This window comes from Aquarana catesbeiana, linkage group LG01, assembly GCF_042186555.1.
Source record: "Aquarana catesbeiana isolate 2022-GZ linkage group LG01, ASM4218655v1, whole genome shotgun sequence".
Classification (NCBI taxonomy): Eukaryota; Metazoa; Chordata; class Amphibia; order Anura; family Ranidae; genus Aquarana; species Aquarana catesbeiana.
The window spans coordinates 88,970,767-89,247,384 of NC_133324.1; the positions used below are offsets into that span (position 1 = coordinate 88,970,767).

At 43.9% G+C, this 276,618-nt stretch overlaps 1 protein-coding gene across 2 annotated transcripts; it reads right to left on the reverse strand.

Annotated features, from left to right (window-relative positions):
• Window positions 1-7,758: 7,758 nt before the first annotated feature.
• RICTOR (RPTOR independent companion of MTOR complex 2) lies at window positions 7,759-222,003 on the reverse strand. Of its 2 annotated transcripts, XM_073621535.1 has the most exons (38): window positions 221,879-222,003; window positions 191,263-191,310; window positions 166,417-166,514; window positions 133,463-133,527; window positions 122,737-122,868; window positions 120,581-120,644; window positions 117,522-117,648; window positions 115,383-115,552; window positions 114,069-114,136; window positions 96,121-96,188; window positions 93,188-93,270; window positions 84,171-84,258; window positions 82,892-82,982; window positions 74,679-74,745; window positions 74,521-74,601; window positions 74,316-74,416; window positions 70,636-70,801; window positions 64,031-64,132; window positions 60,083-60,129; window positions 59,808-59,943; window positions 56,953-57,152; window positions 50,876-51,002; window positions 48,431-48,595; window positions 46,098-46,174; window positions 45,941-46,019; window positions 43,594-43,703; window positions 43,301-43,388; window positions 43,098-43,190; window positions 41,808-41,914; window positions 38,675-38,904; window positions 36,410-37,403; window positions 32,076-32,253; window positions 30,885-30,966; window positions 29,571-29,792; window positions 26,763-26,921; window positions 23,606-23,729; window positions 11,698-11,836; window positions 7,759-9,415 (listed from the first exon to the last, which is right to left on the reverse strand). In XM_073621535.1, exons 1-38 carry the CDS (start codon window positions 221,925-221,927, stop codon window positions 9,341-9,343), a joined length of 5,100 nt encoding a protein of 1,699 aa, XP_073477636.1. In that variant the 5' UTR covers window positions 221,928-222,003; the 3' UTR covers window positions 7,759-9,340. The 2 variants fall into 2 exon arrangements, with proteins under 2 accessions (XP_073477636.1, XP_073477647.1); XM_073621546.1 differs by lacking the exon at window positions 26,763-26,921.
• Window positions 222,004-276,618: the final 54,615 nt, after the last annotated feature.

The following is a 276,618-nucleotide window of genomic DNA, read 5'->3' on the forward strand; positions in this document are numbered from 1 at the left end:
TGTTGGCTTTTGCATAATTTAACAAAAAATATCAATTGATGCCATGGTGTACTGTGGAAAAAATAAGCACATTTTTAGCCTCAGAAGCTAGCATTGCTCCCTTTAGCTTTAATGACTTATTACAGATGTTTTTCATAAATGTCCACCAGTCACTTATATTGACTCCATGCAAAATTCTCAGTTACAAGATTTTTGTTGGGTTCCTTGCATAAACTGTCAGTTTCAAATCCCCCTACAACATATCAATAGGATTCAAATCAGGGCTTTGGCTAGGCGAGTCAATAACCCTCCATTTTTTTTTTTGCCATTCCTTAGTAGATTTGCTATAATGTTTCAAAACATACATTTTCAGACAGATGATCTCAAATTCTAATCAAGCACAGTTTGGTATGATGCAGAATTCATAATGGACTATGACTTCAAGCAAGCCCAGGCCTTAAAGCAGTAAAGCAACCTCAAACTACATTTCAACCACCATGCTTCACAGTTGGTATGAGGTTCTTCCTGAAATACAGTTTTTGGTTTCAGTACCAAACATGTCTACTGGTACTGTGGTCAAACAACCCTCTGTTTCATCAATCCACAGCACAATGTCCCAGAAGGTTTTGCTCCAATATTGTTTTTGGACAGCAAAAGCTTTTTCCTGGAATAGCTCCCTCCCATGCAGGTTAAATGGTGCAATCAAGAATCCCCCGTAGGTAACAAAAAACTAAGTAGCCTTTAACCTCTTTCTAATGTATCTGCTATACCTTTAGGCCATTTGTGCCCCCACCATAGTCTGCCTAAAAAACTCCCAATATTCAGCATAACTCTGTCTTGTCTGATGCTAGGATGAGCCAGCCATTGTAAGCTGTCATTGTTCAGAGTCCCGTTCTCACTTTTGTGATGCTGGGTGTGAGCGTCCAATGGCTGGGCTCATTCTGGCAACAGGATAAGATGAGCGATGTGGCATATTGGGAGTTTTTCAGGAAGACTACAGTGGGGGCATATGTGGCCTTCAGCTATGACAGATACAATAACTGCTTGCTACCCGGCCACATTACATTTACTGTGGCATGGGCAGGTTGGATCATGTACGTCATCCAGCCTGCTAACCCAATCACAACACAGTGTCCTGTGTTTACAAACGCACAAGGCTCTGTCCACAGATCAGCAATCTGGCTTTTTCTTCTCCTTGTAAAGCAGGGAGAAAAATAAGCCAAATCTGTAAGCAGAAGATATTACACTTGTTAACCACAATGTTAACCCCTTCCCAGCCAGTGTCATTGGTACAGTGTTAGTGTACAGTATTAATGTCACTATTGATGTCCGTATCAGTTAATGTATCTCCCTGCAACAGTCTGTTAGTGCCAGATTGCCTGCCACACTGATCCCCACTATTACCAGTATAGCATCATAGCTGCGTAAATTCCAGTACATAGACCATCATTTTGTAGACGCTATAACTTTCACACAAACCAATTAATATACACTTATTGGAAAAATGTTTTCTTTTTTTTTGTAACCAAAAGGCATGTAGCAGAATACATTTTGGCCTAAAATAATTTTTTTTATTGAATATATTTTATAACAAAGTAGAAAAGAGTAGGTTTTGTCAAAATGTTCTGCCTTTTTTCGTTTATATAAAAAAAAAATTAGAAAACCCAGTGGTGATAAAATACCACCAAAAGAAACCTCTATTTGTGTGAAAAAAAATATATAAATTTCATTTGTGTACAGTGTTGAGCAATTAGCAGTAAAATGCTCTGGTCATGAAGGGGGTAAAACCTTCCACAGGTGAAGTGGTTAATGAAGTGTTTTTAAAAGATGCTTAGTTTATTGTTAGTGGAGCTTCTTGAATGCATAGGCTTTTTTTTTTTTTTTTTAAATAAAGATGAACTAACCCTTTAAATAAGGTGAAATCTCTAATTGTAATTGCATGCACTTCAATTTCAACAGCTGCAAGAGCTACCTACAGATCCCACAGTGAAATTTTGAGGTTCTTAAAGACTTCTTTTAGCATCAGAATGTGGAAGGGAATCGGGGGGCTTCATTAACCAAAACTGCGGTGTTTATCCTCATGACACCTCACAGGAAACACCCTCATGGCTAACAGAGGACAGAATTAGAAATAAACTTGAAAAACTTAACATTAATAATTCACCGGAACCAGATGGCTTGCATCCGAGGGTACTTAGGGAACTCAGTCAAGTAATTGCCAGACCATTGTTCCTAATTTTGCAAGCTCTTGGAGGGAATGATAATGGACTATAAACAAGATTTTAGTAATGAAAATGGTATCATTAGCAGTAATCAGCCTGGATTCATGAAGAATGCCAATCCAATCATTAACCTTCTATGAGGAGGTGAGCTGCCATCTAGATAAAGGGAGGCCCGTAGACTTGGTCTATCTGGATTTTGCAAAAGCATTTGATACAGTTCCCCATAAACGTTTACTGTACAAAGAAAGGTCCATTGGCATGGACCATTGGGTGAGTAGATGGATTTAAAATCGGCTACAAAGGCGAGTTCAGAGGGTGATGATAAATGGGCAGTACTCGGAATGGTCAGGGGTGGAAAGTGGGGTCCCCCAGGGTTCTGTCCTGGGACCAATCCTTTTTAATTTGTTCATAAACGACCTGGAGGATGGGGGAAACAGTTCAATCTCTGTATTTGCAGACGATAAGCAGGGCAATAACTTCTCCGCAGGATGTGAAAACCTTGCAAGAAGATCTGAACAAATTAACCACTTAAATACCCAGCCATAGTCAAATGACGCCCACAGATGGGATCTCCCATCCTGGTATTGGAGCGGCGGAGCTTCCAGAGCAGTGTGACCGGCTGTCATTGGTCACTAGGCAGAGTTGCATGTGTAGCAGTGTGCACAGCGCCCGCACGCGCCCCCGGGGGGCTGCAGAGTGGCGATCGGGAACCAGTGTGTCCCTTGGGACACAGCCGCTCCCCGATGGGGGGGTATTGGAGCGGCGGAGCTTCCGTAGCAGCGTGACCGGCTGTCATTTGTCACTAGTCAGAGGTGCTTGTGTAGCGGCGTGCACGGCGCCCCCGGGGCCAGGCAGAGTGGCGATCGGGGCTGGGTCTTTTTCCTTGGATACAGCCCAGCCCCGATCAGTGTAAAGGGCCAATGAAATTGGCTCTTTAGTGACTGGCTGTGTCCAATGACTCAGTCTGACTGATGAGAGCAACGGGGAGCTCTCACCGCTCAGTTCTGATTCCGATTCTGGTTCGGAATATGAACCCCCCCGAAGGCAGCACATCAGGATCCAAATCAGAGGAGGATGCAGTCCGTCCAAAAAGAAGACGTCTGAACACCAGGCAGCTACCAGCAGTGCCAACGGCGATAGACCCCAGGAGAGGCCCAGTACAAGCGCTGCCAAAAAATTAGGGCCCAAACCCAGCTTCCAGATGCCTTGGCAAACCCATTGTGGCTGCCTTCTACCACAGGGTCAGCCACTATCCCCCCTTTTACAGCACAGGTCAACACTGCAGGTTTTTCCCAAATGGATTTTTTAAATTTATTTTTCCCTGACGAATTAATTCAAGGCATCGTGGACCAAACCAACCTTTTTGCCCAACAATTCATTGCAACCAACCCCAGCTATGCCCGCTGTTTTGAATGGAGACCCCTAACAGTGGTGGAGCTTAAATTGTTTTTAGGCCTAACGCTCAACATGGGGCTTACAAAAAAAATGAAATGCATAAGTATTGGTCGACCAAACCCATCCACCATATGCCAATTTTTTTCATCGGCCATGTTCAGGTCCCAATACGAAATTATAATGCTCTTCCTGCATTTCAGTGACAACTCACAGTGCCCCCCCGAAATCACCCAAACTTTGACAAACTATATAAAATCCCACCCCCCAATTCATTTTTTTCCCAAGAAGTTTGCCGAACTTTATGTCCCTGACAAAAACATATCTGTGGACGAATCCCTGGGTGCATTTCACAGGCCGGCTGGGAATCAAGCATTATATGCCCAGTACGAGGTACGGCTTGAAGCTCAACAAGCTCTGTGAAAGCGTCACCACTCATTCCGCATGTACGAAGGCAAAGATTCCCAGCTCCAGCCCCCCGAGTGTCCATCGTACATGGGAATAAGTGGAAAAATAGTTTGGGAGTTGGCATTCCCACTCCTCTAAAAGGGGTATCATATTTACATGGACAATGATTACACCAGTTTGCCCCTTCGCCACCGGTACCTAAAAAAAACCTTTGGCCTGTGGTACAACAAGGAGAAACTGAAAGGGCTTCCCATAGCGTCTTGTCACCACAACCATTCAAAGGTGGGAATCGGCAAGCTTGAGGAACGAGGAAGTGTTGGCTGTGAAGTGGAGGGATAGAAAAGACGTATACATGATGTCCACCATCCACGATGACACCTCGGTGGCACTTCGCAGAACAGGCGGTCCCATTCGCAAGCCTTCCTGTATCAACGAGTACAATAAATTCATGGGGGGGGGTGGATTTAAACAAACAAATGTTGCAGCCCTATCTTTCAACACGAAAAACCCTCTTCTGGTACAAAAAAAATCCGCAATTTACTTTTTTCATTTGGCCCTTTTAAATTCTTTCATCATCTACCAAACACCCACCACCTTCATAAAGTTTATTGAAGACATTGTCACTGCTCTGATCTACCAACAAGGATCCCCCCAGAAAGCATTCACTCAGATTGTGTCAGCAGACTACATGAGCGCCATTTTCCGGACCATATTCCACCATCAGGATCCGGAAGATGACACCAAAAAAAATGTTGGGTGTGCACCAAAAGAGGAATTAGGAAAGACACCAGCTTCCATTGTCCCGACTGTCCCTCTCAACCTGGCCTTTGCATCGGAGAATGCTTCAAGCGATATCACAATCTGGAAAACTATTCCTATTTCTAATACTGCCATTTCCCCGTTTACAATTTCTGTCCTGAATATTTCCCTGCCTCAACCAACCATATCATTGTCTTCCATGTGAACTGACCCTGGCCTGTTTCTCGACTATGCCTCTGCCTACTGTCCGCATTGTTTATCCGCCATGTTTCTGCCTTTCACATGAACTGACTCTGGACTGTATCGGCTCCATTGTCCTGGTGCTCCAGGGCCTTCAAAAGTGTAATAGGTGGTTGAGAAATGAGATGTGTAATTTATGCTCCTAGAATGCCTGAAGGTGCTATTTCAATGTTGGGCCTTTATGTGGCCAGGCTGTGTAAAAGTCTCACACATTTGGTATCACCATACTCAGGATGAGTAGCAGAATGTATTTTTGGGTGTCATTTTTGCTATGTACATGTTATGTGTTGGAAATATCTTATAAATTCTTTGTGTAAAAAAAAAATGCGTTTTCATTTTTTTTCCAGTTTCCAAAAACTTCTGGAAAAAAATGAACCAATCAAAAGACTCATTATGCCTCATAGATTATACGTTGGGGTGTTAGCTTTCCAAAATGGGGTCATTTTGTGGGCGTTTCCATTGACCTGGTGCTCCAGGGCCTTCAAAAGTGCGATAGGTTGTCAAACGAGATGTGCAATTTATGCTCGTAGAACGCCTGACGTGGCTACTTGGATGTTAGACCTCTGTATGTGGCCAGGCTGTTTAAAAGTCTCACACATGTGGTATCACTATACTCAGGAGTAGCAGAATGTATTTTGGGGTGTCATTGCAAGTATGCATATGCTGTGTGAGAGAAATAACTTGTTATGACAATTTTGTGCAAAAAAAAAAAATAATTTTCCCAAGAATTGTGGGAAAAAATTACAACTTCAAAAAAACTCACCATGCCTCTTACTAAAAACCTCAGAATGTCTGCTTTCCAAAAGGGGGTAATTTGGGGGGTATTTGTACTTTTCTGGCTTGTTAGGGTCTCAAGAAATGAGGCCTTCAGTACATAAGGTGTGATCAGATGTGATAATTTTTCAATGATTTGCACCATAGCTTGAAGACTAACTTTCACAGAGACCAAATAATATACACTAATTTGGGTTATTTTACTAAAGATATGTAGAAGTATACATTTTGGCCCAAATTTATGAAGAAAAATTACTTATTTGCAAAATTTTACAATAGAAACTAAAAAAATTGTGTTTTTTTTTTCAAAAATTTCTCTTTTTTTGCTTATAGTGAAAAAAATAAAAAACCCAACGGTGATTAAATACCACCAAAAGAAAGCTCTGTTTGTGAGAAAAAAAAAATTAAAAAAAATTTGGTTTGGGTACAGTGTAGCATGACAGAGTAATTGTCATTCAAAGTGTGAGAGCGCTGAAAGCTAAAAATTGGTCTGGGAAGAAAGGGTGTATAAAAGCCCTGTATTGAAGTGGTTAATGGGGTGGGCAACTACATGGAAAAAGAGGTTTAATGTGGAAAAATGTAAAATAATGCATTTGGGTGGCAAAAACATGAATGGAATCTATACACTGGGGGGAGAACCTCTGGGGGAATCCAGGATGGAAAAGGACCTGGGGGTCCTAGCAGATGATAGGCTCAGCAATGGCATGCGATGCCAAGCTGCAGCTAACAAAGCAAACAGAATATTGGCATGCATTAAGGGGATCAACTCCAGAGATAAAACGATAATTCTCCCACTCTACAAGACTGTGGTCGAGCCTCACCTATAGTATGCTGTCCAGTTCTGGGCACCAGTCCTCAGGAAAGATGTGCTGGAAATGGAGCGAGTACAAAGAAGGGAAATAAAACTAATAAAGGGAATGGAGGATATTATGTTATGAGGAAAGGTTACGAGCACTGAACTTATTCTCTCTGGGGAAGAGACGCTTGAGGGGGGATATGATTTCAATTTACAAGTACCGTACTGGTGACCCCACAATAGGGATAAAACTTTTCCGTAAAAAGGAGTTTAATAAGACACGTTGCCACTCATTAAAATTAGAAAAAACGAGGTTTAACCTTAAACTGCGTAGAGGGTTCTTTACTGTAAGAGAGGCAAGGACATGGAGTTCCCTTCCACATGCGGTGGTCTCAGCAGGGGGCATCGATAGTTTAAAAAACTATTAGATAAGCACCTGAATGACCGCAACATACAGGGATATACAATGTAATACTGACACAAAATCACACACATAGGCTGGACTTGATGGACTTGTGCCTTTTTTCAACTTCACCTACTATGTAACAATGTATCAATCAGCTCTTGGGCTGAATAACAGGTATTTTTTGCACATATTGAACAGATATAACAAAATGCTTTAAATAGTATATTTAAAGTGATTCTAAAGGCAAATGTTTCATTTAAAAAAAAAAAAGAAACATGCTATACTCTTACCTGCTCTGCGCAATAGTTTTGCACAAAGCAGCCCCAATCCTTCTATTCTCGGGTTCCTCACTGACGCTTCTGGTCCCTCCTTCCTTCCGAATGTCCCCATAGCAAGCCACCTACTACGGGGGCACTTGTGCATGCTCACTCCTGAGTTCTGCTCTGTGTATCCACACAGAGTGTGGCTTGGCCCCTGCTTTAGTTGACAGCAGCAAGAGCCAATGGCTCCTGCAGCTGTATTTGAGCCGAGAAAGTCTCTGCTATCGTGCACATCACTTGATCAAGATTAGGCTCAGGTAAATATTTAGGTGGGCTGGGGGAGGCGCTGCTTGCAGAAGGTTTTTTTTTACCTTAACACATAGAATGCATTAAGGTAAAAAAGCTTCTGCCTTTAGAACCACTTTAAAAGACCAAAAAGGAAACAAAACAGGAGAAGTTCCTTGTTAAGGTTGTATACTTTAACCTGCATAAAAAAAAAAACCTGCACTATAACACAAAAGGTTTCATTTTAAATTATCATACAATTTAATTGCATTTTATACATTGTTTCACACATGGAAACAGAGTTTCAATATCACGGTGTGCGACAACCTTTTTTTCTTCTTCTTTGTTTTCCGGTAAGCAAATCGGACATACTTGGTGATGAAAGATTTACACCATTTAGCACACACGTAATTCCTCATTTGCACAGATTCTAACAGTCCAGCTGGATGATATATACATACACTCAAGCCATTCAACATCATAAAATGTGAGCTTACATACGCGCAATGTAGTGACTTTGTCCATGCTAGTTATATACATATTTGCATATCTTCACCTTTTGGCTGGCAGAAGGGATCCAACACTTTGCTCTGCAAATGGTCAGATGAATTCCGTCAGCGAGAAAAAAGTTGAAATTCAGAACATTTCCATTCGATTTAAGATAGATATGTATAAACCCAAAAAACAGAAAAAAAAAAAAAAAATACAGAAAAGGTGCATGTGTCAAAGCCATCAGCCTCTTCCGACCAATTACATTGTATGAATATGTCTTGTGCAAAATTTATTAAAACGAAAGAAAAAAAAAAAAGAAACACTGGCATTAAATAAAGAGACAAATAGACAGACATTGTTTTGTGCTAGATCTTCCTCTGGCCTATCCAGAATACGTCTAGCAGTCACGTAAGGTCATACTGTGATAAATAAAAAATATCCAACTGTTAAACAGATTGTCTTTTGTTTTCTTTGTCTTCTGGCGGAATGTGCAAAATGCCTGACGTCACGTCTTGCTTGCTTCCCGTGAGACCTTTGACATAGAGGTGAAATGCATCAAGGTGGCGGTGTCCTCCTAATACAACAGACTGGATTCTGAGCAATGGTTATGGCCATAAGACACTTGCTAGCCTCATAAAATGGAGAAGGGATCAATTATCAGTCAGGTTCAAGGGTACATAACGTATATCTTATCCATAAATGTGTTTCTATAGTTTGCTGGGAGCAGGGGGGGTGTTATAGAATTGCAGTGGCAATTAAAAGATTATGCGTACTACTGTGACCGCAGCAGGTAATCTTAGGTTGCTTCTTTCTTGGGTTATAAAACAAGAGGCCGCATACATCTCCATCGAAGTAGTGTTTTGAAAAAAAAAAAAAAAAAAAAGCATTGCAGGGTCTTCGTCCCTGAGGTGTCCCTAAAATCTTGGCAGGTGGATTGGAAGGGCCATGCAGGAAAATACCGATTTGTAACAAAGGGTCTTTATACAAGGCATCATACTGCTCGAGGACAGACAATGAGTCTCTGCAAAATGTCCAGCTATTTACATAGATATTTATAGGATTCGTGGTTGTATCAGTGCTTGGCTCTTGCATACAAAAGGTATTTATGGTTGGAATCGCCACGTTTGCGTTGACAGGAAACTCCTCTGGTTGGAGGGTGAGCAAAAAATTATCACTGTTCAGGTTTAAGAAAAAAAAAAAAATTATACATATATTCTTCATTCACGGTGCACATAGCATTCTGAATGAGAGAAGGTGCTCCTGTGTCTGTGGGGCCAGTCAGCCAGGCAAATGTCCATTACTTCCTGCTGATCACAGAAATCAAGGGTCATGATTCGGCATCAGCAGCAATTATAGGTTGTTTTGGTGGAACCGCTAAGAGAGCCTCTGCTTCTTCATGCATCTGTTAATAAGAGAAAAAATAATGGACTAGATTAGCTATTGTAGAGAACAAAAACATTAGAGGGACTGTGTAGGCAAAAAGCACCCGGGGTTAGTGGCAATTCTAATTCCTGCATTCCAATGCAAAGCACAGCAAAATGCTGCGTTTTGTCTGCCAACTCAAAACGGGTCTAATAGGACATGCTGCGTCTAGAAAAACAGAACACAAAGGTAGCCTCATAACTGTCATTTACACACTGCACCTATTAAGTGAAGGGGAATAGGTTTTAAACGCACCTCAAGTGAAGGAAACAACACAAAACTCTAACAAAGTGTAGTTGGCAGTAAATTGTGTGAGCTAGAGGAGTCTCCTATGCACAGTTCCCATTCTACACCAGCTAATCCACAGCTCCCCCCATTTACTTGGTATTAAAGGCCTACTATAGCAGTACATATTGTATTCTGGTTACCATATGGAAACAGAATACTTGGTACAGGGCTGCTGTTAGAAATTATGGGGCCCCATACAGCCTATACGACGGGGACCCCCTTCCCCAGGCCAAAAGTGACAGGACATCAGAATTTATCAGTCCCTTTCTCTGTAGCCTTAGCTGCACAGATGAATGAATAGGAAAAGCTCAGAGGCTCCCTGCTCATTCACGCACTGAAACATAGCAAACACAGTTTACTATGCTTAAGTCACAAATGGACACAGTAGTGACTGGTACCAATCACTCACTATGTTCATTCAGGAATGGAAGGGACCAGTAAAAGGCATATTTACTGTCCCCTCCATTCTGAAACACCCCTCTGTTTGCTCACAGCAGCTGTCGGCAGGAGAGGAGGGAAGCCGGCAGCGCTGTGGGGTTAAGGGGCACACAGGTGGGCCCCGGAGAGCAGATGGAAAGGGTGCATGTACTAGAACTAATCCCCCTGCAGTGCAGCTGGGGGGGAGTAAGGAGAGGAGACCTGGCAGAGCTGCAAGGGGAGGCAGAAGAGGATCGGTGTCTGCAATAAGACAATACAGCCAGACCTCTCGTTCAGCAGGTGCTCGGGCCTCCCTTTTGAACTGATAGGGTCCAGGCCCAGTACAGGAAGGCTGGCTGTATTGCCTTATCAGCAACCCTGACTTAGTACATAGTATTTAGTAATATCTGGAAAGACAGCACTTGGTATATAATTGTTTTATCACGCCTTTTTTTCTTCATATTTATTCAGGTAGCCACAATCATGATACCTCGGGATAGTGAGGAGGCCATCACTACAGCCAGCACTTAAGTGAACGGCCGAGGTGCAGAGAAGAGGCCAAATGGAAGGGCCATTAACTGGTAATCCAGAAGCCCCACCTCAAAATGTAGAAAGAAGAGATGCTGGAAAGATGGGTACATACAAGTAGGCATTCTTTGTGAGCTGAGGCCAGAAAGTTCAACTGATGTGGAGAAACAATAACAGATTTTGTTGATTCCATACATAATTTTTGGAGGCAAATGAAAGCATTTAAAATGATATTAAAGGCAGGTTTAAAAAAATAAAAACAAAAAAAAGAGCAGCCCCGATCCTCCTCTTCTCGAGTCCCCTGTCGGCATTCCTGGACCCTCCCTGCTGCAGAGTGCCCCCAAAGGGAAGCTCATCACTGGTTGTGATTGACAGCCAATGAGGAGGAAGAGAGCTGCTGCTCTCATGCACATTGTTGGATCAAGAAGGGGCACAGGTAAGTATAAGGGGGGGGAGCTGCTGAAGACAGAAGGTTTTTTAACCTTCATGCAAAGAAAGCATGAAGGTAAAAAACCTTGAATCTTTACACCCACTTTAAAGCCTTTGGAAACAGTGAAGCTTACCAATTCTTAGATGTGATGGCTGTATTAGTTTCCTGGTAATTTGGTCAGTAAGTCGGTTGTTTAACAGAAGAAGCTCTTCTGCAGATGTACTAGTTACAGGGTTGAGACAAGCAAAAAACTACTGATGGATGTGTACAATGATCAGTATTTATGTAAAACCTTTATCCTAAAAGAAAGAAACTGCTGTAATTGTTAATGTATCCAAATCTGCTAATATATCTTAACAATGCTGCTGTCCAAAGGTGTCCCTGTGCTCCTTCATCCAGAGGCACTCTAATACAGGAGGTGTGTTACTGGCCAGATCACCAGGTGAAAACAGAGGGAGAAAAAGCCTTAAAAAGAGAAAATGAATTCAGCCACCACATCTAAAGGATCGGTAAGCTGCAATATATTTACATTTTTGGTTTTGGGTTTAATAAAGCTTTAATTTCACGCTTTAATAAAAATCTGTTGTCTGGTCACTTACAATTTGAAACTGCACATCTTGAAAAAGCTCCTGGATGAACCTCCGAGATGGGAGTCGAAACGTGCAATGAGCTAATAAGTAGGAAACTTCAGAATAGAGGCAAATGTCATCAAACGCTTGGGGAAACTTCTCTTTAATCCTAAATGGAGAAAGCAAAACAGAATTAGTGCATCGAACTCTGTAGTTATTTGCTGCACACCACCAATAGTAGAAAACGCTGACGGACAACTGCTGACTGTCATTTCTGCATGCCACACTGCCTGAGGTTGGCGGGTTTTATCTCCACACACTATCCCAACATCTATTTGCAGCACATACATTTACAACTAGCAAGGGTACCAATGTTTTCAGTTTAATGTCAGACTGTAGTTTAACCACTTGCCGACCAGCCGTCATTATACTTCTATAAGGCAGATAGGCACTCATCCCCCATAAAAGGATAAAAAGGCCTTGGAGACGTCCCGTCACGACATCACGTCCAGTCCTGTCCCGTCCCTTGCGCAGCGCTGAGGGAGGTCAGAGTGAGCGGAGCTTGACTGGCGGTTGAGTTGCGAGAGCGAAGAACATGAGCGAGAGCAGTGAAGACACATGGGACACATGACCTCCAAGGCCTTTTTATCCTTTTATGTGGGATGAGTGCCTATCTGCCTTATAGAAGATATCTTGTGGGGAGAACCTAAGGAGCCATCCAGGTTGAGAGACCTGAGGCTGTGGTAGAAAGCCACAGGCGTGTATGATCTCCTTTAAAAAGAGATCTTAGGAGCTGGTAAGTAAGTGGCAGCATTTTTATTGGTGGAGGCACCCTTCTGTCATCACATTCTTCTTGGTGTTGCAGTTGCACGATTTACATCGTCTGGATCCAAGCCATCACTGGGAATATCGTTCTGCTAGTGAACCTTTTTTCCTATAACCCACTGGAGTGGACTTGAATTTGCATACTTCATTTATTTACCCATGTTTTTTATTATTTAATTTTTCACACTTGTCACTGGTGGTCATGGTTCAGTGTGTGTATAATATTTATTTTCTTTATTTAGACGTGTTTTGTATTCACATATATTTTTCAATTTATATAGCGCAGCTTTTTTTTTGCTTGTACCGGGTTTAAGCCATACCAACTAAAAACTAGAATGAGGAAAAACACCAGTGACAAAACACCATGAATGACAAAGGTTTGCTGACTTGAAATGAGATATTCACCGAAAATCACAGAACTATTTCCATTGGAGGTGCACAAGAAAAGTCCAACATTTCAGAGGCATACCTCATATCTCAGTGCATACCTCATATCTCATTGTTACAGTAATGCACTACTGTAAACATCCCCAAGTCTAAACACTTATAGGTTCTGCCATGGTTCAGCTTCTTTTCCTAGGATTTAGTGCTATTTCACACTGATGTAGTGTGGGGAAACTGCATGTGAGTCGGACAGGAATCACACTGCATTACAATTCAAATCGCATGCAATTCTTTTCAGTGCACTTCAAGCCCATTTGTTTTGTATGGCTGAAATCGCACCACACCCACATGACTAGAACCGGATTGCATGAGTCTGATTCAGCCAATCGCTCTGTGTTTTGGGGTGTTGTTAACTTAACATTGACATCCGCAGTGAATCGCATGAATGGAGTCAAATTGTGATGTGGCTTGGGGAAATGCACAGGAATCGCTGCAAATCCTGCACCGCATTAGTGTGAACCGAGACTTCGGGATTTCCAAATTATTACTTAGTGGGCCTGGTGGAAATAGACATAACCATGAAGCGTTCAAGGCTTTTATAACTATGTATTGTGACCCAAAGAACCCCTTTAAAAACAGCTTGGCAGATTTTGAGTTAAATGGTGTTCATAAAATAGTGCATGAAATTCCACTAATCTAGTAGAGCGTTTGGATTAACCACTTCAGCCCCGGAAGAATTTACCCCCATCCTGACCAGAGCACTTTTTGCGATTCAGCACTGCGTCGCTTTAACTGACAATTGCGCGGTTGTGTGACGTGGCTCCCAAACAAAATTGATGTCCTTTTTTTCCCACAAATAGAGCTTTCTTTTGATGGTATTTGATCACCCCTGCGGTTTTTATTTTTTGCGCTATAAACAAAAAAAGAGCAACCGCAGGCCGCCTCTTAACCACTTGACGACCGCCTCACGCCGATGTACGTCGGCAAAGTGGCACGGACAGGCAAAATCACGTATAGGGTACGTGATTTGCCTTCCGCGGGTGGGGGGTCCGATCGGACCCCCCCCCCGGTGCCCGAGGCGGTCGTCTTTTGTCCAGCGGCGATCGGTGATGAGGGGGAGACCATCCGTTCGTGGCCCCCCCCTCGCGATCGCCGCCGGCCAATGAGAATCTTCCTTTGCTGCTGTATGCTAAACAGCAGCAAAGGAAATGATGTCATCTCTCCTCGGCTCGGTAATTTCCGTTCCGGCCCGAGGAGAGAAGACATCAATGTGAGTGCACAACACACACACACAGTAGAACATGCCAGGCACACAAAACACCCCGATCCCCCCCCCGATCGCCCCCCGATCCCCCCCCAATCACCCCCCCCCCCTCCCTGTCACAAACTGACACCAGCAGTTTTTTTTTTTTTTTTTCTGATTACTGCATAGTGTCAGTTTGTGACAGTTACAGTGTTGGGACAGTTAGTATTACCCCCCTTTAGGTCTAGGGTACCCCCCTAACCCCCCCTAATAAAGTTTTAACCCCTTGATCACCCCCTGTCACCAGTGTCACTAAGCGATCATTTTTCTGATCGCTGTATTAGTGTCGCTGGTGACGCTAGTTAGTGAGGTAAATATTTAGGTTCGCCGTCAGCGTTTTATAGCGTCAGGGACCCCCCTATACTATCTGATAAATGTTTTAACCCCTTGATTGCCCCCTAGTTAACCCTTTCACCACTGATCACCGTATAACCGTTACGGTTGACGCTGGTTAGTTTGTTTATTTTTTATAGTGTCAGGGCACCCGCCGTTTATTACCGAATAAAGGTTTAGCCCCCCGATCGCCCGGCGGTGATATGCGTCGCCCCAGGCAGCGTCAGATTAGCGCCAGTACCGCTAACACCCACGCACGCACCGTACACCTCCCTTAGTGGTATAGTATCTGAACGCATCAATATCTGATCCGATCAGATCTATACTAGCGTCCCCAGCAGTTTAGGGTTCCCAAAAACGCAGTGTTAGCGGGATCAGCCCAGATACCTGCTAGCACCTGCGTTTTGTGCCTCCGCCCAGCCCACCCAAGTGCAGTATCGATCGATCACTGTCACTTACAAAACACTAAACGCATAACTGCAGCGTTCGCAGAGTCAGGCCTGATCCCTGCGATCGCCAACAGTTTTTTTGGTAGCATTTTGGTGAACTGGCAAGCACCAGCCCCAGGCGTCAGGTTAGCGCCAGTACCGCTAACACCCACGCACGCAGCATACGCCTCCCTTAGTGGTATAGTATCTGAACGGATCAATATCTGATCCGATCAGATCTATACTAGCGTCCCCAGCAGTTTAGGGTTCCCAAAAACGCAGTGTTAGCGGAATCAGCCCAGATACCTGCTAGCACCTGCGTTTTGCGCCTCCGCCCGGCCCAGCCCACCCAAGTGCAGTATCGATCGATCACTGACACTTACAAAACACTAAACGCATAACTGCAGCGTTCGCAGAGTCAGGCCTGATCCCTGCGATCGCTAACAGTTTTTTTGGTAGTATTTTGGTGAACTGGCAAGCACCAGCCCCAGGCAGCGTCAGATTAGCGCCAGTACCGCTAACACCCACGCACGCACCGTACACCTCCCTTAGTGGTATAGTATCTGATCGCATCAATATCTGATCCGATCAGATCTATACTAGCGTCACCAGCAGTTTAGGGTTCCCAAAAACGCAGTGTTAGCGGGATCAGCCCAGATACCTGCTAGCACCTGCGTTTTGCCCCTCCGCCCGGCCCGGCCCAGCCCACCCAAGTGCAGTATCGATCGATCACTGTCACTTACAAAACACTAAACGCATAACTGCAGCGTTCGCAGAGTCAGGCCTGATCCCTGCGATCGCTAACAGTTTTTTGGTAGCGTTTTGGTGAACTGGCAAGCGCCAGCGGCCTAGTACACCCCGGTCGTAGTCAAACCAGCACTGCAGTAACACGTGGTGACGTGGCGAGTCCCATAAGTGCAGTTGAAGCTGGTGAGGTGGCAAGCACAAGTAGTGTCCCGCTGCCACCAAGAAGACAAACACAGGCCCGTCGTGCCCATAGTGCCCTTCCTGCTGCATTCGCCAATCCTAATTGGGAACCCACCGCTTCTGCAGCGCCCGTACTTCCCCCATTCACATCCCCAACCAAATGCAGTCGGCTGCATGAGAGGCATTTTTATGTCCTCCCGAGTACCCCTACCCAACGAACCCCCCAAAAAAGATGTCGTGTCTGCAGCAAGCGCGGATATAGGCGTGACGCCCACTATTATTGTCCCTCCTGTCCTGACAATCCTGGTCTTTGCATTGGTGAATGTTTTGAACGCTACCATTCACTAGTTGAGTATTAGCGTAGGGTACAGCATTGCACAGACTAGGCACACTTTCACAGGGTCTCCCAAGATGCCATCGCATTTTGAGAGACCCGAACCTGGAACCGGTTACCGTTATAAAAGTTAGTTACAAAAAAAGTGTAAAAAAAAAAAAAAAAAAATATGAAATAAAAAAAAATAGTTGTTGTTTTATTGTTCTCTCTCTCTCTATTCTCTCTCTATTGTTCTGCTCTTTTTTACTGTATTCTATTCTGCAATGTTTTATTGTTATTATGTTTTATCATGTTTGTTTTTCAGGTATGTAATTATTTATACTTTACTGTTTACTGTGCTTTATTGTTAACCATTGTTAACCATTTTTTTGTCTTCAGGTACGCCATTCACGACTTTGAGTGGTTATACCAGAATGATGCCTGCAGGTTTAGGTATCATCTTGGTATCATTCTTTTCAGCCAGCGGTCGGCTTTCATGTAAAAGCAATCCTAGCGGCTAATTAGCCTCTAGACTGCTTTTACAAGCCGTGGGAGGGAATGCCCCCCCCCCCCCCACCGTCTTCCGTGTTTTTCTCTGGCTCTCCTGTCTCAACAGGGAACCTGAGAATGCAGCCGGTGATTCAGCCAGCTGACCATAGAGCTGATCAGAGACCAGAGTGGCTCCAAACATCTCTATGGCCTAAGAAACCGGAAGCTACGAGTATTTCATGACTTAGATTTCGCCGGATGTAAATAGCGCCATTGGGAAATTGGGGAAGCATTTTATCACACCGATCTTGGTGTGGTCAGATGCTTTGAGGGCAGAGGAGAGATCTAGGGTCTAATAGACCACAATTTTTTCAAAAAAGAGTACCTGTCACTACCTATTGCTATCATAGGGGATATTTACATTCCCCGAGATAACAATAAAAATGATTAAAAAAAAAAATATGAAAGGAACAGTTTAAAAGTAAGATTAAAAAAGCAAAAAAATAATAAAGAAAAAAAAAAAAAAAAAAAAAAAACACCCCTGTCGCCCCCTGCTCTCGCGCTAAGGCGAACGCAAGCGGCGGTCTGTCGTCAAACGTAAACAGCAATTGCACCATGCATGTGAGGTATCACCGCGAAGGCCAGATCGAGTGCAGTAATTTTTCCAGTAGACCTCCTCTGTAAATCTAAAGTGGTAACCTGTAAAGGCTTTTGAAGGCTTTTAAACATGTATTTATTTTGTTGCCACTGCACGTTTGTGCGCAATTTTAAAGCATGTCATGTTTGGTATCCATGTACTCGGCCTAAGATCATCTTTTTTATTTCATCAAACATTTGGGCAATATAGCGTGTTTTAGTGCATTAAAATTAAAAAAAGTGTGTTTTTTCCCCAAAAAATGCGTTTGAAAAATCGCTGCGCAATTACTGTGTGAAAAAAAAAAATGAAACACCCACCATTTTAATCTGTAGGGCATTTGCTTTAAAAAAATATATAATGTTTGGGGGTTCAAAGTAATTTTTTTGCAAAAAAAAAAAACTTTTTCATGTAAACAATAATGCCGCGTACACACGGTCGGACTTTCCGGCATACTTGGTCCGGCGGACCAGAGTGTGCCGGACAATCCGCCCGTGTGTAGGCACCGGCGGACTTTTCCGGCGGACTTTTTCCCAAAAGCCCGCCGGACCTAGATTTGAAGAAAGTTCTAAATCTTTCCGCCGGACTCAGTTTCGGGCGGAAAGTCCGCTCGTGTGTGTGCTGGTCCGACGGAAAGCCCGCTCGTGTGTAGGCTGGTCCGACGGACCAGATACAACACGGGGGCAGGGTATTGCATCTCACGCTCGCTGCAATAGGAAAAACACATTTTCCTATTGCGGCGAGCGCGGGGCATACCAGGCCCTTAGGTCTGGTATGGATTATAAAGGGAAGCCCCTACGCCGAAAAAAACGGCGTGGGGTCCCCCCTAAAATCCATACCAGACCCCGATCCGAGCACGCAGCCTGGCCGGTCAGGAAAGGGGGTGGGGACGAGCGAGCGCCCCCCCCCCTCCTGAACCGTACCAGGCCGCATGCCCTCAACATGGGGGTGGGTGCTTTGGGGGAGGGGGGCGCCCTGCGCCCCCCCCCCCCCAAAGCACCTTGTCCCCATGTTGATGAGGACAAGGGCCTCTTCCCGACAACCCTGGCCGTTGGTTGTCGGGGTCTGCGGGCGGGGGCTTATCGGAATCTGGGAGCCCCCTTTAATAAGCCCAGAAGCCCAGAAGTCCGGACCTCTGCTGGCAAGAGAGCTAATTGAAGACAGCAGAGGAGCCGGCCGAAGAACAGGAACACCGGGAGAAGAGAGCGGAGAAGAACCAACCGGACGCCGGGAGAAGATGAAGCGGAGGGACCCCCGAAGCCGGAAGAAGACCCCCGAAGCCGGAGGAAGATTCCCCCCCGGAGCTGTTTAATAAAATATTTTAAAAACCTGTGTAGTGTGTTTTATTACTTACACTTTTTTCCTAGGTAAATGGGTAGGGGTACCATGTACCCCATACTCATTTACATAGGGTGGGGGGCCGGGATCTGGGGGCCCCCTTATTAAAGGGGGCTCCCAGATTCCGATAAGCCCCCGCCCGCAGACCCCGACAACCAACGGCCAGGGTTGTCGGGAAGAGGCCCTTGTCCTCATCAACATGGGGACAAGGTGCTTTGGGGGGGGGGGCGCAGGGCCCCCTCCCCCAAAGCACCCACCCCCATGTTGAGGGCATGCGGCCTGGTACGGTTCAGGAGGGGGGGGGGCGCTCGCTCGTCCCCACCCCCTTTCCTGACCGGCCAGGCTGCGTGCTCGGATCGGGGTCTGGTATGGATTTTAGGGGGACCCCACGCCGTTTTTTCGGCGTAGCGGGGTTCCCCTTTATAATCCATACCAGACCTAAGGGCCTGGTATGCCCCGCGACGGGGCTAGTAAGGTGTCAATCTCGCCGATAAAAGCGGCAAGATTGACATCCTTTTCTAGTCCCGTCGCACCTGAGTCACGTTCAAAATGAACGGACTTGTCCGTGTGTGGGCAAGTCCGTTCATTCTGAAAGTCCGCCGGAACTCCGGCGAAAGTCCGTCGGAAAGACGGGCGGACTTAGCCCGCCGGAAAGTCCCGGCGTGTGTGGGCAAGTCCGTCCGTTTTAAAGTCCGGCGCACCTGGCGGACAAAGTCCGTCGGAAAGTGTGCCGGACCAAGTAGGATAGAAAGTCCGCTCGTGTGTACGCGGCATAAGTGTCAGAAAGGGCTTTGTCTTCAAGCGGTTAGAAGAGTTGGTGATGTGTGACATAAGCTTCTAAATGTTGTGCATAAAATGCCAGGACAGTTCAAAACCCCCCCAAATGACCCCATTTTGGAAAGTAGACACCCCAAGCTATTTGCTGAGAGGCATGTCGAGTCCGTGGAATATTTTATATTGTGACACAAGTTGCGGGAAAGAGACAAATTTTTTTTTTTTTTTTTTGCACAAAGTTGTCACTAAATGATATATTGCTCAAACATGCCATGGGAATATGTGAAATTACACCCCAAAATACATTCTGCTGCTTCTCCTGAGTACGGGGATACCACATGCGTGAGACTTTTTGGGAGCCTAGCCGCGTACGGGACCCCGAAAACCAAGCACCGCCTTCAGGCTTTCTAAGGGCGTGAATTTTTGATTTCACTCTTCACTGCCTATCACAGTTTCGGAGGCCATGGAATGCCCAGGTGGCACAAAACCCCCCCAAATGACCCCATTTTGGAAAGTAGACACCCCAAGCTATTTGCTGAGAGGTATAGTGAGTATTTTGCAGACCTCACTTTTTGTCACAAAGTTTTGAAAATTGAAAAAAGAAAAAAAAAAATGTTTTTTCTTGTCTTTCTTCATTTTCAAAAACAAATGAGAGCTGCAAAATACTCACCATGCCTTTCAGCAAATAGCTTGGGGTGTCTACTTTCCAAAATGGGGTCATTTGGGGGGGTTTTGTGCCACCTGGGCATTCCATGGCCTCCGAAACTGTGATAGGCAGTAAAGAGTGAAATCAAAAATTTTCACCCTTAGAAATCCTGAAGGCAGTGATTGGTTTTCGGGGTCCAGTACGCGGCTAGGCTCCCAAAAAGTCCCACACATGTGGTATCCCCATACTCAGGAGAAGCAGCTAAATGTATTTTGGGGTGCAATTCCACATATGCCCATGGCCTGTGTGAGCAATATATCATTTAGTGACAACTTTATGAAAAAAAAAAAAAAAAAAAAAAAAAAGTGTCACTTTCCCGCAACTTGTGTCAAAATATAAAATATTCCATGGACTCAATATGCCTCTCAGCAAATAGCTTGGGGTGTCTACTTTCCAAAATGGGGTCATTTTGGGGGGTTTTGTGCCATCTTGGCATTCCATGGCCTCCGAAACTGTGATAGGCAGTGAAGAGTGAAAGCAAAAATTTACACACTTAGAAATCCTGAAGGCGGTGATTGGTTTTCGGGGCCCCGTACGCGGCTAGGCTTCCAAAAAGTCCCACACATGTGGTATCCCCATACTCAGGAGAAGCAGCTAAATGTATTTTGGGGTGCAATTCCACATATGCCCATGGCCTGTGTGAGCAATATATCATTTAGTGACAACTTTATGAAAAAAAAAAAAAAAAAAAAAAAAAAGTGTCACTTTCCCGCAACTTGTGTCAAAATATAAAATATTCCATGGACTCAATATGCCTCTCAGCAAATAGCTTGGGGTGTCTACTTTCCAAAATAGGGTCATTTTGGGGGGTTTTGTGCCATCTTGGCATTCCATGGCCTCCGAAACTGTGATAGGCAGTGAAGAGTGAAAGCAAAAATTTACACCGTTAGAAATCCTGAAGGCGGTGATTGGTTTTCGGGGCCCCGTACGCGGCTAGGCTCCCAAAAAGTCCCACACATGTGGTATCCCCATACTCAGGAGAAGCAGCTAAATGTATTTTGGGGTGCAATTCCACATAGGCCCATGGCCTGTGTGAGCAATATATCATTTAGTGACCACTTTTTGTAAATATTTTTTTTTTTTTTTTTTTTTGTCATTTTTCAATCACTTGGGACAAAAAAAATAAATATTCAATGGGTTCAACATGCCTCTCAGCAATTTCCTTGTGGTGTCTACTTTCCAAAATGGGGTCATTTGGGGGGGTTTTGTACTGCCCTGCCATTTTAGCACCTCAAGAAATGACATAGGCAGTCATAAACTAAAAGCTGTGTAAATTCCAGAAAATGTACCCTAGTTTGTAGACGCTATAACTTTTGCGCAAACCAATAAATATACGCTTATTGACATTTTTTTTACCAAAGACATGTGGCCGAATACATTTTGGCCTAAATGTATGACTAAAATTTAGTTTATTGGATTTTTTTTATAACAAAAAGTAGAAAATATCATTTTTTTTCAAAATTTTCGGTCTTTTTCCGTTTATAGCGCAAAAAATAAAAACCGCAGAGGTGATCAAATACCATCAAAAGAAAGCTCTATTTGTGGGAAGAAAAGGACGCAAATTTCGTTTGGGTACAGCATTGCATGACCGCGCAATTAGCAGTTAAAGCGACGCAGTGCCAAATTGGAAAAAGACATCTGGTCCTTAGGCAGCATAATGGTCCGGGGCTCAAGTGGTTAAAGGGCAACATACAGGTACATGATTCTGCCTGTACGAGCCCTTCTGCCGCAGTATATCTGCGTGAGGCGGTCGGCAAGCGGTTAATGGTACAAAATTCTCAGGCTGGGTTCACACTATGTGCGGCCGCGGGTCGCAGCAGGAGGTCCGGTGCATCCCTGTTCTCCATTTCAGGGGTGAATCCAGTCTAAATTTTTGCCTGAATTCGGATCTGAAAACGGAGCCAAAGACACACAGGACTCTTTTCCTGTGCGGATCGCGGCTGCCCCGGAGCTGTGTGGACTGGCTCCATTGAGAGTCGGCCACAATCTACTGTTATGCAGAATGGATGAGGGGAAACCCGCATTCATTTCGCATAAGTGAGAACCCAGCGTCAAGTGACACAGCCACTATAAACAATTATTATTATTATACAGCTTTTATATAGCGCCAACAGTTTGCGCAGCGCTTTACAATATGAGGGCAGATAGTACATACAATACAATTCAATACAGGAGGAGTTGGAGGGCCCTGCTCATTAACCACTATAGTCGCGAAAGATTTTACCCCCTTCCTGACCAGAGCATTGTTTGTGATTTGGCACTGCGTCGCTTTAGCTGACAATTGTGCGATCGTGCGACGTTGTACTTAAACAAAATTGATGTCTTTTTTCCCACAAATAGAGCTTTATTTTGATGGTATTTGATCACCTCTTCGCTTTTTATTTTTTGCGCTATAAACAAAAAAAGAGCGACAATTTTGAAAAAAAAAAAAAAAGCAATATTTTTTACTTTTTGCTATAATAAATATCCTCAAAAAACATAAAAAAACAAATTTCTTTCTCAGTTTAGGCCGATATGTATTCTACATATTTTTGGTAAAAAAAATAAATAAATAAAAAATCGCAATAAGCGTATATTGATTGGTTTGTTATAGCGTCTACAAAATAGGGGATAGATTTATGGCATTTTTATTATAAATTTTTTAAAATTAGTAATGGCGGCGATCTGCGATTTTTATCGTGACTGCGACATTATGGCGGACACATTTGACACTATTTTGGGGTTTTTGTCATTTATACAGCGATCAGTGCTATAAAAATGCTGGCAGCGAAGGGGTTAAACGCTAGGGGGCGATCAAGGGGCTAAGTGTGTCCTAGGGAGGAGTTCTAACTGTGGGGGAGGGGGGGGGGGATGGGGGGCTTCCACTGACATGACAGCGATCACAGGGAGCAGTGGATCTCTGTCATGTCACAAGGCAGAACAGGGAAATGCCTTGTTTACATAGGCATCTCCCCGTTCTACCTCTCCACACCACAATCGCGGGCTGCCGGCGAACATTGAGTCGCCGGCGAGACCCGCAGGGCAAGCTCCCGAGGCATGTGCTGCCGGCGGCGCCTGCCTGATAGGCGGGAAATTTAAAGGGACGTACAGGTACGCCCATTTGCCTGCCTGTGCCATTCTGCTGACGTACATCTGTGTGCGGCGGTCGGCAAGCGGTTAAAGCTTACAACCTAAAAAGGGAGAGTTAAGTGATACAAAAAGGTAATAGCTGTGAGGGATGAGCTGATGAAGAAAATAAAAGTACAGTTGTTAGATGAGGGCAGGATGGGCTTCTCTGAAGAGAAAAGTTTTCAGGGATCACCTAATTATTCCTAAACAACAAAATTACTTATGGAAACAAGACTAAAAGGGGAAAAAAAAAAAAAAAGAAAAAAAAAAAAAAAAGAAGAGAGAATTAGCCGTTTCCAAAACAAGAATTTCTTTTGGAAGAAAGGTGAATTATTACATACATAATTGAGATTTTTTTTTTTTTTTTAAAACTTACGTTAAAAGTCCTGTTTCATGACCCTTTGTTCCTACAGAACTACTCAGATTAATGACCAGCCTTAAGACTTCTTTCCGTAACAATATTCGGCACACAGGTGTATCTTCAGGAATTGATTTTCCTCCTAAGAGCAGAAATAAAAGTGGTCACTTATTTTTAAAGAAATTCTTAAACAAATCAAGTTAAAGCACAGCTTGAACCTAAAGGATAAAGTGCACCTTAAATTCACCCTTCTTCTTTAAAAACCCAGTGAAACACTGGTGGGTGTATGGAAGTGACACTTTTAGGTCCCTTTCACACTTGTACGACCTGAAGGTGGCGCGACTTGAATCATTGCCGGTGTAATCTTGAAGTCTATGGACCTCAAGTCGCATCAAAGTAGTAGTAGTAGTGCAGGGACTACTTTGAAGTCGCACAGATATGAACGGTATTCATTGGAAATCATGGTGTATGACTTGTCATGAGACACTGCAGTCCCAAGTCGCAGGACAAGTCACACAAGTGTGGCAGGGGGCTTACAGTGTGTGGCCTGCCCAGGAATTTTCTTCCATGCTAAGACCACTCTGAAATCAAACACATTTCAGGACATGCGGCGATTCTTCACCGTTCTCACCAAGAGTGAAAGTGGAAGAAAAACCCCAATTTTGGGTTGTCCCCAAACAAGGAACACACAGGAAATAATGGGGACACTAGCTATGGTGCCCCTGGTGAAGACCAGGGATTCTCACTTTGAAGGGATTTGATCTCACTGTTTTGGGACAGGAAACAAAAAGGAAATCTCCCCAACGCAACACAAATGGCATGCAAAAGCTCACAGGGGTTCTAACCCTTCGTTACTTTATCCAGAAAAAAAAACCACTTCTTTTAATTCTATTTTAAGGCACTAAAGTAATTCATAAATTAAAGGTGGATGTGAAATGTAAAAAAAAGAAAATATACAAAAGTTTAATATCATAATCTTGGTTAAAGCGGTTGTAAACCACAAATTGTTTTTTAGTGACAGGCCGGAGCCGCGATGACGTTTCTCCAGCGCAGGGGAGCAGTCATTCATGGCACACGTATATGAGGCACATATGGCCTTTCCTTCACAGCGCATGTGCCGATGACGTCATCGGCTGCATGTAATGTAAATATCTCCTAAACGGTGTACGTTTGGGAGATATTTACAGTACCTTTAGGTAAGCCTTATCATAGGCTCACCTATAGGTACAAATTATGCACAGGAGTTTATTTCCTCTTTAAGTCCATCAGGGTATAACGACCCTAACCTATTGATCCACCATACGTCTTGTCAAGTCTAAAAACCTACCTCCTCCCCTCCTGTGTGTAAGTATATCCTCCTGGGCAATAAAACGAAGATCAAATTCTGTCTTGCTTCTGCAAAGTGCCTTGACACTGGCAGAGATTGTGATTTCTTTCTAATACAAATGTCTGTGTTAGGGGATACAGTACACAATTTTTGTGTCATTTCCCCAACATAAGACAGATTGCACAGACATATTAGTGTATAAATTACATTTGAGGAAAGACAAGTACGATGTTGGCTAACATGCTATGTTAAACCTTTCTCCTTTTGTCCTCCTGTACCTCTTGTATGCTTGCCTCTTTAAGGGCGGGCATATTAGGATGCAACAATAAGGAAGATGGCTGGATTAGGGGAGAAACCTAGCAGATTTTTTACTACCGATAGAACTGGTTGTATTAAAGCCATTAGCTGTCCAAGAATTGTGCCATAGATGCAGAAAATGTCACTTTTGTCACATAGGTAGATTGTGTTGTGTTGGAGGTGGAGAGTCACCTATGCCTAATATAAGGTACTGAAGTTCACCGAAATTTTGCAAGCGTGTGCAAACGTAAAGCTTGACATGTTAGGAATCTATTTACTTGGCACAAGCTCATCCTTTTATAGTTGGGTATTATATTGCAATTGTATGCTCTTTAGTGTTGGACCACGATCCTGAACCTATATAGCATCCTGGGGGCTGAGAACACGTTGCACCGAGTGACAAAGTGAGCGCCCGTGCAGGTTCCAGTGCCGAAAGCAATATTACAGGCCATCCAAACAGCACGGAGGTACAGTTCCCAAGGTTGCACTGATCCAGATGTACTGTTTCTATTGTAATATATAGAAAAGATTGAGAATTGACTCCAGATTTTACTGCTGTCTTGGATGCCACCTAATGGTGACATGATAAATACAAAATCTCTTCATAAACTACCGTAGAATACATTCCAAACAACTGGACTGATTATAGCGGTTTTCCATTATTTTTCAATCCTCTAAGTGACTAGAAGATACACTATATTACCAAAAGTATTGGGACACCTGCCTTTACACACACATGAACTTTAATGGCATCCCAGTCTTAGTCCGTAGGCTTCAATGATGCGTTGGCCCACCCTTTGCAGCTATAACAGCTTCAATTCTTCTGGGAAGGCTGTCCACAAGGTTTAGGAGTGTGTCTATGGGAATGTTTGACCATTCTTCCAGAAGCACATTTGTGAGGTCTGGCACTGATGTGGATGAGAAGGCCTGGCTCAAAGTTTCCGCTCTAATTCATCCCAAAGGTGTTCTATCGGGTTGACGTCAGGACAGTGCAGGCCAGTCAAGTTCCTTCACCCCAAACTCGCTCATCCATGTCTTGATGGACCTTGCTTTGTGCACTGGTGCTCAGTCATGCTGGAACAGGAAGGGGCCATCCCCAAACTGTTCCCACAAAGTTAGGAGCATGAAATTGTCCAAAATGTCTTGGTATGCTGTCGCCTTAAGAGTTCCCTTCACTGGAACTAATGGGCCAACCCCTGAAAAACAACCCCACACCGTAATCCCCCCTCCACCAAATGATTTGGACCAGTGCACAAAGCATGGTCCATAAAGACATGGATGAGGGAGTTTGGGGTGGAGGAACTTGACTGGCCTGCACAGTCCTGACCTCAACCCGACAGAACACCTTTGGGATAAATTAGAGCGGAGACTGCAAAGGCAGGCGTCCCAATACTTTTGGTAATATAGTGTACATTTGCATGTTGCTCAACCACATAAAACGTTAAGAAGTTCAGTTCTTCCATAAAACTACAAAAGCACGACAGTAAGGCTGTACCTCAATAAAAGTAACATTTGTTCTGTCACAAAGGCAACATTTAGGTGGCCACTTACCTAGAACTAACTCTGTACTTTTGGTACTGCTCGCAGAGCCCTGGGATGCACCATCACTACACCCTGAAATCCCAGAAAACTTGGAAGAATGGGACACCACCTCTAAATGATTGGGTATGGTATGTGCACACCAGTCAGAATATGGAATGTCAGGAAACTCTGGAGATAAACATGGCAGCAAAGGCGAAATGTAAGAAAAATGGGCAATGAATCAAACACAATCATGGAAAACAGAACATGCAAAATTATAAAAATTAAGTTCCTGGCTCTGTTTGGGTTAGGGATTTTCAGCACACATTGCCAATACATCACATTAAGTCTATGTTCACGTCAGTATGCCTCCAGTGCATGATCCCCGGTACAAGCTTCTGGAGATGCGTGCACTAGCTTTTACCAAAGCCTATGAGGGTCTGATCAAGCCTTGAGGACATTGATAAGGCTTTACAGTATAATGACCTACCATTATTCAGGAAGAGAAGTCTAAGAACTTGCTTAACAGGAAGTCTGCTGTATCTGCACACATTGTATGTATCTGCATAGTTTATAAGTTTCAATATTTTTAACTTAAAGTAAATCATGTTATTCATCTTCCTATCCTCTCTACAAAGAAACAAATAAAAAAGCGACGGCAGGAAAAAGACCAAGTGGTCCATAGAGTCTGCCATTTTTTGTGGTTCTAAAGGCAGACAAATTCTATGCATTAAGGTAAAGAAAAAAAAAAAAAAAAAAACTTCTGGGTGCAGCTCCCTCCAGCCCCCCCCCAATACTTACCTAAGCCCCACCTCATTCCAGCGATGTTCATAAGAGCATCGGCTAACCCGGGTCTCTCTCCTCATTGGCTCACACAGCAGCGGAGCCATTGGCTCCTGCTGCTGTCAATCACAGCCAGTGAGGGAATGATGCACAATGGAAAAGAATAAAAAGGTTTACTTTAAAACTGGTTCCTAAAATCAACTAAAAGGGCAGCCAACTGGTCCATTTGTATGCAGCTAAACCACAAAGTTTAGAAACCTCTGAAAAAAGCAGCAAAGTAACTGCTGCTATCTGGCTGTGTGAATGTGGCCAACGTTCCTCAGCGGCAGGGAGACATAGAGGCTCAAGGTTCTCTGTAAGGGGCCAATAAGAATGAGTAAAACAAAAAACAATGTGTTTGGTGGTAGCAAGACTAGAGTAGGGGTTTTGTCTATGTATGTAGACCTGTTGTCTACTTCATGTTATCACTGCTTAGCTTTAGTAAAACCTTCCCACCACAGTAACCTACCAAATATGAGATGTGAAAGTCAAACAGGCGGGGAACCTTAACTTAAAACAGACAACAGCTCTGCGTACCGTTTTTTTTTTTTTTTTTTTAATTTAGCAGCTCAATGTACTATATTAAAAAAACTGCCAATGTGGATAAGCCCTAATTTAGATGGTCAGAAAAAAAAATGTTACAGGTGTGATGAAAAGTTGATGAAAATCCCGTAACCATAAATCCAAAATATCCATGCCAATAAAACATTCCTGATGTAAAAAAGAGGGATAATCATGGAAAGTAATAAAAGAAACTACTGGTGTTCTCATTTTACAGGTGGTGTAGGCATAGAACTAATACTATGGATTTTGCATTTCCAAACCAGCACCAGACATTTGGGCAAAAACTTCACGTGTAACTGCTATAATCCCAGAATCCCCCTCTTACCATAAAACATGGTCACCGTCATAATTAACTCTATCACTCTCCCTAACCGAACACTGATCTAACTTTATAAAAATAACACTCAATCTCCCCCTAACAATTAAACCCATAAAAACCCTAACTCCAGGTTTTTCAAAGCGGTAGTAAAGTGCGTTTTGTGATTTTTTTTTACTTACAGATAAGCTTATAATAAATGTGCACCGATTAGAAGATATTCACTCTTTTGGCAGCCGGTGACCTCACCTTGTGTTTCTTCAGAGCACTGTGCCGTCAGCACAGCTTGACCATTCAAGCTGCCGGAGCCTGTGAACCAGGAAGGAAGACCGAGTGAAGATATAAGCCCTGTCAGCGGTGACAGCGCACCACTGGAGGGCTTTGTTCTAAGATAAGTATTTCATAATGTGTTAGTATGCAATGCATACAAGCACATTATGCAATTGCCTTGCAGGGGAGTTTTTTTCCATGCTGTGGTTTACTACCGCTTTAAAGAATTTTAAATAGTTTATTTGGACCAACCTAGGCTTAAACAAACTATTTACTTCACTGATGCATCGGCTGTATAAACTGTACGAAGCCTCATCTACATATAGTATACACAGAGCTGTGTTCTGGCAGCAGGAGGGAGACTTCCTGTCCTGCTCCTAGAATAAAATTGAGTTGCGCTGAGTGCTGCTCAGCCATTCACAGGAAGCTTTGTATTCTATAAATGAATACAAAACTTCTTCTGGTTGGCTGAGGTAGAGGTTGGGATATCATTCACCTGCCTCAGCTTCTACTTGATGTCTGTGCTGGCCCAGCATCTCTGTCCCTCCCCTCAACTCCCTATACGCAGCTGCCAGGGGAGGTCAAAAGGTTATACTATAGATACAGAGTGTAACCTTAGTGACAGCTCCTGTCTGCTGATACCATATCCAAAATGGCAGCACACAGAAGCAATTGCAGTGTTAAAAATACACCTGTACAGTAAGGTACAATGAAACCAACTCTGTAAGATGTATAAATCATAAAAAGAACACTTTTACAAAGTGCTGTCATGAGATTTTTCCTTAAAGAATATTCCCAGTTACTATAGTGCTACATAAATTCAAAGCCCCAGCATAACCGCATTCTTGACGTAAATATAACAGTACCTAAACGACTCAATTCATTCAGCTGGTTACCATGGTTGTAACCCATTATCTGGAACCCCACACAGTATAGACAGTTGTCATCTGTGTGTTCCTGCAGCCCAGTGTCCTCCGTGTTCTCCAGGAACTGGGAAGCGTCCGACCGGCTTGAGTTCATAATTTCCGTTATGCTGAACTGCTGCCGGAGTGCCTGGTAAGGGCTCCTAACCCCGGACCCAGTAATACCTGAAATACAGTAAATAAAACATCAGGAGGCACATATCAGAACTTATGGTTTTAAGATAATGCCGTCAATTACATGAAAAATTCTAACAATATAGCCAAATGGTCAAACAACTCTAACAATATGGTAAATGTGCATGAACATTCATTTTTATATTCCAAGGTATAAAGTCAGGCCCAGCCCAATCTAGATTGCCAACTTCAACTCTGCATCCAAGAGAATGTTGAAGCAGTAAAACAGTAATATCGCTCCTATTTACCAGCGAGGGATATATGAAACCATAGAGCGTAACCTCACACAATTTACACTCAAGAGAAAAACGGACCATAGGCTCAATTTAAATGCTTTAACACAAGTATAAGCATCTTTATTCTCGGAAATGTGACCAGTTTAAACGTCAGTGGGAAAAAAACGGTGGCTTTTTTTTTTTTTTTAATATGTATCCTTACCCTTGTTTGTTAGCTTTGTATATTGGGCTTCATGTGTGGACCACGGGCAGCACTAGCTCTTCTTGTATGAGGTTATATTTAAAAACAGTCAGAACAGGAATATAGAAGTGATCCATCGCTGACATTATAAAGGTCCAAGCAATGAGGCTCTCCTGCAAATCTTCTGTGCACTACCTAGTAAAGCCCCATACACACAACATTAGATTTTTGTCTTCAGATTTACCAAAACCATGTAGTGCAAGGGCCTGCCCCATTGCATACAAATTGAAACTCTTAAGGTTTGACCTCATATTATATGGTTTTGGTAAAGCTGAAGACAAAAATCTGCAGAAAATCTAATAGTGTGTATGGGGTCTAAGTCACCAAACTAGAACAAGAATTTGCATATCAAATGTCGGTATGCTCATCCACCATAGACTGAAGGATGGAGATGACAAGCATGGAACTTGAACCTTCACTGGCGGCTCCCATATCCCTATTCTGACAGGTAAACAAAATATTATTCATCCTGTACACATCTGTATAGCTCTATAGGCTGTGGTTATGTATAAGGACAAAACAACTACTGTATACAGTTTTCACGTAAACTGATCTTTGAAGCATCAAGCAAAAACGTTAATTAGTAATCAGAGTGTAAAGTTTTACCTCCTACTTCAGGTGCAAAAATTTTAGCAGCGCGCTCTTCCGTCGGAGGCATCGTCTTTTGAAAATATGGAGTTTCCTTGACCTAGAAAATGACACATAAAAGGGCAAAACTTACAGCTGAAGCTGAACTTTGGTTTCTTCAGGCTGGATTTAAAGATTCTATCCCATGGTGACTGACTACTTTCCAAGCTTTGGTTAGTATAATGTAGTGTGCAGAAACAAATACAAAATCTTCAAGTGAATCACATTGATGAACAATTTGAATAATCTTCAATTCAACAAAAAAAAAAAGACAAGCTGTGGTTTGTATTTACTAATTGCCTATGTTCCCTTCTTTTAAAAAAAAAAACATCCTGCTTTTTAATTCAAGAAGTCAGTCTGGGTCCAAATCTAATCTTAGTCCAAAAAACAGTTAATCCCCAATGCAAATAATGAATAATATAATACAGCATGGATTAAAACTGGGGTGAAAACTAGTACCCTGTGTCATTTTTACCGTGAACACTAAGATGCCAACCAAGTAGCTTGGAATACCCCAAAGTGTAGAAACTGCACCAGCGATTCTACATGTAGTGACACCTGAGTGGTACAAGATGTGGGTCTGTAAAAACAAGCCCAAGGTGAAACAGAGCTGCAGCTGTTCAGATAGGGGAAACTAGGATCTGCAGAGAGGCCGCTACTACCAAGAAATTAAAGTGGTATGGCCAATGCTTTTTTGGCTCTACTTCTCCTATGGATCACAGGAGTGCAGCTAAAGCCCTCTGTCTGCTTACTTCACTTAGCCGGTCCAGGCTGGGGAAAGCTCTCAATTCTTGGACTGGCAGCTGGCTCAGCCGCTCAGCTGCGCCACTGGGAGACTGAACCAGTTGCCCAATCCCCCCCTCCTCAGCTCAGGGCTCCACTGAGTACTGGAGGGGCAAAGCAGAGAGCTTGTGACTGACAAACACCTATATCTGCTCAGAGCGCAGGAGAGAACTGAGTGATCAGCAGTGACTCAGCTCTCAGTGCACAGGCGTCAGGGGAATCGATGCTGCATCCACCTGAGTATATAATTTTTTTTTTAATATATATACTCTATACTTCTTTTTTAATGCACAAGCAATACTGAAATGGCAACGGTTGTGATAGCGATGCACAACCAATTACGATCTGGGAAACCCTAGGATAAAATAATACGAGGCATAAATTTACCTGAAACATATCATTAATATCCAAAGGCAAAGCTAAGCCAATGTAATCATCTGAGCTGCCGTAGGTTGCATTCGACACCATGGAGCGAACAGAAGATGATCGCTGGAGAGTGTTTTGGTTTATTGGACTTAACAAGTCTTCTTTATCCAGTGAAGCGTAGCTTAATGCCTTCATGAACCTGCCAAGATTAAGGAGGACAAATCCAAGAATTATGTTACCCCAACGACACTGAAGGTCCTCGTCAAAGAATACACAGATTAACACACATGAACACACAGAAACTGAGGGGTCTACCAAAAGATTTGTAAAGTAAAATATGATCTTGGTTATCCCTGACTCCTACATAGCATAAGGAGGGTAACAACAATACTGCAGACTATAAATCACTGTATAGTGGGGAAAATAATTTTTTAATCCATTGCAGATTTTGTAAGCTTGCCCAATTACAAAGAAATTAATGGTCTATATTTTTTATCATAGATGTATTTTAGATGATATCAACCAAAAATCCAGAAAAAACACATGATACAAATGTTATAAATTGAGTTGCAGTTCAGTGAGTAAAATAAGTATTTGATCCCCAAGTTAAACATGACTTAGTACTTGGTGGAGAAACCCTTGTTGTCAATCACAGAGGTAACAGATGTTTGTGAACATTTGGGATGACAAGGAATCGTGTCCACTTCATAAATTTAACATTTTTATTTTTTTTGTGGGGATTTTGTTATGACCCACAAGATGGCACTGTGCATTTAATCCTTTTTTAGATGATTAGGAACAACGGTTTACCTTGAGTGATGGGCATCTTTTACTTAACCTGTAGTGGGAAATGTTTTGTTTACCAATGAGGATAGGTTCGGTACGCTATTTTGAGTGTTTCCATTATGAAAGCGGCCCATACAACCGAACCGAACCATTCTAGGTCCTGCTTCAGATGTGGGGCCATAGAAAATGGTACGGTTCGGTTAGGGTGGAGCTACGATACATTCCACTGATTGGCGGACGTGTGACACCATGCTAAGCATTTTTTCTAAACCCAGGTATGGCCCCTGGTGGTCCCACTTGCGGTGGAAACGCTCACCTGAATAGGCCGGACCATTCTAGGCCTTCCAAACTGTACCGACTCAAACCGATCCGCTCAGTGGAAACGAGGCATTAGTGTACTGCTTAATAAACCGGATGTTGAGACAGTATCACACTATGTGGAGTCCTTTTGTTTCCTAAACATTCTGATATCGAGGCTTCCTACACTGCATCTTGCATCCTGAGTTGCTGTGAACCTCCCGGTGTATACCATCCATGGCCATAGGAGAGGAACGTCTGGATTTTTTTCTCAATGGATCAGAGATCCAACCAAGCTCTGTGTGACCTCTCTGAGTAAGAGGGGTCGCTGGTTTTTCAGTAAGGCTCCATTTTTGTTATGGTGATGGGTGTCATGCCGTCAGGTGTATGATCGTCATTTCCAAACACACTCTTCTTCCATGAGACTTTCTTTGATGGAATCCAGCTTTATATAAACTTTTTGTTTGCACAATTGCACTTTATTCACATGTGATGTATTTAGCATATGTGTCTACAAACTTTATTCACAGTTAATATTGTTTATATAATGTTGATTATCTGCATACTTTGTCTGTATTCGCACAAATGCACTTTATTAAGCGCTACACTCTTTTCACATATATTATCTGTGCCTGGTGTCTGGGTTATAGTGAACAGCTGCTTATTAACTTTAGTTCCTAGCGGGGATATACCTTTTACATTTAAGCACATAGGTAAGACGTTTCTTTTAGTTGGTTATCAGGTTTGCACACATCTCAGGAGGAATTTTGGTCCACTCTTCTTTACAGATCTTTTCTAAATCCTTAAGGTATCTTGGTTGTCGCTTGGCAACTCAAAGTTTCAGCTCCCTCCATAAATGTTCTATAGGATTAAGGTCTGGAGACTGGCTAGGTCACTCCATGACTTTAATGTGCTTCTTCTTGAGTCATTTCTTTGTTGCCTTGGTGGTATGTTTTGGGTTATTTTTCTTGCTAAAAGACCCATCCATGACCCATCTTCAGTGTTCTGGCTGAGGGAAGAAGGTTCTCATCCAAGATTTTACAATAAATGGCCTCATCCATTGGCCCCTCAATGCGCCAAAGTCAGCCTGTACCTTTAGCAGAGAAACAGCCCCAAAGCATCATGTTTCCACCTCCATGCTTGACTGTAGGGATGATGCTCTTAGGGTCATAGTCAGCATTTTTCTTGCTCCAAACACGGTGGGTCCCGCTCCTCAAGAAGGCACATGTACAGTCATGCCAATGAACATCTAAATGATTCAGAGAAGGATTGGGAAAAAGTGCTGTGGTCAGATGAGACCAAAATTGAGGTCTTTGGCATTAGCTCGTCGTGTTTGGAGGAAGAAAAATGCTGACTATGACCCTAAGAACACCATCCCTACAGTCAAGCCTCGGAGGTGGAAACATGATGCTTTGGGGATGTTTCTCTGCTAAAGGCACAGGCCGACTTTACCGCATTGAGGGGCCAATGGACGGGGCCATGTATTGTAAAATCTTGGATGAGAACCTTCTTCCGTCAGCCAGAACACGGAAGATAGGTCATGGATGGGTCTTCCAGCATGACAATGACCCAAAACATACCACCAAGGCAACAAAGGAATGGCTCAAGAAGAAGCAAATGAAGGTCATGGAGCAGCCTAGTCAGTCTCCAGACCCTAATCCTATAGAAAATTTATGGAAAGAAACAATCTGAGTTGCCAAGAGACAGCCAAGAAACCTTAAGGATTTAGAGAATATCTGTACAGAAGAGTGAACCAAAATCCCTCCTGAGATGTGTGCAAACCTGGTAACCAACTACAAAAGAAACATCTTATCTCTGTGCTTACCAACAAGGATTTTTCCACCAAGTACTAAGTTATGTTTTGCTTGGGGATTAAATACTTATTTTACTCACTGAAGTGCAACTCAATTTATAGCATTTGTTTTAGATGTATTTGCTGGATTTTTGGTTGATATTCTGTCTCTATCATTTAAAATACACCTATGATAAAAATTGTAGACCCTTCATTTCTTTGTAAGAGGGCAAAGGTACAAAATCTGCAGGGGATCAAAAAATTATTTTCCCCACTGTATTCCTTTTGAACACCACTTCGAAGGTGTAGTGGTTTACTTGGCATGTCCTGCAGACACAGCAACATATCCTTTCCTCCAACAGCACAGTTGAAGTAGGCAAAAAGTACAACCACACAATGGGGACTTCCACACCAATGCAGGCCACAGGGGTATATTCAAAATCCAATCTTCACCCATCATGGTGGGCATGCTCCAAAGGGGCTTCCGGGACACGATTCCCCACAGGGGAACACCATCCTGGACCTGTAAAACATCCTGTCAGCAACATTATCAGATACTAGGTATCCTGGGGAGTGCAGCCCTCAGGATCCAGTGATGACTGGCAACATTAAAAACTTTCCACAGTTGGGACTGGGTACCGTCTCTGAGGGTCCCAAGGCCATAGACAACTGATCTGGATAAGCCCTTTCCTTTTCCCCAGCAGGATCGTATGGAGTTACGCAGTAAAAACACAGGAAAAAAACAAAATAGAGTTTTCCTGATAGATCCCACAGTTCCATTCATCACCAAACCTAGGCTGTACTGTCGTGGGAAGGGTTATATGTCTGGGTGGGAAAGTCTGCCTTTTTTGGCCAGTGTCTATTCACCAGTATGTGGCAGCATAACCCAGGTAGTGAATATGAAGAAACCCTGTGTCTTAGGATGTACAATTAAGAAAAATAAGGTTAACAAAAAGGTTAGACTTTTCTCAGAGCAAAAAAAAGTGGTCAATCCCCCTGAAAACTAGTAATAAACAAAGGCATGTTTGGAATAGGAAGAGTTGTCACTATTTTTTGCTTGCCGGTGTCCATGTCATTCCTGTATGTGGCAGCATAAACTACCAGTCTCTGAATTCTTATGTCACTCAATGAAAGCTAAATAGATGTATTTGATGTACCAGCACCTGATATGGATATGTCTGTTCCACATCTGTGACTTACCAACTAGATTTATGTCTAATCAGAGTCAAACCTACTGGCATTTGTGACAAACCTGCTTGTTCTTCATGCATTAGGTATTCTAGGGGAGAGAGATCACAGGAAATCTCCAGTAGGTGTGTCTCTCCTTCATTACAAATAGGGTCTCCATATCACTAACAGGACAGTGTAGATGGTGCACTACAGCTACGTATGGATGAAGAGCTAGAAACCTGAGCAGATAAGCTGTTTTTCTTGCATGCATTTCAAGACTTTCATTTTAGTTTTAGCTGGATTGCATTACCTGCTTGATGTTAGCCTGGAGTCTAAGCTTCCAGTCTTCATGGTTATGGTGTCGGTGAAGAGAACGTCTTTGGCTGGAGAGGCCAAAGCTTCAGAATGTGACAGTGAAGGATGCATTCGTTGTTGCTGTAGCCGTTTCAAAGTTGCATATCCGAATGCATCTCGAGAACTCGTGTAGCTAAAGTGATAATCCGCTAGGCTTTTTATGGCAGCTATGGAGGGCGCTTTAAGTGACTGCGCTCTCCGAGGAAGAGTATGGGAAGACCCTGGGGGGACCAAGGAGACAGAGTTCGACTTTGAAAGGGGCAAGTGATTGGGATGCAGCATGGCTGGTTTGACAGTTTTGGTGCTAATGACCGTACTCAAACTTCCACAGTCTGTATCAAGGTTTGTAGTGTCTATTCCCACAGTCTCTCTAGAAGGGCTTGAGCTCATGGAGCTGATCCCACTAGTCGTCGTGTCTGTATTGAAACTCAAGCTGCGGCTCTTAAAATGTGTGTTCATTGTGCCGTCACCTATAAGTCTCTCACGGCTTGCATGGTCTCTGTGATTTTCGTGCCCCAGACTTTTTGGAAGTTTAAGATCATTTTCAGTAATACTAGGTGTGCTGCCATTGTCATCTATATGTTTAATGATAGAACTTTCTGGGCGAAGGGTGTTTATTTTGGGAACTTTAAAAACAGAGCCCAAACTGTCCATGGAGTTGAACTCCGAGTGCGAACATGGCTCGGTGACCGTTCGGTTCCGCCTTAGTCCTGGCTGCTTGTCCGCCAGGAGTTTATTGGTTTTAGGATCACTGGTGCTGCTGGCCCGAAACTTTTTGCTTGGCAGAGTCAGTGAATTTAGAAAACGATTTTTCACAAATTTGCTTTGGGCAAGAATAGTGAATGGACTGCGATCCTTGTCCTTCAACGGTGTTTCAAAAAATGTCTGCTCAGATTCGTCTGCGAAGAAGAAAGGACTTGTCGAACAATTACCGTCTTCAATGTACATACCTGTTTAAAGGGAAACACATATATTAGACTGCATATTACACATGCTTAAAGAGCATATACACTTCTTAAAGCACAAGTTCACCTTTTTACAAAAAATAATAAATGCACATTTTTTTGTTAAAGGAGCCTGTAAAGCATCGCACCAGTGATCAACAAATCGCTAATGCCATGCAGGACTCCTGCAAACCTGTCAGTGTATCTGCTTGCTCGTAGCTTGTACGGGCAAGCCAATATGCTCTAATAGGGAAAATCAATGAACTACCACAACGCTCACAGCACTGCACCCGCAGCGCTCGTGTTCAGCAGATCGTGGGTGCAATGCAGGACTCCTGCAGACTGTCTACCTCGTACAAGCAGGCAGTAATACAATGACAGAAAGAGACAATGAACTACCACAGTACTCAACAGCGCCCTGGTAGCTAACTGAGAACAACAAGCTGACAGCCGCAAAGTCTGACAGAAGTTCTCCCATTCACAGACCTCTGTGAATAAATGACGCAAGTTCGGGATCCCTGGCTTGCTGTCACTATAGGCAGTGGATCGGGGAGCAGCTGCAGGAGTGGGAACATGTCATACCCTAAAAACGGGTGGAATATGTAACACCTTCCCAAAAATGAAAGTATCTTTTAAAATGCAACATGTGTGACAAAAGCAAACTTAATTAATTTCGAAAGCTAATCATGCAAAAAAAAAAAAAAAAAAAAAAAAAAAAAAAAAAAAAAAGACGTTACAGAATGTGCATTTTTTTTTTTTTTTTTTGCACCCTGCACCCTTTAAAAGTATAAAATCATTTAACGTGTAAGTTCTTCTCTTCAGGGGTATTTGTTCTGTTACAGGTTATTTTTTGTCTTCTTCTGTCTTCAGTGGTGGTTAAGAATGCTGCAGAGATCGACCCCATGTGGAGTCATTCTCTGTAGAATTATCCTGTGAGTTCAGCGTGGCTTGATGATGGACCTCTAAGGGCCAGTCCTGGGAGTCACTCAACACATAGGGAGGTGGGCACTCAATTGCAGAGTCTGCAGGTGACAGGGAAAGTTTTGAAGCCTGAGCTGATTTATTTATTCTTCCTATTTGGGGCTTTGGAATTAATTTTTTTTTTAGTCTTGCAGCTGAAGTTGGGATCAGACAAGATTTAGCCTATCACTTTCAGATGAATTATTGGAATATTACTAACTGATACGCTGCATTCCTTGAAGAAAATATTTGCTGCCTTTTTTGTAGATAGGAGACAGGTTTCCCTAATGCACTATAAAAAGCAGAGCAGTTCTTACTAGGAAGTGCGGATTCACTTTCACTGTTGTGTCTTGAGCTGGTTGACTCAGAGTTGAGGCTGAGTGTGCTAGGTATAGATGACAACTCATTACAGAGCTGCTCCATGTCATCTGGAACCACAGGCCAGAGCTGTCGTCTACTATGTCTCACCGCATCCCAGTTATGTTGCTTCAATATGTCGCATCCTTGCTTCGTCTTGGAAAGCAGCCCGAGAACATATGCGCAGGTCCTGGAAAAAATTGCAATACAAATTTGTTTTGTAGTGAGTAAAATTGAATATATACCATCAACAATCAATTTCTTGACTTGTCAGTTTTTCCCTTCGGTGAGTTCTGACCCTGTTAACTCAATACTTGGATTCCCATACCTGAAACAAGTATACAAATGTAGTCTTCTGCCATTTTTACCCAACTTTCCTGATCTGCATACTTGGACAGGGTCAGTGACTCAAAATACTAATGCTAGGGAGCCAGCATCCTGCCAAAACTAGCATTTTTAAAAGAATATTCGCTGCAGTAGCCCCAGATACATAGAAAAACTAGAAACATAGACAGCAGAGTAAAAAAATGACCAGCGGAGAAAGAATAGTCAGCAAAGAAAAAATAGTCAGCTGGTCATTTTTTCTCTGCTGTCTATGTTTCTAGTTTTTCTGTGTATCTGGCATCTCATTCCTTTTGTATTAGGGAACATTCACTTTTTGACTAGTGTGTAACCTTTTGAGAATCGGGGGGAAGGATTGTTTTTCCTCCGCTCTTAAAGGTTGCTATATGTACTTGTATGAAAAAGTATACTGTTGTCTTTTTACTTTTTTTTTTTTTTTTGTGAGAAATACCTGGTGATTCTGCCAGTCCTTCAACTTTCCCATTTCAAAAGGACTACGCTAGGCATAGAAGCACATCCATCCCAGTGTGGTCAGTTTTGTGGCTTTGCTGGGAGAACACTCTGCTTGCCCTCCAATTGCCAAGATTTTTTCCTGACAGCTCCCACACAGCCATTCACTGAGAAGATCAGTGTACTAGCTCTGGAGCATATAACATGTTACACCTGAATTATAACGTGTAATATGGTCTGGAAGATGTTTCTTTAAAATTACAAAAGGGATCATTTAAGTATTACTGTTCCAACATTCTACTAGTAAAACAGTTTTCACTTGGTGTACATGAACACTTTGACAGTACAATTTTAATAGGACAGCTTTCTGCACAGGCTGCAATACATTGGTACTTGGGACTTTACTGCAAGGTGTGGGACTCGGGTGCCACAACAAATGTGTGAAATAAGGTCTGTTTTGGACTGCATAGCATTTGCAAGAGTGAGATTATTCCACAAAGAGTTCCAGGGGTGTACAAGACCATTCCGATCCTCCGACATAAAGTAAAGTGGATTTTCATTATTTGCAGATTAGGCTGTTAAAAATGCATACCAAAAAAATAAACTTCTTGTTGAAACCCGTAAGCTCAACTTTCTTCTTTCACAGTTTATGTGGTCAAATGCCAAAGCACGGATCTCTAAAAAAGGGGTGTGAAGAGCTGATGCTCAAAAAGAAATGGTCAATCGGTGATTGCCTAAACAGTCTCCTCTACAAAGGTAAGAATTTTAGTCCTTTTATTACTTTTATTACTTTTTTTTTAATCTGTTTCAGGAAGAAAATAAACATACAATGCACCCAGAAAGTATTCACAGCGCTTCACTTTTTCCACATTTTATGTTATGTTACAATCTTATTCCAAAATGGATTCAATTCATTATTTTCCTCAGAATTCTACAAACAATACTCCATAATGACACTGTGAAAGAAATTTGTTTGAAATCTTTGCAAATTCATTAAAAATAAAAACCGAAATAATCCCATGTACATACCGTATTTATCGGTGTATAACACGCACTTTTTTTCCCCTTAAAATCAGGGGAAAATTGTGGGTGTGTGTTATACGCCGATCCCCGCTGATTGTGAGCGGAGCGAGCGCCAGCGTTATACACATAGCCGAGTGTACTCGGCTATTCTCGGCTCTACTCACAGTCAGGGGCGGGACTGCGAGAGGAGCCGAAACTAGCCGAGTACACTCGGCTATGTGTTTGTCGGCGCCGCTCGTTCCTCTCGCAATCAGTGGAGGTGGGCGGGACTGCGAGAGGAGCCGAAACTAGCCAAGTACACTCGGCTTTGTGTATCTCGCCGGCGTTCGCTTCTCTCCGCTCACAGTCAGCAGAGATCGGACACTGATAAGGCTACATTGATGGGCATTTAAATGTAAGTTTTTTTCCTTAAAATTCCCTCCTAAACTTGGGGTGCGTGTTATACGTCGATAAATACCGTAAGTATTCACATCCTTTGCCATGACACATCATCCTTGAGATGTTTCTACAACTTGATCGGAGTCCACCTGTTAACAGTGCATGTCAGAACACAAACCAAGCCAAGAAGTCCAAGGAATTGACGGCAGACCTCCGAGACAGAATTGTATGGAGGCACAGATCTGTGGAAGGGTACAGAAAAATTTCTGCAGCATTGAAGGTCCCAATGAGCACAGTGACCTCCATCATCCGTAAATGGAAAACGTTTGGAACCACCAGGACTCTTCCTAGAGTGGGCCGCCCGACCAAACTGAGCAATCTTTGCAGCACTCCACCAATCATGCCTGTATGGTAGAGTGGCCAGACAGAAGCCGCTCCTCAGTAAAAGGGGCATTACACGCAGTCTGGAGTTTGCCAAAAGGCACCTGAAGGACTCTCAGACCATGAGACACAAAATTGTCTGGTCTGATGAAACAAAGATTGAACTCTTTGGTCTGAATGGCAAGCATTATGTCTGGAGGAAACCAGGCACCGCTCACTCATTTTGGAAAAAGGCTGTAACATAACAAAATGTGGAAAAAGTGAAGCGCTGAGAATACTTTCGGGATGCACTGTAGCTGTATGATAGGTGCAATTTAAGAGCACATCCACATGTAAGCTTGTGGGCATTAAGAGTTTGAATACCAATGTGCTCCAATTTACACAAAGGCAACCTAGAATTGCCAAACAAGGAGAATCTTAGTTGACTTACGTATATGGTATTCAGATTAATCTTTATAATGGCAAAGCAGAATATAATGTTTTATTGAGAAAACACTTAGAGAGAGGGTGGACACTTACCCCCTAATAGAAAGCACTTCACAGTGCTGAGCAAGTGCAATGATATCTGGGATCACATTCTCCTCCTGAAGTAAGTTCAGTCCCCAGTTGGAAGACCCTATGTTACCCTAGAAAGAGAAATTAAAAGCAACTGATTTTAAGAGCTTTACATAAAATGGATTAAACATGGTGTAAGCCAATAAGAGGAGTAGAATTTTCACATAAAAGGGATCATTTCAAATGTATTGCTCGGCAGCAGTCAATACATTAGTAGAAAAACTGACCCCTTTCACTTTCTCAAGGAACCTAGTTACATAGTTGGTTGAATATAGACATCAGACTATCCAATTCAGTGTGTGTGTGTGTGTGTGTGTGTGGCCAAACCAGAGTTTTGTAAAGTGACAGAATTATACTTTTATCCCTTGTGTAAATACCCTTTTTAATGCATGCTAGTAGTCTGCTGGCCTTGCTGCAGCTTGGCATTACACACTATTTCCGAGTCTGTTGTCTTCTAGGAACCTCAGATCCTTTTCCATTCTCAATTCTCCCAAAGGATCTCCCCTTAGTGTGCAACTTGCATTGCTATTTTTAGTTCCTACACTGAACCTTATCCGTCATTTAGCTGGCCACCCTTCTATGTTATCAAAGGTCTTCTTATAAAGTTGCTATCCTGTTGTGAAAGTTATTGCCCTGCTGACAGAGGCCTGGGGCACCCAGCTCATCACAACTCTAGACTGTTCCAGAGTATACAAGACTAAAGAAACCGGGGGGGTTGCACTTTAATCAATCAACTTAAGGCTAACTAACCACATTTTGTTATACCCCCATTTAAGGTGTAACATTAAGCATGGTCAGTCTGCCATTCCCCTCCAGACCCCCACCCACCCCAAAACTGCCCCCCCCCCCCCTTAGAGAAACCATGGGTATTGATACTGTCAAATTTGAAACTAGTATGGTTGTGCAGGCGAATGCAAAAAGAGTCCTGTCTGCCACCACTGACACTTCCTGCAGCCCAGTAACCAAAGGCTTGTACCTCAGCATGGACCAGTGGCTGCAGAAAGAGTCAGCAGGAGCCTGTAAATTACACCAGCGACCCACTGATCACTGTTGCACGGCTTTCCAGTCTCTTATGCAAAAAAATATCTACACTTCTTTCTTTTAAACTAAATTTTGTTATGAGCAGAACCTTCTTGAAAGGGTGCACTCCTGAACCTACAACACCTGGTCAAAGGTAGTCAAACAGTTGATGCAAAACATCAATATGTGGTGACAATTAAGCAATAATTACATTTAAAAGATCTTTCAACTTACCAATGACCAGAGAGCTGCTTTGAGCTGTTTGATTCCTTCCCACGTGTCTAGTGATGGTGAATGTACAGTGTAGCTTAGATCTGGAACAATGTTCTAATAAAAAAAAAGCAAAACAAAAGACTTTCCAATAGGAGCTTCAGGCAATATATACACATAATTTAGGCTTTTACTCCTTTGGGCTCTAGAAAATAGTTTTTTCTCACCTGGACCTCTAGAAGCTGACAACCAGTTTTATGATGCACTAGCTGCCCATACAAGTGAACAGGTAAATACACATAGGGTCGCTGAACTCTAAATGAAAACAGAACATAAAAAAATATTTATTCATAAATGTCAATTGTACAGTTAGCTCAGCCAGTAGCTTTTAGTCGCATGGAACTTCCCTCCATTTACTTACAAGTAAACTGTTTTGTTACTCACTTTATGCCATAGTGAACATTATCATGGCACATGTGTTCATACTTTATTTATATAGTCAGTTTGCATAATCATTTACCTCTGATTACTGCGTCGCACATAGTTATCGCCATCAACAGGCTTTCGGTAGGTGGTGAGAGCCTCGTTCAGCTGCTCCTCTACCAATTCAACATATTTTAGATTATATTCCTAGGGCAGGGAAAAAACAGAAGTGCATTCAAGCTAGTAAACAGGAATTGAATTACAAACAATATGGTCAGGTAATATGCTGTTAGCAACAACTGGCAGCTCAGCAGGTTCTAAGAAGCCAACCTGTGCATAGCTGAGCATCCCCATTTAGTCTCTCATCACAGATCCAAAACTGCACAATGTTTATGGCAAAGTTGCCAATGAAAAGATTACTTTGCTCTAAACATCTGCGATCTGTGAGGATAGAATAAATTAGCTAATCCCAGAACGGTTGTGATTTTGCTTTGAAGGAGACAGGATTGTCATGACATCACTCAGTTGGGATTTACTAAAACTGGAGAGTGGAAAATCTGGTGCAGCCATTACGTTTTTTTTTTCTGCATCAAAAACACATGGATAGTAGGCTATATGGTTTTCAATGGCATCGTTTACACCAGTGCTTGCAGTTCCAGGGCGTTCCAGTTCCAGAAAAAAAAGTGGAACATGCTGCATTTTTCCTGTACTGAACTGTACTAGAACGCACCAAAAAAGCACTGGAACACACGTCCTGATTTAAGGTTAACCACTTCCGGACCGTCCACCGTGGATATACGTTATTTTCACATTAAATACCGTTTTTATGGCAGCAGATAGCTGCCATAACCCCAGAACTTTTATTCACAACCCCCCCCCCCCCCCCACCGCGTCCCGGTGGTTTCCGACGCTTACCAGAGCCATTGGAAGCGGTGGAGACGATCTGGTCCTGTGAGTGCATGATGGCCCCCACTCAACTCTATGCCGTTGGAGGACCAGAGCAACGTCAAACATCACTTCCGCCTTAAAAGGGACAATTTTTTTTAAAGAAAAAAAAAAAAAGAAAAAAAAACACAAAACTTTTTCTTTTCTTTTGCTTTTAAGTGTAAATGTGAGATCTGAGGTTTTTTTGACCCGAGATCTAACATTAAAGAGGTCCTGTCATGCTTTTTTCTATTACAAGGGATGTTTACATTCCTTGTAATTGGAATAAAAGTGATCCAAAATTTATTTTTAAAGGAACAGTGTAAAAATAAAAAATAAAAATAAATAAGAAAAAAATGTAATATTTTTTAAAGCACCCCGTCCCTCCATGTTTGTGCGCAGAAACGAATGCATACGCAAGTCGCGAACACATACTTAAGTCCCGCCCACATATGTAAACGGTGTTCAAACCACACGTGTGGTATTGCCGCGATCATTCGAGCGAGATCAATAATTCTAACCCAAGGCCTCCTATGTAACTCGAAACTGGTAACCTGTAGAAATTTTTAAACGTCGCCTATGGAGATTTTTAAATGCCAAAGTTTGTCGCAATTTTGAAGCGTGACATGTTGGGTATCAATTTACTCGGCGTAACATTATCTTTCACATTATGGGAAAAAATGGGGCTAAGTTTACTTTTAATTCAAAAAAGTGTACAAAAAAAATTGTGTTTGTAAGACCTCTGCGTAAATATGGTGCGACAAAGTATTGCAACAATCTCCATTTTATTTTACGGTGTCTGAAAAAACAAAACAAAAAATATATATAATTTTTGGGGGTCTTAATTTTATAACAAAAAAAAAATATTTTAACAAAACAAGAGCGAAAAATAGGCTTGGTCATTAAGTGGTTAAGAACAAAGAGGGGGAAAAATACACTGGACTGCATCAAAAACGCACTTGAAAGCATCAAAAACGTGCATGGAAAAAAGCATCTGGAACGCGTTTCTATGGTGTGAACTGGCCATCTAAGGCACAAATGAATGCTGCTTTGTATTTATGAATACATCATTCAATTATTTTTTTTTTTTTTGTGTAAGTGTACCTGAATGTGCCCCCGTATCAGCCTCTTGCAATTCCCTGATTGGGAGAGGAAGAAGCAGCACAAGGTGTGCTGCAGTGCACATGCACTGGCAAGGAGAATATTGATCGAACAGAAAGCAGAGTCACAAGTTAACCAGTATTTTGCTCCTCATTCACTGTCCAATGATATGCTGGGGGAGGGACAACTTAGATGTCACACCTAACTGCAATCGAGCTTCCTGCTCTTCCAGACAGGCTGTGCTGTGTGGCAGAGCTGTATAACTCTCAGGACTGGATGGGCAGGAATACAAAACCTTTAGCAGGTAAAACGGCTTTCTTATTTGTATTTTGCCTGTAGTTCAGCTTTAGGGATGACTTCTCAGGAATAAACTCGTTGGTCTAAGAACCTTAAGTCCATAAATTATATAGGTCTGTTACCTTCTGCCATTTTTCCAGCTGCTTTGTGACATAACCCCTTTCATTTAAGTAGGAAAACCCCTTTGGAATTGACAGGAACCTGCAAAGAAAACAGATTAGTAGATAAGAAGGAGTCAGATTTTCAGTAAAATATTAACAGGTGAGAAATTAGGTTTACCTTATGAGGAGGAGCAGGCCCTTATCTCCAAGATGAGAGAGTGCAGGTTTCATCTGGATGAGTGCGTGTAGATTAGCCTGCGGGGAGAGCACACAATGTGAACACCACACAATGTGAACACCACACAATGTGAACACCACACAATGTGAACACCACACAATGTGAACACCACACTGTCCACATACATTACACAAAACTAGTACAAATCAGAGAGGAGTTGGCCCAGGCAGCTAATCAGTTTCCGAGTTTCATTTTCCCGCTGAGTCTGTATTTATCCCTTAGATGTGTGCAAATGGATATTGTTCTGGTCGCTCTCTTTTCCCTATCGGTTAAAAAAAAAAAACCCTGTGCAAAGGGACCCTTTTACTCTAACAGTCTTTAGGTCAGTCGCTATTGTACCCATAAATTAGGGCCCGTTCACACTCATGTGCTTTAAAAACACAGCATCCATTTTTCAAAATTCCATATCACATTTTTAAAGTGCTTCACTCAAATTTAACACAACATATATGTGTTTTAGATGCATATTACATGTGTTTTAATCCCTGGACACAAAAATTTGATATAAGACTCTAAAAACACAACAAAAAGTAAATTTTTGGTGGGTTTCCATTGACTACAATGGAAGGGGCGTTTTTCAAACTGAGCGCCAAAGTCCAGCAGAAAGGACTTTTTAAAACCGCAGTGCAGACATGTGAACAGATAGAATTTAAAAGTAACTAATTTTCATGCACTTATGTCATGCTGGAAAGGAGCCTTTTATAGTGCGGCAAAATGCACCAGTGTGAACAGGGCCTTAGACAGCGCCCTCCCTTCTTTGACAGTTGGCACCACCGGAAGATTTCTCCCTCCTCTATTGTTCCTGTGAGAGCTTAAAAAAACACAACAAAAAAAAAAAAAAAAAAAAAAAAAAAAAACTTTGGATTTTCAATCGCTTTCAGTACCAGAGACAATGGCACCAGCACCAAAAAAATTGGGTGAAAATCCACAGTGGAGACAGAAAATAATAAAAACATCTTTCCTAGTCCATCTAAAACGGAAAGAAAACGATTTGGCCTTATAGATAAAAGGCTGACCAGAGGTTGCTTTCAAGATGGCATTAGGGGACAGGAAGTTACATTGCAAAATGCCTCTACCCACCAACAAAACATTTTTTTCTGGTAACCATCTAAATCTTTTATATGGCCTTCAGTTAAAATGATTGCAAGGCAATAACTTTCACAACAGGATAGCAACTTTATAAGAAGACCTTCGATAACATAGAAGGGTAGCCAGCTAATCCTGTTGTAATTAGGGTTTCGCCGTGATTTCATATAACTAAGGAGACGATGAGCACATTGTTTTGTGTATGGTCAGTAGCAATACACATACAGAGGATGGAACCCACTAATTTGAGATACCTAATCACACGCAAGGAAAAAAAACAGCATTTTTTTTCCTGCACCTGATTGGAGGATAGAAGTCAGCAGAACTTCCTCTCATTTACTAAGCTCTGGAGCAACTGCACTTGCAAAATGTACGTTCCATTTGCCCTTAGTAAACCAACCTCTATGTTTTACAAAAATGAACTGTAAGGCCCGTCACACACGGGGCAGGCTCCGTTGGATTCCGCCTGCTCAGCTGGGAATCTGTGCGCTGATCCCCGCTGAACAGGCGGGTGGGCTGGTCTGTGTCCGCTCCGCTAATGCAGAGTGGACACATACACAGTCCATTCTCCTCTATAGGCAGTCCGTTTACACACAACTGCCACCTGATCTGATCTGATCTGCCAGACGGATGCAGCACCATCCATCTGTTTTTATCAGACAAGATCGGATCAGATGTAGGCGAGTGTCAATGAACACATGTCCGTTGACACCCGTCACTCCATAGAGGAGACTGGAGGGTCTGATCGGTCCGCCCGTGTGAAAGGGCCCTAAGACTTCGCAGAACTTTGATTTTGATGCACAACGAGTTTATTTAGTTGATTTAAAACACAACTCACATTGGCCTTTAACTTCAGTATCAAGGAGAGGACAGCAAGGTCTACACAAGATGATCACTCGGCACTTATAGGAGAAGAGAATGACCGAACATTTGGTTGGTAAGCTTGATCACCAATTGAAAAATCTGTGACTGTAGTCCACGGTTGCTCTGGTGTTTCTGCTGAACAGTCACACTGCCTGTGACAGACACTATGGTACTGGTATAACAGCCCAAATTATCAACAGAGCAGGAAAAGGCCACCAGCACCAAAACTCTACATTTGGCCACAGCGGTTAAAGAACAGTAGCACCAACACCCACCTATGCTAGGAAAAATAAATGAAATTTCTGAAAATACGCTATAATTACCTTGTCTTCACAGGCCTCATCCAAAATATCTAAGGCTTCCGTGGAGATATTTTTGCTTTTGTCATGTAGCTGCGTCACCAGTAACTCAATCCCCCAGTTGCTGAAAAACTCCACATTGGCTCTCAGAAGAACCCGCAAATGTTTTGTTGCGTATAGACGACAGCTCTGCGCACAATAAAAAAAGTCAACGTTTCCATCAAACATTTTATTTATTTTTTATTGTTATTTATTTTGAATGGTACATAACAAACCAAAACTGATGTGGTTTTGAGGTCTGTAATTTGTTACGTAAATCCACAAACCCCAAATGTTACCATGGAACTATAGCATTATACTGCATAACAGAAGACACAATGACTACTGATGGCTTCAACAACCTTTTGGGGCTGGTTTTCAAGATATGGCTTCCTCCACTATGGGGTCCATTTAAAGGATAAATTAAGATTTAGGAGAAAGTTACACCCATATTTAGGTGTAACATGCCCCTGTTCTTAAGCTGTGGTTACTGTTTAATGTATTCCTTCTTTAAGATCACAACAAAGATTCTAAAATTGGTTTCAGTGAGTTTTTAAAGCCCACACTTGGGGCAGACATTGCTGTCTTTCTGAAAAGTGACCTGTAGTGAACCGCTTTTCAAAGACGTTTGACAGGCAGCAAGGAGGTTATGCGTTGCTTCCTCACCTACTGTTTAACCCTGTAATACCTGCACCACCACCACTTGCATTGCATGTTGTTGCAACGCAGGAACATTGACTTGGAGTATTAACCGCCAAACCCGCGGGTGTAATTTTGTCCCGACATGTTTATCCCCCGTCTGGCTGCCTTTACTGCTTAAGGCGAGTGGTCAGAAGGCAGAAAAAATGCAGCCGCCAGGATGCCGTCACCTGAACATTGTTGGTTTCTAGGGTGCTGTCTGCTACACAGCCTAGCAACAAAGGACAAATCCCCAGCCGCAGTCAGCTCCTGGCCAGAAATTTCCCGTCACTGACCAAGTATGCCATATTTGTGTAATGTCAGCCAACATTCCTGGACCCTTTGTTTACCTTCAACTGGCAGCCAGGAATCTCCTGGCTGGCAGATGCATGAGGCTGAGGATGTGCCACTGGTTGCTAGGACCAGAGTCCTAGCAACCACTAGGACATGAGTGGAAGGTTGTCAAGCTGTAACATTAATGAGCATACAAATGGCTAAGGACTTTCTCGCTAACCCCCACTGGCAATTTTAGGTCCATGAGCTGCCAGTCCCCAAGCACCAGCACTGTCACATGAGAGAAGAGGGAGTGACAAATATATTCCTCATATCCGGAAGTATCAGGTATTGCTTTTCTTTGCTCCCAGCAACCACGCAAAGGATAAGCAAGCATGTAAAGCTGGGGAGGATGGCAGTTAATTGAACTCTTAAATGCTCACCTTTCCTTGGCATGTGAAGAAGAAAGTGCAAGGGGCTAGCCTAAACTGGAAGGAGGTATTCTTTTTTTTCCTTTTCACACCAATTAAAGTAAAACTTATAGCTTACTTTTAACTGGTATCTGGTGATGTGAGGGATCTGGAAGGAGTGATGTCAGGAGTCCCTCAGATACATTGGCAGGCAGAATGTGAATAGGGCGGAGTCTGCTGTGACGCCATTGCGTTACCGGAAGGTTTGCGGGACTCCGTTTTGTATATCGGCCAGAGATTGTTTACAAAGCGCTTTGATACTTTCTAAATGCATGAAAACACATGGATGTATGATCAAGGAATTTCTCTGGAGGCACCCTTCAAGACGAGTGGAGTATACCGAACGTTCTAAGGACTCTGTTTAGAAAGACTCCTATGAGCCCTTTGGGGTTGATGTGCGTTCCGACCTTTCTGTAACCAGAAGGTCATGACCGTCTGGTAAGCCTATAGGGTGTTACCTGGTGGAGGACCTTTTAACTAACCGTTTATGTGGGTGGATGTTGTCACTTTCATCACACTTTTGTTGGATATTTATGTTTATTTCACATTTGGACTTTGCACATAATTACATATTTTTATTTGTATATTACACTTATTTCTGTGGAAATATTTGAATTTTGATCAAAATGTTTTTGTACAGTGTTGAAGATAGCACAACATGTTCTCTTTATAGAATGTGAGCAATGCCCTGGCGCTAGTCGCGTGGCTGTTCTCTATATAGATGAAAAATGACCCTTACTACAGGAAAAGCATACACTTCTCGACTCCTTCATGACCCTCTTCCATCATACTATATCATATCACGAAGGATACATTTTGCAATAAATGTGTGCCAATTACAATTCCCTGTAAGTATACACTTAGAATATTAAAAGAAAGGATACGCTTAATAAAAGTAAAAAAGCACTGAAGGAGGAGACATTAAGAATGCATTACGGCAACTCATTAACTTCCTGCAGCACTTCAGGCAACACAGAAATAAAAAGAAATGGGAATAAATAGGACTTACATCAGGAGATGCGGTTAAGGTTTTGGAGAGGATGACTCTGGCAAGCCCGTCTCGGCTGTAATCTAAGCTGGTGACTGCCAGCTTCAATAAGTGGTCTTGATTTTTAAGTGAGCAAAGATTTAGTAGACTGCAATAAAGAAATAAAATTACGGTAAGTGCACAGAAGGATGGCTGTAAAAATTTATAGTTGAGATAAGAATGGGCGCTTATGTCAGATAAAATGCTTGTCTACAGTGAGCAGAAAATCCATAAATCCAGCATTATTCACTGAAGTCTTCTAGCACAATCATATCATTTATGACTGAAAAAGCAATTGTTAGCTGGTCTAACAAGCACGGTATCAAAAGAGAAGAATGTTGTCTCATTTAGTGCTGAATTACTATAAAAGATGAACCATGTAAACCGCTTAACTGAGCTGCGGGAATGAAGCCGTGCGCACTCAGATGAACTCGCACAATTTCACTCCTGCATGTCAGTCCTGATTTCGGCCACGATTTTAGGGACATTTGTGCAGGTTTCTGCACAGATGTCAATGTAAATCTCAGCCCAAAATCGCAAAAAGTAATACAGAAACGAATTTTTGAAATCGGTGCAGCGCCGCAAATGTGGCGTCGCACCGATTAGGAAGGTGCCATTGACGGCAATTGCCGCCGATTTGACATGTCAAATCGCTCCAGTGTGAACCAGGGCTAATGCACAATTCAAATTTAAAACAAGCACAGAGCAATTTATTAGGAACACCTGTATATCTGCATATTCATCAAATCTAAATCAGCCACCGGGTGCATGCTCAGTGGCACGACGCTTCAAGTGCCAATGGTGTGGCTCAGATAATCCCACATCAATCAGGGTGCAGGCGTGTATGCTAATCCAATGCAGTATGACAGATTCCAAGTGAACACAAAGAAAGAAATGGGAATCATTGGGAGAACCACTCACTAGCCAAGGACAAGTAGGACTTTAAAGGGTGTGAGATTGTCACCGAGGTGAGCATGAATAGCAGAAATATGTTTAAAGTTATTTTATTGTACAAAGCATAAAAATATATATCATACAAACATAGAAATGTGCATACATTGCATGGCTAACATGAGTCGATACTCATTGTTTGCAGCACAGGCATAGATGAGTTCTGTGCATAGAGTAGACTGACTCGTTTCACAGAGCTGTATCTCCACTTTTTCAGGGAAACTCAATATGCGTCTATATTATCATCATATTTAAGAAAGATATCATTATAGTCACATCGGAATGGCTGATTGGGCATTGTTCCAGCAGCCTTTGGAAGTTTTTTACGATTACAGCAATTTAGACTTGGTAAGTCTGTTTGTACACTGACCATCTGCTAGTGTGAATGGCGGGATGCTGGTTGTGGACGGTCCTTTCTATGTGTCAGTGTGGTGCACGCGGCCAATGGCAGTATATATGACCAGGGGAGGGGGCGGTGTGGTTATACGTATGTTGTGTGGTCTGTTTTGGCTGTGGATGATGAGCTGCTCCAATCATGGGATGGATCACTCACCTGGATGATAGTTCTAGGTGTTAGTTACTTACTTTGGGTACAATTCTGGATCAACATACTGGGGGGTACCCTACAGTATCTCACAAAAGTGAGTACACCCCTCATATTTTTGTAAATATTTTATTATATCTTTTCATGTGACAACACTTTGCTACAATGTAAAGTAGTGAGTGTACAGCTTGTATAACAGTGTATATTTGCTGCCCCCTCAAAATAACTCAACACACAGCCATTAATGTCTAAACCGCTGGCAATAAAAGTGAGAACACATCTAAGTAAAATGTCCAAATTTGGTCCAAAGTGTCAATATTTTGTGTGGCCACCATTATTTTCCAGCACTGCCTTAACCCTCTTGGGCATGGAGTTCACCAGAGCTTCACAGGTTGCTACTGGAGTCCTCTTCCACGACGAGATCACGGAACTGGTGAATATTAGAGACCTTGCGCTCCTCCACCTTCCGTTTGAGGATGCCACACAGATGCTCAATAGGGTTTAGGTATGAAGACATGCTTGGCCAGTCCATCACCTTTACCCTCAGCTTCTTTAGCAAGGCAGTGGTCATCTTGGAGGTGTGTTTGGGGTCGTTATGTTGGAATTCTGCCCTACGGCCCACTCTCTAAAGGGAGAGGATCATGCTCTGCTTCAGTATGTCACAGTACATGTTGGCATTCATGGTTCCCTCAATGAACTGTAGCTCACCAGTGCCGGCAGCACTTATGCAGCCCCAGACCATGACAGTCCCACCATGCTTTTCTGTAGGCAAAACACACTTTTCTTTGTACTCCTCACCTGGTTGCCGCCACACACGCTTGACACCATCTGAACTAGATAAGTTTATCTTGGTCTGATCAGACCACAGGACATGGTTCCAGTAATCCATGTCTTTAGTCTGCTTGTCTTCAGCAAACTGTTTGCGGGCTTTCTTGCGCATCATCTTCAGAAGAGGCTTCCTTCTGGGACGACAACCATGCAGACCAATCTGATGCAGTGTGCGGCGTATGGTCTGAGCACTGACAGGCTGACCTCCCCACCCCTTCAACCTCTGCAGCAATGCTGACAGCACTCATACGTCTATTTCCCAAAGACAACCTCTGGATATGACGCTGAGCACGTGCACTCAACTTCTTTGGTCGACCATGGTGAGGCCTGTTCTTAGTGGAACCTGTCCTGTTAAACCGCTGTATGATCTTGGCCACCCTGCTGCAGCTCAGTTTCAGGGTCTTGCCAATCTTCTTATAGCCTAGGCCATCTTTATGTAGAGCAACAATTCTTTTTTCAGAGCCTCAGAGAGTTCTTTGCCATGAGGTGCCATGTTGAACTTCCAGTGACCAGAGAGAGTGATAATACCAAATTTAACACACCCACTCCCCATTCACAACCGAGATCTTGTAACACCAACGAGTCACGTGACACAGGAGAGGGAAAATGGCTAATTGGGCCCAATTTGGACATTTTCACTTAGGGGTGTACTCACTTTTGTTGCCAGCGGTTTAGACATTAATCACTTGCCGACTGGCTCACGCCGATACGTCAGCAGATTGGCTCTCCCGTGCAAACTGACGTACCTGTACGTCAGTCCATAAAAGCAGGCTAGCGGGCGCACCATGGGAGCGTGCCTGCAAACTTGATGTCTGCCGGCGGCCCGCGATCACGGCGAGGAGAGGCAGAACTGGGAACTGCCTATGTAAACAAATTGTCGCTCTTTTTTTGTTTATGGAGCAAAAAATAAAAACTGCAGAGGTGATCAAATACCACCAAAAGAAAGCTCTATTTGTGGGGAAAAAAAGGACGTCAATTTTTTTTGGGTACAGCGTCGCAGTGCCGTATCGCAAAAAATGGCCTGGTCATTAAGGTGGTAAAACCTTCCGGGGCTGAAGTGGTTAATGGCTGAGTGTTGAGTTATTTGGAGGGGACAGCAAATTTACACTGTTATACAAGCTGTACACTCACTACTTTACATTGTAGGAAAGTGTAATTTCACATGAAAAGATATAATAAAACATTTACAAACATGTGAGGGGTGTACTCACTTTCGTGAGATACTGTATGTGTGTTGGGCTAGTGTGTGTTTACATGTTCACATAATGAATCCGCTGGGGCTGGGGGTGGCCGTTTGGGTTGGTTGCTGGATGTTAGTGATGTTTTGGCTTATGTGTGCGTACTTGTGTGTATTTGCGTATGTGGTTGTGTGTGCACGTGTGCATGGGTGTGTATATGCTGTTGTATATGACTGAGTGTTTGAGTGTGTGTGTTTGTATGTGTGTACATTAAGGATGAGCTCCGGCGTGTTCGCACAGCCCACGTGCAGAGCCTGCTAGAAGTCGGCACTGCGCTGATCACAGGCAGCAAGACATTTGCCGACCTCTGCAGCCACGCATCGGGAAATGTCTCATTGCCTGTGATAGCGCAGCGCCGTGCCGACTTCCTGGCGGGTTCTGCACGTGGGCTGTGCAAACACGCCGGAGCTCATCCTTAGTGTACATTGGTGTGTATGTGTGGGATTATGTGTGTGCTCATGTATGTGCGTGTGTGTATGTATATGTGCGTGTGTGTATATGCGTGTCTGTGCATGCATATACATAGGTTAACTCTTACCTATGTGTTATACGATTGTTAATGGCAGCAACTAAATAGAGCCAATAAATAGCCAATTTATGATGAATTGGGTGACCACACTTTACTGTAATTTTGTTGTTATATGATGAATTGATTTATATTGGGATGGGATAATATCTTTCTTAAATATGATAATATAGACGCATATTGAGTATCCCTGAAGAAGCGGAGATACAGCTCTGCGAAACGCGTCGGACTACTCTATGCACATGAACTTATTTATGCCTTTGCTGCAAACAATGACTAATGGCTTATGTTAGCCATGCAATTAATGCATATTGCTATGTATGTACGATATATATTTTTATGCTATGTACAATAAAATTACTTTTAAACATATTTCTGCTATTCATGCTCACACCCTTTAAAGTCCTACTTGTCCATGGGTGGGAGTGATTTTCCCAATGATTCCTATTTCTATCTTTGTATTTAAACACAGGATGTGGATGTGAGTTTTGTCCCTGGAACTGGTTAAATATTATTTAATATAGATCCTAAGTGAACATCACACATCAAAACAGCTCCAAGCCCTTGGGAGACAGAAAGCGGCCTCAGCCCTGGGGTCTTCCTGATAGGACACGCCCTCTGACGCATTATCCCCTCTATGAAAATGCATCAGGGACATGGCCTATTGGAGGGGGGGGGGAGCAGGAAAGAAATTCACATGATTCCCCCATCAACACGGATATTGTTGACAGGGGAGTCAGCAATTGTTATCTCCCGGGTGGGGGATGCGGTCTCTGCCAGAAGACAGTGATTACTGCTAGCGGCTATAGCAGCTGCTAGCAATAATCGCATAAGAATCCAGCAGGCTGCTGGTTGTACCCAAGTTGATCGATCAACTTGGTGCATTCAGCCTGCCCATTAACGGTTCGAATCTCAGCCGATTCCTGCTGAACCAGTTGAGATTCGAACCGTGTATTGCCGGCCTAAGATACTTTTATTTTAACCACGTCAATATCAGGCACTTGTACCCTCCTTCCTACGCAGGCCAATGTTCAACTTTCAGCGCTTTCACATTTTAAATGACAATTGCGTGGTCATGCAACACTGTACCCATATAAAATTGTTATAATTTCTTTTGAGACAGATACAGCTTTCTTTTAGTGGTATTTAATCATCACTGGGGTTTTTTCTTTTTTGCTAAACAAAAAAGACTGAAAATTATGAAAAAAACCCAAAACTTCTTCATCATTTCTGTTTTACAATATTGCAAATAAGTAATTTTCTTCTTCACTGATGTGTGCTGATAAGGCTGCACTGATCAGTGCCCTGAATATTAGTTTAAATGTCCCCTGTAACTGGAAAGCCAGTTATTGGTTTTCCTTTCCTCAGACACTGACCGCACTGTGGAAAGGAAATGCCTATAACCGGTATTTGTTTACATGTGATCAGCTGTTATTGGACACAGCTGATCACATGGTAAAGAGCCATCATCGGCTCTTTATCCTGATCTGTCTGAGGGACACCGTTCACCATTGCACACCCTAGGGGTCAGAACAGTAAAGCACCCACCCCCCCAAAAGCTTTTTATGGATTTGGTCTTTGAAAACAGACACTGTTCTAGAAATTAGAGCAGAGTTAATTCATCCCCACATCATGGAATGTCAAGAGAGAAGGGAAGACGGCATGCAAAAAAGTAGAAAAGGTAACTGCCAACAAATATTCGCAAATGCACTAAAGTTTTGCTTATTTCAGAAAAAGCTGATGATCAAACAAACCCATTTTAAGAACAATGTGTAACTTCAATTTTCACTGCTCAAGAAACAAGGTGCACAAGGGAGAAGCAGCTTACAAGTACATAAAACCGACTCCCTGTGCATACATGATGGAAAGAGCTCTGGGGGACCACACGAAAGGAAAGTTACTGCTAGTGACAGACTGCATCATATATTTCATTTTCTTATTTTGCACATAGTTGTACTGTACGATGTCTTACCACTGAAACACATTGCACTTCTCCAGCATCTTGACTCCATGCGGGTGGCAGGAGAGGGTACCAATAAAGAGGAAATAGTACTGGCAGAGTGTGTTCAGTAAGCCGTTGTTTTGCAGACTGCGCTCTTGTTTTATGCCTGATGTGGCTGACAACCACAGAACAATGTCCTTCACCAGCTCCTCCAGGTAGCCCTGTCCATCCTGCAAGGAACAAATAGTAACTTTAAAGTGCAACCCAACCTTATAGTAAGGTATTCATAAAATACAGTTTTCATTTTTTCGCCCCCATATTTTTCAATTCCTGATGGATGCCTCTATTTTTTTACAAAAATCTTCAGTTTCAGTTTGTTTTAAAAACTGCAAGTAGGTCTTCTACCAATGGTCAGTTATGCATGCAAGTATACATTTTGCTTTCTCTGCCATAGCAGGAATTGTATAGCAACTGAGCATTTGCTCTTGACAGTTACATTATGGAACCTGTACTGAACATTTTAAAACATTTAAAAGTGAAAGTTCTGCCTGGTAAGCACCCATTTACACCTAGGAGGTCTATTACGGCAGGTTAATGCATGCATGTTATATTGTTACTAAACCCACAACAGTAAAATCAGTCTGTATATGCAGCATAGCATGCTTGTTATACTCACCGTGGAACTTAAGGGGTTAATCCTCTGCATTGTGTAAAAAGGCTGTTTTATCCTGCAAGCACAGATCCTCCCCTTCCTGTACTGTCTATCTGGGGAAAGACAGCTAACACAGGCAGGGTAGCCAACATGCACATGTTCAGTTGTGTCTTTTTTGCTGGAGAGAACACTTACTTGTTCTCAGTGATAGCCAGGTCACATGATATTGGCATCACACATGTGGGTGTGTATACAAGCTATAGAGGAAATCTCCTCCTACTTGAACTCTCAGCACTGGAGAAACTGTGCAGTTTATCACTGACCGCGGTATACAGATCAGCCAAAAAGGTATATAGTGGCAACATTTTAATGTAAAAAGAAAATTCATTACCTGTGGGCACTGTGGGAAGGGGGGTGGATGAACTATTTTCATATTACGGGGGTTTAGTAACACTTTAACATTAGTTGCATTAAGACAGCTCAGTTATTTGAATGTGCTGGCAACGCACCAAAACTTGGACCAGCACTATTTGTTTTTAAACACAGCAGACTGCAATGCATGGCAGTGTGTTACCATACTTTGTTGAGCGCTGCAACACGTCAGTCAGGGGTGTGTTGCCCAAGTACGTATGGCTGTCATTTCAAATAACAGCACCACAAAACTATCATGGGAATGACTAATTTTTGATTTAAGTTATGTCGTCTCTAGAATTGTACAAGCTACAATTACAAATTTCTTTGTGACTGAGCTAATGCCTCTACTTTATCTTCTGCCAATACATAATGATTACCAAGTATTTGTAAGCTTCACTTTAAATATTACTGTATGATGTTACAAATCTGTGAAATGTCACTTATTCCCCTGCTTTATTATTTGTTACTGTACTTTGAACAAAATACAATAAAATGTTACTAAATGCTATTAAAAAAATTAAAAATGCACTGCAACATGCCACTGGATGTTTGGCACGTTACCCTTCTGCATTGCAGTGTATAGTTATGGATAGTCTAAAACATGCCTGCTGTCATTGGGATCCACCCAAAACCCAGGATCGGTACTTGGCTCAGCCTCTCAGCCCCCCCCCCCACAGCCAAGAGCTCCAGTGAGATCTGGAGGGGAGCGCAAAGAGCTTCTGACCGACAGTCACGAGACTCTGCTGAGCGCGGAGAGGGAGAACAGCGACGTTTGATCGATCAGTTCTCACTGCAGAGCCGGTGGGGGACAGATGCAGCATCGGTTCAACACTGTATCCACCTAGGTGAAAATCCTGAACTTCTCTTTTACACAAGAGTTCTCACTAGGTGTGCCTTTATCAATTAGTGTAAGGTTAAGCCCCAAACAACCACCGTCTCATCGACAAAGTGAACACTTCAGTGGCTCTTAATTATAGTTTTTTTTTTTTTTTCTAATCAAAGTAGACATTGATTGTGTAGGATTTATATGAAAAAGGAGCTCAGAGCTCCACTCCTGGATGAAAATAATTCATATGCATTTTTTCCCAGCCCTTAAAGTGACCCTTTCCTTTTTTAAAGCAGGGTAAAATAAGAGGTTCACTTAATTCTTTCCATCCAGCATTATATACTCATCTTTTATTGCTCTTCTACTGCGCTGTTCAGCCACCTGAAGCGAACTACCCTTCCCCTTTAGGCGAATGGGTGGGCACGTGATTCACTCCTCTTCTCCCATCTGACAGCATTGCTGCTTCATGATAGGCCCAGCACCACATTTGGCAACGGGAATGAACTGAAAGTCTTGTGTAAGCATTAATCTCTGAACACATTTGCTCCTGATGGCATAGTGCCCTAAACATGACGACTCGGTTCAGCCTTTAGTCCCATCCAGCCACTGTCTGCCAAGACTGACAGGTAGGGGGTCTGAATGCTGCACCTGTTCCTTTCAGGCTCACAAAAATGTGGGGAGGGGCCTCACAAACCAGTTCAGGGCTTTCTTTCTCCAGTCCAAGTGAACAAACAGAATGGTGCTGGAGGCAAGCAGAGTTTATGCTGCTAAAGGGAGGGGGCAGGCATGCAGAGTTTAGGTGACCCTTTTACTTTTCCCCTAAATAAGCAAAGAAAGGGTCACTTTAAGGAAGTTCATTAGACAGGTAACATCTTACTGAAGTAGTTACGTTCACATACCCAGCAGCAAACCAAAGCATTGAATAATGTAGTTATTAATGCTTCCCTTAGTGCTAAAGTGAGAATCTAACATTTGGATCTAAATGTGACTCACCTCCTCTGACTCCAGCATGAACTCTGTGAACTGGCAACCTACTACAGTCAGCTTCTTGGCTTTATTGTAGTCTAGATCCAGACTGGCATAGAGCTTGCTGCTGGGCTTGTAAAAATACAGTAGTCGCCGTACAAACCTTTAGGAATGAGAACAAAGGGAAACAAGTTACAGAAGCGGAATAAAAAGCTGAAGCTGTGAAGGCGTTACTAGTGGTTCACCTAATCAAAACAGAATGCAAACGTATATAGACAGTAAAAGAGGCATGGTGTTTATACCTGTGCAGCTGCTCATCCTTACAGTTTTTCAGATTCACATTTGGCCACTGAAACGAAAAAGAAAAAATTGTGGTTTAGAAATGTTTGACATTTTTAAATGCTACCCTTTTTACTTTTTATGGGTAAAAATCTTTCTTGCTGTACAGACGATAATGTTTATAGTAAACCAGTAGACTGAAAACTACTGGCAGCAGGAGTGAAGAGCAGCAGCTGCTGGCATCTGAACATACATTTAGGCATGGCTCCTGTGCAGAGATTGCCAGCTCTGTCTCAGTCATGCAGTGTGTGGTGTAGCGGGTTGTCAACACTCCACTCTCGGGGTGATTGGGCCGGAGGATGGCGCATCACCGTCAAGGGCAACATTGTGAAATCGGCAGTTCCACACACTCCGTGTGCCCCCGGCTATGTCCTGGACTCCAGGGCTCGCGGGCTCGGGACCAGCATAGCGTGTGCTGCGGGATAGAAGGGAGGGAGAAGTGCGGACACATATCTGCCCTCCTCCCCTTCTTGTTGATGACCCAGAAGCGATGTCCGTTGACAGTCTTCTCGGCCATCAAGACCGGGAAAGAATGTAATGCAGTGGGATGTACATTGCATTCCATTCAGTGGAGCACGGGGGAGACATCCAGCGTTTTTTAGACCCTGGATGTCTCATTAAAGAGAACCTGTCACCAAAAAAAAAAAAAAAAATCACCACATAGGAGACTCCTATGTGATAAAAAAAAAAAAGAAAAAAAAAAAAGAAAACTTTTTTTGTTGTAAAAATGTAAGGTTACATCCAAGCACATAAAATCCCCCCCCCCCCCCCAAAAAATAAATCAAGGCCTCCTCAACCCCACATATATGCAGGTACAAACGTAAATGCACACTTTAGGGCGCCTACACCTGCAAATGTAGATTGTGATACACGTTACATTTGGCTGCACACCCCGGAAAGAGAGCAATAATTCTAGCACTAGCACGCCTTCGTAAGGCTAAATAAAGCTTTAAAAAAAAAAAATGGTTTCTAACTTTTATAGCTGGCTCCTAGATTCAAAGCAAATTTGTCAAGCCCTGCATTTAGGTATCCATTTGAGTAGCCCAGGAGCCCTCAAAATCCAGGACACACTATATATTTCAGGCTGCCCCTCCCATATCTCACAACGGATCCCTTAGATCAGGGGTCTCCAAAACTTTCCATACAAAGGGCCAGTTTACGGTTCTTCAGACTTTAGGGGGGCTAGACTGTGGCCACTGGGAGTTGATCATTGTTGATGTCATTGGTAGGAATCGTGCCCTTCATTGGTATCAGTGAATAAAATAGTGCCCCAAGGGCCAGATAAAAGCAAGCAAAGTGCCAAGTCCGACTTTCGGGCCGCAGTTTGGAGACCATTACTTCAGAGGAACGAGCAGCCCAAATATCAAAGAGTAAGGTGGGTGAAGTCCGAGCTCGACATTCTGTAAATGCGGTGATGTGCATAAACCAGTATTTCCTAATTGAGCAGGCACCCATTACGCTCCTAATGGCAGCTTAAAAACTAATCTCTAGCTTTTAGTGAAGTTTAAATTGTTTGTTTGGATCAAACTGGTCCAAACAAACTATTTACCTCACTAAAATATGCTGTGGCTCTCAAAGCTGTATGGCCTTTATGTAGTGCTGTGTCATGGCAGTGGGAAGGGATGTGATCAGCTTTAATTCGCTTAAAAAGTGCACTGATTTATTTTATAAACGTATATACCGTATATACTCGAGTATAAGTCGTTCCAAGTATAAGTCGAGGCCCTAATTTACCACAAAAAAATGGGAAAAACTTATTGACCCGAGTATAAGACAAGGGTGAGAAATGCACAGCTACTGTAAGTGGAAAAGAGGGTCAACAATGCCCATTTGCAGCCTCACTGTGCCCATTTGCATGCCTCACTGTGCCCATTTGCAGCCATAGGTCCCCCAAACTTCAAACTCAGTAGTTAAGGGCTCCTAGATGCCCCCTAGCTGCAGCCAAAATTTGGGGTCTCTGAACCCAAAGGGTCCCAAAATGACATTGCTGCAGATGGACACAGCTGACCGAATTTGGGGCCCCGTATCTTGGGGCCACTTAGTGCTAAGAACCCCAAATTATGGTGTGGAATTAGCGCCATAAAATATCCAAAGCTGGGGTTTCTAGCACCAAGTGGCCCCAAGATACAGGGCCCCAAAAATCGGTTCCGAAAATGTCAAGCACTTTTCTGTAGCAGAGAATGACATTTTTCGAACCGGCTTTGGGGCACCGTATCTCGGGGCCACTTGGTGCTAGGAACTCCATCTTTGGATATGTTATGGTACCAGTTCCACTGGGTTTGCACATCAAATTTGGGGTTCCTAGCACCAAGTGGCCCTAAGATACTGAGCCCCAAAGTCGGTTCGGAAAATGAATTTTTTTGCTGCAGAAAAGTGCTTGACTTGAGTATAAGTCGAGGGGGGCACTTTCAGCACAAAAAAATGTGCTGAAAAACTCGACTTATACTCGAGTATATACGATAAGTCTTTACATGGCTTTTATGCGCTTACTCTCTGTTCACCTATTTCATATACACAAATCTGTAGCTATTAGAGGGCACATTTCCTGCATTTCCAAAAATTGACTATCTGTGACTGCAAATCACTCCTGGAGCCACTGACCCACCAATGCAAATAAAAACCTCATGAAATTCCAAGCATAGAAAAGTTCCGCACCATGACGCTCCCCGTATTCTGACTAATAGTGTTTCTGTATTCACACAGGCACTTCACGTGGGCCCGGTGTAGAGATGGGTAATGAAACTAAAGTTATGTGTTGTCACCCTATGGTGCCTTTTCTTCAGTGAAAGTGGTTTATTGCATATCGTGTACCTGCTGGAATACTTAAAAATATGAAGAACACTTTTAGTAGTGTGCATTAATTCATACTGTGACACCCCTACAGCGACCAATTCCAAGAAATTGGGTTTAGCAATGTAATGCACTGTGATTGTGTTAACCACATCTACTGCCCTGTGCACAGCAATCATAGCAGGCATATATAATCAGGAAAGTAACAAAATAATGGCAAACATATAATCAGGATACAGGGCAACATTCACGTACATATGTAATACAGAAACCTTATAAGTATTAAAAAGGTTATGAAGTGTCGATAATTTAAAAAAACTTTTAGATAAGCACCTAAACGACCACAACATACAGGGATATACAATGTAATACTGACATAAATCACACACATAGGTTGGACTTGGTGTCTTTTTTTCAACCTCGCTTACTATGTAACTGTGTAACTAAGTAAACAGTCTTCTAATTAATGTTACAGTTTTATAAATTCAAAATACTAACAATAAGTTACAAAGCCATCCACAAACTCTGTCACCAGCTACATCACTAACCTAGCCTCAAAATACTAACCTGATCGTCCTCTTCGTTCCTCCCAAGACCTCCTGCTCTCTAGCTCCCTTCATCACCTCCTCTCATATTCACCTCCAGGACTTCTCCCGAGCCTCTCCCATCCTCTAGAATACCCTACCCTAATCTGTCACACTATCTCCAAATCTATCTACTTTTAGGCAATCCCTGAAAACTTTTCTCTTCGGAGAAGCCTACCCTGACTCCACATAACAACTGTTCTTTTATTTTCTTCATCAGCTCATCCCTCACAGTTACTACCCTTTTGTATCACTTGACCCTTCCTCCTAGATTGTAAGCTCTAATGAAAAGGGCCCTTTGTTTCCTCCTGTATTGTATTGTAATTGTACTGTCTGTCCTACTGTTGTAAAGCGCTGCGCAAACTGTCGGGGCTATATAAATCCTGTATAATACTTAAATTGTCAGTCTGTTTCACTTCTGCTTGAGATGTGTAGAAGTCCCCCCTTCCTCAGAAATGATCAGAATACAATATCATATAAACACACATTACTTTTATAAAAAAAATATAAGGTATAAAACAAAAGATCAAGTCGTACCTTGAGTATGGTCCCTATAAGATTCCAGTTCCATTCAAGGTTCTCTTTGTGAATGAGGACTTGGCTGTCTCTCAGATTCATTGCTAAAGCTTCTTCTGTATCCTATACATAAAGTAATAGAAAATATATATTAGAGCCTAAAATTAGTTTTCCAAAATGAAAGAATAAATAAAAATAAAAAATAAGCATTCTGTAAATACAGATCAGGACTCCAGGTTCTTGCAACTCACCGGGAATAAACGTACCAAAAATTGGCCGGTTCATCAGGAACTGACTTTTCAGTACATGTGAACTGCTAAGATCTTCACTTCGAAGGAATGCCAGATACCGAAGGCTGAAAATTGCCTTATACCAGGGTAACTTTTTGACAAGATAATATATAGAGTATCTCACAAAAGCCTCAAATTTTTGTAAATATTTTATTATATCTTTTCATGTGACAACACTGAAGAAATGACACTTTGCTACAATGTAAAGTAGTGAGTGTACAGCTTGTATAACAGTGTAAATTTGCTGTCCCCTCAAAATAACTCAACACACAGCCATTAATGTCTAAACCGCTGGCAACAAAAGTGAGTACACCCCTTAGAGAAAATGTCCAAACTGGGCTCAATTAGCCATTTTCCCTCCCCAGTGTCATGTGATTTGTTAGTGTTACAAGGTCTCAGGTGTGAATGAGGAGCAGGTGTGTTAAATTTGGTGTGATCACTCTCACTCTCTCATACTGGTCACTGGAAGTTCAACATGGCACCCTCATGGCAAAGAACTCTCTGAGGATCTGATAAAAAGAATTGTTACTCTTCACAAAGATGGCCTAGGCTATAAGAAGATTGCCAAGACCCTGAAACTGAGCAGCAGCACAATGGCCAAGACATACAGTGGTTTAACAGGACAGGTTCCACTCAGAACAGGCCTCGCCATGGTCGACCAAAGAAGTTGAGTGCATGTGCTCAGTGTCATATCCAGAGGTTGTCTTTGGTAAATAGATGTATGAGTGCAGCTAGCATTGCTGCAGAGGCTGAAGGGGTGGGGTGGGTCAGCCTGTCAGTGCTCAGACCATATGCCGCACACTGCATCACATTGGTCTGCATGGTTGTCGTCCCACAAGGAAGCCTCTTCTAAAGATGATGCACAAGAAAGCCTACAGTTTGCTGAAGACAAGCAGACTAAGGACATGGATTACTGGAACCATGTCCTGTGGTCTGATGAGACCAAGATAAACTTATTCGGTTTAGATGGTGTCAAGCGTGTGTGGTGGCAACCAGGTGAGGAGTACAAAGACAAGTGTGTCTTGCCTACAGTCAAGCATGGTGGTGGGAGTGTCATGGTCTGGGGCTGCATGAGTGCTGCCGGCACTGGGGAGCTACAGTTCATTGAGGTAACCATGAATGCCAACATGTACTGTGACATACTGAAGCAGAGCATGATCCCCTCCCTTTGGAGATTGGGCCGCAGGGCAGTATTCCAACATGATAACAACCTCAAACACACCTCCAAGATGACCACTACCTTGCTAAAGAAGCTGAGGGTAAAGGTGATGGACTGACCAAGCATGTCTCCAGACCTAAACATCCGTGATGTCGTCAGAGGAGTGCAAGAGGACTCCAGTGGCAACCTGTGAAGCTCTGGTGAACTCCATGTCCAAGAGGGTTAACGCAGTGCTGGAAAATAATGGTGGCCACACAAAATATTGACACTTTGGGGCCAATTTGGACATTTTCACTTAGGGATGTACTCACTTTTGTTGCTAGCAGTTTAGACATTAATGGCTGTGTGTTGCGTTATTTTGAGGGGACAGCAAATTTACACTGTTATACAAGCTGTACACTCACTACTTTACATTGAAGAAAAGTGTCATTTCTTCAGTGTTGTCACATGAAAAGATATAACAAAATATTTTAAAAAATGTGAGGGGTGTACTCACTTTTGTGAGATACTGTACACAGAGGACAATGTATGATTCTTTCTTTCCAGAATGATGTGGGGTAGAGCTGCACAATTCTGGCCAAAATGAGAATTACTATGTTTTTCCTTGGGTTAAAGACCATGATTCTCTCTCACGATTCTCATGGCGTAACATCTTTCACATTCTACAAAAAAATATGATCTAACTTTACTGTTTCATTTATTAATTCATTAAAGTGTATTTTTTCCAAAAAAATTGTGTTTGAAAAACTGTTGTGCAAATACAGTGTGACATAAAATACCGCAACGGCCGCCATTTTATTCTCTAGGGTCTTTGTTAAAATATATAAAGTTGGGGGGTTCCAAGTAATTTTCTAGCAAAAAATACTGATTTTAACTTGTGTCAGTCGTTAAGTGGTTAAACTGACCTCATTTACAGACTGAAGTTCATTCATATGATCTAAAAGAACAGAAGATACAATGTTTCTCTTTATCTCCCTAAGCCATGTTGTGATAAACTTGGCAGGCTGCCTGTTTTCTTTTTTTTGACAGTTCTCAGTAGTGAGCAGAGAACACTCTGCACTGAATGGGGAAAATGCTGTTCCTGTGTTAAGATTGGGAGGAGGGTAGAATTGCAAATTTTGATTCTTGAATGATTAATCGTGCAGCTCTAAGACACCTTTCACACTGGGGTGGTTTTTAGGCGCTTTAGTGCTGGAAATAGCCTCTGCTAAGCGCCTGAAAACCACCTCCCATTCATTCAAGTGTGACTTTTCAGTCGTGCAAGAAGCATCTTTGGGAGCGCTGTATTTAGCGCTCCCAAAACGCCCTGCCAATTGGAATGAATGGGCAGCACTTCCGAAGCGACACAACACGTGAGTTTTAACCTCTTTTTTGGGGTTAAAAGTGCCCTCCTAGCGGCCGAAAAGCGTCGCTTAAACAGCAGTAAAGCACTGCTAAAACAAGCTGTGGTTTATCGCTAATGCGGCCCCAGTGTGAAAGGGGTCTAATGTGGGGCAAACAGCATGAAATGTCAATACATGTAATTTCTCCTCTGAACGCCTTTAACTCCTGGCAGGAAAAAGCAGCTTAAAAAAAAATGTGCCTAAAGCCACAAATTGCACACGCGTTTAAGCACGTTGAGTGTTTATGGATTCAATTGACCAGAACATTAAGTTATTCTAGTCACTGGAATGAATGTTCAATCACTAATTGTGCCTAGCCTTTATGCGGGTCAAGCAGATTTTCTGCCCAGAACCTCCTCTCCTGAATGTGTCGAAGATGGGGGTATTTCAGCCTGTAAACGCTCCCCTTTCAGTACAGGTGTAAACGGCTATGTGCGCATGAACGCATAGGCTAAAACAGAAGTGTTTTTACAGGCTGAAAAAGAGATCAAACACCTGTAAAAGAGGTGTTTAAAGAGGACCTCCAGCGCAGACCCCCCCCCCCCCCAAAAAAAATTAAAAGTCAGCAGCTACCAATACTGTAGCTGCTGACTTTTAATATTAGGACTATTACCTGTCCAGGGATCCCGCTATGTTGGCACCCAAGCCGATTTTACAATGCCGGGTGCCGCTGCCATTCCTCATAAGGGGAACTGTCACTGAAGCCTTGCGTCTGCACAGCTGGTTCCCTGAATTTCCACAGGACACGGGTCCTTGTCAAAAACAGGTACCTGCTCCCCCCCCGAAAGGTGCCAAATGTGGCAGCGGAGGGGTTAGAAAGCAAAGAAGCAGTGATATCCCTTTCGGTGGAGCTTTGCTTTAAAGGAGTTGTAAAGGCAGAAGGTTTTTTTATCTTAATGCATTCTATGCATTAAGATAAAAAAAACCCTGTGTGTAGCAGCCCCCCCACCCCCCCGCCCCCAATTACCTACCTTCTTCTCTCTTCAGCAATGTCTACGATCCCCTCAGTCATCCAGTACACTCCTCCTGATTGGCTGAGACAGAGCAGCAGCGCTATTGGCTCCCGTGGCTGTCAAAGTCAGTCAGTCAATCAGGGCAGAGAGGGAACGGGCCAGGTCGGGGCTCTGTGTCTGAATGGATACACAGAGCACTGACTCGGCTTGGGTGACAACCTGTAACAAGCTGCTGGCTGAGGGGCACTCAAAGGAGGTAGGACTAGGAGCAGCAAAGAAGGACCCGAGAAGGAGGATTGGGGCTGGTCTGTGCAAAACCAACTGCACAGAGGATGTAAGTATAACATGTTTGTTATTTAAAAAAAGAAGTGCAAGAGCCCTCACTAGTAACAGTAATAGGTTTGGAACTTGTTGCAAAGTAAACATATACTATCACCTAGAAATGTTACCTGCTTAAGCAAAAATGTACCTTTTTTGTCTTAAATTCCCTCTGGATAAAACTTCTGTCATTTTTTAAATATGAACAGTACAATTCCAGACATGTTCTTACAGCTGAAGATCTGCTCTGAGAGATCTGACAGTCTCAGGAGATGTGGAGTGAGATTAGGGGATGTTACTACTGTGCTGCTCACTGTTATCCTTGTTGGAGTGAAAGCTGCACTTGAGAAACTGCACTATCTCTCTGCTTAATTTTTGTCTGGGGATCTAGGTTATCTCCATTTTTCCACCAGTCATCAGATACTAGCCATTATGGGGCCAGCTCTGACCCTAGAAAGCAAAGCCCTGCTTCTCTAACAAGTCGTAGCCTTCTCCACTAACACACATAGCATTTACTAAAACTAGAGAGTGCAAAATCTGGTGCAGCTGTGCATGGTAGCCAATCAGCTTCTAACTTCAACTTGTTCCATTAAGCTTTGACAAAAAAGCCTGGAACCTGATTGTTTCTACGAAGAGCGGCACCAGATTTTGTACTCTCCAGTTTTAGTAAGTCACCCTCATAGTGTAAGTCGGTAATGGAAAAAAGTCACCCATCTGGTAACAACAGTGCCCACAGAACAGGGAATGTAGTAGGTATGTTTCATTCGAACCAAAATAATCTGTGAGCCAACATGAGGTGGATTTAGGCTAGGTTAACACTATGAATCATCTATGAATCGCACAGGAATACGTAGTGCATTCCTGAGCAATTCAAATGTGATTTAGTACGGTTCGATTTAAACCCATTCATTTTGAATGAGCTGAAATGGCACCACATAGCACCGAAGTAGCACATGCACTACTTTTGGAAGCGCAACCAGAACACATGCTAGTTTTGTACCATGCAATCCGGTGAAGACAAACATGCTGTGTATGCGTTTGGGGTATTGTTAACATTGCACTGACATCCGCTGCAGATTGAAAAGGCAGTGCGGGAAACACACACAAATTGAGAGTTTCCTGCAATGCGTTCTAAAGGCCACACACTTATTTCCTCATCAGCAAACAGACCGCAACACTATCATCCAGTGACTGTAACTTAGGCTGGCCATACATTTATACAGATTTCTTACTCAATTTCCTTTAGATCTATTTGAAGGATATTTCCAAATGAATGTGTACTCTCACAGGGTGACACTGTGGGTGCACAGGTAGCAGTGTGCCAGCATCCTAGAAGGGCATGTACTAGAAGGGCAGGTACTAAAGAACTAAGGAATGGACTTTATAGGCACACAGGTAGATTTTCTAAAAATGATAAAACTAATTTATTGAGTACAAAAATTCATATAGTACAAACAGAAAATACAGATACAAATATATAAAATTTGGTAGGATTACTGTTTTAATAACCCCCACACAACCTGGACCCTACTTTACACGATACGTAGAGTTGGTAATGTGACCAGCAGTCTGGAAATAGAAATTCCCGTAATGGTGATTCTGTTGGAAGAGTAAACAGACAGACTTGTGGGTCAGGTTGCGAGTCCGGGTATACATGAACTTTTAGTTGCTCGACATGTTGCGCGTGGGAGCACGCTTCCTCGGGAGCACATGAAATTCATGCAGAAAGCAGATGCGAGGTAGAAGATGTCAGGAAAAAGCTAAAAGGTGCGGTTTTCTGGGTCTCATCCAGAGACCACAGAATGTATAACAGTGCGGTACTTGCGAGTAGGGATCTAGTTGGTAGCCTAGTATAGGTGTAATCTGATGGTCTGCATATAACAGCATGAGGATAAAAGCGAAATCAACACCTAGGAGAGGTAACCCCTTAAACAGGGCCAGACCGTGGACACCGTGTGTTCAGCCTGATAGCTGGTTCGCATATCAGGCTGAACACACGGTGTCCACGGTCTGGCCCTGTTTAAGGGGTTACCTCTCCTAGGTGTTGATTTCGCTTTTATCCTCATGCTGTTATATGCAGACCATCAGATTACACCTATAGTAGGCTACCAACTAGTATCCCTACTCACCAGTACCGCACCTCTATACAAAATCTACCCATGTGCCTATAAAGTCCATTCCTTAGTTCTTTTAGTTCCTTTAGATCTACCTTCAACTATGTAGTGCAAGGGCCCGCCTGACTGCATAAAAAGTGAAAGTGTTTAGGTCTGACCTCATAGTATATGGTTTTGGTAAAGCTAAAGGAAAATTATATAATGTAATGGCAAGCCTTAGGCATGTAAACAAAGCATACAGGGGCAAGCACAGACACAATTTGTGAGACTGCTAAGCACTGCAAATTCTTGCTCTCTAAAGCAAGAAAAAGGATATAAAAAGCATTAATGGACTATACACAGCAACTCTTCTTCAGCTACATGTTTGGGAGATCTTCACTTGAATGAAAGAAAAAGCACTTTCTTCTCACCTTCAGAATAAAAATATCCTTCTGTACACGCGTGTGCTGATCGCGTTTTTGGTGGGTAGCCATCGCTTTCTGTACAATGTGATCTAGATACAGGCTGTAAGGTTTCGGTCCTCGTTTCTTCATTTCATGGAAGCGTTTCAAGCAGTTTACTGCTGCACTGGCCCGCCTGCAAATTTTATATAACAAATTATTACTTCCTGTGACTACAGGAATCCCTGACACACATTCCAAATTTACACCTTTTACATCTAAGAATTTTGTAAAAAATTATCATTAAACTTAAACCCTATTCATCTCTAAAAGTCAAGATGTAAGCTGAATTTCAGGAATTCAACCATTTTGGAAAAAGTAAAGGCATGCTATGAGTTAAGTCCAAGGAGTACATGTCACTTCTCGGACTTAACTGTATTATATCTGACAGGTTTATGGCTCTGCTACAGCATACAATGAGACACTGGGGGGGGCGAGAGAGGAAAAAAGCACACCGTGCAGCTATGCCTGGCCCTCCGCTCTGCTGCCCATTCACATAAGCCCTTGTATTTTGTGCATGAGTTTACATAATACAAGGCTTCTGTGACTGGGCAGGAGAGGAGGGTCGGGCATAGCAGCTCTAACGACTCTACTGCTGAAGATGCCAGAGACTAGAGGGTACAGATTTGGGCTCCTGAAACTACAGCAATAGCAGTCTTCCAGGAGGGCAATAAATTGCCAAATTTAAATAACAGCTATAAGTCCAGGAGATGTCATGCACCTGGTTGGACTGAAATCATAGCGTGCTTTCACTTTTTACAAAGGAGCTAATTTCCTGGAGTTCAGCTTTAAAACCAACATAACCTATGGGACCACGTTAACCTAAATTAACAGTCCTGGTTGGAAGACCCAGCATTGTTATACATAAGGCCATGTACCAGATATTGCTTTTAAATCTGTATGATCAAGGTAGGAAAGGAAAGTAATCAAATGTGGGGTTAAAGTGGTTGTAAAGGCAGAAGGATTTTTTTATCCTAATGTATTCTATGCATTAAGATAAAGAAAACCTTCTGTCTGCAGCAGCAGCCCCCCTCAGACCATCTCTATCCAGGAATGTTGCATGAGTGCCTTGGCCGTCCGGGATCCCCCCTCCTGATTGGCTGAGACTCAGCAGCGGCGCCATTGGCTCCCATTGCTGACAAAGTCAGTTAGCCAATCAGAGGAGAGAGGGGTCAAGGCTGAACAGCAGCTCCGTGTCTGAATCGGCCCAGGGTTCCCCCATAGCAAGTGGGGGCACTCCACAGCAGTGAGGGATCAGGAGCACTGAAGAGGGACCCGAGAAGAGGAGGATCTGAGCTGCTCTAAAAAATCATTTCACAGAGTAGGTAAGTATAACATGGTTATTTTTAAAGAAAAAAAAAAGTAGACTTTAGTATCACTTTAAGGAATACTTGCTAACAAAAAATATTAACACTAAGTTCTGTATTCAAAAAACGCTGCTAATATTTGGTACTGCAGATTTTTTACATTAGGAAACTATATCAAAGGTTTGTGTTTTTTGGACATTGATGCATTTCCATTTGTAATTCATACAGCTGCTTTGAACCTGAAAAAGCTGCATTTGACAATAAGAGGCTGAGCTTGGCTTGGGTTGCTTGCAGTTCAAATGCACTTCAAAAGGACATATACATTTGTGCTCATAAGTTTACATACGCTGGCAGAATTTATGATTTCTTGGCCATTTTTCAGAGAATATGAATGAACACAAAAACCCTTTCTTTCACTCATGGTTAGTGTTTGGTTGAAGCCATTTATTATCAACAACTGTGTTTACTCTTTTTAAATCATAATCACAACAGAAAATGAATCTGATCAAAAGTTTACATACCCTGGTGGTTTTGGCCTGATAACATGCACACAAGTTGACACAAAGGGGTTTGAATGGCTATTAAAGGTAACCATCCTCACCTGTGATCTATTTTCTTGTAATTGGTGTGTGTGTATAAAAGGTCAATGAGTTTCTGAACTCCTGACAGACCCTTGCATCTTTCATCCAGTACTGCACTGACATTTCTGGATTCTGAGTCATGGGGAAAGCAAAAGAATTGTCAAAGGATCTGCAGGAAAAGGTAGTTGAACTGTATAAAACAGGAAAGTGATTAAAAAAAAAAAAAAAAAAAAAAAAAAAAGATATCCAAGGAATTGAGAATGCCAATCAGCAGTGTTCAAACTCTAATCAAGAAGTGGAAAATGAGGGGTTCTGTTGAAACCAAACCACGGTCAGGTAGACCAACTAAAATTTCAGCCACAACTGCCAGGAAAATTGTTCGGGATGCAAAGAAAAACCCACAAATAAATTCAGGTGAAATACAGGACTCTTTGAAAACATGTGGTGTGGCTGTTTCAAGATGCACTATAAGGAGGCTCTTGAAGAAAGATGGGCTGCATGGTCGCGTTTCCAGAAGAAAGCCATTACTACGTAAATGCCACAAATTATCCCACTTACAATACGACAAACAGCAGAGACAAGCTTCAAACCTTCTGGCACAAAGTCATTTGGAGTGATGAGACCAAAATTGAGCTTTTTGGCCACAAATATAAATGCTACATTTGGAGAGGAGTCAATAAGGCCTATGATGAAAGGTACACCATTCCTGCTGTGAAACACTGAGGTGGATCGCTGATGTTTTGGGGATGTGTGAGCTACAAAGGCACAGGAAATTTGGTCAAAATTGATGGCAAGATGAATGCAGTATGTTATCAAAAAATACTGGAGGAACATTTGCATTCATCAGCCAGGAAGCTGCGCATGGGACGTACTTGGACATTCCAACATAACAATGATCTAAAACACAAGGCCAGGTCGACCTGTTATTGGCTACAGCAGAATAAAGTGAAGGTTCTGGAGTGGCCATCTCAGTCTCCTGACCTCAATATCATTGAGCCACTCTGGGGAGATCTCAAACTTGCAGTTCATGCAAGACAGCCCAAGAATTTACAGGAACTGGAGGCTTTTTGCCAAGAGGAATGGGCAGCTTTACCATCTGAGAAGATAAAGAGCCTCATCCACAAATACCACAAAAGACTTCAAGCTGTCACTGATGTTAAAGGGGGCAATACACGGTATTAAGAACTGGGGTATGTAAACTTTTGATCAGGGTCATTTGGGTAGTTTCTGTTGTCATTATGATTTAAAAAGAGTAAACACAGTTGATTAATAATAAATGGCTTCAGCAAAACACTAACCATGAGTGAAAGAAAAGTTTTTGTCTTATCATTCATATTTTCTGAAAAATGGCCAAGAAATCATAAATTCTGCCAGGGTAAACTTATGAGCACAACTGTATCCAAAGAAACAGTGCAACACAATTCAGGGTAATCACAGCCTCTAAACTGTTATATGTATTGCTCAAATAAAGTCTACAGGATTTTGCTGATATGCATTTTTAATGGGGCTTCAAACGCACATAAAAGCAGGAAAACACCCGTCAACATGAGCTCTTAGGCCCCATACACACTAATAAATTTTCTGCAGATTTTTGTCTTCAGATTTATCAAAACCATGTAGTGCAAGGGCCTGTCTGATTGCATACAAATTGAAACTCTTAAGGTTTGACCTCATTATATGGTTTTGGTAAATCCGAAGACAAAAATCCGCAGAAAATCTAATAGTGTGTATGGGGCCTTAGTGTCTTATATATGATACATACAGTCGTTTATCCTTGGGGATGTCAAACGATGCCGCCATGTTCATCAGGGTTGGTAAACAATGTAAGTGATGACTGTGTGAATGTGGAAGGATTGTGTTTGCCTGCAGTACAAAACAAAGACATGGAGGATTACAAACAAAATGCAGTCAAATGCTCAAAAATCCAGCATATTTTCCAAGATATCATTAAAAAAAAAATCTTTTACCATGTGCAAGAGCTCCCCAAGGATGATTGTTGCTCTGACAGACACATCATCATCACTGCTCGTTATTACCTCCACCAGCCCCTAAATCAAATAATAGAGGTCAAAAAGAGTAGGAATAAAAAGACATGCAAAGCTGCACATGACCTTTGATCACTTACCTCCAACAAGCCATTTGTAATGAAAGCAGAAAGTACAAGCGCTAGATAATTGTCAATGAGATCAGGTCTGTAAAATAAAGAAATTGTCTGTCAAATATTCTGGGTCCTATGAGATGTGCTTACAGACAAGAGGAAGAGATACTCAATTTCTGCACAGATTAAACATACAGGCTCCATGAATAATAACTATATTGCCCACAGCAACCAATCAAAATTAGCTTACTGTAGTCAGATTGATCATAAGATTTTTGAATGGTGCTGCCACCCTTTTTTTTTTAAATTTTTTGTTTTATTTACAAATAAAAGTTCAACAATGTTTTACATAAAGGTATTCAACTTTCTTATTTCTCAATGAACAGCTTTAGGATTTCTGATCTGCACACATGGCTCTAAGACTTGATTAACCACTAACTAATTTTTCAGAGTCTGCGATCGGCTTTACTGTAAAAGTGATCTGAGTGGCAATAACGCCACCCAATCACTTTTACAGGGCTCGGAAGGGGGCCCACCCCCTCCGGTGGCTGCAATTCCAAGACACCTCTGTTCTATCAGGGAGCTCGGGACCAGTACAAGTGATCAGGTTGGCTGACCACAGAAGAGATGGATCTTCTCTGTGATGAATGAAGCCGGAAGAGACAAGGGTTTTGTCACTTCCTATTTCAGTGCTTTTTTTGATCAAACCCGATCTGTTTGATCAGATGCTTTGAAGGGCAGGGGAGACAACGGATGTCTCCATAAACCGTATCCGTCACTGCCACCATTTTGTTAACCAGGGCCTCTGCTTTCAGAGAATATATAATGTTTGGGGGGTTCCAAGTAGTATTGTTTTTACCAAATAAATGCAGATTTTAAAATGTATATGAAAAATGTGGCAAGCGGTTAAAGGAAGTAAGTACTAAAGACATTTGAAGGACAGTCACCTACCATTTTCACAAGGGGTGTTTAGCAATAGTAAATAACCATTTGTCTCAGAGTAGAGCTGTCCAGTAAGGCAATGTTTCTCAACTCAAGTCCTCAAGTACCCCCACCAGGTCATGTTTTCTGGATTCCCCTCAAATGAACCGGCTGTGGTAAATACTAAGGCAGTGAAACTGATCAAATCACCTGTGCAAAATAATGGGAAGCCTGAAAACATGACCTGTTGGGGGTACTTGAGGACTGGAGTTGAGAAACATTGCAGTGAGGCACCTCTCTGATCCTGACAGAAGTTAACATTAGGCAAGGATTTCAGATAACTGTTCTGATTACCAATCTACACCAATTAACCATAACATTATGGCCACCCACCTAATATTGAGCAAATCCCCCTTTTGCTGCCAAAACAGCCCTGTCCCCTTGAGGCATGGACTCCACAAGACCTCAGTAGGTACGCTGTGGTATCTGACACCAAGCCATCAGTGGCATATCACTGCCTCCGCCGGTCTGGCCAGAACATGCCACAGGAGCTGCAGTTTTGGAGTTGCTCTAACGCAGTCATCTAGCCATTACAGTTTGGCCCTTGTCAAAGTTGCTCAAATCCTTAGCGCAGTGTTTCTCAACTCCAGTCCACAAGGCGCCCCAACAGGTCATGTTTTCAGGATTTCCATCATTGTGCACAGGTGATTTGATCAGTTTCACTGCCTTAGTAATTACCACAGCCATTTTATTTGAGAGAAAACATGAAAACATGACCTGTTGGGCCTTGAGAACTGGAGTTGAGAACCACTGCCTCAACGGGCACATTTTTCTTTTTACTTTCAACACAAACATTAGGGACACGTTCACTTGCTGCCTAATGTAGCCCTACCCCGGCAGGAGCCAGTTGGTTTGATGGGTCCCCTGTTTTGCCACAACAACTTAACCACTTTAGCTGACCAGGCCATTTTTTGACAATTGCGCGGACGTGAGACACTGTACCCAAATAAAATTGACGTCCTTTTTTCGCACAAATAGAGCTTTCTTTTGGTGGTATTTGACCACCTCTGCGGCTTTTATTTTTTGCGCTATAAGCAGAAAAAACCCGTCAATTTTGGAAGAAAAAGAAAAATGTTTTTTTGGCCCACCAGTGCTGCCAATCAGTGCCGCCTCATCAGTGCAGCCCAGCAGTGCCCATCCGTGCAGCCTCATCAGCACCCATCCGTGCAGCCTCATTAGCGCACATCAGTGAAGAAGAAAAATTACCTGTTTGCAAAATTTTGTAACAAACTATAAAAAAATTTTTCTTCTTCTTTTCACAATTTTTTGGTCTTTTTGTTTTAGTAAAAAATAAAAAAAACTCGGGAGGTGATTAAATACCACCAAAAGAAAGCTTTGTGTGGAAAAAAAATGATGAAAATTTAGTTTGGGTACAGTGTTACATGACCGCACAATTTGCATTCAAAGTACGACTGTGCTGAAAATTGTCCTGGGCAGCAGGAAGGGGGTGAAAGTGCCCTGTAGGCAAGTGGTTAATAAGTTGCCCTCATCAGAATAACCCTATAGATCAGTTGCCCCCTCACCCATATTTCTGATGTATAAGTGTACTGTGTTGCCCCATCAGAGTACAATTTTACATCAATACTCCATCAGAGTACCCTTATAGATCATTTGCTCCCATCAGAATACACTTATAGATCATCTGCTCCCATCAGAGTACCTCCATGAACCATTTGCCCTCATCAGAAAATCCCCATTAACCAGCTGTCCCCATGAGGGTATCCCCAGAGATCAATTGCCCTCATCCTCATTTCCCTGATGTATAAGTGTACTGTTGCCCCCATCACAATACACCTACAGATCGGCTTCCCCTAACAGAGTACACTTATACATCAGATGCCCCAATCAGATTAGACTTATAGATCAGTAGCAACCCATTACAGTACACCTATAAATCAGTTGCCACCATCAGAGTACAATTATACATCTGTTGCCCCATCAGAATACACTTATAGATCAGTTACCTCCACGTACTGAGGGGTCTGTACTGAAGGGGGAGGTGGGAGTCAGGGTTGTGGGGGAGGTAACAAGTCAGGACATGTTGGGTTGCTAACATGTATTTTTTCAGCCAGGCTACCAGGGAGCCCATGACAATAACATTAATGAAAATTAACCAAGCTAGGCAAAAAACTAATTTGAGCTCAGTGGTAGAGCAACACATGTTGCAAATGTGAGGCCCTGGGTTAAATTCTCAGCATCTCCAAGCCTAAGAAATGGAATAGTCCTTTGGTAGCTCTTATATGACCAAACAGAAGTCTTCCTTTAGGCTGGGTTCACACTATCTTCGCATGCTTCTCACAGCAGGGGTCCAGTACGTCCCCATTCACAGTTTCAGCCTGAATTTTTGGCTGAAGTCGGACCTAAAATGGACCAAAAGACGCAAAGGGCTCCTGTGCAAATTTGCACCGGAGCAGCAGCGGAGATATTTGAACCACCGGTACCATAGAGGGGCAGTCAAAATCTCCTGCTATTGTGAATTGTATGTGGGGAATCTGTATCCAATTCGCAATAGTGTGAACACAACCTTAAAAGGCAAAAGAATGAGGTAGTGTTTGAACAAACCTTCAATGTTCGAAGTACAGCCATAGTGCTCTACACCTATAGAGAGACATTACTGCCATGTGAGACACCAATGCCACAGCTGATGAAGATTGTACAAGGATCAAAGGTGCCTGAGCCAGAAGAATCCATAAAAGATCAGATCCATTGAGACATGGAATTGCAAAGAAGAGGCCGGAGTACTCCAATAGTTGCCCCAATCAGAAAACCTGTATAAATCAGCTGCCCTCATCAGAAATATCCCCACTGATCAGTTGCCCCCATCAGAGTACCCACTTGAAACATTTGCAGTCATTATAATATCCCCATAGATCAGTTGCCCTCATAAGACCATTGATTAGTTGCCCCAATCAGGGTACGACCAAAGATCAGTACATCAGAGTAAAAATAGAGATCAGTTGCCCCAATCAGGGTAACTCCATGGCCATTTGTCCTCATCAGAATATCCCCATTGATCAGTTGCCCCAATTAGCGTAACCCCATAGATCAGTTGCCCCATCACAGTATACCTACAGATCAGTTGGCCCCCTTCAGAGTACACCTACAGATCAGCTGCCTCATCAGAGTACACCTAAAGATCATCTACCTCGATGAGAACACACCTACAGATAGGCCACCCTCATCAGAGTAAAATTATAGATCAGTTGCCCAAACAGAGTACCCCTATAGATAATTTTCCCTCATCAGAATAACCTCATAGGTGAGATCCTGGTAACAGTGCAACACCAGAGACATCACTTGCGCAAACCTTCAGCCCCAGCTCACTCCGTGCTCCTATACAATTCCTACAGAATTACAATATTTCTACTAAGTGATGCGGTGTAGGCAAACCGCACTACGTTTGTGATCCATTTGGGGTGTCGTTAACTTTGTATTCACACCCACATCATATTGAAAACCGTGCAATTGCAATGCAGTGGGTGAAACACGCAGGGATGTGTGATCCATGGTGCAAGCACAGCCAAGGGGCTCCAAACATATGGATAGACATGATTGCCATGCGCGACCAATGCCATAATTAAAGTTGAGCGATTGGGACAACTAATCAACACCGTGCAAAGATCAGAGGTGCTGCTCAGAGTCTGAGGAATCATTTTTAAAAGCTGCGATCTACTGAGACCTGGAGTCATCGGTAGAGCGACTCTACTCAGAGGTTGCCCCAAGAATTTCTCCAAAGCTTGATTCGCCTTCCACTAATGCCTCTATGGAGACAAATCCTTAGTGCTGCTTGGGCTATATGTGTTTGACCTGTAGATCCACCCTCCCAATTGAGATCCCCTCAATTGAGCAATTTGTTGCAGGAAAGAAAATGGCATCTTGTATGGTCTGCCTAAGGAAAGCTTTTAGTGAGTGGTTATCTCCGTACGTACCTAATCTGATTATGGCCTAACCAGAGTGCTTATAGTAATAGTCTGATGTGGTTCATTGTATTTTCATTCTTTTTTGGTGTTCTATATTGTTTTTATGCACCGTTTGAGCTGGGCTATGCCCACTAGGCTCTGTTTTGTACCTTAAACGTTATAACCTCAAAAAGAATTTGCAATAGAAAAAAAAGTGTATTTTATTTTTATCATGTTTGAAAAACCAATGTGCAAATATTGTGTGACATAAAAACATTCAACACCCACCATTTTATTCTCTAGATCAGTGTGGGTTCACACTATTGCGAATTGGATGCAGGTTTCTCAGCATCCAACTTGCATGTCAGGAGATTGTGACCAACTCTCTACGGAGCCGGTTCACACATCTCCGGAGCTGCTCCGGTGCAAGTTGCACAGGAGTCCTGTGCGTCTTCTGGTCCGTTTCAGGTCCAAATTCAGCCAAAAATTTGCGTGGATTTCTTTAATCTTGACAGCAACAGCGTTTGTTCCCAAGATACATAAAGCCGTGACTCCAGCGCTGTGGGAATTGATTTCACCGCCACAGTTTAAAAAAAAAAAAAAAAAGAGCATATATGCCGAAGCATGGAGGCAGCAGGGGTGTCGGAGCGACTTACTCCTAACTTTTGGGGCGGATGCCCCAAAGCTTCGGCATATATATATATTAGGCACAGATTGCTTTAAAAAATGTTTTATTTTTTACTATTTTTTTTTGTATTTGCTTTGCAGGTATGGTATGTCTTACTGTTATACTGTAATGTTACTTTGTTTTATTGTTAACCATCATTTGCTTAGCAGGTATGCCATTCAGTTGCAGCGCGGATTTCTTTATCTTGACAGCAACAGCGTTTGCTTCCATGATACATAAAGCCGTGACTCCAGCGCTGTAGGGGGTGATTTCACCACCACAGTTAAAAACAAAATGGTGCATTTATGCCCATCATTAGAAGTGGGTGGATGAAGGGAGGTATTCTAATGGTGAGCATACCCACCGATCAATCTCTTTTTTCGTTCAGCCCACAGGCTGCATAAAAAAAAAAAAAAAAAAAAAAAAAAAGAAGATTACAATATATGGCCAACAAGGACCAGGAACGTACTGGTATGTTGCTGGACTTTGAGTGGTTAGTTATACCAGAATGCTGCCTGCGGGTTTAGGTATCATCTTGGTATCATTCTTTTCAGCCAGCGGTCGGCTTTCATGTAAAAGCAATCCTAGCGGCTCTAGCCTCTAGACTGCTTTTACAAGCAGTGGGAAGGAACGTCCCCCCCACCGTCTTCCCTGGTTTTCTCTGGCTCTCCTGTCCCAACAGGGAACCTGAGAATGCAGCCGGTGGTTCCGCCAGCTAACCATAGCGCTGATCAGAGACCAGCACGGCTCCAATCATCTCTTTGGCCTAAGAAACCAGAAGCTATGAGCATTTCATGACTTAGATTTCGCCAGATATAAACAGCGCTATTGGGAAATTGGGAAAGCATTTTATCACACCGATTTTGGTGTGGTCAGATGCTTTGAGGGCAGAGGAGAGACCCCAATTTTTTCAAAAAAAGGAGTACCTGTCACTACCTATTGCGATCATAGGGGATATTTACATTCCCTGAGATAACAATAAAAATGATATAAAATAAAATTAAAGTAACAGTTGAAAAATCAAATAAAAAAGCAAAATAAATAATTAAAAGCACCCCTGTCCCCCCCTGCTCTCGCGCAAAGGCGAATTCAAGCGTCGGTCTGGCGTCATATGTAAAAAGCAATTGCACCATGCATGTGAGGTATCACCGCGAAGGTCAGATCGTGGGCAGTAATTTTAGCAGTAGACCTCCTCTGTAAATCTAAAGTGGTAACCTGTAAAGGCTTTTAAAAATGTTTTAGTGTAGTTTGTCGCCGCTGCACGTTTGTGCGCAATTTTAAAGCATGTCGTGTTTGGTATCCATGTACTTGGCCTAAAATCATCTTTTTTCTTTCATCAAACATTTGGGCAATATAGTGAGTTTTAGTGCATTAAAACTAAAAAAAAGGTGTGTTTTTTCCAAAAAAAAAAAAAAAAAAAGCATTTGAAAAATCGCTGCGCAAAAACATAAATATCTAAATATATAATGTTTGGGGGATCAAAGTAATTTTCTTGCAAAAAAAAAAAAAATTTTCATGTAAACAAAAAGTGTTAGAAAGGGCTTTGTCTTCAAGTGGTTAGAAGAGTGGGTGATGTGTGACATAAGCTTCTAATTGTTGTGCATAAAATGCCAGGACAGTACAAAAAAACCCCCAAATGACCCCATTTTGGAAAGAAGACACTTCAAGCTATTTGTTGAGAGGCATGTTGAGTCCATGGAATATCGTATATTTTGCCACAAGCTTCTGGAAAAATTTTTATTTGTTATTTTTACAGAAAGTTGTCACTAAATGATATATTGCTCAAACATGCCATGGGCATATGTGAAATTACACCCCAAAATACATTCTGTTGCTTCTCCTGAGTACAGGGATACCACATGTGTGAGACTTTTTGGGAGCCTAGCCGCATACGGTACGGGACCCCAAAAACCAAGCAGGCTTTCTAAGGGTTTAAATATTTGATTTCACGCCTCACTGCCTCACACAGTTTTGGAGGCCATGGAATGCCCAGATGGCACAACCCCCCCCCCCCCCACATGACCCCATTTTGGAAAGTAGACACCCCAAGCTATCTGCTGAGAGGTATAGTGAGTATTTTGCAGATCTCGCTTTTTGTCACAATGTTTTGAAAATTGAAAAAAAGAAAAAAAAAATACATTCTTCGTTCTTCATTTTCAAAAACAAACGAGAGCTGCAAAATACTCACCATGCCTCTCAGCAAATAGCTCTACTTTCCAAAATGGAGTCATTTTGGGGGGGGGTTGTGCTATCTTGGCATTTTAATGGCCTTCAAAACTGTGATAGGTAGTGATAGCCTATAGGTAGTGAGGAGTAGAATCAAAAATTTACGCCCTTAGAAATCCTGAAGATGGTGATTGGTTTTCGGGGTCCCGTACGTGACTAGGCTCCCACAAAGTGTCACACATGTGATTTCCCCGTACTCAGGAGAAGCAGCAGAATCTATTTTGGGGTTTAATTCCAAACATAACCATGGCATGTGAGAGCAATATATGGTGCCTATCCATGTTGAATGGCTTTCAGTGGGGCACTTCTTTAGGTGGTGCATATTTATTTATTTTTATGTGTCAGCGGTTATAAGATTATGGCTGATTGTTGTATACTCCATTCTAATCCCCCTTTATACTCTCCCCACGTAGCTGAAGTCATACTCTAATTAATCCCTACCAGTCTCAATGGCATATAGCACTTACCTGGAACGTGCTCGATGTGGAAGAATTATTTTAGCTTCTGCTGTTACAAACCCATCTGAAAGCCTCCAAGACTCCTGAAAGCGACTTGGATCTTACATTAGAAGAAAGGATATGTATTAGAAGAGGAATGGTGTTTTAGGATGCAGAAGAAATATTCTTTGCGTAAAGATGAAGTCCAGGGATAATATATTTTGCATACTTACAATCGGCCAGCTCAGCCCAATGTAAGTGTGTTTATGTGATACCTGATTGGCCTCTGTGGAAGCTGTAAATCACTCTAGTAGCCTGGGCCACAATCTTCTAGGCACAATGCCGAGCAGCTACCATTCTGCATAGTTTATTTTGCATTCATTGTAAAAATGCAAGCATTCTCTAAACGGCATCAGTGAAGAAGGCGGCCCCCGCAACTTCAGTGATTTACAGCTTCCAGAGAAGCTACTCACATATACCACGTGTATACTTCTAGTGGGCCAAGCTGCAAAGCATATCGTCGCTGAAGTTCAACTTTAAAGTGTAGCTACAGCCATTTTTTTTTTTTACAGAGTACCTAAGAGTTAGAATGTATGAAGCTTTTAGGCCCCATTCACATATTGCGATTTTGTGTCCACAATTTTCACGTGATTCCACGTGTCATGCATAGGGCAGCCTATTCACTTGAATGGGCTGCGCTCTGAGCATTTGTCATGCAAACTAAACTCATACACCGTTCTGGGTCGATGAGCTTAGAGCGATATTTAAATGTGTGTTTTGTGTGTGACAATCATGACACAATTGCACGCTGTTTGGGGTGCCTTTGCGAATAATGCCACCTAAATGTGCTGCATGTTTTGCCACAATTTGGGCAAAAAAGCGCGCTGGAAAAACAAAACAAAACTGAGAGGTCATCATACTAACTATGCAATGACAGTGCAGCGAATCTTCCATGCTGAGCTATTGTGTGCTTACTGGGTGCCACTTTAGAGTAACATCAAAAGCTTCTATCCATCAACGCTTGGTTTTATAAGATAACAGAGCCTCAGTATTGTTTGTTACTCTCACTAGGTGAACTGAATTATAGCCAAATAAATGCAGCCGTTATGTAGAAATTAAATCATTTTATGTTTAAATAACCAAATTCACCAGTAGATGGCACTACAAGTAAAGTCTATGAGAGCAGCATGCATTTCCTACTTTACTGCATGATAACCCCAATAAAAAAAACAAAAAAAAAAAATAGGTTTTCTAGTCTTTACCTTTAATACAAACTGTATTACATTAGGAATAAGAGACTCCTACTTACCTACACTAAGCAGTGCCTCAATAAAGTCCTTTGTCACCACAGGAAGAGGGAGGCGAAATATTTCATACAGTACCTCAAGAAGACCCCGCTATGTAATAGAAGAAACAGGGAAATCACATACAGTTCACAACTAAATGCTAAACTGAATTTGTTTATTTTTTGCATTTGTCATATTATCCCACTAAAATTGGATTAAATATTTTGTCACATAAAATGTGAAATTTTAAACCTCCCCCCAGTAACATTTGTAAATTGACTTTAGCATACAAATATCGATAAAATAATAAGCCTACGGTATCGTCATCTGATGTGTGTGTGAGATAGTGCCCCTAGGGAAATGAAAACAGCACCTTGAATGTTTTATAAAATAAATAAAAGTAATGTGTGAAAATGCTGCAAGCTTTAAGCTTTTGTGAACCGAACGTAATGGAAAGAAAAAAAAAAAATTATATATATATATATATATATATATATATATATATATATATATATATATATATACACACACACACACACACACACACACACAGTTATTAAAAAAGATCAAATAAATTCTATTAAGGTTTAAGACAGCATCCCAAATGTAATTACATACTACAGTCCCCATGAAAATCCTAATCCATTCAAAATGAGTTTGACTACCAGAGGTTTCAGTTTAAATAATAGGATATTTGTACGTCTAACTTCTTACTGGAAAACAGCACCGGGGCAGGTACTTACCATGAACAAAACGTGTCCCGTGGAATGGGTGGTTGCTGTGTTACCATCCCTCCCACACCCGGTGGTTATCTTCCGATATGGTGACTGCACCTTTGCACCCATTTCTGCCCCCATCCAAAGAAGCTGCACTTCCTATGAGTGGAGGAGGCAGGCCTCCCATTCATCTTCAATCCTCCATTCATAGAGCTCTTTCCATTGTAAGAACTGATAGTATTGGCTTCTATGGATGGAGCACATGGATTGATAACAGAAGGCATAGTTGGCACTTGACAAGTGCCTGCCGCAGGTGCAGGCACTCATATTAACCCCTAGCAGAACTGGAAGCTCACCGCTGTTGGGGTATCCAGGGGCTACACTGCCAGGTTCCCTTACCTGCAATGGCGGTGGCAGTACCCAATCAGCCAATGGAAACATCAGCTGCGGTGTCGACATCACTGGACTCCAGGACAGGTAAGTGCCCTAATGTTAAAGTCAGCAGCTACAGTATGTGTAGCTGCTGACTTTACATTTTTAAAGTGGCGGGCGGGCAGGCAGAACTCCACTTTAAGCTTTCCTTCCTGAGGAAGATGGGTGCTTTTTTTTTTTTTTTTCAACCACTTAAGCCAAAGTGCCCTGCACATATGTACCTGACATGACCCACATGTAGGAAATACCACAGGAGGTTTCTGCTTACTGTGTTTAATTAGCAAGTTAAAGAGCAAAAAAATACATTTTCACCAATCAAATATGGTTTAACAAAGTAAAGTCTCAGCCACAACTTGGTGAAGGACAGGACCCGGCATAGAGATGGGAGCTCCTAAAAGGCTTCCAACCGCTTATCGGTAGGGTTCTTAACCACTTCCAGTCGGACGTATACTAATATGCGCCCCCTTGGCGGGTGGGCCTTAACACCGCGTGGCCACATATATGTAGCCCTGTGTAAACAAGTTACCGTGCTGAGAGAGTGCTCCCAGCATGGTATCTGGCAGGGATTGGAAAGCTCTAGATGCATACTTGCATTTTGGAGCTTTCTGATCATGTGACCTCTGTGATAGTCCATCACAGCGGGCACATGAACCGAATGCCCACCTCCCGGCTTTTAGAACTCTTAAAGGGTGCGAAGGGGTTAAAGACAGACATGTCCTCTACTGAAATGGTAAACTCCCCGTTAAGGCAGGACACTGCCGGATCCACAATGGGAATAGACCACTGCTGCACACAAATCCGCACTAAACAGATACAAGTCTAATAAGAATTTATAGGAAGAAAACAGCTTGTGAGGATGTTTTCAATCTCCATAGAGAATCAGATTGATGAGCGGGTGCAAAGGCTTTTTTATACAACCCAAGGCTGGAAACAGCACTGGAATAAACAGGCAATTCATTTGTTTCAGAGCAAAGTACACTGCATCTATCAGAGCCTAAATAGTCTATTTTAAAGTGGGAGTGAAAGCAGTCGACTGACTACTCGGGGGTAAGTCCATCATGCAAAAAGCACAGCAATGTAATTCATTTAAACAAGACCTTATTAGTTACTGAATCGTTGCTGAATCTAAACCCAAAAAAGAAGTATGGGGTTTTTGGCATTTTTTGCAAATTTATACTTACCTAGGTGGATGCAGCATCGGTCTGATGCTGTATCTGTCGCCCAATGGCTCTAAGACTGAGAACCGAGCGATCTAACACCGCAGATCAATCGGTTCTCACAGCTCCCCGAGCAGAGAGCTGGTGACTGTCAGCCACAGCTCTCTGCTCTGCCCCCTCCTCGCTCACTGAAGCGCTGGGCTGTGGAGCAGACAGTTTAGGCTCACAGCGCCACGCTGAGAAGATAAGGCGGGTGTCGGTCCAGGCATGTGGGCGGATCCCGACCTGGACTGGCTCTGTGACATAAGCAGGCACGTGGTCAGCTGAAAACGAGTCACAGGAATACAAAACAAACGGCACCCCTGTGATCCACAGGAGAAATACAGCCAAACGAGCCAAAAGAACAAAAACATAATATAATTGGCGCTTACCAGTCCTCAGAAGCTGCAATTGCATACATTTCCTTTTTTCCACCAGGTAATCCTGCCACTATTATACTTTCTATCCTAGGGTGACAATGCTAACTCACTGTGCTTTATTTTAAGGAGGACCGGCGTTGCCTTGTTTGAGCGGTTTGCTCCTAGTTTGGACTACAGAATATCTCCACCTATCACATTTGGGGGAGGTGTTCTGTTGTTTATTTTCTGTAAACTAGCCAGGGCTTAAAGTCGTGCTTTTATTTTAGTGCAGCACAGCCAGAGCGCACAGGAAGGAAGCTATGAGCTCAAGAGTCCTGGTAAGATGAACAGGTACTCTCCTGTAATTGCATCATTTTTAACCATTTGCCGACCAGCCGCCGTCATCATACGGCAGCAGGTTGGCTCATTCCCATGAATCGCCGTAGCTCAACGTCGGTCCGTTTTACAGCTATAACAGGCGCACGGCCAGTGAGCTGATGCACGTGGCTAACGGCCACAATGTCCACTGGCCACCCGCGAGCGCTCCACACAAAGCCAAAATGGGGATCTGTCAATGTAAACAAACAGATCCCCGTTCTGACTGGGAAGTACAGAGTGATCGTCTGTTCCTAGTGATTAGGAACAGCAATCTCTCTGTACTCCCAATCAGTGCCCTCCCCCACAGTTAGAAACACCTCTCAGGGAACACATTTATCCCCTTGATCACCACTAGTGTTAACCCCTTCCCTGCCAGTGTCATTTATACAGTAATCAGTGCATTTTTATAGCACTGACCACTGTATAAATGTCACTGGTCCCAAAAAAAAGTGACAAAAGATCTGTCCGCCGCAATGTCGCAGTCCCGCTACAAATCGCTGATCACCGCCATTACTAGTAAAAAAAAAAAAAAAAATTAATAACAAAAATGCCATAAATCTAGCCCCTATATTGTAGACGCTATCACTTTTGCGCAGACCAATCAATATATGCTTACTGCGATTTTTTTTTTTTTTAACCACAAATATGTAGAAGAATACATACTGGCCTAAACGGATGAAGAAATTTTCTTTGTTTTTTTGGATATTTACTATAGCAAAAAGTAAAAAAATTAGGGATGCACCGAATGGGTTTTTTGGTGCCGAAACCGATACCGAAAATAAATCTTCCTTAATCCAGAAAGTGACTGTTTTTAAAAATATTTAGCGACTGGGGACATGGTACAGGAGATGGTCAGAGACTGGGGACATGGTACAGGAGATAATCAGAGACTGCAGACATACTACAGGAGATGGTCAGAGACTGGGGACATGGTACAGGAGATGGTCAGAGACTGCGGACATACTACAGGAGATGGTCAGAGACTGGATACATGGTACAGGAGATGGTCAGAGACTGAGGACATGGTACAGGAGATAATCAGAGACTGCAGACATACTACAGGAGATAATCAGAGACTGGATACATGGTACAGGAGATGGTCAGAGACTGAGGACATGGTACAGGAGATGGTCAGAGACTGAGGACATGGTACAGGAGATAATCAGAGACTGGATACATGGTACAGGAGATGGTCAGAGACTGGATACATGGTACAGGAGATGGTCAGAGACTGAGGACATGGTACAGGAGATAATCAGAGACTGGGGACATGGTACAGGAGATGGTCAGAGACTGGGGACATGGTACAGGAGATGGTCAGAGACTGGGGACATGGTACAGGAGATGGTCAGAGACTGGGGACATGGTACAGGAGATGGTCAGAGACTGGGGACATGGTACAGGAGATGGTCAGAGACTGCAGACATACTACAGGAGATGGTCAGAGACTGCAGACATACTACAGGAGATGGTCAGAGACTGGGGACATGGTACAGGAGATGGTCAGAGACTGGGGACATGGTACAGGAGATGGTCAGAGACTGGGGACATGGTACAGGAGATGGTCAGAGACTGGGGACATGGTACAGGAGATGGTCAGAGACTGGGGACATGGTACAGGAGATGGTCAGAGACTGGGGACATGGTACAGGAGATGGTCAGAGACTGGGGACATGGTACAGGAGATGGTCAGAGACTGGGGACATGGTACAGGAGATGGTCAGAGACTGGGGACATGGTACAGGAGATGGTCAGAGACTGGGGACATGGTACAGGAGATGGTCAGAGACTGGGGACATGGTACAGGAGATGGTCAGAGACTGGGGACATGGTACAGGAGATGGTCAGAGACTGGGGACATGGTACAGGAGATGGTCAGAGACTGGGGACATGGTACAGGAGATGGTCAGAGACTGGGGACATGGTACAGGAGATGGTCAGAGACTGGGGACATGGTACAGGAGATGGTCAGAGACTGGGGACATGGTACAGGAGATGGTCAGAGACTGGGGACATGGTACAGGAGATGGTCAGAGGCTGGGGACATGGTACAGGAGATGGTCAGAGGTTGGCGACATGGTACAGGAGATGGTCAGAGGCTGGCGACATGGTACAGGAGATGGTCAGAGGCTGGCGACATGGTACAGGAGATGGTCAGAGACTGGCGACATGGTACAGGAGATGGTCAGAGACTGGCGACATGGTACAGGAGATGGTCAGAGACAGGCGACATGGTACAGGAGATGGTCAGAGACTGGCGACATGGTACAGGAGATGGTCAGAGACAGGCGACATGGTACAGGAGATGGTCAGAGGCTGGGGACATGACACAAGAGATCAATGCAGCCTCACCAGTGCCCGTCAGATGCAGCCAGCCAGTGTCCCCATTGTAGCGCAGCCAGTGTCCCCATTGTAGCGCAGCCAGTGTCCCCAGTAGGGCAGCCAGTGTCCCCAGTAGGGCAGCCAGTGTCCCCAGTAGGGCAGCCAGTGTCCCCATTGCAGCGTAGCCAGTGTTCCCAGTAGGGCAGCCAGTGTCCCCATTGCAGCGTAGCCAGTGTCCCCATTGCAGCGTAGCCAGTGTCCCCAGTAGGGCAGCCAGTGTCCCCATAGCAGCATAGCCAGTGTCCCCAGTAGTGCAGCCAGTGTCCCCAGTAGTGTAGCCTAGCCAGTGTCCCCATTGCAGCCAGTGAAGGGAGAGGATAGCCGTCGTCGCCTGTTTAATTACAGCGCCGGGAACATCACAGCTTTCATTTCAAAAGCTGTGTGTTCCCTGCTGCGTGCCCTCACATACAGCCCCTCCCCCTCGTCTGGGGAACTTTGATAGACAGATCACCCTTCCAAGGATCGTACGGGTGATCTGTCTATTAAAGTGCCCGGGCAAGGGGGAGGGGCTGTATGTGACGGCGCGCAGCAGGGAACACACAGCTATTGAAATTAAAGCTGTGATGTTCCCGGCGCTGTAATCAAACAGGCGGAGGCGGCTCTCCTCTCTTTCAATGATATAGGAAGCCCCACTATTAGGCGGCACCAGGGGTGGAGCCCCGCCCCATTTCCGCGCCAGTATCGGCAAAAATTGTCTTTCGGCTTTTTGCGAAAGGGCCAATTTCGCCCGATATGTTTCGGTGGCCGAAATTTCGGTGCATCCCTAAAAACAATATTAATAAAAAAATATTTTATTTTCTTTCAAAATTGTCGGTCTTTCTGTTTATAGTACAAAAAATTAAAACCGCAGAGGTGATCAAATACCACCAAAAGACAGCTCTATTTGTGGGAAAAAAAGGACATCAATTTCATTTGGGTTTTTTTTTTTTTTTTAAAACAAACATGTCATACTTACCTCCACTGTGCAGCTCGTTTTGTACAGAGTGGCCCCGATCTACCTCTTATGGGGTCCCCCGGTGGCGCTGGTTGCTCCTCCCTGCATTGGGTGTCCACGTTGTAGAAGCGCTCTCCTTGGTGGACAGCCGTGCGGGCGCACTCTCGAGTCCTGCATTTGCGTGTATTGCGTGAAAGCAGGACTCGGCCCCGCCCCCCGCATCAATGGATTTTATTGACAATGGCTTCGCTGCTATCAATCTATCCAATCAGGACACGAGACACAAGCTGGAGCTGCTGTGCTCATTCCCGGTCGGAGGAAGACAGCGTTCAGGTAAGTAAAGCAGGTTGGTGGGGGCTGCAGCACTACAGAAGGTTTGTCACCTTAATGCATATACATATACACACACACAGGTACTCCTCACTTAACGACCAGGCTCCGTTTCATCGACCAGATCATTAAACGAATTGGTTGTTAAACAAGGAGTCACAAGTAATCAATATTTTAAGCATTCTTAACTACTGTATTATAGTGTGAAAAAAAAAAAAAAAAAAAAAAAAAAAAAGGACTAAACACAAAACTCCAGTTCAATAACATTGTTTTAATTTGCATAAATACAGAACACCAATGAAAATTCTATACTGTACATGATGTACAGCGCGTCGTTCGGGTGGGTAGAGCTGGTCGTAAGTCTGAGTGGTCGTTCAGGTAAGTCGTTAAACATGGAGAGTATATACAGGTAAAAGCCAGTAAATTAGAATATTTTGAAAAACTTGATTTATTTCAGTAATTGCATTCAAAAGGTGTAACTTGTACATTATATTTATTCATTGCACACAGACTGATGCATTCAAATGTTTATTTCATTTAATTTTGATGATTTGAAGTGGCAACAAATGAAAATCCAAAATTCCGTGTGTCACAAAATTCGAATATTGTGTAAGGGTTAAATTTTGAAGACACCTGGTGCCACAAACTAATCAGCTGATTAACTCAAAACACCTGCAAAGGGCTTTAAATGGTCTCTCAGTCCAGTTCTGAAGCCTACACAAACATGGGGAAGACTTCAGATTTGACAGCTGTCCAAAAGGCGACCATCGACACATTGCACAAGGAGGGAAAGACACAAAAGGTTATTGCTGAAGAGGCTGGCTGTTCTCAGAGCTCTGTGTCCAAACACATTAATAGAGAGGCAAAGGGAAGGAAAAACTGTGGTCAGAAAAAGTGTACAAGAGATAGGGATCACCGCGCCCTAGTCAAGATTGTGAAAAAAAACCCATTACAAAATGTGGGGGAGATTCACAAGGAGTGGACAGCTGCTGGAGTCAGTGCTTCAAGATCCACCACCAAGAGACGCTTGAAAGACATGGGTTTCAACTGCCGCATACCTCGTGTCAAGCCACTGTTGACCAAGAAACAGCGCGAAAACCGTCTCACCTGGGCTAAGGAAAAAAAGAGCTGGACTGCTGCTGAGTGGTCCAAAGTCATGTTTTCTGACGAAAGCAAATTTTGCATTTCCTTTGGAAATCGAGGTCCCAGAGTCTGGAGGAAGACAGGAGAGGCACAGGATCCACGTTGCCTGAAGTCTAGTGTAAAGTTTCCACCATCAGTGATGGTTTGGGGTGCCATGTCATCTGCTGGTGTCGGTCCACTCTGTTTCCTGAGATCCAGGGTCAACGCAGCCGTCTACCAGCAAGTTTTAGAGCACTTCATGCTTCCTGCTGCTGACCTGCTCTATGGAGATGGAGATTTCAGGTTCCAACAGGACTTGGCGCCTGCACACAGCGCAAAATCTACCCGTGCCTGGTTTACGGACCATGGTATTTCTGTTCTAAATTGGCCAGCCAACTCCCCTGACCTTAGCCCCATAGAAAATCTGTGGGGTATTGTGAAAAGGAAGATGCAGAATGCCAGACCCAACAACGCAGAAGAGTTGAAGGCCACTATCAGAGCAACCTGGGCTCTCATAACACCTGAGCAGTGCCAGAAACTCATCGACTCCATGCCACGCCGCATTAATGCAGTAATTGAGGCAAAAGGAGCTCCAACCAAGTATTGAGTATTGTACATGCTCATATTTTTCATTTTCATACTTTTCAGTTGGCCAACATTTCTAAAAAATCCCTTTTTTGTATTAGCCTTAAGTAATATTCGAATTTTGTGACACACGGAATTTTGGATTTTCATTTGTTGCCACTTCAAATCATCAAAATTAAATGAAATAAACATTTGAATGCATCAGTCTGTGTGCAATGAATAAATATAATGTACAAGTTACACCTTTTGAATGCAATTACTGAAATAAATCAAGTTTTTCAAAATATTCTAATTTACTGGCTTTTACCTGTATATATATATATATATATATATATATATATTTTTTTTTTTTTTTTTTTTTTTTGCCCAGACATACACAGAATTGACTTCACGGCCTACCATTTCTGCCTTGTCTGTTTTTGAAATCCCACACAAACACTAGTTAAGCCCAATCCCATAAAATGTACATAACAGGACCAGAAAGACAGACTGAGTGAAAACAGGCAGGTTTTTTACTTTTAAGGGAAAGATCAACTTTAAAACACGGATTGTTGAACAACAGAGAATGAAAGTGATAATGTCCTTCAGCAAACATCAATAACCTACCCGTATTTCCATGTTTGGTATACAAAGAACTCCAATCAGAGACTGGATGCCAGAATTCCCAGGCTTGCATAGGCTAATAATACCTAGGAAGCAAAACAACATTGACTTCAATGACAGGGGATATCAGCATTACAGATGAACATGTGTCTATTAGCAATGACTTGACAAATGATTTATAAAACGCAACTGCATTCCAACAGCGAGTTGAAAACAAATAAGAGTGACTGCAAAGAGTTTGGTGTCTCTTAACATTATTTTCCAGCAGGTTAAAGGCCATCAACTTCTCACATGTACAAAAGATCGTGATATAGATAAGTGATACAGATAAGTGTTTACGTTTGGAAAGTTCATAAGCACAGTATGAAAAGGTGAGCTCTCCTGAAACCTGATCCAAGTTCTGCCTGCAGGGATTACAACTACTATATATTTCTGCTTTAATTCAAATGTCAGGAGGAGAACTGAGTTTTCACTATTAGAAAGGGACAAGTGAAAATGTGAAATAACTGGACTCTGTCGATTACAGTATCTATTGACCACTTCGATACCGGACCTATTCTGGCACTCCTCTCCTACATGTAAAAATCATCTTTTTGCTAGAAAATTACTCAGAACCCTCAAACATTTTATATATATATATATATATATATATATATATATATATATATATATATATATATACACACACACATATACACACATACACACACACACATATATATATATTTTTAGCAGAGAACCTAGGGAATAAAATGGCAGTCATTGCAATTTTTTATGTATTTGCGCATCAATTTTTGAAACGCAAATTTTTTGGGGAAAAAAAACTTTCACAAATTAAAAAACTAAACAAAATACAGTATTTACCCCAATTTTTTTGTACAATGTGAAAGATGATGTTACGCCCAGTAAATAGACACCTAACATGTCAAGCTTTAAAATTGCGCACACTCGCTGAATTGCGGCAAACTTCGGTACTTAAAAATCTCCATAGGCGACGCTTTAAAATGGTTTTACAGGTTACCAGTTACGTATGCGTTCGCTTCTGCATGCGAGCACAAGGGGATGGGGGGATTTAAAAAAAAAAAAAAAATTCTTTATGGTTTATTTTATTTTTATTCTGTCGTTTTATTTTTTTTAATCACTTTTATTCCTATTACAAGGAATGTAAATCCCTTGTAATAGGAATAGGGCATGACAGTTCCACTCTATGGAGAGATCTGGGGTACATAAGTCCCCAGATTTCTCCTCTATGCTGGAAAGCCTGAGCTCAAAAGGTGAAAAAAATAATCCATCTCAGGCTTTCCAGCAAAAAAAAACAAAAACGCAGTGTTTACATCTGCCGACGCTGGAAGTGACATCATGACTTCGCTTCCGGCCTTCGAGGGTCACAGAGATGGCCATGGACGATCTGGTCCACAGCCAGCTCTATGGTAAACCGCCGCCAGATTCATTCTCTGGCTCCCCGATTGCACGGACGAGCTGGAAGAAGCACCGGAGGGCGGCGGGAGGGGGACATCCCCTCCCGCTGCCTGTACAAGCAATCAAGTGGCTAAACAGCCAAACAGCTAAGATTGGTTTTACTTTGCAGGGAATCGCCTGCTGAAAAAAAGATCTGAATGATGTCTGCAGCTGCACCAAAACCGATACTACACGGTGCAATTTGTGTTAATACAAAATGATGGGGCGCAAAACACACTGCAAGAAAATGCATGCAATTTGAATAGGAACGTGGTGTGATTCCTGTCCGAATCGCATTCATTTTCCCCGTGTGTGTAGAAGCACCATCCTGTGGGAAGTTTAGAATTTAAAAATTCAGCAGAGGGAGCGCTGTTCCAGTAAGCAGGTTAGAATTTTAAAGCAGCAATCATTTATTGGAAAACTGGACCTCTTGGGGGTGGTCGGAGAACCTAATGGATGCCAAATCGATGGACGTCCTTGTTGGTTGCCCGCATAGTACTGTCTTCATAGTGGAGCACTTCCGCACGCTCCTGGAATTTTCCCGGCCCGGCAGTGTCAAGCAATGACCGCAGCTGTAACTTTTGGGTGAAACGGCTATTGCCAGCTCCATCCATTGATCCAGCATCCATTGGGCTCACCACCTGCAACCCAGGAGCTTCAGGGTTAGAGGCAGCCGTGCATTCCACCAGGCAGAGTAAACTACGGAACCCGTGAGTCACAGTGCCTCACTGGCACACTACAATCTCCCTGCATGGGCTTGTGATCAATTTACCTCGTCATCAGTCTGTTCAGTTTTCCAATAAATGATTGCTGCTTTAAACTTCTAATTTGTCTCTACCTACTTACTAGAACAGCGCTCCTTCTGCTGAATTTTGTGCGTTCTAAACTGCCCACTAGATGGCGCTTCTATATACACACACACGAAAATCGCATGTGATTCTTTGCAGTGCGATTTGCGCCAGGTTTTGTTTGTGTTGACGCAAATCGCACCGCAATGTATCGGTACTCGGTATCGGCGAGTACTTAAATGAAAGTATCAGTACTCACCGATAAAAACAGGTATCGGTGCAACCCTAGTTTTAATAGTGTATATGAATAGGTGGGAGGCTGCCATTTTTCTGCACCTGCAGAAAATGTAAAGGGATAAAAATGTGGTGAAATGTACAAGAATTGCAGATGTTCTTGTGCCCTAACATACACTTTAAAATCAAGTTAGCAATGGAAATTTAATATTTCAGTACTCTGAGGTTTACTTTTAAAGGAAGAACATCAATGTCTGCCACAGGCAACACAAATTATCCAAAATATCTGTGCCATTAGACATTTAGATAAATGAGGCTCAGTGAGGGGATAACAATGACGAGGGATGAAAGAGAAATGAAGACACAAGTCAAGACGTAACATGTCATAATATGAAAAATCCCACATCTAGGAGCAGCTATTACAGTCAAGTGAAAGTTAGAGTAACTCGCACTAACCTGCCCATGATCGGAATGCAGCTACAATCCCCAGTTTGCTTGCCTGGAATCTGGCCTCTCGGTCCTCTCTGAAAAACAACACAGCACAACTAATGTTAACCTTAATTCACATACCACAGGCATGTTACCAGGATCAAAGGGAATGTATAGCAGCTTCAGCCATATTATTTTCATCAATTGCATTCAGGACTAAAAAACGGAAAAAAAAAAAAGAAAGAAAAACGGAAAAAATACATTTTATTCCTTTTATTCAGATAAACAATATTTGTATGCAATATTTAATTTAACATTTTATCTAGTCAGCTGGTGAAGATCTTAGCAACCTTTAAATTTTACCTCTCTCTCTGTATCATGTATTGTAAAAATCCAATTAACTACAGAGATCACAACGGCTTGAGATAAACATTACATGAACAAATCTCATGACAGGTTCTTGCTGGTAGTGTGTGTGTGTGTGTGTGTGTGTGTGTGTATGTATGTATATTATTTTATTTCAGGTACTTATATAGCGCCGTCAATTTACGCAGCGCTTTACATATACATTGTACATTCACATCAGTCCCTACCCCTCAAGGAGCTTACAATCTAAGGTCCCTAACTCACATTCATACATACTAGGGACAATTTTAGACAGGATCCAATTAACCTACCAGCATGTCTTTGGAGTGGGGGAGGAAACCGGAGTACCCGGAGGAAACCCACGCAGGTACAGGGAGAACATGCAAACCAGGCAGGTAGTGTCGTGGTTGGGATTCGAACCAGCGACCCTTCTTACTGCTAGGTGAGAGTGCTACCCACTACACCACTGTGTTATATATATATATATATATATATATATATATATATACACACACACACACACACACACACACACATACATATACACACACACATATATACACACACACTCTATATTGCCAAAAGTATTGGGACACCCCTGCAAACCATTGGATTCAGGTGTTCCAATCTCCACCATGGCCACAGGTGTATAAAATCAAGCACCTAGGCATGCTTCTACAAACATTTATGAAAGAATAGGTGGCTCTCAGGAGCTCAGTGAATTCAAGCGTCATACCGCGATAGGTTGCCACCTGTGCAATAAGTCCATCTGTGAAATTTCCTTGCTACTAAATATTCTATGGTCAACTGTTAGTGGTATTATAACAAAGTGGAAGCAACTGGGAACAAAAACAAGTCAGCCACGAATTGGTAGGCCATGTAAAATGACAGAGCGGGGTCAGCGCATGCTGAAGCTCACAGTGCTCAGAAGTTGCCAACTGTTTGCATAGTCAAAAGCTACAGACCTCCAAACTTCATGTGGCCTTCAGATTAGCACAACAGTGCATAGAGAGCTTCATGGAATGGGTTTCCATGGGTGAACAGCTGCATCCAAGCCTTACATCACCAAGTTCAATGCAAAGCGTCGGATGCAGTGGTGTAAAGCACACCGCCAATGGACTCTCCAGAAGTGGAAACGTGTTCTCTGGAGTGATGAAACACGCTTCTTTGTCTGGCAATCCAATGGATGTGTCTGGGTTTGGCGATTGCCAGGAGAACGATACTTGCCTGACTGCATTGTGCCACGTGTAAAGTGTGGTGGGGGATTATGGCGTGGGGTTGTTTTTCAGGGGTTGGGCTTGTCCCCTTAGTTCCAGTGAAGGGAAATCTTCAGATGTCAGCACACCAAAACATTTTGGACAATTTCATGCTCCCAACTTTGTGGGAACAGTTTGGGGATGGCCCCTTCCTGTTCCAACATGACTGCGCACCAGTGCACAAAAGCAAGGTCCATAAAGACATGGATGAACGAGTTTGGGGTAGAGGATTTGACTGGCCTGCACAGAGTCCTGACCTCAACCCGACAGAACCCTTTTGGGATGAATTAGAGCAGAGACTTGCAGCCAGGCCTTCTTGTCCAACATCAGTGCCTGACCTCCCCAATGCACTTCTGGAAGGCTGCTCAAACATTCCCATAGACACACTCCTAAACCATGTGGACAGCCTTCCCAGAAAAGTTGAAGCCATTATAGCTGCAAAGGCTGGGCCAACTCAATATTGAACCCTACAGGCTAAGGCTTGGGATGCCATTAAAGTTCACGAGTGTGTAAAGGCAGGTGTCCCAATACGTGTGTATATATTTATTTATGTATTTATTTTTTAAGGTATACTTTAAATGCAATAATTAAACTCAACCAGTGAGAAGTAAACCTTTTGTGTATAAAAAGTTTGGTGAATGGTACCAGAAAACAAACAAAACAGACGATACAAATTACCTTTATTGGCCTTCAAAATAATCTCCATGCTTCACAACACACTCTTGGCAATGTTCATAAAGCTCCTGAAAACTCTCAGCAAAGACCTCTTTAGGAATCGATCGCAGAACCAATGTTAAACACTCTTGACGCTCTTCAGGTGGGGAAACAGAAAGAAGTCCGGAAGACGGTGAATGCCACTGCATAGATTGCTACATGGATTCCAGATTGAACTGGTAGCACCAGGTCTCATCCCCCGTGACGATGGTATGCAAGAAAAGATGGATCCCGGTCACACATGGTAATGATATCAGGTTTCCATCCGTTTTGCTTTCTGTTTGTCTGTCAGCCTGCACGGCACAAACCGGGAACAGATCTTCCGCTTACCCAACTCTTCACAAACGATGGTGCACACCGTGTCCTTACTAATGCTGACTTCCTCCGACATTAATCGTAGAGTCAGATGCCGATTTTGTGTCAGCATTTGTCGCACTTGCACGATCATGTCAGGGGTTCTGCTTGCCAGCAGCAGACCCGAGCGTGGCTCATCCTCCGTCGCTTCCTTATCACAAAAAGCGTTGGAACCAGTTGTAAACACATTTTCTGCTCACGGCTACCATCCTGTACACTTGCACCAACATTTCATGCATCTCTGTCGCTGGTTACCCTAATTTGCTGCAGTCCTCGATGTTCACTGGTTGCTCCATTGCACTGTGACCCTATCTCTCACGCTGACTACATTCGACTGCCCACAGCAGGTTTATCCTGATGGTCATGTGTACTCCATGCTTCTCAATGTGTCTCTGGAAAGCCATGTGCATTCGCGTGCACCTGGCCCATATTGCTGTTGCGATATCGGACCATTCACCAAACTTTTTAGACACCCCTCGTATATGCTCAATTATATTTTCCTATTTGAGAAGTTATATACCTCATTTTCATTTATTAACACATTGTACTTCTGACTGCAGAAGTCAATCTCGGAAATGCGACAAAGTAATATGAAAGAAGGTCAGGTCTCGTAGGGCTGCATTGAATGAGACAGACAGGCTTTTTATAGCATGGATAACTCGGTTATTAGGGAAAGATAATAACTTGAAAATGAACTAAACAAATATAGACAAGGCTCAATTCAGACATGTGCGTTTTTAGTGCAGTGAAAGCGTTGGTTACCCCAACATGTCATATTCCTGATATGTGCCTTCTGTACCACGTACTTGTATGAGAAAGTCTCCTGTTCTCTTTGTATTGCTTCCTTTGTGTGAAATCCCTGGTGTTCCAGCCAGTCCCTCTGCTTTCCTATTAAAAACTGACCACACCAAGCAGGAGAGCACACTGTGGTCAGTTCTCTAGCTATGCTGGGAGCTCAGTGTGCTCTCCTCCAATGATCAGACTTGTCCGGACCCCCGCCTCCTGCACAGCCATTCCCTGAGAAGATCAGTGTGCTGCTACTTAATGGGTTGTTTTCACAAAGTGATCATTTACAATCCCTTTAAACACATGTACAAGGGGACCAATGCCATTAAAATGCAGCTTTTAGCTTTGAAAAGCAGGGGGTGGAGAGCTGAAGTTACACTCAGTGAGGAGAGCTGATTGGAGGGGAGGGACCCCACCCCCACCCCACCCCCTTCACAGAGCACACAGGAAAAGAGCTGAGGCTGCCAATCCGCTGTAGATCCCTCCCGTCACCATTTTTCTATTGGTGTCAGGAAAGCTTGTCAGAAGTGACTCATGCTGATAACAAAGGAACGAGGCAGCAGACAGAAATGACACTTAGTACTCTGGATTGAGACAAGTACACACTACGGAGGGACATGCTTTGTTCAGATTCTACGTCTGAGGTTTACAACCACTTTAAGAACCGGAAATTAAGAAGTGTGAATCAGGGCCCAACTGTGATGCACTGGAAGCCATTTCTTTTTTAACATCCATCACAATGCCCAGCATAGATCACACTACTGCACGATGCTGGAGGACTAAAGAAGAAGGAATGAAAACATTAAAAACATTAATTAAAACATCTTTCAGTAGGATCAGCATTTATAAAATGTGGTACAGATTCTAAGGCGACCACGCACTCCAGGTACTCTACCACTGATCACCACAGGTTTGGCTTGCCTGCACCGTCTGCATGATACATCGCACATAGTAAAGAATAGAAAAAAGGAAATATCAGGGTAAAGAAAATCAGAACAAATGTAGGAAAACAATTATTTATATATTTATATATATATATATACACACACACAGTGAGGGAAAAAAGTATTTCCCTCATTTTGTGCGTTTGCCCCACTGACAAAGAAACGATCAGTCTATAATTTTAATGGAAGGTTTATTTTAACAGTGAGAGACAGAATAACAACAAAAATATCCAGAAAAACGTATTTCAAATAAGTTATAAATTGATTGCTATTTTAATGAGTGAAATAAGTATTTGACCCCTTTGCAAAACATGACTTAGTACTTGGTGGCAAAGCCCTTACTGACAATCACAGAGGTCAGACGTTTCTTGTAGTTGGCCACCAGGTTTGCACACATCTCAGGAGGGATTTTGTTCCAACTCCTCTTTGCAGATCCTCTCCGAGTCATTAAAGTGGTTGTTAAGCCACTATAATCTATTCATCCCATGCCCTCTGTTATATAACAATATGTGTTCCAGTGTCTGATCTATATAAAAAAAAATGCCGGTTATACCTTATATCCGAGCATCTCCCGGCTGAAAGCTATAGCGGGCGAGGCCAAGCACTCCCACTGATGTCAGTCGGGGAGGAAGGGAGGGGGAGGGGAGAGAGCCGAGGAGTCACATGAGCGCCGGGAGACGCTTGGATAGAAGGTATAACCAGCATTTTGTTTATATAGATCAGACACTGGGATACATTGTTATACAGTGGATATAAAAAGTCTACACACCCCTGTTAAAATGTCAGGTTTCTGCGATGTAAAAAAAAAAAAAAAAAGAGACAAAGATAAAACATTTCAGAACTTTTTCCGCTTTTAATGTAACCTATAAACCATACAACTCAGTTGAACAACAATCTGAAATCTTTTAGGGAAGTAAAAATAAAAAAAAAAAAAATAATATGGTTGCATAAGTGTGCACACCCTTAAACTAATACTTTGTTGAAGCACCTTTTGATTTTATTACAGCACTCAGTCTTTTTGGGTATGAGTCTATCAGCATGTGCATCTTGACATCAGCATCTTGACTTGGCAATATTTGCCCACTCTTCTTTGCAAAATCACTCCAGATCTGTCAGATTGCAAGGACATCTCCTGTGCATAGCCCTCTTCAAATCACCCTACAGATTTTCAGTCAGATTCAGGTCTGGGCTCTGGCTGGGCCATTCCAAAACTTTAATCTTCTTCTGGTGAAGCCATTCCTATGTTGATTTGGATGTATGCTTTGGGTCGTTCATGCTGAAAGATGAAGTTCCTCTTCATGTTCAGCTTTCTAGCAGAAGCCTGAAGGTCTTGTGCCAATATTGACTGGTATTTGGAACTGTTAATAATTCCCTCTACCTTGACTAAGGCCCTTGTTCCGGCTGAAGAAAAACAGCCCCATGCTTCACCACCATGCTTCACTGTGGGTATGGTATTCTTTTGGTGATGTGCAGTTTTGTTTTTGCGCCAAACATAGCTTTTTGAAATGGACAAAAAGTTCAACCTTGGTTTCATCAGACAACTTATTTTCCCACGTTTTGCGAGACTTCAGATGTGTTTTTGCAAAATTTAGCCGGGCTTGGATGTTTTTTTTTTGTAAGAAAAAGCTTCCGTCTTGCCACTCTACCCCGTAGCCCAGACATATGAAGAATATGGGAGATTGTTGTTACACTACCATTAAAATTAGAAGAAAAGCAGCTTAACCCTAAACTGCGTAGAGTGTTCTTTACTGTAAGAGCGGTAAGGATGTGGAATTCTCTTCCACAAGCAGTGGTTTCAGCAGGGAGCATAGATAATTAAAAAACTATTAGACCTAAACGGCCACAACATACAGGGATATACATGTAATATTGACATAAAAGTACACACACAGGTTGGACTTGGTGTCTTTTTTCAACCTCACCAACTATGTAACTACAGTGCCTTGCAAAAGCATTCACCAGCCTTGGCTTTGTACCTATTTTGTTACATTACAGCCTTTGGTTCAATGTTTTTTTTTAATCTGAATTATATGTGATGGATCAGAACACGATAGACTAAGTTAGTGAAGTAAAATTAGACAAATTTATACATAAAACTATTTTTCAGAAATAAAAAACTGATAATTGGCATGTGCGTATCTATTCACCCCCTTTGTTATGAAGCCCATAAAAAGCTCTGGTGCAACCAATTACCTTCAGAAGTCACGTAATTAGTGAAATGATGTCCACCTGTGTGCATCTAAGTGTCACATGGTCATTACATATACACACCTTTTTGAAAGGCCTCAGAGGCCGCAACACCTAAGCAAGAGGCACCACTGACCAAACACTGCCATGAAGACCAAGGACCTCTCCAAACAAGTAAGGGACGATGTTGTTGAGAAGTACAAGTCAGTGTTAGGTTATAAAAAAATATCCAAATATTTGAGGATACCTAGGAGCACCATCAAATATATCAAACAAATGGAAAGAACATGGCACAACAGCAAACCTGCCAAGAGATGTCCGCACACCAAAACTCACAGACCGGGCAAGGAAGGCATAAATCAGAGAGGCAGCACAGAGACCTAAGGTAACCCTGGAGGAGCTGCAGAGTTCCACAGCAGAGACTGGAGTATCTGTACATAGGACGACAATAAGCCGGATGCTCCATAGAGTTGGGCTTTATGGCAGAGTGGCCAGAAGAAAGCCATTACTTTCAGCAAAAAACAAAAAGGCACGTTTTGAGTTTGCGAAAAGGCATGTGGGAAACTCCCAAAATGTATGGAGGAAGGTGCTCTGGTCTGATGAGATTAAAATTGAACTTCTTGGCCATCAAAGAAAACTCTATGTCTGGTGCAAACTCAACACATCACCCAAAGAACACCATCCCCACAGTGAAACATGGTGGTGGCAGCATCATGCTGTGGGGATGTTTTTCAGCAGTTGGGACTGGGAAACTGGTCAGAGTTGAGGGAAAGATGGATGGCACTAAATACAGGGATATTCTTGACCAAAACCTGTACCACTCTGTGTGTGATTTGAGGCTAGGATGGAGATTCACCTTCCAGCAGGACAATGACCCCAAACACACTGCTAAAGCAACACTTGAGTGGTTTAAGGGGAAACATGTAAATGTGTTGGAATGGCCTAGTCCAGTGATGGCGAACCTTGGCACCCCAGATGTTTTGGAACTACATTTCCCCCAAAAAATGCGTTTTTTTTTTTTAAATTGTTGCTCTTTTTTTGTTTATAGCGCAAAAAATAAAAACCACAGAGGTGATCAAATACCACCAAAAGAAAGTTCTATTTGTGGGAAATAAAGGATGTCAATTTGGTTTCGGAGCCACGTCGCACGACCGCGCAATTGTCAGTTAAAGCGTCACAGTGTTGAATCGCAAAAAGTGCTCTGGTCTTTGGCCAGCAAAATGGTCCGGGGCTAAAGTAGTTAAAGAAACTTTAAACACTTGTTTCCAAGGGTAAGGCAGCGCCATCTTAAGTATTGTTTTCTGAGTCCACAGTAAAGTGTATTTCCACCCTTACATTGAGAACTTCCTGTACTGTTAACCAAGCCTCCTTCTCAATCCAACGTTTCTTTGGCAACCCTGCTTCCCTGCTCATAGCTGACTTGTTTTATTTCATAGTATTTACTTGTTCCAATTATCTAGTACTTGCCTTTGTCAGTCTTATCAGCTTCAGCTGATAAGACTGCAGTGATGCTGTCAGACGCCCATGTTTACACTCCATGTGATGTCACATGGTCACATGGGGTGTAGTAGGAAGCTCTGAGTGATTACGCAGTCTCGAGGGATTTCAGTGTTGTGCTGTAGGAAGTCCTGATAATAGACAGACAAGCACACAGAGTGTGCCCTAAATCAGGGGAGATATGGGCATGCTCAGTGACGTCATTCTAAAGAACAAAAAGGATTACAATACTAAGCAAGTAAGGAGATATCTACAAGCAGTGTTCATTAGGTTTTTTATGCTGATTTACATGGGACAAAGTTGTGGGGGAGAGTTTACAACCACTTTAAAAGATTTCAATTTGCTTTTCAGTTGAGTTGTACAGTTCATAGGTCACATTAAGCCTAGGTTCACATTGTAGCAGGTTAGAAACCCAGGAACACAGATCTCTGTGTTCATTCAGTCAGTCCTCTCTCCCACACAGTTAGCAAGCACTCCCTAAGGACATATTTAACCCTTTGATCGCCCCTGGTGTTAACCCCTTCCCTCCCAGTATCATTAGTACACTAACAGTGAATATTTTTAGCACTGATCACTGTAATAATGTCACTGGTTCCCAAAAAAGTGTAAAAAATGTCAGTTAGGAGTCCGATTTGTCAGCTGCAATCCCGCTAACAAATCACTGATCGCCGCCATTACTAGTAAAAAAAAATAAATAAAAATGCCATTAAAATATCCTAGTTTGTAGATGTGATAACTTTTGCGCAAACCAATCAATATACGCTTATTGGGATTTTTTTACTAAAAATATTTAGCAGAATACATATTGGCCTAAATTGATTAAGAATTTTGATTTTTTTTACTGGATGTGTTTTATAGCAGAAAGTAAAAATATTGTTTATTTTTTTTTTCAAAATGGTCAGCCTTTTTTTGTTTAGAGCGCAAAAAATAAAAACCGCAGAGGTGATCAAATACCACCAAAAGAAAGCTCTATTTGTGGGGGAAAAAGGGCATCAATTTTATTTGGGTACAGTGTCGCAAGACCGCACAATTGTCAGTTAAAGTAATGCAGTGCCGTATTGCAAAAAATAGCCTGGTCATTGACTACTTGCCTACAAGGCACTTTCACCCCCTTCCTGCCCAGGCCATTTTTCAGCTTTCAGTGCTGTCTCACTTTGAATGACAATTGCGCGGTCATGCAACACTGTACCCAAATGAATTTTTAATCGTGTTCTTCACACAAATATAGCTTTCTTTTGGTGGTATTTAATCACTGCTGTTTTTTTTTTATTTTTTACTAAAAAAAAAACGAAAATTTAGAAAAAAATAAAAAGTTTTTCTTTGCTTCTGTCAGTAAATTTTGTAAATAATTAATTTTTCTTCTTCACTGATGTGCGCTGATGAGGCTGCACTGGTGGGCACTGATTAGGTGGCACTAATATGCCACACTGATGGGGGCGCTCTGTCACTGTGAGGCGATGAGAGCCAATCACCGGCACTTCAGCATTTACACATGACCGGCTGAGAGTGGACACAGCCAATCACATGGTTAAGGAGCCGAGTGATCGGCTCTTTACAGAGATCGGGGTCGAATCGAGTCCTAGCAACACGGCGCAGGCGAGCGTCCATTATGGGCGCCGTTATATGACATCCACCCAGAAAGAGAGCCAAATCGTCCCTCCTTCATTTGACGGTGGGCGGGAAGTGCTTAAAATGCAAATCAAGTTATAACTTTTTTGAAATGCGTTTTTCTGGACATTTTTGTTGTTATTCTGTCTCTCACTGTTAAAATAAACCTTCCATTAAATTCTAGACTGACAATTTCTTTGTCAGTGGTACAAAATCAGCAGGGGATCAAATACTTTTCTCCCTCACTGTATATATATTATATATACACACACATCCCTCATAACATTTGAATATCATCAAAAAGTTAATTTAGTTCAGTAATTCAATTCAAAAAGTAAAACTCAGATTTTATATAGATGCGTTACACGCGTGATACATTTCAAGCATTTTTCTTTTATTTTTGATGATTATGGCTTACAGCTAGTAAAAACCCAAAATTCAGTATTTCAGAAAATTAGATTACATAAGACCAATAAAATTTGGATTTTTAATACAAAAATATTGACTTACTGAAAAGTATGTCCACGTACAGTATAGTATGCACTCAATACTTGGTCGGGGCTCCTTTTGCATGAATTACTGCATCAATGCTCAGATTCTCTATGGGGTTTAGGTCAGTCTAGTTTGCTGACCAATCAAGCACAGTGATAACATGATCATTAAATCAGGTATTGGTACTTTTGGCAGTGTGGGCAGGTGCCAAGTCCTGCTAGAAAATTAAATCCACATCTCCACAAAGCTGGTCAGCAGAGGGAAGTATGAAGTGCTCTAGAATTTCCTGGTAGAAGGCTATGCTGACTTTGGACTTGATAAAACACAGTGGACCAACAACACCAGCAGATGACATGGCTCCCCAAATCATCACTGACTGGAAACTTCACACTGGACCTCATGCAACTTGGATTCTGTGCCTCCCCACTCTTATTCCAGACTCTGGGATCTCGATTACCAAATGAAGTGCAAAATTTTCTGCAGTGCGTGATGATTTGGGGAGCCATGTCATCTGCTGGTGTTGGTCCACTTTGTTTTATCAAGTCCAAAGTCAGCACAGCCCTCTACCAGGAAATTCTAGAGCACTTCATGCTTCCCGCTGTTGACCAGCTTTATGGAGATGCTGATCTCATTTTCTGGCAGGACTTGGCACCTGCCCACACTGCCAAAAGTACCAATACCTGGTTTAACGATCACTGTGCTTGATTGGCCAGAAAATTCACCTGACCTAAACTCCATAGAGAATATGTGGGGTATTGTCAAGAGGAAGATGAGACACCAAACCCAACAATGCAGACAAGCTGAAGGCCACTGTCAAAGCAACCTGGGCTTCCATAACACCTCAGTAGTGCCACAGGCTGGACGCCTCCATGCTGCATTGATGCAGTAATTCATGAAAAAGGAGCCCCAACCTAGTATTGAGTGCATACTATACTGTATGTGGACATACTTTTCAGTAAGCCAACATTTCTGTATTAAAAATCCTTTTTTTTATTGGTCTCATGTAATATTCTGATTATCTGAGATACTGAATTTTGTGTTTTCACCAGCTGTAAGCCATAATCTTCCAAATCAAATAAAAGAAATGCTTGAAATGTATCACTCTGTGTGTAACACATCTATGTAAAATATATGAGTTTCACTTTTTGAAATGAATTACTGAATTAACATTTTGATGGTATTTTAATTTTAATGCACCTGTATACACACATTATATATATATATGATCTTTCACATAAAAGTCAGCAGTGGATGTTTCTGAACAGAGGTTTGGAAGATACAGTGTTGTGTTAACACAGTCCACAACACCTCATCAGCTGTGTGCCACATTTAATGACAAGGCAACACCTCATGGTGAGGATTCACAGTACTGAAAGTGATATAACATCAGCTGATGCAACTGGAAATTCTTAAATAATTACTAGTCAAAACTGTTCCTAATACAGCAGAGCACTGACAATATAGCTTAAAGGATAAGTTCAACTTTAGTAACATGTTGCACACATATTTAGGGTGTAACATGCAATATGTTAGCAACTGAGCAGCCCCTGCACCCCTTGACTCCCGCTGCAGTAAGGAGGGAGCTGTGGACGGGGGGGGGACAGAGCCACAGTCCGTGGAGAGGTAGGAGTTGAAGTGAGGGACTCGAGAAGAGGATCAGGGCTGCTCTGTGCAAAACCATTGTACAGAGCAGGTAAGTAGAACATGTTTTTTATATAGGTTTAGAATCACTTTAAAAGGAAAAAAAGAAGAATCTGCATGTATTGCAGAGAATTACTGCATTTTTTTAAACTTTATTTTGCCTTGACGTATGCTTTAAGCAAATTTTTCTGTAAAAGTCAAACTTGGCCTTGTCCCTACTCCCTCCCTCTTTGTGCAATAAAGTGGTAGCCGACATTGCTGATCATTAAAGCTCAACTCCAGAAAGATAACAAAAAAAAAAAAGAAAAAAAAAAAAAAGGAGTTCATGGAGGTATGTGTTCACTAAAAATTCATCAAGTTTATTTTTTTAAAGAAACTTAAAAAAAGGGCAAAGTTGACCTGGTATCAGCCTCTTGCAGTACCTGCACAGCACAGCTTATGAGAGGGGTAGAAGCAGAACAAGGACCCAATCAGGTTGCAGTGCTCATGTGCTAATAGAAGCAGAGTTCAGAGAGGCAAATTAGCTCATCAGTCTGCTGCGTCTTATTCACTGTCCAATCACAGTCTGGGGACAGCAACAAGACTTGGTTGTATTACTTAAAGGTTTACTAAACCCAGGACCCTGCGTTCACTATATTTGGTCTCCCACAGTACACAGAACACGGAAATGCAATTATTATAGTAAGTATAAACTGCTAAATACCTTTTCTCATCAGCAATATATAGCAGTGAAAAAAGAAATGATTAATGCGCTACCCAAAACTATTATTCACTATTAATACATGTGTGTTTTAGCGCTACAATTTATCTTATATAGCAGTCTTGTGACTATGAGTGTCTGGTTAAAGCTTGTAGGAGGAGTATTCATTCTGCTCTGACTGTCCTATGAGGCTGCAGGACCCCCTGATGCTCTGTCTGGACAGTGCTGATCGCATGCACCATTCCAAAAAAAAAAAAAAAAAAAAAAAATAGCTCTCTAGCAATACACACCAAACTAAGCATGTGCAGAGTGCCTCCAAGGCTCTGTACTATCAGAAGATGGATTGGGGACTGTAGAAGAATGGGAAGATCATAGAAGAGCGGAACAAACAGCCTTTTTACAGAATGCAGAGGATTAACCCCTTGGGTTCCACAGTGAGAATAACAAGCATGCTTTACTGCATATACAGGCTGATTTTACTGTTGTAGGTTTAGTAACACTTTAAAGGGGTTGTAAAGGTTCAGGGTTTTAACCCTTTCAGTGCCAGGCCCTGTGCTCCATTTTTACCCTCAGGTGGCCATACCATTTTTTGCAATAATAAAAAGAAGGTGCTACTGATTCCTAAGGTCCCACAATATTTGCGCAAATGTTTATCAAAACAATATTTTTACTAAAAATCCACTAAAATCATGATTAGCAGATAAATACACAGCAAATTTTACAAAATTCCTACTAAATATAAAAGCTTAACCTGTATTGAGTTAATAAATAAATATTTGTCATTTTTACATTGCGCTTTTTTGCAAAATAGTGAAAATCGAACGTACGCAAAAATGTAAATATCCAAATTTCTCTAACAATCTGAAAGTTTTTATTTTTCCCTTACAGCTTTCAGAATTTTTGAAAGACCCCCAAAACCTTATATTTTCTTAAAGCATACGATCTCTAGAATAAAAAGAAGGTGCTACTGATTTTTTTAAGACCCCGCGGTATTTGCGCAAATGTTTATCAAACCAATATATTCACAAGAAATACACTAAAACCATTATTAGCAGATAAAAAAAAACAGACAATTTTACAAAATTCCTGCTAAATCCCTACTAAATATAAAAGCTTAACCTGTATGGAGTTAATAAATAACAAATATTTGTAAATTTTAAATTGTGCCTTTTTGTAAAATGGTGAAAATCAAAACGTACCCAAAAATTTCTCTAACAATCTGGAGGTTTTCATTTTTCACTTACAACTTTCAGAATTTGTAAAAGACCGCCCAAACAACACATTTTCTGAAAGCACATGGCCAGTAGAATAAAAAAAAAAAAAAAAAAAAAAAAAAAAAAAAGGTGCTACTGATTTTTAAAGCGGAGTTCCACACAAAAATGGAACTTCCGCTTTTCGGAACCCTCCCCCCCTCCGGTGTCACATTTGGCACCTTTCAGGGGGGAGGGGGGTGCAGTTACCTGTCTAAGACAGGTATTTGTACCCACTTCCGGCATAGACTCCCATGGGAGTCTACGCCTCTTCCCGTCCCCATCGCGCTGTCTCCTGGGAAACACACAGCTCCCGGGAGATAGCGGGGACCACTTGGGACGCGCAGCGCGACTCGCGCATGCGCAGTAGGGAACCGGGAAGTGAAGCCGCAACGCTTCACTTCCTGATTCCCTCACCTAGGATGGCGGCGGCAGCTGCCGAGAACCGAGCGGGTTCTCGGCGTCGCCTGCCGACATCGCTGGACCCTGGGACAGGTAAGTGGCCATGTATTAAAAGTCAGCAGCTGCAGTATTTGTAGCTGCTGGCTTTTAATATTTTTTTTTTTTTTTGGCGGTGTGGGTGAACCCCCGCTTTAAGACGATATTTGCACAAATGTTTATCAAATCAATATTTTTGCTAAAAATACACTAAAATCATTAATAGTGTACATAAACACAACATAACAAAATTCCTGCTAAATTGCTACTAAAGCATCGTTCACATATGGCATACTAAAGTGTACACCCATAGAGGGCCATGTTTACCAGCACAGGTGTTCCCTGCATCCCGTACAGGCAGTCCCATTTATGTCAATTGGGATGCAACAGCTGCATAGGCCTAGCTGCTGTTCCCAATCTGACATCTCTGTGGGTACATGACCCCGAATGCAGACAGTGTGAGCTCAGGGACATGCATGCAGGCACCTACATGGATGTAAAATTGGGAGCAACGGCTCTGTTCGTGCAGGTGCTACATTCCAAATGAAATCAGTGGGACTGTCTGCAGAGATGCACGGAACACCTGTGCATCCCCGTAAAGGTAGGCTGTGTATGCCCTCTGTGAACAAGGGCTTAAGCCCCTTTCACACAAGCAGATTGATTGGGTCTGCCTGTCCGTTTTTCCAGGCGGGCCCAATCGGACCACCTATTGTTCTCTATGGAGAGGCTGATGTAAATGGACATGTCTGTTTGCACCCGCTTGCATCTGATCCAGTCCAGTCCGCTAAAAACAGACAGATGGGGATTCTATTCCCCACCCATCTAGCAGATTGGATTGGATGGAAATAGACAGGTGGTCCATTTCCATCTGACCGAACCATACAGAATAGCGTGCTTTGTCTGTGTCCGCTCAGCATCAGCGGAGCGCACACGGAGCGGTCATCTACCTGCTCAGCGGGGATCAGCAGACAGATCCCCCACTGAGCAGGCAAATCTGCTTGACAGGGTTCGCTCCATGTGCAAGGGGTCTTACCAGGAGCGTATTTGTATGATTTTTTTTTTTCAAGCCACATGATTAGAGCCTGAGGCTCTAATTGGCTTGAAAAAGGTTAAAAGGTTGGTCTCAAGGCGCAGAGCATTGCACCCCGAACCCGCCCACTTGTGACAATAGCAAAGTAATATTGGCTATTGTCTTTGGGGGGGGGGGGGGGGGTTGGGGATGGGGGTGTCACCATGGTGGGATGAGTGCGGGGGGTCTATGGTGGCGACTGTCATCGTGGAGAGGTGGGGGTGGACCTAGGGGTCTTACTATGTTTGTGTTATGTTTGTGTTTTGTTTGTTTTTTTTTTACTTCACGTTTTTTGGGGTTTTTTTTTGGGGGGGGGGGGGGGGGGGGGTTCTTTGGTGAGATATTAGAAGTCTGAACAGACCCCCGTATATCTTTTTTTGAGATACAGAAAGGGACTGAAGATAGTCCCTTTCTCTGTAGCACTTTACATAAATGAATGAAATAGAGATTTCATTCATTCATGAAATGACAGTCTGATACATTGTAACACTAGCGGTTACAATGATCAGCTGTCAGTGGATATAGCAGTGATCGCTGCCTATATCCACTGAATGGGGGGGTTTGCTATACACATGTATACCAAGCCACAACTTCAACCCCCGCCGCGCTCTCCAAGCTGACAGATCACGGAGACCTGTGCAGGGAGAAGCTGCAGGCAGAGGGAGGGAGGGAAGGAGGGATGCCGGAGCGGCCATGGATCGGGGGTGCAGGGGCATTTCAGGGGGTGATCAGCGGTATTAGGGGGACACATCTGGACCCCCCCCCGCAAGCAGCACCTGAAGCCGGCGGGAGCAGCAGAGGAGGGATGCTGGCTAATGATGGTGGCTGCAGGAAGCGGGGGGGAATTAGTGTTGGGGGAGAAGAAGGGGGGTGAAGGGGATAAGAGAGGAGAGTGGGGGAAGTAGTTATAAGTGGACGTTAGCGGCAGGAGGTAGAGAGGCAGGGGACAGGGTGGCAGCGGCATGGCTGGGGAGGCAGACACATTAGGGTTAATAACTCTGATCAGTGGGTTGTAATCCGCTGATCAGAGTTATATAATTGTTCAGCAGAGTCTGCTGAATAATTCTGATATAAGCTTGTGGTCATTAAAGTGACCATAAGTTTATAAGAGAGGGAGACATGAGGTCCATACGGTGTACGGACCTGGCAGTGAAAGGGTTAAAAAAAAAGTCATATTTACCTCTGCTGTGCAATTGGTTTTGCAGAGTGGCCCCGATCCTCCTTTTCTGGGGTCCCTCAGCGGTGCTCACGGCTCCTCCTCTACTCGAGTGCTCCATCAGATAAGCGTGCTTCCTGGACACCCTTGCAGGCATGCTCCCCTGTCCTGCTTCTGTGTCTATGAACACAGAAAGCAGGATTCAGCTCCGCTCCCGGCACCCACGTCATTGGATTTGACAGCAGCAGGAGCCAATGACTGTGCTGCTATCAATCCATCCAATCAGGACATGAGACACCGCCGAAGCTGGTGTGCTCATTCCCGTCGTGGGAAACACAGGTCTCAGGTAAGTTTAACGGCGGCTTGGGGGTTTGCACATAACTACAAACCCTGTGGGGATTGATTTACTAAAACTGGAGAGTGCAAAATCTGGTGCAGCTGTGCATGGTAGCCAATCAGCCTTCTAACTTCAGCTTGTTCAATTAAGCTTTGACAGAAAAACCAAGACGCTGATTGGTTTCTATGTAGAACTGCACTAGATTTTGCACTCTCCAATTTTAGTAAAATAACTCTTTTGGTAAAACAGCTCTCATATATGTAGTTTGTTTGTGTATTTAGCCGTTTGCCTGGAGTATTAACTTTAAAGCCACTTGACTTTTACAGGTAAAGTTGAGATTTATATACAGGTTTTGCTGCCTATAGGCAGTTTTTTTCTCTGGAAATTCTGAGGATTTTATTATGCTGACACATGTACTCTTTTCCATCACATGCATACTTTAATTACCTTGGCTAGTGACAGGTTTACTTGTGCCCCTAACAGTGTCCACTGGCTGAGGAATTGAACTGAACACCAACCAAGGCCCCTTTCACATGGGGCAGATTCCGTTTTGATCAGCTCACAGATCCTCTGCTGATCAGAGCAGAGCAGGCAAATGACACATCCTTGGTTTCTGCAGAGTGGACACAGACACACAGTTGACCACAATGCTTTCCAGGCTTCTAAAACAAAAAATAATAAATGCACTTTTTTTTTTTACCTGCAAAAAAATATGCATTTATTATTTTTTGTTAAAAGGTGAACTTATCCTTTAAAAGAGTCAGCACTGGCTTAGCAGGTTTATAGCTGAAAAACCCATCCAAATTGCAGCAGCAAGACAGTAATCTGCAAAAAAAAGGTGCTTAAATCATTTATGACACACAATCAACATAAAACTAATGCAATTGTTATTTTTATTATGATTTCTTTATACAAGGTCCGATTTAGAATCATCATGCCAGGTCATCACAGTCCTAAAGAAGGCATTACTTATTTGTTCCCATGTTAGTGAGGGTTTCCTCCACCTTCCCCATCTGATGGTTTCTACCCAAACTGTGTATGTCTATAATAAGGACACTGAACTGTCAGCTCCACAAGGACAGTGATAGGTGGGAACTGTCCAGCGAACTCTGCATAAATGCAGCATAATATAATGCTTTACAAACATGATCATTGAGTAAGAGAAACTATATGCACTTACTTGAGCTGTCCTTCCGCTGTGTCTGGATTGTGCCTGTAGTGAAAGTCTGTGTATGGCGCTAAGATTTGCTAAAACAAAAATAAACAAGAATTAGAGCGTTTTGTAAGGTGAACAGTTTATGCAAGAATAGCTGGTAAATGCAGCATTCTCTTTAAAGCGGAGTTCCACATATTTAAAAGTCAGCAGCTAAGAAAACTTTTTGAGCCCTTTCACACTGCCAGCGCCCGGGCGTCGGCAGTCAAGCGCCAGCTAGTTTTAGCGGTGCTTAAGGCCCCTTTCACACTGGAGGCATTTTTCAGGCGCTTTAGCGCTAAAATTAGCGCCTGTAAAGCACCTGAAAAAAGCCTCATCTGCAATCCCAGTGTGAAAGCACTCTGCGCTGGCAGGATGTCAAAAAAAGTCCTGCAAGCAGCTTCTTTGCAGAGCTTTAGGAGTGGTGAAAACACTCCAGGGGCGCTTTTAACCCTTTATTCAGGCGGCAGGGGCGCTACATCGCTCCTGAAGTGCCTCAAAGAAGCTGCTTGCAGGACTTTTTTTGATGTCCTGCCAGAAGTGGGATTGCAGATGAGGCATTTTCAGGAGCTTTACAGATGCTAATTTTAGCGCTAAAGCGTCTGAAAAACGCCTCCAGTGTGAAAGGGGTCTTAATAATCAGACACTCACCTGTCCTACGGTCCAGCGATGCGGGCCCCGCTCCTCTCCCCCTCTTTTCCGAGGCGCCAATACTCTAGTCGTGGGTGCCCGGCTGTGGCGGCTGTGACTCGGCTCTGGTGCCCCCAGAGCAAGCTGCTTTCTGTGGGGGCACTCAACAGGAGGGAGGGGCCAGGAGCACCGAAGAGGGACCCGAGAAGAGGAGGGTGTGCGATGTGCAAATCCACTGCACAGAGCAGGCAAGTATAACATGTTTGTTATTTTTATAGAAAAATAAACAAGACTTTACAATCACTTTACAAATCAGACGTACTGCATGATTCAGTCAGTCGTCCTCACTGACAATTTAATAGGGTTACTTGATAAATGACTCCAAACGGCAAGGCAGAAACCAAAACAGATCCAAGGCTTAAATAGATTAAAATTATAAAATTTTGTAGGCAATACAAGAGTCCATCATAATAGTGTAGGAAAAGGATAGACCATTAAAATAAAACAACCATCTAGAAACTGGCAGAAGTACACTTGCCTGGTTGCAGTTTACTCCATTAGGGGAGTGTTCTTTTTCACAAGTTACTAATTATTGCTCCTACCTAGTAGTAACTATTGGTATTCCTTGAGAAGCTGAATACAAAGTCAGTACATAAAGAAAGTGGCACCTACCTCTAATTCAACATCAGCGCGCACATATTGTCGCGTCTTTGGATGATTGAGAAGGTGCAGGACGGTGGTGATGAGAGCCTCATTTATTCGGCTTAACTGGCAGTCAATCACATTTTTCAGGATAGTACTGAGACCACCTCTAAGCGCCACAACTTCTGGGTTCTGAAGTGCTGGATCAAGAACAAAAAAATTGAATTGTAACAGGAATCATCTACGGGTAAATAGTGCCTCACTGAAAGCCAATATAAATAATTAGGTGACTGACAAATTGCAAACAAGAAATATACAAAAACATATGAGCAAAGGCAGGGGTCAATGCCATTTTAACACAGAACATCCTGTTAACCTAAAGCTTTAACCATGATATGGCTTTAACCATGATATGGCTTTAGCCCTGATATGGCTTTAGCCCTGATATGGCTTTAGCCCTGATATAGCTTTAGCCCTGATATGGCTTTAACCATGATATGGCTTTAACCATGATGATATGGCTTTAACCATGATGATATGGCTTTAACCATGATGATTTGGCTTTAACCATGATATAACTAAATAGAAGCGCATAAACATCTTTGGAAAGGAAAATTTGTTTTTAAGCTGAAATACAAGGCAACAACTAAATAGACAGATGAAGTACACGTAAGGAGGCTTTACTTGTCCCTCCCGTACCGTGATATTGAAGAGTAAAAAGAGGAAGTAGCAGACTGATGAGCTAATCGTTAACTCTGCTTTCTCCTCCTATCAGCATGTCCCTTGTTAGTACCTGAGCACTGCAGTAAAACTGACAGGTGACATGTGCAGCTTCATTTTCTGAGCTCTGCTGTACAGCGATTGCAAGAGGGTAACACCTGGTCAAATTCAGGTATTTGCTCTGTTTAAAGCAGATCTCCACGTTTAACGTCCATTTAAATAGTTTGGTCCAAACAACTATTTACTGCACTAACAGGTGTGCTTGCTGGGTGCGCTGTAGGAACGCTTTGTAGCCTCAGTTACATACACAGTATGCAGTGCTGTGCTCCGGCAGTGGGATGGGAACTTCCCACTCCCAGAACAAAATGGAGTCGGACTGAGTGACAATCTGCCATTCACAGGAAGCTTTGTATTCTATGAATGAATATAAATCTTCCTCTGATTGTCTGAAGCAGAGAGGTGGGCAGGGGACATCATAATCTCCATCTTAACCTTTCAGAGAAAGCTTTGTACTTATTAATAGAATACAAATATTCCCATGAACGTCTGAGCGCCACTCAGCCTGACTCCATTTTGTTTCAGGAGTGGGACAGAAACACCCCATCTCACTACCGGTATAGTGTATGTAGCTTAGGCTACATATAGTTAATAAAGCACGCCTAGCAAGCGCAGTAAATAGTTTGAGCCAACGATTTAAAGAGGCATTAAAGGTAGAGATTGACAAATCAGGTATGAGCTGAAGTTTGGAAGCCTACAAGCAACTGTTGCTGCAATATCCACAAATTGACCGTTTGTAGTTCTGACTCCCACAGTAGTTGCAGAGATGTCAGGTATGTAAACAATGCTGATTGCTAGGCAGGACTGAATGGGTACAATTAGAATATAATCTCGCTCAGTCTCTGCATTATGCTGCTATAAACTGTGGGTGGTGATCACAAAACACAGTATTTCATACTTGCCTGTTCACTGTCCACAAAATCGCCCAGAAGCTACACGGGACATGTAGTTTCCGGAAATGACATGCGTTGCACACCAGAGGATCCTCCTGGTGCCCAGAGGTAGCAAAAAGCTTTAGAGTGAAAGGATGACATCACAGGAATTTTTTTTTTTTTTTTTTTGCAGTTATTGGTAAATAGTTTACAAACGTAAAGTGTGGGTGTATTGACTACTGTGAGATATTCTAAATTTGGGGAAGTGTGTTGATTCTCAAGCCTTACCTTCCCCCTTTCTTGCTCCCATGCCATTCCCTGTATGTGGATGGGCTATTGAGGATTGCTGCAATTTGATTTTTAATAATCACAATAGCATTTCCTTTAAATTTGAATGTAAAACCTGTTATTCCAGAAAAAAAAAAAAAAAAACATGGCGATAGCTGTGCATGTAGTGGATTTCAGAAAGTGGGAGTTGTGTTGGCTCCTCTTCTTCTTTTCGGGAGACCATTGACCTTACCTAGTTCACAGATGATTGCGATACAGGCCCGAACCATTCTGTCCCTCTCTTGAAGGCCATCATTTCCAACTGCTATCAAGGAATTGGTTAGAGAACTAGGGAATAAGGAAGCATTCACAGTAATCATCTGCAAAACACAAGCAAATGATTACATAAGCACAGTTGTCAGCAGCCTTGGGAACACAGATTAGTTGATGTCAAGCCAGATTAGCATTCAGTGCTTACTCAAGTACACTCCAACTGTATCTCTATGGAAGAATTACTTCACAGAGGAGTTATGAAAAGGGGACGGCAAATGGTATGCTAGGAACTGGCTGGATCACCAGATGAAAAAAAAAAAAAAACTAAAAAAAAAAGAAAACTAATACAGCCATCACATCTAAGTAATGGTAAGCTGCAATCTAATAAATGTTTGCTTTTAACACCACTTCAAAACATAAAACCTGCTAACATTAGGTTGCCTTGAACGATTGGATTATTATTGAGATTTTTATTTATTTTTTTACTGAGGAAAACTTTGTGCTAACTTATGCACGTGTGTGCACAGGCACATTGTAAATAATGGGCTACATTTTAGCTCAGTAATAAAAAAAAAACGCTGTACTGAGCTTTTTCAAGCTGCAGTGTGCAAGAGGCCTTAATGTGGTTCTAAAAGCTCAAGGTTTTTACCTTTGTGCATTCTATGCATGAAGGTAAACAAGCTTCTGGGTGCAGCCCCCCCCCCCCACCCCCCACTCCTATACTTACCTGAGCCCCATCTCAATCCTGTGATGTGCATGAGAGCAGAGGTTCTCCCCCACGTCTCTCTCTGCTCACTGGCTCACACAGCAGTGGGAGTAATTGGCTTCTGCTGAAGTCAATCACAGCCAGCAAGCCAATGAGGAGGGAGCTGGGGGCGGGGCCGAGTTACGTTGTGTGTGAATGGACACCCAGAGCGCGGCTCGGGAGCAAGCTTAGCAAAAGGCTTGGTATTGGGGGCACTCGGCAGGGGGGAGGAGCCAGGGCCGCTGGCAGGAACCCCAAAAAGAAGAGGATAAGGGCTGCTCTGTGCAAAACCATTGCAGAGCAGGTATTACATGTTTTTTTTTTTTTTTTATACAAACTTACCTTTAGAATCACTTTAATAGTACACCTGTTATTTTTAGAAGTTACTAAACTAGCTGTCTGACAACTAGAGTTGTCTGAAAATAAATTAAAAAAACTGTACAAATCTTCACAAGTTCCCCTGGATGCCACAAGACCTGGGGTACTCTAATATGCTAACCTTCTCTACCTCTGGTAAAGTTAAATGTGGGCCTGCCCCTCCTTGCACCCCATTACTGTCCCATTAGTATGGAGAGAAAATTCATTGACTGAAGGCAGCAGAGGGCAGGGCAGTTTAGCAACTTAAAAAAAAAAAAAAAAAAAAAAAAAAGAAGGAGCAGGCTTACTCTATGGACCCTAGATCAGGCCAGAGCAAAATGTATTTAAAAATGTGACCAACGATAAAAAAACAAAATAGGAAACAGCACTATGACTAATAAGTTAGTGACAGCAAAAATAATGAAGATACAGGTAATTCTACTACCACTACTAATATTCAAACCTAGAAGAAAAATAAACATTATACATACATATAGGCTGTCTAAAGAAAAATTTAGGACACAGTAAAAATGGAAAGTGCTAATCATAGAGTGCTGACTACAACAGCAAGAGTGGCAATACATGTGTAGCTATAGGAAACAAGGGGCTCTAGCTGCTGCTGGAGAATGCATTACTTATGCATCAAACTTGGGTTCAGCTTTACATCCCACCCCAAGAATTTGCCTGATCTAATGGACCGAGAGCAGAGGTCATATGAGGACGTGTACACGCATACAGAATGGCAGCAGTACAGACTGTGTTTATATAGTCAACAGATGACTGTAGATGTGCAACCAAAGCAAGTTCTGTTTTGGTACATATGTATGAAACAAAGAATGTTTGTCGAGTTCCAGACATGCTGCACTGATGAAGCACGCTGACTGAATTTCCCACATCCAAAGCAACAGATTACACACAGGCCTCAACAACATTATCCTCCGCTTTCAAAATGGGTACAGCAAGCATGTCATACACACCAAATGAAAGATAAGATCTGCCCCAGAAAACTAGAAGAGATTTATAGTGTTAAGCCATGGAGGTAAAACATCAATAAACTAAACTGCAGAATCGAAAGGGAAAATCATGTTTATATGTATAGATCTCTCTCTCTCTCTATATATACACACACACACACACACACACACACATACATATATATATATATATATATATATATATATATATATATATATATATATATATATATACACACACACACACACACACACATACACATATACAGCTAGTGGTGTTCAATGGGAATAAGATTTCTAGAACTCACAATTTTAAAAGAAAATTCTGCTTATGCAATTAAATGGTTACATGAAAAAAAAAAAAAAAAAAAAATAATATATATATATATATATATTATACATACATACACTACTGTGCAAGAGTGTTAAATTAAAAGTGTAAATTAAGAATGCTTTCAGAAATAGAAGTGTTATCAGTTTATTTTTGTCAATTAACAAAATGGACAGTTAGACCCCTTTCACACTGCGGTGCTTTTCAGGCATTTTAGCGCTAAAAATAGCACCTGTAAAGTGCCTGAAAAGTGCCTGAAAAGTGCCTCTCATGCCTCCCCAGTGTGAAAGCCTGAGTGCTTTCACACTGGCATGGTGCGCTTGTGGGATGGGGGAAAAAAAAAAAAAGTCCTGCAAGCAGCATCTTTGGGGCGGTTTGGGAACAATGTATACACCGTTTCCTAAACGCCCTGCCCACTGAAATGAACGCAAAGCGTTTCGGCAGCGCTGCAACATGGGAGATTTTAACCCTTTTTTCAGCCGCTAGCGGGAGTTAGAAGCAGCCTGCTAGTGGTTTGAAAAGCACAGCTAAATCTACGGTAAAGCGCTGCTAAAACTAGAGGCACTTTACCCCGCCCTAGTGTGAAAGTAGCCTAAATGAACGTAAAAGAAATAATTAGGTATGTACTGTACCTTTCTGACAAGTCGAAGTGCTTGCGTCCTCTCTACTTCATTGCTTTGCTGTATATCTACGCACCTAAAAGGCAAAACAAACGCATGATTATCATGAGGATAAACAGTCAAAATCACAGTTTATACGGAAATTCTGAGTCTTATGGGTTATCGAAAGAAAACGCGCATGAGAGGGAGGAGTCAGTGCTCCAACTCATTGTACCTGAGCTACTGAACTCGATAAACAGGTTTTTACAACAGGAGGTAAAAGAAATTTGTGAAAGCCCAAAGCGTCATCTACTGGTTGGATATAAGAATACGTATGATTTTTACACATAATGGTTTAAATTTACCTGACTATTTTTTTGACCATAATAAAGAAAACATACAAAAAACATACAAAAATACTATGCGTTACCCTAAATATAATCAACTACCTACACAATAATCTTTTCACTGCATCCATTTAGCCTGCTGATTCTATCCCAGTACCATATTTTGCAACAATAGTTCACAAGGGAAGAGGAATCAGGGAATTGATTACTTTAAGTTATAATTTAACGTTTTTTTTTATACCGCCATTGCCGCATACCACAGACACAGCTGTCTCACAAGCCTTAAAAATCCACAACAATTGTGAGATGTAAAAATAGCTTTTTAAATTTCTGACTTTACTTAACCACTTGCAGACTGCCCACCGTACTGCGGCAGGGTGGCCACTCTGCACCAGATTGCGTACGTGATCTGACACTTCTGGGTCTGGGGCGCGACCTACTCAATGTCTGTGGACTTGATGTCCACCAGCACCCGCCAATTACACAGGCAGAAAGATAATCTGCCTATGTAAACAAGGCAGATTGCAGTTCTGTCAGAAGGGACGGTATTGATCCTGTGTTCCTGCAAAGCAGGAAGATGGATCTTTGCCTTCCCCTAGTCAAAGCACCTCCCCCACAGTGAGTAAGCACAGGCTAGGCACACAGTTAACCCTTTGATCTCCCCTGATGTTAACCCCTTCCAAGCCAGTGTCATTAGTACAGTGACAGTGCATATTTTTTTTAGCACTGATCACTGTATTAGTGTCACTGGTACCCAAAAAGTGTCAAAAGTGTCAGTTAAGTGTCCGATTTGTCCGCCACAATATCGCAGTCACACTATAAGCCACTGATCGATGCCATTACTAGTAGATGAATAAATAAAAATATTCCATAGTTTGTAGACACTATAACGTTTGCGCAAACCAATCAATATAAGCTTATTTTTACCAAAAATTACCAAGAATACATATTGGCCCAGATGGATGAAGTTAGATTTTTTTTTTTACATTTTTTTTATTGGATATATTTTATAGCAGAAAGTAAAAAATGTTTTTTTTTTTGTTTTTTTTTTCAAAATTGTCGGTCTTTTTAGGTTTAGCGCACAAAAAATACAAACCGCAGAGGTGATCAAATACCACCAAAAGAAAGCTCTATTTGTGGGGCAAAAAAGGACATACATTTTATTTGGGTACAGCACTGCACGACTGCGCAATTGTACGTTAAAATAGCGCAGTGCCGTATCGCAAAAAAATGGCCTGGTCACGAAGGGGGGGGGGGTTAAATCTTCCAGAGGTCAAGAGGTTAACAACTTGCTGACATGCTGCCCTCACATACCAGGAAAAGCACTGCTATCTTTCAGTAGATATTAAAGATTATATTATTTAATATTAATATTTATTTTTTTCCCTGGAAAAGTAAAGGCATAATGTGCTAGGATGCATCGCCGTTCCTTCAGAGTGCATGCGCCGATGACATCATCAGCGCAGTATACAGTAAATATCTCCTAAACGGCGCACATTTAGGAGATATTTACAATACCTATAGGTAAGCCTTATTCTAGGCTTATCTATAGGAACAGGGTATACAGGAAGGTTTACTTCCTCTTTAAAAAGACCAAAAGGTAAATTTATCAGGGTTCTGCTTGAGCACAATTGACATTGCTAAATGTTCCCTAAAACATAACAAATCTTCATTTTTTTTTATCACAAATTACAACTCCAGTATAAAGCCGCTTTCCCTTTACTGCAGCGACCAAATATTATTCTAGCGGAGCTTTACTTTTTCAATACTGAAGCGCAGTTCCCCCAAAGTGAACCAGAAATAGTTCACAGACACTTCAAACCAAGTCAGGATGTCACTTACCTGGCTATTAAGTAATCTACTTTTAAAGTTAGCACCTTCTGTAAAATACTGGAATCTCGAATAAGATAGCGGAGGGCGCGGAGGCCGGCTGCTCGCACTTCTTTCGCTTCATTTAACAAAGCTAATCGCAAGCTGGAAAAGTAAAATGAATAATAGTGTTAACTTCAGCGATTCTTCACACATCTGTCCACATTTAAAAAATGAGTTACATCTATCAGCACATTCATCATTTAGAGAAGTGGTCCCCAAACTGCGGCCCTTTGCTTGCCTTTATCCGGCCCTTGAGGTGCGATTCCTCTCATATTCCTCCTACTGACACCAACAATGAAGCAGTGTTCATTTAGTCGACCAAAAAAAATATTTTAGTTGACTAAATTATGACTAAAACAATTCAGATGACTAAAATTAAAATGGCATTTTAGTCAAAAGACTGACTAAAACGAAATTGAAATTTAACGTCAAAATTAACGCTGCAATGAATTCTTTCCTCAGCCACCAATGATGGGGCACTATTCCTCTTACTGACACCAATGATGGGGCACTATTCCTCCTACTGACACCAATGATGGGGCACTATTCCTCCTACTGACACCAATGATGGGGCACTATTCCTCCTACTGACACCAATGATGGGGCACTATTTCTCCTACTGACACCAATGATGGGGCACTATTCCTCCTACTGACACCAATGATGGGGCACTATTTCTCCTACTGACACCAATGATGGGGCACTATTCCTCCTACTGACACCAATGATGGGGCACTATTCCTCATCCTGACACCAATGACGGGGCACTATTCCTCCTACTGACACCAATGACGGGGCACTATTCCTCCTACTGACACCAATGATGGGGCACTATTCCTCCTACTGACACCAATGATGGGGCACTATTCCTCCTACTGACACCAATGACGGGGCACTATTCCTCCTACTGACACCAATGATGGGGCACTATTCCTCCTACTGACACCAATGATGGGGTACTATTCCTTCTACTGACACCAATGATGGGGCACTATTCCTCCTACTGACACCAATGATGGGGTACTATTCCTTCTACTGGCACCAATGATGGGGCACTATTCCTCCTACTGACACCAATGATGGGGTACTATTCCTTCTACTGACACCAATGATGGGGCACTATTCCTCCTACTGACACCAATGATGGGGTACTATTCCTTCTACTGACACCAATGATGGGGCACTATTCCTTCTACTGACACCAATGATGGGGCACTATTGCTTCTACTGACACCAATGATGGGGCACTATTGCTCCTACTGACACCAATGATGGGGCACTATTCCTTCTAGGGCTGAAACTAATCGATTAATCGACAACTAATCGATTATGAAAATAGTTGTCAACTATTTTCATAATCGATTAATCAGCCAGCCGATTATTTGGCCTGCATACAGAATGCATTATTTGATTACATATCAGGAAATACAGTGCAGCACACATACAGCTCAGTACACTGTCCATACATGTCAGGAAGTGCCTGAGAACTTGTGAATGTGTGAGGAGCAATGCCTCATGGAACATGTAGTCCTGGGTAGGAAGTGAGTGGGTCTAAAAGCAGACTTTTTTTTACCTTGCTATAGGGGCACGCTATACTATAATTTGCAGCTTGCTATAGGGGCACTCTAAAGGCAGGAGGAGCCAGAGGCATCGGTGGGGGACCCCAGAAGAGAAGAATCGGGGCTGCTCTGTGCAAAACCATTACACAGAGCAGGTAAGTATACCATGTTTGTTTTAAAAAAAATGACTTTAAAGACTGTGCAGGGAAGATCAGCATCTGAACCCGGAGAAGGTGGAGGCTGATAGACTGGAGGTAATAGAAGGCATTATAATTACATTTAAAGTAAACTTTCACATGGAGGCAAGTCACATTACGTGGGGGCAGGGCACATTTCAAGGAGGCAGGGCACACTACGTGGGAGCAGGGCACATTACATGCGCCCCAGTGTGAATGGGGTCTAAATAAAAAATGTGATCTCTGAGTCTGATGACCTTTACCAGATTCAACCTCCAATAGTATATACAGTATATCTCTTCTGTCTGTTATTCTCAGAGTGGATTAGAGATTTTGCTCCCTAATCATAGAGTTGATTATTTATATTTACCACTGCATATAGATTTTGAAGAATAAATTGCCTTTTTTTTAAAACTTCACATATTAAATTATACACCACACTTTTTTTAAGGTTATTATCCAATTAAGCTAAACAATAATCGGCCAACTAATCAATTATGAAAATAATCGTTAGTTGCAGCCCTAATTCCTCCCACTGACACCAATGTTGGGGCACTATTCCTCCCACTGACACCAATGATGGAGCACTATTCCTCCCACTGACACCAATGATGGGGCACTATTCCTCCCACTGACACCAATGATGGGGCACTATTCCTCCCACTGACACCAATGATGGGGCACTATTCCTCCCACTGACACCAATGATGGGGCACTATTCCTTCCATCGACACAAATGATGAGACATTATTCTTTCCATTGACACCAATAATGAGGCACTATTCCTCCCACTGACACCCATGATGGGGCACTATTTCTCTAATAACCAACGAAGGGGCACTATTCCTCCTCCTAGTGACCACAGGTGCTTTTTTTTTTTTTTTTTTTTTTACTCCTGAGACATTTTATACTTCCACTGGCCTTAGTCCGGCCCTCCTAAAGTCTGAGGGATAGTAAACTGGCCCTTTGTTTAGAATGTTCGGAGACCCCTACTTTAGATTTACAACCTGTCAAATCATTTTTTTAAAACTGATCACACATTTTAAAGTCTTGTTGCTCATCCCTTGTGATAGCAATAAAGCCGATCCCAAAAAAAAATTAAAGGTAGAATGTAAAAAAATAAAAATAAATGAAATAACGTTTTAAAAAATGTTTAAAGCGCGCCATCCCCTTGTGCTCATATGCAAATGTAATAATGCATGTAAGTCGTGCACGCATATGTAAACAGCGATCGCAGCACATGTGAATTGCCATGAACGTCAGAGGAAGAGCAATGATCTTAGCACCAGACCTCCCGTGTAACTCTAAACTAGTAACCTGTAAGGGCAGGTAAAGCCTCACCTATGGAGATTTTGTAGGTAGCGCATTTTGGCACCATTCTACAGGTGTACACAATTTGAAAGCATCCCGTTAGGTATCTATTTACTTGGCATAACATCATCTTTTATATTTTACCAAACAATTGGGTATTATTTTGTGCATTAAAATTCATTAAAAGCAGGCATGCTCAACCCGTGGCCCATGGAGCCGTCTAATGTAGCTCGCAACCTCAAACCTATGGCAACCCATACAGCCCCCTTTGGGTGCACCCTGCTCTACTGAACAATTACCGGACCTCCAGGCTGCTATTGTGGCCGGCTGCTGCCTCTTCACTTTCTTCCTAACACACAGAGATTAGGAGAGGGGCCTTTAAAGTGGAAGTAAAACCTCCGATTGTTTTTAGCCAAGGAAGCTGCCATCTTAGCCTCGGTTTAATCTTCAACTGCCATGATGCTGCACATGTGATCAGTTATGACAACAGCCATTGGATGGTTTGACAGTTTGGTTAACAGTACATCCAAAGTGACCGTTATATTCCATGTCATGTGCCGAAAATTTAAAGTTTTTTTTTAAAAACTGGTAAATCTGGGTTTACTTCTGATTTTTTTTTTTTTTAAATTCTTTATTTTTCACACTAATGCCCCGTACACACGGCCGGATTTTCCGATGGAAAATGTCCGATCGGAGCGTGTTGTCGGAAATTCCGACCGTGTGTGGGCGCCATCGGACATTTTCCATCGGATTTTCCGACACACAAAGTTGGAGAACAGGAGATAAAATTTTCCGACAACAAAATCCGTTGTCGGAAATTCCGATCGTGTGTACACAAATCCGACGGACAAAGTGCCACGCATGCTCAGAATAAATAAAGAGATGAAAGCTATTGGCCACTGCCCCGTTTATAGTCCCGACGTACGTGTTTTACGTCACCGCATTCAGAACGATCAGATTTTCCGACAACTTTGTGTGACCGTGTGTATGCAAGACAAGTTTGAGCCAACATCCGTCGGAAAAAATCCTAGGACTTTGTTGTCGGAATGTCCGAACAAAGTCCAACCGTGTGTACGCCCTATAAGTATATACAACCAGTTACACATCCGATATTAGTGCAGTGTCAAAGTCAAACATGAGGAAAAAATGTAAACAATAGTACAAAAAACAAGGTCAGCAGATCTAGATACCTTAATTAGCACCATATTCAAGGCTTATGGGGGTGATACCCCGTTATAACAATAATGACTATGTATGAGACCTTGTGGGTGCTCTGGGAGCTTAGTTGTTTGACCTAAAACGGACTTCCATGTATGTCAGGTCGTGCCACTCAGTGATAGAAAATATTTTAACATATAATTGGGGCACATGGGGATCTAAAAAGCTATGTAGCCCAGACAAGGGACCTGTAGAGAAGTAATTATTTTAGGATTTTCTCTATATCTGGTCAAAAAACCCATGAATGAGGATGCATAATACGAGAAATGGTATCCCCAGAGGTATTAAAGGAATATAACCAGGATAAAAGAAGGGGAAGGGTAAAGAAAAGGGAGGGGACAGAGAGGAGGGCAAAGACTGCGAAGATGAGGTAGTAAAAAGGGGGGGGGGAATAGATTAAAGTGTGATAGTATGATATAGTGGGATGTGGTGTCCTCTGCCTAGGAGATGATGCTAGCCCATTAAGTCAATTAGATTGTGCCATTTCCTGGAGATATGCTTCTGTATAGATAAAGTACTGCCAGGGTCTCCAGGTCTCTCGAAAGGTCTCCTCTCGATTGTGCAAGATAGCAGTAAGATCCTCCATGTCCCTCAGTTCGTTCACTTTAGTAAACCATAGGGACTTCGCCGGTGGTCTCTCCGATCTCCAGCAAAGGGGAATGCAAGCCTTGGCGGCATTTAGTAGTTGGATGGTGAGGGAGGTCTTATATTTTTTAATGGGTCGTTCTGATAAATGGAGCAGACAGGCTGCAGGATTCCCCTCCAGGGAGACAGCGGTCAGGTGTCCGATTGTGCGGGTAACCTCAAGCCAGAATGGGGTGAGCTTGGTGCATGTCCAGAAGATATGTAACATCGTCCCCTCCTCAGCGCCACAACGCCAATAAAGGCTGGGGACCTGAGGGAAGGAGCGATGTAGAACGGCAGGAACCCTGTACCAACGTGTCACAATTTTGTAACAGGTTTCCTGTACCCTAGTGGCAATAGAGGATTTCTGAGCAAAGTAGAGAATTTTTTGTCTCTGCACATCAGTGAATTGGGTTCCGAGTTCCGCCTCCCATTTAGTGAGAAACGGGGGAACGTACCCTTCCTCTGGTTGGGTTAGGGATGAATATAGCAGTGAGAGACAGTGTTGTATTGGTTCCCCACGGTGGCAGATAAGCTCCAGTTCAGTAAGTTGGCGGGCAATGCCTGGTTTCCTTAGGCAGCTGCGCAGGTAATTACGCAGCTGTAGGCCACTCCAGAAATCTAAAGGGGGGGTCCGTCACTGATGTCCCGGCTTCTGATGAAAGCTGACCGTTGGGCCCCAGGAAATCGTGTAGACGAAGTCTGGTGCCCATTGCCAGTCACTTAAATTGCGGACTCTGAACCCCAGGTGGGAATTCCGGATTGCCTAGAATCGGCACCATGGGGGAAGGCTGCGGGGACACCGAGGAGCGTCGAAAAGCATCTCTAACCACCGACAGGGTGCTGCCCAATGTGGGATGCTTCGCAAGGTCCCTAGGCAGTGATGTAGTGATCCAAGGCCAGCTCTTGGCCGTACCCCCGGAGTCCTCTACCTCCATGGCGACCCAGTGCTTTGCCTCTGCATGACAATGCCAGTCCACCAACCTAGTTAGGTGGACTGCCCTGTAGTAAGCCTTAATGTCTGGTAGGCCGACCCCACCCCTACTTTTCGCCAGGTAAAGAAGTTGGAGTCTGATTCGTGGTTTGCGATGTGACCAGACAAAAGCCCGAAACATGGAGTCAATTCGTTTGAAAAAAGCTGGAGGTAATCGGATGGGAAGTGCCTGCATCAGGTATAAAACTCTTGGCAGCAATGTCATCTTGAGGGCACTACATCTGCCGAACCAAGTTAGCGTCAGAGAGTGCCAATGCAGGAGGTCTGTTTTGAGATGGAGGAGTAGCGGGGCATAGTTCGCCGAATATAATTCGGCAGGATCTGAGGTAATGTCGACTCCTAGGTATCGTATAAGCTTGGTTGCCCATCTCAATGGAAAGGCCGAACGTAACCCTTGGACAACACTTCTACCTACCGTTATGTTGAGAATGGAGGATTTGGTTAGGTTGATCTGAAAAGAAGAGAGATTACCATATTCTTGAAGGGATCGAAGTAGGTTGGGGAGAGAAGTAAGTGGTTCTGTGAGAAAGAAGATAAGGTCGTCCGCAAAAGCGGCCACCTTGTGGGATCCCGAAGGTTTCGGGTAGCCCACAATTTCTGGGTTTGCCCTTATCATACACAGAAGGGATTCTAGGGACAAGATAAAGATCAGGGGGGATAGGGGGCATCCCTGACGTGTGCCATTTTGGATGCCAAAAAAGTCCGATCTTGTATCGTTAACCTTGACCGATGCAGTGGGGTGCGTATACAAGGATAGTATCCACTGTAGCATGGATGAACGAAGGCCTATGTGTTCTAAGGTAGCCCGAATAAAGGACCAGTCGACACGATCAAAGGCCTTCTCCGCGTCGTTTGACAGCAGGAGAAGGGCCCGTTTGGAAGTCCTTGCCGCATGTATCAAATTTAAAACTCGGATGGTGTTATCCCGCGGTTCTCGTAGCGGCACAAAGCCTGCCTGGTCTCGGTGAATAAGACTCGGTATGTGAGGGAGCAGTCTATTGGCCAGGATTTTGGCAAAAAGTTTTAGGTCCGTGTTCAGGAGTGCAATTGGGCGATAACTCCCACATTGCAGCGGATCTTTACCCTCCTTCGGGATAAGAGAAATATAGGCCCTTAAGGTATCTACTGGGAATGAGTTTCCCTCCGTGATGGTGTTAAGGGCAGAGACCAAAGGTTTTGATATTGTGTCGAAAAAAGTTTTGTAGTACACTGGAGTTAGACCGTCAGGGCCAGGAGCCTTTTTTGGTTTCGAAGAGGCCAGTGCCGCTGCCAATTCTGCAAGAGTCAAGGGTTCTTCCAGCTCCTCCCTTACGTTGTCGGGTAGTGATGGCATGCCTGAGGCAGCTAAGTAAGACTGGGGGGTATGGCTGCCCTCCGTCGGGGAGTTCACAGATTGCGGTCTGTTTAGGTTATAAAGACCTGTATAGAAAGAGCGTAACTCCTCAGCCATGTCTGAAGAGGTATTTAGCTTCTGTCCCGTGGAAGTCTGTATGTGAGGGATATAGGTTTTCGTGCGAGGGCCCTGCAGAGCTCTGGCCAGAAGTGACCCGGGTTTGTTTGAGAATTCAAACATAGTACGACGTGCCCATGCTAATTTCTGTTTTGTCTTATGAAACAGAAGTGTACAAAGTTCCTCACGGGCCTTCTGAAGGTCCCGGAAGGTTGCGCAAGCAAGACTAGCCTTGTGTACACTCTCCAGTTTACGGATCAGAGCAAGGAGTTCCTCCGTGCTTCGATGTCTATCGCGCTTGAGACGGGCTCCTATTTTGATCAATGCGCCTCTTACAACTGTCTTGTGGGCCTCCCAAACCACAAGGGGGTTAGGAACTGACCCTTCATTGATGGAAAAATACTCCCGCAGCGCGTTCAGTATCTCTGAGCGGGTTTCCTCTGATTGAAGCAGGGCTTCATTTAGTCTCCAGGATGGGGGAGACCGGGTCAATGGCCCCAAATGGAGTGTCAAGTGGACTGGTGCATGATCGGAGAAAGATATGACATCTATGGACGTAGAAACCACTTTATTTAAATCTTTATGTGACATCAGCAGGTAGTCTAACCGCGAATAGGTGTGGTGCACCTGGGAATAAAATGTATAGTCTCGATCTTGGTTGTGGAGCAACCGCCAAGGGTCAACTAGGTGTAGGGTATGGAGGTCTGCCTTAAGACGTTTCAAGCGAGAGTATGACAGGTGTGAGGCTCCACGTGAGACGTCCAGGGCCGGATCCATAGCAAAATTAGGGTCTCCGCCGAAAATAAGCATCCCCTCTGAAAACTCCAAGAGCTCAGAGAGGAGCATGCGCAGGAACTGTGGATGGTCCACATTGGGGAAATAGACGTTTGCGAAAGTGACCCGCACATCAGACACCCTTCCTTTTAGGAGAAGAAAACGACCCTGCGCGTCTGCCCGCTGTGCCCCAAACACCCATGGAACCGACCTGGCTAGTATGATGCTGACCCCCTTCGATTTGGAGATCGGAGAGACACTGTGGTATGCCAAAGGAAATGCCCCGTTGGTCAACCTAGGGATAGAGTCTGCACGGAAGTGCGTCTCCTGCAAAAAAGCAACATGTGTTTTGCCCCTGCGCAGGTCAGCTAAAAGCTGCGTGCGCTTCTCCGGTATATTGAGTCCACGCACATTTAGAGAGGTGATCCTAAGGTGACCCATTGTATTTTCTGGCAGGGAAATGGATGTCAACAAACTCGTGGAAGATTCCCGGAAACAGAGCCCCCTCCCAGGCAGAGGTCAGAGATAAAAGAAGATAGACCAGGGGTTTACTTCCGATTTAACCAAGTAGATTACATATAGTGCCATCCAGGGGTTCTGAAGGTGGATTTTTACAGTTGTGTGATTAGCTTGTTGTCATTCTGGGAGCATACGAGTGCATTATGTGTCATTGCTTACAAAAAAGTTTATTGCACTACTAGAGCATGCGCTTCCCTGACCTGTTTTTTCTTTTGTTTTAGATGGTCCACAGTTTTTGTTTTGGCAATCCAAGGCAAAGACCCTGATATAGTGAAGGCTGCAACATTGGTTTGGAGCTTTTTTATCTGGTCACATGTGAGTGAGTGGGATAATGATGAGCTGGTTAATAAAAAAAAAAATTGTGATTTTTGTGGTTTCTGATTAAACAGTGGGTAAACATCCAAGGGATTGGTCCCATGGAAAATGATGATCCCTATTGTTGTTTAACCAGTTCGAACCAGGCCAATTCTGACATTTCTCTCCTACAGTGCATCCGGAAAGTATTCACAGCTCTTCACTTTTTCCACAGCCTTGTTTCAAAACGGATTTATTATTTTCTTCAAAATTCTACAAACAATACCCCATAATGACAATGTGAAAGAAGTTTGTTTGAAAACTTGCAAAATCCCATGTACATAAGTATTCACTGCTTTTGCTCAATACTTTGCTGAAGCACCTTTGACACCAATTACAGCCTCAAGTCTTTTTGAGTATGATGTTACAAACTTAGCACACCTATTTTTGGGCAGTTTCTCCCATTCTTCTTTGCAGTACCTCTCAAGCTCCATCAGGTTGGATAGGGAGCGTCTGTGCACAACCATTTTCAGATCTCTCCAGAGATGTTCAATCTGGTTCAAGTCTGGGCCACTCAAGGACATTCACAGAGTTGTCCCGTAGCCACTCCTTTGTTATCTTTGCTGTGTGCTTAGGGTTGTTGCCCTGTTGGAAGATGAACCTTCACCCTAGTCTGAGGTCCAGAGCACTCTGGAGCAGGTTTTCATCAAGGATGTCTCTGTAAATTGCTGCATTCATCTTTCCCTCGATCATGACTAGTCTCCCAGTTCCTGCCACTAAAAAAAACATCCCCACAGCATGATGCTGCCACCACGATGCTTCACTGTAGGGATGGTATTGGCCAGGTGATGAGTGGTGCCTGGTTTGCTCCAGACATGACGCTATGTGCACTCGCAGAACCACTGTAAGAGCGGCAAGGATGTGGAATTCCCTTCCACAGGCGGTGGTCTCAGCGGGGGGCATCGATAATTTCAAGAAACTATTAGATAAGCACCTGAATGCCCGCAACATGCAGGGATATACAATGTAATACTGACAAATAATCACACACATGGGTTGGACTTGATGGACTTGTGTCTTTTTTCAACCTCACCTACTATGAGAGGAATGTCAGAATCGGCTCGGACTAGAACTGGCTAAAAGTATAAAAATTCACTGACCTATAATGACGTGCAATGAGTCTGTATGTGAAGCTTTACAAGCACAAACCCCATTCAATAATGAATGGGTGAACATGATGTTTTTAACAGCATTGCAATATGAATGAAAAAAAAAAAACCTTCAGAGAGAGAGATAGGGGAGAGAGAGAGAGATAGGGGAGGGAGAGAGGGGGGGGGGGAGAGAGAGAGAGAGAGAGAGAGAGAGAGAGAGAGAGAGAGAGAGAGAGAGAGAGGGGAGGGGGAGAGAGAGAGAGAGAGAGAGAGAGGGGAGAGAGAGAGAGGGGAGGGGGAGAGAGAGAGAGAGGGGGGAGGGGGGAGAGAGAGAAGAGAGAGAGGGGAGAGAGAGAGAGAGAGAGAGAGGGGAGAGAGAGAGGGGAGAGAGAGGGGAGAGAGAGGGGAGAGAGAGGGGAGAGAGAGGGAGGAGAGAGAGAGGGGAGAGAGAGAGGGGAGAGAGGGGAGAGAGAGGGGAGAGAGGGGAGAGGAGAGGGGAGAGGGAGAGGAGAGAGAGAGAGAGAGAGAGAGAGAGAGAGAGAGAGAGAGAGAGAGAGAGAGAGAGAGAGAGAGAGAGAATCGATCTAACATGGCGCTTACATAGAACTAAACAATTTTGTACTTACCAAATAATTATGTCTTCATACATAAAGCCTAATTTTTCTTCATTGTGGCCAACGTTGCATAGAAGCTGAGGGACATAAGAGAAAAACACAGTTATAATAGAAGCCATAACTAACAGATTAGTGCAAAGCACAACAATATTCTATCACCCACAGTATCGAATTATTAAAGCAAAGCTAAAACCAAAAACAAACGTTTAATACAATGCAACTTATATGGTGGCTGCATTTGTTTTCTTTTTCTGGCAATTTTCACCCAGTGATCCTGCCAGTAACATACTTCCTGATGACAACACTTATTCATTGTCCCTTTTAACCACCTCCCACAGCACATATACGGCCGGGTGGGTGCTTCCTCCTGAGTGGACGTTCAGGAACGACCCTCAGAAGGGGGGCCGTGTCTGTGCAGCGGCGTGATCCCGATGCGCTTGTATCACCTGGACACGGCGCATCTCCCATCGGTAGGAGGGCTCTGTGATTGGCCCTCCTGATCACATGACGGCTGTGTCCAATCATAGCCGTCATGTGATGTAAATAGAAAGCCGGTTGCTAGACGATCGGCTCTCCTCTCCTCACACGGAAGTTGTCAGCGAGGAGAGGAAAGCAGATCGCTGAAGCCAGCCGGTGATCAGTGAGTATGAGCTGATTTTTTTACACCCTTTACACACTGATCACCGGCCCAGTGTCCCCACACAATGTAAAATCGCAGTATCCCCAAACACGTTCCCACACAGTAAAAACACCTGTCCCCCACATATGTAACAGTAAAATCATATGTCCCAATGATCATCTGCACATATATGTCCGTGATCATTGCGTACATATGTTCGTGATTACACAAATCAATAATTATACACTTTACCAAAGACCTGTAGCAGAATACATTTTGACTTAAAGTTATGACAAAATTAGATTTTATTGGATTTCTTTTAAAACCAAAAGTAGAAAATATTGTTTTTTTTTTGTTTTTTTTCATTTCCGCTCTTTTTTGTCACTTATATCGCAAAAAATAAAAAAAACTGATTTGTGAATAATTTCTATTTGTGTGAACAAAATGATGAAAAGATTTCATTTGGGTACAGTGTTGCATGACCGTGCAATTCTTATTGAAAGTGCAAGAGCGCTGAAAGTTGAAAACTGGCCTGGGAAGGAAGGGGGCGAAAGGGCCCAGTAGTGAAGTGGTTAAGGAGGGGCAACACTGTCACCCCAGAATAGGAAAGGTTTTAAGACTACAGAACAACTGACCTTCTCTTTTTGTACATAACATAGGGTGTAAGTTTTCTGCAGTTCTGGGAACAATCGTAACACATGACAGTCAGCGCAGGCAGAGTGCATAGGAAGTTATCAGCTTACAAAACCTCAGGCAGGATCAACAAGAATGTTTTCATCAAACAAAACACTTTCAATGGTATATTAAACAAACCAAAAGGGAAGCAAAAAAGGTTCATTATTAGAGTTCACATTCACTTCACTTATTTCTGTCAGAAATCTTGTGAGCTGACAATTCCCTGTGCTCTGTCTGCGCTGTTATCAATGATATTTTTTTCAGCTATTGATCTCTGGGGAACCTCACACCCCTATGCTATAAAGAGGAGAGGGAAGTAAACTTGTAGTCTTATCCTGTTTCAGTTCTCCTGAAGCATAAGGGTGAGTGAGCGCTGTCATCTTAAGAGGGGGGGGGGGGGTAGATTTACTAAAACTGGAGAGTGCAAAATACTGTGCAGCTGTGCATGGTAGCCAATCAGCTTCCAGTTTTCTTTGTTGTAGCTTAAGTGAACACGTTGAAGTTAGAAGCCGATTGGCTACCATGCAGAGCTGCACCAGGATTTTCCGCTCTCCAGTTTTAGAAAATCAACCCGTGTCTGTTACCAGCAGAATCACCAGGTGAGAAAGAAAAACAAGTGCAGTCACAACATCTAAGAATTGGTTGGCTACAATTTATTTAAATTTTCATTTTTGGGTTTCAATACACCATCTTTCATCATGTAGCAAAACTGTACCTTTGCATGAGCTGTTTTTTAAAGTGGTTAAGCCACCATGTGATCTTTATACCATCCCAATTATTAGATAACCTGTGCCCTAGTGCCTGTGCTTAAAAAAAAAAAAAAAAAGGAAAAAAAAGCGTATTTCTACCGGATTTCACAGCGCCTCCCGACTCTCTCCTCACCCAGTCTGACAAGTCCAGTGGGCGGGGCCGAGAACTCGCACTGACATCAGCCATGAGGAGGAAACGAGAGGAGGAGAGAGCCGGGAGGCGCTGTGAAATCTGTTTTTTGTTTTTTTTTTTTCTATAAAGCACAGGCACTAGGACACAGGTTGTTACCCAACAATGGTGATGGTATAAAGATTACATAGTTCTATAGCAGCGGGGAGGGGAGCAGAGCGGCGCTAGTGAGAGCTGACAGGCAGGGAGGGGAGGAGGGAGACCGAGGAGAGCTACAGATAGCAGCGGATGATGGAGACACGAAAACTGACCACGGTGTCAGGGCTCAGCAGCCATAATAAACCGTGGTCAGTTTACAGGGGGGAGGGCATAGCCAGGCAGGATCAGCCAGGTATTTGAGGTGATACGGGGGGACAAATTACACAGCACAAGCACTGTGCTGTATAACATGCTTTAAGGGAACAGGATCCATTTTATTTTTTTAGGGTAACAAACACTTTAAAGTCAAGTCCCCACTCTCCGAGTGTAGCCCACTTGGTCCAATACTTACCTTCATCTCTGTTTCCAGCAACCTTCGCTGTGTGTTCCTACCTGGAGATGTGAGCCATTCTTTTGAAAGCATCCCCATCATGTTTGTTCCTTTAGTGGCCGTTGGGCTCCCTATCTGGTCTACAAGTCTTCTGCAGATCTGACAGGCAGCCCAACAGCCGGTAGTAGGAGAGTACACAGCAAGCTTAAAAATGCTGCAGCTAATTGCAAGGCAGCAGATAAAACTTTTCAGCCTGAAACAGGAAGTGCCGTTTGTGGCAGGATCTCTAGGTGACAAACTTTGCAAACAGATTGAGGAAAAACAAACAATATGTTTAAGAAAACTAAGGTTGTGTTTATCCGGTTGCATTGCTTCTACTTGTGGTATTAGAAGGCAGTAAAGAAGCTGATTGGAGAGCAGATTGAAGAATCTGAAGATAAAATAATAAACTAGTTAAAGAGGAGTTCCAGTCTCCTGTGAAAAAAAAAATAAAAGTCAGCAGGTACAAAAACTGCCCTACGAGTCCTTAAAGCTGAACTTCCCCTTTTGGGTGCAGCTCCGCTTTAAGAAGAGTGATATCTTTGCAGGGAAGAAGGGCCATCACCTTAGGACACTAGCAAAAAAAACCTGGGGACTGGCAAAGTGAGGTAGGATTATAGGGTAGACACCCAGGGGGCATGTCCTTGAAAGCTTAGACTGTAGCCAATCACCTGAAGGTATGCACCCAAGGTCTATAAATACTAGGCCCGTGTCCTGTACCGTACAATTAAGATAAAATTTGAGTCTACAATAAAAAAATAAAAGAAAACAAACATGTAATACCTACCTGCTCTATGCAGGGCTTTCGCACAGAGCAGCCACCATCCTCTTCGTCTGGGGTCCCCCGCCAGCACGCCTGGCTCCTCTCCCTTGACAAAGCCCCCAATAGCAAGCCCCTTGCTATGGGGGCACTGGTGCATGCTCGGTCCCGAGCCCCACTCTATACACCTATAAGACACATGGAACCGTGGCTCACCCCCCCTTTCCCCATTGGCTCACTGGCTGTGATTAACAGTGGGAGTCAATAAGCTCCGGCTGCTGTATCTCAGCAAATGAGGAGAGAGAGAGAGCCAAGACAGCCGAGGCTCTCGTGCACAACGCTGGATCTAGAAGGAGCTCAGGTGAGTATTGCATGAAGTTAAAAAATGTTATGTAGTAATATACTGTATAAGAGACTGTCATGGCTAAGCTTGTTACAAGTAAATTATAACCACCCATCTGGTAAGCATATAACCAAGCCAGACCAGTCTCTTTGCAAGCACAAGATATTTAAACTCCATTTCCCATACAATGTGGCACCTCAACGTGTGAACTGCTTCTTCAAGATGAAAATATGATTCTACTTTCTGGTAAATGGTGCTAAAAACTGGCCCACACTTTCAAGAACCGAGAGCGTTACAACTTGTAACTCAGAACTAAAAACAAGAGTCGTAAACAGGAAGCAACATGAATGCGTTAAACTGTTCATAATATCTCCAGTCAGCTCATATATAACTCATTGTGAAAACCTCTGAGCCTCTGTAGATGTTAGATAAGATAACCATCAAGTCTCTTCAAGCATTTCCCCAGCTTTGTCACAATTAAACTTACCTTTAAAGGATCTATACCCCCCCCTAACATCCAGTCAAACAGTAACCGGGACACTTTTGTTAGAAGGTCATTTGCACTCCAAATCAGTATTTCAAACCTAGTAAGTCTCATGTTTCTCAAGGAACACAATACCCCGAGCTCTGTTGTTCCAAGTCCCTTGGTCTAGGTTAGAGGCCTCCAAACTGTGGCAGTTTGCTTGCTTTTATCCAGCCCTTAGCACATTATTCACCTCACTGTCAGCAGTGGAGCAAAGTCCCTGCCACTGACACAGACAATGGAGTACGATTCCTCCCACTGACACCAATGGTGGGACACTATTCTTCCCATTGATGCCAACGGTGGGGCAAAAATTGTATGCAATTACACAATGGGGCATAATTCCTTCCACTAACACCTATGATGGGGCACTCTTCCTCCCACTGATACCAAAAATGGGGCACTTTTCCTCCCATTAATACCAACGCTGGGGCACTATTCCTCCCACTGATACCAAAAATGGGGCACTATTCCTCCCACTGATCCCAACGATGGGGCACTATTCCTCCCACTGATCCCAACGATGGGGCACTATTCCTCCCACTGATCCCAACGATGGGGCACTATTCCTCCCACTGATCCCAACGATGGGGCACTATTCCTCCCACTGATCCCAACGATGGGGCACTATTCCTCCCACTGATCCCAACGATGGGGCACTATTCCTCCCACTGATCCCAACGATGGGGCACTATTCCTCCCACTGATCCCAACGATGGGGCACTATTCCTCCCACTGATCCCAACGATGGGGCACTATTCCTCCCACTGATCCCAACGATGGGGCACTATTCCTCCCACTGATCCCAACGATGGGGCACTATTCCTCCCACTGATCCCAACGATGGGGCACTATTCCTCCCACTGATCCCAACGATGGGGCACTATTCCTCCCACTGATCCCAACGATGGGGCACTATTCCTCCCACTGATACCAACGATGGGGCACTATTCCTCCCACTGATACCAACGATGGGGCACTATTCCTCCCACTGATCCCAACGATTGGGCACTTTTCCTCCCACTAATACCAACGATGGGGCACTATTCCTCCCACTGAAACCAACGATGGGGCACTATTCCTCCCACTGATACCAACAATGGGGCACTATTCCTCCCACTGATACCAACAATGGGGCACTATTCCTCCCACTGATACCAATGATGGGGCACTATTCCTCCCACTGATACCAACGATGGGGCACTATTCCTCCCACTGATACCAACGATGGGGCACTATTCTCCCACTGATACCAATGATGTGGCGCTATTCCTCCCATTGATACCAATGATGGGGCACTATTCCTCCCACTGATAAACGGTGGGGTATTATTCCTCACATTGATACAAATGATGGGGCACTATTCCTCCCATTGATACCAACAATGGGGCACTATTACTCCCTCTAATACCAAAGAACCTCCACCCGTGCCACCTCCAAATGATATTATACTAATAGAAATTTGCAGGAACAAGTCCTACCAATATATTGACTTTACAGGCACCCACATGAGACGAACACAGTTTTGTAAAAATATATAACAATCTTTATTTACAAGTATTTAAAAAAAAAAAACCATTGCATGTACAAAATATATTAAAAACGTGCAGGTCCTCATCCACTTGACCGTCTGAGACTCAAACCATGTATGGGCAGGCTGATCGATCAACTTGGGCACAACCAGCCTGCCGGACTGTACATGCTACTATCGCTAGTGGCTGTTCAAACCAATAGCAATAATCACTGTCTTCTCCCGGCGGGGACGGTTCCACCCGTCCCTCTGCTGGGAGAAAATAATGACTTTGTGAAAGGGATTCCCCTTGTCAACACCATCTGTGTTAATGCGGGAATCGAGCACATTTCTCTCCTGCAACCTGTGGTTGCAAGAAAGAAATGCGCTCCATCTATAGCTGGCCTTGCCATCTCCTGCTCTTTTCCCATATGTGGTCTCCTGGCTATTTCTCTGCGTCTACCTCGTTGCTAATAAGGATGCATTTTAGAGGATCCTAGGAGTTCAGCCATCCGAATATCTTTTTTGAAGGTAAAATACCTGTCGATCTGGCCAGAAATCCAGTGAGCTTCTAACTTCATGTTTGAGCTGACCAATGCAGCCACTGCTGCACTGGAATCCCTGGTGTTGGGGTAGGTGTTGCCAAATGTATGAGGATTCGGATCTATGTAAATCTGCATTAGTACATGCATCAATAAAAACAGTCCATCCCAGGTGACAGTACCCTAAAAAACAGTCCATCCCAGGTGACAGTACCCTAAAAAACAGTCCATCCCAGGTGACAGTACCCTAAAAAACAGTCCATCTCAGCAGAACTCATTCCAAATGTATGAGGATTCGGATCTATGTAAATCTGCATTAGTACATGCATCAATAAAAACAGTCCACCCCAGGTGACAGTACCCTAAAAAACAGTCCACCCCAGGTGACAGTACCCTAAAAAACAGTCCACCCCAGGTGACAGTACCCTAAAAAACAGTCCACCCCAGGTGACAGTACCCTAAAAAACAGTCCATCCCAGGTGACAGTACCCTAAAAAACAGTCCATCCCAGGTGACAGTACCCTAAAAAACAGTCCATCCCAGGTGACAGTACCCTAAAAAACAGTCCATCCCAGGTGACAGTACCCTAAAAAACAGTCCATCCCAGGCGACAGTACCCTAAAAAACAGTCCATCTCAGCAGAACTCATTCCAAATGTTTCTTTACAGTTTAACATCCAGACAAGTGAGGTAGGTTACAGAAGCGCATATTCTTTATGGTGATCAGCACTCAATGGTGGTGGAAGATTACATTTTATTGTCACAGCATTTTTATCAGATACTAATAATGTGTTTTGTAATTTTATTTTCATTAATATTCATTCACATTTTTATTTTTTAATATTCATTTAAAAAAAATTTTTTTTGGGCCGTCATCTATCATTTTGGATTTATCACATATACCATTACCATTCAATTTTTTTCATTTTTTTTTTCTAATTTTCATTTATTTGCTTCACATTGGTTTATTTGTTCCACATTGGTTTATCACCATTACGTGCATAACTTTTAGCACAGCTATTGTTTTTTTTCACAGGTTACAGAAGCGCCTGTCCTTTACATCCAACAAGATCCGCTAGATGAATCCCCATCCTTCTGTTTTTGGCGGATCAGATCGGATGCAGGCGAGTGTAAACTTTTCATCCACCTCCCCATAGAGAACAATTGGTGGTCTGATCGGGTCCGCCTGAGAAACGGACAGGCGGACCCGATCGGTCTGCTAGTGTGAAAGGGACCTTTATGGCATTCAACATATGGAGAAAATGCTAAACAAACAAAAGTATAAGGGCCTTAATAATGAGAAAGGTAAACTGTATGAACACCCATCTGCTCTACCAATCCCTGTTTCATTGATCCATATGAAGCTGTGCTTATTACATAGCAATCACACTGGTAGATAAATGTGCTTATATATATCTCTGCAACTGAAAAGGTGCTTCCCATAGCTGAAAATAAGACAAACCAATTAATAAGGTGCTTTCCGACCACAGAAACAAAATCCAACTGGCGTAGGGATATTTTTACCATTGTGTGACATTATACATTAACAAGATCTTTATCACCAACAGCACAGATATTTTGGGTGTTCTGTTATGTTCTATTAATACAAGAAGCCTAAATGGATAGTGAATAAACACCAGCATAAATGAAATCAAGAACCTGAACTGCTTTTTTTGAGCTGTTAAAGGTGTTCAAAAAAAAATTAGGAGGGCAATGAAGTAGTCAACTGCACTGCCCTGAGCTCACTGCAAGGGGGGTCACTTAATGCTGGGGATGGTCATTAAAGAATACCTCCCGGCATAAAAAAAAAAAAAAAAATGGATAGCAATGTCATCCCCCCTCAGAACGGGTGGATTTCTGCCAGTCAAAGGCTGTGCCAGCCCCTCCAGACTGGATCTTAGAATATGAGGGAGGTGAAGCCTCCATCAGTCTACATGTAACATTGTGCCCTAATTGTGTTTAGCTGGTTAGAGGACATGGAGGAGAGATGGAGGGAGGGACTGGGCTGTCATTTACCACTGTGCACATGCCCACATGTGTGACTCTATAGTCACATGGGCTGCTCAGATTAAATAGGGAGGAAATGCTCAGCATAGCAAGTCACTGAAAACTGAGCATGTGCAGAGTTGCTAACACTGCTTTCCAAAAGTCCCCAGCTGAATTGGAGAGGTGGAGACAGAACAGCAGGATCAACCAGAAAACAAATCTCATAGTGAATGAGTGACCATGAACAGCATGTAATACATCATTTATTGATAGTTTATGATGTGGGTTTAGTGACACTTTAACCACTTGCCGACCGGGCCATTGCCGAAAGACGGCAACAGCGCGGTCGGCTAATTCTGGGTGGACGTCCGTGGGACGTCATTCCAGAATGTTGCTCCCGCACGCCCCCTGGGGTGTGCACCCAGGGACATCCGTGACCGCCGGGTCCAGTACCCGGCGCATCACGGATCACGGTAAATAGCCGCTGATCGCGGTTGTTTACCACATGATCGTTCCGTCAAATGACGGAGCGATCACATGTAAACAAACCGGCGTCACGTCATGATGCCGATTCCTCCCTCCCCTCTGTGTACTGATCTATACAGTGCAAGGGGAGAGGGGGAGAGATGGCAGCAGCGCTGTGGGCTGGATGTTTAGTGCCCACAGCGCTGCTCAATGTAAATACACTGCAACACGGTCCAATACTCGGTCCAATACTCGTCAATCAATTTTAACAGAAACAAATAATTTTTTTAAATCAAATTTTCAGTCTTTTTTGATTTATAGCGCAAAAAATAAATAACCCAGCGGTGATTAAATACCACCAAAAGAAAGCTCTATTTGTGTGAAAAAAAGGACAAAATTTTCATATGGGTACAGTGTTGTATGACTGAGTAATTGTCATTCAGAATGTGAGAGCACCGAAAGCTGAAAATTGGTCTGGTTAGGAAGGGGGTTTAAGTGCCCAGTGGTCAAGTGGTTAATATACAGTCCTGCAGTCTCCTCCTGTTGCAGATGCGATGATTGGTCACCTTAAAACACTCTTCTTGCAACCCTTCTCACCATTGTCACCACTTACTATGCTATGCAGGACCATTGGCAACTGCTGTGGAATCTTGGAATGAGGTAAGTATTTCTCTGTATCGGCTCATCCCCATGGGGGAACATTGTTGTTCATTTTATTTTTGCCTGGAGTTTTAAACTTTAAAGTGCAAGAAAGCAGCAAGGTTTTCATTGCTAATACTATCCGGAAAAATAACACTATAATAAAAGATCCAGTCAAATGGCCTTTCATTTCTATAGTTCGATATTATTGATGCCAGTCAAATTTGGTAAGCTTTGAAAGTCACAATGACCATGTCCATTTTAATGCAAAGCTGCTTCTGAATTAAGCATACCTTTAAAAAGGAGAAGTCCAGCCTGAGCTCATTCGGCTGGGCTTCTCCTCTGGGTCACAAGAGTGCAGGAATTCGTTTTGCACTCCTGTGACCCGGCTTCAATACTTCAAAGGCACATACCCAAACAAGTATGCAGAAAATGAAAATCAGAAAAAAGCAGAATTTTTTCTCTAAATGCTTGCACTTTAAGAGCCACCCAAAGCATTGAAGCCTAGAAGATCAGCATGACAGTCAGGTACCCACCATTTCTAGAAGCAAGGGTCAGGAATTGCATCTAATGCATCACTCTCATGACAGGTATCTTATAATGCTTTTGATGGAAAACATAATAACGCAATAAATGTAAGAATATGACAGTTTGGGATAATATTTGTTTCTATGAAAATCTAATCCTGGCGGTCTAGCTGTGGAAAAGTCAAGAAGGGTCAAGGAATAACATAGTAATTACAGAAAATGTAACTGCGCTGATCCTAAAGCGCTTATACAATTTTTTACCACAAAAACAGTGTCTGCAAAATGTGCACAAATGAATACAGTCACCAAAACTTATATAACTATATAGTGCAAAGTATCCATGTATAATGCAAAATATCCAACACCAGAACATAGGTTTTTAGCAATAGTCCCCATAAATGTTCTTCACAATATGATCATTCAAATCCAATGTGTGCAAATTCACATCCGTGCTTTAGGAGTCTTTACACTACTTCGTGAACCACCACCACCTTCCGAAATGGGCACTCACCAGAAACTAGAGAAAACTTCACCTTTGGTTTATATTGGGACAACTACTCCACTTTCATGGGTTTATATGGCGTTTTTCCAAATAGGTTGCCACTAGTTACGCCTCACATCTCCACAATAGTCTTGATATCTCATAAGAAGTAAACATCCATCATTGCGCAACATGTCTTTATAAAATGTGTTTTAAATCAATGTGGTAAACATATAAAATATATAAAATGTGCACGCACAATCCAGATGCCTTTAGACCGGCACCAAGTCTTTCCAGCAGTGTGTTTTTTGGGTTAGCTCACGCCGCTTCGTCTCCCGGGATCGGCATGCTTTCCAAGCCTCGATCTGGTACTTACCTGTAAAAGGGTTCTGGGTAATCACCGACGTCACTTCCTGTCCTAACCCGTACCAGAACGAGGCTTGGAAAGCACGTCAATCGCGGGAAACGAAGCGGCGTGAGCCAACTCAAAAAACACACTGCTGGAAAGACTTAGTGCCGGTTTAAAGGCACCTGGATTGTGCGTGCACATTTTATATATTTTATATGTTTACCACATTGATTTAAAATAAATTTTATAAAGACATGTTGCGCAATGATGGATGTTTACTTCTTATGAGATATCAAGACTATTGTGGAGATGCGAGGTGTAACTATTGGCAACCTCAAGAGGTATTTCGGACCACGCGCCAGTAATCACTGTTAAAAAGGTGGGGAAGTATTGTAGTAGAGGTGACTGGAAAATAAACCCCTTTTGGCTCGAGCTTGTTGGTGATACGGAGAAAATGATGGACGGGTTGACGGAGTTTATTAATCTAAATTTAGGATCGGCTCCAGTAGGGGTAGTATGGGACGCCCTGAAGGCTTATCTCCGGGGAGTCCTAATTCAGAAAATCTCATACACCAAAAAAAAAAAAAAAAAAAATCACAAGCTGAAGAACTAAAGGCTAAAGAGAGAGTAAGAAGGGCGGAAGTGCAGTATGTGGAGATACCAACCCTAGCTAGATATGAAACGTGGGTGGGGAGGCAGGATGAGTATAGTAGAGTACTCTTGGAGAAGATGGAAAAGAAGAGATTATTTCAGAGACAGAGTTTTTTTGGTGAAGGAGAGTGAGTTGGGAAGGCTCGGTCTCTGATTATTAAGGCAAATGGCCCCTCAAGTACTGTACCAGCAATTGAGGGTAGGGATGGATCAATTAAAAAAGCCACTTCTGAAATACTAGGGGAATTTAGAAAATATTTCAAGAATTTATACAGTTCATCGCAAATAAATGTGGAGGGGGAAATGTGGAACTTTTTTGAGAAATTGAAAATAACTCCATTATCAGAAGAAGATCGGGAAATGCTAGATGCCCCATTGACTCTTAAAGAGTTGCAAAGGGTAGTAGGGGATATGGCAAACCAGAAGGCACCGGGACCCGACGGCTTACCCATAGAAATATTTAAAAAATACGGGGAGGTTTTACTTCCCCTACTTCTGGAGATGTTTAACGGAGCTAGGGAGGACAGGACACTACCCGTCTCTATGACAGAAGCTATTATAATAATCTTGCTGAAAGAGGGGAAAAACCTGTTAGATATGACCTCATATAGGCCTATTTCGTTATTATGTTCAGACGTGAAGATTTTGGCAAAAGCGCTGGCCATAAGGCTGAATAAAATAATTTCTAAAATAATACATACTGACCAAACCGGGTTTATCCTGGATAGATCTACAAGCACGAACATAAGACGAGTGTATCTAAACATGCAACTACCCATAGAAAACAGTGGTAAGAGAGCTGTCCTCTTACTAGATGCAGCCAAGGCATTCAATTGCCTGAAATGGCACTACATGTTGAAGGTGCTGGCTGAATTTCAGTTTGGCCCTGGTTTTACCCACTGGCTGAGTATTTTATATAATAGCCCGAGGGCCAAGGTTAAAGTTAATGGTCAGTGCTCAAACTGGTTTCACCTGAGCAGGGGAACGAGACAGGGGTGCCCCTTGTCGCCCCTGCTCTTCGCCCTGGCAATGGAGCCCCTGGCTATCTGAGCATGGCGCAGGGGGTACAGGGGTTTAAAAGAAAGAGAGGGGAGGAGAAAGTTGCTATGTAAGCGGATGACATTTTGTTGTTCCTGGCAGATACACAGGATTCCTTGAAGACAGCTATGGGGATAGTGGAGGAATTTGTCCTTTTCTCTGGGTTATCAATTAATTGGGAAAAATCAGTAATTTTGCCAATAGACCCTCTTACTGTACCTCTCCCAGATCAATTATCCCAAATTAAAGTAGTTAATCAAATGAGATATCTGGGGATTAGTATAACAAGAGATCCAGGACAATTCATAACTGGAAATCTGGCTCCACTTATGAAAAAACTAAAGCAGAAATGTCGGGTATGGGGTCGTTTGCCTCTCTGTCGCCGGGCGCTGCAACTTGATCAAGATGGTCTGGTTGCCCCAAATTTTATATATTTTACACAACTCCCCAGTGTGGATCCCCAAGCACTGGTTTAAAAAATTGGATAGTGTGTTCAGAGAGTTAATCTGGAAAAACGGGGCGGCAAGGATCAGTTTGCAGACGTTGCAACGACCGGGAGTGAAAGGCGGCATGGCTGTGCCGGACCCACAATGCTATTTTTTAGCATCCCAAATGCAGCATGTGGGGGGCAGTAATAGACTAGGGGGCAAAGGTGTAAGCTGTAATATTTTGCTGAACACCAGACATGACACAATTGTAGAGGCGATGGAGGCAGACTCATTCGGCACCAAATGCCCTACCACCCAGATGATGGTTAAAGCTTGGGTACATGCCAAAAAAACATTGGGCTATACCGGTTTTGCGGACTTCTCCCCACTATGGGACAACAACCTCAGAGAACTTAAAAAAATGGGATATACTGAAGAATGGGACCGTCAGGGTACTCATTGTTTGGTACAGTTATATAAGGCAGGGAGGTTAAAATCATTTCAAGAGCTGGTGGAAGAATATGCGATCTCCAATAGGTCATTTTACAGGTATTTGCAAATTAGGCATGCCTTAGAGGCACAATTTGGTGGGAAAGTCCCAGTGTGGTGTGAAATTACCTCTTTGAGAAAGTTGATCAATGTCGACTCTACGAAAGGCCTAATCTCTGACATATATGGCAGCTTGAATGTATCAGCTCAGGAGGGTGTGGTGGAAAAAAAAAACAGGATTAAATGGGAGGCAGATGTTGGACCACTGTCTGACGATCAATGGGAGTATGTTCTGTCTCTGGGGCCCAGGACCACCCTTTCCCCCCTCACAAGTGGTTTCTCATTTCTATTTGTCTTATAGGTCATATTACACACCACTGAAGTTGTTTAGGTTTGGTAAGAAGCCCGATGCGAAGTGTCAAAGATGTGGAGGGGTAAATGGAGATTTGATTCATATGTTCTGGCGATGCCCCAAGCTCCATAGATATTGGAAAGGGATTGTGGAAAAGATAAACTTTGTGTTTGGGACATCGCTGAGGTTGGAGGCCAGGGCGTGCTTACTGGGCTTGATGGAGGACAAAGAGATCTCGAAGGATACGCAGACTGCAAGGATTAACGTATTGCTCTGTATTGGCAGAGAAAGGACCCACCGGCGGTAGCAGAATGGATGAAAGGTGTAAGGGAGATGACAAGCAGAGAAAAGTATATTTATAAGAGGGGTAACTATAAGAAATTTGAAAAAATTTGGAAACCATGGCTGGATCGAGATGTGAATAGAACGGAAGGGGGGTAGGTTAATGGTGGGATGGGAGTGAATGGTTGGTAGGGGAGTGTGGTGGGCAGTGTGGTATGGGGTTTTGGGGGTGGTGGGAATATTGGGGGGGGGGGGGGGGTTGGGGGTAAATGGGAGTAAAGATGAAATTTTCTTAAGATTGTCGAATATAGGTGTCCTGATTGGAGGTGTAAAGGAAGTATTATAATGTATGGATAGATGTTGATACTCTTTTATTGGTGTTTTCTCTTTTTTGTAATGAAAATGTTTCAAATAAAAAGATTTAAATAAAAAACTATTGGCAACCTAGTTGGAAAAAAGCCATATAAACCCATTAAAGTGGAGTGGTTATCCTAATATAAACCAAAAGGCGAAGTTTTTTCTAGTTTCTGGTGAGTGCCCATTTCAGAAGGTGGTGGTAGTTCACAAAGTGGTGTAAAGACTCCTAAAGCACGGATGTGAATTTGCGCACATTGGATTTAAATGATCATTTTGTGAAGAGCATTTGTGGGGACTATTGCCAAAAAGCTATGTTCTGTTGGATATTTTGTACTATATAGTTATATAAGTTTTGATGACTGTATTCATTTGTGCACATTTTGCAGACACAGTTTTTGTGGTAAAAAATTGGATAAGCACTTTAGGATCAGTGCAGTTAAATTTCCTATAATTACTATTTACCCCCTAATGTTAGTAGGGGACTCTTAACCGCAGCAGATCTAATTTTAAATATTTTAAATATTTTGTAATTATTATATTTTGTAATTAATTCCGCACTATTTTTTGCGCCGGTGACACATTCTTTCTTTAATTCAAGGTATAACATGGTGACCTCTCACTACTCCAGATATCTGAAAAGATTAGGGAGATAACGGTACCTAATTGTTCTGACAGACCAATGCTTTCTCTCAAGTTTTTTGGAACTCCTCCTCTGTTGCTTTTAGTGCAGGGGTCTTCAAACTACGGCCCTCCAGTTGTTCAGGAACTACAATTCCCATCATGCCTAGTCATGTCCTGTGAAAGTCAGAGTTTTACAATGCATCATGGGATGTGTAGTTCTGCAACAGCTGGAGGGCCGCAGTTTGAAGATCCCTGTTTTAGTCTATTCATCACACCGGTTTGAAAAGTGCAACACCCCCCAAATAAAACTATGTCGTCAGAAAACCAGCGTGATCCTATGCCCTGCGCACACTTTGTGTTTTCTCATAGAAGCCATTTCCCACTTTCAGCTCTTATCTTGAACTACAGAATAACCAGCCTTTATGTTGTTGCGATTTTGAGTAGAGATCTGACATTGGGAGTAGGGAGCTCTACATCTGGCATTTTCTACCTGCCACACAGATACTGGAATGCCTCCAGGTGCAAGGGCCAAAAATTGCCAGCGGAGAAAGTCTGCCTGCCAATTGGTATGTACACTGTGGACAAGGCTGGAATTGTGATACTCTGCCCAAAACAGGATTTAATCCATCTCTCTTGCCACAGCAAGACCTCAGCTTCCAGATTTATGTATGCCACATCCGTGGAATTGTCCAAGTGGATCTAGATTGGATGACTCTCAAGCAGGGTGGTCTAATGCTGCAAAAACAGCCACATCGCCTGAAGCTCCAGGATAATGATCGGGAGAAGTACTCCAACGTCCAAGTTCCCTGAACCCACGGGTGTCCAGATCTCCATCCTTGCCCAACAGGCTGCATTCATAGTGAGGGTCTTCTAAATGAAAACAAGGGATGGACTTCCAATCACAGAGTCAGATTCTTAAGTCACCAAGCCAGAGACAAACCTGGCTCTCAGTGACAAACGAATCAGCATGTCTAGGGAACCGATTGTCCCACAACAGCAGGATGCCATGCTTTAGAGGTCTGGAGTGAAATGGGGCAAAAAGACAGGTTCAATGGAGGCTGCCATCAGGTCCAAGACTCACGCAAAAGCAGAGACAGACAACTCATGGATTGGATGGCTTAACTCTGAGACTGAAGAGTCTAAAGAGTTTCTCCTGTAAAAGAAAGACTTGGGTCTGAGCCATGTCCAGCACCAAACCCAAAAGCGCCAAATTATGAGTCAAGTCCCAGTGCTGATTTCTGAAGCTTCAGGATCCATACAAAGCAAATGTACAGATAGGCAAAGCAATGTTGTCCAGCAGAGCCTATGCCAGCTCTTCATTTATCAGGCAGTTGTATAACCATCTAACAAAGGCGATGTCATAAGGGCTAGTACTGAACTTGTCAAACACCCACAATGCAGATGGATAAGGTGTAGCTCGGGGCCACAAACTGGTAATTTAGGGGCCTGATAGAAAGTCGCAGGGAAAAAAAAAAAAATGTGCTAGAAAGATGGGAACCACGCATTTTTGGATTTGGGAACAGTTAATAGGTTGAGGCGGAACCCTTAAAACTGTTCTGCCACAGGAACTGGGATGGGGCAATGACACAGGAGAGGACTTGATGGAGATCTGCTAATCTGCACAGACAAATGCCTGGTACACACAATACCGTCCCCCAGTTTATACAGGTCAGCCTTACCTCCCAAAACCTGGCTCAGTACCACAGGTCATACAACTGTGGTCTGAACACCTGCAGATACTGCAGTAAACATAATATTAATTGTAAGTCCATTACTTCATATCACAATGGCAAAACATTTCCAATTAAAAAGGAAGTAAACCCTGATGGGTTTTACTTCCTCTTTATTTCTCTGCAAAGGTAAAGCATAATGGGCTACTATGCATCGCATAGTAGTCCATTATGTGTCACTTACCTGAAACCGAAGCCTGCGATGTCCCCACTAGCAGCGAGCGTCCATCTTCACCCCTCTTCCTTCTGGGGCTGCGAACTCCGGCTCTGTGACTGGCTGGAGTCGCACAGGCATGATCTGCCCTTTCTAAAGTGTGCATGCGTCATTGACATCGGCGCACGGCTTTATTGTAAATATATCCTAAACCATGGAGGTTTAGGAGATATTTCCAGCACCTGTATCTAGGCTTACCTATAGGTAAAAATGGTTGTATAGGGTGTACAACCACTTTAAGTATTTTATTAATTGCAGCTCAAAATATGTGATATATGTAATTGATTGCAGCCTCTGCAGGTTACAGTATGTAGGATGCACTACAAGGTCTCTGCGCACTAGGACAAGTGAGCATTATAATGGTACTGCCCCCAAGCAATATAAAAAAGATGTCTAACGTATCAAAACATTTTAAAAACAATGCATGAAGGCAATATGACCCAATTTTCCTTCTGTGCAGTGCAGAAAATTAAACAAGCGGCATGTGGCGGGGATACACATAGAAGACTTCTAGAACAGGAAGTGAGATGGATCCTTTCCCCGGGGGCACAGGTCCCCACTGGAATGAATTACAGATGGGATGTGGATTTATTTCTTAAATAATGCAATCCAATTCCCTCATTCCCCTTAGACATTATGCCTCTCTGTCTCAGTTCCCACATTTCTAGTCTTCACTACCTACCTATTATTACTTTTGACCCTTGTTGATACATGTTGTATGAGGTCCTTTGTTTTTCCTGTCTTATACACAGTGGTTTACCATGATGCCAAATGGACCCTCCCACATGGGCTACATGCACCAGCATATTTTAAAAAAAAATTAAATCTTTTTTTTTTTTTTTTTTATGCACCAACATACTGAAAAAGCTTCAATTTTTTCTTTCTTGCCCGTGTGTGTAGGGTGATTATGTATAGTATTCCACTGTGCTTTTAGATCTTTTGTAACATGTCAGGTGAAATATTTATTTTTTGTCTCAGTTTTTTTTCCTGCATTTTGGCATCTTCATATTAACCTCTTAATTGCCCAGTTAATTGCTTCAATTTACCATGCAAATTGATTTTGGGGTGAAGCTTATATGAGCATAAATGTATTGATATTTTTATGTTTAACATGCTACGACTAAGGCTGTTGCCGAGACGCATTAGCTGATTTGCTTGTCACTTCATGTAACCAACCAATAAAGTCGCTATATAGGCTACAGAGTTGCCGGCTCAATCCTTTTACTTGTTTACACAATGAGGATATCGGACCAATTGTCTGCAACCGGGAACTGAGGTGGGGCCAGTGATTCAATTTAGATTGAAGCCCCTGTTCTCACCTGCCATTTGGACACATACTCCTCTGGGAATTACACATATGTTCTCTGCTCTCCTACTGGCCCCAACTCAGCTCCCGGTTGCAGACAACCACAGCGGCCCTTGTGCTCCAGCTTACACACCCCTCACAGGCTGTAAATGAGCGAGTTATTTAGAGATGGATATCTTCATCTCTATTTTGCTTTCTCCCATTTTTGGGTTTCATGCTAAGACTTATGTGTTATGCCTAGGTCCTTTTGCAGATTTAATCTATTACGCATCCGCCCCTGAAGATTGGCAACCATGCCATGAAACGCTTAGGGCTTACATTAGATGCAATAAGTTTCATTCTCAAGACCAAACCTTGGGTTTCGTGATCCATTTGTGAGAGGATTTTCTAACAATGCCATGAGTAGTCATTATACAATCTTTATGGTTTTTTGCATCATGCTTTTTATATGTTTACTATGTTGTATGTACTTTACAATTGCACACTCTGCTGTGTGTTTTAGACAAACACATTCGCATTACACTGTCTTATCATTGAGTCCTCACATGCATACCTCATTTAAAGTCCCAACCCTTTTTCTATATGTACGTAAATAGGGATGGAAATGTATGTTTACATATTTCTCATATAAAGTCCCGAAAACCCCTCTTTCGCCAGAATAGGAAGAGGAGCCTACAACCATACCAAACGTGGAGACAGGAGCCTTCGACCTCTAGACAGCACCAACATAAACTAGATGTGGAGGGGTATATACAGTGTAGGTCAACTGGGGTCAGATCCTTTAGATAAGTTTGCATGAACTGTCATGATCGGCTCATGAAAGCTGTGTACTAATGATCAAAATATTGGAAGATTGCTCCAAAAGCAGGATTTTTTAATCTGATTTTCTCACTGTGTGTACTAGGCAAAAGGTAGAAAGGAAGTGAGAAACCAAGGAGGGGCAGGGAGCGAAACTTTAATTCGTAGCCCTGGGGCACTAACTTCTGCACCCAAGCAACTGATATGCAATCTTTCTGAGTTTTTGCAAAGGATAACAAGCCAGGCTAATCGTTTATTCTTTTGGTTTGGCTAGTGTAGGCGGGAGGGTAACCTGAAGGTGAAAGACCTCCTGTGTCCTTTAATGGACGAGAAAGAAATGCACTTTTTTGTTCTAGGCCAGGGATATGCAATTAGCGGACCTGCAGCTGTTGCAGAACTACAAGTCCCATGGGTCATAGCAAGACTGACAGCCACAAGCATGACACCCAAAGGCAGAGGCATGATGGGACTTTTAGTTTTGCAACAGCTGGAGGTCCGCTAATTGCATATCCCCGTTCTAGGATTTAGGTATGCTTTATTGTTCAATCCCTGTTACTAATCATCTGCTTATGACTTGACAATTCAACAGTTAAACGACCACAGAAATCAGAAGTAAACAGCTAACGGCAGAGTGCAAAGATTCTCAATATCTTGTGACTCAGCAGTTGCATTCCCCCTGCAAGAAGAATGAATGAAAGTCAAAATGTCTAAACCGGCACAATTGTTCTTCAGTAGAATGGAACTCCACAGCTTCCCCACACAAACCGTGCCCGCGTGCATGTCATCAGATCGGAATGTAAAGCAGGAAAGTGTATTGTTTTCTAACCTAGAAAATTAGAAGTTATGGTGCTTACAGTAAAAAGCTGTAAATACATGTCAAAATGAACTCCTTGCTCTTGTTTTTGTTGAGCTGATGAAAAAATATGTCAAAATGACAAAACAATGAATGCAGCTGTCACAGGAACCAGCTCACAATGCATGTAGTGCAAGAATTGAGGGCAAAGAGCTAAATATAAATTTTGTTCAGCCAGTTTTCTAATTTTTCATTGTCTAGAGCAAGCCACATATTTCACTACCTACCCTGGTTCATACAAAACAGCCCCCAGGACCACCCCAGCTGTAAATGAATTTTACAGGCCTTTTTTGGCACTTTTTGTTTAGAAGTAAAAATCTGTATTCTTTTGCTATAAAATGACTTTGAACCCCAAACATTTAAAAAAAAAAAAATTTCTTTTGCAAAGGCCCTAGAGATTAAAATAGCGGTCGCTGCAATTTTTTTTTATGTCACATGGTATTTTTGCAAAAAAAGTTTTAAAGCAAAAAACACAATATATAACCCAATTTTTTGAGGGTCAAATATAAAAGATGATGTTATGCTGAGAAAAATTGTGCACGCTCATGAAATGGCGACAAACTACAATACATAGGTGACACTTTAAAAATTGTTGTACAGGTTAACAGTTTAGAGTTACAGGGGAGGTCTAAACCTAGAATTATTGCTCTTGCTATAAAATTCGGGGCGATACCTCACATGTATAGTTCAAACAAAGTTCGTGCGCAACCTATGTATGTGTTTGCCTCTGTGCGTGAGCACAGGGGCGCTATAAAAATGTTTTTCAATTATTTTATTTAAAAAATTAAATATTTTTACACTGTCCCTTTACATTTGTTGTGATAAAAGTGATCAAAAACATCTAAAGATCCCTTGTGATAAAGCATGACGGGTCTTCTTTATGGAGACATCAGATCTCTCCTCTACCCATAAAAGTAAAGTAAAGAAAAAACAAACAAAAAAACAACAACATTGATCTAATTGCTTTCCCACAAAAAAAGGCAGTGTTTACATGTGCCCTAAACTGGAAGTGACATCATGACATTGCTTCCGGCCTCCTAAATCATATCTAGTCTCTCTTAAACCTCTATGGCCAGCCAAGTAAACCCCTGTATTGAATCCTGGGCTTCCTGGTAAGATGGGCAAGCCCATGAAACACTGGAGAGTGGTGGGAGGGGGACACACCCCTCTCGCTGCTTCTAAAAGAGATCAAGCAGCTGATCAGCAGCTCAGATCGCTTTTAGGAATAAGAGAATCGTTGTGTGAAGATTTTAATACCGGGGTTATGGCTGACAGCTGCAGCCATAAGCCCTGTAAATCCCTTCAAAAGCGCAAAAGTATATATACATACTGCGGTCTTGAAGTAGCTAAAGGAGCAACAGCACACCAATGATGTCATTTCTATGTGTTCCCCTCCTATCAGCATGCTCCCTATGAACTGAACAATGTACAGAGGCTAAAATAAAGACAGGCCGTGGTAGTATTTAAAATTTACGTTTCATATATTCTGAAACTATTTAAAATACTCAGATATAATATACAAGTTGGGATGAGGTTCAGGCTTCAATAGATTGAGGTGTGAATGGGCACCATAGAATACAATGGAAATCCTATTGTTGAAACTGGTGAAGATCAAAATTGCTCAGATGTGAACGGGGTGTAAGAGGTATGGACTCCCTTCAAACACAAGGCATTCCTGGGACCAAAGAAAAGAGCAGTACCAGACCCATTCCGATGACCTCAGAAAAAACGATCTCATGGATGAATGGATGCATTCTAGATGGCTCAGCTACAAATAAGACACCCACCGAAGGGATGGAACAGAAGCTGAGCTGAATGCTCTCCTCAGGCTGGAATTCAGTAATCACTTCAACAATGACTAAGCCTGAAAACTGCTGACTTCACCGGCATTCCATCTTTTCTTTAATATCTTTCATTTGCATATAAACCTATTTGATATGTCATTTAAGCCTAATGGCATCTGTAAAGCTCTGCCTGAATGCTATACACAAGAGATCTTACTATACAGGAATGCTGCTTGATGGAAGCAATCCCAATAGAGAAGGTGCCGTCTTTGAAGAATGTACAAAGCACAACCTCATGGACTACTATATAAATGGGCAGGGCTATCTGTAGAAAAGACAATACCCTTTCTTAAATTTTTTTATATTGTTATCATGTTCTCCTCCAGGTACTCCGGCTTTCTCCCACACATATTACACATACATATATATATATACATATATACACACATATACATATACACATACACACACACATACATATACACATACACACATATATACACACACACAAGTGCCCCATAAATTGACGGTGCTATACAAGTACTTGTAATAAATAAATACATTTAAAAATTGCCTAAAGGGTAACTCCACTTTCTTGGGGAAAAAAAAAACTAGCAAACTAGAAAGAAAATAGCATATGCAATTGCGACACAAGTCACATCATAAATGAAGGTTATTAAAAATTACCTTTCCTTTTTAATCTGCAGCGCGGTTATTTTTGCTGCAAAATGCAATATGGTCACCTGGAGGCATTCTGTACCCCCCCCCCCCCCCCCGAAATGTAATTTCCTGCTTGCCTGATGGGCTTACTGATTTTCCCAGAAGTCTGCACTAAGATACAAGTCAGAATTTGAAAATCCCCTACAACAAAAATGTAACTTTTGGTGAGACACCCTCAAAGGGAAATCACATCTAAAGGGGATGCGGACCCTGCAGCTTTCCTCAGAGCTCCGCAAGTGCAGCAGCTGATTGATAATAAAACCACTCCCATACAGATTCACTCAGCAGATGGACACAGACAAACAGCTATTTCTTCAGACTAACAAGATTTCTGGAAGGACCAACACATATCCTTTAAACAGATATAACAAAACAATTTTAATGGTATTTTAAACCAACCCTTTTCAACTAGGGTGCCCAGGCATCCTGGGTGCCTTGAGGTTTCTTCAGGAGTGCCTTGGCAAAAATGCCCAAAAATGTATACAAGCCAGCGGATGGATCAAGCCTGCCTTTTAGTTACACAAAGCCACGGGTTTTTATTGTGCACCATTTCAACCTTCCAGCCACCGGCATACCAACAACCAGTGATGTCATCGGTGTTTATAAGAAGGGTGTTGATTGCCTCCACAGCATCCTTATTTGACCCTCCTGTGCCCCTCTCCATAAGCACTGGGGTCACATTTGCTGAGTGATGGAGAGAAACATTGGAATACTAGTTGGTACCAGTGTGCAAAAGTGTGCTTTGGAATTATAAATCACCTCCAATGTTGGGTGTCCTACGTGTGTGTGTGGATGTTGTTGCATTATGTAAAACTATTAGAATCGATTTTTACATTTTAGAATGAGGTGCCTTAAGACTCCATAATTTTAAAGGGTGCCCTGGCTGAAAAAAGGTTGAGAAACTGTGTTTTAAACACACCAAAAGGGAAGCAAACAAGAGAAGTTGATAGGGTTTACATACACTCTAAAGCCTCGTACACACGATCGGATTTTCCGCAGACAAAACCTCTGACTTTTGTCCGAAGGCGTGTGCCTGAATCTTGTCTTGCATACAAACAGCAAGGAATTGTCAACCAACAAACACGAATGTAGTGACGTACTACATGGTTTTTCAGCTCTTTAGCGCCACCCTTTGGGCTCCTTCTGCTAATTTCATGTTAGTAGAAGTTTGGCGAGTGTTGATTTGCGCTTTTCATTTCGTTTCTGAACGGCCATTTGTCAACCAGACATGTTGTGGAATCGGAGGAGATAACGTGTTATTTATTATTGACCTTGTAGTTATTGCTTTGACCCAAGTCCAGTCCAGGAACAGGAGGAGGAGGATTTCTTGGACCAAAAATTGGTTGCTTTATTAATCGTGAACAATTATGTCATATGCCTTTGCTGTGGGAGCTCCAGGAGAATAATCCAGATGATTTTCGGAATTATCTCCGGATGACGGACCCCTGCTTTTACCAACTCTTGGCATAATATCCCCCTATATTAAGAAGCAGGACACATGCATGAGGCTTTTATTTTATTTTTTTGGTTGAAAAAAATGATGATTTGATTTGTTATATTTTTTCGGATCCATAGAATACACTTTTTGGTTCTATTGGCAGATAGCATGTCTGATTTTGTTTTCTTTTTTTAGTGCACAATAAAAAAAATTGTGGAGAATAATACTTGGCTATGTGTTTTACGTCAAATGACAGTTTGGGAGTAGGCAGATACATTTAAAAAAAAATTATGTAAAATTGACAAGGGACACCAACATAGTTGTATCTTTGATCTTAAAAACTACGGGATAATGGTGTTGTGGTAACTTGCCCCAAAAAAAAAAAAAAAAAAAAACAAAAACGCATAATATTATTCTTGATATCACTAGAAAAAAAAAGCCTTTGAAAATTTGTTTGCAATAACTCCATCAGTATCACCTCAAAGCAGCTTCATTATCTTCCCATTAAAGAAAAAGAGAATTGTGCGCTGCATTTCAAGATTTCATAATTTGCCACATCATGAATGTTAATTCTCCATTACGAACGCTACTTTACAAGACCGACGGGCTTCTGGGGCGTCCTTGCTTCCCAGCATGCATTTGTACTTTGGACTTTTGTCCGAAGGACTTGTGTACACACGCTCGGAAAATCATACAACACACATTAGTCCGCGGAAATGTTTAAAACCTGCCATCCAACATTTGCCCGTGGAAAATTCGACAATTGTCTGATGGAGCGTACACACGGTCGGATTTTCCTGCCAACAGCCTGACATCCAACATTTCCCATTGGAAAATGTGATCGTGTGTACGCAGCTTAAAGAGGAGTTCCACCCAGGGGGGCCGTAAAAAAAAAAAAAAAAAAAAAAAATTAAAAGTCAGCAGCTACAAATACTGCAGCTGCTGACTTTTAATTGGACACTTACCTGTCCCTGGGTCCAGCGATGCGGGGGATCGAAGCCCTGCTCGTCCCCCTCCTCCGCTCGTTGGCGCCGGCATTTCAACTGTGGGCGCCGGGCTGTGGCTTCACAGCCTGGCACCCACTGCGCATGCACGAGCGGCGCCGCGCGCCGTGATTGGCCGCTCAATCACCTGGGACCTGTAATGGGTCCCAGATGATTGACAGGAGGGAGGGAGCAGAGCGGAGCCCTTCCTGTGCCTGGGGGGAAGTGATGTCACCAGCCCAGGCAAAGGAACAGGCAGACTACGAGGGACCACCTAGCAACAGGCATTTAGAGGTAAGTGAAAAAAAAAAATATCCAAATGTTTTTTTGGTTTTTTTTTAAGAATTTTTTCAGGTATTTTTGTTTTTTTAGGTGGAACCCCACATGCTCCATGCACACTAGCGTTTTTTTTAAGCCCCTAGAGGCTATTGGCATTTTTTCTGCTCCTAGAAGCTAAATAGTGTTATCCTATGTGTCCATACACACTACTTTAGGCTATTAGCGTTTTTTGAGCTTCAGCTTCTAGGAGCAGAAAAAAAAAAATTGTTTTTGTAGAGCTTCTTGGAGTGTTTTTTCAGCAGAAAAATATGCTGAATGCTCCTAAGGCTGCATTCACACTTTAGCGTTTTGCAACGTGGGCAGATTTGCCGCCAATCTGCCCACAATTTGAAAGTGCCGATGTGTGAATGACAAATCGCGGGACTCGCATTTGAAATGCCATTCATTTGAATGAACCCTCAAATCCTGCTGCAACCTGCATCACGGGAAGCATGTCGCCCAAAAGTAGCACTTGAACCTTTTTTTGGGCGACATGCTTCCCGTGATGCGGGTTGCCCGCGATTGCAGCACGATTTATCGCATGACAATCGCGGCAGACCCGCACCAAGATTTGAGGTGTCATTTAAATGAATGGCATCTCAAATGCGAGTCCCGCAATTTGTCATTCACACATCGGAGCTTTCAAATTGCGGGCAGATTTGCGGCAAATCTGTCAGTGATTCAAAGCGCTGAAGTGTGAATGCAGCCTAACTGCTCCTAGCTGCTACTAACAGCTTTTTTTGAGCATTTTCTTTTTTTTTTTTTTTTTTTCTTTATGTACTTCAAAAACGACAATAAAATGCTAAATGCTCATAAAATGCTACTAGAAGCTGGCACAAAAATGCTATTTTCAGCATTTTTCATCCAGCGTTTTTTGGACTTTTTTTTTTTTTTTTTTTTTTTATGCTTATAGTGTGCATCGAGCCTAAATGGATTAATATACCAATCACCAAATGAATAAAAAGTTTATGGTCTGCCTTGTTTCTAAATATGAAATAAACATTTATAAAACAGGTGTAAGCTTTGCAAATCAACCGCAGCAAGTGTTTCCTAGTACAGTAGCATGCATTTCTTGGGTTTGAAATGAGTAAGCAGTCTCTTAATTTAGGCCAATATCTCCATGCATCACCACAAAAACCTTGCATGGGAAAGACCAATATGTCTAAAAAATATTAAAAAGAGAGAGAAAAAAAAAAAAAAAAAAAAACCTAAACAGCAACGCTGGTATGGGAATGGAGAAGTTCCTGGAAATTAGACAAACCACAAGACCCGCACAGGATGCTCATATCAATGAGCAACACAGGCAAAAATTTTTTTTTTTAACCAAAAAGAAAAAAAGCTGCAGACAGAATAATGGATAGTATGGCTTGTTTTCTGCACTATTGCTGGTCTCTGCAACAAAATGGGGAAAAAGAAAAGCAACAGCAACACGCTGGACTTCTCCCTGTGTGGCAGAGCTGACTGGTCCAGCATTGGGGCAGCACAGTGCCAAAGTAGTTATCACTTCCTCCTGGCAGCACTCGGGTCATCGGCTTGAATCCCAAGCACAACACTACCTACCTGGAGTTTGCATGTTCTCCCTGTGACTGTACGGGTTTCCTTCGGGTACTCCGGTTTCCTCCCACACTCCAAAAGACATGCTGGAAAGGTAATTGGCTTCTGTCTAAATTGGCCCCAGTATGTGTATGTATGTGAGTTAGGGACCGCAGATTGTAAGCTCCTTTAGACCGATGTGAATGTACAATATTTGTAAAGCGCTGCGTAAATTGATGGAGCTATACAAGTCCCTGTAATAAATAAAATAAATAGTCACATGTTCCTTCATACTTGAAAGTAGCCAATATACTGAATAAAGGGAAAGGACTGGAACAATCCAGGGGGTAATATGGAGGAGAGGGGGGAGGGGACGGATTAAACACATTTGCTCCTTTGCTGTGAAAGTGTCTTTCTTGGCTAAAAAAAAAAAACTTTCCAGAGTTCCCCTATGTGACCTAAAGGCCTCAGAAGATCACACGGACTGTGGCGACCTGGAGCATTGCTTTCACTGCAATCCACAAAAGACTATGGACAGTCCTTCAAAAAAACGCGGATAGGCTTTTTAGTGGGATAAGAAGTGCAAGAAGCAGAGCCTTCCATGTGTAATGAAGAAGCATGGCTGCGCACAGTCTAGAGCTGCACGATTCTGGCTAAAATGAGAATCACGATTTTTTTGCTTAGAAGATAGATCACGATTCTCTCACGATTCTCGCGGCGTAACATCATCTTTCACATTAAAACAAAAAAAAAAAATTGGGCTAACTTTACTGTATCGTTTTTTTTTTTTTTTTTTTTTATTCATTGAAGTGTATTTTTTCCCAAAAAAATTGCGTTTGAAAGACCGCTGGGCAAATACAGTGTGACATAAAATATTGCAGCAATTGACATTTTATTCCCTAGGGTCTCCGCTAAAATATATATAATGTTTGGGGGTTCCAAGTAATTTTCTAGCAAAAAAATATTGATTTTAACTTAAGAAACAAGTGTCAGAAAAAAAATGTAGACTTTAAGTGGTTAAACTTCCTGCATTAAGGCCCCTTTCACACGATCGGACCGTTCAGGTCCGCCTGTCAGTTTTGACGGCGGACCTGAATGGGCGCTCCATGTTAGCCTATGGAGCGACGGATGTCAGCGAAGACATGTTCGCTGACATCCGACCCTGTCTGATCCGCAAAAAGCAGACGGATGACCCTACAATCCAGATCTGTCGCTGGCGGATCGGGGGAGATCGGATGAAAACGGACATGCTGTCCGTTTTCATCCGATCCCTCCATAGGAAGCAGTGGCGCCTGACAAGCCCCTCCCCGCTCAGTGAGCAGAGAGGGACCTGTCATCCGCCAGCTCAGATCAACGGAGAGATCTCCCGCTGAGCCGGCGGACCGAGGCGGGCTCCGTGGAAACAGAGTCCGCCTCATGTGAATGAGGCCTTACACGTTGTTTAAAAACTTGGCAGACTGCCTGGATTTTTTTCTTTTCAAGCAGAAGTTTCCCTTTGATCTAAGAAGGAAGAGTTATACAATGTTTCTTTTTAAAAACTTGGTAGACTGCCCGGATGCTTTCTTTTGACAGCTGAGTGAGCAGAAAAGTCTCTCCACTTGTTATGTGAAAGAATCGGCAAACTCTGCAACAGAGGGGTTGAATCGAGATTGTTTATCTATGATTATGGTAGAGCTGCACAAACACTTTTAAAAACACATTAGAAGATTTTTTACACTAACTACTTGACCTCTGGAAGATTAACACCCCCCCCCCCCCCCCCCCCTCATGACCAGGCCATTTTTTGCGATACGTACGGTCATGCAACTCTGTACATACATTTATGTATCTTATTCCCACAAATAGAGCTTTTGATTGTATTTGATCACCACTAGGTTTTTTATTTTTTGCACTATAAGCAAAGGCGAATATGTATTCTGCTACATATTTTTAGTAAAAGAAATCCCAATAAGCGGATATTGATTGTTTTACACAAACGTTATAGCATCTACAAACTATGGGATATATACTGGAATTTTAATTTATTAGAATTTTTTATACTAGTAAAGGCAGTGATCAGCAACTTATAGCAGGATTGCGATATTGCGTCGCACAGTCTGACACTAATACAGTGATCAGTGCTAAAAATATGCACTGTACTAATGACACCGGCTGTGAAGGGGTTTAACAGCTAGGGTGATCAAAGGGTTAAACATATGTGCCTAGCCAGTGTTTTTGGGTACTGTGTGTGCCGTTTTTACTAAGGAATCTGATGGAGTTTATTCCCCGCACTGTAGGGGAAAAAATCCATCAGATCCCTGCTGACAGAACAGAACTCTGCCTTGTTTACATAGGCAGAGCTCTGTCATTGAGTGCCAGCGGACATCCATTGGCCGACACCTGCTGATCGGCTTCTGCTGTGTCTAAATCATAGCACAGCCGCGGAGCCAGCAGCACGCGCCCCCTACACGGAAGTGCCGGATGACATACCATGTACGTGATCCAGCGCAGGAGAGCCGCCGTACTTCTAAGCAAAACCGCCAGCAAGTGGTTAAGGCAGGAAGTGCACATATGCATTTCTAACATACATGTGGTTCCTAAATAAATGAATAAATGAAAACACACAAAGCTGTAGGTCAACGCATGTTAAGAGTCTTGTCTCGCAATACAGCGCATAGCATTGTGCAGAACTTTACAAATTTAACGCATGTACTCAAAACCAGTATTGGGAAGGCAAACCTGGCAAAACATGGGCAGCTTTTCAAAGGGGATTACAAGATTTTTATCTTTCCTACTGCTGATATTTATTATCATTAAAGTAGAACTAAAGGCAAAACTTTTTTTTTTATCTTGGATAGAGTAAGCCTAGATTCACTAGCATGCAATGAAGGAAACCTGTGATCCGTACTCATTTGCTGCGCCGCATTCAAATTGCACTGCCCTTGTGATCCACAGCAGGTGTCAGTGCAATCTTAACGACACCCCAAACGCTTGTCTGCACAGGATCGTGAGGTACAATATGAGCATGCAATCCGATTGCAGTGTGGTTTCCAAAATTGGTGCATGCAATCAAAATGCTTAAGCTCAAAATTGCACCACACTGAACCCCATGTGAATTGTACAGGAATGCAGTGCAGTATCCTATGCGATTCATACTGTGAACCGAGGGTTCTAACCCATCAGCTATTTTTTGTCATCTGTGTACCATTGGGGAAATTTTCCTTCACTTCCTGTTCTTTAGCCAAAACAGGAAGTGAGAGGAAATCACTGCAAAGTGAGGGAATCCCTTGGTGGTAATGGAAAACAGGACGTGTTCTAATCCCTCTCCACTCTGCCCTAAACAAAAAAAAATGTTTTGCCTGCAGTTATAATTTAGGTTTTCCCTTTCTAAAAAGAGTAAAAATGAATCCAGACAGATGTTTACACAACAGAGCACTTTTAAAAGCAGCAGGGGAAGTCGGGGTTCACACTGGTGCGATGCAGAAAATCCTGTCCGTTTCCATCCGATCCACCAGACGGATGGGGAATAGGTCCTCTATGCGTCTGTTCTTGACGGACAGGATCATATCGGATGGCGGCAGGTGTCAGCAGACTAGGGTCTGTCCTCCTGACTTCTGGGCATAGCCTGTACAATACCATAGCCCTGTCCAACCGGAGTGCCTTTGTGTCCAGTAAGGCCTCGTTCACACAGATGATTACTTGTGGCCCCTGTGCAGGGCCCTGTTTTGCCATCACAGGGATGCACAGGTGTTGCTTGCATCCCCGTTACGGCAGTTCCAAAAATCCCATACAACTACTGTGTCCCAATTTGACTTACGTGTGGTTGTAGGTGTGTGTTCCCAAACTCACCTTGGGTGTGTTAGGGGCCATGCACATGCACGGACATCACATATGGATGCTTCAGCTGTGTCCATGCAACCACATGTCCCAATAGAAATCTATGGGGCTGCCAGCATGGCAATACATGCAACACTTCGCCGGCAAAAAACAGCCCTGCACGGGGCACGCAACTAATTGGCCATCTGAGCAAGGCCTAAGAGCACCGATATCAGACAGGAGAATGATTGATGGGGTTAAAGTGATTGTAAAGTCTATTTTTTTTCTTTTAAATCCCAAACATGTTATACTTACCTGCTCTGTGCAGTTGCTTTTTCGCAGAGTGGCCCGAGTCCTCCTCTTCTTGGGTCCCTCTTCGGAGCCCCTGGCCCCTCCCTCCTGTTGGTGTGCAGCTTGCGATGGGGACACCTGAGCCAAGTCACAGCTCCCTGTGTCCATTCACAGAGCCACGACCCAGCCCCGCCCACCCTCTCTCCCCTAATTGGCTGACTGATTTTGATGGGCAGCAGCGTGAGACACTCATGCCACACCGCTGTCTCAGCCAATGAGAAGGGGAGTCCCGGGCTGCTGAGACACTCCTGCAACATCGCTGGATAAAGACGGGCTTAGGTAAGTATTAGGGGGGGCTGAAGGGGGCTGCTGCACACAGGTGTTTTTTTTTCATCTTAATGCATAGAATGCATTAAGGATAAAAAAACCTTCTGCTTTTACAATCCCTTTAAGCTTGCACTATTCATCCTACCTACCAGGTTCCCTTTATATGTAAATATCAGTAACACGACAAGGCATCCTACAGTATGTAGAGCAGAAAAAAAAAAAAACAACCTTCAGTCAAGTGACTTTTCCTTGGCACAGTCTTTCAATGACTTGCCTTAAAGGAAAATATTAAAAGAATTTAGCATCATCTGTTTGCCGCAGGCCAGAGGAAGCGATTCCTCCCCTCCCCCAGTTATCAGTGCAGTGTTCTGACAGGTCCACAGAATACCAGACAGAAATGAAGATAATCTGTGTAAAACACTGATGAATTTTTACTATGGCAGGTAACAGGGAGAAAGGCAGCAGTAGAACTGAACTGTGTGAGGGTTTTGGTTTTTCACACTATGAGGTTGCAAAGTTGGCAACAGCAATGAAATGAGCTTTGTGAGATATGTACACTACATGACACATACAAAGAATATGCTTCTGCAGAAGGTTCAACATTTACATGATTAAGTCATCCAAGAATGTAAACGCTGACCCTGGATGATGCCTGAGTAAAGATGGTGCCAGCCTTTTTTGGGGATAGGATCACTGTAATCTTTAATAGGTTATAAATAACCGTTATGTTTACATGTTTTTTAGCATGCAAAGACTTAACATGGAAAACAATGTCTAGGCAAGGTCTGTATTTAAAGCTCAAATCCAGCTTTGCTTTTAGTTTGTTTGGACCAAGCCAGCCCTAACAATCTATTTCCTGTGATCGTGCCTGACAAAGGGGTCTGAAAGGAAGCACTTGGTCTTTTGAGATGTGATCTTTCTATAATAAAACTTTGAATGACATTTGACAATCCATTGTGTGCTGGTGAATATGTGCATCTACCTGTGATGTATCCAGTTTCCAGCCGGTAGCTGCTTCAGATCCCGCTATGGTGAGGCCCATTTGCAGGAACGTGCTCAATGGGAATACTGACAATTTCTTTGGCACCAGGCACCACCCAGAGAGTAGCGCTATCCATAGGTATGCAGAGGGAGGGATCATGTCAGTTGCCTTGTTTTATCCCCTCTGTTTTTTTGAGCTGTGATGGGCTCAGCTGGATCCACCACCAATGAAGCCGCATTGCCCGGTTGAAGATCCAGCAGAGCCTGCTTGACAGACAGATGGGGTGGAACACAAACAGGGGAACTCACAACGCTTCCAACGGGTGACTCAGTGAGTAAGGGGGTGGTGGTGGAAGCTGAGCTCAACACCAGTAATGCCCAGAAATCGAGCTACTACCCTGTTTCCCCGAAAATAAGACCTAGCGTGATTGTCAGTGATGGCTGCAATATAAGCCCTACCCCCCAAATAAGCCCTACCCTGTTTCCCTGAAAATAAGCCCTACCCTGAAAATAAGACCTACAAGGACTTTAACTAGGGCTTATTTGGGGGGTAGGGCTTATATTGCAGCCATCACCGACAATCACGCTAGGTCTTATTTTCGGGGAAACAGGGTATGTGGGGGAAGGCAGTGACTCAAGAAGACATTCAACAAAGATGGTGTTTTCTTCTAAAATACATTGATGGTTCCATGTGGAAGCAAAGCAAGGTATTTGCACATGTATTTTTGAACCAGTATTCTCATTTTTTGTGACCATGAAAGTTCTTCCTCAAAGCACCGGTAATCCATTATCAGATACAAAGCAAGTCTTACCTTTATAAAATTGTTCAGGTGACCCAACTTCCGCATGTTTGAGACTCCATGAAGTTTGACCACATTTTGTAGAATTTCTCTGAGGTTGTCACTTGGTTCTGGAAAGACCGAAAATGAAACGTGTGACTTTTACCCAAAATGACATTATAAAACCATCACAGGTTAAATACGGCAAAATATATACAGTATGTCACTAGTAGTCGCTATATGTGGCTTGCACTAAACAACAAGCTTTTTTTGGCATAATACAAAATTATCTTTTTAAATAGACAAAACAAAAAACAGAAAACTTGAAGTTAACATGTGAACAAGAGATCTTAAGGCCGGGTTCACATATGTGCGTCCGCGGGTTCGTGTCTGTTCACTGGTTCAGGCACAATTCCGGTGCAAATTTTTTTCCTGAATTTGCACCTGAACCGGACCCAAACACGCACAGGACCCTTCTGTAATCCGGAACGCGGCCGCCCACCATTGATCTGTGTGAACCGGCTCCACTGAGAGTCGATCACACTCGCCTGTCATGCGAATTGCATGTGGGGGAACCCGCATCCAATTCGCATATATGTAAACCCAGCCTAAAGGCAGAACTGTAAACTTTTTTTTTTCCTTAATGTAAACCTGACTTAAAGGCCGAGTTCAACTTTAGGAGCATGTTGCACACCTATTTAGGGTGTAACATGCTGCTATACACCCACCTCCCTCCTCCAGCACTCCCCTAGCCTCTGACAGCGGGCACCTGCTGTCACAATTTTAAAACAGAGCGGCTGTGCGTGGCCCCGCCCACACAACTGTGTCATTTATTTACAGTTTCCTATAAATTAATGTTCTACAATACCACTGGCAGCCATGGCAGATGGCTTGCAGTTCTCAATAAGCCCTATTAGAGTATAAGCTCTTCTGAGCAGGGCCCTCTTAATCCTCTTGTATTTTATTGTATTATAACTGTATTGTCTCCTTTTTATATTGTTAAGCGCCGCGTAAACTGTTGGCGCTGTATAAATCCTGTATAATAATAATAGTTTATTGATTCTTCATACTCTTTAGTAACTGTCTGCCCACAGAAGGTACGGGCAGACAGCTGTACTGAGAGTTTGCAGGATCCTGGCATTGCACCCGCAATCTGCTGATGTAGGTGCAATGCTTTACAGCAAGGGTAGGCAACCTTAAAGAGGTGGAGATCTACCTGAACAACATGGGAAAAGTCAAAGATCACCGGACACAGTGTCGCCTCCTCACACCCGATTTAAACCTCTAATTGCCGTACTACCGTGTCGCAATCGGGTGCACTGTACAGCAATCATGGGTTTAAATAAGGTGGCGAGGAGGCAACATACTGCAACATGTGTAGACCCCTGGCCACTGCAGCTAAGGGGGGTGTGGTTGGGGCAGGGGTGGTTAAAACATGTCTTAACTATAGGGTTTTAACCCCCACCCCAAACTACAAATGTAAATTAACCCTCACTGTTCTGAGCCCCCTATAAGGCTGCTTTCACACTGATGTGCTGCTGTTTACTTGCACTGCGGGTGCAGCGCAGTGCCAACTTTCCTGGGTTAGCCGCACTTTGTAATGGACTTCTATTATATCCTGCAAGTGTTGTGCTCTTTCTGCAGGCACATCAAAACTCCTGCATTCAGAAAGTGCACCAAACCTGCAGGATATAATAGAAGTCTATGGCTAAGCGCAGCAAACCCACAGGAAAGCTGCAGGTGAACTGATCTGCACCCGTGATGTGAGTAAACCACAGCATATTAGTGTGAAAGCAGGCTTATACTATTATGCTCAGTGACAGTGTATTACTTTACACCGACTTAAAGATCTCTACTTTCCTGCTGCTGGCACCACTCTGGAGACCACTATCCGGGATAAGAGGTGGAGTGTAGTTGGTATCGCTCCACATGGGACAGGAGCCGGCACTACAGAGGAGGCATCGGCTTATGTGGCCCTTGCTCCTTAATACAGCTCCAACTTTACATGTAGTCCCTCTGCATTGCACTCTGTTTGATGCACCTTTTTTTTTTTTTACCTGCCCTTTTTTTAAAAATGTGAACTTATCCTTTAAGCTGGCCATACATGAATGGAATGGGGAAGGCTCCCTGCCGGCAGAATACACTAGCTCAGCAGGAATGATTCCACCCGTCCTTATCGAATGTGGAATGAAAAAAAAAAATAAAACGAATCATGTATTTGTGCTTTACTGTGATTATGCCTTAGAAAATCTTGTGCATGTGCAGTACCAAAAAGATGGGCTGCCGGTGTTCTGCCGAGAAAGTTCCCCCCCTGGCGGATAAGGACTTCCCTGTACTGCGCAGGCGCAGCGCTTGCGCAGTACGAGCCGCCGAAAATAGCCGAAGCTGAACACCTGTGAGTCAGCTGTACACTGCGCCCGTAACAGGGCCCCTCGCCACGATTCAGGGACGGCCTCGCTTTGCTCGGCATAGTTTTATTCTAACTCTATGTCCACTCGGATGGTGGGGCTTGAACCTGGACTCAGTGCGCAGGCGCCGTGTAGAGCCGACGATCAGCTGTTCAACTTCGGAGACTTTCGGCGGCTCCGTAGTCGTTCTACTGTGCATGCGCAGTACAGGGGGGTCCTTATCCGCCGGGGGAACCTTCTCGTCAAGACACTGGGACATTTTCACAAGGTTAGGCATGTGGGTAGAAGGGGGTGTTTAGCTGAGAAAACCCCTCCCCCAGATGAAAGGAAAAAATACCCATGAAGACTCCTGGGAAGTATGCTATCATTTTAGCCTAGGCCAAAACGAGGAAGTGAGTAAAGAAAAGAAAAAAAAAAAAAAAACAAGTAAATATAATATACCTTGCTATCTGTGTACTAAGGCCGGCAGCATAAGGATTAAAAAATAGTTAATGTGAGTTGTGTTAAGGTGCTTTTTTTTTTTTTAATTCCTAGTAATACAACGTATAGCAATGCACGATAGTGAATTACTGTAAGTTGCGGTGCGTTGCAGCACACATGCGGGCCAGGTGCATTGGGGTGCCATTAAGATCCAAATGGCACGGCAGCAATGCATCAGTGTGAGCCTAGCCCTAAAATATCCAATAGATAGATGACCACAATCTAAGCACCAGTGGGGGGGGGGGGGGGGGGGGGGGGGGGGGGGTTGGATCCTCATCACACATAATTCCAGTTCAGAGTTACATTTTGCTACAAGGACATACAAAGCGCCCCCCCCCCCCTGCACCCCCCTCCCTCCCAAACACAAGTCGGAGCCCCTTTGGTGGGATGATATCAGGAGGGATACATTTGGAATATGACATGAGTGGGAAGGCCCATCCTGATAGAGGCATGTAAGTATCTCATAGAATGAAGACAACTCATCCTCAGTCACTCCAAAACATTTACATGAGCAGCCCCTTTTTTCACTCAAATAGAGCTTTCTTTTGGTGGCATTTAATCAAATAGACTGAAAATTTGAAAAAAAACAAAAAACAAACACAAACTTTTTTTTGTTTCGGTTTTCAAAAATTTGCAACTAAGAAATTTTTCATTTTTTGATGTCCAGTGCAAGTATCTTATGAGGCTGTGGGGGCAACTGGGGATATGTCATTCTCTACAAAACAAGAAAGGCAGAAGCTCCAGCTCTCTAAAATATTATATATATATATACACACACACACACTCACTGGCCACTTTACTAGGTACACCTGTACAACTGCTTGGTTACACAAACTGCTAATCGGCCAATCACATGGCAGCAACTCAATGCATCTAGATGTGGTGAAGACGACCTGCTGAAGTTCAAACTGAGCATCAGAATGGGGGAGAAAGAGGATTTAAGTGACTTTGAACGTAGCATGGTTGTTGGTGTGAGAAGGGCTGGTTTGAGTATTTTAAAATCTGCTGATCTACTGGGATTGTCACACACAATCATCTCTCGGGTTTACAGAGAATGGTCCGAAAAAGAGAAAATAGCCAGTGAGCGGCAGTTGTGTGGATGAAAATGCCTTGTTGATATCAGAGGAGAATGAGCAGAATGGGCAGACTGGTTCGAAATAGAAAGGCAACGGTAACTCAAATAACCTCTCGTTACATCCAAGATATGCAGAAAACCGTGAAGCAGATGGGCTACAGCAGCAGAAGACCACACCAGGTGCCAGTCCGCTAAGCTAAAAACAGGAAACTGAGGCTACATTTCACACAGGATCACCAAAATTGGACAAAAGAATATTGGAAAAACATTGCCTGGTCTGACGAGTCTCAATTAGAGCTGCAACATTCAGATGGTGGGGTCAGGATTTGATGTAAACAACATGAAAACAGGGATCCATCCTGCCTTGTATCAACAGTTCATTAACACATATAAATATCAGCGCTCAGGGCTAGTCTGGTCTTCTTTCCTCATTTTCCTTCCTTTTGCTCGTCTCCTCCCCCCCCCCCCCCCCCCCCCCCCCGTTTTTTTTTCCCTCCCCCCACCCTTCTTCTATCCCCCCCCCCCCCATCTTCCTTTTTTTTTCTTCTTCTTCTCTTTCTTCATTCTTTATTCTGAATATTAGATAGACACCAGTAGACTTTTAACATGTCACATATGGCATATGTATATTATCATTACCCCTTTCTTAGAACACGACATCTAGTGTGTCACTGAGCGTGTACATGATAGCTGCTGACACATGGGATAACCTTAAAAGAATACATGTTTACAGATTTTTATATCCTCCTATTTTATATTCTCCCAATGTTTATATTTCACTAATTTTAGCTAGATCTAATTATTATAATTTAATGTGGAGCACACTTTTGTGCTGTTTTTATTCTGTTCCCATGATTATTGTTTTTTATTTTAATTTTTTATTATCTGAGGTTTTAATTTATCTATTGTTTTATATTTAATATATCCAGTTAATGCTCTGTGGAATACATAATAAGTTTGTCTTTTTAGAATTTGTATATATCTTTGACATGTTTCATATGTTTGTGTTAGTATACTAGTCCTCTGGTATACACACCCATGCTTCGTTCTTATCCAGCTGATTGCCTTTGGTCATTAACATAGGACTATTTAAGCCTCGACCCTTCCCGTCCTTTTTACACTTGAAAAAGGAGCGCGCATGCCCATTGTGAGCTTCGCGCATGCTCTGAAACGCGTCGTGTGTTCCCGTTCATTACAGTCTTCTCGGTGACGTCACACGCCCATAGCAATCTGCCGGAACACGGAAGCCTCCATCCAGCTTGGCTGCCCCACGGTCTGTCACTCCGAGCGGAGGTCCGCGGCCATCCCTCTGGAGCCGCATCACAGAATTTCGGCATATGGACCCATGATCGATCCGCGATGACCCTTCCACTGGAACTCTACTTTATTTATTTCACTGTAAGTGTGTTTATGCGCTTATTATCTTAAATTAAATGCTTGCACTCAGAGGCGCTTTCTCTTTCTTGTTTTATATGTATCAACGGTTCAGGCTGGTGGTGTAATGGTGTGGGGGGAGATTTTCTTGGCACACATTGGTGCCCCTTAGTACCAACTGAGTATCATTTAAACACCAAGGCCTACCTGAGTATTGTTGCTGACCATGTCCATCCCTTTATGACTACAGTGTACCCATCTTATGATGGCTCCTTCCAGCAGGATAATGCACCATGTCACAAAGCTCAAATCATCTCACCACTGGACAATGAGATCACTGTACTCCAATGGCCTCCACACTCACCAGATCTCAATCCAATAGAGCACCTTTGGGATGTGGTGGAATGGGAGATTCGCATCATGGATGTGCAGCCGACAAATCTGCAGCAACTGCGTGATGCTATCATGTCAATATGGACCAAAATCTCTGAGGAACGTTTCCAACACCTTGTTGAATCTATGCCATGAAGAATTAAAGTGTTACTAAACCTAAAAACATTTTTTACTTTAATGTATTTTTTGCATTAAGGTAAAAAAACATTTTCAGCCTCCCTGTGGCGCGCCCCCCCCTCCCCCCTGTGAAGGGGAATAGAGGGGAGAAGAGATAAGCGCTGTGCACGGCTGCATCTTTTCTCCCCTCGTTTCCACTTTCCACAGCATTCGAGCAGCAGGAGCCATTGGCTCTTGCTGCTGTCAATCAAATGCAGTAGAGGAGGAAGTGGGGGGTGGGCCCAAGTCCCGCTGTGTAAGGTTGGGAGTGCGGGGACTACGTTTCTCCCCATAGCTATGGTAGAGCCAAGAAGGAGGAGGAGCCAAGATCGCCACTGGGAACCCCAGAAGAGGAGGATCGGGGCTACTCTGAGCAATACCACTGCACAGAGGAGATAAGTATAACAGGTTTATTATTTTAATAAAATAAAAAATTTCCTTTAGTAACACTTTAAGGCAGTTTACTGGCGGATCACATTTTTTACTGACAACCTGAGATATTACAGAACTCCTATTGAAAACTAACACAGTGGATATTTGAACAGTATAAACATGATATGGAAACACTGACAATACCTATAACAAAGTCATTTGCTTGATTTACACTTAGGGTCGGTTCACACTGGGGCGACTTGGGATCCGACTTGTACGCCCTCAAGTCGCCCCAAGTCGCCCCAGAAATAGATTCAATGGGAGTGAACGCTAGCGTCTTAATAGACACTACTGAAGTCGCTCCGACTTCAGAGCATACTCCCTGTACTACTTGGATCCGACTTGGTAGGCGACCTGTACCATAGAAATCAATGGAAGTCGCCTCCAAGTCGGATCTCTCCGTAAAGTCAAGCGACTTTGCAGGGAAAACCCCTCCCTCCCAGAGAGCTGATTGCCCTGTGATTGGCCACAGCCGAAGTCGCCTGTCATGGAGGCGACTTCAAGTCGCCTTGTAATTTGCTGAAGTCGCGCTGAAGCCGCGGTACAAAGTCGTGCTAAAGTCGTGTTGCCCCTGTGTGAATCGAGCCTTAAAATGTCAACACAGCATGAAATTATCAGCCACTGAGATTTCCTGGCAGTTGTAAAAAAAAAAAAAAAAATTCATTGATTTTTAGGCTTCATGCACACTAGACGTTAAAATTTTTTTAACGTTTTTGCAATAGCGTTATTAGTGTTTTTCCGCGTTAGCGGTTTGTAGAGTTTTTTTTTTTTTTTCAATGGATCAAAACATTGGTGAGCCAGGTTTTTGAGCGTTTATCAACGTTTATCAGCGTTTGTCGTGTTTTGCGTTCAGAAAACGGCCCATAAACTCCACTGCTGATAAAAGTTCAAAAACGTCCATGTGTGTATGGACACATAGGATAAAATAGTGGGGAGTTTATGGTAGGGCTGGGGAATAAATCGATTTAAATCTTGAATCGAGTTGAGAGGTCAAATTGATTCAAAACTTAAGCAAATCGATTTTTTTAGATCTTTTTTTTTTTCACCGCCCCGGTACTGAGGAGCTGCGGGCAGGAGTTTTTATGCGAGGCTGCGGCTTTGGCCTAGTCCGCGAGGCCGGACGCCGTGGACTAGGCTGAAGTCGCGGCCTCGCCTAAAAACTCCTGCCCGCAGCTCCTCAGGACCGGCGCTGTGGGCATAAAAAGAAAAGAAAAGAAAAAAAAAAAAAAAAAAACTCGATTCGAATGGTGAATCGAGTTTTTTTTAACCACTTCAGCCCCTTCCTGACCAGAGCACTTTTTGCGATTCGGCACTGCGTCGCTTTAAATGACAATTGCGTGGTCGCGCGACATGGCTCCCAAACAAAATTGACATCCTTTTTTTCCCACAAATAGAGCTTTCTTTTGGTGGTATTTGATCTCCTCTGCGGTTTTTATTTTTTGCGCTATAAACAAAAATAGAGCGACAATTTTGAAAAAAAATGCATTATTTTTTACTTTTTGCTATAATAAATATCCCCCAAAAATATATAAAAGAAACTATTTTTTTCCTCAGTTTAGGCCGATATGTATTCTTCTACATATTTTTGGTAACAAAAAAAAAAAAAAAAATGCAATAAGTGATTATTGATCGGTTTGCGCAAAAGTTATAGCGTTTACAAAATAGGGGATAGTTTTATGGCATTTTTATTTTTTTTTTTTTTTTATTTTTTTAAATGGCGACGATCAGCGATTTTTATGGCGGACACATCGGACATTTTTGGGACCATTGTCATTTATACAGCAATCAGTGCTATAAAAATGCACTGATTCCTGTGTAAATGACACTGGCAGTGAAGGGGTTAACCACTAGGGGGAGGGGTTAAATCAGTACTACAAGTGATTACTAACTGTAGGGGGGGATGGGCTGTGTGTGTGACATCACTGTTTTCTGCTCCGATGACAGGGAGCAGAGATCAGTGACACTGTCACTAGGCAGTTCTTCCTCCCCGTGAGGCGATCACGGGTATCCCCGTGGCGATCGAGTCCGCGGGACCCGTGACCCGACTCACGGAGCTTGCCAAGGGCGCGCGCCCGCCAGCCGCCTCTTAAAGGGCAACATACAGGTACGTGATTTTGCCTGTACGAGCCCTTCTGCCGCAGTATATCTGCGTGAGGTGGTCGGCAAGCAATTTTTTTTCTTTTTTTTTTTTTTTTGAGAAAAATCGCCCAGCTCTAGTTTATGGGCTGTCAAAAAAAAATGCCCAAACGTCAAAAAACGTCCGTTTATGATCTCCAGTGTGCATGGAGCCTTACAAACTGATAGTAAATTTACTGGCGGTTGGCAACCCTGCCCGGTACTAGCAAGGTGTACCTAATAAAGTGGCCAGAGTGTGTGTGATAGAGAGATCATATATATACACACACACAGAATATAAATAGAAGGAGCATTAGCGTTTTTATGTAAAGTAGAAATGGAGAGTGAGAAGATCCGCTTTAAAAAGTAAACATTTGTATTTCAGTATTTATCTATTTCATTGGAAGGTTACTATACACAGAAGACCTGGCAGCGGTTTGCAATGCTGAGCCGGCACCGATAACTCAACCATAACCACCCACATTTCCTAATAAGCAAAAGCAAAGTCGCATCTCTAAAGTGTGAATTTTGCTTTCACACCATCTTATACTAAACAGAAATTCTCCAGCAGTTCCTGCGAGCTCTGCCTGGGAAATCCTAATAACGCTCCACAAATAATTACATAGTTAGATTGAAAAAAGACACAAGTCCATGCAGTTCAACCATAAAAAAAATAAATAAAAATAAAAAAAATATCATACCATCCAATATACACAATTCTATACCCACAGTTGATCCAGAGGAAGGCAAACAACCCCAGCAGAGCATGGTCCCAATTGCTACAGCAGGGAAAAAAATTCCTTCCTGATCCCCCAAGAGGCAGTCGGATTTTCCCTGGATCCACTTTACCTATAAATGTCAGTACTAGGGGTGCAACGGATCGTTGCCGATCCGTGATCTGTACGGATCACCCTCCGCGGATCGGCACACCCGCGATCCGCGGAGTACTTTTCGGCCTCAGCCATAGGCAAGGCCGCGGCTTCGGCCTAGCTCCGGAGCGGCGGCCATCTTAGTACACCCGGAAGCGGCCACTGTCTCGACAGGAAGTGACGTTTCGTCACCGCCATCTTGCTACACCCCACACTCCTGCACAGTACAATAATGATAGAGTGAGAAGGGGGCAAGCGGAAATCTTGTTACACCCACCGGAATTTTAGATTTAAAAGCCATTTTCAACACAAAACTGAGCTTATATGCACAAATACTGTATTTATGCATATAAGCTCCGTTTTGTGTTGAAAATAGCTTTTAAATCTAAAACTCCGGTGGGTGTAACAAGATTTGTGTGTTTTTTTTTTTTTGGGGGGGGGGGGGGGGGGGGGGTTTTTTTTTTTGCTGATCCGAAAATGATCCGATTCGTGACTCTGATCCGAGGATCAATCCGATCCGTGAGATTTTTGATCCGTTGTACCCCTAGTCAGTACCCAGTTATATTATGTACATATAGGAAAGAATCCAGGCCTTTCTTAAAGCAATCTACTGAGCTGGCCAGAACCACCTCTGGAGGGAGTCTATAACACATTTTCACAGCTCTTACTGTGAAGAATCCTTTCCATATTTGGAGATGAAATCTCTTTTCCTCTAGATGTGAAGAGTGCCCCCTTGTCCTCTGTGATGACCGAAATTGTTCTAAGAAAAAGATTTCATAGCTCATCCCTCTCCTGGGCTAAGAAAGAATTCTGTTAAAAGTACATATTGACATTTTTACATTTGCACAAACAACTGCCTAAGTTATTTTAATATTTGATGAGGATGTAATCCTTAGATAAACTCCCATCATCCTCTGTGCAGCTGCAGAAATCAGGTTGATGCCGGAAGTGTCTGAATTGGTGACTTAAAGTGACACTACAGTTTGTTTTCAGTGAATTGAGTACACTGATAGAAAACTTTTTTTCTTGCAGTGTACCAGGTAACTATTAGGGGGGCTGCTGCACACCGAAAGGTTTTTTTATCTTAATGCATAGAATGCATTGAGATAAAAAAAAAAAAAAAAACCTTCTGCCTTTACAACCACTTTAAAGCACAAAACCATAGTGGTTTATTGATTAAAATAAATAAAACACAGCCATCAAGAATAATCCCTGTAATGTATCAAATAGGTGTATTTCCTATAATCGCCACCTCCATCTAGTGGGCATAGTGTAGTATTTTCCTAAAATACCGCAACCAGGAAAATGCAGATTTATGGCCACTAGATGGAGATGGCAATCATAGGAAAAACACAAATTGGGCACATTACAGGGATTATTTGCCACTGCTGTGTGAATGCTCAGGCATTTGCAGTGATTTTTTTTTTTTTAATTGACCCAATAGTGTGTATATACACCCTTGTACTTTAGTACTTAAAAAAAAATTAAAAGGCAAGGCAGATAGACTATGTTCCATGTTGGTCAGGGGTGCCCAACCAGTGGCCCGCAGAGCCCTCTGATGTGGCCCGCGATCTCCTGCGCTGGGATGGCGGGTTGGCAAGTTTAGATTGCGGGTTTCCAACCCACCATCCTAGAGCATCAGTGTTGTGAATGAAGCCAGCGATAGAGGAAGCAAGCGGCTGCGGAGCAGAGCCACGTAAGCTGATGCTTCCTTTAAAGCACCGGCTCCGGTCACAGGCGGAGTGATACCAAAACGCACCCGGCAATACCTGAACAGAAGACTATTATTAAAGGTACGTTTATTACTAAAATCACAGTGTATATATATATATATATATATATATATATATATATATGGACAGATCTATTCTGCACTGGTTACTGGGCTCCTTTCAAACTGATCCCAGGTGCACTGTTACCTGCACTGAGCCATAGACTTCTCTTTTTACCTGCGGGTTTGGTGAGCCTTCAGAAAGTGCACCACACCTGCAATATTTATTAGAAGTCTATGGCAAAGTGCAGCTAACCTGCAATATATAAAAAACAGTCTATGGCAAAGTGCAAGTGCAGCTAACCTTGCTCACCCCTGCTGTAAGCACTACCATTTTTTTTGGTTTGACTGAAATCCAACGAATTCCCTATTCAATGAGTGCAAGGAGAACTTAAAGTAATTGTAAGCCCTAAAAAAAAAAAAAAAAACAAAAAAAAAAAAAAACACCTGCACAACAAAGCATAATGAGCTAGTATGCATAGCATACTAGCTCATTATGAATTACTTACATGAGATCGAAGCCCCCACAGTGGTCCTCGTACCCAGCTGCGGCGGCCGACAGCACTCCCGGAGTTACTTCCGGTTATCGCGGGCTCCGGCATGTGCGCAGGAACCGCCGGTAACGGCACAGTCCAACTGAAGCAATGGCACGCACGTTGCTTCAGTGCACATGTGTCGATGACGTTGGCACATGCAAATACAGGGGATATCTCCTAAATCGTGCAGGTTTAGGAGATATCCAGTGTAGCTACAGGTAAGCCTTATTACAGGCTTACCTGCAGCAAAAAGTGGTTGTAAAGGGTTTACAACTACTTTAAAGTGATGGTAAAACCTTGTTTTCTTTTAAATAACAAACATGTTATACTTACCTCCTCTGTGCAGTTGGTTTTTCACAGAGCGGACCCAATCCTCCTCTTCTCGGGTGCCTCTTTGCTTCTCCTGGCCCCTCTCTCCTGTTGAGTGACCCCCACAGCAAGCAGCTTACTATGGGGGCACCCAAGCTGAGCTGCAGCTCCATGTGTCCATTCAAACACTGACCTGCCGTTTGGCCCACCCCCTCCCTCTCCTGATTGGCTAACTGACTTTGATTGGCAGCAGTGGGAGCCAATAGCGCCACTGCTGTGTCTAAGCCAATCAGGAGGGGAGTCCCGGGCGGCCAAGGGACTCGTGGACATCGCTGGTTAGAGAAGGGGCTCGGGTAAGTATTAGGGGGGTTTAGGGCTGCTGCTGATGCACACAGAAAGCTTTTTATCTTAATGCAAAGCATGCATTAATATAAAAAACCTTTTGCCTTTACAACTCCTTTAAATCTGTAATGTTAAAAATCAGGGTAGCAGTGGATCTGTGTGTTTGCATCGCAGACACGTGGCCATTTGATACAATATAAACAGAATGCAGTATTGCTTTGGAACAGCTGTGGTTGTAAATTGAGGACAATTGTTTACTAGATACAAACAGTACTGTGCGTCCGTCCGTGCCTCTGGAGTCGTACAAATCCCTGACACAAAATACTCCACCTTCAACATTTTTCGTTGCTCTAAAGCCGTGTGCCTCAAAGCTACAGGGCAGAAAAATACGTGGCGCCAATCAACCCTAATGTGAAGTTACAATTGTTCTACCAAGCCCAGAGAACAGCTTGCATTAGAGACCCTGTCAGTTATTCAGCAGCTTCATTTGAATTGCTAAAGCATTGTAGGAAGCGATCGGTACCTGCAGTGCAGCAAAAATTCTCTCCCAGAAAATGTAAACAACTTCCCAGCCTAATGAATGTCAGTAAATAATTACAGACAATGGCCTATGAATAAAGCAATACACATCCGACAACCCCACTCAAAGACTAGAGAGCACTCCATAGCTCTGCAGTGAGAAAGAGCATTACTACTCCACCAGCAGCAATACATTGTACAAGCCATAAACTGCAATCAGACTCATCAAATTCAGCTTCTTGGTTAGACACATTCCAAGTAATTGGCCTTTTCTTTACCACTTTAATACCGGGCACTCTTGACCCCCTTCCTGCCCAGGCCAATTTTCAGCTTTCAGCGCCGTCATGCAACACTGACAATTGCGTGGTCATGCAACACACTACCCATATGAAAGTTTTATCATTTCTTTGCGACAGATAAAGCTTTCTTTTGGTGGTATTTAACCACTTCAGCCCTGGAAGGTTTTACCCCTTCAGGACCAGGCCATTTTTTTGCGATACGGCACTGCGTCACTTTAACTGACAATTGCGCGGTCGTGCAACGCTGTACCCAAATAAATTTGACGTCCTTTTTTTCCCACAAATAGAGCTTTCTTTTGGTGGTATTTGATCACCTCTGCGGTTTTTATGTTTTGCGCTGTAAACAAACTTTCTGCTATAAAACACTTCCAATAAAAAAAAAAAAAAAAAAAAAAATCTAATTTCTTCATCAATATAGGCCAACATGTATTCTGCTACATATATTTGGTAAAATAAATTCGAACAAGCATATATTGATTGTTTTGCGCAAAAGTTATTGCACTACAATCTATGGGATATTTTTGTGGCATTATTATTATTTATTTATTTTTACTAGCAATGGCAGTGATCGTTAGCTGGACTGCGACATTGCAGAGGACACATCAGACACTTAACTAGCATGTTTGACACTTTTTGGGAACCAGTGACATTGTTACAGTGATCAGTGCTAAAAATATGCACTGTTACTGTACTAATGACACTGGCAGGGAAAGGGTTAACGTCAGGGACAATCAAGGGTTAAACCGTGTTCCCTATGAGTGTTTGCTAACTGTGGGGGTTGCTCTGACTGGATGAAGACAGATCGGTGTTCCTGCTTAGCAGGAACACAAGATCTCCACCTTCTTCCATGTCAGAACGGCAATCTGCCTTGTTTACCTGCCTGTCCCAGAAACTATCGCGGGTGGCCAGCAGACATCGGCTCCGCCAGGCCCGCTGATTGGCATTCCCTGTGTCCAATCAGCTTATGATCGCGCCTCTGATGGCACGCGCGCCTCCAGTGGCTATTGCCTTAAATAGCTACTGGGGGCAAGTGGTTAATCACCACTGGGTTTTTTATTTTTTGCTAAACAAATTAAAAAAGACCAAAAATGTTGGAAGGAAAAAAAAAAACACCAGTTTTTTTTGTTTCCGTTATACAATTTTGCAAATAAGCATTTTACTTCTTCACTGATGTGCGCTAATGAGGCTGCACTGATGGACACCGATGGGGCTGCACTTATAATCAGGGTATGGATGATCAGTGCCCTGATTATCATTGTAAAGGTCTCCTGTAACTGGACACTGACAGTGCTGAGAAAAGGAAATGGATACAGCTGATCACATGGTAAAGAGCCTACGTCGTCAGCTCTTTACCCTGATCGGTGTTGTGCAGTGTCCGAAGGACACCGCTCACCACCGATAAGACTGTGCACTGTCAGAACGATAAAATGGTTGAAAAAGGCTGCTCTATTGTACCATTTACTGGTGTTAAAAAGTATCCTGTTCATTCATTTAATCCATATTTTACGTCAACGTAAGATACCTGGCTTTCTATTGTCTCTTGACAATAGCTTGATAGCTTCAAGAAACTATTAGATAAGCACCTGAATGACTGCAACACACAGGGATATACAACATAATACTGACACATAATTACACATAGGTTGGACTTGATGGACTTGTGCCTTTTTTTCAACCTCGCCTACTATGTAACTATGTAACAAAGCATTTGATTCGCTTTCCTGGGACTAGAATTTGCACTTATGTGGTGGGGGTTTGCCAGAGACTTTATGGCCTGCATTAAAGCCCTATGTTCTTCCCCTACTGCCTCTGTAAAATATGCTGGGTTCCTCCCCTCACCTTTCTCGATTTCCTGGGGTAAGCGGCAGGGCTGTCCGCTCTCACCGCCACTCTTCATTCTCGCATTAGAACCACTGGCCATGCCCCTCCGGGATAATCTCGATATATCTGGTGTTCCTTATGCGGGCAACCACTACAAGGCCAATTTTTATGCAGAGGATGTCCTCCTGGTCCTCACTCTTCCCAACTTGCATGTGCTGTTGGATCATTTCTTGGCTATCTCTGGACTCCATATCAAGCTCCCCAAAAAGACGGCGCTGAACATCACCCTCCCTGCTGACCTGGTCACACATTTACAGACACAATTTCCCTATCGCTGGGCACCACACTCAATAGCTTACTTGGGGATTAAACTTACTTCCTCCTATTCCACCTTGTTTTCGGCGAACTACTGTCCCTTGCTGCGCTCCTTGACCTCTCTTCTTCGTTCTTGGCAATTCCCCTCCCTCTCCTGGATAGGCCGGATCCATGCAGTCAAGATGACTATCTTGCCAAAAGTTCTTTATTTTTTTCCGAACTTCCCTATACACGTCCCATCTTTTTTTCTCCGTCTTTTACAGGACAGAGTCCTTCAGTTTATATGGGCTCATAAACTCTTCCGAGTACCCAGATTGACACTCTATACCCATAGGTTGCAAGGTGGCCTGGGAGCACCTAACCTGTCCAAATATTACTTGGCAGCCCAGATTTCTCAACTATGTTGCATGCCACTTTTGACATCTCGTTGTGGTTGCTCCTGGAACTACCTAACTGCGCCCCAATTTCTCTACAAGCATCGCTTTGGCTCCCTCATAATTTACGCCCCCTGGCACTAAGCCCTCTTATGCTTCATGGCCTGAAATTGTGGGACTCTGTCCGATATTCAGGGAATCTGATGTCCCCTTTCATGCCTCTTTTACCGATCGTTAACAACCCTCCTTTTCTGCTAAAGTGCTCCTGCAATGGTACTGGGTCCCAGCAAGGCTTGCACACGCTTACCCTGGTAGCAGTGACAGATGTTTTCAGAATTGCGGTTAGCAAAGGGATGTCATACATATATGGTGGTCATGCCCACGTCTGATCGGCTTCTAGTCCCGAGTCTTTGGCCTATTGCAATACTTCTTTCTTGCAACAATTCATAAGGATGCCCGACTGGCTCTTTTACCAGGTCTTTTCGTACATCAGTGGAAATTGGCCTCCTACCTTTTTAAGTCTGCCGAGCGAACTATAGCCTAGGTCTAGAAGATTCTGTCTGTTGCTTTTCAGGGAGTGAAAGCTAGAATGACCGCTGTGAGGGTGGATGAGCAGATGTTTAGTATTTTGAAGGATTCGCATGCAAAGGTCTTAAAAGTTTGGGAGACCCTTGGATGACGTACTCCTGCCCGTCTCTGCCGCCGACTAGCTATGGTCAACTGTAAACTTTGCTTGTGCAGGTCCCGCGTCTGTGGTACTCTCCCGCTCCTGGGGCCTTTCTCGCACTTTCGTTTTCTTCTGTTCCCTTTTTATTCCTCCTCTGTCTTTCTTTTCCTGTTCATTCTTGATATGACGGATATTATATGAAGACTGCTTTCCCTTAGGGGACAATACAGCAAAACTCGTGCTATTTGCCTCACCTCTACCCTGACCCTTTGGGGTCCTGGCAACAGTTTATAGTTATGTTAATCATTCTACATACATACAAGGTTTCTTTTGTGTGTGCCTGTTCAATATTGCCCCTACGTGGAAAAACCATGGCTTGTCATACTCGCTCGAAAACTTAAGAAAAATACTGAAACAGAAAAAGTATCCTGTTCTCTTTGTATTGCTTCCTGTGTGTGAAATCCCTGGTGTTCCTGCCAGTCCCTCTGCTTTCCTATTAAATACTGACCACATCAGGCATGAGAGCACACCGTGGTCAGTTCTCTAGCTATTTTTGGAACTCAGCCTGCTCTCCTCCAATAATCATGCACAGCCATTCACTGGGAAGCTCAGTGTGCTGCTGCTTCTCCTCCCCCCAGCTCTTATGCAGCTGAGAACAGAATGTGATCACTTAAAAAAAAAAAAAGGGGGGGGGGTATTTATAATGTATATCTATACGCATTTTGCCTTCAGTTTTAAACTAAATGGGCTGTTTTACAAGGTGATCGTTTACTATCACTGTAAGGAATTCTAATGTTAAAAGACTGCGTGACTCCTCCACTGGTAATCAAAGCAGCCCACCTTCATATGTAGACCTATATAATATTAGTAGCTAACACTTTGTTAGGCAATTATTTTTTGTGATAAATATCTCACTGATGTGATTTGCAGCTTATGCACTGTATTATCAATTGACACAAGTGCAATATTTCTTTACCTTATGCACCTAGAGATTAGGTCAAAAGCATTTTTTGCCCTTTAAATTGGGACCAACATAAGCAATGGTTGCAGGTACTTGTGAAAAAAGCTCTTTTAGAGGATGACCAAACTGATCAGCCCTCTTCAGAAATCCACTCCCCACAGCGTAGGATATAATGTGCTGATTTGTGGACTGATCTTCTTGCCATCCCTCACATTGTGACCCTATTACAAACCCTATCTCCTAATGCAAATACGGCAGGGTGAGCAATGTGCCCCCAGAGAGTCAGGGGCTTTTCCAAACTCCAATGGACAGATAACTCTGGGGACACACTGCTCGCCCTGCTATATTTGCATTAGGGGTTTTCTGAGGGTCCTTTCCGGTCTTGAAATGGTGGCATAATAAGTAGGGATCAACTGATATCGTTTTTTCGGTGCCGATACGAAACTGATATTTCGGCCACCTCTCAAGCCGATATTCTGTGCCGATATTCTGTAAATTTAAAAAAAATATTTTTTACATTGTCCTTTTACATTTTTTTTTTTATTTTTTCACAGTTATTGCTGTCACAAAGAATGTAAACATTCCTTGTGACAGTAAAAAGCAGTGACATGTACTCTTTATGGAGGGATCACTTGAAAGTATTCAAAACTTCAAGATCTGCATTTTTGAATACTTTATTACTTCTTAAAACTGGCGCCTTTAAGACATCGCTCCCGGATTACTAGATCCGAAGTATCGGCTTTGTTTGGGTCTTCGGCCAGCCGGCGGATGTGCTGGCTGGTTGCTCGGGCCTCCCGGTGGGGCGGGAGAGCACAGGCAAGTGGTGGGAGGGTGACGTCCCCTCCCGCTGCTTATAATAACAGCCGAGTGGCTGCTGAGCCGCATTGATTGTTGTTACAATAAAGCTGACTGTTCGCTCTAAAGAACGGTATCGGGGTGAAGCACGCAGCTGCATGCCTCACCCCCCGGTAAAACCCCTTTAAGCAACATTGGTAATATCAGTCAGTTTTGTGACTGATATTTCTAAAAAAAGTGCCTCTCCATAGCCTATCCCCTCTTCAGTCTATCACGAATGCTGCTGCCAGACTTATCCACCTTACCAACCGCTCAGCGTCTGCCAACCCTCTCCTCCAATCCCTACACTGGCTCCCAATCGCCCAGCGAATTCAATTCAAAATACTAACCACAACATACAAAGCCATTCACAACTCTGCCCCGAGCTACATCACTAATCTTGTCTCCAAATATCACCCAAATCGTCCTCTCTGCTCAAGACCTCCTACTCGTCTCCTCCTTCCATGCTCGTCTCCAGGATTTCTCCAGAGCCTCTCCCATCCTCTGGAACTCGCTACCTCCACCTGTCCGGCTACCCCCTACTCTTGCTACCTCCAGGCGATCCCTGAAAACTCATCTCTTCGGGAAAGCCTATCACGTCTCTAATTAATCTTTTACCACTTCCATCACCTCATTCCCCCTAGGTACAAGGGGGAATTAGATTGTAAGCTCTTCTGAGCAGGGCCCTCTTAATCCTCCTGTATTTTATTGTATTATAACTGTATTGTTTCCCTTTTATATTGTAAAGCGCTGCGTAAACTGTTGGCGCCATATAAATCCTGTATAATAATAATATCGGTCAATCCCTGGTAATAAGGTCACAATGTGAGGGATGAGAAGCTTTGATTCAGTCTGGAGGTGTAACAGCCCTTTAAAAGAAGCCATTATTACAATGCAAGACCATACTCCGCCTAAGGATTACGGCACAGGACTTTGTTTATCCCTGAAGTCACACAGTGGTTGGAAGAACTATAAAACCCATGTCATAAATATCCCAAGGAAAGAAAAAAACTAATTCCTGCACAGCACAAACATGCAGGTCACAAGATGTCATCTGCGGCCCCAATTCCTTGCTTGCATGTCATTTACACTGTTTTTCTGGTTGATGTGGTTGCACGGCTAATAGGGATGGTCTCCAGCTGACCGGGACAGGAAGCACCATCAGGGCATTGAAAAATAATTACCCCACCCCCATCCCAACTGTTAAGGAATAACTGCAGCTGATGTAACCCCACCATGGGCTGCCGTGAGGACAAGAAGTGCCAATTGTAACCTATATAGACTCTGCAGAACATGACTTACACAGAGAAAGCCCACTTCTCACTTCTATACCTCCAGCATAACAATACGCCGCATTCAGAGGCAACAAAACTCTCCTTTTGTATTTAAATCGCAATCCATTGCAACCATCGTCTCCATGACAACCTCCAATACAGGAACTGACACACAGGATTACGTCTTCAATGGTGTTTTCTCCCATACAGAACTTTACAATAAACCTCAAAGTTTTGTTAAAAAAAAAAGAAAAGAAAGACAAACTCTTTCAGGTCAATCACATGAATTGCAAAGATATTAGAAAATTATACAGCAAATCCTCGCCTGCTTTTGCTTAGTAGATATAGATATGAACCACTTTAGCCCCCCCCCCCCCCGGAATATTTACCCCCTCTTCATGACCAGGCCATTTTTTGTGAAACGTCACTGCCTTATTTTAACTGACAATTGTGCGGTCGTGCGACGCTGTACCAAAATAAAATTGACGTTCTTTACCCCACAAATAGAGCTTTCTTTTGGCGGTATTTGATCATCTCTGTGTTTTTTTTATTTTTTTGCGCTATAAACAAAAAAAGACCGACAATTTTGAAAAAAACAAAACAATATCCCAATATAAAAATGTAAAAAAAAAAAAAAAAAAATCAAATTTCTTCATCAATTTAGCCCAACATGTATTCTGCTACATATTTTTGGTAGAAAAAAATCCCAATAAGCGTATAATGATTGGTTTGCGCAAAAGTTATACCGTCTACAGACTATGGGATATTTGATGTCATTTTTATTTATCTATTTTTTTTTTTACTAGTAATGGTGGCGATCAGTGATTTTTAGCAGGACTGCGACATTGCGACGGACAAAGCTGACACCTGACACTTTTGACACCTTTTTTGGGGACCAGTGACATTATTACAGTGATCAGTGCTAAAAATATGCACTGTCACCGTACTAATGACACTGGCAGGGAAGGGGTTAACATCAGGGGCAATCAAAGGGTTAAGTGTGTCCCTAGGGGGTGCTTGGTGACTGTCTGGGGGATGGTCTGAAAGGATGAAGACAGAGATCTGTGTTCCGGATCTCTATCTTCTTCCCTGTCAAATGGCGATCTGCCTTGTTTACATTCCTGTATTAGAAGTTTCTGTTTGTGTTCAAACATGAGGCATGCGGCATGGCACTGCACATGGTAATGCATGACCTCTGTCTGTAGTCTAAGAACTGGCACTTCCTGCAAAGAAACTATATATCCCACAATCCCTGGGTCTCTTGGTCTCATGCTCTTCAGGCGGGAGCATCATAGTTCAAATATCTGGCACAGACCAAAGTAGTTCACCATGCAGTCTTTCATCCCATTAGAACTCCTACATCTGTTAGGTAACACAGAGGAACTGGTGAGGCATGAGCTGTGACCAGGAATATGAAATCGCCTGTCCCTTTAGCCAATAGAGACAAGCTAGGTGAATGCATACACAGACACAGAGGAATCGATCAGCCATGACACTGCAAGCTGCAGCGATAATACGTGAGCTCGTTATTACAAGATAAGGCAAACACAGGGAGATGCCTACATGAATACCTAGGTAAAACAACTAAAACATTTGAAGAATTACAATTTCTTTAAATATCCAATGTAATGTCTTTCCAAAGACGGTTTCAAAAAGTTTAAATTTGCCGTTTACATTAAAATAGGGTGACGACACTCTGTCCCCACCTCACAATTGTGCATCTGTGTTGTCACCCTGTCACAATGGCTTCCAATGGAGAATACAAGGGGCTGTTTCAACACACATTAAGCAGGCATGATCTGCTGTTGTCACCCTCAGGAAACATGCCCTGAGAAATGCCATGCAGCAATTGTTAGAGTGCATGTAGGCAAAAAGTGGCTGCAGGAGATCAGCGGCACTGAGAAATAGCATAGGACTAAATTTAAAAAAAAAAAAAAAAAAGATGAAAACAGTTGGCTCTAAAGCCTCAAGGTTTTATACCTTCATGCATTCCATGCATGAAGGATTAAAAACCCTCTCTGTGCAACAGCCCCCCAATACTTACCTGAGCCCCATCGCGATCCAGCAATGTGCACGAGAGCCGAGGCTTTCCAGGGACTTTCACTCCTCCTTGGCTCCTGTTGATCACCGCCAGTAAGGGAGGGGCAGGGAAAAGCCACAGCTCTGTGTGTGAATGGACACACAGAGCAGTGGCTCATGAGCGAGCCTGTTCGGGTGCCCCCATAGCAAATGGTTTGCTCTAGGGGGACTAAACAGGAGGGAGGGACCACATCAGGGAATACCGTTTCCATGAAGGGGCCGGCAACAATGCTTAAAGTATAAGTTAACCTTTAAAAAAATATAAATGCACATTTTTTTACTTGGAGCCTGGAAAGAAGGACTCCTGCAGACTTGTCAGTGTATCTGTCTGCTCGTACATCATACTGGCAGGCAGATACACACCGACAGGAAGAAGGAATGAACTAGCAGAGCGCTTAACAGCATTGTGGTAGTTCATTGAAAACTACAAGCCAGAAGCTGCAAAGGCTGTCAGGAGTTGTAGTTCCTCATTCACAAAGCATTATGAATGAATGGGCAGGAAGAGCACCTAATGGCCAAGTTTTTTTCAGAAAGTGTCAGGGGGTGCCCTAAGAAGATGCCCACCCGCTGTCACTGGGGAGGGGGAGAGGCTGCAGCTGCTAGAACATGTTCACCCTAAATAGGGGTGGAACATGTAACGTGTTCCAAAAGGCGAACCTATCCTTTTAATGTTTAGGTGGGTGGTATGTGTCAAGTAAGATACACATGAATGGTAGGACCCAAGGTTTCCCAGTATCACACTGCCTCCTCCGGCTTGTATTCTTCCCATACTGCATCCTGGTGCCATCTCTTCCCCGGGTGACACACAAACACACACATCCAGCCATTGACATGATGTAAAAGAAAACGATCAGACCAGGCCACCTTCTTCCATTGCTCCGTGGTCCAGTTCTAATGCTCACGTGCCCATTGTAGGGGCTTCTGGCTGTGGATATGGATCAGCACGGGCACCCTGACTGGTGTACAGCTACACAGTCCCATGCACAACAATCTTCATTGTTCATTTTTTCTACTTTCAACACACCAACTTCAGGCACAACATGTTTACTTGCTGCCTAACAGCAAGAAACTGCTACTGTGCGGCCCGCATAAATACAGTCCAAGCCATGGATTTCCAAGCTTTTCGGTATGAGGGCCACATTGTACATTATAAAAATATATTCAGGCCAAATAAAAATACCCATTAGGAGGTACCCCCTTACATCACATACCTCCTCATGGTCCCCATTAGAGTGCCCCCTTACATCAGGTTCCCCATCAGACTCCCCCTTACATCAGGTTCCCCATCAGACTCCCCCTTACATCAGGTTCCCCATCAGACTCCCCCTTACATCAGGTTCCCCATCAGACTCCCCCTTACATCAGGTTCCCCATCAGACTCCCCCTTACATCAGGTTCCCCATCAGACTCCCCCTTACATCAGGTTCCCCATCAGACTCCCCCTTACATCAGGTTCCCCATCAGACTCCCCCTTACATCAGGTTCCCCATCAGACTCCCCCTTACATCAGGTTCCCCATCATGGTTCCCCCTTACATGAGAAGCAGAGACATAGTTTGGAGACCTCAGGTCTAAGCTACTGGCCGAGGTAATGAAACTAAGTGGTCTTATTATTTTAACGTATATGCGCACAAGAGGTTTTGCATTTTTCTCCGCTCCAGCAATTTGCCTTAAAAAGGTGTTCTAAAGCTGCAGACAGGATTGTAGCTTTGCACACACAGGAAAGCACAGTGCTGCACATGTAAAGGAGGTTTTACATTGAAGAAAAGGACTGCTCATCGAGCAATATCCCAAGGCACGCTGCGTGTGGGAGGAGCCATCTACACCAACTACAAGGCTGTGAAAAGCACAAGAAAAGCACAAGTACCCAGAGACAGGTCAGAGCTGTGCAGGTCTCCTGGATGTTTGTTTGCTCGGCTGCCATACCAGTTGATTGATTGGCTGATTTACCAGTTGATTGAGTATGAAGTATTTACAAAACATGACAGTGGAATGGACATGGGGATAGGTGGACAGTCAGACATGCCATATATCACTGTGGTAGAGTCCAGAACATTTAAAGAGTAACTCCACTTTTGTTGAGAAAAAAAACACATTCCCCTCTGGATGATCTATGGATGTTTCAGGGATTTTAACAAAATTTGTTGCAGATTCCTAACTTTCCTTTTTCTGAAATAGCTGTTTGTCTGTACTCATGTGAAAAGTGCACCTATATGGGAGTGGTTTTGGAATCATCAGTCAGCTGCTGCACTTGCAGGGCTCTGAGGAACGTGGCGGGATCTGCATCCCTTTAGACGCGATTTCCCTTTGGGAGTATCTCACCAAAAATGTCATTTGGATGCTCAAAAATCGAATTTGTATCTTAGTGCAGACTTCTGGGAAAAGCCAATCACACAAGCAGGAAATTATATATCTGGGGGGCGTTCTGTACACCATCTATGTACAAAACACCTCCAGGTAGCCATATTGCATTATTAAAAATGACCTTTCCTTTTTAATCTGCAGCTCTGTAGTTTTCTGTAAAATGCAATATGGCAACCTGGAGGCAGTCTGTACACAGATGGTGTACAGAACATCCCTCAATGTGTCATTTCCTGCTTGTGTGATTGGCGCACCGATTTATCCCAGAAAACTGCAGTAAGGTACAAATCACATTTCAGGCATCCCCTGCAACAAAAATCTCCCAAAAGGAAATCACATCGAAGGCTCTATGCACACTGGACTTTAAAAAACGGCAGTAGCTTTGCAGTGAGTCTTTCAACTTTTTTTTTTTTTTTTTAACGTTTTTGCAATAGCCTTTTTAAAAAAAAAAAAAAAATTCAGTGGTCAGAAAAACGACTCCTGAACGCGATTTTATGGCATTCAGAAAACAGCCCATAGACTACTCTGCTGATAAAAGTTCAAAAACGTCCATGTGTGCATGCACACATAGGATAACATAGAGAGGAGTTTATGGGCTGTTAAAAAAAAAAAAAAAATATGCCCAAACTCCCAAAAAACGGCCGTTTATGAGCTCCAGTGTGCATGGAGCCTAAATGGATGTAGACCCTGCCACTTTCCTCATTAAAGCCCTGCAGGTGCAGCAGCAGAAAGATAATTATAAAACCACTCCCATTTAGTTTCACTTTCCAGGGGGGGGGGGCGGGGGCACAGAGAAACAAACAGCTATTTCTTTAGAATAACAAAAAGGAATCTGCAACAAAGTGTGTTAAACTTCTTGCAATGCACATAGATCACACAAAGAGGAATATTTTTCTCTTAGCAAAAGTGAAGTTACTCTTTAAACCTGAAAAACACATCCACAGTTCAACTTACTATAACATCCAATGCAAAAGCCAATCTGAATGAAGATTTGCAGAGGATGGCACTCGGCCCACTTATGTATGATGTCTCTATGAAATACAGACCTTTAGGGTGTGTCCTGTTCATATACAAAAAGTACATTAAAACATTTTTTCCACATGTTCTCATATTTACCTCTGCTGAGATCTATTGGAACGTTCTCCTCCCCGCTGTCATTCCGCCCTATTAAAAAGAAAACAAAAAAGAAAATTAGTAGTAGGAACCAAGCGAAGTCTCGGCATCAATACATTTGTATTGAAGGATTTTAAAACATACAGAGAAGATCAGTGTACAATCCAATAATAGTCTGGGGCTGAGGAAACTAAAAAAGTCTACCTTCTCAGTGCCCTCTAATGGAAAATCCCATAAAAACATAATAATAATAAAACATAATAATTGTGCTGTAGTGATCAACTAGGAGGGTAAAGAGAGGTACAAAATAAAGGGGAGGACAGGCCGGGGGAGAGAGGACAGTCGTTTTTCATTCAAGAGATGCCATGTCTTTTATTCTTCATCACCAAAAGGAAGTAGAGGACCACCAAGCATTGGCTAGAACCTGTGTCACCGCCGTAACCAGAAAAGCAAGTTCCTGAGCTACCTTTACCTAAATGAGAGCAGCAGACCATCTAAGCTTACTCCACTACAAAATCTCCTGATGCGAGGACAGGTCCAGCAGAAGTGGAACTGAGGAATATTTAATCAGTGAGGCACACAAGTTATAAAAACCATCAGAGGTTCTAACCCTTCTCCACTGTATTTAAAAAAAAAAAAAAAATTACAGTGTTTATACCTTTAAATTTTATTTTTTAAACTTTTGATAGTTTCATAGATTTATAATGCCGTACCCGTATTGGGAATATTTCCCCTCATTTCCAGTCTCTGTGACCACTTATAGATATAGAAAGAAAGGAAAATCTGAGGCCATCTTTAATAAAAACTGAAAGATAAGACCAACAGAAGATGCAGAGGTAGGCAGCTGAAGATTGCCAAAATGACATTTCAATAAAGGTGGTTTAAAAAAAAAAAAAAAATGCGAACAGTGTGATGCACCACAATCAGTGCATTGGCACTGCAGTGATCCCAATGCTGCATCAAAGCGGCTGGTATGAATAGACCCCTAAGGGCCTGTTGACACTGCCTGCACAATAAACGCTCTTTTTAAAGAAGAGCTCCGCCCCCTGACAAAAACTTTTAATATTCGGGCACTTACCTGTCCAGGGTTCCCGTGATGTCCCCAGCCAATTTTCGGGTCGGATCTCGGGTGCTGCCGCCGCCATTCATGTTAAGGGAAACAGGCAGTGAAGCCTTTGGACTTCACAGCCGGTTCCCTACTGCATTGTGCTTTCTAACTGGTCCGGCAGTGAAGGGAGGAGGAGGGGAGCTGAACTTCTGAGGAACATCGGCACTGTCTCCCGCAAGTGGGAAATGGTACCTGTCAAAAACAGGTACCCCCCGAAAGGTGCCAGATGTGGTATCAGAGGGGGGGGGTTGAGCGGAGGATCCACTTTTGGGTGGAACTGCACTTTAAATGTTTGGGCAGCTGTCAGTTTACAGCTGCAGAGAACTGCGGTGAGGGAGCGGTGTGATGCGCTTTTCAGTGAATTACACTCTTTCACTCTTTTTTTCCTTTTTTAATTTTACAGGAAGTACACAAAGTGACGCTCCGCACAGCAGCACGGTGCGTTGTGACATGCAGTGCTTACCTGTGCGCTGCATTGAAATGCAGCATGTTTACCGCAACTCATTGCACTTCCCACCTGCATTGCAGTATAAACAGGGCACATAGAACATACAGTAACTGTTTTCTATTACTTATTATGGGTATTGCTGTACCACAGTTTCGGCAATCAAAAACGATTGGCTGAAATAGAATGCTGTGCCGAAAGGGAAAAAAAAAAAAAAGTGCAGATAATGGCTGCTGAAAACACCCCCCGATTTTGCATTGCTTATGGTCTGTTTTTTGTAGGTCATGCAACTCAAAACGCAACACAGGTGCATTTTTGATGCGATCTTGCTGCGTTTTCTATGCATTTCAACGGGGAGGTGCGTTTTTGGTTGGGGTTTTTTTTTTGTTTTTTGTTTTTGTTTTTTAAAGCGGGGTTCCACACAAATTTTGAACAATATCTGTATGTATTCTCTTCCTTGCCTAGATGCTGACATGCCGTTTAAAAAAATGTAAATCGCCGTAATTACCTTTTATTTTTCTATTCTTCTTTGCACTTCCTGGTTCTCCTCCCGTGGGAGTAGGCGTGTTTCTAGCCTCTCCCAGACTCCTGGGAGCTAGTTTCAGGCTTCCCAGGATGCCACTGAGCATGTGCGGGAACGAGCGGTGAATGCTGGGAGCACAGCATTCACCGCATCCAGGAAATAAATGCTTGTGGGCTTCAAATGCCCACAATGAAGATGGAAACCGCCTGCAGTGAATAATATAAGTTATTCTTTCTGACAAAATCTGACACAGGCGGACATATTACACACAATATGTGAGTATGTAATGCTGAGAAGAAAAGTTTGTGAATGAACTCAAAAAAAAAAAAAAAACGACAGATAGGTGAACCCCCGCTTTAACTGACCAAATATGCACCCAAAATGCAGCAAGCAGGATTCTTAACACTTCAAAAAGCTGTCGATAATGGCCGACAATAAATTTGTATTTATTTAAATTCATGATATTAATTGAAAAGTCGAATAGAATACAATTACCATATTTATCTGCGTATAACACGCCCCCCCAATTTAAGAGGGAAGTTTCAGGGAAATTTTTTTTTTTTTTTTTAAATAAACCACTTTGAAGCAAAATAAAGGTCAGTGAGCATCAATGCAGCCTGATCTGTGCCCATCTGCAGCATTGCTCCTCACTCCAGCCTGATCAGTGTCCATTTGCAGCCTTGCCAAAATATAGGCTGCCGAGGGGAAGGAGGGGACGAGCGCTGCAGAAATAGAGCCGGATCTCCTGTGTACTCGGCTTGGCGTCACGCCCAGTCCCGCCCCTTGGCCCGGATCCTATGATGGACATGTCGGTCCAATGCTGGGATGTCAATGCTAGGAGCCGTCCCTTCCGCAGCGCTCATCCCCTCCTACCCTTCTGTGGCAGCCTATATCAGCGTATAATTGGCACACACGATTTTCCCCCTAATTTAAGGGGGAAACAGTGCATGTTATACAACGATAAATACGGTTTTTATAAAGAAAAATGTATATTTAAAAAAAAAAAATCAATTTTGGTTTTGGCCGAGTGCTTCCAGAATTTTTGGTACCGGAATTTTAATTTCGGTGCACCACCAATTACAGGTACTTGTATAGTGCCGTCAATTTACACAGCACATACATATATACATATATAAAAAACATTCACATCAGAGATTCGGTGCCTAGGCCGGGGAATCCCCACACCCCTGTACAAACATCCAAAGCAGAAATTAAGCCGATAACTCCTTAGTAATATCCTTCATTTGGCTACATCATATACACACATATATAGTGTTTATGATGTAGCCAAAAAAAAAAAAAAAAGATATTACCAAGGAGTTATCAGGTTGCCGGTGTTCTGTCAGATTAGTGATGAAGATATTTGCCAGCACACCATGGAATGACATAAATAGCGTTCAAACGGATAATTTATTGCATGGTCACAGCACAAGGAGAGTGTAATGTTTCAGAGTCATGCAGGACCCCTTCGTCAGGCATGAGAAGGGGTCCTGCGTGACTCCGAAATGTTGCACTCTCCTTGTGTTGTGATCATGCAATAAATTATCAGTTTGGACGCTATTTATGTCGTTCCATGGTGTGCTGGCAAATATCTTCATTGTGACGAACTACCCAGCTGGTTGTTGCTGCAGCTCCAAAATTTGAGAGCTCATCCAGCAATGTGTGCGATGGGAATATGAAGTATGACCTGTCAGATTAGCGAACCTGCGCATGCATTCCATCGCTATCAGGTTTGATAATGTAACAGATTCTGACTAATGCAGTCAGAAGGCGGCAGTGGACATCTTATTACACTCAGCTACGTCTTGAATTTCACAGAAATTTTAGCAATAAATTCAGGGTATATAAATATAGTTTATTGACATCTGTGATGCTGTTTGGATGTTTTGTTTTGAATGCCTAAAGGTTCAGCACTGAGCAGTGCAGGGTGTACCAACATGGCCTCCACCACCTTCCTACTGCTGGCGTCCAGCTTCTTTCAAAATGTAACATCAAAACAGCATCACAGATATCAATATACTACGATAAATAAAAATCTTGCGAGCTACCAATAATTTGTTAGGCTGAAAGCCTTGAAAGAAGCATCCTGTTAATGCAAGGAAATGTAATAATGCCTTTCAGCTGCTGACACCAGTCACACTCCCATATGTTGTGTTTAAATCAAACAATTATATATAATGTGCAGCCTGTGCAAATCTCTCTACATAATACTGAAAACTAAAGGCTCAAACCTGCTATAAATCCATAAAGTGCAAAAATAAATAAATGTTGTGTCCCACTACGTAAATTAATCTGCTACAATATAACACAACACAATGAATATAAAATAATTCCAATTCATATGGTGCAAATACAAAAGAATATATAAAAATATAGAATATTTAAATATGTGCTGGAAAATATTCCAGTGCAATAAATCAATGTGAACAAATTTTACACATAAAAAAATTCAATCTTTAAATGAGTGATCGATCCATATATAGTGCTTCCAAAGAAAACTCCTCAGTGACTAGTGATAGTGCTTCAGAATGAAACTCCTGGTGACTTTTCACACGTGCCCCCCCGCCACCCGCATGATTGCGCTCACCTCAGGGGATGTGACCGCACAGTTACGTTTGGTCAGACAAGTAGTAGAAGGCCCCTTTCACACATGCGGACCGTTCAGATCCGCCTGTCAGTTTTTTCAGGCGGATCTGAGCGGTCGCTCCATACAGCTCTTTGGAGCATCGGATGTCAGCAGTGACATGTCCGCTAACATCTGATCCACAAAATCCAGACGGATGGATGTCCTATTTTCCATCCGTCTGGCCGGTCGGATGAAAACGGACAGGCGGTCCGTAATCATCCGATCCCCCCATAGGGGAGAGTGGACTCTCTGACAGGTCCGTCCCTGCACAGAGTGCAGAGACAGACTTATCATCCGCTGGCTCAGCAGGGATCAACGGAGCGAGCAAGAAAGTGGAGGAGTAAAAACGGACAGCCTCATGTGAAAGGAGCCGAACTGTCATTGGATTGGATCTCTGAACACGGCTGCTAGAGACACAGAACCTTTGCCTCCAATACTGGGAGATTAGTTTTTGTTCACAAGATAGAGATATATATCTATATATCTATATATATCTATCTATCTATATATATATCTATATATACACACACATATATTAAAATTATTATTATTTAAAGGTACTTATATAGTGCCATCAATTTACACAGCGCTTTACATATACATTCAAATCAGTCCCTACACTCAAGGAGCTTACAATCTAAGGTCCCTAACTCACATTCATACATTCACATACTAGGGCCAATTTAGACAGAAGCCAATTAACCTACCAGCATGTCTTTGGAGTGTGGGAGGAAACCGGAGTACCCGGAGGAAACCCACGCAGGCACAGGGAGAACATGCAAACTCCAGGCAGGTAGTGTCGTGGTTGGGATTCGAACCAGCGACCCTTCGTACTGCTAGACTAGAGTGCTATCCAATTATATATATATATATATGCGCTGGTAGCACCTACAGCATGTGAGTACATTGACATATTTTATACAATAAATTTGGAGTTTATATATATGATCCGGGACAACCATATAGAAGCGCCTGAGGCTACACAGAGTCCATTAACCTTGAGCCCAATGACAGTTCTACTGCTTGTCTGACCATGCGGTCACATCACCTGAGATGAGCGCAATCACACGGGGGGGGGGAGAGAGAGCACGTGTGAAAAGTCATCAAGAGTTTCATTCTAAAGCACTATCACAAGTCACTGAGGAGGAGTTTTCTTTGGAAGCACTATTTGATTGATATATATATATATATATATATACACACACACACACACACACACACACACATATATATATACACAGTATATCTATCTCTCAATCGATCATTTAAGGATTGGATTTTTTTTTTATGTGTAAAATTTGTTCACATTTATTGCACTGGAATATTTATAGCACATATATAGCACCATCCATCCTTGAATTTTCTTTGGAAGCACTATATATAGATCGATCGTTTAAGGTTGGAGGAGGATGAGGTCAGGGCATATAAAGTTCTACATGTCTGGATCTGATTTGCAGCTAAACAGTGGAAGTACTCTCTGCTCATGCATGATTTCACTATTCGCTGTTTGAATTGCCCAGTTTTATGACTTGGGTTATATTGTTTCTGTTTTAAGTAAACCCATCAAACACGCGTGCAATGAGAATTTCATGTGACAGTTATCATGTGATGTGAGCCTTGAAGGCGCAGACATTCAGAAAACCAGTCTGCACCACAGAAAACCACCTGCAAGGAGCCGACCTCCTGCACTGGAGGAGAGAGGACATTCTACAAACACAGGACAAGGTCTAATATTTCCAGAATGAAGGGATTATCTCTCTGCTGCCTGTAAACTCTTCCATACAGGGCAGAGCTCCGTCATCACAAACAAGACCTGCAAACTGCTCTCCGGCCCTGTTATCAGCCAATGAAGAGCACATGGAGAAGTGCAATCCAATGACAAAATGAAAGAAAACCCTTACAGTATAATGAGTAACAACAGTGCTGTAATATAAGACTCCGGCATGACTCACCCCTTCACAACACACGGCCTTGTGGGAAATAAAAGGATACGTGTGCTGCAACAATTGCCATTGTTCTGAAAGCCGACTATTACATGGAGATTAAAAGGGAAAACACGTACAAAGAGCTCACACAGTGCAAATTTCCAAAACTAAAAAAAATGGAGAATTTTAGTGAATATCTCCAGATCTTTTTTTTTTTTCCAAAAGGAAAACTGGCCAAAAATAGTAAAAGAAAAAAAAAAAGTTATATATACTTTAGCTGTATATCTCATGCCATTAGCATGACTCATCACAAGAGAAAAAAAAAATTCCCCTACTTGTGGCGTTCATAGCGATACCACAAAATGTGTATATTACTTGTGCTACCAGCGCACCACCAGGACACATTGTTAAAATCCTTTTTATACTCCACACATTGACTACGAATAACATTTGTTTGTTTTTTTTAATCTAAACCAGGGTTCTCAAAACATTCTAAACAAAGGGCGCTCTACTGTCCTTCAGACTTTAAGGGGACCCAAATTGTGGTCAGTGAGAGTAGAAAATGCCCTGCCAAAAATGGGAGCAAGCAATGCCCCATCATTAACATCAGTGTGAGGAATAGCGCCCCCATCGCTGGGCTCGGGGCAAGGAATAGCGCCCCCATCGCTGGGCTCGGGGCAAGGAATAGCGCCCCCATCGCTGGGCTCGGGGCAAGGAATAGCGCCCCCATCGCTGGGCTCGGGGCAAGGAATAGCGCCCCCATCGCTGGGCTCGGGGCAAGGAATAGCGCCCCCATCGCTGGGCTCGGGGCAAGGAATAGCGCCCCCATCGCTGGGCTCGGGGCAAGGAATAGCGCCCCCATCGCTGGGCTCGGGGCAAGGAATAGCGCCCCCATCGCTGGGCTCAGGGCAAGGAATAGCCCCCCATCGCTGGGCTCAGGGCAAGGAATAGCCCCCCATCGCTGGGGTCAGTGGAAGGAATAGCCCCCCCATCGCTGGGGTCAGTGGAAGGAATAGCCCCCCATCGCTGGGGTCAGTGGAAGGAATAGCCCCCCCATCGCTGGGGTCAGTGGAAGGAATAGCCCCCCCATCGCTGGGGTCAGTGGAAGGAATAGCCCCCCATCGCTGGGGTCAGTGGAAGGAATAGCCCCCCATCGCTGGGGTCAGTGGAAGGAATAGCCCCCCCATCGCTGGGGTCAGTGGAAGGAATAGCCCCCCATCGCTGGGGTCAGTGGAAGGAATAGCCCCCCATCGCTGGGGTCAGTGGAAGGAATAGCCCCCCATCGCTGGGGTCAGTGGAAGGAATAGCCCCCCATCGCTGGGGTCAGTGGAAGGAATAGCCCCCCATCATTGGGGTCAGTGGAAAGAATAGCCCCCCCCATCGTTGGTGTCAATGGGAGGAATAGCGCCCCATGATTCTTAATGGCCTTCACACATCAGAATATGCGGTGCTGTTCTATTCGGCCGCGTTTAAAAAAAAAAAAAAAGAAAAGGGGTCAAGGACTTTTTGTACAGCAGCCCATTCAAATAAATGACCTGCCGTGCCTGCACAAAAGCAAACCGCACCATTGACAATAGTGTGACCCGAGCCTTTTACCTTTTTTTTTTCTGTTTACATTTTTCTCTGCTGGTTATCTTTTCTCCATTTAGAGGAAGAAGGGGAAACATTTTAGGGCTCATTCACATGTACAGCTATTATTGTCGTCCCTATTATTGCCACCCCTCTGATAAGCAAAAAAGAAATCAACTGTTTCAACCATCAAAATGCAAACCCACCATACCGCAACGGCGCAACCGCAAGCATTTCATATACTTGCAGGGCGATTGCGGCACAGCCCCGTTTACATGAATTTGGTGGTTGCAGGGAAGAAAATTGCGTCGTCTATGGCCTACCTAAAGCCCCCGTACACAAGGGCTGAATGTCAGGTGACATTGGCCGATTCAATAAAAACTGGCAGGGAATTCGGCCTGTGTGTGCTGTAGCCGGTCCGATAGAAGCTTGCCATTCTGCTGGCTTCGTGTCAAAAGGGCACGACGGAAAAAGATCTGGCTCCCCACACAGCCAATGACAGAGAGCGGTGTGTTCTGGCATCCCCCTGTCAGAACACAATAGAACAGCAGGGGAGATCTGAGCTGACAGTTTTTTTTTCGTTCAGACGCTGGGTTGAACAAAAAAAAATAAAAATTTACAGTTTATAGCACCAAATCCCTTCAATGTACATAGATAACCTGGGCTTTAATCTGTAACTTAGGGCAAAGTCAGATCTGACAAGAAGAGTGGAGAATTGTTGTGCATTTGTTCCCTTCTCTATGCAGAGAGTCCTCTTCACACTACATGCAGCACTTGTGGAAAATGATGTTACCTCCCCTCCACCCACACTCCTGTCAAGGGGCATCCTCCTCTACTGCGTTGCTTACCTGAGCTTGTGAGGAAAGTCATGCAAATCACTAAAATCGGGCATTTGCTTACACGTGGCAAAATACGGGTTAACTATTGAACCTTACGAGCAGGTTTTACCACGTAAACAACATTTATCACACTGAGATCACAAAGCAGAACGGTGCCCACAGACAGCCAGCAGACGAAACCTGACCTGAAGCATCTGTAATGAGCCAAGTGACAACTGGCCAAAGCAGGGCTGTCACCAGGGGGCAGTACTTTGATGTCAGTGTCACTTCAAGCCCTGGCTCTGTTCCTCTACCACAAACATGTTTTGAAAGCATCTTCTCCCCACTAAAAGGAAGTGGGCTCAAAACTAGACTTGTACAGTGGGTGCTCTCTACTTCTCTTCAGTGTAAACAACTCTGAATGAAAATGTGTCACCACCCCGAAAAAAACAGGCAGGCCTGTAGTAAACGGTAACAGCAATAAAAATCAGAGAGCCTAATCTGACATATTGATGCTCTAAGCAAATAAGATATCTAACTAAATAGTAGGGCTGAAACAACTAATCGATTAATCGGCAACTAATCGATTATGAAAATAATCGATTACTATTTTCATAATCGATTAATCGGCCAGTAACATAATGGGGTTAAAAAAAAATAAAATGAGCCCTTTATAGTACAAAAAGAGCAAATAATCGCTACTGTAAATACTTTCACAGTTCTACAGTAAAAAAATGAACCCCTTACAGTAGTGATTATCTGCTTTTTTTTGTACTTTAAAGGGCTAATTTTATTTTTTTTAACCCCATTATTTTACTAAACGTCTTAGACCTGGTTCACATCGGTGTGTGTTTTTTGGTGCTTTTTGCAGAAACGCACTACAGTTCATTTACATGGTTTCCTATGGGACACGTTCACATCTATCCTTTTTTCAGCCGCTGCATGTTTGGAAAGGGTCAGGGACTTTTTTTAAATGCAAAATTGTGCTTTTTTGGTTCAATATACTTCAATGGAGAAGCTGCAGAAAAGCATGTAATGCGTTTTTGCAGCAATTTGTGTTTTTTAATCTGCCCAACAACAAATTGGCCAAAAAAATGCAAAAACGCAAATTGCAGCAAAATCACGTGTGCAAAAATCAAAAAGCACTGCAGAAACAGATCACAAGCAAACTGCATAGGTGTGTACCGAGCCTTATGTTGGCCACACTGATCAATTTTCAGACGAGAATATTCATACGAAAAATCTTTGTACATTCGCTGAATGAAAGAATGCTGTTTGAAATTTTCACTTGCTTTTAACATTTCTGTTTAAAATGAATGTAATCTCTGAATGAAAACCACATACACTGTCTGAAAATTCCTTTGACCAAGAAGTTTTCTATTATTATTTCCAAATTTTCCCGTCGCTGTGGTTGAAAATGAACGTCAATTTGACCTCACTAACAATTAGAAAATCGAAAACGAACGTTCTTAAAATTACATTTCTTTTTTGAAGGAAGACATTGTTTGTTTCTTTTTAATACAAAAATTTGATCTGAGTCTGATATTTACTCTTTAATAGTATATACAGTATATCTCTTCTGTCTGTTATTCTCAGAGTAGATTAGAGATTTTGCTCTCTTAACCATATAGTTGGTTATTTATATTTACCACTGCATAGAGATATTTAAGAATAAATTGCCTTTTTTTAAAAAAAAACTTTACATATTAACTAAAATTATACACCTCACTTATTTTTTTTGATGTTATTAACCGATTAATCGAAACAATAATCGGCCAACTAATCGATTATGAAAATAATCGTTAGTTGCAGCCCTACTAAATAGTGTGAAAATGCTGCTAGATCTAAAGTGAACACAATGCACAAAAAAGTATAACTAAGAGAAAGGTGATGTGCTCAATTTCTTAAAGTGATAGAAACTAAAATTCCAGTGAATACAATAATAAAGTCCAATAAAGTGAAATGCAACCAAAATGTCCAAACAAGTGAAATTGCTCTTCTGAAAAGTGATAACAGGTTCTTAATATGTAAATCTTCGCAAAAAGCTGCATGCTCACAGAGCGTTTACCTCCATTAGAGGGGTATAACGAGCCTTGAAAGTATCCTGTAGTGGGGGTGGGTACACTGTGGTAGGACTCCGGTTGATGGCTGTACCGGGAGGCGTTTTCAAGATGCTAGTGATGTCCAGCCAGGTTGTAGTCTCACTACACTGATGGTCCGCTGCTCCTTCAGACCCTTCATTGACTTGGTGCCACTCTGGTTCTGACCTTTTTAACAGCTGCAGATTCTCATTCTCCCTCTTAACTGTGTGAGGAGAGACAGTTAAGAGGGAGAATGAGAATCTGCTGCTGTCGGAACCGGAGTGGCACCAATCAATGAAGGGTCTGAAGGAGTAGCGGACCATCAGTGTAGTGAGACTACAACCTGGCTGGACATCTCTAGCATCTTGAAAACACCTCCCGGTACAGCCATCAACCGGAGTCCTATCGCGGTGTACCCACCCCCACTACAGGATACTTTAAAAGCTCGTTATACCCCTCTAATGGAGGTAAGCGCTCTGTGAGCATTCAGCTTTTTGCGAAGATTTACATATTAAGAAGAACCTGTTATCACTTTTCAGAAGAGCAATTTCACTTATTTGGACATTTTGGTTGCGTTTCACTTTATTGGACTTTAGAATTGTATTGACTGGAATTTTACATGGATGTAAGCAAGCCTGGGCCTACACAAAACCACACAGCCCAGGGACAATTTAATGCAATGTATTTTGCCATTATTGGAGTAAATTCATGAAAATACAGGGAGGAAATGCAAAACAAGGATAGAGGGTGAGCTAAATGAACTAATGGAGATATCCCTGCAATAAAGAAAAGCAGCAGGCTGGCCATAGACAGTTCGAATTCAGCCAGCTCAGCAGGAACCCGCCTGAGATTCAAACCCAGTGTGGTCAGACTGAATGTACCACGTTGATCGATCGATCAACTTGGGTACAACCAGCCTGCCGGATTCACTTGCAACTATTGCTGGTGACTGCTATAGCCACTAGCAATAATCACTGTCTTCTCCCGGCAGGGATGGTTTCCAGACAATTGCCAGGCAGGAGGGATTCTCCAGTCAGCAGTGTCTGTGTTAACGAAGGAATGGTGTCAATTTGTACTGTCTATTGCCTGCCTTAGTCTGGACTGGCATCCGTGCGGGTGGTGCGCCTCAAATTTGCGCAGACACAGCAGCACATTCATTTGAAGAGCTACGGTACCTACGTTTTCCCACATGGAAAAAGTCCCTGATCCTGTTTTTTAAGAACTCATTCACATGAAACCACACAGCACTCTGACACTGTGCAGTTTCACTCACCCAAAAACAAGTCACATTTTCTGATGCAAGGGGGTGCCAGTAAGAGTTAAAGAGGAAGTAAACCTCCCTGTATTGTGTGTACCTATAGACAAGCCTAAAAGAAGGCTTACCTACAGTGCCTTGTAAAGGTATTCATACCCCATGAAATTTTACACATTTTGTCATGTTACAACCAAAAACTTGAATTTATTTTGTTATTTAATGTGATAGACCAACACAAAGTGGCATATAATTGCGAAGTGGGAGGAAAATGACTTAATGGTTTTCAAATTTTTTTTACAAATAAATGTGAGGTATGTATTTGTATTCAGCCCCCCCAGTCAATACTTTGTAGAACCACCTTTCACTGCAATTACAGCTGCAAGTCTTTTTGGGGATGTCTCTACCAGCTTTGCACATCTAGAGAGTGACATTTTTGCCCATTCTTCTTTGCAAAATAGCTCAAGCTCTGTCAGATTGGATGGAGAGCGTCTGTGAACAGCAATTTTCAAGTCTTGCCACAGATTCTCAATTGGTCTGGACTTTGACTGAGCCATTCTAACACATGAATATGCTTTGATCTAAACCATTCCATTGTAGCTCTGGCTGTATGTTTACGGTCGTTGTCCTGCTGGGAGGTGAACCTCCGCCCCAGTCTTTTGCAGACTAACAGGTTTTCTTCTAAGATTGCCCTGTATTTGGCTCCATTCATCTCATCAACTCTGAACAGCTTCCCCGTCTCTGCTGAAGAAAAGCATCCCCGCAACATGATGCTGCCACCACCATATTTCACAGTGGGGGATGGTGTGTTCAGGGTGATGTGCAGTGTTAGTTTTCCGCCACACATAGCGTTTTGCTTTTGGTCTCATCTGACCAGAGTACCTTCTTCCACGTTTGCTGTGTCCCCCACATGGCTTCTCGCAAACAAGACTTTTTATGACTTTCTTTCAAACAATGGCTTTCTTCTTGACACTCTTCAATAAAGGGCAGATTTGTGGAGTACATGACCAATAGTTGTCCTGTGGACAGATTCTCCCACCTGAGCTGTGAATCTCTGCAGCTCCTCCAGAGTTACCATGGGCCTCTTGGCTGCTTCTCTGATTAATGCTTTCCTGTCAGTTTAGGTGGACGGCCATGTCTTGGTAGGTTTGTAGTTGTGCCATACTTTTTCCATTTTTGAATGATGGATTGAACAGTGCTCTGTGAGATGTTCAAAGCTTGGGATTTTTCACAACTTTATCCCTGACCTGATTGCAATCCTGTTTTTAGGAGGACTGGCAGGATTGCAATGACTTTTTCAATATAATTATTTCACGATATTCTTCCAGTGAATTAGGATGTCACATTGCTCCTACTGTTAACATCTAACATCGTACCATCTCTGTACTTGGCATCAATGAGTGAATCCACAAGCCGGCCCCCACTGTACTGAAAAAGACCCTTGATTATTTCCCCACCCCTAAATAGTGTATCCACACCTCCAAGATCTTAAGTGGGTTTACCATCATCACCCCAATTATATTCTGAAGTGGATCCGCATATTTCACCAGCTGACTTCAACCCCGAGGTGATGCACAAATTGGATGTCATTCATCCATGTGTACCCACATTGTAGATTAATGTATGCAATTATTATCTCATGACATCCTCTCTGTGCATCACAATTAGGCGTCCAGATGTCCTGTTTTTAAAGATTATGTGTTGTTATGTTACATGTGTGTCTGTTTGCAAGAAATGCACTGCATAAAAGTGTTGTTGTTGGTGCAATTTATGACTAGGAATGCACCAAAGCCATTTTTTTTTTTTTTTATGGAGTGCCGATACTTTTTTTTTTACTCGCCGACACCAACTACCGATTCCCATACGCAACCGTTTTGTTTTCACTTTAGCTGTCAGCAATGGTACAAAGCATTGAGAAGTTATTTACAAACTAAATAAATCAATTTTTTTTTTTTTGCGCTTTTTCAATGTGAAATGTGTAAATATATGTTAATTGTATATGTGTAAAAATATTCATTAACAAAGCAAAAAAAAAAAAAGTTTTAATTATCATTTATAAAAAAAAAAAAAAAAAAAAAAAGCAAGAAAATTAAATGGAGAATAGGGCGTTAATTAAGGCTAAGTAGAGTAAATTAAGGGTTAATAAGGGGTTAAACAGAGGAACATTTATTCATTCCTTTGATCTGCAGATGAAGAAACAGAAAGATACAAAAATAAACAATGTTTCTTTTTATTTTAGTGTTTCAGCAGTTGAGCAATGTTGTTAAACATTGCTGGCTGCTTTTTTTGACATCTCCAATTACAGGACTTCTTTAGCACTTCTGCTGTCAACAGAGGAGACCCACTGAAAGCTCAAAGAACCAAGCTTGAAAGTATCGGTTTCAGGTATCGGTGCATTTGCATGTGCAAATACTCGGTATCAGCACCGAAACTAGTATCGGTGCAACCCTATTTATGACAATGCAAAGCTGCACACTTGAGTAGGAGTATTGTACTCCAATGATTATATTGTTTGATATCAATAAAATACTTTTTTGAATATACATACTTCTAACATTGCCCTTTGTTACCAAAGTAACCTCTTTGTACACCCAGTGACTCACTGGGATAGTCTGTATGCTGTTGTCAAGGTTATGGTGACAACACCTTACTGGTGAGTGGCTAAGGAGTACCCCCCAATTTTGTAGTGAACCTTTACCGTACCAGTTTTTGTACTCCTCAAAAAACTCCACTCCTTTGGTCTCTGTGACTGTACTCGTCGCTGGTTCTCATCCTACCTATCCCACCGCTCCTTCAGTGTCACTTACAACTCTACTTCCTCCTTTCCTCTTCCTTTCTCCATGGGGGTCCCCCATGGTTCTGTTCTTGGACCTCTCCTTTTCTCAATCTACACCACCTCCATGGGTCAGTTGATTGCCTCCCATGGCTTTCAATATCATCTGTACGCTGATGACACCCAAATCTATCTCTCCATTTCTCTCCTCACGCATCACCAACTTACTAGCAGACATATCAGCCTGGATGTCACATCGCTTCCTGAAACTCAGCGTAGCCAAAACCGAGCTCACGAGGTTTCCTCTCCCAGGTACCACTTCCCCTGATTTCTCTGTCAATATCAACGGCTCAACTATCAACTTGTCCCCCCACGCCAAGATCCTAGGTGTAATCCTGGACTCTGAACTAACCTTTCGGCCCCACATCCTATCGCTATCCAAAACCTCCGCAACATCTCCAAGATACGCCCCTTCCTAACCAATGTCACCACAAAGCTTCCATACCTGGTCATCTCTCGCCTCGACTACTGCAACTTCCTCCTCACTGGCTTACCTCTAAAACAGGCTATCCCCACTTAAGTCCATCATGAACGCTGCTGCCCGGTTCATCCACCTCACAAACTGCTCAGCGTCTGCTATACCCCTCTGCCAATCCCTCCATTGGCTGCCACTCAACCAACTAATTAAATTCCAGATACTAACAATAACTTACAAAGCCATCCACAACCTGACCCCCAGCTACATCACTAACCTAGTCCTAGTATCTAAAAAGTCAGATTTTTCATTTGAGGACTCTGGGGTCCTTAAGGATCAGATGGATAGGAAAGCTGACTCTTTATTACGTAAGGCCCGGGATGCCTCTGCTTTTTCTTTAAGGCCTGCTGTAGCGTCTACCTGTGTTGCTAGTAATTTAGATGTGTGGGTCCAACGTCTGGATGACCTGCTCTCCTCCGACACCCCCATAGAGGAGATCAGGAATTCTCTACCCCTTATTGCCAAGTCAGTTGCTTTTTTGGCTGATACGGCAGCAGATTCAGTAAAATCTGTTGCCAGAACATCAGCACTCATTAATTCAGCTCAATGGGCCATCTGGCTGAAATATTGGGAAGGTGATCTTGCCTCCAAGAATAAACTTTGTGGCATATCCTTTGAGGGCAAGCTCTTATTCGGTTCTTCCCTAGAGGAAGTCCTAGCTCGTTCCTCGGAGAAGAGTAAACGGTTTCCATCTTCTCAAAAGAATAAGCCCCAGAAAAAGAGGCCTTTTCGTGTCTTTGAGAACAAAGTTAATTTTAAGACAAATAGGCAACAGGCAAAGAAGAAGTGGTCCTTTAACAAAGACATGCAAAAAGGGGGGGCACTCTTTGCTCCTTCAGCCCCTACCAAAAATTCCCGGTGACGCCAGAGCGGGGGTAGGAGGGAGATCGTCCCATTTCATCAAGGAATGGGCAGAGATTACCAGTAATCCTTTTATCCTCCAAATGATAGAAAAAGGTTACAGGTTGGAATTCAAAAGCCCCCAACCCCAGAGGTTTTTTCTTACCCATCTGCCGAGGGACCAAGACAGACGGCAGGCCATGGTGAATCTGATTGTGATGTGGGAAACGGAGGGGGTTATTTCTCCGGTTCCGGAAGATTAAAAATTCAGAGGATTTTATGCTCAAATTATTCTGGTAAGAAAGGCTTCCGGCGGGTTTAGGATAGTCATCAATTTAAGCGTCCTGAACAGATTCATAGTCTACAGATGATTCCGTATGGAAAACATTTATTCTGTAAGGAACCTGTTTTACAAGGAGTATTCAGGGTAACCCTGGATCATCAGGACGCTTACCTTCATGTACCAATCTGCCAGTATTATCAAAAGTTTCTCAGATTTGCAGTTCTCAAAGTCATGGCCTACTTTCGAATACAGAGGGTAGCTATCGTTCCATATTTAGACGATTTTTTGGTCTTTGCCTGAGAGAAAGACCCTTGTTCAGGATCAGCAAATACAAACTTTACCAGCGCATTCAGATCAACACATAAAAATGTCCTCCTTAACATTCTGTGCATATGAAAACTGTGAGCCTGTTCCCAATCTGGGTAAATGGCATAAGATTGTTGCAATAATCCTATTTCCCCCTCGCCACACCTCGTGCTGGACCCCCACAATGGGTGTCAACTCACCAGATCGCAGCAAAAGCAGAGCTTAAACGATAATATCTCTTTGTCTTGCGGTCTGTTGTAGATCAAACTCTTCATCTATAACAACTCACCACCATGAAAGAGACACTCACATAGGTATATGCGAGTGTCTCTTTCATGGTGGCGAGTTGGTATATACGGTACATGCTTTTTAACGTTTTTTTTCTTTGTAAGTGCAATGTATTAACTTAAGGGGTTTTTTATGGATTAAATCACAACAGTATCATGCTATGCAGGTGTCTCTTTAATGGTGGCGAGTTGTTACAACAGACTGCAAGACAAAGATATTATCGTCTAAGGCTCCGCTTTTGCTGTGATCTGGTAAGTCGACACCCATTGAGGAGGTCCAGCACGAGGGGCGAGGGGGAAATAGGATTAATGCAACAATCTTATGCCATTTAACCCAGACTGGGAACAGGCTCACAGTTTTCATATGCACGGAATGTTAAAGGAGGAAATTTTTATATGTTGATCCGAATGCGCTGGTAAAGTTAGTATTTGCTTTTAGGAAGTTCAAACTTATTTGTGTAATATCTTTATATTTTTTATAGTAGCGACTTTGGAGATATTGATACATGTGCACTGGGGGGAATTATTTAATTGGTTCCAATTGTGTTTTTTCATTATGAAATTCTGTAATCCCAAAAATAAACCCCCGTTATAGCGGATTTCCACCCAAAAGGTCCCCTTCCCCACTTCCAGTAATGGCGCCGTCTCTGAGAAGTTCGGCCCCCTTCCTCCTTCCTCTGCCCCCGGGCCAATTAGAAAGATCAGCACACTTCGCGAATGCGCAGCAGGCTGTGAAGCGAAAGGCTTCACTGCCGGGTTCCCTTACCAGCAATGGCGCTGGCTGCACCAGACTGCCCATCCAAAGATGGGCTGAGGTGCCGACCTTGTGGGCTCACTGGACAGGTAAGTATCCTAATATTAAAAGTCAGAAGCTGCAGTATTTATACCTACTGACTTAATTTCTTGGGGGGGGGGGGGGGGGGGGGACCTCCACTTTAAAGTCCTTGTAAAATCATGTAATCCATTCTGTAAAAAAGTTATATAATGTGCTGTGTGTCTCCTTGTGTAACTTTGTGAAAAATATCTTATTTACAGCGCCGCTGTGCGCTCACCGCTCCTAAAGCGCCTCAAAGATGCTGCTTGCAGGACTTTTTTTAGCGTCCTGCCAGCGTACCGCTCCAGTGTGAAAGCACTCGGGCTTTCACACTGGAGTGACAGGAAAGGCGCTTTGCAGGCGTTATTATTAGTGCTGTAGCTCCTCAGTGTGAAAGTAGCCTAAAGCTCATTTACTGCTTGTGAAAATATGTAATGTTGCTTAGTGGTTAGCACTTCTGCCTTGCAGCATTGAAGTCTCCAGTTTGAATCTCAGTCAGGACACTATCTGCATGGAGTTTGCATGCTCTCCCAGTGCTTGTGTAGACTCTCTCTGGCTACTCCCCCCCCACACACACTCCAAAGACATGCCGGTAGGTCAATTTGCTCCTGTCTAATTTGGCCCCAGTATGTGTATCAGGGTTTCTCAGCCAGGGTTCCTCCAGAGCCTACTAGAGGTTTCTTGAGTAATTTCTGCCTCTCAGATAGATGAATAGAGTAACCGCTGACACCAATGATCATTTCAGAGATCTGTGGGGGGGGGGGGGGAATTCTTCCCACTGACCTCCAATGTGAGGAGCATTCTGACCTCCAATGCGAGGAGCATTCTGACCTCCAATGCGAGGAGCATTCTGACCTCCAATGCGAGGAGCATTCTGACCTCCAATGCGAGGAGCATTCTTCCCACTGACCTCCAATGCGAGGAGCATTCTGACCTCCAATGCGAGGAGCGTTCTTCCCACTGACCTCCAATGCGAGGAGCGTTCTTCCCACTGACCTCCAATGCGAGGAGCGTTCTTCCCACTGACCTCCAATGCGAGGAGCGTTCTTCCCACTGACCTCCAATGCGAGGAGCGTTCTTCCCACTGACCTCCAATGCGAGGAGCGTTCTTCCCACTGACCTCCAATGCGAGGAGCGTTCTTCCCACTGACCTCCAATGCGAGGAGCGTTCTTCCCACTGACCTCCAATGCGAGGAGCGTTCTTCCCACTGACCTCCAATGCGAGGAGCGTTCTTCCCACTGACCTCCAATGCGAGGAGCGTTCTTCCCACTGACCTCCAATGCGAGGAGCGTTCTTCCCACTGACCTCCAATGCGAGGAGCGTTCTTCCCACTGACCTCCAATGCGAGGAGCGTTCTTCCCACTGACCTCCAATGTGAGGAGCGTTCTTCCCACTGACCTCCAATGCGAGGAGCGTTCTTCCCACTGACCTCCAATGCGAGGAGCGTTCTTCCCACTGACCTCCAATGCGAGGAGCGTTTTTCCCACTGACCTCCAATGCGAGGAGCGTTTTTTCCACTGACCTCCAATGCGAGGAGCTTTCTTCCCACTGACCTCCAATGCGAGGAGCATTCTTCCCACTGACCACGAATGCGAGGAGCATTCTTCCCACTGACCACCAATGCGAGGAGCATTCTTCCCACTGACCACCAATGCGAGGAGCATTCTTCCCACTGACCACCAATGCAAGGAGCATTCTTCCCACTGACCTCCAATGCAAGGAGCATTCTTCCCACTGACCACCAATGCAAGGAGCATTCTTCCCAATGACCATCACTCTATTGTACTATGAGCTGTAAATGTATTATAATTAGTAGGGGTTCCCTGAAACCCAAAAAATATTTCAAGGGTTCCTGCATGTTAAAAAGGTTAAGAAAGGCTGGTGTATATGTATGAATGGATGCGTGTGAGGTGGGGATATTACGTTGTAAGCCCCGTTGTACCAATTACTAACGTGAATTTACAGTATGTAAATGATTGGCACTATATAAATACCTGTAGAAAATAAGTAATAGCGGCAGCCTGGCCACAAGCGCACTTTAAGACTGACAAAATGGGGTGGTTTGCCTTCATTATTACCAACTGATCAGTCTCAGTGTTGAAATATGATAAGGAGCACACCACTGGGCATTCCTTTGGCAGTGGAAGGGTTTTACAAAATACCTAAAAAAATCAGAGGCTTTACTAGAACCTTCAGGGCCCCGATGCAAGAAACCAAGAAGGGCCCCCTACCGAGGCCCCTCCCACTGATCCTGGGGCCTTTATTACAGTCCTGCAGTGGGCCACCTTCCTGCTGTCTTGGGGGTCCCCCCCCCATGGTGGTAGAACGCAGAGCCCAGTCGCAAATGCGACCCTGGTAGTTCCGGTGCCAATACTTTTTTTTTTCCTACATTTTATTTATTTTTTAATTTTACTTTTATTATATTTTTTTAAATATTTTTTAGGACCCTCCCGTTGGGGGGCTTTGGTGAAATATCAGGGGTCTAAACAGACCCCTGATGTCTCACTTTTGAGACAGATTCATCAGTCCCTTTCTCTGCAACCTCAGCTGCACAGAATGAATGAACAGGAATAGCTTTGTACAGAGCTTCCGCTACATTCATAAACTGAGGCAAAGTAAACACAGGTTAAAAAAAATACAAAACCAAAAAAAAAAAAACAGTCAGTGATCGGAATGGATCACTGATTCTTTTCAAAGGAGCAGGTATACCAGCTCCTTCTCTGCTCTCTAGTCTGACAGATCCCCCACAGCATCTGGTGGGAGGTGGAAACCCAGCAGTGCTGCAGTGGGGCAAAGGAAGCACACAGGAGCCCGGGACAGCAGGACAGCAATGGGGAAGCAGTGGGAGCATCATATGGAGGAACCCATGCCCTCGATTTCTGTCCTGCAGCCGCTGAACGTCTGCGAGAGGGAGAGGGGAAGAAGCAGGCATTCTGCTGTTACATGGAGGGATTGGTTCCTCTACATTTCGCAGCCCTCCTATCCAGGCTTACAAGGGGGCCACACGGGCCCCCTGGATAATGAGGCCAGGCTGCAATGGCGACCCCTGTATGTAAGCCCCTGCCAAAAATTCTCCAGATGAGGTGATGCATTGCATAAAAAAAATAAATAAAATAAAACCCTCATTGCAAGAATATAATATTTGATTTTTTTTGTTTTAGAAAATCATAATGGATGCTGAACACTGAACCACAGACTGCAGTGGAGGAACAAATGTCTGAACATTCAGTTTCTCTTAAATACCTGAATGGACTGGCAGCAGAAGAGGGGAGTGTTACTCATTTTCTTTGCAGGGAGTGCTTTTTAGAAAGCCAAAGCAATTAGATTTCAGAAGGCGGCCAGCAATGGCAGAGATATCCTTTTGTCGTGCCAGGAGTCTTTTAAAGCAACCCTGCTGAGTCCTTTAGTGACATAGGGGGTCAGCGGAAGGAACCACAGCATGTGGTATCTCAAGCAACCGGAAGCACTGAATGGCGGAGACATTGACAGAGGCTGTAGTGCTGAAACGGGGAGGAGGAGCTAGGACACACAGGCTGCTGAGAGATGAGCATAAGTGCTCTTCTTTCACACAACACTCTTCTAATTTATATTTCTATCGATAGCTGTCAGGGTGGCTTCAGGAAATGTGCACATAACAATAAAGCCCTATGGCTATGCACACGACCCTATACTGCTGGCAGGAAGATCCCGAGCGGTCTGTACTGCATTTTAATTCATACAAGAACTTATGTCCGTACGGTAAAGAAGAGTACTACATTGTGCGCATGCCCCGCCAGCACCTATACATTGTTGATGTATAAGTCGCCATGACTGAGTCATTCACGTGGCGGTGGCGCATAGGTAGGTTGACGTCAGCTTCTGTCATTCAGAATATCTGAAAGCCAAGGTCATTCTGCACCCGGGCCGCAATCACTGACTATAGATATGAAATGAAACATAAAAGGAGGACAGTTATAAGAGAATTCAGAAATAAACCCAGCACAGTTAAGTGAAAATGTCTGTAAACACACAAGAAAAAAATAAAATAAAAAAAACAGCAAAACACGGCTCCCTAGGATATTCAATATAATTGTGCGCTTTGTTCTGGCAAATAGGTTTACTATAAAATACCTGCTGAACCTGCCAGTAGAATTCAAGCTTTCGGTTCACGTCGTTCCATTACAGAATGATGAAGCTGCTGTGTGCACTACAATGTATATTAGCACCATTATCTATATAGAGTAGTATGCCGTGCTGTGTGCTGAGAGCAGTACAGGCGAATTCCCTAACGGGAGTCAGGCTGAGTGATTCTTCCCTATTCAGAAGCCTTGTATTTTTATCAATGAATTCCTCTGAGTGGAAGAGGTGGAAATCGTGATGTCATCTGCCCATCTCCTCACCTCAACCAGCCAATCAGAGGCAGTCTTGTACTCATTGATAAAAATACAAGGCTTCTCCTGAATGGCAAAGAAGCCCTCAGGCTGGATTAGTTCTGGCAGCAGACGGGAAGTCTATACTGCTACTGAAAACACAGTGCCACTTACTGTATGTACCTAACTATATTACAGTACATTGCAGTGTGTTTAATGGGAATAGGTAATTTGGACCATCTTGGCCCAAAGTTGGAATTCTGCTTTAACCTGATAGTATAGCAGTGTCAGATCTAAGATCAATCAGTGCAGGCATGGTATAACTGTCAGATCTTACATCGGTCAGTACTGGCTAAGAAGTGTCCAATCTCAGGTCAGTCTGTGATGGAGGAGTATGGCGGGGTCCGGTCAGTCTGTGATGGAGGAGTATGGCGGGGTCCGGTCAGTCTGTGATGGAGGAGTATGGCGGGGTCCGGTCAGTCTGTGATGGAGGAGTATGGCGGGGTCCGGTCAGTCTGTGATGGAGGAGTATGGCGGGGTCCGGTCAGTCTGTGATGGAGGAGTATGGCGGGGTCCGGTCAGTCAGTGATGGCGGAGTATAGCGGGGTCCGGTCAGTCAGTGATGGCGGAGTATAGCGGGGTCCGGTCAGTCAGTGATGGCGAAGTATAGCGGGGTCCGGTCAGTCAGTGATGGAGGAGTATAGCGGGGTCCGGTCAGTCAGTGATGGCGGAGTATAGCGGGGTCCGGTCAGTCAGTGATGGAGGAGTATAGCGGGGTCCGGTCAGTCAGTGATGGCGGAGTATAGCGGGGTCCGGTCAGTCAGTGATGGAGGAGTATAGCGGGGTCCGGTCAGTCAGTAATGGCGGAGTATAGCGGGGTCCGGTCAGTCAGTGATGGCGGAGTATAGCGGGGTCCGGTCAGTCAGTGATGGCGGAGTATAGCGGGGTCCGGTCAGTCAGTGATGGCGAAGTATAGCGGGGTCCGGTCAGTCAGTGATGGAGGAGTATAGCGGGGTCCGGTCAGTCAGTGATGGAGGAGTATAGCGGGGTCCGGTCAGTCAGTAATGGCGGAGTATAGCGGGGTCCGGTCAGTCAGTGATGGCGGAGTATAGCGGGGTCCGGTCAGTCAGTGATGGCGGAGTATAGCGGGGTCCGGTCAGTCAGTGATGGCGGAGTATAGCGGGGTCCGGTCAGTCAGTGATGGCGGAGTATAGCGGGGTCCGGTCAGTCAGTGATGGCGGAGTATAGCGGGGTCCGGTCAGTCAGTGATGGCGGAGTATAGCGGGGTCCGGTCAGTCAGTGATGGCGGAGTATAGCGGGGTCCGGTCAGTCAGTGATGGCGGAGTATAGCGGGGTCCGGTCAGTCAGTGATGGCGGAGTATAGCGGGGTCCGGTCAGTCAGTGATGGCGAAGTATAGCGGGGTCCGGTCAGTCAGTGATGGCGGAGTATAGCGGGGTCCGGTCAGTCAGTGATGGCGAAGTATAGCGGGGTCCGGTCAGTCAGTGATGGCGGAGTATAGCGGGGTCCGGTCAGTCAGTGATGGCGGAGTATAGCGGGGTCCGGTCAGTCAGTGATGGCGGAGTATAGCGGGGTCCGGTCAGTCAGTGATGGCGGAGTATAGCGGGGTCCGGTCAGTCAGTGATGGCGGAGTATAGCGGGGTCCGGTCAGTCAGTGATGGCGGAGTATAGCGGGGTCCGGTCAGTCAGTGATGGCGGAGTATAGCGGGGTCCGGTCAGTCAGTGATGGCGAAGTATAGCGGGGTCCGGTCAGTCAGTGATGGAGGAGTATAGCGGGGTCCGGTCAGTCAGTAATGGCGGAGTATAGCGGGGTCCGGTCAGTCAGTGATGGAGGAGTATAGCGGGGTCCGGTCAGTCAGTGATGGCGGAGTATAGCGGGGTCCGGTCAGTCAGTGATGGAGGAGTATAGCGGGGTCCGGTCAGTCAGTAATGGCGGAGTATAGCGGGGTCCGGTCAGTCAGTGATGGCGGAGTATAGCGGGGTCCGGTCAGTCAGTGATGGCGGAGTATAGCGGGGTCCGGTCAGTCAGTGATGGCGGAGTATAGCGGGGTCCGGTCAGTCAGTGATGGCGGAGTATAGCGGGGTCCGGTCAGTCAGTGATGGCGAAGTATAGCGGGGTCCGGTCAGTCAGTGATGGAGGAGTATAGCGGGGTCCGGTCAGTCAGTAATGGCGGAGTATAGCGGGGTCCGGTCAGTCAGTGATGGAGGAGTATAGCGGGGTCCGGTCAGTCAGTGATGGCGGAGTATAGCGGGGTCCAGTCAGTCAGTGATGGAGGAGTATAGCGGGGTCCGGTCAGTCAGTAATGGCGGAGTATAGCGGGGTCCGGTCAGTCAGTGATGGCGGAGTATAGCGGGGTCCGGTCAGTCAGTGATGGCGAAGTATAGCGGGGTCCGGTCAGTCAGTGATGGAGGAGTATAGCGGGGTCCGGTCAGTCAGTGATGGAGGAGTATAGCGGGGTCCGGTCAGTCAGTGATGGAGGAGTATAGCGGGGTCCGGTCAGTCAGTAATGGCGGAGTATAGCGGGGTCCGGTCAGTCAGTGATGGAGGAGTATAGCGGGGTCCGGTCAGTCAGTGATGGAGGAGTATAGCGGGGTCCGGTCAGTCAGTGATGGCGGAGTATAGCGGGGTCCGGTCAGTCAGTGATGGAGGAGTATAGCGGGGTCCGGTCAGTCAGTGATGGCGGAGTATAGCGGGGTCCGGTCAGTCAGTGATGGCGGAGTATAGCGGGGTCCGGTCAGTCAGTGATGGAGGAGTATAGCGGGGTCCGGTCAGTCAGTGATGGCGGAGTATAGCGGGGTCCGGTCAGTCAGTGATGGCGGAGTATAGCGGGGTCCGGTCAGTCAGTGATGGCGGAGTATGGTGGTGTCAGGGCAGTCAGTGACAGCAGAGTATAGCAGAGTCTGCAAATAAAAATGTAAAAAATGACAAATGGTTCCCTGTGATATTCAATATACTTCTGCCGTTTGTTTTGCCAAATAGGTTTACCTAAAAAATACCTCCTGAACCTGAGACAGTTTCTTCATTTCTTTAGGGGGGACAACTCCATCTACAGCCCACATCACAGGCAGCCTGCGGGGGGCTAATGAGGACTTCTCTTCCAGTGACAACTATATAAAAGAGGACATGTACCTTCCTTTGCAGAAATTCCTTCTCACTTTCAGTTTTATATAAAAGAACAGAAAGTTAAAAGTAACACAAAACTTTTTTTCATGTTGAATAGAATAAGGAAGGGTTACAGCCCCTGTCAGATTTTTTTTTTTTTATAGTTGCCATCTGTTTCCTTACTCTTGCTATGTCCCCTCTGTGATAATACTAACTTGCCTGTCTGCTCAGAGCATTCTACCGAATGCTCAGCTTCCTTCCTGGCACACGCCGGCTGTGTCGGAATGATTGACTACCATGTGCAGGATAATATCATTCCTCATCGGCCAATCAAAGGCCAGTAGCCCAGCCCACAGGGGGAAGATGGCAGCCGCCAGGGAGGGAGGTCACTGCCGCAGTGCTGGAAGATGGGGGGCAGTTTAGTTCCACTTTAGGATAAAAGTTGTAGAATAGAACATGTGCAGAATGGCAGATAGAAAAAATGAGAAGAATATAGAATGTAAATCTATAGAATGACAGGCAAAGGACTATAGAGGCAAAGGCAATAGAAAAAAAAAAATCACAGATATAAAGAATGACAGGCATGAGCTGGGAGTATAATCAGGGGGGGGGGGGGAGACATGGGATAGGTGTAGAGAATGGATGTAATAACAGGTATACATGTACAGAGCGGATACACACAATGACAGCTATAACAATGTATGCAGAGAGATAATGGGTATGGAGTCACAGAATGACAGCTGTGTGGAATATATAGAGTATGTGGTATAGGAGTGGAGCAGAGATAAAGGTGTGGGGGTATTAGAAGGTATGGAGGTCCTCTCATTATATACACAGACAAGTGATGTGGTATAAAAGGGGTAAATGGGGTACACAGAACACAAGGTAGGAGGGCGGAGGTATTAAAAGGTTCAGTATTTTGATTGACAGGTAGTAGGGAGGATATGAAAGCTATTAGGAGTATAATTACGTCAAAGATAAACACAGAGGAAAGAGTAATTTAGTGTCGGCTGATGTATAGCGGGCCAAGTGAAAAAAAAAAAGGAGGAAGGTGTGTGATCTAATGCATGGGTCAAAATGATATCACTTATTCTTAAACAAAGTACATGAGTACAAAGAATACTTTTTCTGATGTATAGCGGGGTCAGATCTCAGGTCAGTGATTGGTGGCAGTGTCAGTGTGGGAGGAGTCAGATCTCAGGTCAGTGATTGGTGTCAGTGTGGGAGGAGTCAGATCTCAGGTCAGTGATTGGTGGCAGTGGCAGTTTGGGAGGAGTCAGATCTCAGGTCAGTTAGCAGTGTCAGTGTGGGAGGAGTCAGATCTCAGGTCAGTGATTGGTGGCAGTGGCAGTTTGGGAGGAGTCAGATCTCAGGTCAGTTAGCAGTGTCAGTGTGGGAGGAGTCAGATCTCAGGTCAGTGATTGGTGGCAGTGTATAGCAGTGTCAGTGTGGGAGGAGTCAGATCTCAGGTCAGTCATCAGCGTTAGCGGAGTATAACGGTATGAGGTCACAATAGTCATAAGAACTTTTTTTTTTTTTTTTTAAAAAGGGACATTTTAGTCATGTGAATTAGAGTGCAACGTTTACATTTAAAAAAAATCCTTATTGATCACAATAATCATTTAGAAAAATCACACTGGCCGATATGTATTCTGTTATGTCAACATGAATCCCTTGAATCCTCCTATTCCTATATATGCCGAGATAAAAATATGATATCGCAGCAAACAAGCTTTCAAACTCCTGCATAGGAATGGCCCAACATGTTTCAAAGTGTATTCTTCCTCAGGGAGTAGAAGGTAAATTAAAGTGGAGTTCCACCCACTTTTACAACTCTTCAGCATCCCTCACTAAACTGTGCACTGTAAACAAATTGGATATTTTTTTATTTTTTTTCTCAGCACCTACTGTATATCTGCTGTATTCATTTTTCACTTCCTCCTCCCTGGCCGCGGCCCATCGCATCATTTCCTGTTTGCAATGCCTTCTGGGAAGGGGCGGCAACTTCCTCTGAAACTGCCGTTGCTGTGGAAACCTATTACACTGCTTGTGCTGCACTGAGCATGTGTGAGATCTGCAAGGATGAGATCCAGGAAGAAATACAGTCTGGCTTCAGATGCCCACACTTAAGATGGCCACGGCCTGCTGTAAGTTTATAGAATAACAAACTACTGCTATAAACTAACAAAACAGACCTTAGTTTACAGACTAACTTTACTAGAATACATTAAGATGGTGTATTATAGGGGTATTTTTATTTAAAAAGTATAATTTCAGCCGGAACACCACTTTAAGCTGAAACATAAGGTACTTATCAGCTCAGAAAGATGGTAAACGAACATTCCCCACAGTGTGGCCACCGCAATTAGCGACAATGATTGAGAGGGAGCCGGACACCCCACAAGGGCCCCAGCAGTGGATATGGGTGGAGGAATCACTCACTATATACAGATGTCATCATTGGAGTATCACATCCAACCCCAGAGGGGATCCCTTGCTGTGTGGTTCTGGAAGGATCATCATTGGTGGGGGCGGGGGGGGGGGGGGGGGGCCATGGCTCTGCGCTGAGAAGTACACTTTGTCCTTTCAGTTTACTTTACCTCTATCCCTGAGGAAGAATACACTTTGAAATGCGTTGGTCCCTTCCCATACAGGAATCTGAAAGCTTGTTGGCTGCAATACCATTCTTATATCTCGGGATATATAGGAATATGAGGATTCAATGGGTAAAGATGACAGGAAAAATATGGATCAGCCTGTGTATCAATGTTTGTTTAGACCACATTCGCACCTCAGCAACGCGTTTATGGAAACATGTGAAAAATGTGCATTGTATTACACTACTTCCTAATAGCACCCCATATGTTGGTAGCAGTCACGCATTTCCTCAGATGTATGGAAGGGGGGGGGGCGCGGTCAGAGGTATGGAAGGGGGGGGCGCGGTCAGAGGTATGGAAGGGGGGGGCGCGGTCAGAGGTATGGAAGGGGGGGGCGCGGTCAGAGGTATGGAAGGGGGGGGGGGGCGCGGTCAGAGGTATGGAAGGGGGGGGGCGCGGTCAGAGGTATGGAAGGGGGGGGCGCGGTCAGAGGTATGGAAGGGGGGGGGCGCGGTCAGAGGTATGGAAGGGGGGGGGGCGCGGTCAGAGGTATGGAAGGGGGGGGGGCGCGGTCAGAGGTATGGAAGGGGGGGGGGGCGCGGTCAGAGGTATGGAAGGGGGGGGGGCGCGGTCAGAGGTATGGGAGGGGGGGGGCGCGGTCAGAGGTATGGAAGGGGGGGGGCGCGGTCAGAGGTATGGAAGGGGGGGGGAGGCGGTCAGAGGTATGGAAGTGGGGGGGAGGCGGTCAGATGTATGGAGGGGGCGGTCAGATGTATGGAGGGGGGGGTCAGATGTATGGAGGGGGGGTCAGATGTATGGAGGGGGGGGTCAGATGTATGGAGGGGGGGGTCAGATGTATGGAGAGGGGGGGTCAGATGTATGGAGAGGGGGGGTCAGATGTATGGAGAGGGGGGGTCAGATGTATGGAGAGGGGGGGTCAGATGTATGGAGAGGGGGGGTCAGATGTATGGAGAGGGGGGGTCAGATGTATGGAGAGGGGGGGTCAGATGTATGGAGAGGGGGGGTCAGATGTATGGAGAGGGGGGGTCAGATGTATGGAGAGGGGGGGTCAGATGTATGGAGAGGGGGGGTCAGATGTATGGAGAGGGGGGGGTCAGATGTATGGAGAGGGGGGGGGTCAGATGTATGGAGAGGGGGGGGTCAGATGTATGGAGAGGGGGGGTCAGATGTATGGAGAGGGGGGGTCAGATGTATGGAGAGGGGGGAGGGGGGGTCAGATGTATGGAGAGGGGGGGTCAGATGTATGGAGAGGGGGGAGGGGGGGTCAGATGTATGGAGAGGGGGGAGCAGATGTATGGAGAGAAGGGGGGGTCAGATGAATGGAAGAGGGGGGGTCAGATGTATGGAGAGGGGGGATCAGATGTATGGAGGGGGGGATCAGATGTATGGAGAGGGGGGGGTCAGATGTATGGAGAGGGGGGGTCAGATGTATGGAGGGGGGGGGTCAGATGTATGGAGGGGGGGGGTCAGATGTATGGAGGGGGGGGGTCAGATGTATGGAGACGGGGGGGTCAGATGTATGGAGAGGGGGGGGGTGTCAGATGTATGGAGAGGGGGGTCAGATGTATGGAGAGGGGGGGTCAGATGTATGGAGAGGGGGGGGTCAGATGTATGGAGAGGGGGGGTCAGATGTATGGAGGGGGGGGGTCAGATGTATGGAGAGGGGGGGTCAGATGTATGGAGAGGGGGGGTCAGATGTATGGAGGGGGGGGTCAGATGTATGGAGGGGGGGGGGTCAGATGTATGGAGAGGGGGGGTCAGATGTATGGAGAGGGGGGGTCAGATGTATGGAGAGGGGGGGTCAGATGTATGGAGAGGGGGGATCAGATGTATGGAGGGGGGGGAGGGGGGATCAGATGTATGGAGAGGGGGGAGGGGGGATCAGATGTATGGAGAGGGGGGAGCAGATGTATGGAGAGAAGGGGGGGGGTCAGATGAATGGAAGAGGGGGGGTCAGATGGGGGAGGGGCAGTGTGTCCCCCTGTAGTGGAGGAGGGGTGCCCCCCCTGTGGTGGGGGAGGGGCAGTGTGTCCCTGTGGAGGAGTGGGGTGTCCCCCTGTGGTGGGGGAGGGGTAGGTGTCCCCCTGTGGTGGGGGAGGGGTGCCCCCCTGTAGTAGGGGAGGGGTGCCCCCCTGTAGTAGGGGAGGGGTGCCCCCCTGTAGTGGGGGAGGGGTAGGTGTCCCCTTGTATCGGTGTCACACACTCAGTGAAGGTAGGTAGCCGGTATTGTTGTCTCTCTCTCCCGGTCTCAGTGACACATCACGCCCCTCCCATCTTTCTCCCCTCCCTAGGGGCCCCTCAGTCTCCCTCTAGGGGCCCCTGCCCTCCCCGGTGTCCCCCTTACCTCTGATTCTGAGGTGGCGGAGGGAGCGGGCGCGGATGCTGGCCGCCATGTTGCTCGGAGGGGAGACATTCACAACACCGGAAACCTCGTGAGATCCCGCGAGAAGACGGGAAGGGGCGGGGCGAGTGGGGGCTCCTCAGGAGGTCGGTGTCCGGGATCTCGGATCACCACAATGATGATTTACAGGAACCTATTTTCTTTGGTTTGGCTGTAAAGGGATTTTACCGTCAGTGAAGCCCGGGACGCCATCTTTGTGATGGGCAAAGCGCTGAGATTTGGGATGGGGGATAGGCACGGACTGGAATAACCCGCAGTGTCAACACAGGAAAAAGATTCGTCTACGGTGAATCACCATCGGCCATGTTTGTTGTGGGCACATAATTGTGTTGTGATGGAAGCTGGGGGATTATCAAGGAACCGTCTTTAGTTCCTCCATAACGGAATTAGATTGTACAGATAACGGACCGGACAGTCCAGCCTGAAGTGTATATGTGGTCTGTGAAGCCGCACTACTCGGGCGGGTTGACCAATGCAGCGGCTGGGCGCGGACTCGCAGCTTAGGGAATGGACGTGCTGTATGGATGCTGAAGCCGCCATGTTTGTTATGGGCAAATTGATCTATTTATACACGCAAGATAGGATGTTATTTTCCTAACTGTTAGTGGCGTCAGCTTTCCTCGTATTTCTGAGGTATTTTATGATACACTTGGCTGGCAATACAGGATATTCACAGCTGTGTGCCTCCAGGGTTGCCCATAACAAAGATGGTGTAATAGCTGATTTGAAATAGGTGGGTGGCTAGGACCCCCTAGTGGCAGCTATTCTGAACTGGTAATAGTGACTGTGGGATCAGTGCACATGACTACATCTACTTATTGGGGGGATTCACTAAGACTGGAGCAGCTGTGCATGGCAACCAATCACCTTCTGGCTTTCATTTTCAATGAAATGCCTTTCACACGGGCGTGTCAGTTATATGGATTCCGCTTGCTCAGCGGGGGATCGATCTGATCTGTGCTGAGCTGACCGGTCCTGTCCGCTCACTGTGCAGGGACGGACCTGTCAGAGCCCCGCTCCCCTCTATGGGGAGATCGGATAAAAACAGACCGCCTGTCCAATTCATCCGATTCGCCAGACGGATAGAAAATAGGACCACCATCCATCTGGATTTGGCAAACAGGATTGGATCGGATAGCGGGGGATGTCACCGATCACATCCGCCACCCATAGAGGTCCGATCAGGTCCACCTGAAAAACTGACAGGCAGACCTGATTAGACAGCCCATGTGAAAGGGGCCTAACTGAATAAGCTGAAGAGAGATGATGATCAGCTACTATTCTGTTAGTAAATACCCCCCATTACTGTGATGCAGGATTTATATAGTAATGCCCTGTACATACGGTCGGATTTTCCGACTGAAAAAGTGCGATCGGATTGTGTTGTCGGAAATTCCGATCGTGTGTGGGCTCCATCTGACTTTTTTCCGTCGGAAATTCCGACACACAAAGTTTGAGAGCAGGCTATAACATTTTCCGACAACAAAATCCGATCGGTTAAATTCCGATCGTGTGTACACAAATCCGACGCACAAAGTGCCACGCATGCTCAGAATAAATTAAGAGAGGAAAGCTATTGGCTACTGCCCCGTTTATAGTCCCGACGTACGTGTTTTACGTCACCGCGTTCGGAACGATCGGATTTTCCGCCAACTTTGTGCGACCGTATGTATGCAAGACAAGTTTGAGCCAACATCCGTCGGACAAAATCCATGGATTTTGTTGTCGGAATGTCCGATCAATGTCCGACCGTGTGTACAGGGCTCCCAACTGTCCCTGATTTCGAGGGACTGTCTCTGATTTGAAACAAGGTACTGCTGTCCCTCATTCCTCCTCATTCGTCCCTCATTTCGGTCTGATCTATATAGTTGTATATAAAATTCACTTTTTATCTTTCAAAAAGTGTTTCCCAGTGCTAAACCTTTCATCTGATTTCTAAATTGCTGCATTTGTTCATTTTAAAAGCCAATATAAAGGAATAGTAGTGGTAAAAAAAAAAAAAGCCCTTCTGGATTTAATTAACATTTTTTTTGGTTAATTCTCCTTTAAGGGGGTGTGGCAGGGGGCGTGTCCTATGCCTACATACATTTGTTAGTAGGTGTCCCTTATTCCCATCTCAAAATGTTGGGAGGTATGGGTTTGTGCAGAACTGTACAATATTAAATCTGACCTTCGCCCAATAAAACAACTTATTTCCACCTCTCTCCTCCCTTCCCTTTACCACAATCAGATGCACATTTCTTAGGCCGTACATCCACGTGAAGGGCCACCTCTACCCGTATGGGATGCACAGGTGTCCCCTGCATACAGCCTGCTCAGATCAGTGATAGGTGGGCGGCTGCACAGATCTCCAATGCATCCCCGAGTGTACATCCATGCGGGTCCCATGCATTCTGATTGGTGTATCAGACCCGCATGGATGTACACTCAGGAATGAGCTTGTAGACCCATGCAGCCACCTGCTGGCCATTGATCTGAACAGGCTGCCTGCACACCTGTGCATCCCATGCAGGTTAAGTCAGCCCTTCCCACTGGTGTACGGATTGGTATGTCTATGGATGATCGCGTGGGACATCCATGTCCCACATCCCAGGAGACAGCTTTTGTGGCAGGCGCATGCGCGTGCCAAGGGATTCCGTGCATGTACAGATGTGTCACAGGGTTTGGGATCCAGCAGAGATCTGCATCATCAGCGGCTAAAATAAGTATTGAACACGTCACCATTTTTCTAGGTAATTATATTTCTAAAGTTGCTATTGGAATGAAATGTTCCCCACATATCGGTAACGACCCCTCGTAATCCATACATACAAAGAAACCAAAACAAATAAGTTCAGAAATTAAGTTATGTGTAATAAAAGGAGATGACACAGGGAAAAGTATTGAACACATGAAGAAAGGGAGGTGCAAAAAGGCATAGAAAGCCAGGACACCAGCTGAAATCTATCAGTGATTAGAAAGCCATCCTGCCCCTTGTCAGTACTAATTAATATCAGCTGGTTCAGTCTCAACTGATAGCCTATAAAAAAAGGTGTCTCATTATCAAGGTGTCACACAAGAAACATCTCATGATGGATGAAAGCAAAGAGCTCCCTCAAGACCTTCCCAAACTTATTGTTGCAAAACATACTGATGGCATTGGTTACAGAAGGATTTCTAAACCTGCAGACATTCTCATTCTTTCCCCCTATTTTCTACTAATGTATATAAAGAAAATCGGGAGAGGCGATACCCGTGGGAAAATGTTTTGCTCTATTATTGTGTAAACGGTCATGCTCTTGTGGGGAAGTGGAACATATGACGTACTAAGTCTGATGAAAGTTAAAGTGGAGTTCCACCCACTTTTACAACTCTTCCTCACTAAACTGTGCACTGTAAACGAATTGGATATTTTTAATTTTTTTTCTCAGGACCTACTGTATATCTGCTGTATTCATTTTTCACTTCCTCCTCCCTGGCCGCGGCCCATCGCATCATTTCCTTTTTGCAATGCCTTCTGGGAAGGGGCGGCAACTTCCTCTGACACTGCCGTTGCTATGGAAACCTGACCTGAAACCTATTACACTGCTTGTGCTGCACTGAGCATGTGCGAGATCTGCAAGGATGAGCTCCAGGAAGAAATACAGTCTGGCTTCAGATGCCCACACTTAAGATGGCCACAGCCTGCTGTAAGTTTTTAAAATAACAAACTACTGCTATAAACTAACAAAACAGACCTTAGTTTACAGACTAACTTTACTAGAATACACTAAGCTTGTGTATTATAGGGGTATTTTTATTTAAAAAGTATAATTTCGGCCGGAACACCACTTTAAAGCCAAGACAGTTTGACGTGCTAGGATCTCAGGAGATATACTTGTTCAAGTTCTTCAGATCTCCCCTCCCATTGGGGTTATGTATACTGTTGTGACATGTTGTACCGTATGTCTTCATACACTATGATTTTTGTATTACTCTTTCTTATGTTGGCTCTATGGGTCTTGTCTTTTCTTGACTACATAAATAAAAAAATAAAAAAAAAAAAAGGATTTCTAAACTTCTGAATGTTCCAGTGAGCACTGTTGGAGCCACAATCCAGAAGTGGAAAGAACATCATTTCACCATAAACCGGCCACGACCAGGTGCTCCTCGCAAGATTCCTGACAGAGGAGTGAAAAGAATTATCAGAAGAGTTTTCCAAGAGGTCCACTTGCAAAATGGCAGATAGATCACTTCCTGTTTCCTGAGAGGCTATATAAACTAATTTGACATCTGACATTAGAGGATCCTTTGATAACGTCCTAGTGGACGAAACGCATCGGGGAGGACACACTAGTGCGAACGTCAGGCCACTGTCTGATACCAGTTCGGCAGCGGCACCCATCGTCATATATTTTTTAGGATTTATTTTATTTTGGCTTTTAACATATAAATACTGCACTATGGAGACTTTATCTGGCTCCTGGTGAACTTTATTTACCACAGTTACCTCTGGATGTTGCAAGTTGCTGAACAGCCTTCCCCACAATAGATGGCGGATCTTCGCTGAGTGCGTGTTTGCTGCTGTAACGGCAGCCAGCTTTTCCGGTGAGTGTTCATTTCACAGGAGTTGCGGTGGATGATTCTGGAGCACTGTACTGGATCTCCTCTTCACTTTTCAAGTCACCACCAATTTTTTGTGCACATCTTTGCACTGAACTATTGTATTTTCACCAATAAGTGAATAATAATAATATTGCTGATCCTATCATGGGACTGTGCATTTAAAGCTTTATTTTTCATTATATTGTTTTTTTTTGTTGATTTCATTCTAGATTGGATATATATATATATATATATATATATATATATATATATATATATATATATATATAATTTATTTTATTTTTTTTCACTTTAGCACTTTTTCACTTTAGCACTTTTTTGGACTTTATTTCAATGTGCTGTCCATTTATAACACAGTAGGGATCATTTACTAAACCTGGAGAGTTCAGAATCTGGTGCAGCTGTGCATGAGAGCCAATCAGCTTCTAACTTCAGCTTCATCAATTAAGCTTTGACGATAAAACCTGGAAGCTGATTGGTTTCTATGCAGAGCTGCACCAGATTTTGCACCCTCCAGTTTTAGTAAATAACCCCCAATATTTACATTTCATTGCTGTTCATTTACTTTTGGCGCTACACACTTTTTCTTAAGATTTTTTATAAGTTTGGAATATTACTTATCTGTGCCAGCTGCCGCCCCACCACAGCGCAGAGATACAGCTTATTTATTTCAGGGTCCACCTGCGGAGAGCTTCAGAAAAACCTGGAATTAGCAGGTACAATTGTTTCAAAGAAAACAATAAATAATGCACTCAACCGCCATGGCCTCTATGCAAACATAAAAAGTGAAAAACTGCGCTATTCATTAACCTCCTCATATCCGCGCTATTGCCAAATGACGGCAACAGCGCGGACCTACATTGCCGGGACTACATCTATTGACGTTGTCCCGTGCACGAGCGGCCTACGTGCCCCCTGCAGGGAGCGCTTGGTGATCAGCGAGTCTATGAGAGACTCGCCTGATCACAGATCAGAGTAAGGGGTCGATCCCGACCCCTTACCACATGATCAGCTGTCAGCCAATGACAGCTGATCATGTGATGTAAACAGCCGGTAATCGGCTACTTTTTCTCCTCGCTCTGACAGCGTGAGGAGGAAAAAAAAAGCCGATCACCGGCGGCCGTGAGAGGGACATCAGTCCCGATCACGGCGATCATCTGTGCCCCCTGCCAGTGATACCTAGCAATAGACAGCAGTGCCGCCTACCAGTGCCCACCAGCGTCACCCATCAGTGCCACCCATCAGTGCCCACAGTGCCACCCATCAGTGCCACCCATCAGCGCCCACAATCAGTGCCACAACAACAGTGCTGCACATCAGTGCCACCTATAAATGCCCATCAGTGTCACCTACCAGTGCCCATCAGTACTGCCCATCAGTGCCACCTATCCATGCCACCCATCAGTGGCCATCAGTGCCGCCTTATCTGTCCCCGTCAGTGCTGCCTTATCTGTGCCTATCAGTGCCGCCTTAACTGTGCCTATCCGTGCCCATTAGTGCAGCCTATCAGAGCCCACCAGTGCTGCCTCATCAGCGCATATCAATGAAGGAGAAAAATTACCTGTTTGCAAAATTTTTATAACAAACTATGAAACATGATTTCTTTTTTTTCAAGATTTTCCATCTTTCTTTGTTTGTTTAGCAAAAAATAAAAATCCCAGCTGTGATTAAATACCACCAAAGGAAAGCTCTATTTGCGGGAAAAAATTGATAAAAATTTAATTTGGGTACAGTGTTGTATGACCGCGCAATTGTCATTCAAAGTGTGACAGCGCTGAAAGCTGAAAATTGGTCTGGGCAGGAGGGGGGTTTAAGTGCCCAGTAAGCAAGTGGTTAAACAACAAAAAAACTCCAGCTGCAACTTATCTGTGAGACACACACAGTGCAAATTATAACCCCTATAAAGTTGCACTTATAATATCCTTAACCACTTAAAGAGGGAGTCCCGCGCAAAAAAAATTTTTAAACGTCAGCAGCGACAAATACACTTACCTGTCACAGGGTCCAGCGATGTCGGCACCCGAGGCCGAACCGTCCCTCGGTCCTCGGATGCTGCCGCGGCCATCTTCGGTATGGCAATCAGGAAATTAAGCCTTGCGGCTTCACTTCCCTGTTCCCTACTGCACATGCGCGAGCCGCGCAGTGCAATCTAAATGGTCCGTGCTGTCTCTGGGACCTGTGTGTGTCCCAGCAGACAGCGCGGCGGGACAGGAAGAGGCATAGACTCCCGTGGGAGTCTATGCCCGGAAGTGGGTGCAAATACCTGTCTTAGACAGGTATCTGTACCCTCCTCCCCCCTGAAAGGTGCCAGATGTGACACCGGAGGGGGGGGAGGGTTCCAAAAAGAGGAGGTTCAATTTTTGTGTGAACCTCCGCTTTAAGGACCAGCCTCGTTTTGGATTTTAGGTGTTTACATGTTTAAAACAGTTTTTTTTTTGCTAGAAAATTTACTTAGAACCCCAAAACATTATATATTATTTTTTTTCTAACACCCTAGAGAATAAAATGGCGGTCGTTCCAATACTTTTTTTTGCACCGTATTTGCGCAGCGGTCTTATAAGCGCACTTTTTTTGTAAAAAATTCACTTTTTTGAAAAAAAATAAGACAACAGTAAAGTTAGCCCAATTTTTTTTTTTTTTTTTTTTTTTCAAATAACGTTTTTATTATTATTTCGTTTTTGCAGTACATTATGCATTAACAAGTGGTGGATGTAACAGTTGTACAAAAGTGCAGGTTTTCTGTATAGAGTGCTGGTATTCAATTGCTATGTTCCAATATTTAAACTTTGCAAAGTGCCAACTGAGCATCATCTTCTGTCATTTAATATGTCTATTGGCAAGTTTATAACTTTAACGTGGTTGCAAAATCACAACCTAGTTCTCTGTAACTTATAAAAATCACAGGTGTACATGGTATAGAAGAGTAGAAGGGGATAGTAGGAAAAGAGGAAAGTAGAAGGGGGGGGGTATAGTAGGTATATCAACGGTGGTGTTACCTGGTCATGGTGGGTCCTCCCGGAGGTGCCATAGCTCTCAGACCCTGTTATGTGCTTCCAGTCTATCTTGTAGCCTGGCTGTCATCTTCTCCATCACCTCTATATCCTTTATTCTAGCATATAGATCCTCAGCAGAGGGGGGGGAGGAACGTTTCCAGTGTAGTGCTATAAGGCATCTTGCCGCCGTTAGTATGTGGCGTACCAGTTTTTTATATGGAGTGGGAAGTTTAAGTGGCGATAGGCCTAATAGGAAGAATTTTGGGGACGCCCAGACTTGCGTGTCCAGGAGGCGTGCTAGTAATTGTTCGACTGTGGACCAGTAGGGGGTTAACAGTGGGCAGCTCCAATATATATGTATGAAGGTGCCCCTTGCTCCTTGACATCTCCAACACCTATCGGAACTATTGGGGAAGATGGCATGGAGAACCTCTGGGGTCATGTACCACAACAGGAGGATTTTATAAGAATTTTCTTTGTATAGAGAACATAGTGAACTCTTTGCTGTTTGATTCCATATGATCTGCCATTGTGAAATAGGGAGTTCCTCACCGAGGATCCCCTCCCATTTAGTCATGTACAGGTGTTTACCCTGGCCATCCTCGGAGAAGATGTTCAGGATCTTGTATATGCTCGATATAAGCCCCTTCTGGTTGTTACCTGCCAAGATAGTAGTTTCAAACGGTGATGGTGGTGAGAATTGTAGGGTGGGAGTTATGGTGAGTGCATAATGCCGAATTTGTAAATACCCGTAAAATGCCTGTCTGGGGAGGTCATGTTTATTTTGTAGTTTCGGCAAACGGCAATAGTTTCCTAGTCCTCGGGTCCACCAGGTCCCCAAAGTGGAACAAATTCCGGGACGTCCAGGGATGTGACATTTGGTAAGTTAGACTATCTGGCACTTTGGGGTTACAGATGAAGGAGGTCAGAAGCGATTTATCTGATGAAAGATCATGTTTGGGGGCCAGAGTGCGCCACGTCCGTCTCAAATGGGACATGGGACCCAGCATACGTTCAGGGGCTACGTCCGCATTCGCACTCCACAACAGATTTTTTGGATGTATGGGAGCAAGCCATAGTTTTTCAATTTCTGTCCATTTGTTGTAAGATTTGTGGGTGTACCATGAGGCTATTGCTCGCAATTGCGTTGCGTAATAATATTTAGTAATATTAGGGAATGCTAGTCCTCCCTCATTGCGCGACGCCATCAGCACCGATCTCGGAACCCTGTGTCTTTTGTAATTCCATGTATAATGAAGTAGGTCGGATTGGAGTTTTTTCAGTTGGGAGATCGGAATTGGTACAGGTAGTGTTTGGAAGAGGTATAGAAGCCTCGGGAGGATATTCATTTTTATTGAAGCTATTCGGCCTAGTAGTGAGATGTGGTGTTTTTTCCATTGAGTCAGTGAGGATCTTATGGATCGGAACAGTGGTGGAAAGTTTTCTTGGTAGAGCGTATTGAATTTAGGTGTGATACATGTACCCAGATACTTCAGGGAGGTCGTCTTCCATGTGAATGGGAAATTGGATTTTAAGAGTGAGACCTCCGTGGGAGGGATATTGATGGGAAGGGCCTCCGATTTTGATGCGTTTATCTTATACCCTGAGAGAGCACGGAAGCGATCTAGTTCTGTTTGCAAAATCGGGAGAGTAATGTGAGGTTGAGTTAATGTAAGTATGATATCGTCCGCGAAGAGGGAGATTTTAAACTCCCTTCCTCTAACCGATATTCCCCGTATATCCGGATTACTCCTAATGGATGCGGCAAGGGGTTCAACGCATAGTGCAAATAGCAGGGGCGAAAGTGGGCACCCCTGCCTGGTCCCATTTGCTACTGAAAATACCGGGGATAGTGCAAAGGGAGTCCTGACTTGGGATGACGGGCAGGTGTAAAAATGCCTGATGGCTTGTAAGAAGGGGCCCCGAAATCCCATGAATTTTAAGGTGGCAAAAAGAAAAGGCCATCCCAGGCGATCAAACGCTTTTTCTGCGTCTAAACTTAGCAGCAGGGCTGCTTGGTGCTCTCTATTCGCCACCTCCACTAGGTCTATAACCTTTCTGGTATTGTCGCCGGCCTGTCGCAGTGGGACGAACCCCACCTGGTCTTTGTGGACCAAGGAGGGGAGAATCTGGTTTAGGCGGTTGGAGAGTAGTTTGGTGAAAATTTTAAGGTCAGAGTTCAGTAATGCAATGGGTCTGTAACTTGCGCAGAGGGAAGGGTCTTTGTCCGGTTTAGGAATTAAAGTTATAAAAGAACGTTGCATGTCTGGAGGTATGGTGGCATCGTGAAGAAAGGTGTGGAAGACCTTGCGCATATGTGGGAGCAGTATGGGGAGAAACTTCTTGTAGTATTCGTATGGGAATCCGTCTGGTCCCGGGACTTTATGAGATGGAAGGGACTTAATGGTCATCTCTATTTCCTCATCTGTAATCTGTGTGTTCAATGTCAACAGGTCAGAGGGTGTTAAATGGGGGATTCCACTGCGTTCCAAGTATGCTCGCATTTTGTGGGATAGGTCTGGCGAAGGGGGATTACTAGGTATATCTGGGTTATTGTATAAGTGTTTATAGAAGTCCGCAAAGACATGAGCAATCTCCCTAGGATGGGAGACTATGTGCCCCGAAGTGTTTTTGATCTGATGTGGTGTCTGCATGTGAAATATGTCACATAATTTGTTAGCTAAGAGGGAGTGTGCTTTGTTTCCCTTGTAGAATACTTGCTTCAGTCTTGTCAGTGCTTTTTCTACCTGGCCTAGGGTGAATTCCTTTAAAATTGAGCGAAGTCTAACAACCTTCCGAAGGATGGGTATGGAGGGGGTAATTTGGAGTTTACGTTCGGCCAGCCTAAGATCCTGTTCAGTCTTTATCTTTGTAGCTAGGGAGTCTTTTTTCATAGCGGAGGATAAGGCTATACATTTACCGCGTAGGACCGCCTTATGGGCTTCCCAGAGGGTGGTTGGCGATATATCCGGGGTGGTATTTTCTATGAAGTAATGTTTTAGGGTGGTATGTAGTTCAACTTGGGAGGGGAGATGTTGAAGAAGAAATGTGTTAAGCCTCCAATTATAGGATTTACGGTTGGGGTTATCTAGTTCTAGTTCTTGTAGAATAGGGGCGTGATCTGACCACGAGATAGGGAGTATTTGGGCTGTTCGTGTAAGTTTAAGTGTATGATTGTTAACAAAGAAGTAGTCTATGCGGGAGTGTGTGCAGTGGGGGGCAGAATAAAATGTGTACTGCCGATCACCTGGGTGAAGGACCCTCCAGGCATCAAAGAGCGCATATCGTCTGGAGATTTGTAGAAACAATCTAGAGTCCCGGAGGACACCTGGTGGAGATACCCAGGGGCCCACCACCTGACGGTCGACAGTTGCTGATTGAGTGAGATTAAAATCTCCCCCCACCACCAAAACCCCGGGGTCTGATTTAAAGATGCGTGTGTATACTTTAGAGAGAAAATTATATTGTTTAGTGTTAGGTGCGTATATAGCACACAGCGTAATAGGTTGTGTATGCCAGTGTCCGTGTAGAATAACAAAGTGGCCTCCAGGATCAGAATAATGGTTTGCGCAGATGAAGGGGATACCCTTTTTGAGTAGTATGGCCACTCCTGCTTTTTTTTTAGTACTAGATGAGAGATACACCTGTGGAAAATATCTGGAAGCTAATGCGAACGAGCCCTCTTTATTGAAATGTGTCTCCTGTACCAGTATAATATCAGCTCCTGATTGTCTGAACTCCCGCAGTGCCAGATGCCTTTTTCTGTTAGAGTTCAGGCCATGGACATTTAAGGATAGTAACTTTGCCATCTATATACGTGTGGAGAGGTGTACGTTTGCTTACCCAGGTCAAAAACCCGGAGCCGGCACCCCCCGGGAGGAGACCAGGACCGTTCACCCGCACCGCTGCATGAACTTGATTCCTACAAAGAGGGAAAGAGAAGGAAAAGAGTTGGGGAAGAGAAAGGTGATTAAGTAAAATCAAGTGAAGACAAAACGCACACATTATCAAACTGTAAATGACCAACAGGCCTAGGTTACACAGAGTTCCCAGTGTCCGTCCGCTGCTAGTCCGATTGGGGTGGCATGGAGGGGTCACCCGGGGATCCGCAGCCAAAAAGGTGATATAAAACACTTATATAAATCCCTGAACTAAAAATCAGGAGGGGGGGGGGTGGAAAGTGAACGGTAGAGCGTCTACTCTTTCGGAGCCTGATCATAGCAAGCCCTTAGTAGCAGTGTAAACTGTGGCTTAGGGGCAATTTGGGGGGTACTGAACTAGTATGTCTGATCAATTTTTGAGTCCCGAGCAGGAAAAGTCATTATGACAGTGTGATCACATCCTGTAAAAAGGAGTGTGAACTATATTAGGACAATAATACTGATCAGTTCCTGTGTTTGGCAGACTTGCGGGGTGTTTCTGGGTTTCGGGGCCGGTTAGAGGAGGGTACTTTCTGCCAGACTGTAGGCGGTGACGGGGGGATGGCCACTAAGTCCCATTCTGGTAGTTGTGGGGGTTGAATCTCCGGGGTGTTGCAGAAGACACGGAGGTCTTCCGGGTATCTCAACACAGCAGAGGTTCCCTGTTGTTTTGCAGTGAGAGTGAAGGGGAAACCCCATCTGTAAGGAATTGCTTTGGATTGCAGTATTTGCAATAAAGGTTGCAGTAGTCTGCGCTTTTGCAGGGTGATCCAAGACAGATCAGGGTACAGCTGTATTTGGGCTCCTTCGAAGACGATTTTACGTGCGATACGAGCTTGTCTCATGATAGACTCTTTGAGAGGATAGGAGGTGATTCTGCATATAACATCTCTCGGTTTCGATGCAGGTCCTTTGGGTCGCAGGGCCCGGTGAGCTCTGTCCATTTCTATATGTTTCGCAGGAGGTTCGCCCAATAAATTGTTAAAGATGGATTGCAGGGTAATTTGCAAGTCTTCGTTGCCCTCTGGTTCTGGGATCCCTCTCACTCGGATATTGTTGCGGCGCCCCCTATTGTCCAAGTCTTCTATGTGCCTTTGCATGTCTCTGAGGAGAGAGCGGTGCTCCGCTCTTTGCAACTGTGTTCTGTGGACTGCTATTTTAGTTTCTTAGATCTCTTCTTCCGCCATTTCCACTCTGTCCGCTATATGTTTAAGTCCCGTTTGAAGAACCTGGATTTCTGTGCAACAGGTTGATTTTACATCCTCTATGAGTTGTTTAAAGTCCTCTTTAGTGGGCATCGCCTGGAAATATGTGTGCCATGGTGATGGCATATGTTGGTCTTGTATAGGGCCCAGATGATGGCTTGGCGAGGCTGGGGGTGGAGAGCGCGGGCTAAGCGATCCTGCTTCAGATGATCGGTGTGACCCGGGTGCTGGGGGTTCCCACGGCTCAGACCACATCAAGGCCTGTGGTAGCTGGGGGGGTCTCTCATGATGGGTGTCCGTGGAGGAGCATGGAGGGGTGCTGGCTTTTTGTGCATACGTGGGGTTAATGGGAGGTCGCCTTTTAGAGACGCTAGTGTCCCTGGATCTAGAGAGTCTTTGCGTCTTAGGTGGGGGGGAGGATGCTGCCATGACCCACAGTGTCCCATCCTCCTCTCCCTGCACATGATGCAGCTCCACTGGGGGATGAGCAGGGCCTGGTAGTGGAGGAAAGTCCTGGGATAGAGCCGAGCGTGTTGGGGACAGAGATGGCTGTTCCTGGAGGTAGGGGTCTGAAGCCGCCCTCAGCAGCCTCAGAAATGCCGCCGAGCACTGGGTATAGTGCTGTGAAGGGATGGGCTGCTCGGATGGCTGCGGCGCACGTGCCTGCCAGGCCTGGGGATCGGGGAGGGTGGATGGACTCACCGCTCCTGTGTGTGTGGCTGAGGATGCCGGACCTGTCGCCGCTGGAGAGGGGTCCATAAGGCATCGCTGCTGTGTGAGCTGTGGCGGCTGCTCCCGTGGAGACATCTGTCCTCCATGTGCCTGTGTGATCGGCGCCATCTTGTCTCCTCCGGCCGGAGTGCCTTCCGATTGCAGGAAGAAGGCACGGAGGTCTGCGGAGGTCCCCGGAGGGGGTTGGGATGTGCCCCTGTGTTTTGAGGATCGAGTGGTCCGCGATCTGCCCATGTGGGAGTTGTTGTTTGTCCCCCAAAGTGCCTATATTGCTGCGGGCTGCTGGAGCTAAGGGATCAAGCGTCCATCGAGGTCGGCTTCCGGTCACGCCCCCCCCAATTTTTTTTTATATAGTGAAATATAATGTTACTTAAATTGATACCCAACATGTCATGCTTCAAAATTGCGCCCGCTCGTGGAATGGCGTAAAACTTTTACCCTCAAAAATCTCCATAGGCGATGTTTAAAATATTCTACAGGTTGCATATTTTGCATTACAGAGGAGGTCTAGGGCTAGAATTATTGCTCTCGCTCTACCGGTCGCGACGATACCTCACATGTGCGGTTTGACCACCGTTTTCATATGTGGGCGCTACTCGCGTATGCGTTCGCTTCTGCGCGCAAGCTCGTCGGGACGGGGGGTTTTTAAAAAAAAAAAAAAAAATTTCTATTTTTATTATTTGTTTTACATTATTTTATTTATTTTTACACTGTTTTAACAAAAAAAGGGGTCAAAAAGACCTCAGATCTCATATTTACACTAAAATGCAAAAAAAAAAAAAAAAAAGTCTTTTAAAAAAATGACATTAAAAAAAATATGCTTTTAAGAGGCGTGGGCGGAAGCGACGTTTTGACGTCGCTTCCACCCAGCAGTGTCATGGAGACGAGTGGGCGCCACCTTAGCCTCACTCGTCTCCAGGCACAGCACAGAGAAGGACGCGATCGCCTCCGCCGCTACCGACAGCCCCGGCAAGCGGCGGAGGGCACCGGATCGCGGCGGGAGGCCCTCTCCCGCCACCGATAAAACTGATCTCGTGGCAAATCCGCCGCAGGGACCACTTTTATCAGAAAGCTGGCCCCCCTCATGAAAACGGGGATACCGGGGTTATGGCAGCTAGCTGCTGCCATAACAACTGTATACCCCTTCAAAGTTTGGACGTACATCGGCGTGCGGCGGCCTTGAAGTGCTTAATTGTGAAAAAGAAAAAATATATGAAAGAAACAAAAAATCCATATAGTGACAAAGTGTCCATCCAAATTTGTATACACCATCCGTCACCGAAACATGTGTAGTATAAAGTGTAAACCTTCACCTTATGAAATGCTTGCTTACCAGAACTTATTGGCCTTCTGTTACAGGAGGTCAATCTTGCCTGCAGCTCATAACCTAGCCAGGGCCTTTGTGTCCACCCAAGACAGGAATGGCCGTAATGCCGAGATCCACCACTTTATAGGTATTCGATCATAAAGACTCTCCAAAAAACTTAAACTTGCTATAGCATAAAATATAGGGCTGGGAAAAAAATCGATTTAAATCTTGAATCGAGTTGAGAGGTCAAATCGATTCAAAATTTAAGCAAATCGATTTTTTTAGATTTTTTTTTTTTCCACCGCGCCGGTCCCGAGGCGCTGCGGGCATGAGTTTTTAGGCGAGGCCGCGGCTTCAGCCTAGTCCGCGGCTTCGGCCGGACGCCACGGACTAGGCCGAAGCCGCGGCCTCGCCTAGAAACTCATGCCCGCAGCGCCTCCGGACCGGCGCTGACACCGCGCCAGGCCTGAAGAGCTTCGGGCACGGAGTTTTTAGGCGAGGCTGCGGCTTCGGCCTAGTCCGCGGCATCCGGCCGTAGCCACGGACTAGGCCGAAGCCGCGGCCTCGCCTAAAAGCTAATGCCCGCAGCGCCTCAGGACCGGCGCGGTTTCCAAAAAAAAAAAAAAACTCGATTCAAATCGTGAATCGAGTTTTTTTTAAGAGAAGCCAAGATTTTTTTTTTAAAGAAAATCTCCCAGCCCTAATAAAATACTTTAAAAGTTTATTGCTTTAAAAAAACAGTTGCAATTACATCAAGTACTAAAAAATCACACATGTGAAAAAAATCCGTCCCGCTCCAACTGCAGCCCTCCCTTTCTGGAAATGTGCGTACGCTCCACCCGACGCGTTTTGTTACTGTACGCATGCTCACCACGCAATACTCCATTGCTGAAGAAAAAACATGTTGACGCTTGTTTAAAAAGTTTGCTGCACAACATTTAGACAAGCCTGTGAAATATATATTTAGTATATAGTAACAATATAGTCTGCTCAGATGAGACCAAAATTGAGCTCTTTGGATGCCATAATACACACCATGTTTGGAGGTCAAATGGCACTGCACATCACCCCAAAAACACCCCAATACCAACAGTATAGTTTGGTGTCGGGCATGCCCAACTTCATGGTGTCGGGCTGTTTTTCAGCATACGGTACTGGAAAACTTTGTGTCATTGAAGGAAGGATGAATGGAAAAATGTACCAAGATATTCTTGATAAAAAAAGGCTGTCCTCTTCCAGGATGATGAAGATGAAACAAGGGTGGACATTTCAGCAAGACAATGATCCCAAACACAAAGCCAAGGAAACTCTCAGTTGGTTTCAAAGAAAGAAAATAAAGCTGCTAGAATGGCCCAGCCAATCATCTGACCTGAATCCAATAGAAAATCTATGGAAAGAACTAAAGATCAGAGTTTATAGGAGCGACCCACGGAACCTTGAAGATTTGAAGACTGTGTGGAAGAATGAGCCAAAATCACACCTGAGCAATACATGCGACTAGTTTCTCCATACAGGAGGCATCTTGAAGCTCTCATTACCAACAAAGGATTTTGTACAAAGTAATAACCACTTCAGCCCCGGAAGGTTTTACCCCCTTCCTGACCAGAGCACTTTTTACAATTTGGCACTGCGTCCCTTTAACTTCTAATTGCGCGGTCATGCAATACTGTACCCAAACAAAATTTGCGTCCTTTTTTTCCCACAAATAGAACTTTGTTTTAATGGTATTTGATCACCTCTGCGGTTTATATTTTTTGCGCTATAATAGGAAAAAGACAGAAAATTTAGAAAAAAATGATATTTTCTACTTTTTGTTATAAAAAAAATCCAATAAACTCAATTTTAGTCATACATTTAGGCCAAAATGTATTCGGCCACATGTCTTTGGTAAAAAAAATGTCAATAAGCATATATTTATTAGTTTGCGCAAAAGTTATAGCGTCTACAAACTAGGGTACATTTTCTGGAATTTACACAGCTTTTAGTTTATAACTGCATATCTCATTTCTTGAGGTGCTAAAATGCAGGGCAGTACAAACCCCCCTCCCCCCAAATGACCCATTTTTGGAAAGTAGATACCCCAAGGAAATTTCTGAGAGACATGTTGAGCCCATTGAATATTTAATTTTTTTGTCCCAAGGGACTGAATAATGACAAAAAAAAATTTACACAAAGTTGTCACTAAATGATATATTGTTCACACATGCCATGGTTATATGTGTAATTGCACCCCAAAATACATTTTGCTGCTTCTCCTGAGTACGGGGATACCACGTGTGAGGCTTTTTGGGAGCCTAGCCGCGTACAGGACCCCAAAAACCAATCACTGCCTTCAGGCTTTCTAAGGGCGTAAAATGGTGATTTGACTTCCTCACTACCTATCAGAGCTACGGAGGCCATGAAATGTCAAGATAGCACAAACCTCCCCCAAATGACCCCATTTTGGAAAGAAGACAATTCAAGCTATTTGCTGAGAGGCATGTTGAGTCCATGGAATATTTTATATTTTGCCACAAGTTTCTGGAAAATGTTTTCTTTTTTTTACAAAAAGTTGTCACTAAATGATATATTGCTTAAACATGCCATAGGCATATTTGAAATTACACCCTAATACCAGATGTGTGGGACATTTTGGGAGCCTAGCCGCGTACGGGCCCCCGAAAACCAAGCACCGCCTTCAGGATTTCTAAGGGCGTACATTTTTGATTTCGCTCCTCACTACCTATCACAGTTTTGAAGGCCATAAAATGCCAAGATGGCACAAAACCCTCCCAAATGACCCCATTTTGGAAAGTAGACACCCCAAGCTATTTGCTGAGAGGCATGTTGAGTCCATGGAATATTTTATATATTGCCACAAGTTGCAGGAAAATGACAAACTTTTTTTTGCAAAAAGTTGTCACTAAATGATATATTGCTCAAACATGCCACGGGCATATGTGGAATTATACTGCAAAATACATTTTGTTGCTACTCCTGAGTATGGGGATACCACATGTGTGGGACTTTTTGGCAGCCTAGCTGCGTACGAGGCCCCGAAAACCAATTACTGCCTTCAGGATTTCTAAGGGCGTAAGTTTTTGATTTCACTCCTCACTACTAGGGATGAGCCGAACACCCCCAGTTCGGTTTGCACCAGAACCTGCAAACGGACCGAAAGTTCGCGTGAACTTTAGAACCCCATTAAAGTCTATGGGACTCGAACATTCAAAATCAAAAGTGCTAATTTTAAAGGCTAATATGCAAGTTATTGTCCTAAAAAGGGTTTGGGGACCCGGGTCCTGCCCCAGGGGAAATGTATCAATGCAAAAAAAAGTTTTAATAACGGCTGTTTTTTTCGGGAGCAGTGATTTTAATGATGCTTAAAGTGAAGAAAACAAAGTGAAATATTCCTTTCATACCTGGGGGGTGTCTATAGTATGCCCGTAAAGTGGCGCGTGTTTCCCGTGCTTAGAACAGTCCCTGCACAAAATGACATTTGTAAAGGAATACAAGTCATTTAAAACTGTGGCTTTAATGTAATGTCGGGTCCCGGCAATATGAATGAAAATCAGTGAGACAAACGGCATGGGTACCCCCCACCCCCCAAGTCCATTACCAGGCCCTTTGGGTCTTGTATGGATATTAAGGGGAACCCCGCACCCAAATTAAAAAAGGAAAGGCGTGGGGCCCCCAGGCCCTATATACTCTAAACAGCAGTATACAGGTGGTGCAAACAAGACAGGGACTGTAGGTTTGTTGTTAAGTAGAATCTGTTTGTAATTTTGAACTGGTATATTTTTAAAGTGTAGCTCCAGCCAAAAAATCTATTTTTAAGCTTTTTGGAAAACATAGGGAAGGGTTATCACCCCTGTAACATTTGTTTTGCTGTCTGTGCACCTCTTCAGAAGATTTCACCTCACTTTCTGTCCCAATGACAAATGTTTTTAGAAAATTTGGGGTTTTTAGTGAAACAAGGATTGGTGATAAAGCATCGGTGAAGAGGAGACACGTTTTTCCCATATTAACTCTTATGCCCTGTACACACGGTCGGACTTTCCGACGGAATATGTGCGATCGGAGCTTGTTATCGGAAATTTCGACCATGTGTGGGCTCCATAGGACTTTTTCCATCGGAATTTCAGACACACAAAGTTTGAGAGCATGCTATAAAATTTTCCGACAACAAAATCCGATCCTTTAAATTCCGATCGTGTGTAGACAAATCCGACGGACAAAGTGCCACGCATGCTCAGAATAAATTAAGAGATGAAAGCTATTGGCTATTGCCCCGTTTATAGTCCCGACGTACGTGTTTTACGTCACCGCGTTCAGAACGATCGGATTTTCCGACAACTTTGTGTGACCGTGTGTATGCAAGACAAGTTTGATCCAACATCTGTCGGAAAAAATCCATGGATTTTGTTGTCGGAATGTCCGATCAATGTCCGACCATGTGTACGGTGCATTACAAATTTGATCTCACTTCCTGTTGTCTTCTTCCGTTTGCAAGTAGGAGTCGTTTGTAAGTTGGATGTTTGAAAGTAGGGGCCTGCCCTATATACTTTGCAGAAATTGGGGCTTTAGGTGTTGGTGAGGGCCTTAGCTCTCACAGTTACTCTTGGTGGGCGCAGGAACAGGCCCTGCTGTGAAATATTAGATCAAGAATTGTAATTTCATGCCATTGTTGAACAGTGGTAGAAAAATTGGGCCTTTAGTGGTGGTGGTGGTGCTGGTGCCACAACACTGTAAGTCCTCACAGTTACTCTTGGTGGGCGCAGGAATGGGCCCTACTGTGAAATATTAGATCAAGAATTGTAATTACATGTCCCTGTTCAACAGGGGCAGAAAAATTGGGCCTTTGGTGGTGGTGGTGGTGGTATTGCCACAACACTGTAAGCCCTCACAGTTACTATGGGTGGGCGCAGGAATGGGCCCTACTGTGAAATATTAAATCAAGAATTGTAATTACATGTCCCTGTTGAACAGGGGCAGAAAACTTGGGCCTTAGGCACTGGTGCCACAACACTGCAACCCCTCACAGATGCTATAGTTGGAGTGCAGGAATGAGCCCTGCTGCACAGTATTGCATCAAAAATTGTAATTACACGCCTCTGTTAAACAGGGGCAGAAAAACTGGGCCTTAGGCACTGGTGCCACAAAACTGCAACCCCTCACAGATACTCTAGTTGGAGCACAGGAATGAGCCCCCCTGCAAAGTATTGCATCAAAAATTGTAATTACACGCCCCTGTTAAACAGGGGCAGAAAAATTGGGCCTTGGCCACTGCTGGCGGTGCCCAGAACCAAAAATGTTCTTACAAGCTATCAGCATGAAAATTGAGGAGGAAGAGGATTGTCACTCAGCATAACGGGATAGTCACTCAGGATCAGCATAGGCAGTCTTGAAGGGATCTCACAAAAAAAATCAATCGGTTACATCAGCATCAGGTGCTTGGTAGCTGGTGATCCAAGACTGATTCATTTTTATGAAGGTCAGCTGATCGACCGATTCGGTGGACAGGCGCACCCTGTGATCGGTTACAAAGCCTCCAGCAGCACTGAATGAAAGAACGCTGGATGCAGGACAGGCCAGTAGCTCAATTGCATACTGTGCAAACTCTGGCCAGTGATCCATCCTCAAGACCCAGTAACCCAGAGGATTTTCGGTGGGAAAGGTGTCCAAGTCAGATCTTGCCCCTAGGTATTCCTGCACCATGTAAAATAGACGTTGGCGATGGTTGCTGGAACCGATCAGATCTTGGGGCTGCGGACTAAAAAATTGTCTAAACGCATCGGCCAGACAACCACCTTCTCCACCACTCCTTCTGTGACTGACCAAAGCCTCAGCAACGCATTGTCCAGGAGGACCAGGAAATTGTAACCTCCCAGGCTCTGGAAATGCGTTGCACAAACCTTTATGCAAGGCCTCCCTAAGATGTTTCATCCTCTGCTCCCTCTGCGCAGGAACACTGTCTGGATAAAGGGGGCCTTGAGAGGTAAGGAAGTCCTCCTCTTCCTCCCTCTGTTCTGCCTCAAGTGCCCTGTCTATTATTCCACGCAGTGTTTGCTCCAACAAGTGGAGAAGAGGGACAGTGTCACTGATGCATGCACTGTCACTGCTCACCATCCTCGTGGCCTCCTCAAACGGTGACAGGACAGCGCATGCATCCCTGATCATAGCCCACTGGCATGGGGAAAAAAAAACAAGCTCTCCTGACCCTGTTCTGATGCCATAGTCGCACAGGTACTTATTGATGGCCCTCTGCTGTGTGTGCAGCCGCTGCAGCATGGCCAACGTTGAGTCCCACCTGGTGGGCATGTTACAGATTAGGTGGTTCTTGGGCAGGTTAAATTCCTTTTGGAGGTCAGCCAGCTGAGCACTGGCATTATATGACCTGCGGAAATGCACACAGACTTTCCTGGCCTGCCTCAGGACATCCTGTAAGCCTGGGTACCTGCCCAAGAACCGCTGCACCACCAAGTTAAGGACGTGAGCCAAACAGGGCACATGGGTCAGTTGTCCCTGTCGGAGGGTGGAGAGGAGGTTGGTGCCATTGTCGCAAACCACCATACTAGGCTTAAGCTGGCGTGGCGTCAACCACCTCTAAACCTGCCCCTGCAGAGCTGACAGAATCTCTGCCCCAGTGTGGCTCCTGTCCCCCAAGCACACCAGCTCAAGCACCGCATGAGATCTTTTTGCCTGCGTGCTTGCATAGCCCCTTGAACACCTACGAAGCACCGCTGGTTCTGAGGACAAATCAGCACAGGAAGAGGCCATGAAGGAAGAAGAAGAGGAGGGGGTAAAGAGAGGTGTGGCAGAATCACCACTAGTAGAATTTTGGAGGCGAGGTGGCAAAACAACCTCCAACACTACTGCACTCTGTCCTGCATCCTTCCCAGCTGCCAGAAGAGTCACCCAGTGCGCGGTGAAAGATAGGTAACGTCCCTGTCCATTCCTGCTGAACCATGAGTCAGCGGTAATATGCACCTTACCGCTGACTGCCCTGTCCAGCGAGGCCAAGACATTGCCTTCCACATGCCGGTAGAGAGCCGGGATCGCCTTCCATGAGAAAAAGTGGCATTTCGGAACCTGCCACTGGGGAACCCCACATTCCACAAACTCATGGAAGGGGGCAGTCTACCAACTGAAAAGGCAGTAGTTGAAGTGCTAGCAATTTAGCCAAGCTAGCATTCAACCACTGGGCATGTGGATGACTGGGAGCGAATTTCTTTCGGCAGTGCAGCAGCTGGGGCAGGGAAATTTGCCTGGTACAATCTGACGTTGGTGTACTGATAGCAGATTGCCCGCAAGTACTTGGCTGTGACAAACCTAATTCTACACCTTCATTCCTCTCAGTGCAGGTTTCAGAGAGGACTGAAGGTATAGTGGGGTTGGAGATCCCAGCTGATGAGGAGCAAGGAGAGGTCTGCTTTGTTCTTTGGTGTGGGTCTTTTAGGTACGCTTGCCAACGAACTGCATGGCAGGTCGACATATGTCTGGTCAAGCATGTGGTGCCCAAGCGGGTGATGTTTTGGCCACGCGAGATATGCTTGAGACATATGTTGCAAATAGCAGCGGTGGGATCTGATGCACTCGTCTCAAAAAAGGCCCACACCAAAGAACTTTTGGAATAACACGCAGAGACAGCAGTGCCCTGCACATGCAGAGCTCTGCAGTGTGATGCAGTCGGTGTGCTGCCCTTAAGCTGGCCCCTGGAGGGCATCCTGCCTCGTTGGAGATGTGCCTCCTCTCTCCTATCAGGCACCCACTTGGAGTCAGTGACTTCCTCATCATCCCCTCCCTCCTCATCACTGGAGCAAAGCTGGCAGTATACTGCAGCTGGGGGAACATGACTGCCAGATTGCTGTCCTTCTTGGGCACCCCCTCTATCTGGGCTCACGTTACTGCTTTCCTCTAGCTGGGTACCATCATCGGAGCCTTCAAAACGCTGGGCATCCTCCTGGAGCATGTACCCAACACTGTGGTCAAACAGTTCGGGGGACTCCTCAGGAGGACATGGTGGGGCTAGGGAAGGAGTGACTGATGCCATTGAGCCGAGGGAAGAGGCCGCGTTGGCAGCTGCTTTGCCAGACAAAGTACCCTGAGCCTGGGTGAGAGGATGAGGAGGATGAGAACAGCTTGGTCATCCACTCTTCCAAGTCTTTGGCATGTTGTGGCTCAACACGGCCAGCTGCCGAAAAAAAGGACAAGCGTGTCCCACGGCCACGTGCTGATGAGGATGCACCATCTCCACGACCAGCACTGTTGCCTCTAGATACAGAGCCTGCTTGCCCTCTTTTATTGGCTTGTGACTGTCTGCCTCTCCTTGTTGGCCTTCCAGACATACTAATGGCCTGCAGTGAGATGTAGCTGCACAAAGCTGGGATGGATATATATATATATATATATATATATATATATATATATATATATATATATATATATATACTGATACTGCAGCTAGCAGAATCAACTGCCTGCCTGTAGTATTATTAGTATGAGAACACCAGCAATTGTCTTCAGGTAGCTTTAGGTGCACACTGTGCAGAGGACACAGTACACTAACTGTAAATACTGCAGCTACCTGCCTGTGGTATTAATAGGATCAGAACAACAGCAATTGTCTTCAGGTAGCTTTAGGTGCACACTGTGCAGAGGACACAGTACACTAACTGTAAATACTGCAGCTGTCTGCCTATGGTACTAATAGGATCAGAAAAACACCACCAATTTTCTTCAGGTAGCTTTAGGTGCACACTGTGCAGAGGACACAGTACACTGACTGTAAATACTACAGCTGCCTGCCTGTGGTATTAATAGGATCAGAAGAACACCACCAATTTTCTTCAGGTAGGTTTAGGTGCACACTGTGCAGAGGACACAGTACACTAACTGTAAATACTGTAGCTGCCTGCCTGTGGTACTAATAGGATCAGATGAACACCACCAATTTTCTTCAGGTAGCTTTAGGTGCACACTGTGCAGAGGACACAGTACACTAACTGTAAATACTGTAGCTGCCTGCCTGTGGTACTAATAGGATCAGAAGAACACCAGCTATTTTCTTCAGGTAGCTTTAGGTGCACACTGTACAGAGCACACAGTACACTACCTGTAAATACTGTAGCTGCCTGCCTGTGGTACTAATAGGATCAGAAGAACACCAGCTATTTTCTTCAAGTAGCTTTAGGTGCACACTGTACAGAGCACACAGTACACTACCTGTAAATACTGTAGCTGCCTGCCTGTGGTACTAATAGGATCAGAAGAACACCACCAATTTTCTTCAGGTAGCTTTAGGTGCACACTGTGCGGAGGACACAGTACACTAACTGTAAATACTGTAGTTGCCTGCCTGTGGTACTAATAGGATCAGATGAACACCAGCAATTTTCTTCAGGTAGCTTTAGGTGCACACTGTGCAGAGGACACAGTCCACAAACTGTAAATACTGCAGCTGCCTGCCTGTGGTATTAATAGGATCAGAACACCAGCAATTGTCTTCAGGTAGCTTTAGGTGCACACTGTGCTGAGAACACAGTACACTAACTGTAAATACTGTGGCTGCCTGCCTGTGGTACTAATAGGATCAGAAGAACACCACCAATTTTCTTCAGGTAGCTTTAGGTGCACACTGTGCAGAGGACACAGTACACTAACTGTAAATACTGTAGCTGCCTATCTGTGGTACTAATAGGATCAGAAGAACACCAGCAATTTTTTTCAGGTAGCTTTAGGTGCACACTGTGCAGAGGACACAGTACACTAACTGTAAATACTGTAGCTGCCTGCCTGTGGTACTAATATGATCAGAAGAACACCACCAATTTTCTTCAGGCAGCTTTAGGTGCACACTGTGCAGAGGACACAGTCCACTAACTGTAAATACTGCAGCTGCCTGCCTGTGGTATTAATAGGATCAGAACAACAGCAATTGTCTTTAGGTAGCTTTAGGTGCACACTGTGCTGAGAACACAGTACACTAACTGTAAATACTGTAGCTGCCTGCCTGTGGTACTAATAGGATCAGAAGAACACCAGCAATTTTCTTCAGGTAGCTTTAGGTGCACACTGTGCAGAGGACACAGTACACTAACTGTAAATACTGTAGCTGCCTGCCTGTGGTACTAATAGAATCAGAAGAACACCAGCAATTTTCTTCAGGTAGCTTTAGGTGCACACTGTGCAGAAGAAACAGTACACTAACTGTAAATACTGTAGCTGCCTGCCTGTGGTACTAATAGTATCATAAGAACACCAGCAATTTTCTTCAGGTAGCTTTAGGTGCACACTGCGCAGAGGACACAGTACACTAACTGTAAATACTGTAAAAACACCTGCCTGCCTGTCAGTAGGAAGAGAATAACAGGAACGGATCTAGCTAAACTGAATACAGTGTGTATAGATATAGATATATAGATATATATGGATATATATATCTATACTGTATATATATCTGTATATATATCTATACACAACACCTAGGATGCATATATATATATATATATATATATATATATATATATATATATATATATATATATATATATATATATATATATATATATATATATATATACACAATACACTGTAAGTGCAGCTAACTGATTTGCCTGCCTACTCTATCTAACTTAAATCAAATGACACTGTCTCTCTGTCTATCTCTCTCTGCCGCAACACACTACACAAGGGCACCACACAGGCGGCCTTATATAGTGTGGGGCGTGTACTAAACCCCCTGAGCCATAATTGGCCAAAGCCACCCTTGCTTTGGCCAATTATGGCTCTCTGTACAGACGGCGCTGTGATTGGCCAAGCATGCGGGTCATAGTGCATGCTTGGCCAATCATCAGCCAACAATGCACTGCAATGCCGCAGTGAATTATGGGCCATGACGCACCACTCAAATTTGGCGCGAATGGCCTATAATGTTCGCAATTCGACGAACGGTCGAACATGCGATGTTTGAGTTGAACATGGGTTCGACTCAAACTCGAAGCTCATCCCTACTCACTACCTATAACAGTTTCGAAGGCCATAAAATGCCAAGATGGCACAAACCCCCCCCCCAAATGACCCCATTTTGGCATTTTGGAAAGTAGACAGCCCAAGCTATTTGCTGAGAGGCATGGTGAGTATTTTGCAGCTCTCATTTGTTTTTTTCAATTTTCAAAACTTTGTGACAAAAAGCGAGGTCTGCAAAATACTCACCATACCTCTCAGCAATGCTTGTAAAAGCAGTCTAGAGGCTAATTAGCCGCTAGGATTGCTTTTACATGAAAGCCGACCGCTGGCTGAAAAGAATGATACCAAGATGATATCTAAACCTGCAGGTATCATTCTAGTATAACCACTCAAAATCCAGCAACATACCAGTACGTTGCTGGTCCTTGTTGGGCATATATTGTAATCTTTTTTTTCATGCAGTCTGTGGGCTGAACGAAAAAAGAGATTGATCGGTGGGTATGCCCATCATTAGAATACGTCCCTTCATCCACCCACTTCTAATGATGGACATACATGCACCATTTATACATGTCGAAGCATGGGGGCATCCGCCCCAAAAATTAGCAGCAAATCGCTTCTCCACTCCTGCTGCCCCCATGCTTCGGCATATATGCTCTCTTTTTTAACTGTGGTGGTGAAATCACCTCCTACAGCGCTGGAGTCACGGCTTTATGTATCATGGGAGCAAACGCTGTTGCTGTCAAGATAAATAAATCCGCGCTGCAGCTGAATGGCGTACCTAAAAACAAAAAAATGGTTAACAATAAAACACAGTAAACAGTAAAGTATAAAAAAATTACATACCTGAAAAGCAAACATGATAAAACATAATAACAATAAAACATTGCAGAATAGAATACAGTAAAAAAAGAGAAGAACAATAGAGAGAGAATAGAGAGAGACTATTTTTGTTTTTTTTATTTTATATATTTTTTTGTGGTTTTTTTTTTTTACTTTTTTAATTTTTTTTTTTACACTTTTTAACTGTAACTTTTGTAACTGTAACCGGTTCCAGGTTCGGGTCTCTCAAAATGCGATGGCATCTTGGGAGACCCTGTGAAAGTGTGCCTAGTCTGTGCAATGCTGTACCCTACGCTAATACTCAACTACTGTAGTTTATGGTAGTGTTCAAAACATTCACCAATGCAAAAACCAGGATTGTCAGGACAGGAGGGACAATAATAGTGGGTGTCACGCCTATATCCGCGCTTGCTGCAGACATGACATCTTTTTTGGGAGGCTCGTTGGGTAGGGGTACTCGGGAGGACATAAGGAAAATGCCTCTCATGCAGCCGGCTTACTGCATTTGGTTGGGGATGGTGAGGTGGAGCACCATCTGGAAACAGAAGGGCTCTGATGATCTCTTCCTGGAATTTAAGGAAGGATCCAGTCCGTCCTGAAGCTCTGTATAGCACATGAGCGTTCAGCAAAGCCAATTGAAATAAATAAACAGGCACTTTCTTGTACCAGCGTCTGGCCTTATGGGCAACTAGGTACGGTGCCAACAACTGGTCATTGAGGTCCACCCCTCCCATATTTTGGTTATATTTGTGGACACAGAGGGGTTTCTCCACAACACCAGTCGCCGTAGTAATTTGGACCGTCGTGTCTGCATGAAGGAACGTAAGAACGAAAATATTCTTCTTATCCCTCCACTTCATAGCGAGCAAATTATTATACTTCAAGCAGGCTCTCTCCCCCAGCCTAAGACAGGAATCTACAAGCCGCTGGGGATAGCCCTGGTGATTAGATTGCAGGCTCTCTCCCCCAGCCTAAGACAGGAATCTACAAGCCGCTGGGGATAGCCCTGGCGATTAGATCGCACAGTGCCACATGCTCCAATCTGTTGATCAAACAAGTGACTAAAAAGTGGCACGCTCGTGTAATAATTGTCCACATATAAGTGGTACCCCTTTCCGAATAAGGGTGACACCAAGTCCCACACAATCTTGCCAGTGCTTCCTATGTAATCAGGGCAGTTTGTCGGCTCTACATGCCTATCTTTGCCCTCGTAAACCATAAAACTACATGTATAGCCTGTGGCCCTGTCGCAGAGCTTATACATCTTGACCCCGTATCTGGCACGCTTGCTGGGAAGGTACTGTTTGAATGACAAGCGGACAGAAAATTTAATCAGGGACTCATCAACGCAGACAACTTGATGGGGAGTAAACAAGTCTGCAAAACACTGGTTGAAGTGGTTTACGAGGGGCCGAATTTTGTAGAGCCGATCGTATCCAGGGTCTCCACGAGGACGACAGAGTTCATTGTTGTTGAAATGCATGAACCGCAAGATCTGCTCGTATCGTGCCCTGGTCATGGAGGCAGAGAACATGGGCGCATGGTAAATTGGGTCAGTGGACCAATATGACCGCAGCTCACTCTTTTTAGTTATGCCCATGTTGAGGGATAGGCCCAGAAAGAGCTTAAATTCGGAAACCGTAATTGGTCTCCAATCTCTGGCAAGGGAGGACTGGGGAATAGTGGCGATGTGTTGACCAGCGTACAAATTGCTTTGGTCCACAATAGATCTATAGAGATCTTTGGTGAAAAACAGCGAATAAAATTCAAGTGACGTAAAATCAACTATTTCCACCTGTATGGCGGGTTGGCCAGTGAATGGGGGAAGTACGGGTGCTGCAGAAGTGATGGGTTCCCAATTAGGATTGGCGAATGCAGCAGGAAGGGCACTATGGGCACAACGGGCCTGTGTTTGTCTTCTTCTTGGTAGCAGCGGGACACTACTTGTGCTTGCCACCTCACCAGCTTGAACTGCACTTATGGGACTTGCCACGTCACCACGTGATACTGCAGTGCTGGTTTGACTACGACCAGGGTGTACTAGGTCGCTGGTGCTTGCCAGTTCACCATAAGGAATAGCGGCGCTAGTACTGCTCTGCTCCATATGAGGGACCTGTGGTTCTTGCACCTCAACAACAGCAGAAGAACGGGGTCGGGTACGCCTGACCTTGGCAGGGAACACAACTACGTCGTCAGAGCTATCTGTCATGGAGCCGCTGTCGTCTACAGGATCGTATTCTGAGCCTGAACCTGACAGATGAGTGACTTCCTCTTCACTATCTGTCATACTCAGAAACGTGTAGGCCTCTTCACTAGTGTACCTTTGATTTACCATTTTGGGCTCTAAATTTAGTGGTACAGTAGTGAGACTCACAGGTAAAAAAGCTCCTGACTGTTAGCGACTGTATCAAAACGCTACCAAAAAAACTGTTAGCGATCGCAGGGATCAGGCCTGACTCTGCGAACGCTGCAGTTATGTGTGTTTAGTGTTTTGTAAGTGTCAGTGATCGACCAAAACTGCACTTGGGTGGGCTGGGCTGGGCTGGGCGGATGGGCAAAACGCAGGTGCTAGCAGGTATCTGGACTGATCCCGCTAACACTGCGTTATTGGGAACCCTAAACTGCTGGGGACGCTAGTACAGATCTGATCAGATCAGATATTGATCCGCTCAGATACTATACCACTAAGGGAGGTGTATGCTGCGTGCGTGCGTGGGTGTTAGCGGTACTGGCACTAACCTGACGTTGCCTGGGGCGACGCAGACCCTATCTGACCCTAAAACCGAACTTATATCACCTGCCGGGCGATTAGGGGGTTAAACCTTTATTAGGTAATAAATGGCAGGTGCGCTGACACTATAAAAAAGAAACTAACTAACCAGCGTCACCCGTAACAGTTATGCGGTGATCACTGGTGAAAGGGTTAACTAGGGGGCAATCAGGAGGTTAAAACCTTTGTTAGGTAGTATATCTGCGTGAGGCGGTTGGCAAGTGGTTAAAAGTCAGCAGCTGCAGTATTTGTAGGTGCTGACTTAAGAAAAAAAAAAAAATAGGCCGAACTCCGCTATTAGTACCCAATGGGTTTATTAACTGTTGCTGGAGAGTGCACAATCAGGCTCACTTCTGCATAGAAACCAATTAGCTTCCAGGTTTTATTACCAAAGCTTAATTGAACACGTTGGGGTTAGAAGCTAATTGGTTTCTATGCAGAAGTGAGCCTGATTTTGCACTCTCCAGCGATAGTAAATAAACCCCATTGGGTACTTAAAAGTGGGGTATGCCTGTACTTATTTTACAAGCTGTATCAAGCTTCCAAACAAAATCAGACTTGGGGGGCACACCCTAAAATGCATTACATTAAAGATGGTGCAGCTATAAGAACATAAACAGAAAAAAAGATTACAGCACACACATACAAAAATAACATTTAAATCCTGCAAGGCTATTTAAAGCACCTGAACATATTCAGCAAATAAGCAAAAAATATGGGGATTTGGTCACACTATATGGTCATATAGTGCTAAGCCCACTTACTGCGTCAAAGTACCCCATTATCAGTGGGTCCTACACTAGTCATAGAATGAAAGATCCTGCTTCTCAAGTCTGATTTTGTTTGTATATTGTATGGGTCCTGACTAAGAATGGGCTCAGCCGTGTTCACAACTCCACGTGCCTGCGCCCGCGCCTGCCAGGAAGCTGACACTGCGCAGCGCTAATTACAGGTAGTGAGACGTTTCCAAATCACTGCAGCCGCAGACCTGGAAATGTCTCACTGCCTGAGATTAACGTTGCGCAGTGTCAGCTTCCTGGTGGGCGCGGGCACGTGGAGTTGTGAACACAGCTGAGCCCATCCTTAAGCTGGCCATACACCTATAGATTATCTGCAGATTTTCTATGGTTAGATAGAAAATGTGCAACAGATCTCTCCATGTTCGCTAAACTGTGTGGATGGAGGAATCTCCCACTTTTTCCATCTAACCATAGAAAATCTGCAGATAATCTATAGGTGTATGGCCAGCCTTAGTCCTGACCAGATCCCTTGAGTTGGAGCACCCCATCCCCCCATCATTTCCTCTTATTAGTGTCCACCTGTGTTATAGGAGGAGTCCTTTAGTTCTCCCATATAGAGGAGTGTATTTCTCCCATGGTTGAGAAGCAGGGATAACGTAGGACCCACTGATAATGGGGTACTTTGACGTAGTAGCGGGCTTAAGCACTATATGACCATATAGTGTGACCACATCCCATATTTTTTGCTTATTTGCTGAATATGTTCAGGTGCTTAAATGTAATTTTTGAATGTGTGCGCTGTAATCTTTTCTTCTGTATCAAGCTTCCAGACGCCAGCATTGTGTGTGTATGCTCTGGAAAACCCAGGTGTCTGTCAGATCCTGAATATCTGGCAGCAAGACATTCAAACATGGCAGCATAGCAGGGACTGAAAGCGGAATAAACCCAAAAGCAAATATTATTATACAGGATTTATATAGCTCCAACAGTTTGAGCAGCGCTTTACAACTATTTTTTTTTTTTGTTTGTTTATAGCGCAAAAAATAAAAACCGCAGAGGTGATCTAATGCCACCAAAATAAAGCTCTATTTGTGAGAAAAAAGGGACGTCAATTTTGTTTGGGTACAATGGCGCACGATCGCGCAATTGTCAGCTAAAGTGTCACAGTCCCGTATCACAAAAAATGCTCTGGTCAGGAATGGGGTACATTTTCGGGGCTGAAGTGGTTTATTGCTTCAAATCTATAAATCCTGTTTGATTATCATTGATGTGTTTGTTGTGTTTTACAGCTGTGAAGCTCGAGTGACCCCTAGTGGTGACTATGTGATATTGGTGTACATTGGGACACATCAGCAGATCATTGTCATGCATCCTCCTTCCCGGAACACACAGGTGGTGCACAGAACAAAGTTCGTCTTATACATAAAGGCTAAAAGAGTCTGCAGGCACCAGTTCCAGCTATTACATGCAAAAATGGAAGAAAGACCTGGAACGCGGACCATATCTTTCAACTGACTTTTTCTTTTATGACTGTAAACTGCAACTTGAGACAGACTTCTCTGTAGCGTGTGTTTACTGTAATAGGGAACTTTGCAGGGCCTGAGAAGACAGATGTGCCACCAGCCAAAGACATAAAGTGGAAGTAAACTTCCAACATTGATTTCTTGTTAAAAAAAAAACTTCCAACACTGAATTTTACCTATAGGTAAGCCTATAATAAGGCTTACCTATAGGTAGTGTAAACATCTCCTAAACGTGCGCCGTTTGGAAGATACTTATTGTCAGGGCCGGTGCTACCACTAGGCAAACTAGGCAGCCGCCTAGGGCACCCGGCCACTGGTGTTCCTACTCTCTTCTCTCTGCACCAAGCAACTAAGTCTCAGCATCAGCAGGCAGCCGCCGCTCTGTTCGCACATAGTGTCAGAGGCGCAGCGGCGGTGGAGGACTGTGTCTGTGTCCCGACTCCCGAATGAATGGAAGCAAGCAAACATTCATTGATGGGCATTTCTAGGCTGCATTTGATGGGCGCTGGTAGGCTGCATTTGATGGGCGCTGGTGAGGCTGCATTTGATGGGCGCTGGTGAGGTTGCATTTGATGGGCACTTCATTAAAAAGGTGGGGTATACATGGGCAGGGCAAAGGGGGTGGAGCGAGGGGGGTGGCAACATGAGGTTTTGCCTAGGGTGTCAAAAATCCTTGCACCAGTCCTGCTTACTGTACATGCAGCCAGTGACAATACTGGCGCATGCGCTCTGAGCAGAGGCGGCTCTCTAATTAGGCAAATTAGGCGATCGCCTTAGGCCTCGCACTCACAGGGGCCCCGCGATCACCTAATTTGCCTGACCCGAGTGTGAGTGGCAGGGAATATCTCCCGGTCAGTGTCCCCAAGCTAGCGGGATGAGCGAACTACTATTGAACACTACAGCGCTGCTATATGACCAGTGCCGCGCCGACCTGAAGTCTCTTCTCTCTGCCTCCCTCGGCACTCTCCAGCACCCCCTCTCTCAGTGTCCTCGAGGCACCAGCACTGACTGGGGACAGATTATAGAGGCGGAGCTGTCGGTCGCTGCTGTACCCAGGAAGGATGGATGCAAACACGGACATGCAGGAGTTTGTTTTGTCTGGTGTGGAGGGAGGTGAGCTGGCAGCTTTATGGGAGCATTTGCAACTTGTATGCAGGATTGCAGGGACTTGAGATAGGTGAGGAAGGGGGCGGTGAGAGCAGTGTCTGCAGCACAGTAGGAGGCCAGTCCTGGTGCTGTGCTGCTAACTTCAGTTGCTCTATGCATGCCACTGCAAAGTGGTCTCTGCGGTGCTGGAGCAATAAATTAGGGGACATTCACACCATATACCACTTTTATATCATCTGCATCCCTCTCATGTCATACTACCCACCCCCATACACTCCGCACTCCTCTCATGTACATACTACCCCCTACATACACTCCGCACCCCTCTCATATACATACTACCCCCCCAAATACACTCCGCACCCCTCTCATATACATACTACCCCCCACATACACTCCGCACTCCTCTCATGTACATACTTCCCTCCACCATACACTCTACACCCCTCTCATGTGCATACTATCCTCCACCATACACTCTGCACCCCTCTCATGTGCATACTACCCTCCACCATACACTCTACACCCCTCTCATGTGCATACTATCCTCCACCATACACTCTGCACCCCTCTCATGTACATACTACCCGCTGTCATACTCTCCATTTTCCTCTCCTACACATGTTTACCACAATTGTACAGTGCCATCATAATAGCATCATGGACAACGTAATGCACTGGGGCCCCTACTAGGGAGATGGTGACCTGTGGCATACACAGCGCACCGCAGAAAACAGTGAGTGTGGCTAAATTATGCTACATATTGGGCATGGCTTTTTGGTCTGATTAATAATTTTAGTCTGATTTTTTTTTTTTTTTTTTTTTTTACAATTTTTTTTTAAAACAAAAGTTTCATTTTCCGGTGAGAGTTTTTTGGTTTCAATGGTGAGATATCAGGGGTCTAAACAGACCCCTGAAGTCTCACTTTTGACACAGAGAAAGGGACAGAGGACACACATTCCCCAGTCCCTTTCTCTGTAGCCTCAGCTGCCCTGCAAATGAATGAACAGGAGACAAAGGCAAAGTTATTATTTTATCGCTTTAATTTTTTTTTACATTATGGGAGTGAGTGGGGCCTCACGTCTAAGTTTTGCCTAAGGCCTCACAAAGCCTAGAGCCGCCTCTGGCTCTGAGCCACCCATGCCGTTCCTTGAGAGCCCTGTACCGTGAATGGCGGCTCCTGTGCGCATGCTCGGGAGTGACATTATCGCAGCTCCCGCCAGTCAAGGAGCCGCAGTCGGCAAACCCGGAAGCAAGACGGATGAAGATGGAAGCCCCCCGCAGTGATGACAGTGCATCGCTGGAAGGCTTCCTTTTCAGGTAAATTTCACATAATGTGCTAGTATGCGACGCATCAGCATTATTTTTTGTAAAATAAATGAAAAAAGACTGAAAATATTGAAAAAAAAAAAACTTTCTGCCAGAAAACATATCCAATAAAATAATGTAAAAAAATCAAATTTCTTCATACATTTTGACTAAAATGTATTCTGCTACATACTTGATTAAAAAAAATCCCAATAAGTGTATATTGATTTGATTGCATGCAAGTTATAGCGTCTACAAACTGGTATATATACTGTAACTTTAATTTCTCTAAAAAGAATGTTATACTACTAATGGCGGCGATCAGCAACGTATAACGGGACTGCCACTGACATTAATACAGTGATAATACTATACACTGTCACTGTACTAATGACACTGGCTGGGAAGGGATTCAAATCTAGGGCGAGCAAGGGGTTACATATGTGCCTAACAATGTGTAATGTGTGTACAGTGTGCTGCTTTTACTAACTGAACCTGAGAAATCGCTCCCCACACCCCCCCCCCAATACATAGCTCTGTGTTGTTTACCAACAAAAGAGCTCTGGGCTGTGATTGTACACAGCCAATCAGTAGGTCCCACCCATAAATCATTGTCCAGGACTTGCTGATAGATTACCGCTGTGTATTATCACAGCAGAAGCCGAGCGCGAGGGGGGGGGGTATATGCGAAGTGTGCGCCCTAAACCCGGGTGTAAAAATGGGGCCTGGCCGCTCTATGCTCACCCTTCAGCCTCTGTTAAATATTATGGCTTTATGTCAGCCCCTTTCACTATACACAGAGGCACAAAGCAGGGTTGCCCTCTATCGCCCACCATTTTTATCTTGACATTACAGCCATTGGCAGCAGTCATTTGAGCCCACCTGGACATACAAGGCCTAGAGCTAGCTTTGCACCATGTTCGCAAATGTTCCCAAATTATTGACTGCTGTTGGCAAATTATATTTGTTGAATGCTCTCTACCTTCATGCCACCTGTCACGATCAGGAGTCAGACTCGAACACCAGTTGCTATAGAAGTAGCGGGACTACCACCGACTAGCAGGATAGGTACACAGGCAGTCACCCTGGCGTATGACACAGGCTCACCTGAGGTACGGAGTCTAAGTACTAACTGTTTACCAGAAACCCTGATGGTGGAAATGGGTTTTGCTGTATGTTAGTACCAGGTCACGGACCTAAGGATCACCCCACCAGGAGGTGAGCAATCCGGAGTCCAGAAGCGGATAAACAGGTAAGGATCAAACAGAAGTGTAGTCTGTAAACAAGCCAAAGGTCTGTAATGACTAGTTGCAGGCAGAAGCATAGTCAAGGAACAAGCCAAGGGTCAGTAACGAGTGCTATCAAAATATGGACGGCAGCAGGGCAGACGAGAGCGAGATACTGGCTGAAGAGAGCACAATATTCTGGCAAACCTTAAGTGCAGAGACATGGCTTAAAGTGACTGTAAGGGTTCGTTTTTTTTTTTGTTTTTTTTTTTAAATAACAAACATATCATACTTACCTCCACTGTGCAGCTCGTTTTGCACAGAGTGGCCCCTATCCTCGTCTACTGGGGTCCCCCGGTGGCTCTTGCGGCTCCCCCCCACATCAGATAGCCCCCTGGGAGAAGCGCTCTCCCGAGGGGATTACCTTGCGGGGGTGCTCCCAAGTCCAGCATTTACGTCCATAGCCGCCGAATGTATGACTTGGCCCCGCCCCCCGGTCATTGGATTTGATTGACAGCAGCGGGAGCCAATGGCTGCGCTGCTATCAATCTATCCAATCAAGAGCCAAGAACCCTGGGCAGAGAGACAGCGCGTCCCCGCCGGGTCAAGTTCCAGGGCTCAGGTAAGTAAAACGGGGGCTGGGGGGCCAGTCACTGCCAGGTGTTTTTTCACCTTAATGCATAGGATGCATTAGGGTAATCATGAGTAGACATAGATAACCAATGCATAGTAACATACTTACATAGTTAGTCAGGTTGAAAAAGACACAAGTCCATCAAGTTCAACCATAAAAAATAAATAAATAAATAAAATAAAAAATATTGTACAATCCAATACCCACAATACACAGTTCTATACCCACAGTTGATCCAGAGGAAGGTAAAAAACCCCAGCAGAGCATGCTCCAATTTGCTACAGCAGGGGAAAAATTCCCTCCTGATCCCCCAAGAGGCAATCGGATTTTCCCTGGATCCACTTTACCTATAAATGTTAGTACCCAGTTTATATTATGTACATATAGGAAAGTATCCAGGCCTTTCTTAAAGCAATCTACTGAGCTGGCCAGAACCACCTTTGGCGGGAGTCTATTCCACATTTTCACAGCTCTTACTGTGAAGAAACCTTTCCATATTTGGAGATGAAATCTCTTTTCCTCCAGATGTAAAGAGTGCCCCCTTGTCCTCTGTGTTGACCGTAAAGTGAATAACTCAGCACCAAGTTCACTATATGGACCCTTATATATTTGAACATGTTGATCATATCCCCCCTTATTCTCCTCTTCTCAAGAGTGAATAAATTCAGTGAATAAATTCAGTTCCTCTAATCTTTCCTCATAGCTGATCTCCTCCATGCCTCTTATCAGTTTGGTTGCCCTTCTCTGGACTTTCTCCAGTTGCACTTTCTCCAGTTCGATATCCTTTTTGAGAACTGGTGCCCAAAACTGAACTGCATATTTCAGATGAGGTCTTACTAATGATTTGTACAGGGGAAAAATGATATCTCTCTCTCTGGAGTCCATACCTTTCTTCATACAAGAAAGGACTTTGCTCGCTTTGGAAACCGCATGCTATTATTGAGCTTATGATCTACCAAAACCCCCAGATCCTTCTCCACTACGGATCCCCCCAGTTGTACTCCCCCTAGTATGTATGATGCATGCATATTCTTAGCCCCCAAGTGCATAACTTTACATTTCTCAACATTAAACCTCATTTGTCACAGTCGCCCAATTAGACAGTGCATTGAGGTTGTAAATTAGAGACATCCTGTAAGGACGTTATTCCACTGCATAGCTTGGTGTCATCTGCAAAGACAGAAATGTTACTTTTGATCCCAGACCCAATATCATTTATAAAGATATTAAAAAGTAAGGGTCCCAGCACTGAACCTTGGGGTACACCCAGGGCTATTTTTCAGCCGGAACTCGGCGGAACAGCGTTCCGCAACCTCTGGTCAGCCCAATCCTCTCCAACCTGTCACTAATCACAGAAGGCGGTAGAGGAAGTTTTTGAACTACTCACTTCCTCTACCAGCTTCTGTGAGCTATTGTCAGGCAGCCAGGGCATGTGCAGGTAAGGCATATGTTGGTGAATGCCCCCGATCCCAACCCCACAAATGCTGGCATTTTGTTCTTTCTTTGCCGTTCCTGTGTTGCTTCGGGAAGCCGTTCCTGTCCCCGCCCCCACCTGTCCGACCTGTGTAGCACAGAGCCAAGTGAAGCGTTCCAGCTCTCCACACTCTTCAGCTCTGTGCTCTTGGCTCCGTGGTAAATTACGATGTGTTGGGGAAAAAAACGGCACACGCCGCACATCTAGCACAGATTTGCCAGCTGCAGCCCTGTGAGGCTCTTTTGAAAAGGTGAGAGAGGGCAGTGGAGGAAAGGGGGAGCGTTTGCAGAGAGGCAGCTGTAGGGAGATTAGAGGTGTAGTGCAGAAGTGACAGCTGGGGGAGTTGGGAAATTTGTGAAAAGGTAAGAGCTGTGAGAACGGGAGGGAGGGAGGATGTGAGAAGAGCTGTGAAAAATGAGGGAGGGGGAATTTATAAAGAATGGGGGGAATTTCTGAAGCGTGGAGGGGGAAATTTATAAAGAATGGGGGGGAATTTCTGAAGCGTGGAGGGGGGGAATTTATAAAGAATGGGGGGAAATTGTGAAGTGTGGAAATGTATAAAGAATGGGGGGAATTTGAACAGTGGAGGGGGGAATTTATAAAGAATGGGGGGAATTCCTGAAGCGTGGAGGGGGAATTTGTGAAGAATGGTGCTTTATTAGTGCAATTGTGACAGAGAAAATTGAGTACTGTCCGTAATACTTTTTTTATTTGCACTAACATACAATTTTTCAGGACAAGCTTTCGGGGTATGTCCCCTTCTTCAAGGTCCAAGCAGTACTGATTCACAAATTTTTAAGCAGAATGTTAAAGAAGAAAGAAAAAAAAAAAAAAAAAGGGAAAACCAAACACATACAAATCAATGGTAATAAAGATAGCAGCAGAGTTAGTGAGATAAGACAGAGGGAGAGCTAGGGGGGAATGTAGGGGGGGGGGGATACTAATCACAGAGCGGTCGTAAAACTTTAGCATAATGTGTAAGGAAACCAATATCTAAATTTAGGCCATTATTCTTCGTGTCAAAAAGAAGTATCATTCTTAGTTCAAACGTTTTCCTTTCCTGGATAGTTCTGAAATTCCCTTTAAGAACTAAGACATTGAGGTCTTCTATGGTGTGGTCCGATTGTGAGAAATGATGTCCCACAGGTGTGCATAAACTGTCTTCTTTATGTTCTTTGATGGTATATCTGTGCAAATTCATCCTCGCTTGCAACTTCTGTCCTGTTTCACCAACATAAGATCCTTTGCTGCACCTTTTGCATTGGATGAGGTACACAACATTACTTGAGGTACAGCTGTAAGATCCCATGATATTGAAGGTCCCATTTGTGTGTGTAACACTTTTGGATAGATTTATCTGGTTGCATAGTTTGCAGCGTTTTTTATTGCAGGGTTTGCTTCCATTATTTGTGACTTCATAATCAGAGTGAAGTTTCCTGCTGATTAGTTTGTGTCTGAGGTTGGGTGGTTGTCTGAAAGCCAATAATGGGGGTTGTTGGAATATTCCTTTCAGAGTTTCATCCTCTGTTATAATGGGTTGTAAATCTTTGATTATCTTTTTGATCCCTTCAAGTGCTGGGTTGTATGTGGTGACTAGAGGTACTCGGTTATTTGTTTTTTTCTCTGTGTATTGGAGGAGATTTTCTCTTCGGGTTTTCAAGGCTGTGTTTATGCTGTTGTTTATGGTTTTGTCTTTGTAACCTTTCTTATGGAAGGAGTCTGCCAGTGTTCTGAGATGTTTATCTCTGTCTTTTGGGTCTGAACAAATTTGGTGGTATCTGATGGCCTGGCTGTGTATGATGGCCCGTTTGGTGTGTTGGGGGTGAAAACTGGAACTATGAAGATAGCTGCATCGGTCAGTCGGTTTTCTGTATATTGACGTGTGTAGCTTGTCATCCCTGATGTATACTGTAGTGTCCAGGAAGTTGACATGTGTGTTCGAATAGTCCATTTTTAGTTTGATAGATGGGTGAAAGGTGTTGATCAATGAAAAGAATTGGTTTAGATTTTCTTCACCTTCAGTCCATATCATGAATATATCATCAATATAGCGATAATATCTGTATGGCTTTTGTTGTATGCTGTTCAGAAATTTGTCCTCCAGGTCAGCCATAAATAAATTTGCATATTGGGGTGCCATTTTGCTTCCCATAGCAGTACCCATACACTGGAGATAGATGTCATTATTGAAAGTGAAGTAGTTGTGTGTAAGAATGAATTCAATGAGCTGTGTCACATCCTCAGCAGTGTATTTGTGGTCTGGTGAGGATGATAAGAATCTGTGACATGCCGCCAACCCATCCTTGTGAGGGATGTTACTGTACAGAGATTCTACATCCATAGTGACTAGAAGTGTATTAGGTGGTAATTGTTGTATATTGTTAAGCTTGTTCAGAAAATCAGTGGTGTCTTGCAGGAAACTTGCAGTGTTCATGACTAAAGGTTTTAACATGTTTTCTACAAGGCCTGAGATATGTTCGGTAAGTGTATTCATACCTGTTATAATGGGTCTGCCTGGATTTCCTGGCTTGTGGATCTTGGGCAGCATGTAGAAGTCTCCAATTTCTGGATTATCCGGAATCGCATTGATGAGTTCTGAATGTAGGTGGCTTGGCATTGTCGCAATGAGACCTTTTAATTGCTGAGTAAAATCCTGGGTCGGATTATAATCCAGTTTTTTGTAGTAAGTAGTATTTGCCAGCTGCCTCTGGCCCTCTTGTATATATTTGTCTGTATCCATCACAACGACTGCTCCCCCTTTATCTGCTGGTTTGATAGTTATGGCCTGATTATTGCGCAGATCATGTACAGCTCTTCGCTCCAGTGGTGAAAGGTTGTATAATATTTTCTTTTGCTGGGTGGATATCAGGGATGTAACTCGCAGCCTGAAGCTGTCAATATAGCTGTAAGCTGTAATTTATATAGATAAATTACAGGTATGGTCAGATATGGAGGAACTCTTTAGGAGACTAAGGCTCAAAGACAGTAAGGAAAGGAATCCTAGGACAATAGGAGGTTACAAAAGGAAAAAGAACAGCAACTTCACACCTCCACAAGGACGCAACCCCAAACTGGATACCTATATTGACAGCTTCAGGCTGCGAGTAACTATCCAGGAAAGGAAAACGTTTGAACTAAGAATGATACTTCTTTTTGACACGAAGAATAATGGCCTGAATTTAGATATTGGTTTCCTTACACATTATGCTAAAGTTTTACGACCGCTCTGTGAATAGTATTCCCCCCCCCCCCTACATTCCCCCCTAGCTCTCCCTCTGTCTTATCTCACTAACTCTGCTGCTATCTTTATTACCATTGATTTGTATGTGTTTGGTTTTCCCTTTTTTTTTTTTCTTTCTTCTTTAACATTCTGCTTAAAAATTTGTGAATCAGTACTGCTTGGACCTTGAAGAAGGGGACATACCCCGAAAGCTTGTCCTGAAAAATTGTATGTTAGTGCAAATAAAAAAAGTATCACGGACAGTACTCAATTTTCTCTGAAGAATGGTGGGAATTTGTGAAGAATGGTGGGAATTTGTGAAGAATGGTGGGAATCTGTGAAGTGTGAAGGGGGAATTTGTGTAGTGTGGAGGGGGAAATTTGTGAAGTGTGGAGGGGGAATTTGTGAAACGTGGAGGGGGGAATTTATAAAGAATAGGGGAATTTGTGAAGCATGGGGGGGTGTATAAAGAATGGGGGGAATTTGTGAAGCATGGGGGGATTTATAAAGAATGGGGGGGATTTGTGAAACGTTGGGCGGTATTTTATAAAGAATGGGGGGAATTTGTGAAGCGTGCAGGGGGAATTTGTGAGGAAGGGGGAGGGGAATTTGTGAAGACTGGATAGGGAAATTTGTGAAGAAGTTGGGGGGGATTTGTGAAGAATGTGGGGGGGAATTGTGAAGAGGTGAGAGCTGTAAAGGGGGATTTGTAAAGAGTAGGGGGGATTTGTGAAGAGGTGAGAGCTGTGAAGGTGGGGATGGGGATCTGTGGAGGTGAGAGCTGTAAAGAGGTTGGGGGGGGGGGTTTAAGAAAAGTGGAAAATATTGAGGTTGCAGGTGAGACCTTTGGACGGAAATGGAGAAGGGGTGGTTGTGCAAATAAACAACATAGGGGAGGACTGGGGGTTGCAGAGTTGAACTGTTGACAGGGCGTACAAAGGATAGTTGTGGGGGTGCTAAGGTGAACTTTGGACAGGAGTACGGACAGGAGTACAGAAATGTGCTGTGGAAGAGGAGGAAGAGGAGGCAAGATGTGGACAAGGGGAAGAGGAGGTGAGCTGTGGACAGAAGAAGAAGAGGTGAGCTGTGGACAGAGGAAGAAGAGGTGAGCTGTGGACAAGGGGAAGAAGAGGTGAGCTGTGGACAGATGAAGAAGAGATGAGCTGTGGACAGAGGAAGAAGAGGTGAGCTGTGGACAGTGGAAGAAGAGGTGAGCTGTGAACAAGGGGAAGAAGAGGTGACCTGTGGACAAGGGGAAGAAGAGGCGAGCTGTGGACAAGGGGAAGAAGAGGTGAGCTGTGGACAAGGGGAAGAAGAGGTGAGCTGTGGACAAGGGGAAGAAGAGGTGAGCTGTGAACAAGGGGAAGAAGAGGTGAGCTGTGAACAAGGGGAAGAAGAGGTGAGCTGTGGACAAGGGGAAGAGGAGGTGAGATGTGGACAGAGGAAGAAGAGGTGTGCTGTGGACAGAGGAAGAAGAGGTGAGCTGTGGACAAAGGGAAGAAGAGGTGAGCTGTGGACAAAGGGAAGAAGAGGTGAGCTGTGGACAGAGGAAGAAGAGGTGAGCTGTAGACAAGGGGAAGAGGAGGTGAGACGTGGACCGAGAAAGAACAGGTGAGCTGTGGGCAGAGGAAGAAGAGGTGAGCTGTGGTCAGAGGAAGAAGAGGTGAGCTGTGGACAGAGGAAGAAGAGGTGAGCTGTGGACAAGGAGAAGAAGAGGTGAGCTGTGGACAGAGGAAGAAGAGGTGAGTTGTGGACAGAGGAAGAAGAGGTGAGCTGTGGACAGAAGAAGAGGTGAGCTGTGGACAAGGAGAAGAAGAGGTGAGCTGTAGACAGAGGTAGAAGAGGTGAGCTGTGGACAGAAGAAGAGGTGAGCTGTGGACAAGGGGAAGAGGAGGTGAGATGTGAACGAGGGTTGTAGAAGTGAGCTGTGGACAGGAGTACAGAGGTGAGCTGTGAATGGGAGGCACAGAGGTGTGGAATAGATGGTTACCTTGGGAAGAAATATGTAAATATTATTTTTTGTTTCTGTGCCTTGTGTGATACACACACCTCAGCACTGCACAGTATGCACTCCAGAGCCCTCTGTGTTATTCGCTCCTGAGTGCGGTACATTGTGCCTCTTGCACCTTGTGCAAAGCGCAGATTATTTAATGTTGATTTACGTCTCTCCTCGGGGAACAACGTGGTTGGGGGCATGAAGTTGGCTGGGGAAGGTGAGTTCCTGCGCCTATTCTTTGAGAAAAAAAGCCCTGGGTACACCACTGATAACCTTAGACCATTCAGAGTAAGAATCATTAACAACTACTCTCTGAATTCTGTCTTTTAGCCAGTTTTCTATCTGTATCGTACACTTTTGCAAAATCCAAGTATACCACGTCCACAGCCACCCCTCTGTCCAAGGTTTTACTTACCTCTTCATAAAAAGAAATCAGGTTTGTCTGACAACTTCTGTCTTTCATGAACCCATGCTGTCTGTTGCTTAAATTTTTTTTTTCCAGCAAGAACTCGTCTATGTGGTCTTTTATTAAACGCTCCAGTATCTTCCCGACTATAGAAGTTAAACTAACAGGTCTATAGTTACTTGGTAAAGACTTTGATCCCTTTTTAAATATAGGCACCATGTTCGCCCTGCGCCAATCCAGTGGTACTATTCCCGTCATTAATGAGTCCCTAAAAATTAGATACAATGGCTTTGAAATTACAGAGCTCAATTCTTTTAGGATCTGTGGGTGGATGCCATCAGGTCCAGGTGCTTTATCCACCTTTATTCTGTCTAAATATTTCTGGACCATATCGCTTTTGAGCCATTGTGGATCATTCGGGGCTGTGTCACTACCACCCCCATTATGGACATGAGCTCCCCCATGCTCTTTTTTATATACACAGAACTGAAGAAAGTATTTAATAAATTTGCCTTCTCTTTGTCCCCAGTCACCCACTCTAGATTATTTTGTAAAGGGCCTACATGCTCAGACCTGACCTTTTTACTATTAATATATTTGAAGAGTTTTTTGGAGTTTGTCCTACTACCTTTTGCAATCTGTGCAATTGATTCAGGTAATTTTACCTCCTACTTATTAATATCTCGTCCTTGACAGGGTCAGGGCCATCTTAAAGCAGAGGTCCACACAAATATTTAAGTTCACCTTAATCCCATCCTCGCACGTCATAGATTGTCAAATGAAATACCTGTCTAGCCTTCTTTTTTGTCTTACTTCCTGGTTCTGACCCCCCCGGGGTATGGGCGTGTATCGTCATCATCCTCGGTTGCGCACTGTCTCCTGGGAGCTTAGTGTCAGTAATCCCAGGAGTCAGTGCGGATGCCCGCCGCCTGTAGTGATGGCAACGTGGAAGTTTGCTGGTAGCTCAGCATTCACTGCATCAATTCACTGCCCACAAGCAAGATGAAACCTGCCATCAACAGTTTTTATAACTACGTTTTTCAAACGAAACCGGACATCGGGGGAGATATTGCACAAAACAAGTAAGTGTAACATTATGCATATGTAAGTGTCTGAAAAGTTTAAAAAAAAAAAAGAATTGTCGCTGGACCTCCGCTTTAATGAGCGGGCATCCAGGCCAGGGCTGTCTTAATAAGTGGGCACCCCTGGGCACTGCCCAGGGGCCCCAGCTGCATGGGGGCCCCTGCACTTTACCTGTCCCCTTGTAAACATGTACTGCTCCTTCTTGCTCAGGGGGTGAAAAAATATATTTTTCTGGGCCCCATCAGTTCAATAAGGTGGGAGAAGGTGGGAGTTGAGGGACTATTTTTTCATTTTCGGGGCGGAGGTACACCATCCTGCGCCCAGCCGCATGCTCTAGAGTTCCTGGCTGCAGGGCTATTGGAGCTGCAGCTCCAGGCCCCTCCCTCTGTCTCTGCCAATGTCTCCTATCACAGGATCTGTTCCACTCACACAGATCCTCAGTGTGAGAGCTGCAGGCAGCTTTCTGGAGGAAGGGTGCTGATGTCATCTGGGGGAGGGGTCCTGATGTCATCTGGGGGAGGGGTGCTGATGTCATCCAGGAGGCGGGGAGGAAGGAAATCTGCCATGCTGTTTAGATGAGGTTAGTAATCTTAGGGAGGGAGGATTGTGTAGAAACAGACCTGGGGGGTGTAATGATTGTGCTAGGGGACAGACTGCTGCCCCCCCCAATGTAATGTGCTCTCTTGTGCCCACTATGCCATGTGCTGTGACATGAAGTGCCCACTATGTCATATGTAGTTCCTACCATGTAATGTGCATTGCCCACCATGTAATGTGATATTTCATGCAGTGCCCACCACGTAATGTGTTGTCCCCACCATGTAGTGTGCTGTGCCATGCAGTGCCCACCATGTCATGTGTTGTCCCCACCATGTCATGTACTGTACCATGCAGTGCCCACCATGTAATGGGCTGTACCCACCATGTAATGTGCCATGCAGTGCCCACCATGTCATGTGTTGTCCCCACCATGTCATGTGCTGTACCATGCAGTGCCCACCATGTAATGGGCTGTACCCACCATGTAATGTGCCATGCAGTGCCCACCATGTCATGTGTTGTCCCCACCATGCCATGTGCTGTGCCCACCATGTCATGTGCTGTACCATGCAGTGCCTACCATGTAATGTGCTGTACACACCATGTCATGTGCCATGCAGTACCCACAATGGAACGTGCTGTGCAGTGCCCACCATTTAGTGTCCTGTGCCCACCATGTAATGTGCTGTGTTGTGTCGTGCAGTGCCCACCATGTCAAGTGCAGTGCCCACCATTTCATGTGCTGTGCCGTGCAGTGCCCACCATTTCATGTGCTGTGCCGTGCAGTGCCCACCATGTCATGTGGTGTCGTGCAGTGTCCACCATGTCATGTGCAGTACCCACTATATAATATTCTGTGCCCACCATATAATATGCTGTGCAGTGCCTACTTGTAATGTGCAGTGCCCACCAGGTAATGTGCTCAGCTGTGCCTGCCATCTCACGTGATGTGCCCACCATATAAGGTGCTGTGCTCACCACGTGCATGTGCTGTGCAGTACCAACCATGTCATGTGCTGTGCCCACCATATGTGCTGTGCCCACCACGTAATGTGCTGTATTGTGCAATGCCGTGTAATGTCCTGTGCCCACCATGTAATTTACTGTGCCATGCTCACTATTGAATGTGCAGTGCCCACTGTCATGTCTTGTGCCCACCATGTAATGTGATGTGCTTTGCCCACCATATAATGTGCTGTATTCATGTATTCACCATGTAATGTGCTGTGCCCACCATCTAATGTACTGTGCTCCCCCCCCCTATGCTGTGCAACCTACAGTCTCTGTCTCACTCCCTCTATTCTACCACCCTCTCTCTCTTTTCCCCTTTTTCTCACCCCCTCTTTCTTTCGTCCCCTCCCTCTCCTCCCCTCTCTTTCAGCCCCCTCCCTCTCTTTCATTCCCCCTCCCTCTCTTTCATCCCCCCCCTCTCTCTCTCACAACCCTCTCTTTCTCTCTCTCTCTCTCTCACCCCCCTCGCTCTCTCACCCCCCCTCTCTCTCTCAACACTGTTTCCCCAAAAATAAGACCTAGCGTGATTGTTGGTGATGGCTGCAATATAAGCCCTACCCCCCAAATAAGCCCTAGTTAAAGTCCTTGTAGGTCTTATTTTCAGGGTAGGGCTTATTTTCGGGGAAACAGTGTAGGGCTTATTTGGGGGGTAGGGCTTATATTGCAGCCATCACCGACAATCACGCTAGGTCTTATTTTTGGGAAAACAGGGTATCACCTTTGACTTCAGAACTGCCTTAATTCTTCATGGCATAGATACAACAAGGTGTTGGAAACATTCCTCAGAGATTTTGGTGTCCATAGTGACATGATAGCATCACGCAGTTGCGGCAGATTTGTCGGCTGCACATCCATGATGCCAATCTTCTGTTCCACCACATCCCAAAGGTGCTCTATTGGATGAGATCTGGTGACTGTGGAGGCCATTGGAGTACAGTGATCTCATTGTCATGTTCAAGAAACCAGTGGTGAGATGAGTCTTAGCTGACAGGAGTGGCAACCAGTGTGGTTTCTGCTGCTGTAGTCCATCTTCTTCAGAGATGGTATTTTGCATACCTTGGACGTAACGAGTGGTTATTTGAGTTTCTGCTGCCTTTCTATCATCTCGAACCAGTCTTCCCATTCTCCTCTGACCTCTGACATCAACAAGGCATTTTCTCCACACAACTGCAGCTCACAGGATATTTTCTCTTTTTCCCACCATTCTATGTAAACCATTCACTGTGAAAATCCCAGAAATACTCAGACCAGCCTGTCTGGCACCAACAACCATGCCATGTTCAAAGTCACTTAAATCCCCTTTCTTCCCCATTCTGATGCTCAGTTTGAGCTTTAGCAAGTCATCTTTACCACGTCTTGATGCCTAAAAACATTGAGTTGCTGCCATGTGATTGGCTAATTAGCAATTTGTGTTACTAAGCAATTGAACAGGTGTACTGAATAAAGTGGCTGGTGAGTGTGTGTGTGTATATATATATCTATATATATATATATATATATATATATAGATATATATATATATAGATATATATTATAAAAAAAATTCTTGGTACCTTTTTTCTGACAGGTACTCGCTCCAACTTCTGCAATTCTGACCTAGGTGAGAATTACAGAAGCTTGGCCCACCATCCTCCCGCCCTCAACCTCCTAGTTAATGTTACGTGTCCCAGGAGTCTGCGGGACCAGTGCGAAATTGCAGTGATCTGGTGAAATCGCAGATGAACCTTTACAGCGGAACATCACCTAAAAGTGAAATTTCCATTTATCCTCCTCTGCCCACCCCCCACCACCACCCTCCCTCTGCCACTGATTCTTTCCATCCCACCACCATCCTTTTGCCACTGATCCCTTCCATCCCTCTGTCACTGATCCCTTCCATCCCACCACCATCCCCTGCCACTGATCCCTTCCATCCCACCATCCCTCTGCCACTGATCCCTTCCATCCCACCAGCCCTCTGCCACTGATCCCTTCCATCCCACCAGCCCTCTGCCACTGATCCCTTCCATCCCACCATCGCTCTACCACTGATCCCATCAATCCCACCACCATCCCTCTGCCACTGATCCCATCAATCCCACCACCATCCCTCTGCCACTGATCCCATAGATCCCACCACCATCCCTCTGCCACTGATCCCATCGATCCCACCACCATCCCTCTGCCACTGATCCCATCGATCCCACCACATCCCTCTGCCACTGATGCCTTCCATCCCATCACCATCCTTCTGCCACTAATCCCATCCATTCCACCACCATCCCTCTGCCACTGATCCCTTCCATCCCACCATCCCTCTGCCACTGAAATGACGTTTGCTAGAACTTTCGGTGGGGCGGAAGTGACGTCTGAACGCAAATCCACTCGCACTTCCTGGTTGCGGTATAGCAAGCGTGCCACACGATCTGGCTAGTGGTACGCACGCTAAACCCTTACTCATCACCACATATTATTACTATTATCAATGTAAGCCCCACTGTAAATGATGGAGGCGTCCTTGCTCTCACCCCCCGAGTCTTTCTCCACCACTCCCCCTTTAGCATCCCCTCCATCCCATCCACTAGCAGTAACAGTGGACTGCATGATGTGGAAGGATATAGAACTTCAAAAGGGTAGGTGAACTTTGGAGTGACTATTTGATGCTATATCATAATGTTAAACTTTGAGTATTGGATCTGGTTATAAAATGAAATGAGATGACGGTCGGGTGGATATGGGGGATTTACCCTGCTGCCAGTGCAGGGATTTAGCCTCCTCTCTACGGGAATGAAGACCTATTTGTGTGTTTGACAATATGATTTAGCATATGGTATATTTTGATGGATTGGCAGGACGGGTGTGGCAGGCTCTGGTGGGCGTCCACCCAGACAAGTCTGCTATTGCTGAGGTTTTGATGAAGAGGGTACTCCCTCGTAACGTGTAAGCCGCTGGAGATACCATCTGGTTCCTCCTAATACCCGGTCCAGGTTGCAGGTGTCTAGAAGACCCGGTTCCGAATTCTTGGAGCAATGTTGAGCCTTTTTTTAAACGTTTGTGAGTATGACTCTTGCTTTTACTATTTAAAAAAATTTTATCTTTGGTAATGCGCAAGGTCGGAGTGCCCTCCCTGTTTTTCTATATGAGAAGTTTGGGAACGGGGTTTTAGGGGATGCAGATGTTAGCAGCTTTGGAAAAGGGTTGCAAGGACTGCCATAGGTGAGCAGAGTTGGATAAGGGTGGCAAGGAATGTAGAGGTAAGCAGCATTGGAAGAGGGTGGTAGGGGATGCAAAGGTGAGCAGCATTAGATGAGGGTTGTGAGCTGTTTTGGAAGAGGGTGGCAGTGAATGCAAGAGAAAGCAGTGTTGTAGGTAGATCACAGGGGATGCAGAGGTATGCAGTGTTGGAAGAAGGTTGCAGACAATGCAGGCGTGAGCAGCGTTGGAAGAGAGTGTTGCAGAGGTGAGCAATGTTGAAAAAGGGTTGCAGGGGTGAGCCGTGTTGGAAAGGGGTTCGACAGGATGCAGGGGTGAGCAGATTTGAGAAGAGGATGGCAGGGGTTAGCAACTCTGGAAGTGGGTAACCCACTTCCAATGCTGCCAATTACTGCCATCCTCTTTCCAATACTACTCATCCCTGCATTCTTTCTAACCCTTTTCCAACACGGCTCACCCCTCCCCCAACGTAGCCCTCTTCCATCACTGCTCAACCTTGCATCCTATGGAACTCTTTTCCAACACTGCTCACGTTTGCATCCTCTGCCACCCGCCCCTAACACTGCTTACCTCTGCATCCCCTGTAATCTACCTTCAACACTGCGTTCCATTACATTCACTGCCACCCTCTTCCAACACAGCTCACCACTGCACCCTTTGCATCCCCTACCACTCTCTTCCACTGCTGCTCACCTTTGCATCCCCTACCACTCTCTTCCAATGCTACTTATCTTTGCATCCCCTACCACTCTCTTCCAATACTGCTTAGATTTGCATCCTTTGCCACCCTAATCCAACTCTGCTCAACTATGGCAGTCCATGCAACCCTCTTTCTGTGCTGCTGACCTCTGCATTCCCTGAAACCCTGTTCCTACACTTCTCATCCATGCATTCCCTGCAACCCTTTTCCAACGATGCTATTCTCTGCAATCCTTGCTACCTTTATCCATTACAATATAAAAGCAATGTGTGCAGCTGGAAAGCTGGTGCGATAAAACACCAGTCACCGCACATCGTGTGAATTGGCCCTGATTGTGTTTGGACCGGAGCAGTAGCTAGGCTGTCAGCACAGTTGCTTCGTTTTCTTCCCAAGCCAGCCATAGACGGATTCAATTTCGATCTGTCGATGGGCAGGCTGGTGGTACTGAAGTCGATTGATCAACTTCAGTACCACCAGCCTACTGGGTGGTTTTCACCTGATCACTGTCAGCGGCTATAGCCACCAGCAGTGATCATTGTATTCTGCCAGTGGGTAAGGCTTCCCACAGTAGCACTAACACTGACTGTGGTTGGGAGAATCAAGACATTTTGGTTGAAGGAAAGAAAATTGCATAATGTATGGCCTGCCTTAAGCCAGCCATAGACGGTTCGAAATTTGGCTGGCTCATCTATGGGCAGGCTGATTGTACTAAAGTTGATCTATCGATCAACTTCACCACCTCCAGCGTGGTAGGCTTGTCTTCGTTTGAGTGCGATTGCTCATTCCATCGTTGAGCATTTTTTTTTCATTGCTTTGAGGTTTTCTTCCATTGCTGCACGTACTTGTTCCATCCTTGGGAGTACTTGTTCCATCCTTGGGAGTACTTGTTCCATCACTGCGATTTCTGCTTCCATCGCTGTGCGTTTTACTTCCATCTCTGACTTTATTGATGGGAACAACAAGCAATTTTCTTTCCTCCATCCTGTGGTCGAAGGAAGGAATATTGCATAATTCATTGCCTGCCTCAATTTCTGGTCCTTCTTCCATCTCTGCTTTTACTTCTTCCTTCACTGTGAAGACTCTTTCCAACGCTGCAACTCTTGCATCCATAATTGTGAGTAAATTTTCCGTCACTGCACACATTTCTGCCCTCACTGTAAGTAAATCTTTCATGGCTGCAAGCTCTTTTTCCTTCTGTATGCATTTTACTTCCATCCCTGCATGTTGTTCTTCCATTCCTGCAAGTTGTTCTTCCATCCCTGCACGTTCTGTTTCCATCCCTGAACGTTCTACTTTCATCGCTGCGAGTTGTTCTTCCATTCCTGCACATTTTTCTTCCATCGCTGTGCATTTTGCTTTCATCCCTTCACATTCTGCTTCCATCGCTGCAAGTTCTTCTTCCTTTGCTATGCGTTTTACTTCCATCGCTGCAAGGTCTCTTCCCTTTCTTTTGCATTTTACATTTATCACTGCAAGTTTTATTCCCTTTGCTATGCATTTTTCTTCCATCTCTGTAAGTTCTCTTCCCTTTGCTATGCATTTTTCTTCCATCTCTGTAAGTTCATTTCCCTTTGCTATGCATTTTACTTCTTCCATCCCTGCAAGTTCTCTTCCCTTTGCTATGCGTTTTACTTCCATCGCTGCAAATTCTTCTTCCTTTGCTATGCGTTTTACTTCCATTGCTGCGAGTTGTTCTTCCATCTCTGCACATTCTGTTTCCAACCGTGTACGTCCTACTTCCATCACTGCGAGGTGTTCTTCCATTCCTACACGTACTACTTCCATCGCTGTGCATTTTGCTTTTATCCCTGCACGTTCTGCTTCCATCGCTGCAAGTTCTTCTCCCTTTGCTATGCGTTTTACTTCCATCGCTGCAAGTTCTTCTCCCTTTGCTATGCATTTTTCTTCCATCGCTGTGCATTTTGCTTTCATCCCTTCACATACTGCTTCCATCGCTGCAAGTTCTGCTTCCTTTGCTATGCGTTTTACTTCCATCGCTGCAAGGCCTTTTTCCTTCGCAGCAAGTCTGTCTCCTTCTTTCATTTCTGGGCATCCTTCATCCATTGCGGTGTGTCTTTCTTCCCTCACAGCAATTCCTCCTTCCATATCTTGGCTTCTTTTATACATTTTTATGCATATTTCATCCTTTGCTGTGTATCTTTCTTCCATCACCGTTTGGGCATCTTTTCCCTCTGCATCTCCTCCTTCTCTTATTACGATTACTTCCTCCAGCACTGAGGATCTTTCTTCCATCTCTGCGCTTCCTTTAGTTATCATTATTATTTCTTCTTCCCCCTCTGGGGATTCTTCTTCCATCCTCCTTAGCTTGTCCATCGCCTTTCGTCTGTCCTTGCAGTATTTGATTCTGTAGAAAGAAAAAAATGTTATAAGAATGCGTCCATAAATCAGCAGAAATTTTCAGAATTGATAGTTGACGCCACCTAAATCTGTGTTTAATAGAAAACAAATAGTCACATGCCATCACCCCATTTGTTACTGTTACCAGCAGCCTCAGTTCATGCACCCCTCCCCCATAGAACAAATGTTAGAGATGCGTTAATCTCATTATGATCAGTGAGGGGCTTGTACTGCTAAACCCTGAGCAATGAGCACAGGAAACACACCACCTCGGTCTGATCAACTGCCTGCCTATAAGAAAAAGGTAAATATTGGGAGGGGGAGGCCTCAGATACAGTGGGTGATAGCATGAAGACTTGTAATGGAAAAAACCTATGAAGAACGCTCAATAACTTACCGAAAGTAGCATGCTGCTGCAATGGCGATCAGTATTAGAAGACAGGCTCCAACTATTGTGCCCACTAATAGAAAGAGGCCTTTTTTCTCCATTACGTTGAAGTTCTTGGAGATAAATTTCAGAACGGGATTGATGTCCGGGTTTCCCGAATCATAAGTACTGGTCTCCATTGTTGTTGTCATTGTTGGAGACATTGTCGGGATCTCCTCGGTGACAGTAGGGGTCTCCCCATGTATTTCCAGGTTTCCTTGATGCTTCCTGACCGTCTCAGTATGAGCGGACTCAGTGGAAGTGACTGAAGGGGTCTCCCCATGTATTTCCAGGTTTCCTCTGTGCTTCCTGACCGTCTCAGTATGAGCGGTCTCAGTGGAAGTGACTGAAGGGGTCTCCCCATGTATTTCCAGGTTTCCTTGATGCTTCCTGACCGTCTCAGTATGAGCGGTCTCAGTGGAAGTGACTGAAGGGGTCTCCCCATGTATTTCCAGGTTTCCTCGGTGCTTCCTGACCGTCTCAGTATGAGCGGTCTCAGTGGAAGTGACTGAAGGGGTCTCCCCATGTATTTCCAGGTTTCCTCGGTGCTTCCTGACCGTCTCAGTATGAGCAGTCTCAGTGGAAGTGACTGAAGGGGTCTCCCCATGTATTTCCAGGTTTCCTCTGTGCTTCCTGACCGTCTCGGTATGAGCGGTCTCAGTGGAAGCGACTGAAGAGGACTCCCTGTGTATTTCCAGGTTTCTTTGGTGCTTCCTGACCGTCTCGGTATGAGCGACCTCAGTAGAAGTGGGATCTGATGAAACAAAAACAAAGGAAATTTGCATTAATGTCCACATAATGAGCTATAAAGTTAAACAAACAAGTTTGCATTCATGACTATAAATCTACTACAAATGACCCTGATCCAATTGGTCATAAATCAAGGACAAATCAGGTCTTTTATATTTTTGGATAGAGGGGGTGAAGATTAGAGTTTAGATTGGGGTATATACATTGTTTTTTTTTAATTCATTAAAGTGTATTTAAGTCCCTTTTTAATATAACGATACATATACTTGTCATTACAATCTGTTATACAAACAAAAATGTAATATATTGCATCTTTACAATCATTAGAGATGTGGAAATGTGAGGCCTATGATTTTTTACCTTCAATGATAATCAACATTAATAAATGGACATGCAATATGGCTTAAACAATGTGTCAGGAAATTGCCTGGACATTCTGAGAACAGCTGACATCATAAAACAGCTCTGGTTTAAGCTCTGTTTATAGTGTCAGTTATACCACCTGGTTTATAGATGTACTGTCCCTTGCCTGGAGGGAATCACTTGGGGGTTGTGAGGCTAACTGAGTAGTAATGTTACCAAACTTGTTTTACTTAAATGGGGTTGGGCAGAGAGGGGGTTATGACATGTAAAGACCTCCAGTTGGCCAAGTGTGGCCACCTGGCTTATGTGCAACCCCCCCACCCTTGAAGGAATGTGGCAATGCTTTAGCATATGGAAGGGGGGGGGGGGTTTACAAGTGTGTATATATACCAGAATACAGACCCCTTGCTCAGTCTATATGGTTTGTGACCTGAGAAGCATGGGGACGTAAGTTTTCTCTGTAAATGTACCTCTTACACCTTTCTTAGTGTGTGACTTTATCTTTTCTGTAACTTTTCCTATCCTACAATTTGTTGTGATATACTGATAGCACTTGAATGTCCTTTATAACAATATTACAAGTTTCTTTTCTGTACAATAGTAAGTTTGAATAAATTAGATTGTTATCCTTTTCGCACAGTTGTTCGTTATTCGTTCTTAATTTCATTGGTTATAGCTGCAACCGCATAGGTCGGTTCTTATATAGACAAGGTTGTATGCACTTATTTGATGTATCAGTAAGCGTGTAAGTGAGGTAGGTATAAAGATCTCCATATCAGATGGTGCCCGGGTTTGAGGAAGATGAGCGCGTGGGTGAATGTTATTAGGTGTATGGAAGACAGAACTGGTCTATACAGTCCTAACTCCAGAAACGCTAAGCATTTTTTTTTTTAATGTCTGTTTTCACCTGTCTCTGAATACCCAGACTAACAAACTTCTCAGAACTTTTTTTTCACCTTTTGTCTATGTGAATATTTTGATGAGACTGATTTTGAATATTGTGTATATATAAAATGAAATTGTAAGTGCGAATGATAAGGGCTCCTTTTGGAATCTTGGAGGCAGTGGAAAAGGATATGTGCCTCTCTGTCAAAAAGCAATTTCAGTTGACCCTTTGAAAGAGATTAGGCCAATCGTTGTGATTGAAACACACCTGTGGGTATAGGGCTGCGTTTCCACTGGCACAACTCCAATGTCGCATGATTTAGAGTGTGACTGTGAGATGCAGCTTTAGTGCGACTGTGGTGTGGCTTTAAATGTGACTTTGATCCAGAGTCGCATCAGAGTGGTGCAGGTACCTTTTCAGAATTGCTGCAGCTTTG

What these genes read in the sequence shown, in the direction of transcription:
- RICTOR (XM_073621535.1), bottom strand. Translation starts at nt 221,927, where the DNA reads ATGGCGGCCAGCATCCGCGCCCGCTCCCTCCGCCACCTCAGAATCAGA. An exon ending in TTGGGGAGCTCTTGCACATG is followed by an intron (nt 74,417 to 74,520) that starts GTAAAAGATTTT and finishes TTTGTACTGCAG; the next exon opens with GCAAACACAATCCTTCCACA. An exon ending in ATGAGGCCTGTGAAGACAAG is followed by an intron (nt 46,175 to 48,430) that starts GTAATTATAGCG and finishes CTCTCCCCGCAG; the next exon opens with GCTAATCTACACGCACTCAT.